Source organism: Channa argus, chromosome 16, assembly GCF_033026475.1.
Source record: "Channa argus isolate prfri chromosome 16, Channa argus male v1.0, whole genome shotgun sequence".
Taxonomy (NCBI): Eukaryota; Metazoa; Chordata; class Actinopteri; order Anabantiformes; family Channidae; genus Channa; species Channa argus.
Window position 1 is genome coordinate 20,009,807 of NC_090212.1, and position 281,632 is coordinate 20,291,438.

Consider the following 281,632-nt stretch of genomic DNA (forward strand, 5'->3'; position numbering starts at 1 on the left):
CTGTAATAACTATTTATCATCTGACTTCTCATTGAGAACCATCATCCAATCACAGCTCTGCATTGTGCTGTACTTGCCTTTCCTTCATTTCTCTCACTTCTTTCGTTCTTTCCATCCATTTGTTTGGTCTATTTTTAGTTGTATTGGAAGAATAATTGCAAATTAGCAATTGTATAATCTTTCCGTGGAACAGCTGTGATCTGTTGTGATGCGTTTGCCAGCATTATCATGGAAACATGTAGTAAATTGATGTCTAGTTTTCCCATTAAAATGACAGGATTAACTGATGCTGTTGGTGAAACTATTAATATAAGTTTTCCCCAACCTGTCATTTTTATTTTGGCTTTTTTGTCGCCCGCACCATTTTCAGTTTCTAGTCCCGGTTCAAAAATTGGATTCTTTTGTTCTGTAAGTTGAAGGCAACAGAGCAGAGGAGCTGCTGCTGCTGCTGCTGTTGGTGGTGGGTGGGGATGAGAGCTGGCTCAGGACTGCATCAGTCACTGTAGAGGCTTCTCTCTCTCTTTCCCTCTCATCAACAGCAGCAACGGCAACCTGGCAGCTTTCCTGTGTGTGTGTGTGTGTGTGTGTGTGTGTGTGTGTGCGTCCTTCAAACCCACTGCACTTGGTTGCCTAAATGAAAATGCAGTTGCACCGAGAAGAGGAGGCAGAGGGAGCTCCACCTGCCTTCCGCCTCCTGCCAGAATGTGTCTTGGTGAGGAATGCAACTGGGTGGCAGTCTCCTTCCAAACAAGGTGAGCCCCACCCCTCCACCTCCTCCAATCTCCTGCACCATCTTCTTTACTCTCCTCCCCCTCATTTTCCACTCTGCCTTCACATATCCTCAGACTGGGAGCTGAAAGGGGCGAGTAAAGGGCTGAGGAGAACACACGCTCACTCATTTTCACTTTCATGCCAAACACTGTATGTGTGTGTGTGTGTGTCATGGATTAAGAGGTAAGGAGAGGGGGCTTCCACCTCGGCCGACCCCCTCAAAGTCAGCACTCAGAATGTCCTGTTTGTTTCGATGCCAAGGTGGCGCCAGGTTGTCGAGCACACGCTCTGCCAGACCCTCAGCTGAAATTTGAAAGTCGGTGTCTGCCTGCGGGAGGAGGGTGAGGGGGGCGTCATTAAGCAGCTTCGGGACAAGGTGCTGCAGCCCTTGGGGTGGGTGGAGTTCCGTGCACGCTAACACACAAACACACAGGTGTGTCGGTGTGGTGTACTGACAGTGATTATAGTGTCTGTGGTGGTGGAGAGAGAATCTCACACACTGTGCCTCTCACAGTTGTCGTCTTCCTCCCTGTTTATTTCTGCGGTTCTGTCCTGTCACTCTCCATCCACCCACCCACCAGATTTTCTCTGATCCACCTGCACACCTGCTCCGTCGCCACACCTGCCCATCTACCTACACACCCGCTCCCGTTCTCCTCATCAGCACACTCCAGCGTTGGCTTGTTATGAATGTTCTCACCGTTCTGCCCGGAATCACTACATTCAGCTCATTCTACAATTTACCTAAAGTTGTCATGAAATAATTAATGGGAGCACGGTGGTGGAGTGGATCCCAAGTTCTAATCCGCCTCCCAGCTGTGGCCTCTCTGTGCAGAGTTTGCATGTTCTTCCTGTGACAAACACTCCAATGAAGTCCACATCAAACCGCACTGATCACACATTGTTTACAGCCCATTTACACTCCATACCCACATATGCACATGTACTTTGGACTGGATTGTAGTTATGCACATCCTTGTGATTTCCACATACCTTGTACCTCTGTTCCTTACATAATTTTATAAAAACCAGTGTATATATGGTTTTATTGTTCAAGGTAAATGTACGTTGAATACACTGTATACATGTTGTATTGTATTTTTCTGTATTGTATTTAACTGCACCCAGGGCTCTTTATTCATTTTCTACACTTTCTTTTAATTCTACTTGTAAACTTCTACAGACTTGTACTACATGTCATAGTGTGTGTGGTTGTGTTTTGTCCTTTGTCTGGATCATTGTCCACATGTTGTCCCTTCCTGACGCAACCCTCCCCACTTTCTACCGGGCTTGGGACCGGCACTGCTCAGCTGGGGCAACGGGCTGTTAGGGGTTCAGTGTCTTGCCCATAGACACTTCAAAATTAGATGAACTACTGTGTCCAAACAGTACTTAGTAATTTGAACTACTGGAATGCTTTTGTACTTGTCGCTTTGGGAAAGCAGGACATATACTTGTAACTGTGTATTTGTACGCTGTGGCATTTCGACCTTTACTGAAGCGAACTTCCACCTATGATCATATGCGAATGAGCTTTTACAACTATTGGAATAAGTGTTTTCCACAGAGGCTTTGGGAGATAAACAATGCTACTGCAGAGACTGTTGTTGGACCGGTTACTTGGACATTTCAATGCCCACATTTGGCTACAATAAAACACTTCATTGTGTTACACCGTTCACCTGTGCTTGATTCTAAAGCTGCTGCCAGTTTGCACACTGAGGAGGGGAAGAGCCTGCCCAAAACATCTGTGCATGAATAAATAATTTAACTGGAGTGCTGTCCTGCTGAGGATTTTACATTTTCCTTTTTTTTATTTTCAGTTTCCACCTACACATACAGGAGATGTAGGCATTGATTCATGATTAACACTGTTTTATAAAGGAAGCAATGTGCCACTATCTTAGAGCTGATCCAACAAGAAACTGGATGTGCTCTAAAATATAGTGATATGTAAATAAATTTACTGAGCCCAAAGTCGGTTAGTTAAAGTCTGTGGTTAACACAAGCTCCAGAGATTTTCACAGTTTATTCTACACAATAAAATGTGTTAGTAACATTTGGTCTTTAGTTTTTTTTTATAAGCTGCACCAGGTCAACCTATGAAGAAGTAAATGTACTGCAGTACATCTTTCACGTATCTGTACTTTACTTAAGTAGATTTAATTCTGGCTACTTTGACTTTTACTACATCTCAGAGCAAATAGCTCGACTTTTTACTCCACTACATTTCTGATCAAGTTGCAAATTTCATAATAGACCACTTTCTCCATTTTTTTAATGAAAGCAAAGCACTAGGGAGAAATGTAAAGTGTCAGTTTCTCCTTCTTATTTAAAAGGCTTATTTGACATGTGAGCAGTATTTAAAGTGAGCTGCTATGCAGTAACTTGGCATTCAACTCATCATTTGTCTATTACCATTAATTAGTCGATGTCCTCCCAAACTAGAAGAACCACTTGTCCACAGAACAGGACAGAGAATAAATAAGTGAGTGTTTATAGCTCTCAGCTGTTGCTTTTTTCCATTCTTCATAATTACAAGTTGAAGAATTTTAGGATAAAATTGCACTGAGCTAATTGTGCAGTGAAATTCTCTTTGAACATTCTTTGCATCCAATGACTCAGACCTTTTTTTATGTACATGGACATTATTGTTAAAAACATTTCATGCATCATGAGACAATTTAAAACCCATTAAACGAGAAGAAAACAGACCGAGTGGTGCACTACGTTGCGCAGGTCTAACACTTCCTGCAGTTCTTCCGTTTTGACAAGTTTGTTGGCGTTTTCGTGTAATGTATCGTGTTGGGAAAAGTGATACCTAATCCTCAGAAATGCACCATGAGTAATTTCACTTGGATTTGTTGACTGCTCTTTGAAAACACTGAAAGAAACCATTGTGCGAAGATAATCCTTTTATTCGTTTGCAAATGTGGCTGTGATTTATTGCCGCCTCTGCCAAAATGGTTTCATTTTCACCTTTTATTCGGGCGATTGTCTACCTGCCTGCAGAATGTCTCGCTACCTGGCCAGCAGATTGCTGTGACATTTTAAGAACAGCCCCTGGGCCAAAGAGAGCTTTCTGCTGGGGTCTTAAATTTCCCACAAATTGGGATTTACTGTTTGTCGGCCATAACTACAGCAGCAAATGACAATGAAGGCTTGAGTCCAAATCCTACAGGGAAGTTTCTCAGGGCCAAACACTTTTTTTTTTTGAGTAACAGTTGCTGTAGTGGAATTATTTGTGGAGGGGAAATGGATTCGGAATCCAGTGTCTTTATCTTCACTTGATTTGCACTGTTGTTTCTCTCTCTATTACAAACAATTCCATCAACATATTTAGTTTAGTCCTAAATGCTCCTTTATCAAGGTCGACTACAATATTGCAGGCTCCCTCTTGTTTTTCCACGGCCAATGAGTTTTTGATCACAAGCTTTGGAGAAAATCTCTGTGTGTCTCCAAAGCAAATTCCCTTTGCTCACTCCACATAACCTTTCACTGTTGCTTTCTGCTCGTCGGTTTCTAATTTCAAAGCCATCGTTTAGAGATGGCCTCTCCGCTCTGTCATCGGCAAAATTCAAACACATCAATCACACATTTGTTTTCTATTTAACAGAGACGCCCTTAAGAAAGATGGAAATATTCTCTTGGCCCCGTGTCTGTGCACTCTTCCTCTTATTTAGCTTACTTCAATTCTTTTCTGCTCCTCCCACAGCAGAGCTCCTACCGCGTCTGTAGTGTGGTTTGGTAAGAAGGGACGGAGGTGTGTGTCGTGAGGAAGGGAGAAATTGGAAAATGGTCTTCAAGGTTCATACCAGTGCGTCCTGTGAGATTCCGAGCAAGTTACTCCGAGATGATGAACTGCATCACGTCGTACTAACAAACTGCTGGAGTCAGCCCAGATTTTGCTCGTTAGGGCATCTGCTGAGCCAGAGTCACGCCACTTTAAAGCACCGTGTTTTTGTTTTGGGTTTTTTTGGCTCATTATCTTTTAATTTCATGTGGCCTGCAATTAATTTTTGTATTTATTTCACACCTGTAGCCAGCAACTGGTGGACATTGAGGCTTTAAAGGTCAATGTCATCAATTTTTAACAATGTAGAATGATTTCCCCATATTAAAGTATTTCTCCGCTTCTAGCTCCAGATGACACCTGGAGGAGTTTTTCATCATTAGGAGTGCAGATGATGTCTGGGGGACCTCTGACAAAGCAGGTTGACCATGATTACAAACTCCATAGTGTGAGCAACAGGACGACGTAATCTGAACTGAAGGTTTCTCCAAATGATGTCATCTGGAGGCGTGTATGTACATGTCCAAGCCAAACTGGGACCAAACGACGCAAGATCCGAATCTGTCAAGTTTCAATGAGATATAAATCAGCTAAAAGTCTTTGCAATCTAAAATATTAGCATTTCTTTACATTTGGCTGACTTGAGGCCCATCTAGATGCACTCAGGAATGAGCAAACACTCTTGAAAACACTCCTTCAGTTGCAACTTCAAAAAGAAGGACACTTCAAAAACTGCTTTGATGCTGGGTCACTTTAGTTCACTTCATTTCTGCACACTATTAAAATCAACTGGCTGTGACGTCCAAACCCTCCTGAGAAACCCTGCGACCATAAACATTTACTTTCCTTCATTTATTAAGTAGTGTAATTAGGAGCAGGCTGATGTAAATTTGAACAGGCACTGCGTTGATTTTCTTCCCTTAGTTGGAGATAAAGGAAGCTGCAAATCTGACTCTAAAGAGTTGCAACAGTTGCCGAAAAGCTTGGCATTCAGCCTGTGCCACAAATAATACTTGTGTCCACACAGCCACAAGGGTCCGTGTGATCGAACTTTCGTCAGCTGCCCATGTCTTCAGAGGGCTCCCGCACCAAGTGTACGAGCTGACAAATGTGCAGCCACGTGCGCCGCTACAGAACTGAGGGAACATCTGCTGTCAGCCCAGTTTCTTACACTGATATGCAACTAATATGCCAAAGCAAATGTGCTTTGAGGGAAACGTTGAGATTAGATTTTCTTTTTCACCAAAACAGCCTGTGCTGCAGTAACTTCAACTTTTTAATGGTGATATTTCTGCACCTCAGGTTAAGGTGAGGCAAAGACTGTGGTCTGCCTTAACAGAGCAAACATTCACTGCCTTTGCCATTTTTTTCATATGTTTTTACTAGAAATATGCTCCAAAATGTATCTTAATATGCGGAGGTTCCTTTGAAGCCTCCTGTGACTTAAATGGCACAAGCAGCAGTGCAAAGAGATTTGCCAACACAAAGTAAACTGAAATACGTTTCCACGTTACAGCCCGTGCGTGTGCACGGTTGGAAAACATCCGCACGGGTAAATCTCTGAGCTGGCTGCATGTCGGCCCGCATGTCACACGTGCTACACGTCACCCCACAGTTATACGTTAAGGCTGCTCACTTTATCCTGTTTGGACACGGTCTCCTCTTCATTGTGGCTTGGGGTGATGTCCTCACATATGTAGGATCAATGAGAAAGAGCAAATCAACAAAATCACTAGGTTTATTTTCCCTCTGGGACTCTTGAGCTGTTTTTGATTTGACTTTACTTCATTATGCCGCATAAAAAAATGTCTACCATTGACCCAGATTTGATCCCGCTGGCAGGACCGGGGACATATTCCTCTGTGCTACTGTCCATCCAATCAAGACAATATCACATCACTCAGTGGGTCACCAGCCCATGATTATGGTCCAGTTGGTCGTCATTATGCGCTTTGTTGTCAATGGTACACTAATAAGCCTGGGGGGGGGGGGGGGGGGGTTGGTAAACCATCTCGTTCTGAGCGACGGTGTGAATTAGTCACAATGGTGATAAAATGCTGATGATGGCCCTTCAAAAGCTCTTAGTGCGAGAGCTGCCAATTAGTGGGAGGATGTTGATTAGATGGGAACGACGGCTTTCGGCTTGTCCCTTCAGGGATCGAACACAGCACCACGTGTTCCACACGTTGATTTGCCATGAGGTTTTATGCCAGATGCCCTTCCTGCTGCAGTCCTCCCATTTTCTTTCCATTTGTTTCCATTTATATAATTGTGAGGAACTTCTCCCGGGCTTGGACCGGCACTGCACGGCTGGGGAGAAGAATGGGCTGCTGATGACCAGCCTTTGACCAGCTTTTATTTAGTTCAGGACAACATAGACCTGACTGTATTATATACGTGACGACCAGGACACAGGCCGGAGGGAGTCAGGCGGTGAACCACCATTGCTGTGGTTGATGGCCAACCACTAAACCCACTGATCCACCGCGGCCCAATCAGACACCTAATTAAAACATGATTATTTACACCTAATGGCCTTTTGGCAGGTGCAGCCACTCGTTCTGATGCATAATTACAGTCAAGATAATGGTTGTTTTTTTAGGGTGATAATGTTTGACGGTGAAAAAGGTTTTTCTGAAATTATTATGAGACAAGAGACATTAACTGTAATGGGACAGTTAGTTTAAATGTCACACACCAGCATTCTTGCCAGTGAAGCGGCAGCGATCGGGGGTTTGGTTTCTCCGTTGAACTCTGCGATGCCACAGGACACTGGGACCCGCTGGAGCTCTTAATGAGTCTCCGAGGAACAACCAACTGCACCGCAGTCAGGGAATCTCATTTAAAAACTATCATTTTTCATCCCTGCTGCTGCTCAGCCGCTTCCCTTCCAGACACGCCAACCCTGCAACCTGCATCAGGTCTCACCACCTGCCACACAGCACTGAAGTCTCCCTCCCTCCGTGTCCCCGCACAAACTGTGAACATGAACAGTTGGCCAAACGCTTGGCCTCCAGTCACCTGGAAACATCATCTGCATTTAAATGAGTGTTTCAACGGCTCAGTGGAAGATCTGCATCGGCATTTACTGACTCCGAACACATTTATATATGTTGCTGTCATTTTGCAGCTCTTTGCAAGTGATTAGTTTGAATGTTTTTTCCATATTAGGTTCTGTTAAATATCTGTCAAACTCACTGATCCATCTAATGTTCTTATCAAGTTATTTAAGTTTGACACATGTTGCCAAGATGACAAAGAACCAAGTTAGTAACAGTTGTGAATTTCGAAAATCTGCTTGCGGTAAACATAGCCTGAAGTCTCACAGAACGATTGTGAGTGAGGATGAATGAAATAAAATAAAACTTCAACGTATCAAACGACAATGTGAAACGATCAGTGGGCAGCCATCACATCAAGCAGCAGAGTCCTAAGTGTTAACATCAGCTTCCTTCAGAGAAAACGCTCTGAATATCCACTGAGTGCTACCTGCTCTGCAACAAACAGCAGCCAGCTCGATTTCAGGAAAAATCCATGAATATTTCATATATAAATATGAGTGTATTCATGTTAGAAGTTACCAAATTGAGTCAGCCACTCTACTGGGTCTATATTCTTGAGCTCACGCCAGACCGTTTGCCTTTAGATCTCCTTACAAAGTAACACGTACCCCTTAGATGTGAGGTCGTCAGATGTGAAAGTAACCACGTTGGCCTCCACGTTGGTCCCACTGATGGAGAAAGCACAACCTTCTATTTGACGGAGGCCGTTGTTGCCGCGGTTTGAACAAAATCTACCATGCAGTGGAAATAAAGCAAGCGCTCATGTAGCTCAAGCTGAGCAACGAAACACCACCACTGTGAGAAATAAGGGAAGTTTTATTGCCTCCTTCAAAAACTTCTGTGTGTGCACTCTTGGTGTCTGTGAGGCACATTGATGAAGCTCTCCAAGACATTTATCATCATCTCTGGCTAATACTGATTCCTGTGAGTGACCACAGAGGCTGGGTGGCCTCGGGTGACGAGCCAGGCTGTTTACAGACGCCAGAGTGAAGGTTAAGTCGACGCCAGATAGCAGAGGTCACCGGCAGCCTGGGAGACGGAGATGGATGGGTGTTTGGTCTGGAAGTGGGACAGGCCTGGAGACTCTCTCTCCTCTACAGAGAGGCCTCAGTGCAGCTTTCCCACTGACTGAGCCATGTCATGCAAGACCAGAGCTGTAAAAGTACCTTTACTTGGGAATCATTATGCAGCACTGCTACTTGCTGGTGCTGGTACTTATTAACCAATATTAACATTTTTCTGAACCCTTTACATCGAGGCAACAAAATCCTCTAGTAGCTCTTTTAGTAGCAAGCTACATGGCCAGAAAAATATTACTTTGCTTTTGCAACAACCTGCACTTATCTGGGCCTGTCTGCACACATTTGTCCCCAAACATCCACAAGAGCATGATTGAGATCCAACTCTGATGTTGGATAACGGGAGCTATGTTCCAGTTCATCTAAAATCAATTTCTCCACCAACCTGACCTTGTGCATGGAGGGGGGGGGGGGGGGGGGGGGGGGGGGGGGGGGGGGGGCATTTTGTCATATTGCTGTGGCGGCTGAAGTGGTTAAAGTGGGTCATCCACAAATAGGTCCCCGGCTCCTGATGCATCTTTGAGCAAGACACTGAAGCCCAACTCGCTCCTGGAGCGAACCACTTCCCCACCATCGTTAGATTTATAAATGTATGCATCAAAAAGCTGTAAAAGCACTAGTGTCTAAAAATAGTAATTACTGGAGCTCCGTCCACCATAAAAGCCCTAAAAGACCAAACAGTGCAGTACAAGCTACACTTGTCCTCGTGCAGTAACCTTTTTAATCAACATCCTGATCCAAATATAAATTCAGACGCAAGATTGAATGTGGGTAGAGGATTTTAATTTATTATTTATTTTCGGTCCAGCATAAGAAAATGGTGAACTGGAAAGTGGTTCCAGTTTTAGATTGAGCGTGACATCTTTTACATTGCTGACATTGTTTTTTTTTTTTGTCCACTGGTGTCAATTCAGTTTATTGTAACTTAACTTTTGATGGACACAATCATTCTTCTTGTCCAAAACAAATTATTATTTAAAGCGCATTCAATCTCAGCTGTAGTTATCACACAAATGTAGTCTGATTAACGCTGTCTGGGCTCAACCCTCTCTCCCTCCTCCAGCATACACAAAGAGCTCCTTTCATACTGAGAAGACCAACCTTGAAAGACACCCACTGGATTTGTCTAACACACACACACATACAGACGAAGCCTCACCTCAGCTTCAGGTAAAAAAAATGTACTCAGTGCTTTACACAGAAATAGCTTTAGGAATGATTAAAGGCAGCAACATGAAAACATGAATGAATGAGCAAAGGTACCTGTGTCTGTTTATCACTATAAAATCTTTAGAAAAGGAAAAACAATATGCATTAGGCCAAATTAGCCATAAATGACAAGTGAGCTACTCGTTAAGAAGATCTGCATCACATGACATTGAACTGAGTGGTTTGTTTGTTTGCCCATGCGAGGAAATGTAAGACAGTAATTCTTTGTCACACCTGATGCAGTAAAGCCCCTCCCCTAAAACTACAGCGACGCCCCACATGTGTGAGAACAAACTGCTTCCTTTGTTTTTCTTTTGATTTGCGGCTGAACTTTGTCTCCTCACACGAACATGAGGTCAACAGTTTGCTGCCAGTGGCAGGATTTCTCCACCCGGACCAGCAAAGCTCTGTCGCGTACTGACATCTAGTGGTCCTGCTGCTAACGACACTGATGTGAATGAGATGCGTTGGGCTCTTCGGCACCAGTAAGAGATGCCACAGAGCCCATGAGCAAGACGCTTTATGACTATGACAGAGCAGACAGCAGAAGGATCCATTATCTGTTGCTCCTCTGTGCCTTTTTTTTTTTTTTTGAGAACTTATTTGAGGGTTATCTTTCTGATTTGAGGGTCTAAAGATGGTTGTACAGACTGTAATGCCATTTTGAATTCATTTGATTTTACAATAATAATCCATTTTCTTTTTTATGCTAATGTAAATCACCTTCTGATGCAACAGTATATGAGAAAAGTGCTGGAAATACATTTGACTTGACTTGTTTAAACCTGTTGCTTCTTTTCCTAAATGATGTTGCTGTGATTCCTTTGAATATGTTTCTTCCCGTTTGAAATAAAGTGAATATGATGATTTATGTTATTTTTATTGTGTTTTTAATTTATTTCTGTATTTTCTTTTTGTAGCTACCATTTTCGTGACCGCAGGAATGTGTCCATTGAAAAATATAACATAACCAAGTTTACCAAGTTAATCACTTTGATGCAATTAAAGCATTTCATAGATTAACCTCCATAGATTCCTTAAACATCAGCCCAAAGCATCAGTGTGTGTTGATACCAGACACACTAGAGAGAAGACAGAGGTGCAGATAAGAGCCGTGTTCAGAGGTTTATTGCAGTTTGTTTCCAGAGATGTGTCTAACAGCACGATCACAGCAGCTTTTGTACAATCCCCACGTCTCTGTTCTCCTTCGATTACAAGCGAGAGCAGGTTTCAGAACATCAGACGGTTCTAAACAGAGCAGACATAATTGTGCGGCTTATACTACTGCACCACAAAAAAAAGTGGGCTTTTAGCATTTAGTATTAAACGGTCTCCACCCAAAACAGGGATGTGTTTGATAAAAGTCCACACTTTGACTTTAATATTCAGCGTTTTGAGTATGAGCATGCGAGCATGTAACATCACTGTTTGTTTCAGGTTTCTAACACATCCCAGCTCTTCTTTGTGCAGCATGAGGCACCATAAATACTTTATTAATCATTAGGCAACAATAGTGATGACGATAATGTAAATGTACATTCACACCTGTTGGTGTATATTGTTGCAGCAAAAAGCTCTTACGATAAAATTAAAAGCATCACGGCAGGTTTTATGTTTAATTATGTGACAGTTATTATATTGTCAGTTAGCAGCAGTGAGGCTCAGCCACATTTGTGTGCATGTGTGCAGATCCTTGCAGTCAACCTGTAGATGGTTCCATTATGTGGAAATGATTCGACTTTCCTGCTTCTTCTGCAACTGCAACTTCTAAAGCAACATTTTTACCCTCAGAACACACAAGGAACATCCTCCGCGCTCCAGAGGAATAAAGAAATGAACATAAAAGTTGAGTGAAACCACAGTCTCCTTTAGGGACCTAAACAAGATGTTAACAATTAATGTGTTTACAACAATAAAAGATCCAAAGAACAACTTGGTTTAAGCAGAGCAAATGTATAACTGGGAGCACAATTTGTGGCAGATGTGGAAACAGAGCTCACATAAACCAGAGGCATTAAAAAAAAAAAAAAACACAAATTACACACTGGACTTTCAGAGGAAATAAGATGTCACAGTACAATATACTGCTACAGTACATCAGCATGAAGCACCTGTGACTGAAATACATTCCAGGTGTGTTTCACATCTTCCTTTTCTTCTTGTGTACATGAAGAGTCAGTGCGTGCAACCCGACGGTTATTTTCAGGGTCCCTGTGTGAAGCAGGTTGGTCCGGTCAGTTTCTACATGTGACGAAACAGCGGGAGCTGGGAGTTCAGTCCCAGCTCTGTAATATACAAGACGATGGTGTTGATCCAACACAGCAGGGACGGGGGGAGGAAACTCCAATAATTTGAAATTTACATACATTACAGACTTGGTTATTGTAGTGAAGGTTACCGAGAAAACTTTTGGGCAACTCAACCAGCATGTGAAGCATGCAGTCAGAGCATGGATGGATTTCTGTACAAAGTGCAAGACTTCCTGTTTGGAAGTCAGAGAAGTCGGTTAAAGGAGGAGCAAAACAATCTGAAAGGCATAGTGATCAGAATACACACAAAATAACCACAAACCGTTGAAAAATGATCACAAAAAACAAAACAAAAAACATCTCAATGAAAAAACCTGCCTGAATTCAGATACAATAAGCATGACAACAAAATAGATGTAAAAGGCCCAAGAGACAAAAATGACCCAAAACAAAAATCATTCATATATATATATATAAAAAAAAAAAGCCCAGTGGAAATGACAATGGAAATACACAAATACACACAAACTGACCACACACAGACACCAAGTGAGCACAAAGCAAAGCTAATTGTCAAAAACGACAGACATTACCAAAAAGATCAAATGACCAGAAATAGACGAAAAACCACCAAAAATTGACACAAACTGGCCCAATGTGTCATAATCCGTGTGCAAAGACGTTAGGATGATACTGAGGGAACTGAGTCGCAGTCTTTACGTCCATGTGTTTAAAACTGATTTATCAGGGCATGAAAAGAAATGAATCATGGATTTTGATACAAACAAAACAAATTAAGGTGAAACAGGGAGAGAAATACTGCGTTTGAAACATTGGTATCAGAAAGCTAAAGTCACTGCAGAGTCAAGAGGGAAAGATTTGGCCTCACTCAGAGAAATATGATGAAGCGGTGCTCCGTCATCTGGACTTGTCGTGGCAACAACAAGAGGCGCAGCAATCGCTTCCCGTCGAAAGCTACACTAATAATGGATAAATGCCACATGTCCAGCTTTAAACGGCTGCGAACATTCTCACGCCCCTGACCTAATTATTTCAGCCTGGGGGAAGAATTACTACGGGAAATTATGCAATGAGTGAAAAGTGTGAAACAGTGTGTAAATGAAAAAGTTGCAATTTCTGGGACAAAAAGCCTCTCGGATGATGGACCTGAACCTCTTTTTAGAGGCCTGTCATTTAAATAAAACCTTTAAAGTGTCCGGTAAATTCCTGTATCCCATCTCTACACTACTAACAGGACGCGAGAACCTTCAACCAAACCTCCCTCAGACACACCAGCCTTTGGCCTCCTACGGCGTGTTTTATTCCTGCACACACCTTCACATAAATCCAGACTGCAGCTGATCTCTTGAATCAAAAAATGTTTAGATGTAAAAATCCGACTTCGTCACCGCTCAGATCCTTTTTTCGTTTTTTTAACACCTCCTCATCAGAATACTGCAGCTGAGTTACAGAAACTCCCTGAAGCTCACACACTACCTGACATCAGTTTAGATGCTGCGGGTTACACACACACACACACACACACACACACACACTTCACCATCCTGACAGGCAGCCCAGACTAACTCCTGACACCTACCTGCAGAGCTGACAGAGGCGCAAATATCTTTGATTCTCTGCAGGGACGTGATGAATGATGGAAACAGGGAGCGGGGCCACAGTGAGAAAACATTTCACTGACTATTACAGGGTGTCTGCAGCTTTCGGAGCCTGCATGTTTTCAGACGTCTGTTGGTGGGTGTTTAAATAGTGCCACATAAAAAAATGCCTTGACTTGCTTTAAGTTTCTGCAGAAACCTAACAGTCGGGGGACAAAAATAAACACACGGCCCTTCTGAAGGTTGTTCTTGTTTCTTTGAAGCCGCACGACGTCGTGCAAAACCACCGTGATTTTTTTAACTGTTCAGATCTAGTTTTGTGGCTCCAGGTTTTAGGTGACCGTATCTATATCTGAATTACCAAATTCTGACAAGCATATTCAGATGTTTTAACTCCTGTTGTCACATTTCATACAACACAGATCTTTACTAAAAAAAGGATGTTGTTTGTTGTCTGTTTAGTCACTGATTTTACTCAGATGAGCTGATGTTTTGTGTCTTTGCCAGTGTAAAACACTTCAAATTACATTAAGTATGACATGGGCCACATCCATAAAGCTGCCTATCGCAAACTGAAACACTTCCACCGGCAGCATATGTAGCATATACATCCAGTCAAAAAGATGAATCAAGTGGAGCCATGATGCAAACTATGACTTTTTTGAACTTCTGTGTTACCGGAACTACAGAATACATTTTGTCCCAGATGGTTATAGTGATGTGAGCGTTTAAATGATGAGATGTAGGAGCTCTGGAAACAGTCAATAAAACTAAATAATATGTTCCTGTGTGTGTTATTGTTGCATGTCCACCCCATCAGCCACTGCTGCATTCTTTTAATTAAATAATTTTAACTGTTAAGATCTTTGGTCAGTCTTTACTGCTTTAGAAATAAAGTTGTCTTGGCTTCACACAGCACATTAACTAAAGTACATTAACGTAAGTAGTGTACCCAAGTACACTTTCAAGGTATTTGTACTTTAGTGTACAGGAGTGTTTCTATTTTCTGCTACCTAATGATTATGATTCTATAGTTACTTTTCAAGATCAGATTAATAAAATACAGGATAACTGTCACACTTTATCTATTATTAATGTGATGGACATATTGTGTTTCTTCCCTCATTAAAACTTAGTGCAGATTTAAATGCAACAGTATATTTATATGATGTTGAGAGATTCCATGATGTTACAAGGAGCAAAAAAAAAAAAAAAGAAGAAGTAGTTAAATATGAAGAAGTACAACCTTGAAAAAGATCATTTTTAATCCAGCCACAATATGATTAGATTTGCTTCCTACAGGATTTAAGCTCTTTATATCTTGTCTTTGCCACTTTGCAACAAAGTTTCTTTCCCCCCTAATTTGAAACCCATGTACACGAGGGGTTAAGAACCGGATCTCTTTTCTGCGTTTGTGTATCCAGCTTCTGTCTGCTGAAATAACTGCCTACACGCAGACCCTAAAAATCGTCACTGGAAAAATGGGTCTGGTTGCATGGCAGCGGCAGAGGACCGAGGCTCTGTGGGGAGTGGCAGCAGATGTGTGGTGAGGCAAGTAACAACTGAGGAATGAGAGTTTGGGATGAGAAGGAACAGAAAATGGCTGTGTGGAAGGATTTAGAGATGGCGCGCACACACACACACACACACACACACACAGCCTAAAATGGCTGTGGGGGAAGTGATGGGTGACGTATGATGAATGATGGGAAATATGACCAGTAAAACACACACGATGAGAAGGAAAAAATCAAACAAAAGAGGGAAACAGGATCATCTGTAGTTTATTCAACACTTACGATTCATTTTGTCAACTTTGTTTACATTCGTTGGTTTGATCTGTGAAAACTGTTGCTTTCTGTACATTTGAGATTCAAATTAAAACAAAAATCTTATCCAGTGCCTGCAGATATACTGTTGTGCTCCACAAAACAAAAGAACCTTTGGAAATTTGCGACTGATAAATAAATAAATCTCAATTACTTCCAAACAAATTGCAGTGGGCTGTATCTTACATGGATTGGGTTTCAGTGTGTACGATGTTCCCCCACCGTACAGACTGAGTACATTTGGATTCTTTCTTTGGCTTCAAAATAATATCATGTAAACTGATATTGGATGCCAACTGAGGCTTTGAAGCATTTGGTTGTATACTGGTGCATTTGTACTGTGCTGTCCAGGGCACCAAAGCTTGTCCCTTAGTAGGTAATGTGATGTGTGGGGTTGCATGGTGGTAAATACTGTCCAGACTATAACTAAACATGCACCTGGTCCTGCACCAGGTCAGTCACCCACAGGTGACCCAGAGAAATCTGTTGATGATTGCTATTAACTTTTACCTTTACTTGTAGTTGAAAGTTATCAAATGCTGGTGGGTAGCGGGTGAAAACAGATGAGAATGACAATAAATGAAATGAAAATAAAAGCACAGTATCTCTCGCACTGGCGTAATTTTATCCTGTATAAATAAGAGTGCAGCTTGCTGACACAAGTGGACAGGAGATCAGAGCAAACTTGGTTATGTTTCTGTCACGTTGCATCACATAAGCAGCTGGAGTTGACTGTGAGAGTGTTTTGCTTGGTACAGCATCCTCATTCTTCACGTCCTCCTGATAGTAGAACAGTGCCACAGCCACAACTTTAACAACATTGGTGTTAATGTTGTGCTCTGGCTGTAGGTGTTAGCTTTGGATTTGATTTTGAGACGAGTGTGGGTAATGAGTTGGGTTTAGTCACGAGCTTTGTGGGTGCGGGTTTGCAAATTTGGACCCGGGCAGGACCCTGGTTTTTTTCCACTCTAATGTGAATACACTAAAAGCAATTCAGCAATTTACACGAGACGGATCTGTGTCTCATTCTGTAAATGTTTCAGCGTGGAGAGAGAAAGAAAACTCAAAGAACCAGAGTTTCTCATTTCACACGTGCACACAGAAACACTCCCTATACTGAGAATTGGGGCAATTAAACACAGTGCACATTTTTGCATGAATGACAGGTGCTTTCGTGATTGAACACACCTTTAGAACAACATGTTTTCAGTGGAACATCATGGTGGCTGCTCTCCGACTCCAAATGCAGTCAAGGTAATTTTCCAACACTTGTGTTTTTAGTTTAGAAAACTGCGTACGAGCCTCAGAGATGTCTGCACGTCTTCAGCTCCGTATCTGCAGTGTCAAGATTCTTCAAAAGATATATTCCATCTCTAGCTGCCTTTTAAAAAATAATATCTGTCTTATCCATCTTCTATCTATTGAAAATGAGCTGGTGCTAAATACTTAAATGTGGAAAAGTGTTTAAATCTGTCCTCAAAACGCTCAAGCAAGAATCAAGTACATCAACTCCGAAATGAGCAGATTATCAGTCTGATATGAAGCATCCACCTACTGACTAATAGCTTGAGGACTTGCAAATTAAACACTGTTCCACCATAAAAAGAAAAAAACAACACAAGTAAAAAAATTGTACAGTATATGATTTATAACTTACTTTTTTTTTTTTTTTTAGAAATTACTGCAGTAAATTTAAAAAAAACCCAACAGGAATCTTTCAGGACGGTTTGTTTTGTAGCTTCCCTGCTGAGACCACATCCATCAGTTAACACACATATCAGAAATTCAACAGAGCAGGGCAGTCAGCACTGAGCAGATAATGACAGACAGCTAAAATCAGCCGTTCTGTGATAGTGGAGCAAACACAAACGAGCAAGACGGAAAACAACTCTTGGTGGTGTCACTAAGTCAAAATGTCCTTTTCTGCTCTCGACTTCTTTTTAAAAGGCAGCAACAGCTTAAGCAATGCAAAGTGCAACACTGCTGCCAGTGGCGAGTCGGGAACTCTGCCCCTAAACAGACTCAAAACACACTGAAGAATCCCCTTGTTTTGGGGGGTGGGGTGGGGGTTGTAAATAATAAATGTCTGTTTGTTTGTTTACAGATCATCATTCTACATTGTCTACTAATTGTCAAATGGAATAAACTTTTGCATGAATGACTATGTAGTATATTATGGGCCTGCATTTGCACAAAATGGGTGAAAACCTTGATTGGTTATTAACAGTAATTTGCCCAAATGTCTATGTAAGTACGAGGAAGACTGTACCACTCTGGTAAAACAGGACAGAATGATCATTTTGTCTTTCACAGCCACAGTTGCCGGGTAAAAGGTGACTGCAAGTGTTTGACTGGTCAGTACGTCAGCACACAACCAATGTCATGTTAACAAAAGCTGAGCCACAATCAAGCTTCTTGCCTGACAGTGTTTTTTTCCCCCTGTAGTCCTGTACGCTGACAGTTTGGATTTCAAACTTTATTTAAAGCTCTTTTACACCCATACTCCCCATCATCCTCACATTTACTTCTACGTATCACTTTCCCCTGCCTGACCTTTTGACCCCTCCATGCCTAGAAACAGTGGCAGTGCTGCAGCAGTGCACAGCGCTTCCCTGGATGTGACCTGTTAAGACGCAGGGAAGCACCACTCTTTCCTGCCCAGTGTAATCGAGACGTTGCCACAACGGTCCCCCTGACGTGTTTACACTCGCTGCTGATTTACGAGGGAGAGAGTATGGCATGTGCCGGCGGAGCGTCTCTAACCTAAACACCAGCGTCCACTGGAGCTGGCTTTGGCCCATGTATGGGGCAAGTGTTTACCCTGCAGCCATCAATCTGACTGGACCCAGGAGAAGAGGAGCCCCCTGTGCCTGATGGCAGACACTCAGCAGATACCGGGAACGGATTAAACTGGAGCGGCATCACTGCAACATTTTCAACGACTACTCTGCCAGAGCATCGAGTACGAGCATGTGAATTTAGTTTGGGTTAACACTCCAATATCAACAAACCTTCCTTTAGAACAACCTAGTATTGTTAATAACCCAACAATTTTATTGTTTCAGAAACCAAAGCTTTAACTTGTAAAGAGAAATAGCGTCATTTGATAGACTACTAAAGTAGAATGTCTTAAAAGTTAGATGGGGGATTCGGAGGTGACTTAAGATCAATCTTTCTATCAAAAGTAATAATCAACCCTAATTATAATATTTGAACATCAAAATATACAATATCCAAACAATGCAGTTTAAAATCCGTACTGCAAATGTGAACATTAGCTGGGGAAAGATGTGAGTGTCTGCTCATTGTCTTTGTTTTCATCTCGATTTATATTAAATAAGGAGACAACAGATGTTGGGCAGATGAAACATTTTGTAAAATGTCACCTTAGGCTCTAGGGATTTAATAAACACAACGAATAAAACATGTTCAAAACAGTAATGGCCAAGCTGTTTGCAGTTTGAGCGGAGCCGGACCAAAGCCAACGGGATGTCAAGTTAATGCTGAGTATTTGGACACTGGGATTTTCTGAAATTGTCCTGAGAAAATTCTATTTACAACCCACACACCCCCACATGGCTACAGTGCAAAGAACATAAAAATCACGTCCGCTACGTTTCTAAAATCTTACCTATTTGATCCGCGACTGAATCATCCGAAGTTCTTCAGCCTCAATAATGAAAGTACATCAAGACAAAACACTATCAATGCTCTATTATCTTAGTAAAATCCTCCACAATAAATATACAACAGTATGTAGTCCCTACTGTCTGTGTCAAGAGAAGGCCACTAGGAAGATATATTATCACTCAGATCATGTGCTAAAATAATTACTCAACATTCACAAAAAGCAATTTCCACCCTCTGAACCAGACGACCTCCAGGCAACTGAAAACTATTTTCTGAAACAAAACCAGTCAAACGTAAAACTCTGCTCCTAGTTCACAGAAACAACCGACGGATATTTGGGTGATGGACTGTTTCAATGTCCCTACACTGATCATAACTGCGTTACATTGTTGATTTTAGGAGAAAATCATTTTATGTTAATAAATGTGCCCCAGTGAGACTTTGGCATTTTACACAGAGCTATGCTGAACACGGGAATGAGACACAAATGAGCTAAATGAGTTGAATTGAATTGAATTGGATTTTCAATTGTCGGAATAGTTACATCCAACCATTATCTGCTGATCCTGTTCAGGGTCAGTCGGTTCAGTTATGTAATAGTTTAATTCAACTTTTCCAACATAGTTTGGTGTTTCCTAGTAAAATGTGGAGAACCTACATGCTGCAGCCACCATTTCAACGTCTGCTAGTCAAAAATCTGCTCCCATTTCGGTCCATTACAGAAACAAATAACAGATATGAAATAAAGAGAAGATGAGATTTGTTCACTAAACGAAATCTAAGAGGAAAACAAAACTGAGTGGAATGATCTAGGATGAATTTTACTGTGCAAAGTCCAGAAATGATCTCTCATTTCTCTGAGATGATGACATGACTGAAATGAAATGCAAGCTGGTTCACTTCAAACAATATAACTCTTCATATATTTTCTAAACAAATCATTTTTAAAATCAATTTTCTTGTTTTACCCACTCTTGAGATGAGAGAACAACCATGTTTTCAAGTCACCATGATCCCTGTATTAATAAAGTACTGGAGGAAAATTACACAAAACTAAATAGCGACAAATAATAAATTATCAGTCCAGAAAACCAATAAAAAAATTCTTTTTGAACTGTGGATGCCCATGTTCAAAGAAGGCAATAAACCTTATTTTTCAAAATTCTTTCGTGAAGCTCAGTTCATGGTAAAATGACATTGAAAAGGTAGCTGTTACCTTGTGACTCTTGACTCATCCAGACTGATTTGTTGTCCAGAGTCTCCAGCGACTAGGTATCAGTCACAAATGTCTTTTATATGCCCGTGTCTTTCGTGGAAGTTAGCTGTTGAGTGTGGCTGCCTGCTCCTTTTCAGCCTTCTCTTTGGCCTTTTCCTTCTCCATCAGCTTCTCCTCCTTCTGCAGCATCACCATGATGTCGCCCACCTGAGAGGTGGAGATGTCGATGTCCTCTTTGTCGATCAGTTCCACCACCTGGGAAAACACAGGGCGCAAGCAGCTCATTAAATATGCAGAAATTCCCCTCATGGGTTATGGTTAGACGTCACATTGACGAGAATCTATAGCTCACAAGATAAAACAGAACACAGTATTCATCAAACTACTACCAAGCACCAAGTCTCCCGTATCTTCGAAACTTACTTTGATGACGTCGTCTATGTCGATCTTCCCATCCTTGTTGTCGTCAAGCGCCTCGGCGATGCTCTGCAGCTTGTGTTCTGGAATGTTCTGGATCTGCCGCATGACGCTGATCAGCTCGTCGATGCTGATGAGGTTCTCCCTGAAGGTGTAGAACAGACTGTATACAGGAAACGGTTACCAGGTTTGACGGGAGGTAAAATGTGGTGGAGAAGGCTGAGCTCGTCATGCAGCATTCAAGGTTCCCAGATTACACCAATCAAACTGCTTTTTTCACAAAACGGTTCCATCCATGCTGAAATGTTATGTAGCACACTTCAAATCAAATGATGGTTTTAACTGATTTGCTAATAAATATTTAATTTAAAGCCTTTGTGAGCAAAGGATCAACAAAGAAGTAGATTTCAACTTATATCCTTACAATCACATGGTTTAAGTCCGATCTTTAAACTGAAGGTGATTTGATTCATTCAGAAAACAAACTTTTTAGGAAAGACTGATCCTGCACAGCAAGAGGCTCAACAGCAACAACTAGGATGCAATGCTGTCATTTGTCAGGCAAAGAAATGGCAGATTACCAGTTTCTTACCTTCTTCCATCACTATATTTGTTCAAGAATAATCTGCAAAAATTTACAATAAATGAGGACCTGGATTGATTTTACACGGGTAAACTATTAGTTATATTTTTTACTGGGAAACCTTTTGATCCTTGTTTATCTCCACCATCATTTTACAATGAAAGTTATGATGATTATGACTATGATGGGGATGAGGGTAGTTATTAAAAAGAAAACAGTATAAAAACTAATAACTTCTACAAAACATGCCACAAAATCACATTTTAAAAACCTAAAGAAACACTGGTAACTTCCATGTAATGTTACATAGGCAACATTTGGAGAGAGTTGTAAAGTACACAGGTGGTACTTTAGTATGTTCAGACGTGAATTATTAAACAGCAGCATTGGTTTTTGCTAAAATGTCTGCGTTTTCCTGGCAAAACACCTCTTTTGGTCACATGAACAATGGTATTTCCATCAAAAAGTTGCCTTTGCATCATTTCTCTTTTAAAAGCTTCACGTCTTTGAACGACACAAACACCTCAGCCTGTGAAATGGTACAAAGCCATAAAGGAACAGTTCAACATCACGGGGGGAATATGCACCTTTGCTTTCATTCAACCAGAGTTAGTTGCCATAACTTCAGAGTCAAGTTTGACCTTTCTGACTCTGACACTCACCGATTTTACCGTACATATCAGGTTTTACAAAGCATTGTGTCCCGATGTGAAGTCCCATTAGATGGGTCTTCTAGTGTTATAGAAATGCACATCTCACTCTGAGGAAACAGAGCAAGGGAATATACATATTCCCACAATGTTGAACTCTCCTTTAAATGGAAAGTTTACTCATTTTCCCTTTAAATGGCTAAATTCAGCTCTCTTACTGGCATCAATAATATTGTTGTGGCATTTTTTAAAAAGCCACAAATCATAGCAGCCATGGTCCCTTCAGTGAAACATATATTAGTGGTAAATATTTGAATGAACTCATTTTTAAGTGACAGCACCTGCTGTTAGATTACTTTTCTTTGATTACCACTCTTCATTGTCAGTTACTTTATTAAGATATTTTCGATAGTTTCAACATTTAACAGTGAGTGAAAGTGAACGCATGGCAGCCGGTTAAAGTTAAATTCATCATATACTTTGTTGAGCCCTGACAGACCATATTTAAGCAGAGGAATAACTAATTGAGCTCTTACCCAACGGGGGGACTAGTCCCACTATCCATCTGTCCATCCAGGATGACCTTGTCCTTCTCCAGCTCGGTAATGATCTTACCGATGCGACCGATCATAAGGTTCACTCTCTTAGAAAGACGCTTGCTGGCCTTTGACTCCTCCACTGCCTTCTCCTGTCCAGTCTTCAAAAGCTCCTTCTTTATCTCCTCCAGGTCCTGGAAATCGCACATCAGAAACACGCCGAATTCTTACACAAGCTAGACTTTCTGGAAAGCTTTTAATTTCAATGATAATAAATGTCTTGTCTGAATACTGTATTTATCGATTGAATTAAAGGCACCTCATTGTATTCCTGGACATCATCTTTCAGTTCTTCCAGTTCTTCTTTCTCTAGAGTCAGCAGCTTCTTTTGCTCCTTTAGCTTTGTGCAGGCATCACTTAACAGGTCGATTTCTTCTTTGGTGATCTCCTCACCCTAAAAACAGACAATTATTTGCATTTTAGTTGCAATGCGCAGTTGAAACTTAAAGTGTCAATTTAAAAGCCTAATGACGAACATGGAAATTCAACATCATATTTGTGAAAAAAGCTCCCCGTGAAATAGGTCAAAAAAAGTTTCTACTTGTGGGTTCAGGGGTAGAAGACGGAAGGTCAAGAAGAACACTGGGGTACTCCATATAACCCAACAACACATTAGCACAAGACAAAAGGGAACCGTAGAGCTCCAAAGGTTGTTAGTTTGGGAAGGATCCACAATTAAGTTTTATTCTAAATAACAGATTTTCATATTCTAGACTGAAATGGCCAAAAGCAAATATCTGATCGCGTTCAAAAAAATACAACTAAAAATAACCTGATTTCAGTGGTTTGTCTACACTTCACCATGTCTGATTCTCATCTCACAGAACTCAAAAAGCTGAACATGAGCACTTGTGGTTTGCCCTCACTTCATTTTCTGATGCAGGCTGCTGGGAACAGAACACCATCAATTTAGGGATGCAACAACATGCAAGCACTGTTTAACCCACATCTGGGCTGGCTCAGGGAAAGAGCAGGTGTGGTGTGGGGATAAACTGAGGGCTCATTTGGGAGAAGACGTCATAAAGGCAAACCTGGAAGTGCAGGAATGTGTGCCACTGCTCAAAGTGTGAGGCATAGATGATGTAGAATTCATAAAAAAACAGAGAATGTATCAACACACAATGTCAAACATTCGTGTTGTATTAAAAACCTAATGACCAAACAACTAAATACATACAACTACAATATCTTTCTACCGATTTCACTAACTGTGTGTTCAGTGATGTTACCTTGATCCCTTCGATGACAGGTGCTGTATCCCTCAGGGTCTCTGAATGAGTAGCCACGTCCGCTTTGGACACTGCCGGCTCAGTCTTACTGTGCTTCGTCTGCTCTACTTCAAGCTCCAGCTCACCCTCCTGTGGGAGAAGAGAGTACTGAAAGTTGTAAAATGGAAACCTTTTAAATGACCAACTGTTGTTTTAAGAGAAGCATAAAATGGAAACATTGTTAAATTTCTAAATTATTTTGTAATGGACTGGTGGGAAACAGGTACCCTATCTAAGTATAGATTAAGATTTCTCAAAGTACCAGACGTTAGCTGCAAATGCTTGATCACACAGCAAAGAAAATGTATCAAACAATTTTGAATGAAATACTGGTCAGTTCCAGTCACTAAACTTTTCACAAATTATGACATGAGTCCAGGAGAGTCTTTACCCGAGCAGCTTTCTCTGCAGCATCGGCCAACCTCTCCATCTCCCTGTCCTTGTTGTCCTGGTGTATGGCCGCCTCTTCCTGTAGTGTCGTCTCCAGCTTCGTCTTGTTGTCTACTTTCGAAAGCTCCATCTCTGCTGCCTTCAACTGGGCCTCTTTTGTCTAGAGTTGAAAGAGTTTTTAAAAAAAAAAATCTGGCTGCCCATTATTACCGTAACTACAACGATAACCGTATAACAACTAAAGCCTAAAAGGATGCAACTAGATGCCTTTTTTCACTTCAATAAAAAAGTTTCACATTATAAACCTTTGAAATTTCACATTTCTCCACATCCCTGCTTTATTTCGCTAACATACCACCATCTCAGGAAGCGTCTGCAGCGTGGTCTTCAGCTGATCGGCAGGAGACAGGGTGTCAGGGAGGTACATGGCTCGAGACAACAGCAGCAGAGAGGTGGGGATCTGCTGGTTCAGGTGAAGTTCCAGCCACTACATGCAACAAAAACAGGACAGGTTATAAAAATGTGTGATCCGACACGGACAACCTGAAGAAAATTTCTAAATTCTTTAAACTACCACAGCATCGTCGTTTGAGTTTTGTTGGTACCTGGCTGAGCTGCTCTCTCAGTCGTTCTTCTGTGACTCCAAGAGCTCTCATCCCTCTAACGCGACAGGCTGCTTGCACTTCGTTTACATTCAGACTCTCCACCCCCTCGTCTGCTATCAGCTGGATAAACAGAGCAGAGTTCATATAGATCTTAGACACAATGCAAAGAGAAAGTTTAGTTTTGATGATTATGAGGAAAAATGTTACCACACCTTGTCATCAGCGCGAATGGCCCTGAGCTTCATGATTAGCTGGAATCGGAGGAAATTGTTGGTCCCGATGGACTGAAGCTCCAGGAGGCGACAGAGAGCTACAAGCTGAGGTCGGGTCAGGTTGTCCAGCGTCAGCTCATCCTCAAACAGTTTGGAGAATTTTATGATCTGCTCATTACTGGGACGCTCCCCAGAGTCCCGGATCTACAAAGATAAAGACGTCATCATTAGTACATCATCATATAAAATGGAACAAAAGAACACATTTTGAAAAACCAACACCGGGATGTGAGACTTCAACATTTTCTTCAGATTGTGACCCACATATCCCCACTTCTTAAATTTAATTTGGTGTCACTCTATTCACTCAACACTCACTGAAGTATCATTAAAATGCTAAATGTACTAAACATTAGTAAGAGGGTGAATAATCTGTCCTGTTATTATTTACTTTAGGAGACTTGAATCCAAACTTTCACCTATAAAAAGCATTGATTAAATGTATAAAATTAATCGTATCATATGGATCCTTTGGATTTTCATTAATGGCCTCAATTCTCAACCATTTTCTTTAGATGAAAAACACAGCACACCAGCCAGTCACAGAAACCATCATGGTTTTCACCACCGGAGGGTGGTACTGAGCCGGTTTTCCTCTTTTCGAGCTGCCATTTCTCAGTGAACATTGACACTAACCTTCTGGAAGAAGGTGGAGAATTCCTCCGTCACGTTGCCTTGGGCCGCTTTGTTTCTAAGAGCAATCTCCTCGATAGTGTCCTGCAAGAACTTGGCCATCTCCAGTTTGACCCTCAGCTCCTTTTTCAACCTCTCCTCCTAAAACAAGCAGTTTGCAAATGTGTTGGCATTAAAAACAAAATTCACACAACTACTGAAAATACCATAAAATAACACAGAATATTTACTATCTAGCATCCATACTTTGTCTAACAGCATTGTTTGACACTACAAACATTATTCTGCAATTTGGTGACCCTTGTGGTAAGAGGGAATTAGACAACATAAAGTAAATAAAGGAAATACTAATGGCAAAAAAGACATTGACATCGCATCGTATTAGGATTAACTCTTTTTAGCCCACAGTGTAACCACCTCATCAGGATTCTGACTTAAAATCTATATCATGGATGAGGATTCAAATTTTAGTCATAGTTCTTAAATATCAAGTATAAGACATAATATATGACAGAAACAATGTGCAGAATAAATACGTTTACACACAATTTACAATATTTAGCTCATCAGTCAGCTGATCTCTTTTTTCCCTTTATTCGATCACTAAAAGTTTGTTTTTCTTTTTTTTTTTTTGTTTTACCTTTCAGGACATATGCAGGACATGATACTTAACCAGCTTCATTGATTACCTTCTTCGACTGTGTCTCAAACGTGGACGGAAGCATGTTGGGGAAGAGTTTCACGGCTACAGGTAACAGGAACTCCATAAAGGGAACAATGATGAACACCAGGAAGGGAAGAAGTCTGAAGACGTCTGCACACGTTCTGAGGAACTGCAGGGAATATTTTGGAGAACTGCCATTAGGACAAGTTGCTAATAACAGTGTTGAGAATGTTAATCGATGGGTCCAAGCTTGAAATGCCTTTTCTTAAGGCTTTTTTTTTTGTACGTGTGACATGTTCTGCCAGGCTGTAGTTTGTGCATACATCCAGGAGAGAGCAGTAGTGTGAGAAAAAACCGGGAACAACAGGGAACCCTGTAAAAATGTTTACCTTGCCCTTTTTTGTTACTGCTTCAACAGTCAGCACTTTCTGTGTGTATACATCCCATTTACATGGAGCTGCAAACCAAAGTGAACATTTTGCTCCACAAGGCCCGAAACCTGTCCACTTGAGCCAACAGGAAGCACATTTGTTTAGAGCAGAGCTCAACAATCCTCAGAGTACATAAGTATCAGGCTGACACTAGTCTACTGCATTGTGCAGCTGTCCAACTGTGGTTTACTGACTGTCCTGGGACACAGTCCCCACCATCCATCTACAGAAAGGAGAAAGGCCAATACATGAGTTCTCCTTTCTATGGCGTTTCCACCTGCATGTCAGTGGACCAGTAGGCTGAAGGATTAAGGCCAGCATGAGTGAAAAGGCCTTTGTCCGCAGGCCCATTGACATGTATATCATCTCCCAGAGTTCCACATCAAAGAAGGGAGGAGGGGGTGACAGATTAAAATGGGAGCCTTAAACGGAGCCCTGAGTGTATGTGAATATGAAAGGAGGAGATTAAGGAGGCAAAGCCAGTCCATGTTAGATGAATGGGGCTCGGGACATGCGCTCCAAGGGAGTCAGCTGCATTTGAAAAGGTGCAGATGAGGTGGTGGTGTGGGTTTACCAGGAGGAAACTCTGGTCATCATCAGCACTGACCCACCCCCATTACCACTGTGGTGATGTTTTATTTCCTGGTTCCCACTGAGTATGGTACAATTTGGAATGCACATACTGCACGACTCCATGATACTGATTGTTTTTTTTGACATTCACTGGAATAATATGGGGATGTAATAATCTTATCTTATTACAACATTCAGTTGTCTAAGTGAATGATTGCAGACATTATCCAGTAAGGACATGTTACGGTCTTCTTGTAACAGACAGTTAACTCCAGGTGCCCATCCTCCAGCCCTCTCTAATAAGCAGATACAGTATGTATCTAATGGAAGGATGGACAAAGGGTTTGTATATTTTCGCCACATTTGATGCATTACAGCATCACTGCAATAAATATTTAAAATATTTTTATGTAAGTTGAATTAGCAACAGGGCAGAGGCATGGTCTCATCATTACCAGGAGCTGGCATGATAACAGTTTTTAGGAGACACACCTGCCACTGTAGCGCTCTCCCTTTGTTTGAGTAAATTGTTAGAGGAGCATCAGATTTTATACAATTTTGCAAACATTCTCCAATTTATAATCACGTTGAATGTTGTATTTATATTAAAATGTACTGACACCAACCATACTAGTGCCTATGCAGATACATTTTATTTACTGCAAATGGTTATTTTCACTAGAAGGAAAACAGACTAAGACTATATTTTCTCTTCCTAAAACTTTGAGATCAGTTAACGACATACATGATTTTATCATGGTTGACCTGTCACTGAGAAGTCAAGAACATTTCAGCTCTTGATTTTACTGGCTTTGCAAGACAGGTTGCACCAGCCCTGCACAAACCGTGAGGTCCCATCTTCAAAATTATGAAGAATATGAAATATAACTCTTCATTTTAAACATGCCCCTGCACTGTCAGGTGTCAATGTATTAATATTCATGCATATATTTAATTATCCTCATTTGTAATTTGCTGCAGCTGTAGACGATATAAAGACGGGTTTTTATTCCCAGAAGCAGGCAGGTGTTGGTTTAATCAACACATAAATGAGGAGCTAGCTCTTCCAAAATTCTCTCTCCAGTGCCAGATATACCACATCCAATAATTCATTTAAGTATCCATACTAATGCACAGAAAATGATGCCCAGACAAGGGCAGCAGAATTCCAGCGAAGCACAGCAGAAATGCAGTACTTCACACCTGTAAGGAGCATTCACATTAAGTACCCTTCTGTACAGCTGAGAGATGCTGCAGTGACTGTGAGCTGATGTGCTCACCTGCCCTGAAATGACATCCGTGTGCCAGCACCTGCATCAGATTATTGAAGTGAACACTGAATCTAGACAGTCTTTGTGAATGTCAGACAACGGCCTGCCGTGTATTTAGCACAAGGAACAGATGAAGTCTTATGACTAGAGATGAGTCTGCACATTATACGTTTTAATATCTTACATAAAACATGTAAATGAGGTTAAATAATGGCTTAGCTTCTTTTGATGTCATAGTTGATGACAAATGGCTTAAATTTCTGTGAATATCACACGTGTCTACGGTATTATAATCTAATCAGTTCATATTTGACTTTTTTCACTATTTCAACCTGTTTTAGTTATTTCAACACAGACCAGCTGTATCGTCATCACATCTTACAACCTTTACATTATTTTTTCTTTTTTATTCCAACTCAAAGTCTTAATGTTGTGGCAATGCACCACTGCTAATGCATGGAAACACTGGGTGAAAGCCCCGACATATAAAGCTTCAACCTAAAGAGCTTTGATCAAACAGTACAATCTGCTGAGCGCCTGATGAGTAAACACACAGCGTGCAGCCAGTTTCCATAATTGATCCCATTAGGTTTGAGAAGCTGTGGATTACACAATAGAACAAGATGTCTAAGCAGTCAGACCTGAATCCTTACTCCGTCATCCCTGATCTCTGAACTTGCTTTTACAGGTTATCTACTCTCCAAACTCGAGGTCAGGGCCATTTCTACCTCATAAAAAACTGCGTGAATGTTTAATAAACAGGAAAAACACATACTTGCCAGAAATTTGTCACTATCACAGCCCCTATGAAAACCAATAAAAACCTACTACTCCAGTAGAGCTGATCATGGGCCAAAAGCAGAGCATTGTGGTGGTATTTGGCAAGACATCCTCACAAAAATGTAGAGCCGGGTGATGTTTGCAAGATAATGCATCACAGGCAACACGAATAAAATACTACATCTCATTTTTCCATTCCTACACCCCTCACCTGTCTCCTCTCACGGCGGGACAAGGTGTGTCCATTCAGCACCGTCCACAACATTCGTCCTGCAATGGTAGTGTCGATCCACAGCAGCTTAAAGCCATGGTAGTAGTGCTTGATTTCATCTACAACTCGCTGTCCGATAGTCTTTCTCATAGGCTCTGCGTCCAGCGTTGGGCTGTACACTGGCCCCCCTTCCTCCAGCTTCTTCTTGTCCTTTAACGAACGTAGAGACTTCTCCACCTTTGAGTCATCCCAGCTCCTCCCCGAAGTATGTATCCATCTGACACCAGGGATTTCTTGTGGTACTGCCATCCTCCACTGCGCCCCTGTCATAATTGCAGGGTATGCTGAAGGAGAGGACCGCGACACCAAAGCGCAGTACAGCCGCTGAGAGTCTGGACTCTGGCAGGGGCCAACATAGTCATATGACAGGCTGATGGACGGAGCGAGTGAAGACACTTGGGCCAAACTGCCAAGTCGAAGGCCATCAAGTCTGAGGAAGCAACGAGATGAATAGCTTTGGATTACAAAGTTCAGACTGTACAGTAGATAAAATGAAAAGCCGTATAAAAATATGACTTAAAAAGGGATGTGAAAAAGTTATTGGTTTGCAATAACAAGATTCTGGCAACGACACGTATGCAAAGTGGATGAATAATCAAAAGTGGCCCTTAAATGTTGTAAGGCAAAACAACCTCATAATTTCCTAGTTGAGTATTTTATCAGGTAAATTGTTTTAAAATTCCACTGAAATTAAATACAAAGTGTTGTAAATTCAAGACAAAACATGAGCCACAGAGCTTAACAGAACTTTAACCACGCTTGATCTGAGGCTGGTGTAAACATCACAGAAAAAACAAGAATCTGAATCTGATTTTATACTTATATTACAATATATCCTGGACATTTGAAAGCTTTTATAGAACCCATTTTGAAATGCTTGCAGAAACGGCAGGCGCAGTACAATGCCCAGATTTAACTGGCTCACTTTTGACTGGAGAGTCTGAGTGCTGTGCAGTTGAAACAGTCACCATCTTGTAGTTTCCCTGAAAAGAAGAGAAAAAAAAACATGAGCAGCTGTGTTCTGCTAATAAGCCATTAGACAGACGGGGACACACAAAGAGCATACTCTGCTCCTGATCAGCAAATGAGAAGGACACACATCTGCAGCTATGTGCAGGTGTTGCCTGCTCCGATACACTAATGCAACTTGATGTAAGAATTTAGTGACCCGGCTAAAACACAGTCCTTTTGTAAAAATGTATGCAATAATGACCCAAGTCAAAGGCATTTCTACAAAAACCATTGCATAACAAAAGTCTTCTGAGATGGGCCTTTTCACTGTTGTTTTCCATCTTTGCTTATAATAATAGCAAATGGTAGCTTCCAAATTCCTATTAGGTTTTATCAAGAGAACCTGAATTCCTTTTATCCAAGTGCTCAAAATCTCCCCTTAGTAGTTTCTAATGATAAAATGATTCCCCCTTGAGGTTGGCCAAAGAATTATTTAGGCTTTTGTAAACAGAATTGCAGTATAAGTCTTTCAAATACATAAACAAACAAACAAAAAATGAACAGCAAGAACTAGCTAGATCTCTGGAAAAACAAATTAAGTGTATGATTCAAGTGTAAATATCTTCACACTGATCTCTCTTGGTGGCCAACATTTTCACACCCTCCTGTGGGGCCCACAGCGGGCCTTCCAAACTCCCTGGGGTCCACTGTCACTACAGTTCCGTCCATACAGAGAGGGTGCAGTGGTGAGACACTTCAAACCAATCCCCCTCAGAGCAGATGGCTTAGCCACACCCGTTCTGTGGCTCTCACATGGCTGACTGGAATGAATCCAGCAAGGCCTGGCTAAACATGAACAGGCTGTAGGCTGGAGGCCAGGAGTTTACTGGAACAGTGTCACCTTTGTGGCTGAGTGACCCGCTACTGTAGCGGAGACAGAAAACCCTGGAAATACAGTCCATTACTAAACCCTATACAGTACTATTGGCCTGGGCTGTAAACACCACTACACTCTACTACAGTGTTTCCTCTGTGGTTTTATTCCCCTCGTGCTTTAACAGTTTTGGTTTCACATTCACACCCTTTTCAGTCCAAGATCTGTTACATTAGAGAAACACTTCAAATTCTGGCTGCACAGCTAATAACTATTACCACACTCCGCCTATCATGCATGTAGCGTATTTACTCGTCAACGGTTTCTGAGAACAAATCAGGCTAATTAGATCAATCTACAGTTTGGAAAATCAATTACATATTAACCATGATGAGAAGGCAACACAGTTTTCCTTGAATCAATATGCAAATATATAATATGGAACTGAGAACATATTTAAATGATGCAACTAAGCTGTGGAGCTGTGGTCTGTGTGTAAGGTTTCTATTATGTGTTTGGTTTACACACAGACACACCCTGCAATATTTAGCTCTGTGTGTAACATGTTGGCAGTGCTTCATTTTACAGTTATAGGTACTTGTATTAAATTGTTAAATTAGCTTTTTTACACTGTTTTATAATACTTTGTAAAGATTCTTTGGAGGAGATGAGCCAAGTGTGTTACACTAAGAATAGAATGTTTATGCCACAAAGTTTCGTTGACCAGATACATAATTAAAAAAAGAACAGAAATCAGATTTGCTGTCCTACGAATTCAAGCTTTCTGTGGAGTTTGGGAGTTTTCTGAACTAGGGGAACGTTCCACAAACGCTTAGCATTAGCTACAACATTGTCACGGCACCTTAAGCATCTTTTTAAGCTTTCGGGTCTTGTTTTGAGTCACTCTAACCTCAGTCTTGTCTTGGAGGGTCAGGATTGGGTCAAGCCATGTCTGTTTAAGCGCAACAGCTTACTCATGTGTGACCCGCAGCCGACAGCTGTCTAACTGTAAACCACTAAAACAGTAGTCTAGTAACACTTCCTTGTGCACTGTGTGAGAAGAGAGAGCACTAACCTGAGACCTGAGACCAGTTCTTTGAAGGGCCTCTGTAAAAGGACATGTTAGTTCTTACATCTCTTGTCAGCTGTTACACAATGCAGAATTCCTGTACAAACTCAATCTGCATGGTATTTTTCCAACTCAAAACAAAACTTGTTTGCAGGACAATATATAGGAAAGTTGAAATCCGCGCTTTGTAATACTGTTGCACAGCGGTTGCAGCTCTTTCACATTTTTGGGTCACATACCGAGAATGACCCACAATGGTTCTCAGTCACAGTGGATGTTAGTGCAAAGACAACTACTCACATATTAAGACATCTTAGTGGTTCCGGGGTTTAAAGGAAAGGACACCGGTCTAATAAAGATTTCCTTTACCAAAACATGCACTTGTACGATCATGTTGGGAGCCCTGAAACAAGTTTATCTACACTGTGATAGATAATACTCTAATCTTTATAACTTGTGGCCGTACAGCCTTTGTTGCTAAGATCTAGAACACACCCATTCTGCAAAGACAGCAGAGTGGTCAATGTGCAGCAGCCACAGTGGGACTTAATGATGATTACATCTGTTTATTCATAATAACTTAATAGTTACACTTGAGAGGATAATGTATGTAATGTTAATTCTAATGCAATTTACCCTTTTTGTCTTGTATAAATAAACCATGCAAACATGTCAACAAGAATATGGGGTCACTCAGCCACACTACAAGTCTGTCACAACAGAAACAAATACAGAAAAGTAAAATTGATCAAGTGCTATAAGAGGCACTGAGTATTCCTTATAAAAGCACTGCAATTTGTTTATTAATCTGGGCCTGACTAGACTGACAATTACTCTTTCATCTATTTATAATCACAATTGTAAGCCACTAACTAAACAACGAACACCACTTATAGTGTGCTATGATAATGTCATAGAGGTGAGATAGGATTAAATGCTGTTTAATGTCATAATATCCCTCAATTTGTAGTATTTACAATCATTGGTTTTCTCATACACTGACAGACAATTAAAAGGTATAAAGATGATGCAAATTGTTTGGTGGTTATTTAATGATATGTGTCATATGGTCCATCCTTAGTCAGTCATTATATTCATGGACTTTCTGTAACATTTATAACAGTTGCTTATTTGTTGATTATTAGTTGGCTATTAATTGCGCTATTGAATAATCACCGCAGTTCTCATTTTAAAAGGTGAGATATGGACCAAAAATGAGAGTCATACAGTGATAGTTTGGAAAAAGCCCAAAATGACCACAGTGCCTTTGCATTTGAAACATTATCATTCTGTAGCTCGTTATTTCACAGCCTTGCCCAAACAGACAACCAAGATAGCTAAACCATGAAGATAAACCAGTGTATTTTGATTATCTTAACACAACTGGTTAACCAAAAAGTCAAGATGGAATCTACAGTTTCAAATCCACTGCTATCTATATTCACATATAATAATAACGTATTACACATGTTCCTGAGGCGACCATGTCTTGTGGATGATAAATAACCAGAGGACAACATGTGTGCCATGGCAACGAGCATTGTCTGACTGCAGGGGAAAAGGGTGACGTGCTGCCCAGTGAGAAAAATCCGTTTGACCTCATTTAAATCGAATCCTAAATCATGTATGACGCTTATATAATTCCCATTAGCAACGTGCGGTTCAATACAATCCCGAAAGGCTGCATACAGCGTGTTTACTGATGCGTAGCTTAGAATACTCAACGCCACACTGTTCTAAGTACCATGTACCCAGTTATCTGTTGTAACGTTACTGTCATCCCGACTCATCCACAACCTTCCTCGAAACTCAAACCGGGCCAACCGAGAAGCACCTGCCTCTGTGAAGCAATGACTCCTCTAGATGCTAATACGACTAAGCTAATTGTTAGCCCTTTTAAACATACCAAACAGCGGAGCCACACGATAACAAACCAACACACAATCCTTACCTTTACCCTTCCTGAATTCGTTCTTTAACGATCGGGACGTTTTCATTAAAGGTACCCGGGACCTGGTAAACAGAATTAACGCCATTGGCAGGCTTCTTCTGTCTTAAGTCGCTGCCTTTAACGGTTAACGTAGCAGTAAGTTACGAGCTAGCAGGCTAGTTAGCTAGCCGCTGTCTGTTCAAGATGTCGAAACTAAACGATCGCTGGCGTGGTACACAGAAATACCAAAATCCCGTTATCCCTTTAACAAGCTATGAAGCATATGTGACTGTGTGCAGGAAAATTGGACTCCATGTGATGCCCTTCACAGCTACAAGGATGACAGCAAGCCGGGTCAGTGTCCCAAGTGACGTCAGACCGGTGTTGCGCATGGGTTTCTGACGCTCGTGTGAGGAGATGTTTCCGGTTCGTCTATAAAATAATAGCCTGTATTTCTGAGTGCGTGTGCATATTTGCGGAATTTTATGATTTATGAACGTGCATCTTGATTATTTATTCTTATTTATGTGTGGCGTGTTACTTCATACCAATCAAACATTACATTCATCACATAAAACATACATTACATACCGAATATGCAAAGGTTCCAGTTAGAGAAGCACTGTCATTAGAACTCCAAAAGACTGTGCTTCAAAAATATCCTTTTCAGTCAAACTAACTAACTTTTTGTACTCCCTTCAATTTTGATTGCGTTTATTACTATTACTATTTACAATACTCAATACAATAATACAATAATTGAATTGGCTTTCTATCCAGATAGAGTGGACTGCTCCAGCAAAACTTATGTTGTGTGTAGAAGTAAAAGTGAAATACGCATGGAGTAGCCTTTAAAGAGATTTAAAACAATATGAATAAAGTAATATACAGCATGAATTTATAATACTGAAACGACTGTGATAACTCCAAGACGAGGTTATCGAGGTTATCAGCCTGGTGAAGGTTAGTAAAGCAGATTTATGGTAATCCCTGAACAAACAGTAGACCTATAGGTTATGGAAATGAGGAAAGTGAAAGAGCAGCATGTCCTTTACTCACCCCGACCTCAGCTCAAATCTTAAATTTTATCCGTTTCCATCGTGGATTGTGATCTTTATTTTGAAAAGCAGGTTTTAGCCGGAAGTGCGCAGAGTTGGCTCAGTAGGTATCACGCACCTTAACTTACTCTGTTGGCACTATGGGTTTATGCTTGTAATTACTGTGCAGTTTATATGAGGAGCTATCTATTGGGGCCTGTGCTGTGTTACCACGTAGTTGCTTCAAGGAAAGCTATCATCAAAGATTCAGTTTGAAATTGTAATGACCACATGTGTCCTGAAGGTTTGAAAAATTCAGTCTCCAGTGTCTTAGCTTTTCTGTTTGTAAGGGAAATAGATGAGGAATATTTCGCACATGTCGTAGTGTAATGTTGTGCATTGGCTTTACAAGTGATCAAAGCTGGTACCAAAGTAGTATTGCTACTTTGGTTGGTTAGTAGTTACAAATGCGTCAACTTATTTGCACCACTTAAGTCTAAGGTGAGTCCTGTATTATTAGGTAATTCTTTGGCCCTGTCTTCTAAAGGCGCCCTGTTAAGATATCCAAATTTAGGATTTTATTGTTTTCATATTCTCCTTATATCGATCCCGAGTGAAAACGTATTTGATCCTACATCCACGGGACATTTTCAGCGCAAAAGGTCTGACGGCCCAGAACTTAACAGGAAGTTGGAGGGGGCAGAGTAGAATAAATGGGCCTATAGGCCTGTACATTCGGCTATATTAAAATGTAAATATCGAGCTCTGTCTCACTTAATGGAGATTTAGAACAAAGGTCTAGGACAACCACAAGGCCCCAGGTCATCACTTATGCACAATTAATTATACTATCTTTCAGTAACTATAGTTATGTTAAAATTAGGTGGACATGTTTTATGTGGGTAAACAGGCTGTCAAGCGTTTGACTTCATATTTCTCTGTATGATTGTAGGGGAGCAAAATGTAACGGCGATAAAACTACTTTGTATTTAAGTTATGACATAATATCCCGTTTGTGATTTAAGAAATATACGTATAGCAATGCATCGTGGGTTTAAGCACTAAGGTTAAAACATAATATACAAACGCGGTGAGCCGCTGTGAAAACAAACGGGAGACACCGGGGTCAGCTACTTCCTACGGTTGGTTTTTTGAAAGGACCGGTTGGATCCTCTCTCCGCTCCCGACCAATCGGAAGTGAGTATTTTTCGCGCTGGTTGGCCGGAGAGTTTGAGTTTCCCGCAAGCTTTTGATTCGAGTTGAATGAAATCCTTCCCTTTACAGGATGATTACGGGCATATTTTCCCTTTAACCACCAAGAGGAGATTCAGCAGGTAACTATAAATAAGCGGTCTTTCATGTTATTGTCAACCCGGTGGATTTTTGCCGGTATGGGTTTTTACCAAATACACTTGTTCGGGGCCGGCCATCCATTTTAGCAAGAGAGGAGTTGCTAGCTAGCTAGCTGGCTACGTAGCTAGCTACTTGGCTAGCTAGCCCTGCTAACGTTAAATGTGCAATTTGACTTGGTTTCAATGGTACGCTGGTTAGCTTTCGCTAACACTGTTAGCTTGTTTGAAGCGAGCTGTCATGGCGCCTACAAAACGAGAACAGGATTGAAACAATAATACAACACTTTAACCAAGCTGTCGACATCATCCAGGTATGCTAACATGCATTCGCGGACTGGCTGTAATCCGGCATCGTAGCTGAGGTAGGTGGTCAGCCACATTAAGCTGTTCGTTGGCGGCTTTGTCTATTTGCTGGAATGCGGTGTAATGGCTGACTGTAGCAATGACAGAGATGCGGCTGTACACTATGGGAAAAAGATTGTCCACGGCTGTCTTCCATGAGATTCCCACATCGTGAGAATCGCTGCTTCGGTTTATAGCCGGAGCAAGTTTCGTGCATGACTTGATGGGGCGCTCGCTCGCTAAAGTTGGCGAAGTTACTTTGCGTTTGCCAGCGAAGGACTTTACTGAGCTAATGTTAGTTTTTTTGGGGATGACTGAGCAGCTCTTAAAACGTTTGAATTTGCGTTACTGTGACGTTGACTGTGCACTTTCGGACGGCTTTCAGCTGTATTACCGCTAACCTTAATAATGTTGCCTTGTAACAAAAACAGCGCAACGTTAACAACGTAACTTTCACCCGTAGGACGATGCATTTAATTCTATCAATTATTCATAGTCCAGTTGCATTTATCCGACTTGTCAGCTGCTTCTATTTCCGCGGGTTTTCTAGCCGGTGATGCAGTGGTTACGCGGCACCGCTAGCCACCAACTCATTGGGCATTCGCTGCATGCGGTGGAGCCTGCAGCCTGCCTTCTCCATCCCGCTTTGCCACGGATTGCAGCTAGCAGCTAGCTAGTCCTTTAACAGGAGAAAGCCAGCTTAAATTGTTGCGGGAATAGGTTTTCCCATCGGTGTTTGTTCATGTGCATGGATTTAATCGAAATTGTGTCAGACTTCTCGCTCAAATTTCTCGTGATCATCGCATGGGTCTTGACTTCATTGAGCCATTACTATTCGTTTACTCTGCAGAGGTATTGTTACAGACTTTTGGCGAATCGAGTCGCTCGACTTTCTCATAAAAACATCCAAACTACACAACTGAACGTCGCGTGACAGGTGCAGTTTTCTCTGTCGGCTCCAATCTCTCTGTTCATGCTCCGCTGGAGCAAGGGAGTGCCATTTTGTAAAATGTGTAACGTTATGCTCATAGGATTTATATCACAGAATGCCATTTTACAAATTGACAGAGTAAGGCGCACTCAAATGGAAGACATCGTATTGTTAATGTTTTCTCATTGAACCTGCGGATATAGAAGTTTCTGTTTGTTGCTTGTCCTGTAGCGCTGTGAGCCTGGAGGGGTTTGGATGGGATGGACAGCAAAGGTAGCTCACTGCCTTCAATGCCTGAACCAGCCAACCCAGTCAGCATGAAGCAGCCACCAGAATCCCTCAGTGTACGGAAAGGTCGAGGGGACATAAGCATTGACCCTGCTCTGATAATGGACAAAGCTGCTGCCCAGCTGGCTGCCACACTACAAGACGGTGTCCTTCAGAAGATGGCTGGCCACAGTCACAGCAACCACAGTCACGAGAGGCTCAAAGACCTTACCTCTCTTGTGCTGAATGGGGACCAAGACACGCTACCCAAGCTTTGTGCTCCAGAGCCACCTATGTTTAAGGGGGCTGAAGCCCCTACTACTAATGGCACCCATCAGCCCAACTGCAGTCCTCATACTGAACCTGAACTGAAGGTGACAATACCCCAGGTGATCAAGCAGCCGCTTTTTGAGCCATGCTTTACCAATGGGACCAGTTTAGCCCAAGCTACGGCCATGGAAGGTACTGTATCTGAACCTGAGAACGGAGAGGATGTGAAGAAAAGAAGGGGAAGACCTCATAAACCAAAACCTCAACCAAACCACAGTTCTGCTGCCAACTCCCTGGAGCCACTTGACCAAACAGATGCTGTAGATGTAACTGGAGCAGTTGATGAGGTTTTGCTTTTATTTCTGCTTTTAAGAAACGAAGGGTTAATATTTTCAAAACTAGAACCTCAGTTTGTTTGGGTAGGAATACTACAGTAGAACACATAGTGACAGGGCAGAAACAATACTTTGCAAAATGTGTAGATAATCCTGGATTTTAAAATGGACATTAGGACATTGTATTAAAGTTACACTGACAAACTGTACATGTAACTGTCATTAAACAGTACTGAACCTGTGAACAGCTGAGTACACAGTAAACGTTAAGAAAATGAGGTCCATTTGTTGACATGCACAATTTGCTCATATACCTTGAGGAAATTAATGTTTAAAATAAAGTAAATACAGTTTCCACGTAACCATAAAATTAAACACTTGCAATCCTTTTAACCCGAATGTGCAGCTGCATAGAATTAGTACCATGTATCCTGTTTTGGTGCATAGTTTCTAGCCAGTATTTATGTGTAAAACATTTGTAGTGATGTACTTGCTTGAATAGGTGGGGGGGAGTTATCCGGACTCTTTTGCTATTGATTAACTGCTTCTTTTACCTCTTCTCCAGCCTGATCTCATTCCTCAGTTGATGGAAGAACCTACTGAAGAGTGTCTGTTGCCAATCCATTTTTCAGCTGGGGATTTGGTTTGGGCAAAGGTGCCAGGATACCCCTGGTGGCCCTGCATGGTGACCATAGACCCAGAATTTAGCAGTCACTTCAAACAGAAACAGAAAGGTTAAACACACTCATGTTGCCTACATTACTCCTTCTTGCCTTCAATAGTCAAAATGTTTATGTAACACTTACAACTATTCCTATGCCTGAGCTAAAATTCAGGATTATAATTCATTTATACAGTTATTAATTTCTCTGTCACTTTGTTCACTTATCTTTAGCAACCAACAGCAGGTCGGGCCTCCTTTACCATGTGCAGTATTTTGGAGACGCCCCAGAGAGAGGCTACATCTTTGAGAAGAACATGGTGTCCTTCACTGGGGAGCATCAATACCAAACGCTTAGCCAGGGCAACAAACAGACAGCATCCCGCATTATCCACAAAAAGGTAAATCTGTCTGTTTTACCTTCAGATGCCTTAGCAAATTGGGCCAGAAGAGGATTTGTTTTTGTTTTTTTTTTTGTTTTTTTTTTTAGTTTGGTTTTTATTTATTTATTTTACAAAAACGTGGCTCAGAAATCCAGCAACATTTAAAACTATGGGCTGCCTTAAAATGTATAATAACATAATTTTAGATAAATCCTATCTATTGTATTTAAAATTGAGTGTCCTACTATTAGTTTTTAAAATCTTGTAAAAACAGTGTAAAATGTGTGTTTGTTAATGGCATTGTCTTGATTGCATGATGCATTTTCTTGTTGAATACAGTAAATAAACCTCACTGCTGTATTGTCTTTTTTTTGTCATTTAACCATGCTCCCTCCCCCACTCCCCACCCTTATTTTCTTATTTTATTTTTTTAATGTAGACCGCTCCCTCTGTACCCCGTAAATTGCAGGTGCAGTGGAATATGGGCATCATTCAGGCCAAGGAGGCCTTCAGCATGTCGCTTGAGCAGCGCCTTGCAAACTTTGCATTTCTGTATGATGATGACGGGCCTCATCTTAACCCCCACATTCTGGAGAAGCTGAAGCCAAAACAGAGTGACGAGATGAACCAGGAAACAGAGTCACGTCTCAGCCCGTATCTCCCCTCCCTCCTGGTAGGCCCTGCCAACAACCCCACAGCCTTTTCTCAGTCCCAAGACAGCACTTCAACAGGGAAAGAACCCAGAACAAAACTCAAAACAGAAGAATGGCAGAAGGGGGGCAAAGCTCAGGTAAATAAATTCCTGTGGAAAAACAAATTGAACCGCACGGTTTCTTCTAAAGAAATGCTTCAGTCGCACTTATCAGGGTTGAACTCATTTAAATTCATTTTCTGCAGACTCCCAACAACTGTGTAGTGAAATTCCTACTAGATGTGCAACTAACAATTATCTCCTCCATCAGTCACTCTAAAAACACGTTGATTAATAATTTTAGTCCATTTAATTTCAGCAAAGAGTAAAAGGCCCCTCAGTTTCTAAGAGCTCAACATGGCATTTTCAAAATGACATATTTTATCAGTTCAAAGCTCAAATGATCAGTTTGAAATCATGTATACTGGGAAAAGCAACACATCCTGATATAGGAGAAATTGACACCAGAGAATGCATGACTAAAGAATGTAAAAACTGATAAGTTCAAATCAGATAAAGCAAAAAATGGTTAAAAACATGAGTAATAGCTTTCCACCCTAGTATGCTATTACTAGTGGTAATTGGTTCATACTCATTTCATAGCAGCAGCTGCTGATAAGTAGAGAAAACAGTTGTATTGACTTATGACTTGCTCATTAACCTAAATTAGGTCTTAAAAAAAAAAACAATACAACCTTAAAATACACACAGTTATACTTTTATATTTGCATAACATCAGTAAATAGATTTGAATGTTACTTTTGCAGGATCCCACCACTTTAGCACCATATGTACAAGCTGAATCCGCTGTACCTTTGAAGAAAAAGAGAAGACCCAAACAGGCTCAGTCTCCCACCAAGACGGTGAGAAGAAGAAAGAAATTTGCAACAGACAACTCTTCTGACCCTGCAAAGAAAAGGAAATCGAAGCTGGTTTCTTCGACAGATGATGTTTCTGAACCAGTCTCACTTCCAGTTTCAATTCCAGGTTTGTTGAAAGTTGAAACATGGGCAGCAGAGCAGCATTAGCCATCTGTCAGGAGTTCATTAAATTGAATCCTGCTGGTGTTTACCAGTGCCATGAGTCTGCTGCTTTGAATTGAAAGGTTGAAAGTAATGTAGTCAGTTGGTTGTGTTATTGGGGAATTTGTTAATGAACGCAGCTACTATATTGAAGCATTTGCTCTCTTGGTTATAGAGAAAGGATATCGAAGTTCTTCCTGAGTCTGAGTGTGACCATTTATTAAGGGTCTTTAATTATTTTCCTGTAAACCAATTGGCTGTGGCAAATTTTTACTGTAAATCATTCAAAGCCAACTGACATTTGTGTCAGACTTTCTCATTCTAACCAATAACCTTATTAAAACTGTGGAGTCAAACCTGTTAAGATAACTTACATAACATGATTTATTTTTTTAGTCAAGAGAGAGCGGAAAAAGACTTTTAAAAGGCAGCTAACGGATTCTGCAGCAGACAAAGATCAGCAGCCTAAGAAGAGATGCAAAGTTAGCAAAGAAGATGAAAAACAGGTGAGTTTGATGTCATGTCGCATAAAAAACTGCACCTATTTTTACATGGTAATACTGTAGATTTAGGAAGATTATGCTGTGGAGTTTCCAAAGAATTTATTCAGTGCTCTGGGTTGGGAAACCTAATTGTTTTGTTAATCACATAAAATACTGAGTGAGAGTTTACCTTCCCAGGCCCCAGCTGATGGAATGGACAAAAAGAGAAGGAAGAAAACTGACAAAGATGTAAAAGAAACCAAGAGACGACAGAAGAAGTCAAAAGACGCTGGTAAACAAATGTTTTGTTCTCTGCAGGGTGAGCTACATTGCTGCAGTTCTCTTTTCTCTTCTCACTTGTTCTGTGGCTTCACTGTCACTGTAGCTGCTTTACTGTGGCCCAGTGGTAATTATAGTCCTACAATGTTTACTGTACGCAGATGACCAAGACCCAGCGAAACCAAAGCGTAGGAGAAAAAGGAAACAAGATGGAGAGAATCTGGTCACACCTGCCAAGGCAAAGAAAAGGAGGTCCTCCCCATGTCTTGATCCTGAGGTAAGAGGGAGTAACCTCAGTTGGTATTAACTTGAATTACACAGGCTCCATTGTCTTCAAGTATAGTCTTTCAGGAGGTTAATGCATTTCCAAATAAAGTATAGAGGGGTCAGAAGCTTTGACAACTGATTAGTTTTTTTTCTTCATCACCTACTTCTTAAGTAAATTCATGGGCTCCAGTCGATCATGTAATATTTTCCTGTGAATCGATGGGAGCAGGTGTTCACATTTTGGTAATTGCAGGGCTCTGGAAGCGAAGGCCGTCCTGATTCTCCAAGTGACAGTTTAGATGGAACAAAAAAGGGCGAACGGAAGAAGGAGTCTGTCTGCCAGGTAGGCCTGCCTTTTATTATCTGATCGTCCTTTTATTAGGTAAAACAAACTCTTGATGTAGGATGTAAAATGTAGGATGTTTCTTGGGAAAATTCTACTCCATTTGTTTAAAATACAAAGGTGGTGGAATCCTTTGTGGAATTTTCTGATCTGTTTATTCTGATTGCATGCATTAAAGGAAAAATGTGTGTGTGTGTGTGTGCAGATATGTGAGCATGCTGGTGAGGACTTGGTGCCCTGTGAAGGCCAATGCTGTGGGATGTTTCACCTCCACTGTCTGGGTCTCTCTTTAAAACCAGATGACAAGCTGCTTTGTCAGGAGTGCAGTACAGGTGGGAGGTTCACTTTTGTACAGCCAAGAATGGTTTTCCAGTTATTTCATACTTTTAGGTGACATTTTTACTAAATTGCAGAGTGGACTTTTTTTGTACCTCAGTGGCCATCAAAGTCAATCATTCATACAAACTTCATTTAAAAATCATTTACAGGTGACTGACAGGCCCGACAAAGACAATCTTAAATACATTTCACTAGTCACATTCATTCTAAAATACACACAAAAAGATTAAATATAACAAATCTGAATTAATAAACTAATGAAATGCATGTAACATAAAATTATTACTTGATAAAACAGATGAAAGGGTGATGGATACAACTGCAGGAATAACATGATTGCCTCTGATTTCACAGTAAATACCATGTGTGCATACGGTACGAGCATTGGTGGCCATTGTGTCCTGATGACAAACATGTCGATCGCTTGTTTGTAAGTGAACTCTTTCCCCCTTTGCGTTCTCTTCTCAGGAATTCACATGTGTTTCATCTGTAAGCAATCAGAGGGCGAGGTGCGTCGCTGCCACGTCCCACACTGTGGCAGGTTTTATCATGAGCCATGTGTCCGCCTCAACCCCCTCACCGTGTTCGACAACAAGGGCTTCCGCTGCCCGCTCCACACCTGCCTCAGCTGCCACTATGGCTGCAGCACCAAGCACAAATCGACCAAGGGTGAGAATCTGCAGCTTTACACACATCACTAAACGTTGTTCTACATTTTAAGGGCCCTTATTTTTATGAGGTCGTGTGGGGGGGGGGCTTGTTAAACAAAATGTTCACTTCTGGCATGTTGAACTTCAGACAAGGGGATGGAAATTCTTTTTTTGTTGTTTTGTTTTGCTTCTTTAAAAGCTGTGTGGGAAGGAATATTATGAGTCAGTTGTGCTTTTTAATAACTGTAAAGGAAATACATGACCAATTCTTATTAGTTATTCAGAACAAATGTATCTTGAGTAAAAAAAAAAGACAATTTTTCAAAAGTGTTTATATGGGATGCAAAAATAGTTTTTTTTTTTAAATACAGCAGTTTCTTTGCATGAAAAGTCAATTGAACTTCACAGTAAAAGCAGAGAGCAAGTTTTTGACACAACTTGAACTGCTTCCAAGGTTTCGTCCTGGGGAAAATATTTTGAGGTGAACACTTCAGCAATGTTTGAGTTAGTCTGATAATAAAGTTGCTTACTTTTTCTTTTCCCCATTTTGATTAATTTCCTTTGGATGCTTGTGGCCACGCTACTACATTTCATCTTAGCAGTTTCCCCAACAGCAATTTACTTATTTTTAGACTGAAGACAAATGTGCTCAAGGACACTTTGTGTGCCAGACATACGGGTTGTCTGAGTGTCTATCTGATGTTTTTCCTCACTCTGTGTGCTGCAGGGAGGTTGATGCGTTGCCTACGCTGCCCAGTAGCGTATCATGTCGGTGACCAGTGTGTGGCCGCAGGCAGCGAGATGATCACCAACACTGCCTTTATCTGTACCAACCACTTCAGTGCCAAGAAGGGCTACAGTCACCACAGTCATGTCAACGTCAGCTGGTGCTTCGTCTGCTCCAAAGGTTTGCTGCGTATTTATTTAAATAAACTGAGTTACACTAATGACATTGCATAGCAGTGGTGATAAGCTCTGACAGTAAACCACATAAATAGTAGCACTAGTTTTTTTTTTTTTTTTTTTTAATGTGGCCCAGATCTTCTCTAATCAGGCCGTAACATTAATACCTCTTGGTGATATACAGCATGGGCATCTGAACAGTCTGTGGTTATTCAGGAAGCTGCATTGTCGTGTGGGTTCTGACACCTATCTGTCATAACCATTAATGTTTTCCTCTGCTAACGTCTACCACCACTTGCTTCCTTTGATGTTGTGGTGGACAATGTTGAGGCTGCTTATTATACCAAAACCATTCTAATATGATATCATAGCTTTCCCGAAAGAAATATGTGAAGATAAAGGCTTTTCCAAATGTTCACCTAGAGCAACAAAATGTAGCCCTAAATTTAAGTAATATTTTAAGTCAATTAAATATCTGTGTGATGGGGCAGAACCAACCTCACTACACCATCGTTCAGTGTGAAACTATAAATCACATATGCTGCTTCTGAAAGTCAGGAAATGCTGAAATGCAGTAGTTGCAGAGAGTCAATTATTAAGTGAAATCACAGCTGTGATGTAATGTGAGTTAAAAAAAAAAACTTTTTTCAACTTGTGAGATAGAAATAAAGATGGGGGAGTCTTTGTTACACGTGTTTTATTTTTTTCCCTAAAAATGTCCCACAATGGCTGTTTGTCACAACTTTACTGCTGCACAGACTTTGTTTTTTGACAAAGACATACGTGTGTCAGTTTGACAGATGATTTGTCCGTCCGACGTCTTGTTAGCAAAGCTCTGTGTACGATAACGCTGTGAGTTTTGTTGTACAATTGCCATTTTCAGCCAGGAAGCAATGATTAGAAATTTGCTGCATGTATTACAGGACTCAACGATGAGGTGACCTGTGCCCTGTTTTAGACATGTAAAAACAGGTCACATAATTTAGCCACCCACTCTGTTACAAAATATACAAACACATTTGGCCTTTGTTTGGAAAAAGATGCCTAAAATAATATGAGTAAAATAATAAGCCAAAATGAAACTTGCTGTTTAGTGGGTATTTCCCCTACGTGTCTGTGGGGAAATACACAGGACTCTCTGTTTATGAAACAAAGTGTCAGACTGCCTTTCTGATTTCATATACATTTTAGAATGAGTTGAGTTCTATTCATATTGCGTGTGTGTGTTGCTCAGTATACATGGTTTAAAAAAAACATTTCTTTGAGGGTGATTTAAGTTCAGTCTGAGCTCATTTTCAGGTTGTAGCTGCAGGCTGTAGCGCAAAACTGTCTTATATTTTGAGTTATTCATTCATCATCCATGCACATTGTGGTGTGAGATTCAGAATCATGTCTTTCACGAGTGGCTGATTCTGTTACTTTCTCTACGTAATATTTAAAGTGCAGGCTTAATGATGCATTCATTCGATCCACACTACTATTTAAAGCTGTGATGCTCTGGGTTTTAAAAGACATTTTTTAAAAATTACTTTATTCATTTTTTTTTATATATATCTTTCATTACTTTGTCCTGTGCTATATAAATTAGGATTTTGAATTGCCCAGAAAGTGGTGTATAAAAATTTGAAGTCTAAAATTTAACTTTGCCTCACAACCAAAACATAAACTGACTATCAGTGATTGGATTGATTAACACATGTCAGCTTGTTTAGCTGCTACTTGGAGTAAACATTTCTGCTTTGTTTTGCCTGTTTTTTAGCATTCGTGCAACGATGGATCAACTGTCAGCTGTACTGCTGCTGACTCGTAACAAAACTTCTAAACTGCCTGTTGTAAAATGTCTGAATTGTCTTTGTGCTGCAGGAGGACAGCTGCTCTGCTGCGAGTCTTGTCCTGCAGCTTTTCATCCCGACTGTCTGAACATCGCTATGCCTGACGGGAGCTGGTTCTGCAATGACTGCCGGGCTGGAAAGAAACCCAAATACAGAGACATCATCTGGGTCAAACTGGGAACATACAGGTGTGGGGAAATGTATTTAGTTTCTTTTAGAAAAGTGTGTTCATTTTTTTTTTAACGTTCGCTTTCCTGCTCGTGCTTTACTATGAACTCATATAGTGTAACACATCTTTTCCTCTTTAGGTGGTGGCCTGCAGAGATCCACCACCCCCGAAACATTCCTACCAACATCCAGCACCTTCGCCATGAGATCGGAGAGTTTCCGGTTTTCTTCTTTGGCTCCAAGGACTACTTCTGGACTCATCAGGGTCGAGTGTTTCCCTACATGGAGGGCGACAGGGGCAGCAAATACCAGCGAACTGGCATCGGCAAAGTTTTTAAGAACGGTAAAGATTTAAATGACCTCACAGGTCTTCACGGTTTAAGCACTTACTTGAAACCGATTTGCAAAAAACCTGCAACCAAGCACAGCTGATGCATAAAAAGAATTTTCCCCCATTTACTTTTCAAAGGTAAAGATTTACCATTTATGCATCATAAGCAATACACTGAACTAGATACATTTACATAGAAAGTTTCTGTTTCTGAGTATTGTAATTGTTAATGCACTTGGTACATTATACCAACCATCATAACATTTACTTTACAGCATTGTTTTAAGTAAAATATTACCAGATGAATCTGTATGTTTCATTTATTTTTCCTCAGCTCTGTTGGAGGCTGAAGCTCGATTCAAAGAGATAAAAATTAAACGAGAGGCAAAGGAAGCACAAGAAAACAGCCGAAAACCGCCCCCATACAAATTTATCAAGGTGTGAAATCTCATTTCGTGAATCTTTGCTTTCCTCTGTATTTGTTCCCCAGTCTGTACATTCTAGCAGGTTACTTACAGTTCAAATGAATAAAAGATAAACTTAACTAAGCCATAGTTTTTCTAAATGTTTTGGGTTTCAGGTCAACAAACCATTTGGAAAAGTTCAGGTCTACACCGCAGACATTTTTGAGATCCCCAAGTGTAACTGCAAGCTCACGGACGAGAGGCCATGTGGGTTTGAGTCAGAGTGTCTGAACCGCATGTTGCAGTATGAGTGCCACCCTCAGGTGTGTCCCAGCGGGGAGCGCTGCTGTAACCAAGACTTCACCAAACGCCTGTACCCCGAGACAAAGATCATTAAGACCCCTGGAAAGGGCTGGGGCTTGATCTCCCTGCGGGACATCAAGAAGGTGAGTGGAGGTTTTTATTTTTTTTATAAAAAAAAAAAAAGTCTTCCAGTGGGAGCAGAGGACCGTTCTTATTAATGTGTTACACACCAGAAGTACAAAATAACAGACTCCTACCATTTAAGCTTAATATGTCTCCTGTTTTCAGAAATTATTTCCTAAAAGAGCGCTTTGGGCTTTGGCTGTCATCTGGCCTGAGACGGGAACAAAATCAAAACGACTTAGTTGCGTTCTGTCAAATATCTGGCTTTTTGTATTGCTTGGTTTTCTGAATCCTGTTTTTATTTTTATTGCATGGCCAATTAATTTGCCCCACCAATTCGAGATCACAAAGTGTTACTATCAGTAAGTGTATTAATAGACTTTAATAACAATACTGGGATCTTCTCCTCCCCAGCTGCACAGTACCGGTCCAAGCCCGGTAGAAATTGGTGCGGGTTGTGTCAGGAAGGGCATCCGGCGTAAAAACTGTGCCAAATCAACATGCGGACAATGATCCGCTTTGGCGACACTGAACTCACGGGATAAGCTGAAAGGACTAAATATATGAATAACAATACGGGGATCGGGCTCAAAAATCCTGCTCCTGTAGATTATAAAATAATTCTGTGGTTTTAACAAGTTTAAAAGAACCTTTCTACCTGCATTGTGCCTATGCTTTTATAGGCCTATTTTTACTTGGACATCTCTCTTGATCAGTGTCAAAGCCACATTATTCCCATTTTCATTTACCGTGGTAAAACCACTAAGGACATCGCTGGTCTCTAGTCTGATAATAGCGTTTTTCAAACAGGGTGAGTTTGTGAACGAGTACATTGGCGAGCTGATCGATGAGGAGGAGTGCAGGGCAAGGATCAAGTACGCCCAGGAGAACAACATCACCGACTTCTACATGCTCACCATCGACAAGGTTAGTGCCAATCCCACTGTGACCACACCAACCGTTAGAACTTGCGTTTTATTATACTGCGTGTGCTCCGTCGAAGGGTCGAGCTAGATGTCACTGTACTCAGAGGGAAAAGTTGTATCTGCTCCACAGTGTGTCAGGGCACTGTTTCATCAGCAGCAGTGCCATCTCTACTGAGAGCAAGAGCAACACAATGGTATTGCTTTGGGGATGTTGCATGACAAGTACCTGTAACATTACAGTGCTCAATACTACAAATGCCAATGGATTCCTGATCTCTTAGTTCTAAAAATACAAACGCTGCTTTTGTAGTAATACCAGGTCAATGAAGTAGTAATAGATGTAACTCAATCAGTCTCTATTCTATCACCAATAAACTGCAGCAAATCCCTGACTTGGAATGACTCCCTCTTTCTGATTTTTAAGGACCGGATCATTGATGCCGGTCCAAAGGGAAACTACTCTCGCTTCATGAATCATAGCTGTCAGCCCAACTGCGAGACGCAGAAGTGGACGGTGAACGGCGACACACGGGTCGGCCTGTTCGCCGTCTGTGACATCCCAGCAGGTGAGACGGGTTAGAAAACAAATCTGTTGATTCGCTGCAGCGTCATTGGCAGAATTGTTTTTACATGAATAAAACAACACCTTTGACTTCATATTTCTTCATAATTTCAATATTTTGTTTGTATCACAGGGACTGAATTGACCTTTAACTACAATCTGGACTGCCTCGGCAACGAGAAGACTATCTGTCGTTGCGGTGCGCCCAACTGCAGTGGTTTTCTTGGCGATCGCCCGAAGGTGAGCTCGGATTGATCATATCGACATGTTTCCTTAATCATAGATTGAAGTGGCTTTAATATAGATTTATATTATAGATTTAAGTGGGTACTGAAAAATGTTCATTGAAGAATAATTACAGAATAACTTGGTAACAACTCAGTTAAATATATGCAGCACGAGAAATCCCACCCATGTCGCTAAACTTGGCATCTCATCTGCAGAACTCAAATGGCCAAACGGCCGAACCAAAAGGGAAGAGGTTGAAGAGAAAGCATAAAAAGAGGAAAACGGAGGGGAAGAAGAAGTCTGAGGATGAGTGTTTCCGCTGTGGAGATGGGGGGCAGCTGGTGCTCTGTGACAAGAAAACCTGCACCAAAGCTTATCACCTGTCCTGCCTGAACCTCACCAAGAGACCGTTTGGTAAGAACCACCTGGGTCACCGCATGGATATCTGTACATATTTAAATTTATTCTGTAGAATTGGTTGTTGGTGTCTTTAGAGGACTATGGTTTCATTTAATCGTAAGAATTTGTTTGACTAATACCAACGTCTAATTTGGAAAATTGTAACGATTTACGAACAGCTTCACCACCAAGTTTTTACCTAGAATTTGTGTTTCTCTAAATATGACAAGTGAAACGTTTGTAATCATACACACAACTTCAGACCAACTGCATTTTAATGCAGCTGATAATTTGAGTTATCAGAAATATTTTTATTAGCAGTTATTTAGTAGAAATCCCAGATTTTTGCTGCTTTGCTGCTTTTCTTAGTGACGTATGACAGTAAAGCACATTGAGCAATGGGGATTTATACCAGGCTTTTATTATTATGTTGTAAGTCAATAACCATCAGATTAAGCAATAATAACCATTAGTTTGACCCTGTCTCCCGATCATTTGTCTCCCCAGGCCGCTGGGACTGCCCTTGGCATCACTGTGACATCTGTGGGAAAAACTCGGAGGCATTTTGTCAGCTCTGCCCAAATTCTTTCTGCAAAGCTCACCAGGAGGGGGCTCTGCGTCCCTGGCCCCCCACCGGGCAGCTGTGCTGCCTAGAACACGACGACCTGGAGGGAACCGTTAACCCGGACCAGGATGTCAACTCTGTGTCGACTGCCGCTACGGTCGCTGTCGTCAGCCGTCCATCTAAAGGCTCCAGGAAGGCGGAGACGGCCGAGGCTAAGACAAAGGGCTCCAAGAGGAAAGCAGCAGAGGCCTGAGGTGACCTTTGATCCCACATAGAGCCAAAAGACCAAACTAAACTCTTCAGATTCATCCAAATCTAGACCCCACATAATGTCTACAAGATCACAAGAACCACGGCACTGTACACGTTCATTATCAGGGAAAGCCGCTGATCTCTCACATCGCTTGGCAACGGCCTCCAGCTCGCCGCGCAAACAATTGTTTTTTTTTATTTTTTTACCATTTTCAGGTTTATTTTGTACTTGTCTGCACTGAGGCAGACCATCTGTGGTAAAGCACAAAGCAGCAGACTGAGCGCAGGTCAGGGAACCTGGGCAAGTGGATCCTAGCTCATTCTTCCACCAACCAAACTGCCTTTTTTTTTTTTTTTTTTTTAATCGTTTTGATTTTGTTTCATTTGATTGTTGTTTTTGTTATGAGGATTTTGAAAATGGGTGGAGAAAAAAACCGAACCCGTCAGTTTCTGCAGAAAAGAAGCTGAAGCAGCTGGAAGTTGAAGCAAGTGGTCTGCTAACTTGAATCTGTCACCCCTTCACTCAACACGAATGATCTTGAACGGCAGAGTTTTATTGCTGTATCTATATATGTGTGATATGAAAGACCAAAATTATGATTACTGGAATAGTGTAAGACATCAGAAAGGTTGCCAAATGGATTGTTTTATATATAATAATTAGACAGCTGGTTTTTATATATATATATATATATATATATATATATATATATATATATATATATATATATATATAAAATAAAAATAAAAAGTGCCACATGTTATATCAAACACCGAGACACTATGGAAAGGCCTCAGACGACCTCTACTTTACTTCGTAGTCATAGGTTACATTTAACTGTAGACATGTTTGCTATTTTACAGTCCATTTTGTTTTAGCTCAGACTTAGATTCATTTGTGTTACTTTTGTTTGTTAAAGAATCAGGATACTGAACTATGGCGCTACAAACCGTTCTATCTACCTGCCTGTCGAGAAAGCGAGGGATTCTAGAAAGTATTAACCCAAGACTGCTCTCAAGATGCTGACTAACGTAAAAACACTACTGAGAGGTTTATAGGTCTGTGACGCTCTCTGCTCACTGAGTGAACCAGATAAATGAAGGAACGACAGCAAATCTCTTGAACCTTTGTTTAAGTTTTTGACTCATAACCTTAAGGTGCTGTTTGTGTTTTCACTGAAGTATCAGAAATCATAGGTACAAAGATTTTTATGTCTACATACACACGTCGTGCTGTTTTTTGTTTTTGGGACATCTAAAGGCCTTGGGCCATAACTGGCCGTGGCTTTTTAATGGTTGCTAATTCATGTGGAGTTTATCTTGTAGCTGAGGTTTTAAACAAAAGACCTCAACGGTTAAACCTTTTTTGTTTTTTAGTTTTTTTTAATCCTCTGGAGTTTTAGGTCTCAAAACAGCATTTTGCTTCTTGTTGAACACTTTAATAGAAGCTCACGGCTCACTGGCTACATGTCTTTGCTATATTTCTCTTGTTCTCACTTGACAAGCCATCACAGGGAGCTTTCAGAAAACTCGAGTACGGTGGCCAATACTCTGCTCTTTGCTGTTTGGACCCTGACATTTCACCTCCCTGAGCTCCAGTCGCAGTTCCAGCTGTCTAACATCTGCACACGACCCTTGCGCTTCCAAACAGACTGTCTGCATGCAGCCTATAATTTCGGACTCTGTGCATAAATAGAACTGTGTCTGGAGCTCGAAATGCTAATTCAATGATCCTTTTTGTATTAAAGTTAGTGTAGTTGCCAGATTCTGACTTGAAAATCATCCATAACATCCCCTTTTTGTTTTTTTTGAGAGACCCAGAATAACTGAGTTTAATTTTGTGGAGTTGATATTTACAATTTGCATCATATTGAAACAGGCCTATAGATATATTTAAAGTATTTAGCCTAACATCTCATAGAGTTAGTTGCAAAAGTTACATAAACATAAATGGCTATTACAGCTAAAAAAGAATACAATTAACAGCCATTTTGGTAACAAATATACTGTTTTAGTAATTTTTTTTAAATCAAGATTTCAAATTGAAAGTTCACAGATTGAACCCAGCTTCTTTGTTCTGATGTCAGTCTTTTTGTGACAGAGTTAATATATTTTCGGTTTGTTCTGTCTTTCAGGTAAAATAGGAATTTGTTAACATCCCCTTCGGTTTCAGGAACCTGGTGAATATTTTCCAGCACCTCAATAGACTACAAACAGAAACATGGTAATTGGTGGCAGCCCTGACTGTTATAGTGCTTTATCGACAGTACGAGATGATTTTTTTTGTTTTTTTTAAATATATAGTTTTTTATATATATATATATATCTCCTCAATTCTCAAGCGTGAGTTTAGTCTCATGCTTTCTTCATTTTGTCACTGACAGTTAATAACTGTAAAGGTCCTGATGTTGCATAGGTTGTATTTGAAACAAGGTTTTTAGGAAAAAGCTCTTTGAAGGCTCCTTCAACACAGCCCCTAATTCCACATCTGCTCGTGTCCTCTGCCTACAGGCGTTTTAAAACTTTTATTTCACCCAGTAAGTTGCTGGCTAACCTCATTTAATTAAAGATTTCACAGGCGCTGGAATACAGATTCAAGTCTAGTTGATGATTTCAGATTTTTGTCATCACCTGGCAACTCCTCACGTTCGTGTCAGGATGTGAATCCAGATGTTAAATTTGGCACCATCATTTTACAGACTCGCTATACATACAGTCAGTGCATGATTTGAAACTGCTATTAACAGTAAGTGAAGTCTGAAATGTCCTAAAACGGCCACCATACTCTGAGCTTTGAGCTTTGACGCCATCTAAATCCCCGCTGGCCAAAGCGACAAGTTGCACATTCAGTAAGTGTGCATTTAAAATCTGGTCGTTTTATTTCGAAACACTAGGTTCTATCCCAAAATTTCAATGGCTCTGTCTTATCGAAGTATGTCCTGTTTTAAACATTTCAATGAGTTGTTTTTTTTTTTTTTCTTCAAGAACAAACTATAAGACTATTTGATCTCCATACTGTTTTGTGTTTTTTGCTCCCCTTTCTTCTTCTGTGATCTTGAACATCCTCAGAAAGCAGATTTGACTTGTACAGGCAACAGGAGGCCATTTCTACACCTGCACCTTTCTTTTAATTTTGGTTTTTGTTTTTCCCAGTGCGTGTAAATGAATGGGACATGTCCAGAGGTGCAGCAAATATGAGTATTTTGCAACTTTTCTATGTAACGACCTTCATCCTAACCTTGATTTGTGTTGAGTGAATGTAGTCCAGCCAGTTATTACTTTTTTTTTTTTTTTAAGCACTGTAATTCCCTGTAGAGCTTAAGTGTAATGTTTGTGTGTGTGTGTGTGTGTGTGTGTGTGTGTGTGTGTGTGTGTAGGGGTTTCATTCTGTAACTACTGTCATAGTAAACCAGAGACTAATATGTACATAATGTATAAGTGGTAATAGTGATGCATCTATTGTAAATATCATACAATTTCTCTGACATTGTATGTTTTTTTTGTTGTTTTTTTTGTTTTTTTCTTGATGCAGTGCTCAAACACCTTTGCAGGATCATGCATCTGTTGAATCATGCAATAAACAGTGGTGAAACATTCATCCTGCCTCTGCTCTGCTGGACTTCTGTCACTGTCAACACTGAGTTTTATATTTATCACAGGTAAATGTTTTAAACATCTTTAAGTTGAATTGACAATATTTGTTGTTGCTCTAACAATTTAGTAACGTGGACCCCTGAGGTCCTCTTCTTCTGAATCACTAAAGCAGATGAAGAGGTTCCTTTACTTTTTCTCTTCTAATATTACCTCACTAGAGGTAAGAAGCTCTAAAAGGAGGAATCCATCCACAAAATTAGTCACCTATTTGGATTATCTCTCCTTTAGTTAGGAGACTTAACTTGAGCTTTGTCGGCTGATGTAAATAAATTGACCCTTATTTTACAGGTCCCCTATCTTCTAAAACGTAGCTGGTATTTAGCAGAAAACTATCTGGAAAGTAAAGGAGCTGTAAAATAAGGCCTGTAAAGGAATCGGTTCCTTTTTATTCTGTGTTCCCTAGATTTTAGATGCTAGATCTGTTTCTGTAGGTATATTATTAAATGTCCAATTGTGCCTCTGTGGCAATCGGCGAGCAGCAACCAGAGACTGGAAAAAAATAAATAAATAAAAATGTAAAAACTGTCTGCATGTCTAAAACATATCCCACCCCCAAAAGACTGGAACAGTGAGGCCAATTCCTTTACTTTTGCTGCAGACTGAATATGCTTAGGTTTGACTTCTAAAGAGGAACATGAGCTTCCAGGTATTTACCTGTGTATGATCTGATACACAACGTAGACAGCACCTTGTTTGAACCCACACATTTTTTCTTATGAACAAAAGTATTAGGACAGATGGACTTAAAATAGATTAAAGTGAATAAGACCCAGTATTGACTCTCTTTCGTTTGCTGTTTGTTTTACTGTCTTCAGTCTCCTTTAGTTTGGTTGGATCTTTCTTTAAATTGTCAGAGCAGATGTGTCCGTAGACGTTGGAGTTCATTTGGCTGCTGCCATGTTGTGTTACGTTACTACTGAAGACTAATGAGCCCAGGAGAAGCCGTGCAGCCTAAGCCATGACTGTGTTTCTCAGATGAGCTTGTGTGTGTGTGTGGGATCATGTGCAGATCTTTTCCATCCCTTTTGGTAAAGGTTAATCTGGGTCTTATTAGCCCATAAAAACTTTTTCCTAGAATTGTTTTAGGCTCATCTCTGTAGTTTTTGGCAAATTCCAGCCTGAGTGGTTTGCACTTTCTGGTGTAGCCTCTGCACTTTTGTTCGTCTTCTGCGAACAGTAGATCATGATAACTTCACTCCTGCCCTCTGGAGGTTGTTGCTGATGTCACTAACAGTTCCTTCAGGGTCTTTCTTTACAGCTCGTACAGCTGTCGCCAACTGCCGTTGTTTGTCTACACGTCTGTTACTTGGTACACCAGTGGTTTGTTTCTTCTTCTGGACGTTCCAAATGGTTGTGCTGGCTATGGTCCATGTTGTAATGGCTCTGCTTGGTTTTCCATCTTCTCAGCTTCACAATTGCCTGGTTTTCACGTTGGTACACCTCTTAACTATAAATGGAGTCTGAACAGGCAAAACCCAAATCTGAAACTGCGCGTAGACACTCAGCGCTATTTATTTGAATAATCACTGTCATGGGACACACCTGCCAAACTTTAGCTCCCGTGTAAAATGTGTGGGTTCAAACAAAAGGTGCCATCTTCTAAGTTGTGTATAAGATCCAGATATGCCTTAAGGTCAAACGCAAAATGTCTGTCAACAGGTAAGATAAAGGAATTGGACTCACTGTTCCAATACTTTTGGAGGGGAGTATATTTGAGTCTTTACAGAGCAAGAATGTAACTATTTAGTTGTTTTATTACAACACGTTCTGCAGTCAATATAAAATATTTTAATCACAACCAACTTCAGTATTATTGAGCATTAATTATAAGTATGTAATTATTAACGCATTATGTTGGTTAAGGACGTGTAATGAAATATTTTCACCAAAGTACTAACACTGCACTGGATCCTAATTGTCCTACAGGCTTGAAATTGTATTTGACAGTTTGTTCCAGTGGTGGTAGTAACACTTATTTACTGGACCGTTTACTAACTGTAAGCAAAAGTAGTGATGCTACGTTAGAGAAACACTTAAAGTAAAAATTAGTAAAAGTAAAAATCCTACAAATGGAAAAGCATTAGCTCCAAAAAATATTTAAAGTAACCATTTAACATCCATGAATATGTTAGTCAGAAAGGTGATAATTCAGTTTTATTATTGAGATTGAAGTGATAAGTGGAATTGTACTGGAATCCACCGCTACTTGAAATGCACTCAACAACTCCACTAACTCAACCTCTAATTTCTGACAGTTTCAACTTAAAAACTGAGAAATTATAACCTTGTAAAAGTAGAATTCATGGCAGAGCTGCTGTATTGAATGGCAATAAATTGTACAGGTGTACCTAATAAAGTGGAGTATAGCTGGGATTAATTCTAATATACTTTTTTGTAGTAATCTAAACCTGAAAAGTAGTCAAAGTATGAAGTAGCAGAAAACAGAAACGAGAAAGAGAAGTAAAAAATACCACAAGATGTTACTTTAATTTAAGTTACTGTATTGTCTTAGTTACTTTCACACCTACAGTAAATTTAGGCTCAGACCAAACAGTCAATGGTCCCAATGCGACTGACTTTTTTTTTTTTTAGTATCGTAAATGGGGGGAAATGAGCAGCAGGTCTTCAGACTTGTAGAGCTGAGACTAAAATGTTTTTTGCTTGAAGTGTAACTTGAATTGTTGCAGAACAGGAAGCTCCCGATCAAAACAACGAGACGCAGCTGTAAGTCCTTCAGAGTTTTTATTCCTCCTTAAGACAAAGACAAAACAATATTCATTTTGCATAACAGTAGTACAGCAGCGGCCAAGGGTACAAAACACGTTTAGTAATTTCAGTGTAAAAATAACTCTACTCATACCTCACACCTGTGCCATCCTCTTGTAGTGCAAACGCTTGAAATAAAAGTTAGGCACATGATGGATACAATCGCAGTTCAATTACACTTAAGTGCTGATAACGAGGAGACAGTCGTTTTCGTGGATTCTCGGTTCCTAACGTCGAGCTGAAGGGAAAATACTCTTCACTCCATCAAGAAGCATGATTTGAAAAAAACAAAACAAAAACTGACGTATACTGTTGGAGCGTCTTCAACTAAGTGCAACTGACTCATGGCCGAGTTAAATACTATGTCAAAAACAAATTACATGGCAAACTTATGGTCCCAAGCAACAATCACAACTTCTCCCTAGTTGATGCTTTTGCTTATATATCTGAGCGAGCAAGTGGCAACTTGACATCTTTCTACCTTTAAGGAAGAAAAAAACCAAACAAAAACTAGCTCAAAATAAAGTAGAAAGTCAAATATTTCCCAGTTTTACATATGTTACAAATAAAAATAAATATCAGCTCTGTATTTAATCTAGGCATTTTAGAATTTATTGAGAAAAATAAAGGTACAAACAGCGACCGTCATTCTTTCCCAACTTACACAGTGCAGCTTATTTCCAAGTGTTTCTCTGCCATCAGGAGGCCAGGACGCCTCGGCGGATGATGTCAGACCCGTAGCGGCGGCCAAGGGATGAGTCGCCCCTCAGCTGGTGGGAGTGACACCGTTTTAGGCAGGGCTCCACGTCGCCGTCGCTCGGCTTGGGGTCTGCGGCGTAGCCGTCGTTCTCCGTGCCGGCGCGGAGCCGCGTTCTTGGGTACGACGGCTCCGGCGTGTTGGTCAGAGGTCTAAGCAGGGCCTCCTCCTTCTCGGCCCTGCGCGGGATCCTGAACTTCCCCCAGCCTTTGAGGTGTCCCGCCATTGGTCCGTTGACCACGTGGGAGCTGTTCGGCTGGGTTTTCCTTAGCCAGACATTGGCCCTGGTGGGGGCGGCGTCTGACGCCGAGCTGGCTTTGTTGAGCTTAGTGTTGGTCATCGTGTCCAGAGGGATGCTGCTTCTTTTGGTCATTGCTTCATCGATGAAGTAGTCGTCTGTGTCAGAGTTCCTGATGTCCACCAGCCGGATCGACACGGTTTTCTCCAGGTGTTTTGGCCCAAACCGGTTCTTCACCTGGCTGAGGAAGCTCTCAGCACCCTCGCTCCTCTTCTTCTTCCTCCTCTCCTCCTGCTCACCCTCCTTCTCCCGTTTCTGTCGGGTCAGTGCCTCGTGTTCAGGGCCCGGAGCCTCCTTCTTAGGACCTTTCCTGCTCTCGGGTTTGTGCAGCTTGGCGATAATTGTTTCCTGAATGACGTCTGTCGTTTGAAACTTTGGGAACAGAATCTGCGGACTGATCTCAGAGTTTCGGATTTTGGTGTCGTTTCCAGTCTCAGCAGGCAAGAGCTCCTTGATTCGAGAGTTTTTACAATCCCTCTCCTTCGGTTTGCTCAGATTGTCTTTCTTGTGAGTGTGCGGTGAGTCAGACGGGCCTTTTCCGTCACTGCTCTTCCTTTTTTCCTGTTTGAAAGACCCTCGTTTGGTTTTCAGCCCAGAATGACTCCAGGAGGAGTGAGACTGGGAGCCCTGAGACGATAACCAGCCCAGAGAGAAGAGTTTCTCCAGATCCTTGGTTGAAGGGTCACCTGCAAATACACAACGTAGTACTTTAGTCCAAACTTTAAGAGAATCAAATATTTAGCTGCGATAACTACGATTTTTTTATATATATAATTAGCTAAAGGCCAAGTTTTATTCAGGACAATCGACTCAGTTGTTCATCCTTCACTTCTTACTGCTGTTAATGATTTTGTGGTTTGTTGCGATGAATTTCTAAATCATTTTAGCTGCAGTGAGAAGGTGCATTGATTGTAATATGTCTCCTTTTCATCCGTGTTCTTCTTTTAATACTTTAACCGATGCTTCTAAACATGCTGTGGTTACCCCTGTGCTTAGGAAATCCCACCTTTAAGCTTCTGTTTTATCCCATTGTAGACCAGTTTCACATTTACCTTTTTTTTTTTTTTTTTTTAATTGAAAGTTTTACAGAAAATAGTTTTTAATCCCTTTTTTATTTTAATGGTATTGATGAGAAGTTTCAGTCTGGTTTTAGATCTCGTGCGAGTACTCAATTCAGTTGTCCTCATTCTGCTAGATCTTCCAGCTGCGTTTGACACTGTGGACCATGGGATCCTTATCTGGCGTCTCGATAAGCTGGTGGGGATCTGTGGCACAGCACTTAATTGGTTCGAATCTTACCCGTCAGGTCAAACATGTTCTATTAAAGGGGGTGAGGCTTTCTCTGCTACTGTTAGTTTGTCCTTGGGGGGGGTCTATCATTCGCAAACATTTTCATTGCTATACAGATGAAGTTGAGTTATATCTACCACTGAATGGCTCATCACAAAACTCTGGCCTGGTGGTTCTTGATTGTCTGGCTGTGCAGTTTGGATCTAGTGACAAAAGGAAACCCTGTAAATACCTTCCAGTATTAACACTTTGGTCAGAAACCAGATGTTCTTTTTGACAGTGAGCTGCAATTCGATGAACAAATAAGCGCTGTGATTAAAAACATTATTTTTTAACTGCACTCACTCACCAAAGTGAAGCCTTTTCTGTTATACAAGGACTTGGAAAATGCTGTTCATGATTTTATTTCCTTAAGGCTTGACTAGTGTGATGTGCTGCATTTTGGTGTTAACCATTCAATTCCTCAGCATCTACAGTTGCTACTGTCTCTTCATTGGCTTTCTATTCTCTTCCACATCCAATATAGGATTTTATTACTCACTCTTAAAGCCCTTAATGCTCTGGCACCTTCTTATTCGGCTGATCTGGTTACTGATCACGTGGCAAAATGCAAACTCTGGTGTAAACAACAAATTTGTTATTGTGAACACATCTGTACTATTACTGACTCTAAAACAAACCAACACTTACTGTTGGTCCTGCCGTCACATATTATTGACCTGTGTGTGTGATCTTTACAGATTTAGAACCAATTTTAAACGACCAGATTGTGTGCAAACACTTGTTGACTCACCTGTGAGCAGCTCGTGATCAATCAGTCGGACTTGGTGTTGGAAGATCTGCTCCTGGACTTTCCACAGCGAACGCTTCATCTTCTCCCTCCGCGTCACCATGTAGGTTAGGTTGCGAACCTGAGGAGCAGCAGGGGGTCGGGATACACAAAGTGAATACGGGTAAACGCAGCTAAGTTACCTGTTTTGTTAATTGTGGTACATGTTTTCCAGCTGAAGGCCCCTTTCACTTTGTTAAGGACCCAACCTGCAAGTTGTGACGTTCAACTTTTCATCCTGTTTTAGAAAATCATTTCAACATTTGACTCTTGTTGACATTACAGCTACTGTTTGGCAGGATTTGGGATTTTCAGCACAAAGGGTGAAGAAAATGGGGACACAGATTTAGATCCGAGTTTCTGAAGCTGTTGATGCCTTATGGTTTAGATTATGTCCAATGCCCCTAACGTGATGTTATGTCATACATAACAGCATCATAAGGAAACGTTAACGTCAATCTCTTAAGCTACAAATACAAATAGATAGCTGAGACAACGTTCGAACGCGGTTTTGTAATTCATACTTTTACCCCTGAGGACGTTGTTTATAAATCCGGGATATTCTAATGTGGACTTTAAAAAAAATATTTTTAAGAAATCCGAGATCTAATGGAGATCTAAACAGTATTTACAGAAGTTTCACCGAGATCTAAATTTCTTTAAATTCTAAATAAAAGGAAAAGTAATATTTGTTTTGCTAATTTTACAGACCTGAGAATAATTTTTTTTTAAATTATTCTTTTTTGACCATATCATGAAAGTAGAATGTGTAAACTAACTCCCGTGTGACACTGTGCAGCAGTAACTAATTATTTGTTTTTTTGGGTCTTGTGCTTTTGTGCTGTCAGATGGAAGCCAGCTCCCATCTGACAGCCATTTTATTGCTGTTGATACTAAACAGCATACTTGGACTATGTTTCAACTACAATCCACTGAGTGAACGATGTGATGACAGACAGGGATTATCCCATCATCATAAAAGGGGGGAGGGTACTGATCTGGTTTTTCTTAAGGACAGTTGCATTTATGCACAAGAACCACTGATGGTAAATTAGCATGTCGCTACAAATTCTACGTCCAAAATTTTTACAAAAGTAACTATGGAAGTTGGGCAGCATTTGCATGATTCGCACTGTTGTAGCAGGACCTCTGAAGGCTCTTTCTGCTGCTTGCTGTGCTCCTGTGAGCTTTGATGCAGGTGAAATGGAAACCTACCCTCTCCAGGTCCTGGCGCAGGTGTGTGAAGAGCTGCAGGCGCCGCAGCAGCACCTCCTGCTCTCGCCGAGCCAGGCTCTCCTCCTCGTCCTTCCTGGGCGTGAGGAGCGGCTGGTTGAATTTGGCTTTGCGTTTCAATTTCCAGTATTGGTAGATGAAGTCCACCAGCTCCGGTGCCAGTTTCAGTTGAGCGGCCACCTCCTCCACATTGACAAACTGATAGAACTCCTCCTCCATTTCCTGCAGCTTCAGCTTGCGGAGGCTGACTCTCTTCTCCTGCTGGCGGCTGCTGAGTACATCTGGATTATTGGGTGAGTCACTGAGCTGAGGAGCCACATAAGAAGAGGAAGAGGCACCTTCATCTCCTCTTACTCTACCTCTTCTCCTGCCCTTTATGTCTCTGGCACCCTCCTTCTCCTCCTCACCTCCCGAGTCTCGGTCCCTGGACTCGGCACCCTCGAGCCCGGAGTGTTTGGGGCAGTAGGACTTGAACTTGACTTCGTCATCCTCAGTGAGGATGGTGTTCATTTCCAGGCTGGCCGTGAGGCCACACGTCACATGGAAGGCAGTCCGGCAGTTTTTCGCTGAGCACTGCAACAGCAAACAAGTTAGACCTGCAACATTAAATCCCATTCCTCTCTTTGCCATTCTTGTTAAAAATGGGTCCTTAATACATACTACACACTGTATTTAAGCAGGTTTGGAACATGATTTTTAATAGTACATGATTGGTGTGCACTATTTTACCACAGTGGAATGCACAAAGAAAATAAAGTGGCGACTGACTGTCCTCTTTATCCAATTTTGTCATTGTACAGGACTAAACTCAGTCTCTCCTCAGCTTCCAGTGATTTTGCACTAAATATTCCAGCAGGTAAACAAGGAAGCATTTGTCCAGTTAAATCACAGTCTGCACGGCTGCTGGAAGAGCTAAAATTATTAATCATGCATTGGTACATAAATAGAAATCTTGACTTTATACTTGGATTTTTCCCGCCGACTAATTCCACTGATAACAATTTTGGTGTCAGTTTTAAGCCGCCACTGTCAAAAATATGAATTATAAACGCAGTATTTTATACAACAACCAATTTGCCAGTGACAAAGTCATCGAAAAATAATAATTCTGACTGATCTGCTGCCATATCACATATCCTGCTGTGAACAAAAAAGGTTGTTCTCCACAAAACTGAGTGCAGCCTCGAATTGCGGTTTCTAATTTCTTTTAATACTTGCTAACAGCTTTTTAAGTATCATTAAATGTTTGTGGGAATGAAATGTGAGCAGTGACTCTACCTGTATACATGCTCCAGTTTTTTCTTTGCACAGGCAGCAGATCAGGGCCCATCTGTTGCTGGGAATGTGGGACACGTTTGTGATTGGCTCCATCTTCTCTGGATTCCCGATACTCACCTGCACAGCACATATGACACATAATGGGACGTGTGTCGGTCATTCAGGCAAGAAAGTACATTATCACATTGTACATTGTTACATCACTGTGCATATGTGTTTAATGACTGATGCTCTGAGGGGAGCAAAACCCCTCCAGTGGTGTTTGTGCCATTTTCTCAACAGCTGTCAGCTTTTGATGTTTCCAACTGACTGTGACTCTGGGACCACCATTCCACTCCTGTGGGGTAAACTAATATTTTCTAGCCTTCTGCTACATTTTGAGTGCTTTATAATATTTACATGTAACAAAATGTACAGTACTAAAATGCTCCACCAGCGACAGGAAGAGTCACTTATAAAAAGGTACATTAAAACTGGCAAATACCTCTGGAATCCACAAGGCACAGCTAACGTGGACCCACTTGGTTCCACTTCGGGTCGGCTTCATGGCTCCACCCTTCTTGGGACACAACTGGCACTTTGGCAGGATGCCGAGGGCGCAGATCCGGCACAGCCAGCTGCCTTTTGGAACTTTCTGGATGCCGTAACACGCCTGGTGTGAAAGCACAAACAGGAGGGGTAGCTCAGCTTCCGGAGCGCGAACAGAAACTGATACAGCAGCACTGTTTGTGGGGAGGGGGAGGTGGTGGTGATAACTCCACAGAAACCACTGATCACAAATGTAAAGTTTCACATGGCCAAATTCAGTTTGAGTGCTACTGAGTTATCATATTTCAGAAACCATTTCACATCACAGCAAAATCCCCACAACTGTCACCAGAGTAGAACTATCAAAAGTGAATGTTGTAGGTTTGTTGCTGGAAACAAGTTGAACATCTTGCACTACAAACAATGTAAAGTCCATCATAATATAAATCACATTGTGGCATCGTAGTATTTCATGCAAATGGACAGGAAAAAGACCATAGCGTTGTCATTTTTTTAAACCCGTAATGAAATGTATGAAATGTTGATGAATGTGAATAAATGTAATGTTTTGACTTTGTGCTTCTGTCTTCTTCAAATGATGTGAAGGTTGGTTAAGGTGGTGGTTGAATATGGTTGACCGTGGACTCAGGCTGTATGTCTGTTACGTTTACAATGTTTTCAGGGTGTCTTCTGATCTCGTGTGTTGACCTCTGACCTGGTGGACGCAGATGTTGCACTTGTCGCAAAACACCATCTCGTTGTTGTCCTCCCCGTCGGGCGACTGACACACGTCACACACCACGTCCTCATCATACTCGATGCCCAGACCCTCCTCCGTCTCCATGGCGTGCGTCATGTTCTCATGGCAGCGGTTCTCAAACTCCTCCATCACCTGCTCCATGGTGATCTCATCCAGCAGTGGCATGGCTGGACAAAGAGAGAGTGTTTTATTGATGTGCCCATTTTTATAATACACTATGTTTGTTTTAAATCAAACAAAAAAAAGAAAAAGAAAAAAGAATTCTATTATTTTTTTAGCAGCTGGCAGTTTGGAGATAACATGCTTTACCCTAAAAGCCACGAAATGCTTAATTATAGGGTGAAGTCATCTTGATTGAAATGACGATCTCTAAAAGATGCGTTCAAAGCACAAAAATAAGCCTGAATCAATTTAAAGGAACAAAACAAGCCAACAATAGTCTCAGATATAAACGGAAATTCCAGGAGTGGAGCTGAGAAAGTGGTAAAAGGTAAATTCAAGCTGGGATTCTCTCTTGTTAAGCACTTTTCAGTAAGCTGTTGTGTTCAAAAAAGTAATGAGTCAGCTCTTATGAGACTGTTGTTAATTAGCAGCTACAAGTGAGATGCACAAATGGAGGCCACGGCTGTTAGTGGAGCAATAGAAATAGGTCCTCATCTTAATCTTAATCTTAAAATAACGTGGGGAGACGAGGGGACTTGAAGTGCAGGTAAAAAAACATTACAAACGTGTATTAAAACACTGAAACAGATTCTTTATGCTGTAACCATTCATACTGTTGCCAGGAGGTATTAAGAACAAAGATGCACATGTGGTTACATTGGAGAAGACTGTGGATTCCGGCCCACATCACCTACATGAGAAGGATCTGCATGAACTTTCATATGAGCACCCATCTGTGGTTTAACTGACGCTCCCGGCGGTTCATTTAAAGTGTGTTGCAGACGCTTCCGAAATAATTGAATACAGATCTGTGCTATTGCAAAGCAACCAGCTGAGCGGCCTTTGTGCACAGCAACACTGTCTTTCTATGACAGACTCTTTTGTTTCCCACAAAAGCTTAAGGAGTGATAACAACTCTGCACTTGACCTCTGACCTCGCTGAATGAGAATTTCCAGACAAGGATAAATTCAATACATTACCAAAAGTAACTAGTATAACTGTATAAATTGTAGGAGGCAGAGTTGGACGTAGCAGAGCTTAAGATGTTGAGGTTCTCAGAGGGAGAGACGAGGATGGACAGGATCAGGAATGAGGACATCAGAGGGACAGCTCATGTTAGATGTTTCAGAGATAAAGTCAGAGACGCCAGATTGAGGTGGTTTGGACATGTTCAGAGGAGAAACTGTGAATATATCGGTACGAGGTTAGAGGTTAGAGCTGCCAGGCAGGAGGTGTAGAGGAAGAGCAAAGAGGAGATTTATGGATGTAGTGAGGGAGGACATGAAGTTAGTTGGTGTTAGAGAAGAGGATGCAGAGGACAGGGTTAGATGGAGGCAACTGATTCGACCCCTGGAAGTGAACAGCCCAAAGGAAAAGAAGAAGACCAAAAGCAAACTGTGTGCACAGGGCTTATAAACTGCTTTTTACACACTAACATGTAACAACAATTCTAAAATGTGAAACACAATCACATTTGGGCACGACAGCTGCAGTGACTCACTAAACCTTCACGCTCAGTGCTAACTTCCGTTCTGCGACTCACCCATATCAGCAAACTCCTTGTTGGTGATCTGCAGCCAGGCCACGTCTTCCTCGTTCAGGTCGTAGCGACACATTCCTTCCGCCAGCGTCCGGATGTCCACATAGCCCAGCACCTCTGTTCCCGACGTTCGGATCAACTTCTTTGGCCTGACAAACATGACTTCATTCCCTTTCTCTGCCAGCTCCCTGCATGACACAGCCAGGAGTCAAAAGCCTTAACATGGTGGTACAGTGCTACAATTTAAGATTCTACTTCACCTTCTTACAGCACTGCACCCTACATATTGGAGAATTACCTTTGGATATCAGATTTTTACAAACTGCCATCTTAAACCAGGGAGCAAAGTTGTTGTGTAAAACACCCAAATCACGTCATCACAGTTGGCCGCACTGCCATCTGCTCTACTAATGCAATAATGACATTTGCTGATGACACAGCTGTTGTGGGACTAATATCAAACAGCAATGAAACAAAGAAATGGAGGCGAAACAGGAGGCGAACAGATTTACACCTTGGTGCAATGACAATAACCTCACACTGAACATAAAGAAAGACTAAAGGAACTTCATAACTGATTTTACATCCACAGGGTCATTAACACAGCACAGGAAATTATTGGAACCCCACTGCCCACCCTGGAGGACAGTTTTAGGACTCTTTGTCTTCGCAGAGCCAACATAATCCCACAGGCTAAAACAGAACCCTGCCACCATGTGTTTGCCCTCTGGAAGGCGCTATAGAGCAATGAAGGCTTGCAGACAGTTTTTATCCCAGAGCCATGACTGAACTGATGAAAAACTTCCTCCCTGCCATTGTAAGATTGTTTTTTTATGTTAGTATTGGTTTTAATTTTTATTTGATTTTTATTCTGAGGATGATTGATGATGTATGTGTTTTGTTGTACTTTTGTACAATGACCAATACTCAATATTTGATGTTCATATCTATATCTATCTAATAACAATACATTACCACCTGGCAAAATGCCGTGACCCCATAAAAAATGCAGTTTAAATCGATGCCTGCGATGCAGCTAAATAAAGTAGAGATTTTTTAACGATCTTTAGGGGGGAAATTCTCACGTGTGACTTTCAGACCCTAAAGCAAAGTCATCATTGTCCTACCTGGCAACAGGTTGTGGGATTGACTGGGGGCTGACGGGCACCTGGACACCCTTCTCCCACTCCTGCCTCCAAGGGTCGGCAAGGACATAGTAATCCTCTGGGTTTAGCTGGTACGAGTCATGTAGCTTCATGGCGGTGATCAGGTCCGTCCTGAAAACCTGCAGCAGTATGTGACAACACATGTCAAACTATATTTCCCAGCAGGTGGCAGTGACTGATTACTGGTGTTACACCGACTGTAGAGAGGAACAGCTGGTGTTTTTTTTTTTTTTACTTTAGTTTTTCTTAAATATTCAGTAAAGCTATTAGCAAGTGCAACATGAACACACAGAAAACACCACATGACAAAGAAAAGCATTTGAATGCAGTAACACCTTATTTCAGTAACAAACCTTATGTGTTGGCCTGTGCAACGGCCCCAAAGTTGCAAAAAATGCAGATTTAACTACGATTAGTTTAATGTTCAATTAAATTAAACAATATTACAAAAATATCTCAATATTTTGATAAGCAAGTACATTTAATGTTTTGAGCAAAAGTGACGCAAGTTTGAGGTTTCATGGTTCTTAAAAGAAAAGTTTTCCATCGATTGACTAAAAGATAAACTGTTAATTGGTAGTTGCAGCAATTCTAATTTACTTATTCAATGTTTAAACATACACTTTTCCATAGAGATACTGTATATCAGTGTTGACATAAGCTAAAAAAACAAACAAAAAACCCCCCCAAACAAACAAGGAACTAGCCAATCAGAGTCCAGCGTAGAGCAGAGTCATTGTTTTGCTTTAATTTGATTGGCTCTTGCTCAAAGGGCATGTACAGTGGCCTGCAAGGACCAAGTCCACAGACTGAACACTAGATCACAGTAGAAACAGACACTATCTAGTGGGAAAATACATAAATAAATATGTCAAAATAGGAAAAAGTACAAATAACTGGACATATCCTATGACTTGTACATGTTTACTGCATTTATATTATCCTTCAGCATCCTGATTATTAGTTGCATGCATACCTCAGAGGGTTTCTGCCCAGTCCCCCTCCTGGGCTGTGATGAGTACTGGGACCAGCAGATAGAATTACCTGGAGGAGAAACACCACAGGGTGTTAAAGTCCTCAGCATTTTCATTCATTGTCTATAGCTGATTGTCGCTCTAATGAACAATTTCACACCTTCAAAAGGCAAATGGATTTTCCCCACAGGGGAAAACTTGTACACGTGTGGGTTATTTTGAGAGTCCAAAGGGTGTAACCTGCATTTTCTGTTTCAAATTCATTTCACTGCAAGACAGTAGCTTGAATCTAGAGTTACCATAAAATCACTAACAACGTACAGTTGGATGCAAAGTTTTTTAACCTCTTATTTTGAAACTGCGAGAAGAGTAAAATGTCAACAAAATATTCAAAGGTATTATGCTGATACAAATGTTCCCTCCTCATACATTTAGAGTTATTGTCAAGGGGGAAACTTTGGCACTTGGACTGAAATGACATGAAGGGGATGCCAGCTTAACCCAAACCTAACAATAGTAGTGCACAATCTGCAAGTAATGTTCTTTCATCATCAGAAGAAACCAAAATGGTCAAGGAATGTATGGGGGGGAAAAAAAGGTTATACTAAAATAATAAATAAATAATAATAAACTAATTTAAAATGAGGTGAAGTTCCTTTTCTAGCCCATTTTTAAAAAGCTATCAGCCACTATTTTTAGAAGAAGCAGTCTTAGTCTTCATCAGTAGCAACAACATAACTACCTTGGTTTTCAGCTCATTTGACATGAAAAACAGTAATTACTTTACTAAACTCCAAATGAGACGAGGCTAAAAGACATTTCCAGTAAGAGCCTGGGATTTGGTTTTATGCCATGCGACGCATCCGATAAACGAGAAGATGAGAAAATCCAAACAGCAATAGGAAGCATCTACACATGCAACTGGCTTTATGTAATTTACAACTTGCCCCAGCGTTTTGTTAAATGAGGCAAAGCCCACCCATTAAAGGATTTGTGGAGGAGGAAACAAACACTGCAATCTGTTCTCTGATGTAAGCCTGTCCACCTGACCTGTCAGGATGTCCATAAAGGTCTAAATGTCCCCTTTGCTCCTACTCTGCCCTGCTTCACAGACCTCCCTCCTTTTTTCCTTAATCGTAACCCACCTGCGGCAAACATGTTCTGACAAAACAAACTGTATGTCACAAACCACCTCTTTTACAAGTGACAGTAACTAAGCAACATTGAATTAGATTCTACATCATTAACTCACTGTTATAATTTACTTTAAGCCAAATTTTCATTTTGATGTATTCAATGACAAAAGTTTACATAAACCTTTGAAACTCCAGATGGTGTTATGGATGTGGTGACCTTATCCAAGGATGTATTTGAGCCTGATATGAATGTGTCAGCAGAGACCATATTTTACTTACTTCCATTGTCAGAGTCATCACTGCTGCTGAGGTGCCTGCCTCTCTTCATCATCGTCTGTTTGCAGGGCTCCAACGTAGGAACACTTCAAGAACCAGACAGGCAGTTAACTTACAGGAGGAAGTAGCAACACGACACAACATAAAGATCTTGGCAGCAAAATTTTCTGAATCAAACACTGACATATTTGGAGAACTGCACTGACTAAGAAAAAACTAATTAATTATTTGTAGATCTTAAACTGTTGCCACGAAACAACACATCTGAAGACACCACAGGACCCAGGCCAGAGATAGATTCCCAAATATATATTTCAAGTTTCCTGATGTTTCAAAACACAATCAAAAATAACAATTATAGCAAATGCGGTAAGCTGAATCTTATATCATTTGACTGGAAGTTAAATCATCAGCAAACAGCAACAGCACCAACTTCGGAGGACACAAAAACGATGCCTAATTAAGCCACTAAATAAAAACTATTTTCTTGCTCAAGTCACAAACATTACCAACGTAATACAGTTAATCAGAAACACATGCAATACCATTGCTGGGAAGGGTTGATATGCAGTTTTAAAATGCCAAACATTGATATGGATAAATTAACTCGATCTTGAAATTCTATATGGTCCTACTATCCTAATGTGATTATTTACTTGTGATATACTGAAATGTCAAAAGCAGAGGTTACCAAAGCCCTGATACTGAAATATAAAACTTGTCACATTTCCACCTGTATTCTTTGCTGATCTGACAGCACACCAGCCCTGCAGCTGCAGAGATGTGCACACACACACACACACACACACACCACAATCACTGATCCAGCGATGACAACAAGACGTTACCACATGCAACAGACAGGAAACAGCGCCTTGTAGCGCAATGAGCTCAGCTTGCAGCGAGCTAAAAACATCAAGGATTCTCAGCTCCCGACAGGTGGAAATCACTCAGGGTCTGCTGCTGCCAGCGTGCACAGGGGGAAAGGTGCTAACCCTAAATTGGCTGGCTAGGCTAACAGCAGGCTGGCCATGGTTTGTGTGACGCCCCTACTTCCAGCACAGCGACAGCCGAAAGTATAAGCTAACTGCTAGCTAACTAGCAGCTAACTGAAGCTAACGGCAGACAAAGAGCGAGTGTCGTTTAATGTGAGCACAGCAGCACGCACAAAACAAGAGCGCGATTCTGCGAAATGATCTCGATTTGCCTCGAAGCAGAACGCACAGCGCTGCAATTCAGCGAGAAGGCAGATTGTAGCTGGCTAACGTTAGCTCGAATTGCTAATCTCCACCACCGTTATGCAACATGTGGGCCCACCCACACCCGGCGCCCGAAGTGGAGTTGTTTATGTCATTTTATTCAACACAGCTCCAGCGGTGCTCTTAGAACAAACGCTTTCGCAAACCAGCACACAAGACGTAGCGTTGACCATTTGTGCTAGACGTGCACAATTAGCTGAAGGCGTCTAAGCAGCGTGCACGTTAACGTTACGTTTAGCTGACGTTTGTGGTTAACAACAGCTAGCGTGTTAGCTGGAGGCTAAGCTACACGTATGTCACCGTTGTTGTGCTTAGCATTAGCCACGCTGCTAACGTACCGCGGACTTGTACGGTGCCCCCCATAATTCCCATATCACAGTTATCCGTCAAAGGTTAAGGGTCAGTTATTGATTCCAACACACTACCTGAAAACACAGTCAACACACGCATGGAAGTGTTACTTAATACGAGAACGCTGTTTGCGATCTGTGCTGCTAACCAACGGGGAGCGCAGCGGCAGGTTTACCAGTGATCCACTGGCTGAGGTTAATCTTTGGCGCCATTTTAAATGACGATGTCGCGTTTTCCTAGCGGACTGCTAGGTGCGACCGTGGTAGAACAGAAACTCGCCCAAATATCCCGATAAGAACATTCTGGTAGAAATGCATTTGGATTAAAACAACGTAGAGTTGAAAATAAACTGGACAGTACATACAGAGCACGTCGGGCCGATGCGAGCTGGTGTTTTAGTTTGATGCGAAGCGCAGTTTTTGCTGTGAGTTCCGCTTGACCCGCATTCCACATACACAAACAGTGAGCGGCGGCGGCGGCGGCGGCCGAGGAGGAGGTTACACAGCCCGGACTGCAACTGCGCGTGTGCCGCCGCTGGAGGGCGCCAGAAAGCCCGTGGACCGGCGCCGGTAATCCAGCAGCTCCGAGATCTGAGGCGAGAAAGGCCGTTTAACCATCGCGATGTCCGTGTCGTGTTCCCAGTGACCAACTTCAGTAATCATAATCATAATAATTTCAGATTAACAGTCATGCAAGTCTGTTCGATTTGCCAGGGAGTTAATTTTAGGTTATGAGGGTTTTTTAACTACGTTTGGTTGCAGAGCGTAAACGCAGAATGGTTGAACAAATAAAGTTTGCATGCGTTGCTTCTATATCCATCAATAAAATAATATTGGCCAAATCTTCTGTACAGTTATACACAAATCATTTATACGACACTTGAAAGCGATTTTTTTAAATCCCAAAAATACATTTTGATTAAAAAAATTACTTATGCTAAAACAGTACATGATTTATTAACTTTTTCATTTTATTTGTATTGTATTGAATTATTGTGTTATGATGAAGGTAATGCTTTCCATGCGTTTTATATTTTCAAATGAAATCAAAAGAAGGAAACTGCAAAAAAAACCTGAAATTGCTCATGTGTGTCCAAGAGCAGAGGGAAGCACAGATACAGTCATCAGCAGGAGAAACAAGACTTTTTTTTCCCATCCCATGGAAAACTGCTACAACACAAGTCAAGGAGGAATATATGTGCATAGCTTTTAATAGTGATGAAACAACATGCGTCTGTGTGAGTTAATATGAAGGATGCAAGCTGTCTGCGTGTTCAGAGAAATGAGCACAAGACAGAAAACAAGCTTATGGTTCAGTTTTCATACAGTAAGTTTCTGTTGCACAACTCAAAAAAAAAAAAGAAATAAAATAAATATATCCTCAACTAAAGCTACATCATCAATGCTTCACTAACACTGTGATCTACTACTGCAGCAGTAAACTGACTTCTGGTGTAAGACAACATTATTTAAACGAATAAAACAATAAAATGCACCAAACTGTTTTGAACGGCAGTAAATTTCGTATTCAACCATTTTAATACACTGTGACTGAGGGAGAAAAAAGAAATGACAACTTTGTAGCAGCAGTAGGTGAATGATGGAGGCGAAGTGAGATTATGGTGAAGTCCTGCTGAGTCCTGCAACCTGAACTTATCACAGACAACAGCAAAGGAAACACACACACACATCACATAACATCACAACACAGTCTTCTTTTTTCTTCAGCTCAAAAATCACTTTTTCTTTGCAGTGCTTTGGTTTGATTTCTTACTATTTTGCTCGTGTAACAGACAGCAATGAAAATAAATCCATGCACACAAACTGAATCTGCTTCTTCCCAAAACAGATAAATAAAACCTTTAACAGCCAACTACACCTACATGAAGCCATCAAAGAGATCAGAGTGATGCAAAACTGAACATATATTCCTTGGGACACTCATCATGGCAGTTAAATTGCCTCACTGACCTTTAAATTAAATTTGACCCTTTCTTTCTTGCAGGCTTTATTAATTCTAATTATGTACAGAATTATGTACAGAAGTGCTGTAGGATGTGGTTGTGCCTGAAGCAAATAACCCAAAAACAGTAATAAACTATACTGTAATATTGAATATTGAAACAGTTTTTTACTGGATAGTTATGAAAAGTTCAAATCTGTCAAACTGGTTTGAAAGTTTTGAAATACACCTACACGATACTCCAGAAATATTAGATATCATAGGGACTATGAAAGGGACTAGAGAACCATCATTGCATTTATTACAAAAAAAAGAAATAACTGGCGTGAGCAGTTATGAGCAGTTTTGAGAAGATGGATCAGCTCACATCTGTCAGTTCAATATGAGTGGAGTATGGAGGAAAAATAATCCCCATGAATCCACAGTTTTTCATGTTTATATCATTGTGCTGATTAATAAAACAATATATGAAAATAGGAGATTCAGAAGTGCTGTTAAGAAGATGTTGTTACCTTTGGACAGAGCCAGACTGGCACCTTCCCACCAGTTGGTTAAGCTAACTGGGTGCTCACTGTGCCTTCAGATCTACTGTTTACATTATTCACATTAAACTCTGGACAAGTGTGTTATTTAATTTCTTTTGGATATTCTTAAATAAGGGGAAGCAAATATTTCTAACCGTTACTTATACAGGCGATTAGTGATTAAACGTGTAATGCAGCAGCAACGTCAATGTGATTTTTGAAAAACAAGCCGAACTGTACAAACACCACGTCTGAAAAGGTCACAGGGGGACGGCCGCAGCATTAAAGGGGAGACTGAACTATCATTCCAGCGTAGCCTAGTGTTTTGTGTTCCTGTCTTAACTTTTTAAAAAGCTTAAAAATGTTCTACTCTCATTTCTTTCCCAGACTTCTGGTGAACGCCTCCCTCATTTGATGGCCAAGATGGCGTCGTAGGACTTGCCGGTTCGGCAAACCTGGACGTTTTGAAAGCCGGCCTCGTTGAGCATGTGGACGTACTCAGATGGGGGCCGCTCCCGGCCCTCGGTCTGCACCAGCATGTTCAGGGAGAATATCTGAGCCATGACGGGGCCTCGCCTGTTCTCAAACAGCATGGCTTCCACCACCAGTGTGCCGCCACCTATAGGAAGCACGAACAAAGGTAGTGAATTCAACAGAGGATGTGTGTAATGAACACAGGAGCGGGGGTTTGGTATGTGTCACTATAAAGGTAGGTACAGGAGAAGATGGTGAGTGATTAAATGCATCGTAGATTTGAGATCAGGCGGACGTTTAGCTATAATTTTGAGAACCCATGCAAACGTGTATGATGTGTATATACTGTTCACATTCTTCAATGTACCTGGTTTACAGGTATCGTAGATCTTTTTCAGCAGTGGCAGGCACTTCTCTTCAGGCCAGTCGTGGATGACTCTTGCCAGCACGTAGAGGTCGGCATCAGGGAGTTCACCACTGAAGAAGTCACCTGAAGACAGGATGAGAGAAAACACGAGAGCTTTTAAATGTATAGTCAGCTCTGGTTTAGTTGAGCTGAATTTAATACAGACCTGCAAAGAATGTCTAGTCAGGAAGGTTACAAGGTTGTCAACTTAGTGTTCGTTTCGACGGCTACAGTTCTCCCACTGTGACTACACAGACGAATCAACAGTGCTCTAAAGCTGAGATTCAGAGTAGCTTTGGTAGCTGTTCTGGAGCTTTCAAGTCATCTGCAGATGACGTTTTTCAAACATGAGAGTAGAAGGGCTGAGAAAAAAATGTCCTGGAAAATGAAAACGTCATCACAGCCTGGTTAAATGCATCTGCTGATACAGTCATAAGCTGCATAACAGCTACTAAATGGACTAAATAGCACGACAGAAAACGTGCTATTAGCTTCCCTGACGCCTGTTTTTTTTACCACATATGCGTATGAAATATTCCCCAAAGTCCGGTCTACAGTAGGTCGGTGGTACTACTAATGAGGGGCCAGAGGAAAAGGCTGATAGAAGCTGTGTGTAGTCTTGTGTACAGTTAAAATACTGTATATATAATTTAGGGTGCAGTGCCTCTTAAATAAAGAATGAGCTAGTTCTAGCAGGTGTTCCTAATAAACTGGCAGTTCCCAGGGCCACACCCTGTTGCAAATAACCACTGACACACTATTCGAGTATACTAATTACAAGTGCATACAATATATACAGTTAGAGTATGAGCAGATACTATCTAACTTACATCCAGTACTTACAGTACTTACTCTTGCTTTGATAATCTACCTGTGACTTTTGTGCAGAGTTGCGGTTAATTCGTAAAGTGATCACCCAGTAAATCTTCATGCAAAGCGGCAGAAGTCTCACCGGTTTGGAAGGCAACCGCATCGTTCTCCTGAGAGAAATGTTTCCGGGCCGTTTCTACCACCTGCGGGAGGTCAAACACTGTGACGGAGGAGGATGGATACACCTTTGCCATCTCACGGGCTAAAGCACCAGTGCAGCCTGGGAGTTACTCAGACAGAGAGATGTCAGAACAGCCAATAAAGGGGGTGTTAAGGTCTGACACACTGCATATTAATTAACATGATGGAGACACAGATGTGTACGAACATAAAGCACATTTGACATGAACAATACTGATGCCGGTGAGTGTCAACAGTAAGTTCACAGCCTCTGACCTCCGAGATCTACTATCGTCTGGAAGCAGGAGAGGCTGAACGCTGTTGCGATGTCATGTCCGTCGAGAATCCACGAGTTGTTCATCAGACCCATGAATTTCAGCATCTCCTCCTCCGACCTGGGAGGCGCAAAAACCACGTACATTTTAATGCTGCACGTTCATAAAATGACATAAACAAGCACCCGAAGAAGCAAAATCAACACCAACCTGTAAATAACTTGGAAAAAATCCTCTGGCAAATGGCCGAAGGTCTTTTCATTTTGATTCTTTCCCTCCCTGTGTGGGAAAAAAAAAAAAAAAACACTGTTTGAACTTGTGGAGAAGATGTTAATTGATTTTAAACTTAAGCCATGTTGCAGATGCATGGTGTCTCCGTTTGAACTCACTAACCTGACGGCATCCAGCAGGTTGTTCCACAGTGGGTAGATGGTTTGGGATTGGTAGATGATCATGTCGTGGAGAGACTTGCTGCTGCCTTTGGCCAGGTAAAGGTTGGCCACATCAGTGCTGCTGTACAAAGCTGTTTTTCCAAAAGAAAATCACACCAGAACAACTACCAAGAGGGTTCTGAGGTGAGATTTACAAGCCCAATTCAAAAAGAGTTGGGAGGATGTGGCAGGGGCAACAAAAGGCTGGAAAAGTAACTGCCATAAATCCAAAACGAATGGAGGAGAATTTGAAAAGTAATTATATAAATATAAATAAGTGGAGAATTTGAATAAGTTCTTTATGTTCTATAATATACGTTTTTCACATCATACCAACTTTTTTGAATTGGGGTTGTAGTTTATTAAAAACAAAAAGTCTTCCAAGGTCAAGAACAAACAGACAAAATACACGTTTGAGCCCATATGGACAGAACTTCATTCAACTTGAGTAACAAATTTCAAGTTCTATTTGTCAGAGCACTTTTTTAGGTAAGTACTTTCACTTCTATGGAGGATATTTACTGAGTTATGAAAGCAGATGGTAAACAGTCGCACACAGTTCTAATATTTGTGTCCACATACCTTTGGCCATATATATATTGATAAACCAAAGCTAATGCAGTGGCTCCTTCTTTCAGGCGCCGTCACTTCCTCGTCCTCACCTTTTCCATCCGTGGTCTCCACCTCCAGGATTTCGAGGCCCACCAGGGCGTCCAGCAGCCTCTCCGTCCCGTCCACGTTGGCGCTCAGCTCCCGGGCCACGCGCTCGGCACTCAGAGGCTCCTGGGACTTCAGCAGGAGGTCAAACACTCCCAGCTCACAGGCCGAAAATATCGCCTGAAGGCGTGAAACACGCAGTGCGGTCAAATCAGCAGCCTGGCTCACAGCAGGAGCAAAGTTGTCCAGACTGGAAAACCTTAACTGTTGGACAGATCATGAGGTGTTTCCACAGATACCTGTGGCTCGTTCAGGAGAGTCTGCAACACCTGAAATGACCCTCTGACTTTTCCTCTGTAGTAAGTAACTAAGTACATTTCCTCAAGTACTACACTTGGGTACAATTTTGCAGTACTTGTTCTTTACTGGATTATTTCCATTTAAGGCTACTTTTACTTTTACTTCACTACAATTCAGGGAAAGATATTGTACTTTTACTCCCATACGTGTAATACAGAGTGTCAGTTACTGCTAACTTTTTGCAGATGTATATTCTTCATACAAAATGTATTAATACATTATGATGTATTATTAGGACCTGGTTATGTGTCAGTACATAAATTGGTTAAAATCTGCTCTAACGTTACTAACTGTGCTGCTCTCGTTCCACACTAAGTCGCTTGGTACCATTAACTTTTATTTTTAGATATTTGTATTTGGTTTTCATGTTCATGCCAAAAACTTTCGATATACACTAAAAACATCTGGAATACTACATTTATTTTATGAACTGCATCAAATTCAGTACTATTTCAAATACACAGCTTTCTTTATGGAGTAACTGCAACTTGTTTATTTTCTGTAAAAACACGTACTTTTCTGCATACTTCTGTGTACTTCCTCCACATCTGATTATCCCTACTACTATTAATAATAATAACAATAACAACAATAAAGGGACAAAGCAGGTTTACAAGGGGCTTCGCGGGGAATAAAACAGTGTGGACAGTTTAAAGTCCAATAGCACAATTTACAGGACAAAAACACATTTAGCAAAAGAAAGGATGCAGATAATGAAGACACTGGCTGCTGAGCCAAAACACACATTTTCCAAAACCCGACCAACAATGATGGAGCCACATGTTGGCTCAGACCGGACGGACGGACACTAACACCGTTACCTTTGACACTCGGAAGCCGTTGACATACTCCAGGAGTCGGAACGGATAGTCCAGCTCGCTCTGGGACATGTGCTCGGCCATCACAGCCCTGCGGACGGGGACACGAACCAAAACACAGCCGGTCCAACGTCACTGTCTGTGTTTCAATGTGGATGCGCCTCTTTGGATCGACGCTCACCCGGTTTTGTCGCCTGGAAAGCAGCGGCTGAGTTGAGCCGATGCTCGGCTGTGAGGCAGATAGAATCCGGGGGTGAATTGCGAGTTTTGGTTTCAGCCAAGATGTCGGCGCAACATCGGCGGGTGACAAGCAGCGCTGCTCCGGGTCGTAAAGCGCTGTGGAGACGCTCTAACACAGCGGGGATAGTCTGAAGGAAACACACACACACACACGGATCCTGAAGTGTGTCGGTGCACTTCCGGGATCAACCGGGGCACCAAAGGAGGCGCTGTTGAGCTGCGGTTGGCCGCAATAATAAAGGACATCATAAACAAAAAGACGGAAAACATTAGTAAAAGATACCAACAAAGCGGATTTCTGCACTTTTTTCCCCACTTGTAATAATTTATCCATTTACCAATTTTTTTTATTCATTTCTGCAGTATTGTATTTCTGTCTATGTATTATTTTACTATTTACAACTAATACCACATACTCGCACAGAACAATATTCAATTTCAATATTCCCCTCAAAATATGACTACCTGTTATCTAAAGCACATCCCGTGGTCTCACGTGCTAAGGCAGAAAAAAATCTTTAGATTTTATTTTAATGCTACCTTGGTATTTTAGTGATACACATTCATATGTGCATATAGTTTTCCCAATATATTAGATTCAATGCTCCCATTAATGAAGAATAGGAAATATTTAGCTTTTTAAAATTATTTATAAAAATAACATACATTATGTGGTAAATAAAATTGCCCTTTTTGTTTCCTCCCTTTACGACCCTACACTTCCCATTTGGGGACATATAAGCTCATCAATAATATCTTACTACTACAATGGAAATTTTAAGAAAGTTACTATTAATAGCCTCAAACACAAAAAGTGTTTGCTTCAACATTTCATTTTTCAGTTTGTTGTGTTATCCGCATTCATCCACCATCATTTGTTTCGCCATGATGCGACTGGCATTTCAGCTCATTCCCATTATCAAATGCTCTGCATCATTTTTTGTGCTTGTTTGAGACTGTTAATTACCAAATGTTTTAAGATACCAGAAAACACTGCAGGCCTACAGAAAAAGTAATAATCACTATGACGATGACTTCCATTTATTTGCTTCTCCTCCAACTTTACACTTCCCACAGCATCAATGCCGGCAGTGCTTCTCTAAAGCCTCATTGTGGAAAAGCAGGAATGATACATACCTGTAAACTTTTTAATGAGCTATGAAATTTTCTTTGTAGGGTTTCAATCGCTGGTCTCTTAAAGCAAATAAATTACAGAAATCTTCAATTATTAACCAAATTGATTTATTATGCATGAACAAATCCCTTCCTGCCTCTGTCACACACGCACACACACACACACACCCAACATTTAAATACACGACGTGGTGGGAATTCGGCATAGCTCACTTTGTTGTTGCACATGCTTTGATAAAATGATAGATATATTTACAGGATAAGCAACGTCTCCGAAAAGGATTTGCAAGAATAGCTCCCGGTCCCGCCCTGCAGCACTTTGTAATGCTATTTTTTGTTGAGGGGGAAATTCACCCACATTTAAAAATAAGTTCAGAACTGAAAGAAAAGGGGGGGAAAAAAACCAACAAACAAAAAGGAAAAAAAAAAAAAACAAAAAAAAAAAACACAAACAATGGGGGTTTTGGCCAATACGACACAGCATTATACATATATGGAGTTCATCGACTACATAAATATGGCAGTAACACTGAGTAATTTGTATGGTCTATTTACAATGTGGGGAAATATTATAGTCTGTGCGTGAACGACTGACAGAACGTATGCCTTCTTTGAAGTCTGGGGAACTGAGTCTAGGAAAAACGGACACCTACGTCCCTCCACTCACCTCCTCCATTACACCGATCAGGACTGACTTAACAAACAAAATAAGGCACAATTAATACTTGGACCATTTTCAGGGGGAATCTACAGACGTACAGCTGGCTTGTGAGGCATGTAAACAATTGCGTCGTTTGATTAGGACTGTCTTTTTATCACCTTCCCTTTGTTTTCCCAATCAGTGATTCAGTCCGTCTGGTGTGATTCAAAACAGGTGTCATTTGGCGAGGACCTTTGACTCCCACCCCCCCACCACCCACACACTTCAAACCCGTCCCTCCCTCCCATCCTCAATGCTACTCAACAACTACAATCACATGGTGACAAACAAAGAAAACTAGTAGTGCATTCACTACAAATGCAACAAGAAAGTGTGATGCCTGCCAACAGCATTGCCCTGCTGCCCAACGAGTGGGTGGGTGGGGGGGTATCGAACAAAAAACACAAACAAAAGTTTCCCAGAACTGATTGATAATCTGTTCAAAGCTGAAGCATCTTCAGTTGCAATGTGACAAAACAAAAGGTAAAAAGAGACAAATATCTGCTCCCCCATCCCGATCCACTTGACCATCTTTGACCAGTGCGTTTCTCTGACCACGTCTGACCAACCTCTACCCAGCACTCAGCGGCGACCACAGTGACCACACGTCCACCCCCTGGAAATGACTAAAACATTTTGTGTTTTGGTTCAAATACATCTAATGGGACAACCCCGTGGCCCCCTCCCCCAGACGCTGTCTTTAAAAAAAAAAAAAAAAAAAAAAAAGAAGAAGAAGAAAAGCCCCTCATTTCCATTTGTTTTTTTGTTGGTGGTAATCTTCTCAGAATGAAGAGAGAGGGGGGGGACTTGAGTCCTGCCCTCACGGAACAGCCATGGCACTGCACAGATTCAAGAGATGAAGAGTTTGGGAAGTGGGGGGTGTGGGGGTGGGGGGTGGGGTGGTCTGTTGCAGCTGTTTGGGGCTCCTGGCTTTGGTCGATGAGATGGAACTGCTCAGTCATGTTTCAGGTGGTCTTTGATGTCCTCCTCATCCGTGTACTCCGACGGCTCGTCTCCGGGCTTCAGCAACCTCCCAACATAATCATATTTTTCTGCAAGACATTTCAGTAAAAAGAGACCAAATGGAAGTGAATCATGAAATGTAGTGAGTGGAGCAACACAGAGATTTTTGGCAACGGTAGCTTTCAAAAGTTAATCAAGGCTGGAGCCTGTCCCAGCTGTCCCTGGGCGGGAGGCAGGGTGCACCCAGCTCCCATGAAATTAAACTTCAAGTGCAGGAGAGTGGCCACTTCATCAAATATGGTTTGGTGCTTGTCCATAAATCTCACCAATGCACTCCGTGCACGTCACTGTTTCAATGTTCTAGCTGGACCCCATCCGAGTCTTTTAACATTTCGTTTAGACACTTATCGACCTACATTAAATAAATTAAATATGTGTCTGACACGGTCAAATAACAGCTGTAATATAATCTATAATATTTTCTGACACACCTTATTTTTCCAGGAGCTTCATAATCCAAACACTGAAATTAGGTTATTTTCTCACTGAATTAAAACACAGCTTGAATTCTAAAGAAAATGTAATTAAAACTCTGACGTGAGAAGCTAAAACCAGCAGATAATTGACCTTCGCAGAATATAATCAGAGTTGCACAATTCTGTTCAATTCACCAATTTATTAATTACCAACCGGTTTCATTTAGCTCATCTTTCTTCACCCAGTAGGTTTGCCCCCAACATCAGAGACGAACTCTCAGAGCTGCCGGCGTGATAAACAACAATGCTGCGAGTAATTTACTGACATCGACCATCATGATTTAATCTGTCACCAACTTCGAAAGCCTCCCAGCTGTAATTGTGTTCTGTGCACCAACTGTACTTACAGCACGTCTCCAGAGACGTGTCATTGAAGTAATCCGAGGCCCGACATTACTTGAAGGGTTTCAATCCAAAATTAGATGCCAGAGATAGAAATCAACTCTAGCCCCATGCTCAAATCAAACACTGGATTTGAGCTAAGCCGGAACCGAGTAAACGTTTAGAATTTCAGAAGAGTTTCGTTCACACGTTGAGAACAAAATATTCATGTGGCCAAACAAAATGTAGGAGTCTCTGCAATCAAGGCTTTGGCTTCCTTTCAGTTTCATTGTTTCCTGTTTTAACTGCTTTTCAACAGATGTGGCGGAAGGAGATATTTTTAGTTTGGGTTTATGGAACATCCCAAATGCACTCCGAACTTTAGGAACACAATTCCCTGATTTTACTGCTGAAACGGACGTTTTAGTGTCCACTTCTTTTTTTAAGTGACGATGTCAAAAAGTCACTGGTTTCGTGGTTTGAAATGTGAATATTTTTGGTTTTTCTTAACCGAACATGACAGTAAACGTAAGTAGGGCTGGAACTAACAAGTGTTTTCACAACTGATTCATCTCACAGAAATGTCCCCCAATTTATTTACTGATCTATAAAATACTGCGAGATGCTGTACTATTTATTGTAATATTTTCTAAGCTTACAGCTGTAAAGTACACGTATACTGGTCTTCCAATGGTGGGATTCCCTGACAATGGATTTGTTTCTAAATGATCTATATGAGGTTTGTCAAGAAACTCCATAAACCCTGTAGTGGCTGAAAAAGTCAGGTATAGCTGCTTTTAAGAAGATTTAAGTAGATTTTGATGTTTTTATCGACAAAAATGACACTACAACAACAACTGGGCAATAAGAAATTGTGGTGGGAATTTTTTAACAGTTCTACGATATATTGGTGGCTAAAAACCAATTTAATTATTCAAAAAATAATTGGCAGATTAACCATTTGCTGGGGTACAAAGAAAAACGGAACTTCTCTACTAATACTACTGTATTCTGTACTTTCAACAGAAATTGTCCTAACTTAAAAAAACACACACACAAAAAAAAAAAAAAAAAAAAAAAAAAAAAAAAGTGAATTTACAAGAACTAACAACTACAGAAAACCCTAGTCAGTTTTACTTCACACTTTTTGCACTGCACTGTTTGGCATTTTTGTATCATCCGACCTGACTATATACCGCAGAGGCAGACAGAAGACACTGAAGGACGGCTGATGAACATGATCCATCTGTAAAATCTGAGGCAAATCAATACCACAGGAGGGTTTTGTCTGCTGGAAACACTTCTCTGTGGGAGCTGGAAAACAAGCCTACCCATGAACTGCATCTCCCACTCCCTCACGCTCTCCATCTGTACAGCGGTGAGGTCTGACAAGTCGTCGTATTCGTCCCTCAGGGCGTCTTTTTCCAAGCAGAAAGTGGCCAGCCCTCTTGAAGCATCACGGCCTGCGAAAATGCCGTAAGGCCCATCTGAGGGATAATAACAGAGTAATAAGTGTTTAGTAGGGTTTCCTGTGTTATCATCCACATCACAGCTTAACAGTTGTTCTGAATGGAACTCAGTGCAGTTTTTTTAGATGCTGTCTGAGTTTTGGGAACACGACACACAGATGAGTTTCTATGCCTAAATTCAACTGACACCCTGTACTTTCAACATTTCACACTGTTTCAAACGGATTTACCAAGAAAAAAAAAAGTCAACAGTCATCGCCAAGCAACAAGTAAACCCACTGCGTTTCCCTTGTGTCATGTGACTGAATTCTAGATCGGATATGCTCCTCTTTTTTTAAAAAAAAAGGATCGTTGACTGTGACTAAGCACATCACTATGCTTATATTAGAGAGGGAATATTTATAAATATATTAGTCATATTGTGACATGAAATGTGATACGGCATGGATGCGTTTGATGGTCTCGAAACCTGCAGTCGAGTTAAATTACAGCAGCAAACGTTCGTCAATTAGTCAAGTGCTGAAGTGTTAGAAAATGCCAATGGATTTTCTGTCAGTTATTAATTTGTTATTTTCATGCAAACATGGTGAAACATTAATCGGCTCCAGACAGAAAATAATATGCATACTTCCATTATTTCTGACAGTTTTGTAAACACATATACTTGACTGCAGAAATAATTGGCTAATTAAACCACGAGAACAACAGCCCATTGTGGAATATTAAGATTTCTTTGACCATTACCTGGTGTTTTACAGCCCAAACACTCAGAAGACGTTTTGAGAAAAATAATCAGCAGATTATATGAATTTGTGTTTTTGTCGTAGCTTGTTCTCAGCTGACATACACAAAGACACAAAGAGTCCCTTCAAAACTGGTGATAGTCAGTCTATAATAAACCTTCCAAACATTGTTCCACGCCCCCCCTAAAAGTTTTAAATCTTTCATCATCCTCCTACATCATCTGACCCGCATGTGAAAACTCTGCAGGCCCTCAGGTTTTATGCTTTTAATTGTGCAACAGAAAACACCAAAAACCTCAGTCCAGTGTTCACATCACTGCGATGCCTTATCGCTTCAAAGATTAGATGTGCTGTTACTCTGCATAACTAACCGATCAGGTATTTTACAGATAAAAAGCACTAATCCCATTTGACAACAAGCTTAGTGTATCACAAGGCAACACGATATTGTCATGATATTTTTTTGGAATTACTATACATAATTAGGATTACGAAATGTTACAACAAAGGAGGAAACTGCTGAGCCCTATCTATACCTGAATGTGTGACACCTTGTGACAGCTCCTACTGGACTCTCCTCCAACCAGCGTCACAGAGCTGCAGCTAACGGTTGGTGTTATTACAGGCTAATACTTAGGTCAGAAATGTCAAACGCATGCATTTAGCTGCTTGTTCTCAAAACCCCCAAACATTTTCTCTTTTAAAAAAAGCAGCAAATTCTTACTTTTCAGACGCTGAGCATAAAAAGAAAAACTTTACTCACACCAGACTTAAAACCGATCACTGAGGCAAACTCTGAATTATTTGTTGTCAACACACGTACCCCATCAATCCACTTACCTACCTGGGGACTAAGTCCAATGCCATGAACATCAGCGACACAATGTAAGATATGGCCCTTCCAACGGCCTCTAAATCCATGTGTCATAGTTTTGCGGGCTGGACAGACCCTGGGGCCCACTTGGCTCAGTGCTGGCGGTGTGGAATAGCAGATGTGACACATGAGGCTGGTGGAAATGTGTCTGAATAATTATAGTTTGCTGCAGAGTTGATGGGCGAGTCTGCCAGGTCAGTGAAAATGTGGAGGAGGCTAGGCTTGCATTTCTATATAAATATGTATTTAAAAATGGAATTAAAGACGCGTTGGGAAGTTAAAAACAAAATGAACCTTTAAATAAATACGCATACGATGCTTCTCTCTTCCATCAGCTGCAATTTATGGTTTTAAGTCTGCACGTTGATTGCAAATACACACTGCTTGCTTCTACATTGGCAGTTACCAATAAAGATCAATGTGCAACATTAGTGCACACTTTCCCCTGTGCGTGTAGAGTGAATCCCAACACTGTACACATGTGGCGGCTCCAGATCAGACAGCCACGGCGGAGTTTGTTTGTGTGCACGTCAACGAGCTAACGGCTAACATTAGCAGGCTGCAAAACTACTCCCCGGGTTGAAGTGCTTAACAACAGGTTTTCAGAGGTTTAGTGTGCATAAAAATAAAGTTTAGTGGTGTCTAAATGTCATCACACCAGTCGCGCCACCCAAGGCAGCCGTGCTACTTAGCTAACAGCTAGCATCCCATTCAAAAACATAGACAAAGCCAAACAGCTAACGTTAGCTAGCTAAGCTAACCCCAACGGTTTGCGCCCAAATGCTTGATCAGGACAACTCACTACAAGCGGGGACATGTCACAGCTCTAGCAGTCGTCAACTGCCGTTCTACCCACTGCCCGCTCACCTTTCCCGTAAAACTTTTTGCCGCTTGTCACGTCGAAGATCTTCATGTTGACGGCCATCAGGATGCGGGGGTTTTGGAGTCCGTCGTACTCCCGCAACTGCTCCAGAGTGAAGTCCCGTCTCCTCATCTTGGGAAGCGCCGAGGCCTCGTCGCCCTGGGCCGCGTCGGAGCCAAGTCGTCTTCCCCACCGCCGGTACACCAACAGACACACCGCAACCACCAGAACCAAAATACTGATATTCAGCAACATCCCGCCGAGGCCGAGCCCGTCCGACTCATCAGCTGCCCCCTGCCCGCCGCTAGTGTCAACTGGTCCGCTCGAACTGTCTCCATCGTCCGCCATACTGCACTGTTAGCGCCTACCCGCCCCTGGCCAATGCTGCGTTCACGTCCGCTCGGGAACAGCGCAACCACTAGTTGAGCGAGCGTACAGCCTCAGTACACGGGGTTCGTGGGGGGACAATACGGGGCTGCAATTAACGAGTATCTGCAAAATCGACCACTTTACTGGTTGATTTCTTCATTAACCAATTAGTCGACTTTTCTAGATACACAGATGTGTATGCAACGTGCATTCTTTTGAAATATCTTGTGACGGAAGAAACGTTGAATTAAAACCCACTGATGTTTACTTTAAAACATAACTACAACTTTCACAGTAGTTAACCTAGAAGCAAAACTTTGCTAAATGCATATGCAACACATTTTGATATCACACTTTTTAAAATACTTTAGCGTCAAATGTATTTTGACATTAAAAGGAGTAAACAAAAGAGCAGCTTACAGATTTTTTTTTCATTTTCCATTTCTGTAAATTTGTAAGTTAGCAACATTTTTCTTTATATTACTGACAACAAATGTATGCCCTAGTTTATCTTGTTGCAATATAAAATATCCCAAACTGATTAACGAAGTAAAGCAAACAAGTATATTTTAGAGGGAATATGATTTTGTTTTACAATACAAAAGTGAAAAGGAGGGTATAATATCATTAGCCATGCAACATAAATGCAAGTGTCTTGTTTTGCATTCTTGTGTGTTTTGTCATCTTATAATTATTATTCTAGATGATTGCCAAATTAAACTCTTTAAGAACCACTACAAAAACTAGTCACTGGTTTGCTTGTGAAACACCACCCATATGCAGCCAACATGCCATCTGCAGCTATTCCAGTTATCGCTTGACAGGTACCAAGGCCTAGATTCTATTACTAAGTGGAGGTTTTCGAGCGACACGTGAACGCAGCAAAACACCAGCCCACCAGGTTTGAGACTGGAGTCCTGATGATTTTTGTCCCCTTAGCAAGACCCGTGGTGCATTTGGCTGCCAGCAACCTTTAATAAGTTGTTCAGTTACCTTCCACTGTAAATTCATTAAACTTTAAAATAATCACTCAGAATGCATCACCTTCTATAACGTTGGAGTTTTTATTTATTAGCTAAACTAAACAAACTTTGTTTTGAGAAGATAAAACTTTTCATTTCCTTTTGGTTTTCTGCACACGCTTTGTTTCCTCTCCGTTGGCCCTTTTATCTCCATGTCATTTGCACACTTTTCACGGTTTGTTTACTTTGTTAAAGATCAGTAGTGAAATGCACTTAGCAGTAGAAAGAAAAACTTGCTTCAGACCTTTAATGCGTGGTGACAGATGACTTTCACTCAGAACTGATGTATGATAAAAATAAAAACCTGCTGAACAGGCTCAATGACTCATCCTTAACACCAGAAAACTAGTGGAGAATAAAATATGCAATAGTAGCAAGAACAAATTACGCATACACAATTTTATACAATGAATTATTTTATATTTTTTTGCATTTTACAATTGACATGCACTGCTTCATCCTAATACACTCAATAACCACACTCATTAAAACAAATCAATTCTTTAAAATCAAAAGAATAATTGAATAGTAAATGATTTTTATAGTATTTACATTTTTTTTCTTAAAATTTTTCTTTAAACACTAAAACCTTTTTTTTTAAAGTCCATTGAAGGAGTAAAGGAAAGTTAAAGATTAAAGTGCTCTAAAGCACCAAGCCTCAAACATGATATGAAATAAAACTTCAAGCTAAAATATACTGTAGTTTTATGATGCTAGCTCACACCCATATTGCCAGCAGATTTTTTTTATTTTTTATATTCAATAGCAAAAGCCATTAAAACTGCAATGATTGCCTAAGACTATTCCATCAAATCAAGTAAATGGAAGAAGAAGAAAAGAAAAAGAAAAAAAAAACAACAACAAAAAAAAAAAAACGAACAATAAATTATTTTACCTCAGGGTGTAAAACTGGATTTAGAGCAATTCTTTCCATTAAGTTTTAAGTCCTTTCTGTAGTTTTTTACTCAAAACCAATACAATAGTTTAGCTGTGATGCCTGTCAGTCAGACTTAAGTCATCAGGGTACGATGAAGTAGCCTTGGGAGTCTGTGTCTTTTTTTTCCTTTTTTAAACACATTTTTGATTGCGCCTGTCAACTTTGATTGTCACATTAAAAAAAAAACGAACATATTTATGTCAGAAGATATTTATGTCTCAGTGAAGAAAAGCTTACAAGTGGTGTCAGTTGTAAGTGTCCGAACCGAAAATAGTCAGTTGGGAAGACTTTTAACAGGCTAACAGATATTTGGACTATTTCGACACTGATCGCCCTCCAGTCCTGGTGAATTAGATTAAGGCACACAAGACTTCTCTGCAGTATCGCTTATGTTGGCAAACTAGAATCAAAGTTCAACAGCTCTTTACAGGCCAGAGCAGCTTCCAGATTTTAGAGACCAACAAACACGTTGAGGAGTTTGGCATCTGAGAGAATATAAGGCAAAATGCAGGGAATGCATTTTTTTTTTTTTTTTTAAATTAGTAAACGTTATGAGCTGTCAGCTGCATAGATTCAAGCTCACTGCCTATTGCTTGCTTTAAAATGAAATGCACTGATAAAACCAATGAAATTACATAACCCACGCTCATTCTCTCTTCATACCCAAACAGTTTGCTACTGAAAAGAGGGAAAGCTGAGCTCAGAGCTGCCACCAACACCTCGCTCTGCATCTCTTCTATCAAACCCAAGCCTATAAAGAGGGGGCTTCATTTATTTGGAGCGACACTTTCCTTCTTCCCAGCTCTGGCCTCCGTTTTCTTCAGCTGGGCGGCTGCTCCTGGTGCCGTTTTCTGGGTGTTGTCTTTGGGCTTTTTCTGCGTGGCGGCAGCGGGCTGAGCGGTGGTGCTGGAGGACTTGGAGCCCTGCGTGGGCTTTGAGGTAGTGTTGGAAGGATGTCTCCGACGTCTCCCTTCCTCCCCAGCCGAGGATGAGTGATGCCTCCTCCTGCCTCCTTCCTCTCCCATTGGGGGCTGAGAGCATTGCAGTCAGAGGTCAGAATGATCATACAACAAGGACACAATGAACAGTGGGTGTTTCAACACTCAGTTTTTTGCAAATAGTGCCTACTTGTGTGCAGCTACGCACTGCAGTAGTAGATGCGTCAACCATGTTCAGACATCTACTTCAATGATCAGTTTGAACACAGACAGGACAGAAACTGAAAGTCAGCTCACTAATTTAACTGCTGACAAGGCCAAAACAGCCTAATATTCGCAGACAGCTGTTAGTTAACGTTAGCTCCCTGGCAGGGAAATTAAGTGCACACACTGCTCACTCAACTTGTATTGCTTCATATCCTATTTTCAGTGATAGTATATCTTCAACAAGCAAAATCAAAAGCTTAAATCAGTGTGAGGAGTCTTCTTCTGCTTCCAGTCTCTGTCTCATAGACGTTACCTCTAGACATGTTTTAAGGTTCAGCTAACCATCCTAAGCCCTGACATTCATGTAGTGTGAGGCTGGTCCACCAACTGTAATTATTCATGAACGTTTCTTGGACTTACATGTATAGCAGCCATCATATGACAAATATATCAAACATATTCCCAATTAATAGGTCGTCCAATTTATTAAAAGTTTCATTCCTGTTTTAACAGTCTCCACTTACACAGAATTATAAAGACACGGACACTCACCACCACCCTGAAATCCTCCAGGTTCTTGAACTGGGAGAGGTGTTCCTGCAGCTTTGGGTCGATGTGCTGATTCTTCACTTTTGCATATTTCAAAAAGGCCCAGAACTTTTCCAGCCCGTACAGCTGACCTGGTGTAGAAGAGGGAACAGCAAAACTTAGACCTGACTTAATAAAAATTCACATTTCACAGTCATTTGAAACAATTTAACAAACATTTAAAAACACAAACACACCAAAGGTACATAATCATTTAGTTTAGAATTTCTGAGCTATCCTAGACCTCGTTTACTGTAAACAGTCTAAATCAGCATCCTACTGCAGTACAAATACAACCTGTGTGTACAAGATAACATAATCTGGGTTTGAAAATAATTTTAGGCAGATATAAAATATTTGACAAAAAACACGTATTGAATGTTACTTGGAAATAAGTCCCTTCAGTCATCACTACAACTAATAATCACAACAGTTTCGCCTTAGTGACCCGTAAATTCAAAATTTTGATCCTCAATATAACGTTTCATCATGATGGTAAACAATAAAAACAAAATATGGGAATGTTAGTAAAGCCAGCTTTAATGTAATAGACAATACTTTATTGGTTTAATGTTTAAATATTAGAGGAAGGTATTAGAGGAAGTATAATTTGTAACTTAACATGTTGACATTTAGTTGAACCAGCATTGTATAACAATTTCAAAAACGTTTTGCCATAATTTTAACGTGAATACAATCATGAACTATTTTAATTAGTCTAGTCATTATAACTGGCGGTTAAGAATCACAAGTATAGTATGTGGTTGTGACAGTTGTTTAGTCTTGTTCAGTCGCATATCAGCCTCCTGGCGGTTTAATGGGAAACATGTTGCAAACTACTAATGGGACTACTTTGTTTTACTGTGATTACCTTTCTCAAAGTCCTTGAGGGTTTCTTCTTGAAAGTCCTTAAACAGATCTGACCTAAATCTCTTCTCCAAACCGTAGCTGTAGAATCTGAAGAGGCACTCCAGTCCATACCTGTAGGGGAAAATAAATATTTATCTGCACTGTGGCCCCAGAACATTTAATCACATGATGCTTCAAATCTGGCTTCTAAACACAATAATATTTACAGGGAGAAGATGTGACTTAACCGCTGCAATGCAAGCTGATCGTTAGCAAATTAGCCATTTTCCCCATACGCCACTAACATTTCAGCACAGTGGGATCTTTGGCTCACGGATTATTAATGTCTTTCAGTCAACTTGCAGGAACCAGACAGAAGTGTCATTGACTTAGTTTAATCAAAAATTAAACTAAGTCAATGCGAGCTGCTGCACAAACAGCTGATGGGGTTGATCCAGTTTCTGCTCACACTCCCTGAAGCTACATCCACACCCACTTCAATATGCAGGCCTGAGCCACCCACTTATTTGGGCAAGAATGTAGGTTTGGCAAGAGTGTCAACGCACTTCTGGCAGACACAATGCTGCACCAAGGCAGCCTTGGTTGTTAAAAAAAATGACAGTCAAACAGCACTGCAGTCTGCGGAAACACTGAATCACTGAGAAAATAACTCAAGACGCACTCAAGAAACTAACTAGCATTTCAACTGCATTTTTGCAGTTGAAAAGCCGAAGTATTGGGTTTACAGCGTATATTTTACTTAACTGGAGCAAAGCTTTACTGTATTGTTCTTAAATACTTTGCTTACACATGGCATTTCAGAACAATATTGATACTTTCCGAATGTAATTTATTACCTGATGGTTTAAATGATTATATGCTGTCAAACCATGAAGTAGGCGTTGGAAAAGATGCAACTGTGGGCCGACGTTTGAACGTTGGCATGAGGGAATCAGGGGTTGTCTAGCTAAACACTGACCAGTAGAGTCACATGCAGTGTGCAAGAGATGGCAGAGACGTCAGAGATGTCCACTTGTTGAATAAGAAGGACAAAGAAATTGTCTGCATTCGATGTGGGACTGTGGACTTTTAAAAGATTCTCGAATCTTCCTCCAGTGCAAAACTTTCTGCTTTGAGGTGCATGTTTCTGCTCACTTAAATGAACAAATGCACTAGACCTAAGTTTCAATTGCACAGTGTGAAAGGAAATCAGTCTTTAAGGTTCTTGATTCAGAAGTGCATTAAAAGTATAACAACAATAGAAATAATTTCAGTAATTTCTTAAAAATAGGCATAGTAAATATTTTACTATGAAATTACTCTACAGTTATGTAATGGTATAAGCACCGCACACTCGCAATGAACAAGTATAGAATGTTGGAAAATAGAAATAGAAAAAGATGTGCTATTGAATAGAGAAGTTACCATATGTAAAATAACTTTACATAAAGAAGGGCTTTGTGGCTTTAATGTAAAGTTTTATTCTAAGGCCTCACCTGTAGTTTTCTTTGGCATCCTCTAGCGCGTACTGTTTGAACTCTTCATACATTTTCCTGTTGAAGTTGTCTCTCAGGAAGAAGGACCAGAACCTGAACAGTGTGTTCATCTCCTGAGACTGGCCGATTCCCAACCGTTTCCTCTCTGAAAAACATCAATTTCCCATGAATTCTTCATGTCACGAGAGAGCACAAAGAGGTTTACAGCCAACACGTTGTCGGTGACAGAAGATCACGATGAAGGCCGACGAATATACTGGAAAAATACATGCAAAAAGAAAACACGTTTCGTCCGAGGTCAGGTTGGAAACGTCACGTTTGTTACCCACCATTAAGGCACCGTCGTCGGTACTTGTGGTATCCCTGCTGCGTGAAGCCGTTGTCTCTCAGCATCTCGTGGGATGGATGCCAGAATTTGGGCAGAGACTGAGGGGTGCAGCCGTAACTCCCTGACAGCGGGGCTCCTTCTGATGGAGAAGCATTGGAGCTGCTGGAGATGAACAGAGGAAAAGAAGTGTAAAAGATGCCAAACAATGCCGTGTTGAGTTGGATTTTTTATTTCTAAAATGTACTGATGACTAGGGATGTCCCATTGAAAAACAAAGCGTCCATTTGTTAGGAGTTGTAACTTAACATTAAAGTAGGGAACAATGAGTACTGGCTGAAAATGCATTTATCGCCAACTATTTTCATGAAAAAAAAAAAAAAGTTTATGTCATGGTTCAAGCCTCTCAAATGTAAAGATTTGCTGCTGCTCTCTTTGTAAATTACTGGAAACTCAATGATGTTGCATTTTAGTCTGTTACCAATCAGTCAGTTTACATGCACTTAAGTTTTCTGCAAATCCATTAATACATGCAGTAGATTGGTAATGGGATTCCCCATCTACCAACCACTTGAACTGTCTAGGCTCTTGTTTTTTTTTTTAATTAATTATGTAGGTGTTCTTTATCTAGGTGGATTCACAGTTAATATTTTTCTGGGATCTCAGTGAAGGAAACAAGCAGAAAAACAGTTTTGGAGCAGTTGTGTTGCTATAACTTTCCAGTCAAAGCTGTCCACTTTTTTTACTAAGTGAGCTTTCAGCCATGTCGTGTAGGTAAACCAGCCGGACAGACTGTACTTGCAGAAATTCATCAACTCGGGGTTTGATCAGAGTTAAAGAGAAGTGAAAAGGGTCAACTGTGTCAGGCAGAACAACAAAAGGTCAATAGATGGTAAATGAGTAAAGTGAAAAGGAGGAAGTGGAACACTGTGTTCTTCTTTGGCTTGTGTTGTTCATAGCAGGAACAAGTGAAAGGCAGGGTTGTTATAGTCAATGAAGGTTTACTGTAAACGAGTGGTCGGACCTGATGGATGCAGAGCGTGGTCGGTGCTCACGGGAGTCCATCACCCAGCCAATATGAGCCTCCTGAGGAGGGTTTGAACTGTGGCTGGTCTTCTTCTTCCTTGGTGTCTGAAACAAGACATCACAAAAACTGATCCATGACATTCACACATTATACACATGCCCCTAGTAGCTATAGCGTGGAGCTTATACATTATAAAGATAAGCATTTTTTATTAAATCCTATTTAGAGATGAACTTCAGTAGCAAGGTCAAAAATAGGTCTTCAAATTCACTTTCACCCCGAACGGATTAAAACAACAGTGAGAAGTTTTTGAAACTCTTCAGATGAAACATTTAAACCAGGTTAAATCATGTAACAACAAGCCTCATCGGCCTGTACGTTAAATTCTAAAACATGAGCAAAACAGTTCTCATTAGTTCCCCATGCGCAACGGGAGATGTAGTTACATTCCAGAAAGAATGAAATGCAAAGAGACAAATAAAACCGTAAGATTTAAAATACACAATCACCAGCAGGCCTTAAGAAGGCAATGATTAACTCCTTTTAGACAGAGCCCAGCTGTTACCTTGACCCTTATTTGAGCCGTATTTTGAGTTACTTACACTAAACTGCAAAAGGTTGCGAAAATACTGCCACCGTGATCTTTTTACACAGCTGCAAGGATCCCAGGCTTATAGATGTGACCCTTAGTGTGCTGTCTGCTGTGACGTATAATATGCAAATGGCAGAAATATAATGCCAAACCTTTCAAATTAATATTGGTGAAGGTGCTTTTGCTAGTTTTGCAGATTTACAACATGATTTGAACAAATTTTTTTTTTACATCATATATGATCAGTAAAATAAGTTATTATTCTATATTTGAAGAGGCTGACAAACTCTTCTGAATATCCCACATGTAGCAACTATAGTCTCAACATTAATCATTTGTCACAATCCTAATTTTTATTATTTTTTTAAACCTAAGAGAATTTATTAACAGGAAAAGCATTATGGCCAAAGGAACTTTATAATAGCTCAGAGGACTGAATCCTTCTGAATAAGCAAGAAAGAGGAAGAGAAAATTTAAAAAGGAAACCATGAACCATCAGACAGACCCTAAGCTGAGTCATAGTAGTTGTTTTCTGCAGTCGACCACTTACAAAGAAGAAGTAAGAGCACCACTCATCACTAGCTGCAAACAGTTCATTTTTATGGACAGTTAGTTTTCATGGTTCCTTATCCATATATTCAGGCCACTGGCTATTTCTACAAATTCAGTCTGTCACACATGTGGAGCAACCAACACAACCACAGCATCCTCTTTAAATGAAAACATGAATTAAGAAGAATCTTGAGGGTTAATCATTTCTTCTGGTCTGGATAATGCAGGGAGAAATTCAATTCTTCGAGTTACTAGTAAACAAACACAGGGAGAATTCACCTGTCCATCAATGGTGCCACTCTCCTTCATGACGGGGTAGAAGCGTGGCGTCTTGTTGGGGTCCTGGCGTCCGGGGGTGCGAGGCGTTCTTGGGGTTCGAGGTTGATGAGAAGTGGGAGACTCTGGGACTGCTGTAGGCAGAGAGCGGGCCAGTTCTAGTCCACTGTCCACTGAGAACACAGGTTGTTTTTCTACTCATTACTTTTCTTAAGTGTGGTTATACAAAAAAACAAAAGAAACTGTTAAAGAACAGGTGTAAAAATAAATAAATAAAAAATACAGAACACACTGTTCGGTATAAAACTGTCCATCTTTTGTAAAAACTCACCTGGCATTGGAGGAGGTGGGACTTCCTGGTTCAGGTCAACGGGCACTTTGGGGGTGAGAGTTTCAAACTCATCTTTACTGATGACGTTCAGCTTCTTGAAGTTCTCCACTTCCTGCTGGGGAACATGGAAGCACATGGACAGTGAGTCAGTAGAACATTTGTGAAGAAAAGTCAAATGAAAAATAAACCCTCAAAGATTTTAGGGGAATGGAAAATTTGCAAACAAATACATTTAACCCTGGATACATGATTAAGCTGCTCTACATACATGTTGCTTGTGTTGAGCTGTAGTGTTCTTGAAAACAATTAATCAGAGATTCAGTGACAAAATAGATTAGCTAGTTTAATAATCCAACAAACCATTTTTCTTAGTAAAAGAAATATTGTCTGGTTTTAACTAAGTGTGAGGATCTGGTGCATTTTGTTCTTAAATATTATTGTAAAATTAATATTTTTGGATTTTGGGCTGATTGTCAGACCAAACTAGACATTTGAGACATTGTAAAATGGATTATTATTAATGACATTTTGGGGATAAAATGATCAATCAAGGAAATTAAACAAATCCTTAGTCGCGTCCCTAGTTAAAAAGTTGGCTGTATTGTAAAGGGAGTAACATGATGTTTTTGGTTTTTGTTTTAAGTTTTTTGAAAGACATAAAACCAGTATTAGTTTCCTTTTTTTTTTAACTGCATTACCTTATCAGTATGTAATAAAAAGTAAAAACGTAAGACAATCAATTATCCAGATATTGCCACACTACCACCCACATATAAATATATAATTATCTGAACTCTGCTCTGTTCTGTAAAACGTGATAATGCGACATGGTGATAAACAAACTAGATTTGCCAGCGGCTGCAACTTTGCAGGCCTGTGACACACAGCATATGTGCAGCGTACTTTGAACTTTACACATTAGGGACAGAAGGAGAGAAAAAAAAAATACAAATAAATAACTTGTGATTTGTGTGTGTGTGCACCCAGGCGTGCAAATTCCCACATGTGACGACATTAATCACAACCTTTGAACCCAGTATGAGCTGACTGTGCTGTAAACAAAGACCGAGTTTACACAGACTTGGTTAACCAGGTTACAGTAGCTGATTTCTTGAGCGTCATGTATACGGGAAAGCTGGTTAGTAGAGATTGTTAATGAGGTAACAGGGCGATGCCACCTCATTTAAAAAGTCCACATAGTTTAGTCCATCCTTTGAGTCCATCCTTTGACCTCAGTTATTTTTTTGGTAACATATTTACCGATTTATTTAAAAAATTAATAATTATGAATGTACCATAGTTTATCATGTTAGGCATTTCACCGTTTTAATAGCATCTACATGTAATGACTGATTTAGTTTTAAGGATTTGTTTTGGTAATGATACATATTTACTGTTTGTTCTAGTGTGTGCTAAACTTGGATGTTACTTATTTTGGTTGCTACAATAAATGCTCCACATTTATATGCAGTCAACTGTGTGATCTTGAATTTACTGTTTTTATTTTATTGTGCTCAGTTCTGAACAACTGTGAGGCTCACAGGGTTGAAGTAGCAGCGCTCGTGAGTCTCAAATGCCACTACTGTCTATCAAAGGTCAACAAATCTAGTCTTCTCTGTTCTCGTTTCCCTCATGTAGACCTCTGCCCTCACACTCCAATCGAATAACATCGCACCTTGTCAGTTCATGTAGCAATGCAAGAGATTTGTGGTGCAATGGGAGCGTTGTGCTGTGGTGGTTCTGCACTGCTCTCTGTCTGATGTGACTCAAGTTTCATGGATACACTAAAAATCAAGACATAAACCAACACCGACGAGCACTGGGAAGTCAGTGCACATCTAAACAGCTGATAACATAATCAACTGACTCAAGAATACATCTTCGGTGCAGTCACAGAACATTTCTCAATTACAGTTAAAACTACATAATGCTGGGGTCTATGAAAGGCCTATAGGACAACATTCCAGAGAGACCGTAAAAATGAATATAATGAGAATGAGGAGCGTTATGCATTAAAGTAGCTTTGGCTGCATAGTGTACTTGTATCTAGCAGCTTTGTGAATGCAGTGTGTTTCTGTCTTGAAATGTGTCATTTCACTGACTCACTGACTTTAGTAGGACGAAGTTACAAAATGCAGTGGTTATTATACTGTTATATATTAGAAACAAGTTCATTCTTAACCTGTGAAACCGTAGCTAATATGACAATAATGCTGCAATGCGCCTTTAGAGCTTTAATCGCCACATTTTTTAGTCAAACAATGTCACTCTCCGTTCATAAAGAGAGACATTTGATCATTGGAGTTTAATCTATTAAAACCATAATAAACTCCAATAGCCGAGGAGGATCACGAGAAAAACGGGTAGGCTGTAACCTCCAAAATGAAAAATTAAACTTGTGCCAAGACAGTGCAAAGACTCATTTGTGTTGATGGTTTATGCATCTGATGCTCAACTGTGTTTTCTGTCTGAACTGGATGAAGGTGAAGATTCAATTTATGAAATATTAATGTGAATATTGTCTTTGAAAAAAGATAAACTGAAAGGAGTGAGCTTAGGTTAGTATTTCAACTTTGTCATAGAAATTGGGTTTTTTTTTTTTAAAAAAAAAAAAAAAAAAAAAAAGCTTATTATAGAAAATGTTTAAAATTCTCTCTTTAGAAGAAAAAAATTGGAAAATCGTCAGTAGGTCACGTTGTTGTAAACATTTATATTGGGCTCCAGCTTAACATTTCAAAGCTTGCAAATCTGTCATCAGACTCGACCTGAGACTCTACTGTCCCTGTCTGTCTTACCTTACTATACTCAATCTGTTCCTCTCCCTTCCACAGGTCCTGTTCATAGTAGTACAGCCCGTCATTGATGGCTTTTGCCAGGTCCGTGGTGATCTTGGCTCGTGACTCGTGGTTGCCGGTTCGGTCACCGCCTGGGTGCTTACGAATGTAAGGAGGAGTCTGGGTGACGATGAGGATCTTGTTGACATCTTGGTCGTCCAGCTCGTAGTCAGAGTCATCCTCGTCTGACCAGTCGGTGAACTTGTTCTTCCTGGGGGCCATCTGTTCCATTTCTTCGTCAAACAGGAAGTCCAGCTCCTCCTGGTCTGGCTCAGCCTGTGGAGGAGTCTGGTGGCTGGGTGGTGGCGTCTTTCTGTCCCCCTGGACAACACAGTGAGCACAGCCATTAACACAAAAACAGGCAAAAAGAGAAGTAAAAAAAAGACAAAGCGCTATATTTTTGTTTCTCTGTGCTTTTTAAAATCAGGTGTGAACTACTCTTTGTGAGTCCACCCATAGTGGATAACACTGATCCATAAAATGAAATTATTCGCAGGCAAGTAATGAAAAATGTTCTTTTCTAAGTGGATTAATGGAAGTTTACTTGAGCTTACCATCTGGACATAATTACATCAGGAGCCTGAGTTATGACTCTGTTCAGTCTCAGGTTTCTCTCATTGTGACCCCCCCCCCCCACCACTTAGCCCAAAGCCTGTCTATTACAGAACTAATCCTGCAATTTCCTGATGGTTAAAATGATGCTAAGAGCAATGAGTTCTATTACCACGGAGCATTCTGAATATTTAATTCCCCACCTTTTTCTACAATGTATTTCCATCTGATGGAGCTCATGATTATGAAAGACTGCTGTCAGGTGAACCTGTTACTGAGTGGCTTTGGTTGAGTCTAACGTAGTTTAGGGAAATGAACACTGGTGTTTGCCGAGCATCACAACCAGAGGAATCATACTGATAGAATTTACCTGAAGTGCTTTTTTTTGCAGTTAAGTACAATGTCATATTACATTACAACAAAACTAGAGACTGCACAACTACAATTTGCAAAAATACATTGCAAAAAAGTAAATCTCACCTTTGAATTACATTGAAGTGACATGTTACAGTATTACATCAAGAGTCATACTTTGAATTCACTGTATTAGCACTAAAGAATAAATATTACTAAATGAACATCTGAGGCTGAGTAAATCTAGAAAGCTTGTGAAAATTTTTTTATCAAATATGGCTGTTAGTTGATGTAGTTGATATGTGACACATAAAATCGGTCAGACGCTTAGGGGACATGGGGGGAGAGGAAAAGCTAAGATTGGCAAGTGAGAGGAAGGAGTACTCAACTGCAGAAGGGGGGCAGTCAGGTTGAAGCACTGAGGGAGGAGAAGAGCTGACAACACTCAAGTCATCACTGACTTGCTGTCGAGGGAAAAATGAAGGACAAAAACAAAATGGAGATAGAAAGACAGAGCTGAGGAAATGACAGGTAAACGCAAAGGAAGGAGGACAGAAAACAGGTAGTGAGAAGCAGATGAAGGACGAAAGCAAAGAAATTAAAGCACAAGAATTTCTGTGCCTCTGGTCACTTACTAAATCAATACCCATATTTCTTAGATTATATTTAGTCCTTTCTAATGGCTCTTTATCAAACAGTTTACATTTAGTCATTTAAGAGACGCTTTGTCGACTTGGCTTTTGGCTGCACAGAACTTCACAAAGTAGTCTCACCATTTTTGCAATTTACGTTTGACTAACCTTTATCAGGAACACAGCAACATTTAAATTAACCAGTTTATGTTCATAGTCATAGCAAATATTTGGTTATAAAATTATTGTCGAGACAATTTAAAATGGGGATCTAGGAAAAGTGGCTCTCTGCTATGCAGTGAGACAAAAGATTAATTCAGACACCAACGTTAATGGAACCTCTAAGAATACCTTTGCCCTCCCGGTGGTCTGCCTGTGGCGTTTCTCCACCTGGATCCAGGCATCGGGGTCTGGTTTAGGTGCGGGGGAGTCTTTGGGGATGTCCTGGCTGGACAAGCCAGGTTCAGCCGAGTCGTGTAGGTCAGCTGATTCGGCAGGAGTATCTTTTACAGGTGGTGAAGCTGAAAGAGTCGACACAGCATCACACAAACGCCCAGACAAGCTTCGACATTGCTTTAAAGTCACATATCACACCTGCCAGCTCCAATTTCTGTAACGATATGCTAAAGTCTGCAGCAAACTCTGCATCTTTAAGCTTTGTCAACAGTGAATGTGAAGTATGAACATGTTTAGTTTTGACGAACAGCAGATTTGCAATCATCAAGTTCCTTTATCAGAGGCAAAATCTTTGGGATTCGGTTCACACAACAGACCTAAGGTGACTAGTGGATTAGCAGAATATTAATTGGAACTTATTTTGCTAATCAACCATTCATATTACAATAGTGACAACAAATCACTGGATCCACCTTCTTAAAATGAAGCTCTGTAGCTTTTTTTATGAAAATAAATATTTTATTTAAAAAAAAAAAACATTTTAAAATTTCCAACTTCATTCTGGTAAACTGATGTTTTCTTTTGAACAACCAACCAGAGACCATCAAAGACGTAATCTGCCTTTTACCAGTAATGAACTAAAATGAAACAGCAGACCTGGTTATACTAAGAATTATTTATTTATTTGTTTGGCTTATCCCTCGAGTTCAGGGTCGCCACACTGGAGCATTGTCCACATGTTGATTTGGCACAGTTTTTACGCCGGATGTCCTTCCTGACGCAACCCTCCCCAATTTCTACCGGGCTTGGACCAGCACTGCACCGCTGGGGAGGGGAATGGGCTGTTGGGGGTTTAGTCTCTTGCTCAGAGACATTTCGACATATAGTGGGATATATAGTCCTATTTTCAGCATTAGGTAACTGAGTCACCATTAATTATATAGAATAGTGCCAGAAGCAAATCCTCAAATTTGAAACTTGAGAAAAGTCCAATGACAAGACACAATAAACACTTAATTTACCCTGAAAGGTTTAGTATTTTCCTAAAGCGACTGAGCACAGTGACACAGGAGCAAGATAGTGATTGTGGAAATGATTCAAAATAAACTGTGAGGTGGGTGGTCATCCCCCCCGATGGCATCCAGTGCCAGAGTGTGACATTTAATGTTAATAGTTTTTGGATAATAGAAGTCTATGGCACAGAGTAGAAACATATCAGGTTCTGAATACACACATCTCCTGATAAAATTAAAGACAATTATTTTTAGTATTTATAAGAAAATTTGTTTCGAATAAAACCTCTGCATCCCTACATCTTTAATCACTTCACTTTGCCATCTAAACAGATGAGGGGTGAACTTAGCTGAAGACTGACCAGAGTTTGTGGAGCTGAGGGCGTGTCGGGGAACAAACTCGGGACAGTTGATGAGCTGGGTGAAGTCGGTCCGAGGGGAACCCACAATCTGAGGGGCGGGGATGGGCCAATGCTCGGGGTTGATTTTACATCGCACCCTGTCGTCCACCATCTCTACCTCTGTGCTGCTTTTAAGAGCCTGGAGAGCAGAATTTATTAACACAAGAACACAAACAGATTCCCATGGCCATGAACAGCAGCACGTTAAATCCCTTCAGCTGTTTTTATTGTGCTTGTTACAAATTTACATTTTTTTTTTTTACGCTGCCTCGCTGCAAAAAATACTTCATCATCGCAAATGTCCCATGTTTGCCCGTTTATCAACACAGACATAACAGCAAACTACAAACATACTTAACATGAAAATTTGAAACTGAAATCTCTAATTTACAAGAGTGTTGGGACTCTTTGCTGTGGCACTGAAAATAATGTATGTAAAGTTTTTTGCAAAGTATTTATATTTACATTTTGCCATGATTCAACAATCATGGGTTATTGATTGTAGATTTGTGGCAAAAACTGCAATTTTATCTATTTAAAATTAAATCTCCATTACAAGAAAGTGAACATACAAAATGTACATGAATTTACCTCCATGATGAGGTTGATGTCAGTGGAGAGGGCCTGGACTCTGTGGAAGCTGGCAATGAGAGAGATTGGGAGGAAGCCCTGTGCGTCCATTTTTCTCCTCAGGAAGAAGTCACGCTCCAGGTTGTGGTTGCTGAAGTAGTACTCACTGGAAAAGAAATTAAAATCTTTTACTCCGACTTCAGAATCAGAACAAATATTTATCTTCTCTTTGTGTTCAGCCAGGAGCCAGTAGCTCAAAGACACATAAAACTTCAATAATTAACTGAAGGTTACATGTTTTGAAAGCAACAAAATATGTTCTTAGAAAAATAAATAAACTTGATTCCATTAAATAAAAGCATGTTAAAAGTTCTCTAAACAAGGATTTATCTGTCCACAACTGTCAGAAATGTAGGCAGCAAAGAGTAACATACAATACACATTTCATTTTTTAAAACAGGCCACAATTTATTTGTTAGTAGCAGCTGAAGTTAAAAACGGAGTTATGTCAAGAGGTCATAATTTCTTCTGAATGTTTTTGTAACCTACAAAAAAAATGCTGAATCTTTTTCAAGCATCAAATCTGTAGACTGGAAGAATCTCTCCATTACATGTCACACCAATGAAAAGTCATTTCTGCATGTGCGCACACACACACACACACGCGTCTCTACGTCCACTCAGCCTTCAGGCAGTGGGTAGGGGTTGTTTCATGTGGCGTAATGCTGGCTGAGTGAGCAGCCTGAAAAACGCTGAGGGAGATGAGAGAGGAGAAGACAAGAATGTATCCACTTTTTCTTCCCTCCCTCTCACTCGCTCACCCCTCAGCCTGCATATAATTCATCCCGTCCCTTCTGAGGCACACAGACTATATTTAGGAGTCCCCATCACCCTCCACCATTCAGAGTGTGCTGCTGTAATGAGGCCAAAGCTGTCATGCAGACAGTGAATGCACGCTGCCCCCTGCAGGACACAGTGAACAACGAGGAAATTTAGTGCTCATCAGCCAGACTCACAGCTCTGAACTGCCACGTACAGACACAATCTTTCTGCAGGAGTAGGTTCTTAAAACGTAACTTTGACCTATTTATCCATAATTTTCCATAATAGTGATATGATTAGGACCAAACGTTTGCCACCTGTTTCACTGGAGAGCTAAATAAATTTAGAGATCCTAAAATACAGGTCTCCATGCTCCAAGCTACTTTAAAGTGTCGAATTTTAGAAGGATTCACTTGAAAAAGGCACGAATAACATTGTTTTATCGAAGGGTGGCTCCTGATCAAGTAAAAACAGAAAATGTGTTTTTTATCGGTCAAGACATCAGAGGCTTTCGGCTCGTTCCTTCGGGGAGCGCCACCGCAGAACGTGTTGCGCACGTTGGTTTGGCATTTGTTTTTAAGGGCAGATGCTCTTCCTGTCACAACCCTCCCATTTTATCCAGATAAAGGAAAAAAGTTGTGACTGATAAAAGGAAAGTTGTCAAATACTCACATCTGGCGTTTGATGTATTCCTTAAGAAGCTTCTCATCCACGGTGTACATTTGGACCTTGCTGCCATCGTCGTAATAGTAAACCATATTGGTACCGAACTCTGTTGGGGCCTGAACAGATCCGTCCGACGACTGAGAGTATTCATAACGGCCTAAGAACACAAGATGAATACAAGACAATATGAGAAACGATTACGAAATGCTGTACAACCTGTGGACGATGTTCATCTAAACTAAAAACCATACCTCGTCCGCGACCTCTTCCGCGTCCACGACCTTTACCTCTGCCTCGTATTCCTCCGCGAATGCTCCCACCGTCACTTCGGACGCTGCTGGTATCGTCCCCAAATTCCCGTGGCTCTCTCCTCCAACCTGGCAAAAAGAAAACATGCATGGTCTGTGTCAAATCTGACAGGTGCTGTAAGATAGGGGGTTCTGAAGTCTGAGGATTTGATAAATTCTAAAGAGGATTTATATTTACCACCACTGAGAGCATGTATAAAAGTCTTCCCTTATTTTAATCTGGTAAAAACACCTCAATTGATTTAAATATGTAAAACTATTTTAAACAGTAAACCTGTTTAGATCTGGGAAAGCAGAAACATCTGCACCACTAATTTTTCTTACCTCTGACTGGATTCTACTGCTCTCCCTACATTACAAAAATATAATGACATAAAATGACTGCAAAGCCTATAATAATAATAAAACCCAGGTTGTAGTAAAAACGTGTGTTTACACTGTCTTAATAGACACTCGATTCCACAACTTTACTAAAATAAATGCAACTGGGTTTAGGTAAAAAGGAACGTGTAGATTTGAAGACAGGTTCAGATTTATGCCATGCTCTTACGCTGCATTTACATTAGTAGGGAAGAGGAAAATCTCACAGAGATGACAAACACAGATGGTAGTTAGGAAAAGCAGTGAGTAAACATAAAGTTATATCAGACAGAGGGAAAGCAAACAATGAAGCCAAGTCATCAAGTGAAGAAACGACAGAGACTGAGGTCATGAACAAAAAACAGGGAGCTGCTGACCACTTACTCCTGCTATCATGTGCCCTGTTATTATGGAGAGTGTGATTGGGCGACGTGGGGTCAGACAAGTCACTGGTGGGCTCTGTGTCCGAGCGTGTCGGGCCCCCACTGGGCATCTTGTCGACATCGTCCCGGGAAGCTTCCTCCAGCGGCAGAGAAACCCACTTACGTTTGTTACCTAGCGATGATTGCACACCGAAAACAGATCTTGAAGAGTTTTGTTCCATAACGCTGAAAATCCATGTAGGAACAAATTAAATCATCAACTAAACGTCATGAGGCCCCTGTATTTAAAACGAAGGAGGGGGCCAATACATTAGAACCACCCCCAATGACCTTAATAATAATCCATAGTGTTATTACAAATTCATGGCAGAGCTGCTGTATTGGATTGCATTAGGTTGTACAGGTGTACCTAATGAAGTGGCCAGTGAATGCATAGTAAAAGAATTTAGACCAAGGAGGTTACAAACCTGACAACCAAATAGTCCTGCCAGTGATTGAAAACACATCTACAATTTGATGTTTGTTGAAGAACAAACTTTACCAGTATTAGGTAGGATTTCTCTAGAAGGATTTTTCTTCTTGATTTGGTGCAGAGCTACTTACTTTTACTTAGTTCTTCATTTTGCTCCAACTCCTGCGAATATACTAAGTAATATATACTTTAAGATGTCTTTACATCTACGAACTTCAAAGTCTGTTGGAATGAGTAGTGAATGACTTAATTTAATGTTAATGTCATTTTGGAACAAAACTCTTCACCTTCTCTCTGGTTTATTCATTTGGGAGCAGATAAAGTATCAGGTTTCTTTTAGCACTAGTCATTTTTCTTTTTCAAAATGTGAGATGGGAGTGAATCAGTAGAAGGGAAACAAACAGGTAATCACAGCAGAACATGCACCAATTTGCACCAACCAGAAATTACCAACCACAATCAAGTTATTGACATGCTCCCTCTATGCAGAAACCAGTAACAAACCATTACTGTGTAGTTAAAAAAAAAAAAGATTGATTTTAAAATAGTTGAGATTCTGCAGATTAATCATTTCACAAAAGAGTGATTAAAAAGTCAAAAACAAAACAAATAAAAATAAATTAAAAATTCAAACTTCATTTGGACTATAGTCATTTTCAAACAATGTAAAGGATGCTGTTAAACATGCTTTATGCAGTGAGAAAAATCTCCATAGCCTCACCGCCTCTCTTTCGCAGGCTGGCACTGTTGGCTTCCTGTCCTGTCTTCAACTCTCCATCTTTGGGCAGCTCTCCCAGAGGGTTCAGCTGAGCCTCCTGGTTCTCTTTGCTCTCACCTCCATCATGGCTGCTCTCCGACTTTCTCTCTGGTCGTTCCCTCCTCTTCTCCTTCTCTCTGCGTGAAGGAGGAGGCTTCTTTCCATTGCTTTTGAGGACATTTTGTTGTTGCTAGAAAAGAAACAAAAAAGCCAAAAGTTTCACAGACACCATTTTTAGAATGTTTTATTAATATAAAATACTTAAGCCATCAAAGCATTGTTTTAGCTCTAATAAAATTCTCAAATCTCAGTCGGAGATTTTGCATGCTGGCCTTAACAGAATATTGAGGTACCCGTTTGTGTAGTACACCACATGTTGGTAAGTACAGCTTTGTGCCTTTCTGTGCCTAAAGAAAATATGTCTATAATACATTAAAGTTCCCTGGATGTACTTCATGTCAGGCTGGCTGTGCATGTGGAGGCAGTGCTCTTATTTTCGAGGAAATCCGCTTAGAATTGTGCCTGTACAGCATTGTTTTGTTTTTTTTAAACAACACATCACTACTGAGAACACTGCTAAAAATTTGTAGTGCTCCATCTAGTGTGCAGAAATCACAAAAGCATTATTTGGGTTTAAACAGCCTGTTGAGTAAAAGCTGCAAAAAACAAGCACAGGTGGAAAAGAAATTTCTAACACACACATCCACACATACCTCTTTGGCCAGTTCACCAGGTGTGGGCCAGTTTGTGATATCACTGAAGTCACTTGACTGCAAGAGATTGACAGAGAGAAAGAGACACATTAATCCCCTGTAACTTCAATTCGGTTAATTTCCTATTATGTGGCCAGGTGAGGTTAAAGCTTTAGTGTCCTGAAAGAAAACCAGTGGTGAGGAAAAAGAGGTCAGTTCTCCATCTGTGGAAAAACCGCAAACAACTGCGATAAACAGGCCGAGTCACTTTCAAACACCGCGAACAACCTGATAGGAGATCAAGGTGACACCGACAACCGTTTTAGTTAAACTCAGCATTGTAGAGCAATGTGGGCTGGAAAAAAATAAAACAACACTATTTCAATCACACAGTCATCTTACTACAGCTGTAATATTCAAAAGAGTGGGCCCCTTGCTGTGGCTTCCAAAGACAACAACATTTATGCTCAAGGGTATTTTGGCTTTCAAACCACTCTTACATAAGCAAATTTACTGATAAAAAAAAAAAGTATTTCCCTTATAGTACAGCTGCTCAAAAGACAGGAGAAACAAATAACTAAATACACACATATTCTACCTTATCATTGGCGAAAAAGGATTCACAGCGACAGCCAAAACAATTGCAGATAAAAACCCTCTTATTTCTGACCATAAAACACATCCACAGCCATAATTGGAAGAGCTGGTATTATTGTCATAAAATCTGCTTTTTCTTTTATGAGTGTCAACTGATAAAAACAGAACACATTGGCCTGATCTACTACTCTGTTTACAAGAATAATCGTTTTGTTATTTTCTGCTCCTGTCTTTGTTAAAAGCCCTGTAAGTCAAAGAGGGAGTAAGAGCAGGATGGATTTTGAGGTTTTTGACTGTAGAGTGTTAAGTTTATATTCAGGGTGACTCACTCAGCATGTACTGGTTTGTGCACTGTGTATCCTTATTAAGTTGTAAAATATGTGATTGAAGCATTCCTTAGAATCAAGTTTTGGAATTTCTTGACTCAATTTTTACTAGCTAAATTAGTTTTCTTATTCACTGGCTTTGCTAGTGTTTCGCTGCATATTTTGGGACCAAGTCATTTGTCTCATAAGCATTATTTGAGAATCACTGAAGCAATTTTTTCTTTTTTGTTTTTTTTTGCTTGCACAAATGATTTGGGTAATTTATATTTTCATGCAGTGTGCTTAAATATGATTCATTCAACAAAACTATGAAACATTTTTTACCCGCTCAAACACGGAAAATGTATTAATATTGTCATCACATGGGCCAACTTTAAACACATACAAACCTAAAGTAAACTGTGCTAAACTTTGAATGCATTACATGAGGACACGTCAGGACCACCACAGCCCAGTGCTGTTGGTTTGGTGTCTCAGTCCTTAGATTTGACTTTTTGGGAGTGGCCAACACTGGCTGATAAAAAAAAGAAAAAGAAAAAGAAAAAAACATGATGTCTCCACTTTAGAAACTGAGAATCTAATGAGTATTTCTCAGTGTTTCATTTTTTTGGATTAAATGATTCATTGCCGAAATAACCACGAGATAATTTTTTAAGCAATCAGCCCTCATTCTTGGCAGAGCTGCGACAAAAAAAGAGAAATGAAATTTAAGTTTTGCTATACAAATACAACCAATTCTCTCTTAAATAGGCCCAATGCATAGAACAGGAAAACACAACTGAACGTTGTGAACACCAGTGCGAAACATTTGCCGACATTTACTAAAGTTGCCAACAAGCTTCATTCTGGGTTATCTGAGTAGAATGCAAATAAAACAAAATGGTATGTGGGGAAGATTAAGAACAGCCAGGTTAGTGAGTGTGGCTGTAACTACATACTTTAAAGATTTTTAAAAGAAACTTATCATACTGTAAAATCAACACCCATCTAAATTGGTCTGCAGCGTCATGAAGGAGCCTTTACTGCACGGCTGTTGTATCATTAAATTGGTTTGGTGTACCTAACAAACTGCCAACAAAGTGTATTCAACATGTGTCTAAATTAAATATATTTTAAGAAGTATAGAAAAAAATTTCACAGATTTTATACTACTTTATATTTATATGAACTGCAGTGGAAAAACTGGTTGGAGAAAGCAAACAAAGCAGACAGAGAGCAAAGAGACCAGCTGACATTCAGCAGATGGTAAATTTCCCATCTTGCATTTCTCAGAGAAATAAGTTAACACAGGTAAGCACACACATGACTAACCAGGTTACTGTTAATCTGTATTTTTCAGCACCTGAGTAAACCGATTTCTCTTCAACCCCAGGTCCCCGAACGTTGCTGTAAAGGGAAAATTCCAGCAACATTCTTTGTCAATGAAAACCTGGCATAAAAACTCGCTCAGCACAACCCCCTGTGTGAGAGGGGAACAAAAGGGCCCAAGCGATGTGACAGGAAAAGTTGAAGAAAGCTCAATTTTATGCAAATGTGGGGCCAAAGCTCAGCGTCCACTGGACGAAAGCTAGTCGGGTCTGTATTGACACCAGCAGAAACTGAAGGACAGAGTGAAGTTACTACCCAACATTAATGAACGGTAAAGAAAACCGAGGGAATTGCAGACATTGTGTGTCTGCCAGTGGCAGACGCGTCAAAAAACAACCTTACATGTAAATAAATGCGCTCAGCACAACATACTTCCATTTTTTTTCTTTTTTGTTGTATCTAGAATGTACACATTTCTTACTACTTACTTACTATTTCTTATTAAAATCAGTGTGATGATGATGTGAAGTGTGATGATGACTAAATAAATGACTACTACTACTTTTTTACCAAAGCCTATCGATATCTCATTGGTAGGGGGCCTGGTGGCTCAATGGGTAGAGCATCGGGTTGGGATGCAGAAGGCAGCGGGCTACCTTGGTGTCAGTCCCGAAATCAGATAAACGGGAAGGTAGCGGCAGGGAGGGCATCCAGCGTAAAACAAAAAAAAAAAAAACCTCATGCCAAATCAATGTGGAGAACACGTTTCACTGTGGCGACCCCTGAAAGGGACAAGCCAAAACCCGTTGATCTAGTGTGAAAAAAAAAAAAAGAATAGAAATTTCTGATCAGGGTTCACAGTTTGTCATTTTTTTTTCCTGAAAAATAGAAGACTTGCCTTTTATTTATTTATTTTGTGGCATTTACATAAGTCAGAGCACACAGCGCAGCAAGAGAAAGCCAGCCAGACACAACAGTGCCTCTTTTCTCGGTCATCTCCAGCCTTTTGACCTGCATGTGTGCCATCTAGAAATACTCTGCAGAGAAACCCCCCTCCTCCAGGAGAAATTAGACTTCTCTTATCCCTGGTCCCGATTAGAAAAACTAGGTTTTTCATTTTACATGGCAGATTAAGAAAGCAGCTTACCGAAGAACGCAGACCATAACCAGCTTACTTAAGTGCATGTAAATGCAATGGCTACCTGGCAGAAACACTGATGAAATTTTAGACATGAGGTTACTTCAAACAGAAATTTCAAATTTTGTTTATTAATAAGTGAGACACAGGCAGAGCTGCAACACAATTAAAGCATGTGGCTTCTATTTGACTAAAAGCTCAAACTAAAACATCATATTTATACATTAGCTGAAACCCTAAACAGCAAAACAGAAATGCAACATGTGCTGATTATTCAGTGTTGCTTTGGGATTGACAGCTTTACTTACACTAAAGCTGTCATGTGCAGCATCTGAGCCCTTAGGTTTGGTGTTTTTAGGCTTTGAAAAAAAGGAAAATTCAATGCAAAACAAAAAGAGAAAAGTCAAGACCCTTACCTTGCTGGACTTTCTCGTTCTGGGCTTGCTGGCACGAACCACTTTCAGAGCATTTTGTTGATCTGCAGATAAAGAATCGATGAATGACAGTGACATTATTATTATACTTGATAGCACAGGTCTAAATCCAAAGGGTTTCAGCCCTGTTTTACGGTCTTAATTGAGCAGGCTGCCGGCATAGGAGGTTGCTCAACATTGGAGGTAAAAAGTCATGTACTCTTTGCATGTTCTGCCGTGTTTGTGCAGCATTGGGAATTTCTGTCAGAAGAGAATGAACAAATATCCTCCCTCCCCAGAGACTGAGTGACTTAACTAGTTGAGGGTGTTTTGTGTGCAGCCAGCGGTGGTATGTGGCTGCTTCTCCGCAGGCAGCTCCAGGCTGGGAGTGGCCCTCTGCAGCCTGACAGTCCCTATCGCTCAGGAGAGGATGGTCAGATTGATAAGAGACACAGGGCCCAGGCTTCCACATGAATGGGTGTATGCCTGTAGACATCCACCCACCGAGCTGTCGTACAGTAACGCTGTAAATTGATGCCTGTGCTCTACCAGAGTCAAGAGGTTCAAATATAGCTCCCCTTGGTCACTCTGTGACACATATTCACAGCAGGACTACAGTTTTCTTTCAGAGCCAGTCAAGTAAATGTGACACCGAATCAGCTGTCTAATGAAATCATTTTTTTAACTGTGAAGAAAACTGTCCTATATGAACTGGCACTGAAAGAAAAAGCCAATTAATACCTTAACTTTTTGTCTACCTGATCAGCTAAGTCCAATTCAGCTATCGGGTAGTAAATTATTAAAGAGACACTCAAGCAATTTACTATTAAAGGTCAACAAAGTTGGGACTGTAAGCAAGAACAAGAAATGGTAAAACTACAGCACAAGAGGCAGCGTTTATTCTATAAGTCCTGAGTATGAGTCACACATAAACTGAGGGTCCCTACATTCCCCATAATGCAACCGTCTCTTTCTATGAGAATCCATGTGCGATAAACGTCCACATACTTGAATCTCTACTACAGTCGTTATAAATTTAATAATCCATAACAAAATTATACAATGTTCTCTTTTTTTTTTTTAAAGTAACATGTAGGTTAATTTCAGTGGTAAACCAAATTATAATAGTCTACTGACAGAGAGGTATAATGAATAATTTTAATAATTAATTGTAACTGTATTAGGTCTAGCCTCATATAGGAAAAATTGCTGTCTTTTGCCTGAATATCTTTGGGTTTGGGTAAAATGACGCACCTGAAGGCATCAAACAGGACTAAATGTTGAAACTGGAAAAATAACTGGTAGATTAATTACACATTACTGTGTAATTAGTGTTTCATTAACAAATTTAGAACTGGAAAACAGTTAGTGGCGTCTTAATGGTTACAGCTTTTCAAAACACGAGGACTTTGTACATTTATTACCTTCAGTATTAAAAGTTAAATGGGTTTGTTGGTCAGACATCTAACATCTCAAGCCAGCAGGCTTTATTTTCAACAGTTTCACAAATGTCACACTGATCAATTTTTTTGTTCTTTTTTATTATCAGCAACGTTAAGCTTGACTTCATGTGTAATGTATAAAACTGTTTGTTGATACTGCACCAACTGTGCTCGAACACATCTGACACATTATGAGAAGTAAATATTTTCCTGCTTGACAAATGATTGTTAGCAGTTAGGGAACCATGGCCCATTCGGGGAGGCAGGGGTTAAATTATAACTTTCTATGACGCAAGATTAGCGGTTGAACGCCAACAAAACGGTCTAAAGTAGTCAAGACTTTCTAGTTGTATGGTTTCTTCAATCGCCACCTGTCTGGCCACCTTCTCCTTTCACTTGTCAAAGAGCAGACTGGTGGGAGGAACTGTACGTAGCCAGGCCATTGGACATGCAAAGCGTGTCTTTACAACGGCAGGAGCAGTTAGCCTGGCAGCCTTAGCTTAGACACGCCAAGTCCACCCTGCCGCATTCATCTAGAGGCCGATTTTGGCTCGGATTGAGCCTCCCCCTCCGCTGCATTTAACCGGCACGGTGTCCCCGTCATTTCCAAGAAGGGAAAAGCAGTGGGACAGCGCGCTGGTTGTAGCTAAGTTACAGGCTAAAGTAGTAGCAGTTGTCAGCAGTCAACACGTGGTGCTCCGCAGCAATCCGAGCAAAGAGGGGGATGGGGGCAAATATGCTCCGCTGGCTTTTACATTCACGTTTGGGCACTTTATTTAGCTCTTTTTAAAAAAGGGCCAAAAGAGGTATGACAAACCCGTGCGTTGGCAATTAAAGCCAATTTCCCCACATGGAAGCTGTCAAAACGCATCAGCAACGTGCTCAGCTGGGGGGGGGGGGGTTGGGGACTGGGACCATATTGTAACGTCGAGTCACCATAAAGACATGCCATCATGTGAACAACATGGGAAACCTTCTCACCTTTCTCTTGGGAGCTGATGCTGTTGATCGGCACCCTGCCCGTGGTTCTCTTAGTCCACGGGTTGACTTTCGGCGGAGGAGCCTCCACTACTTTCCTCTTCACCGCCTCAACAGCAGAGTCACCGTTGCTGCTTTGGTCGTTTTCTTTATCATTTTCTTTGCATTTCTTGTGCGTGTCCGCCGGACTCTTGGCTGACTCGGAGCTGTGGCCATCTTGTAACTGTTTTTCCGAGCCTGTCTGTCCGTCGGACTTGTTTTGGTTTTTCTCCTCCGCTTCTCCACCGGAGCTGGCCGCTGTCAAACCTGAGTCAACCTGACTACATTCAACCTCTGCGGACATCCTGCTAGTTTCCTAACAGCGCACGGTGTTAAAGCCAGTGTGGAGTTTTGGTCCTTGCACTTTTATCCCAGAGAAAAACTCGCAAGCAAGGCTCGAAGGGTTGACTACATCCACAACTTCCAGTAAACAACTTTGGGGCTGGACCTCGCTAGCCAGCTAGCCAAGTAGCTCCTGTAGCTAACCGTTAGCTAGCTAGCGACCATGCAGGAGTCAACGAGTTAATTTATACCGTCTACCGCCCCGGCCGACACTTTCAGATCAACAAACGGTTACCTCTGAGTCTGTAGTCGGCCACCATGTAAACGCCACACTCTGAAATGGTTCAGTAGCGACTTTCTGTAACTTTTCAGGAAAAACTACAACAGCGACCTCCTCTCCCTCGGTCTCTGGTTTCAACTCCACGCTAACTGCTCGTGTCCCCTGCTTTTCTGGCTGTAAACAGTGACACCGCCGCCCCCGGCGGCCACTCCGCGGTACTGCAACGCCATTTATTTCGCTCAATGTAGTGAAGAATACAAATATCGAGTACATTTCGTGTATTTGTACCATTTGGAAGAAGAAACACACACACTGGGGTCCTCCAGGGGTCCAAGGTTACATCTAAAATCTGATAATTTACACGTGAAAGTGGAAATAATCCTGCAATCTGAGAGATTTAAAAAACAAGAACGTATGACATGTAAAATGAAGAAAAACTATTCCATGTTTTGCATAATCTCTGGGTCAAATTTAAGCAAACCTGTGCCAATGGCCACGTTTTCTCCTCTGTACAAAAGACAGAAATGGTACTGGAGTACTGAACTTCAGTACAACTTTGAGGTACTGCTTCTTTACCAATTCACTACTACTGCTACTATTGGTACTTTTTTGCAGCTTTTAATTCTTAGTACAAAAAATAATCAAAACTCATTATATAATATAAATAATTCAGAAATAAGGAATAGGCAAATTTTGCATAGCCTGAATTTTAAAGCGTTGAGATTTTATTTGAGGCCTGACCTTTTTAGATCTGCACAATAACAAGTGCAGACTTATTATTGAGGTGCATGTTGAACAAATCTGGACAGAAAGGCTGTGCATTAACAAGATTAAAAGATCACAACTAATACAGTATCTAAAGAGTAAAAATAAAAGATACAGTAGAAAAACAAAGTTGAGCTGGTACATTAACAGTTGACTTCCGTTTGGAGAAATAAGCTGTGGAGGTAGTTGCTGGGTTCTGTGAGTCCGACATGGTCTCATGCTAACTTTCTTCCTTTTCTGGTGTAGGTCGGTGAGGAAGGGGTGTGTGAGTCTCTGCACACTACACAACACGCTGCAACCTGCATTTTGACTGTGATGGTGCAAGAGCCAAACATCGCTGAGATGGAGGAGGAGATCAAACATTTTTGATATATTATGACCTGATTAAGTTGGATCGAGATATGTCATATGTCAAATATCATTCTTGAAAATCTTAGAACAAGAGTTCTGTAAATATAGCTAATAACAGAGTAGACAACATCACTAACACACTACATTATATTGTTAAAATTGTGATAAGGATGATGAGTTACTAATTTTGAATAATTGCATTATATTTGTTTTCTGCAAAAAATATTTCTGAACTCATGACACATATCAGTGGGAATTATCTTAATTATAGCAAATTAAACAGGACAAATACAGAAACGTGAAAGATCAGCGTCATGGAGAAATGTTTCGGTGCAGAGGACACATGTCGGGGTTTGGTGTAGATGTAAGGATGCTCCTACAGAAAAGTAAGAAACACGTGTTCAAAACAACGTTTTTCATGCACAGAGAACTCGTCAAAGTGTCGTGTGACTCACGTTGTACCTTTGGCGGACAGATGAGTTCTACTGGCTCTGAAAACGTTTTTATCATCTCTTTCTCTTGCTCTGGCTGAAACTGAAAAAAAAAAACATTTCAGTCCGTTTAAAAATCAGGATCACAAGAAATTTATGCTGAGGGAAGTCTAACAATTAACAGGATTAATAAACAGCTAATACATCACTTCCTGTTAACCGCGTTGCTCTAAATAAGTTACACAGAACACGGGATATTTAAACCCTGATTCATTCACTATACGTCCACATATTGATGTTGGCAGCCTGCTTTAATTGATCGCTCATGGAAGTCAATAGCTGTTACCAAAAAACCAATCTAAACCTAAAACTTTATTTAAAACGTAAAATCTTCACCATGTTGTTCCACAGGCCCTTTGCCATCTCCTCGTGTCCCTTCACCCGGAAGTGGAAACAATCTGCTGTGAAGAAGCTCAAGTCAAACGTCCCATCCTGAAGTTTAAAGAGTGACTGTTAGTTTAGAATTCGGGAAATTAAGACATGAGGCCCATTTTAATACAAATTCTTTCAAATGAAATTTTGTGTGTGTGAGAGAGAGACAGAGACTTACAGGGAGCCTCGGTGGTCCTGCGGTCTCTAAAAAAGGCTGCAGAACAACAGCAAAGTCCTTTTTGAAGAACCGATCGCTGTGCAGAAGCTCCTTCAATCTTCTCTGTAGACAAGAGAAGATAATCACTCAATCCATCACCCTTTGCTTGGTGCTTGGTTCGAACACCGGAGCATCACATGCTACACAAATAACTGAGGAAATATTATGATTTGTCCTAAAACATTTCAGCACAAATAATACACTTAAAAAAAGACCCCAATGCTAAAAGGATGTACCTGGAATTCGTAGTTTATATCAACCAGCTCCTTCAGTTCAGGGGAGTTTTCTTCAGGTTGAATCAGACAAGAGCAGAAACTCCTGTGAGCAGATCATCATCACACCATTAGATCATCATCCAATTGGATCTAATCAGCTCATCAAGCAAATGATCCTTGTTGAAAACGTGAAGCCTGTTGCTGCTCGACTGATTAAACAAAGACCAACAATCTAAGGAACATCTGCACTGCATCATTTAATAATTGGACACAGCAAGAAGGAGAGAGTTTCGGTAACTTTTGAAGCAGACAGCCCAGAGTTGGTTTCTGAACTTCTCTGAGAGGCTTCATGGAAAGAATCTGCACCACGTTGACGATGGTCCTGGGGAGCTGAAACCAGAAGACAACACAAATCATGTCCACAGACTGAATAATGCATCTTTTTCAGTCTGTACATCTGCTCTTGCTTTTGAAAGTATGAGTGTTGTTCTGCATTTCTTTTGTCTTCTTGGTCACATGTCTCTTTTTAGTCAATTTCCATGTGATTATGGTCATTTGTGACTGTTTTCTGTCATTTTATTATGGTATGTTGTTTTTAATGTGTTTTTGTTTTGGGTGGTAGTAACATTTATGGTCCGCTCTATATCTTTTGGGTCTATTTCTCCTCTCCTCCTTTTTGTGAGACAATTTATTTTCTGTCTCTGTGGTGATGTTTTGTCTTTTTTTAGTGGTTGGTTCCTAAGAATTATTTCATATGAATTTTGTTTGTGACATTCTGTGTATGCTCATTTTTGTCTACTTTTTGGTTGGTTTTGCTGTTTTTTTTTCTTCTGTTTTTGGTCCCTTTTTGCTGATTTGTCATATTTAGTTTCATTTGCTTCATTTTGCTCTTTGAGTTTCAAAGAAGAAACTGCTGTGTTCATTTGTCGGAGCCCCCTGAATTCTGCCTGTAAGTCTTTTTGGTAAGTAAACCATGACAGCTATTTACTTAAACGAACACTTAAAACGTCCTTGTGGTTCCAGCTACATTAGTGTGTTGTAATCGGTAATCAGTCAGGAGTGGACGAGACAAATGGCCTCCCACGAATTACCTGTGCTAGCAGTTAAAATACATTTGACATTTGATCATCGCGCCTTATTTTGATTTACCAAATCTCACCTCGTTCATCATCATGTCAAGAGCTTCTGTCATGTGGTGGATGAAGCTGTCAGGTGAGAACAAAGTCTGTGGAAAGTTTGAGCAAAAGGTGAGACAAGTCTTTTATTCCTGTCATGTACTTGTTCGACCAAAACACTAAATACTTGTCACTGATATATAAATAGTATTATTTCAGTGCTGTGTGGCAGTGTTTGTCCGCACTCTCTGGGTACACCTGTGCGGTTGGGTGTGGACAGGAATGTGCTTTTGTTGCACGTGTAACCCCACCCAGCAGTAACGTACCGTGGAAAGACCTACATTCCTGAAGGGAAAAGATAAAAACACTTCACAGAGAAAAGCTCTCAGCTGCACTTAAGTTGCTTTCTGAAGACATGAAAATAGACATAAAAAAAAAATGCAGCACATCAAAAAGGCATTTTAGCACAAAGCACTTCCATTTGACTTGACTAGAACATCTACAGACTTTGAGAAAAATCACACAGACCAAAGTCTCCTAGTACCTTGTTTTTGCAGTAGTCACAGATGTCGTTCATGCCGATCAGCATCGTCACCACCTTCCAGTCCTCGTGGAAGTTCAGACCCTAAAAGATTCATTTTGTTGGTAAACAGCACACAAAGACTACAAATTAGGATTTTTATTCTCTCTGATATTAAAGTTTAAACGCAGACCAAGCTTCTCATATGTTACCATGTATCTGAGTCACAGTGAACATAGACAATTTTATAAGTTGCAGTACTGAGAAAGTGATTCAAACTAGTGCTTTTGTGTCCATAACTCCAAAGGAATTTTGCAAATATGTTCGTAATTTGGACGCGCTGTCGAACAACGGCCCATATTTAGTAAAGATCATTATATACTGATGTTCAGAGTTATTGGTGAGTTATTTCTGTGAAGCTGATACTTCAGGTAAAGCGTTGACTTACTGGATAAGTCTTGAATGTATTGATCATGTGTCCGATCTGATCTGAGACGTTCCTGCAGGAGAACGAACACACAGAGCTGAGTCAGACACATTAAAGTCTACCTGGAAAAAGCATTTCCAAAAAAGAAAACGATGGTGACGATGGAGAGAAAAGGCGGTGACGAATGCTTTGGCGCTGAAAGGATTTTCCAAGCAAAGCTGAAAAAAGCTGAACTTGTGTGTGTGTGAGTGTGTGTGTGTGTGTGTGTGTGTGTGTGTGGACGCTCAAACAATAGTTTGAAAACATTTTCATTGTTTACTCCCTGATTTGAGTTATAGCACCACAAAAGACACTTATGCTTTGACAGCTGACGCGGTAATTGTGGGCAGGAACAGTATTTAGAGTCTTACAGCGTGTTGTGACCGGTGACAGCAAAGTTGAAGCCGGTCTCATTGACTGTGGTAGGTTGACCGTGCATTGTCATCCTTGGAGATGGACCCAGCAGTCTGGGGTTGAAGAGTTTAAAAATATCTAAAAACAAAGATGAAACTCAGGTTGATTTCCTACACTCATCAGAAATCCCGAAATATACCCTTAGAAAAGAGTAAGGGTCCCAGGACGGATTACTGTGTGAAGCCGTCACTGGATATACGGCATTAAGATCATCTAGGTTTAGTTTACAGTTTCTTATGAAGTATGAAATAATCTCAATCCCGAGCAAAAAGTTAATGGTTTTTGCAATTAGATTCTGCCAAAAAGGGATTCTAATCTAATAATTGACCCTTTGGTGCTAAATCAGCTGTGGTGTTTACATATTGAAATTTAATGCAGCCAACTCAAATGTTTTTAGGATTGTAATCTGGAATCTTAAAGGAATGAACTTACTTGCCAGGGTAATGACATTTTGATAAGTCCCATAACCACCGATGCTACAGTGAAAGAGTCAGAGCAATAAAAACATCATTTATAACATTATTAATATTTATAATGAGACTGGGAAGATAAGATAATGTACTTTATTAGAGCTTTGCACGGATGCAGAGCAAAGCAGCTTTTTAAACAAGCGACCATCTGCTACGAACCACCTGATAATGATAAAGCATGTGGATATTAGCTGTACAGCTGGAGACCATGATGCATATGAATCTCAACCATGAAATAGCTCATTTACCTCCAAGACACTTGACGAAATTCAAAAGGTATTGATAGAATTGTGGAGCCATTGGCACCAATAGCTGTCTGCAATGAAAGCACAAAGCAAGATTTAGAAAGACAAACATGTTGTGACATTCGTAATCATTGAAATGAGCTTGATGGAGGCAGAGTTACATTTGTGGTCTGAGTTACTGGGTGAATGGGTATAAAATATGAATTAGTGGTTAATCAACCGATGAAAAACACAAAACTATTTGGGTGGGACACATTTTTTAATTCAATACTGGACAGTTCTGGACTACGTATTCAGCTGCTACATTATTAGGATTTCAATATTGTTCCTGATGAAATCAGTTTTGTAAACACCATAAATTGACTTCACTCACGGTTAAAGAGTCTCCCAGTGCAGCAATGACTTTGACATCTGCAGCTTTGACATATTCAACTAGAGCGGAAGAAAAAAAAACTCAAGAAGCCCATAAAACCCCCAGTTTTCTCCTGATAACCTTCTCTCAGGTGTTCAAATGATTCAGTGCAATAGTAAAATCAGTCATATGTTGGAATAAAATCTCCTTCAATTGAATAAAAAACACTTTGCACATGTGTGCAGACAAATCCACATACAGCATTTACAGCCCAAACTCTTTTATAGTAATTAACTATAGAACGTATTATATGTTTCATAACTCACCCGATGTGGGGACGGTGGGAGACGGACTCATGTCAGGACAGTGGAAGGGAGGATGGAGGCTACGCTGCAGTAAATCTGTTCCTAAAACGTCCTGCAGGAAAATCCCACAGACACATTCCCACTGTTACGGAACACGATGGACCTGGGTTCCCAACCAAACTGCTGATTGGTGTAAGTCTGTAATTTGGGTTTTCTCGTCTTTTAGCTTAAATCTCATGGTGACGAAATTTAGAAACACAATTCATGATTTCAAGTGTTTTGAGTTTGGGGCATCTGTGCGTGTAGCTCACTGTAAACCCCGTCTTTCTGGTTTTTTAAGAGAAATCTCCAAATTTCCTGGTGACAAATCTCCACTGTAATTTCATTCATTCCTCGTGAAACACAGAACTGACTTATCCGTGAAAAATCCATTTCAGACACTGTTGGCTTGAGTGTTTACGGCGTTTGTTGACGACAACGAAAACTAGGGGAAAAAATCTCTTTCACTCCATGAATTCGCAGTAATCACATCCACTCCTGCTTACTGCAGTTTAAGTATGAAGTTTTACTAAATTGACCTTGAGAAATAAATTTCTCCTCGTGATCGGTTGGTTAATTAGCAAATACCAGCCTACTTGTTGTTGCATGCTACATGCCTGATACTCCATCATGAAAATGTAAATGAATGCAGAAAGGAGCTCCAAAGTCTGGGTAAACCACCTTCTCCATGTGGCCCGACAGCACATGCTAAAGTCATGAGGATTAAATGCACCTGGTCCTGGTCTCGGACCAGGTGCCAAGCTCTGATTTGCATCTGAGAAAATCGCAGCTATACTGTAAATTTGTACTGGTCATTTCCAGGCCGTTCCTCTTTCATAGCTGCTTTCATCCTGTATTTTTCTGTTTTCATTTCCACTAACTCAGAGAAGGTGGATTTCTGGATCTGGGGTTCATCCTAAGGATGAGAGGTACCTGAAAATCAACTCCCCCTCTTGTTCCCCATGAAACGGGAAAAGCTGTAGGACGATTTGTAGGCTGAGGTGCAGGTGTGGAAGTGATTGAAGTGAATCTTTTTAGGAGTTAACAGCCACTAAAAGAAGAGCAGTTGTGATGCAAATATGCAAATAACACAGAAATGGTAACACGTGCGGAACCTCTCAGCATTATCTCACACTACATTATCTTTAGGCCGTGTGCAAGTATTCATGCGTTTATCAGACAATTTAGTGAATAAGTACTAATTAGCTTCATGCTAAACCAACTTGCTGAAGCTGCAGCTGTAGCCTGCTCCGGTTTTCAATGAAAAACTCAAAAGTTGATCTATTTTGACAACAGATTTGCAGTGTCCATCGGCTTTGTAACCACCGATCTCTGCATCGTGCATGGAAATGTGATAATGCATAAAACTTTTGAAAAAGTTTTAAATAGCTCATGCACACTGTTGACTGTCTCAGACGGAGACAATACCTGGTTGGATTCTTCCTCTTCTCCACGTAACGTGAAGCCTGGAAGGAGAGAAGAAAGAGTCTCCATGATTTGTTCCAGATTCACTGGTTTGAAGCTGTGGAAGAGTCCATATGAAGTAAATGAGGCACAGAGAGAAATGTGAGTTTTACAGTATTTTATCACCTACCGTGTACTTGACATGTGGAAAGTGCACAGACAGCAAACAGAACACAGGGGAGCATGTTGTCCTCCTTCCTCCAAGAAGTAAATAAGGATCCTCCTGCTGGTTGGTAGATTTATTAGTGTTGAACAACCTTTGTAATTACTACTGAGAAACCTTATCTTTGACCTTCAGTCGCCAGGCTCCAGTCAGAGTAGTTTACTGTAGTTAAGCCAATTGTACCTTATATTTATATATAAGACATCAGTGTTTTCGATATGGTTCATTAGATAGTTTGGCAACACATTACGTAAAGTTTCCATATTTATAATGCGTAAACACGACATTTATATGTAGTAAATGGTTTATAATGAACAATAATGACTGTTTTAGCAGGACATAAGTGTCATTTATGTCTTTCCCACATTACAAATGGAACCTGTTCCCAGAGAGACCAGCAGGTGGAGACAAACAGGTCAGCCCACCTAAATTTCTTTTAGGTGAACACTTGCACTTTGACTTGATTACTGAGAGTGTGTACTTGTACCCCCTCTGCACACAGTGTATCACGTGTTGGTGTGTATGAGGCTGTGCAGCTGCATGCTGACAGCAACAAGACCACTGGTATTAATGTTGTGGCTGATCGATGTTCGTCGGACTCCGTAGGACCCCTGTCAAATCTGACCAGTGCATGTCGTCACAGCAGACATGACAATGCAGACTTGAGCCCAGGATGCAGAGATCCAGAGATGTCCACAGCGTCCTTACAGTCGTCATCCAGTCGTCAGTCTAAATGGGTCCAGACCTCATGGTTGCATATCATCACAGTAAACCCCTTTGATCTCAGAATGCAGGTCTACAACTCATCCCAAACTGAAGGGATGTCAGGTCTGGTAAGTTGTGCTGTAGACCACCCCATTTGGTTAGTGACGGTCGCCCCAGTTTGACGTAGACGTACAGTGATCCACCACATAGCAGTTCGGGGATTCTCTCGTCTGATGACTTACTGAGAAGCCCTGATTAAGTTTCATCTGTCCAAAGTTTGTCTCAAGCCACAAGGCCACTCAGTATTTGTTGCGATTTGAAAAGTTGGACTGTCCTGGATCTTCCTCCTTGTCCACGAAGGCTGGCTAGACTCCCATGGTCCTCAGAAGGCTTAATAATAATGTTGTTTTCTTTAGTGAGGCTGTGAAAACATCAGATCTGATGGACATCAACATTTTACATGTTTGGTTACTTTCACAATCTGCATCATACAGAAGCGTGTTTTCTCAGAAAATACTTTAATTTAATATCAGAATTCTGGAGAATAAAGTCAGAATTCTGGCTTTTTTTTTTTTACACGATTTGAATAAAAAAACCAATCAGATTGAAATGTAGATATGTTTTTTTTTTCCTTTTGCACATCAACATTCAAAACTGCATTTTAAGAAGCTGACACATTTCACCAAAACAGAATTCTAAGAATGAACCAGTGTTTGGCTTAGTGCCAGTTCAGTAGAGTTCAGATGGTGTCATCTGGGGGAGCTCTGGAAAAGCAGGTTGATCACAATCACAAACTCCATTCTGGTTCCTCCAAGTGATGTCATCTGGAGAGGAAGAGGGATGTTTAATGGAACTAAAAAAAGCAAGTTCAAAATCAGTGAATGGTCCTTTAAATCTAACTTACAATACTTAGGATTGTAGAAGAGTTGTATTAGTTGTGTACTGAGCAAACATCCCAGTTTTCAGATGCTCAATAATTTGTCCCAGAATAAGAAACTGGCGATTCTTTTATTTAGGCCATAAAAAATCTCCAAAGGGGGGCAAATTGGACGGGCACGTGTCGTGACGTCATTATTGGGGTCACGGGGGTTGACCTCCGGTGTGTGTGTGTGTGTGTGTGTGTGTGTGTGTGTGTGTGTGTGTGTGTGTGTGTGTTTTTCTCCGTCACTTGTGCAGCCTTGTTCCTGCTGAACGTAAACAAATGGACGCAGCAGCGGTTTGCGCCAAAACCATGAACGATGTGATCGATCCGCGCGGACTGAAGCTGGGAAGATGCCGGGACACAAGAGAAGATATAATGTCCGCTTCCCTCCTGTGAGTATGAACCTTACTGTGGCTCAGTTCAGCGGCTCCACGCTCCGGTAAAAACACGACAACTGCGTCCGTGCAGCGTGGAGCAGCTGCTGCATTCAGGGACTCTCGGAAATCGGACCCATCGCTACTTTGGTTCTTGACAGGCTGCAAAACTCTCAGCAACACGGGTCGAAGTGGCCGTGGAAGGGCTGGGATGCTACGTAGTTTGCCTTTGATGACACAAATCGACAGTTTAACCAATGAAAGGGACCGAAGAAATCAGATAACGGTATTTCAAAGTCGGGTGCTTCCCCGCTGCTGCTGCTGCTCAGACATGGCTGAGATTAGGTGCGTTTACACTGGTTAGTAGTTATTACGCTGAGCTTGAGATGCATGTCAGAGGGAAGAATGAAGGCAAATTCAGCACACAACTGTATTTATTGGTTACGATTTGACCTCAAGTCACACACAGGACTTGTGTTGTTATCAACTTTTTTTTTTAACGCACTCTTTTTGTCATTTGACTTCCCATTGTATCAAAGCTTTCGAGTTGATGTTTCAAAAATCAATTAGTCTTTAACACAAATATTTGTATTTTGTTTGAATGCTTTGCCTTCTTTCCAATCTATAAATCAAAATTAGGAAATAAACAAAGCAAGAAAAAGAAGGAAAACTGTCTAAATGAAAAAATCAGGCTCATCCAAATATTTATTTTGGAATGATTCACGTGTGTTGCTGCTTTCTGCTGCTACTTTCTGCAACTTTGATTCCTTTGCACATGTTTTGTTGTGTAAACCGTGACAGAGTTAATGACAGATGGACGATCTATCATTCAGCACTAAAAGTACGAGGAGCACTACATCCCTGTTGCGCACACGATGAGGAGCACCTGAATGCAGCAGCCTAACCTGCCTGTAATGTCTGAAATGTTTGTGTTTGCTCTCAGAGTCGCATCAAAAAGATCATGCAGAAGGACACGGAGGTGGGGAGGATTGCGATGGCGGTTCCTGTGATCATCTGTATCCTTTTTGGCCCTGCAGATGTGCGCCTGCTTATTCAAAAGTAACTCGCGTGTTCTGCAGCGTTCCCATTGCTGGGGGACGGATTCTAACCCGTGTACCTGAACCAAACTGACCAAATCAAACTTTGTTCTCAAAGTTTGATTTTTCACATGCGCATGTGTTTCTAATGGGGATGTTAAGGTGCGTTTTCCACTCCAGTCACACATTAGGACCTTTGTGTGTGTCTCGTGGGTCTTTTTACCACAAAACAAGCCACGTTACTCGTCAAAGTTCTGCTATTAAAAGTTTCTGGATCTTTACATTTGTAAAAATCTTTCATTTTCACAGTTTCGTTTCACTCTCGAGGCCTGTTTGCTCCTATTACACTGTACGAAGCTGATCTGCAGACTGAAATATCTGTGAGGTCCAATTTTAAAAGTTTTTCTCCTTTAATTGAGTATTTCTGTTTTCTGCTACTTCAACTTCACTAAAATTGTACTTTTACTTCACTACAGTTATTTGATAATTATAGTTACTTTCAGCTTGAGATCATATTAATTAAGTCAGAAAAAGTAATAATCATCAGATTTTGTTGATCTCCAGTAATAAACTATGAAAATGTCCAGGAGTATTTAATTGAAATTCAAATTATTACATTGAGTGTAAAAGGGTCAGGGGTTACCGTTAAAATCAGCTCCAACGTTAAAGTGATGAACACATGAATGTACTGACATAATGTCATATTATCGATGTAAAATGAGCTGTACTCCTTGCAATATGGAGCGAGTTCTTTTACTTTTGGCACTTAACTAGTTTTGGAGCTGATTTTTTTCTTAGGTAACAATTTGTAATGCAGTACTTTTAATGAGAATGAAGTATTTCTACACTCTAGTATTGCTGCTTGTTCAGTATTTAACGAGTACGTCGTTCTCCACTGGGTTTTACAAAACATCTTTAGGTTTTGAGTTGAGCTCAGAGAAACGTCTGACCTGCAAACAACAAGGTGAAGTAAAATATTTAAGCACAACCTATTTGTGAGTGAAGATCAGTGTTTTCTATGTAAATTGCAAGTGAAAGATTGCAATTTCATTTGGTTAGTGGCAAAGGAAATGTTTAAAAAAACCCGATATTTTAAATCTCTTCCAAAACCTAATTCTCTCCCTCTTGTTGCATTTTGTCGTCACAAGTAAAAAACCTGAACTAATTTAGTTTTGTAGCTCTGACTGGGTGTATTTTAATATATTAGCAGTGCTGATAGAGGACTTGTAGAAAGTGCAACGATGTCGAGCTTTGAAATCCTGAACCTCAGACGCCAGCTCGGGCATTGGAGATGTTCCTGAAGTCATTGTTGACCAAAACATGTCTGATAACTCAGTCAAAGCCCAGCACCGTCATGTCCATCGCTCACATGTGAGTCTGTTGTTCCACCTTCATACAAGTGTTATAGGAAGCTGCACTCACATCTTACCTTGCAGTACAGTACATACATTATATTAGTACTCTGTCTGACTGTTGTACTGTGTATTACTGCTTACACCTTGTCTTCATGTACCTCTCCTAAAGCACCGACTGCATATTTGTATCCAAATTTGTTTCCTCATTTAAACTAATCCAGGTTTGATATAATGTTTCTATATTTATCCTTAGGAACTTTAACCAAAGGGGAGACTTTGTTGGACTGTTGGCGTTTGTAACGTGAATAACGTTAATTCTTCATGTTGTTATTTAGGAAGCAGTGCATAGAGTCGGAGAAGCTCTTCCACTTCCTGAAAGAAGCGGTAGAGCGAACCACATCTGCAGCAGCCCAGAAGGACAACAGAGGGATGAGTATGTGGCCGTTATACAGGTAGAGACTGGAGCACTCGTGGTGAAAACTGCTCTTTATTATTTCAAAGGCTCTAAAATGAATATTTAGTGTCGGGTTTGTTACAGCCGACAGTCCAAAACCCCAGAATGTTGTGTTATCAATAGCAAAAACAATGAGCAGAAGCTGGAAAAGTGAATGTTTGGCATTAATTTGACTAAAAACACACAAAATTCCTCAAAATTGTTGCTAAACTGTTGCAGCTCTGCTCGGATCCTTTCAGAGTTGCTTGGCTACGTTACAGAGCTTAATGCTCAAATCCAAGCTTTTTTTTTGGCTCAGATCCACTTTTCTGGGATGATGTTTCTGCCTGGAAGTCTGGAACCAAACCCACCATCTCTACACACAGAAGTCAGCACATGGATTCAGATCAGAAACTAGTTTAAAACAACAGTCAGCAGTCGGCAGCCACACAGAAAAATGTGACCCACTGTGCGCGGAGGTGGTAGAAGTACACAAGTGAAAGTATTGGCCTAAGGAATTGTCCACGTCAAGTGTTTTACTCAAGTAAAAGTACTGAGCAGATTTTCTACATTTATCCGAAAGTTCCAAAAGCAAAAGTACTCCACTAAAAAAACAATGTATTTAAAAAAAATACTGCTAATAATAATTATGGCAAAACATGTAGAGTAATGTACATTATTTTATTACTTGGCAACACCTGAATTCCCCCATCGTGTCCCCCCATGGTGTGTACAGCTTATGAGAGCTACATTGTGTATTTATTGATAAAACTGTTAATTGTTAGGCCCATAAACTGACGAAAGATCTACATTTATATCTGAAGGTGTGTGTATCCCAACTGTTGATAAATGCTCATAAAATGCTTTAAGCAGATGTTATTACTGGAATTTTGAGTTTTGTTGAGTTGAAATGTCACTTTTTTGAGCATTTATGATTATTATAAAAAAAACAACTACATTCTAAGAGCTCACATTGAAAACTGATTCTAAAAAGCTGAAATCAGTGAATGTTTTTGCGTTTGTGCTTGAGAAGCGACTTACAGCGAATGTCCCGATCAACTTGCTCGATTTTTATTCATTCGTCACATTCTTGTCAGACCCAAACAGCTGGACATCTCTGTAAGGAAAACGACCGACGTGGGAGAAATGGCGCCGCGAAGGAGCCTCGACTCGCCCGACGTCGACTCCAGCTCCGACGTGAGTATCGTGCGAATGTCTCCCATTCATTCCCTTGTCTCAGTCTTCTTGAATGTATAATTAGAATTAACAGTGAGGCTCATCACACTGCAGAGAACAAACCGCTTTGCTGTGTTTCAGTTTGTGGCCCAGATGGTTCTTATGTAGGTTTTCTCCTTTTACTGAAAGTTTGATTTGCGTTTCTATTAAGATTTCTATTAAGGTTCGTAATGAACTGTGGGAGAAACGAAGTCCTCCCCCAGAAGAGCCCCGTTAGGTTGTCTGGGGTCTCCCCTCAGGTGTTATCTGGCCTGTGCCCACAAACAGCCACGACACGATAATTCAGGGCACTACAACATTCCTGCTCTTTTTTTTTTTTTCTCAATTCTTTTCAGTCAGTGACTCACTTCCTCTCCCTCTTCCAGGAATCAGAGCTCTACATCTGCTTATGACTGAGTTTACAACCAGAGGAAACTGCTGTGAAATTCATTTGTTGCTGCATTTATGCGTTGGCGGCTCAGAAAATGAGGTATATTTACGAAGGAAAGCTTATAACTGAACGTAGAGGCATTTAAGTTGTGTGTTTGACCTCTGCCTGCTAAATTTGTTTTTTTTCTTTGTAGATAAGAAGATAAAGCTTTTTGTTATTAGGCTCCGTTTCACTTCATTTGTGACAGAGGTTTTAGAAAGAAATTAGGAACTTGACTGTACAATCTGTACGATTTTCTTTTCTCGGTCAGGTACATTTTGTTGAACTTCATCTAAACACGTTTAACAGTTTTTAATTTGTAGCTGAACTAAGAATCTGATATTTGCACATAATTCATTTTAGCTACTCCGCATCGTTTTTTTTTTTCTTTTACTGAAATGTGATTACATTCTTCATCCCATTGAAGTTATTTCGACTGTGCCGAGTAAATTTGGTTTTCCAAGAAAGATCGGAAAGTGTGACCCGCTGCAATCTTTAAAACTCAAGTAAGTGCTTGTTTTTGGTGAATAGTGGCCTCTGTGCTTTTCTATTTGGAACATGAAATTTTAAAGCACTTGTAAATTAATGTTTTAAAGGCTGAAATCATGAAAATGTGAAAATAAAGTCACCTGTAAATAAATAAGTCGATTTCCACTTTTCTCATTGTCAAATGTAATGTAAAAAAAAAAAAAACTTTATGGTGTTGTCACAGAAATAAAAACATCAAGAACATACAGGAATTTGTTTATTCCAAGAAACTAATCTTTTTACACTGCGGAGGGATGAAATTCAGAATAAATAGATGTTCTGAAAGCTTTACTTTAAATGTACATTTTGAAGCCAAATATTGGAAATTCTCTTTAGATGCTATACTAGCTACCTACATGAAGAATTGAACGGTTTCTTTATGTTCCTGCTGAAGGTCTGAGCTGCTGTGATCACCCAGATGCCGGAATCATGATGTGTATGAAATCAAGTGTGAATGAAATAGAAATTACAGTACTGCTCAACTATAGGTGACAGACTCCATGAGTAAAGCTCCGATCCAGTGGTCATTCCTCTGACAACTTGAAAACATGCACGATGGCTGAAAGCTTCTTCACTAAACACTTCAAAAAACAAAAAGTAAACTAAGTAATAAACATTCATTTTTCAAATGAAAAGAAATGCAACACTTACTTTACCTCTTGCAATAATTTCATATTTATATAAGTTGAGGCCAATTGAGTTGAGGCATTAGTGATTTTTCTTACTCAACCCATTTTCCTTCCTGAGTGCCAGGCTACTGACACAATCCACTGATGCTTCTGCATACACTCCAATACTGAATAGGAAAATGTGGATTTAAATATGTTCAGAAATTCGAACATTAACACACACACACACACACACACTAACAGGTGATGGATTGGAGTCACTTATTTCACCTCTTGCGATAGGATATCCTGTGCCAGAGAGATCGAAGGACAAAAAGTAAAAAAACCAAAAAAAAAAAAAAAAAAGAGGGAAAAATTACAGTACTACAGTACTCGTGTACTACAGCACAGTACTTTTCAGAAGAGCCGCGCTCCGTAGCCAAAAGTCTGTCTGATAGCTTCAAAGTAGTATCTCTTCCAGCCCTCTTTTGTCTGCTCCTCCTCGCTGTCAGGGACGCCTCGACATTCCACCTTAAGTTCTGTCTCGCTGCTTCGGTCCAAAAGGGTCAATGTGATCGTCGCATAATGCTCTGTGAAGAAAAATAGCGGTATCACCCCCGAGTGAACAGGAAGTCACTACTTGTCCGTAACGACCACGGCACAAACATTCGGACAATTTGAAATTAATAGAGTGTTTGTTTTCTGCACTACCGACTTAAAACAATAAGCAATGACTTCATGCATAAGACTTCGCTGTCACTAATGCTTTTTTTTGAAATATAAAAACAAGTAATGTACTTACCACATGGCCAGTTGTTATACCTCCACCTCATAACTATTTTCTCATCAGGTACCTGGGGACAAAAATAAAAAATAAAAAATTGCTTTCATTCAACTGTCAATAAGCAGAATAAATAATGAATACAACTCTACACATTTAAGCACAGTATATTTACTTTAAGATTTCGCGATTGGAAAGTTCCTCTTACCAGCTCTGTGAATTCGCCGAAAACGTTTCCTCCTAACAGACGAAACTTTCCGCCCCTCTGTCCATCCACTGTGGCGGGAGCATGTGTGAATGCTTGCACCATCTGCACACAGACAAGACAAACATCCCACACTGAGTTAGGCTGTTAATTACAGTGCATCCAGAAAGTATCCCAGCGCTCAACTTTTTCCACATTGTGTTATGTTACAGCCTTATTTTAAGTCATTATTTTCCTCAAAATACTACAAACAATACTACAAAATACCCTATAATGACAAACAAGTTTGTGAAAACCTTGGGAATACATCCGGATGCACTATGTCAAATTTTATTTGTGTGCTTGTAAACCTAAAATGTTTTATCTGCTAACCTATTGGATCGTTTTAGCTGTATCACCTATGAGATCACAGGGAACAGTAGTCGAAAACTTAACCACAGCAAGGTCAGAAATGGAGGATTAATAGGTAAAGCTAACCTCTTGGTTGAGGAAAACCCTGTAGAGATCAGCTGGTGAAGTGAGGAACGTTTCTCTCATGCTGAATTTGCAGGTTGGGATCTTGACGCCGGTGTTGATGCTGTTCGGAGCTGCTGTGGTGCTGGAGGAGGAAATCTGCTCGACATAAAAAGAGCACAGTCTTGAGTGAAGGAAGGCTGCCTATGCTGCCATAGGACAAATGCTGCTGACGCACGGCTGCGGTTTCTGCTACAGCAAATAACGAGTCTTGCATAGAAGTGGAAAATGTAGCTGATGGCTAGACATTATTTATGTCAGCACAAACCTGAGTTTTATCCTTAGTGGCTGTAGACTGTGAGGTGGTCTGTAGCTTGGCGACACCGTTAGCTGTGGGCAGGATCATTCCCTGTGTGAACTCTGCCATAAAAGAAAAATAACCGAAGCTTATGACCAACTTTATTTTATAGAAAAACAAATCGGGCATGATTCATCTCCCATTTCCTGCTGCTTTAGGTTTTATATCTGTTACATGACAAATGGCACTTAATGCATTCGAATGCACCTTCACGTACCGGTGACTGCTCTTTATTTGTGTGTCTTTATGGAGGGCATTTCGTACGGCAACACACTTCCAATATAGGCTATGACATGCTGCAGAATTTACAGTTTTCTGTAGGCCAACCTATAAGTTAGCATCTTCCCGGTTTCCTGCCCAACAAGCGCATTTGGACTAAGCTATTAAGAAGCTACAGCACAGTCGCATGACTCGAGCATCACAATGACTAAACTTTGATTTTGTAATTTGATTTAGCACACTTACCTCCTGTACAAATGCCTTTTCTCTCACAGTGACATGTTATAGCGAGTGATCACGAGAAATAAACTGGCCAACAGCATTTCCAAAAACAAAAATGCACTGTGAAGGCTTCGGCGCTGAAAGGATTTTCCAAGCTTGCTGAAAGAGCTGAAATGTTTGCTTTCACTGAACGCAGAGTTAAAGCTGAACTATTTATACAAAGCTGAAAGTTTTGCTAAAGTAGCTGAAACATTTTACAATAAAAATTGTAAAAGACAGGATATAAAATGCTCAGACTGAGTTACATTTCCTGAAATAGCACAGAAATACCTACATTTTAATGTAGAATTTGTTGAGGAAATATGAAAGTTGACTGAAGAAAAAGACCAAAGTTGATAATAGCTGAAATAGGGCAAAGCTGAAGAGGAGCCGAAGAGTTTCTCCAGTCATTTGAATGAGGAAAAAAAAAAAAAATGCTGAAAATGTTTAAAGTATAAAAGAAAACCCTTCACACGTGTCCTTACTAAGCTGAACATGTTGAAGTTTGAACGGTGTTTCTAGCTGAAAGTATGCTGAAGTAGTTAGGCCAAAAAAAATGTACAGAAGACAGAAGTCAGAAGAATAATTCTAAAGATTGGAATAACATGACTGAGTAGATGAGTCTCCGTGTTCAGGCATGTTGACATTTAGGGTTTCAGACATCGAATGTAGTCTAATTGATCCACTTGTTAGCAAAAGTGTTTAAGACACATAAAAGGCTGAAAAATAGTGCCAGGAGTTATTAACTGATGACTTTTTAACTACAGACCTTGTTTCAGACTTAATCAAAAACCCATTTAGCATGAGGGAACGAGAGGTACAGGACTCATTCCTGCGGCATTCAGTTGTAAAAGTTAATAAAAAGAACTAATAGCTAGGATTTAACTGAGTTAAATCAGCTATTTTTTGACCATATTAAGTTCATGTATGTGCTGTACAGCAATACAAGCCAGAAGCTGGTTTTGACTGTGATTTTCTTTGTCTGACTTGCCTTAAAAAAATACGACAAAAACACCCTAGATCAAGTTTCACTCACCTGTTTTCAGGAATCCAACGTAGCTTCCCAGTGCTTCACGGATTTTGTCAGCTCCTTTTGTTTTCATCAGGTTGACCAGTGGCGTCTCGGGTTCATCTTTGTTCAGCATCACACAAATCTGGACAAAGATTACAGGGCAAACATCACCACAAAGCCCCTGCACCACCAAGTCAGATGAAACCAATAGACCAAGTTATTTAATGAAACATACATCCAGATCCTCCATGTCGTTTTCATCCGACAGGTTTGGAACTTCAATGGATCCTTTGTATTGAATTCCTGATTTAGACTTTCCTAGTGAAACAAAGAGAGTAAGATGGTCAGCAAGGCTTTTTTTTTGGATTATCCAGTCTCTGTGTGGCCCACTGATGCCACTGCAGTAACACCACAGTTTCTGGCTGCTTCTGCCTGTTAACAGACAATGTACAAATACTACGAAACCTTATTTTCACTTAGCCTAAACAAACATTAGCCGTAGCCTTTTCCTTACCAGTCCAAGTAGCTTTTAGGTTCCATTCATAAAAGAAAATAAGTTTCCCTTTGCGGTTATTGATCGAGGCCTCTCCTTCCAACTTGCTGACTTCTGTGACCTCACACGTCCCCTCTTCACTCTCTACGCTCACCCCGAGGAGCAGGGATTTTAATTTGTCTGATGACCAGTTTGTTGCATCCCGTTCAGTCCTGAGAAGTTTAGAGGAGACCAGAGTGGTGAGAGCATATCCAAGGGAGTAAACGGCACAAATGTTGTCACAATTTCAAAGCCTTTAACATCCGTAGATATCGGATTTACTAAAAATCATATGTACATTCAGCCAGATAAACTGTATAATCAGTAACTGACAAAAAATAAAAATGTCAAAAGCATGTCAGTATTACCCCAATGATCACTTTCTGCTTACACTTACTCTAAACATTTTTCATCCTGAATAAAAATCCTTAACGTCAAACGTGCGTGAGACACCATGTTGTATTAATTACATAATTACCGTGTTTCACAGCTTAACTCGTAGTTTGATACAGAAAGGCGTTTCTGCATCGATGGCACCATAGCTGACTAAAATACACATTCAGAAATGATGCCAACTAGTGCCATCAAAACAAGCCCCAAGTCAATTATTACACTGTGCTCAAACCCAAAAATAACAGCTTTTTCTCTGAAAAGGTGGTACAGCCTGACCTCAGCTGCCGACTAGGTGGGTTTCATTTTTTAGTCACTAGTCACAGGAACAGTAAAGCCCTACAAAGCAAATTAATTTTGCGTCAGAGATGCAACCAGCTAGCATTTGTTGAAATAACATTGATTTTATTTGCATAGCTTAATATCACACTTTTTACTCAAGGGGAATTTACAATACGGACAAACAAACAACACCTTCTACTTAGCATCTCAATTCAGATATAGAAAGAATGAATTTATTAAGAAATGAATCCAGATAATATTGGTAAAATCAGAGGGAACTTCAGTAAGATAAAGAGCATGGAAAGATATATAGTTGTTGTGATGATAGAACAGAACTACAGACACGGTCAAGCAGCATCTCTGAGACAACTAAAACTGGATTTTAGTCCAGTTTATGGGCTTGTTTCTGGAAATGTACACAGTAGCACCTACAGGGTGAAAGTGGTGACCGCTGAACAAATCTTTCTCTAAGTAATGTATTTTTCATTAAATACCAACTAGTGACTTTGTGTTTTTCTTACGTGGAGAAAAACGTTTGTACATGACATGAATGAAATTAAATAAATGTTAGCATTTTGCATTGAGAAAACATGAAAACTGGGTTTCTGGATCAAACTAGAAGTGATGATTAGGCCTAGAAGTAGTGAATTTGTGAACTTATTTATTACATTTTTGCCCCTTTTCTCACCGTACATCAAAACATCAACGGTTTCCAGCTCGTCCCTTCGAAGTCGCTGGGGAACATGTTCTGCACACTGATTTGGCACAAGGTTTTTAATGCCGGATGCCCTTCCTGCCGCAACCATCCCATTTTATAATCCGGCAGCAAGGTGGCCCTTGGTGGCCGGGTGGGGCCATACCTGGTGAGGTGGGGTTTGAACCCTTGGCCTTCTGCATCCCAACCCAATGCTCTACCACTGACTCTCCTAATAACAGCATTAACTATCCAATAAATACAACAGGGAAACTGACAAACCGCTAAAACATCAACATGTCATTTATATAAAATATCTGAGGTTCACTACGATTCACAAATCTCTTTTTTTTTTAATAACAGTTGGTAGATGAAAGACACCAGTGAAAGCTTTGTAGGACTGTTGCAGACCTGGGGACACTCTTAATAACTTATATATTCAAATACCCAAATACTTTGGGCCACCTTACAATAGAATAGAACAGTAGAATAAAACGATGATAACGTCAATATCTGGGTCCTTATTCAACAGCACGAACCGTGTTTTAGCCCCGAAGTCACGTTGCAAACGGGCCTACTTCACGTGTTGTGAGTGTACCGACAAGAGACCGAGAATTTCCAATGCAGCAGACCCGAACATTGCAACGAAGGAAACCTGGAAGTGTTTGACCCACCTCTACCTGCGAACAACCCCAAGCCACGCGTTTGCAGCTACGATAGCTAACTTAGCTGCAAGCAAACGAATTTGGAAAACGACTAAAATGATTTTTTTTTTTTTAAATGTCACACTTGTAACACACATGTAACGCTCGCAGCTCGGCGTGAACAACCTCAAAACACAGACTAACACAGGGTTTCTCATTTGGATTTAATTAATACGGGGTGGATGTCTGACGTTAGCTTTAGCGTGCTAGCTAACCATCAGTATAATTCTATTTCTCACCAGTGCCAGTTGTTGACATTTGTCGCATCGGCTCTCTCCTCCACAATCCACCGAGGGTCACCTTCTCCCCACTTCGCCATTTAGCCAGAAAAAACAATTAATAGACGGTTTTTAATGTACAATGTTATTGGTTTGTGCAAAGAGCAGGTCTGTTTCCCGGTGGCTGTCGGGGTGCACGTTGTTTCTAGAAGCCTCTAGCTGCTACTGGCTCTCTGTGGAAGTGCTCCTGCGTTTATTCGCCGATCACAGAAATTGCTGGAAACGGAACTTTGTGGAACGACATTTCCCGTCCCGGAAATGTTTCTGTAAAGACTAGTTCCGCGTCACGAAAATCGAATTCTAGAAAGAAAAGAAAATGTAACACTATCGTTACTGGATATGTCTTCAGAGCCACAAGTTCCGGAATGATGTCCATTTATTTGCAACTCCTCAAGCTTACTTTGATTTTTTTTTATTAATACTTTATTATTCATTTGATGCCACGATATGAAATGCCAGGTCTATAAATGTAGGTTGTCCATTAAGAAAACATCCTTCTTAGCGATTTTTTTGCAAACAGTACATTCAAGCATTTTGCTACACTAAAAACAATAAACCTAGCAAACATGCATGTGCTTCACTTTGATTTTTATGAAATATTACTCCCTCTTATAATTTTTTAAAAATTTGTTTCTATGTCACCTCTTGCTTCTTGTTTATTATGTTAGTTAATTTATTTTTAAAAAAGGCATGTAGCCATAAACTCTAAAAACAGGCTGTTATTAAAATGTATAATTTTTTATTAACATTCATTCACTGGGGGTTTAACAGCCTTGTGCTGAAGGAGCTGCTCAGACTCTCCAAAGTGTGGTGCTGGGGGTGCGAGGTGTTATCCATGACAGGTGTGAGTATGGCCAACATCCTTCTGTCCGCCACCTCTTCGATGAAATCAAGTGGGCAGCCCAGGAAAGCTCTCTTCCCGTCTCTGTCCCTGCTGCCAGTCACGCAGTCTCACGTACTGTGGCCTGTCAGTGAGGTAATTGATGGTCCATGCAGGCAGATGTTGGTCCAAGCCTGCCTGTGTTAAAAGCACTGTCAAAGAACATGGCCCTCACAGTACTCCCAGGGGACTCCAGGTGGGTTAGGGCCTGATGTAGCAGATAGATGACAGCGTCGTCCACCCTGATGCCAGGTCTATAAGCAAACTGCAGAGGGTCTGGGCCTGTGGCCTTCTGGGCCTTGGTCTTTCTTAACCCTCTCTTGAGGCAGAGCGGGTGGGTGGTGATTGGTTGTGGTTGTCTGGAGCTGTGGGGTGTTGGGACCTCTCTGTGACAATAGGAGGAAGGGTGGAGTGCTCCACATAGAGTTGAGGTGTGAGAGGCTGCAGCTGGGAGGACACGACTGGCCTGGAGAGGCGTGAAGAGGTGGTTGGGGGCTGGTTGAGGTGTGAAAGGCTGCAGGGAGGGGACAACTAGCCTGGAGAAGCATGAGTTGTTAAACGTCCCAATCCCATGTAGGATGCCAACAGAAGTTTGGGACGACTAAAGCCGCTTTATGAATGTATCGGTTCAGATTTATGTTTTTTGTTCATTTCCAGTGAAAGGAATATTAGACAAAAAACCCCTGAGTGACTCTTTGATGACAGGTTCTCGTCATGTGGCGACATCTGCTGGCCAACTGTCATCAAAGCAGCTTCAATAATATATTCAAGTAACTTTTCTATCGTTGAGATCCAGAGTCCTTTATCATTACACAGAAACATTTTAGTACTGCTTCTAGGTGTCCCTGTATGAGAATCAGTTTGGAAAGCTAGTCTTTAAGGATTGGTTAAATAATATTTGAGATTATAAATACATAACTAACTATGTTGGGTCTCTGCACACTTTACAAGGACGGGCCTTTTGCACATGTATTGGATCAAGTCCATTCAAACGAAATATTTCAATTTCACATTTTGTGTGACTACATAATATCAGTCATAATTTACTGACCTAAAACCCCTAATAATTGTCACAAAAGTTTTATGTTCCAGAGTATGTATAAGGTTAAATGTCTGGCAAATATAACAACCAATAATGTTAAGGGGAAATTATATTACTTTGAAATAGTTTAGCAGTTAAGAAGTTAGTTAAGAAGCAATAGTACCTAAAATAAGTTCTACTTATCCCAGCTTAAAAATGTGGCACAGCTAATGTTAAACAAACCTGTGACCTGACATTGTAAGTACTTTATTTACTGTGTACGGGAATCTTTTTATAGTAGGGCCTTATAATAAAAATAAATACAATGAAAATAGCCATAGGTTGCACCACCATAATGACATGCCCCACATATTTACATGGCTCCCAGTAAACACACACCTGGTAAGTAGAATTTCCATATTAGACAGTAAGCAGGGAAATGAGGGGACCGTGCTGTTTTTCAGCTGTTAGTGAGCACTTAAAGAAGCAGCTTATGATGGAGAAAACACTGGCCTGACATCGTGTCTAACTCTTTTGTATGTAAAGAATATTCTTTTATTATGTTTTTTTATCTTTTACCTTATCTTCTATCATGCATAACAGTCATTTGTTTGCGTTAAGTTATTAAGCTTATGGTTTGTTCGTCTGTACCTTCCTGACATCATTATTGTTACTCTGTGTGTAAGAAAACTAGCCACTAGAAAGAGGATTTAAAGAGGATCCCCAATGGCAGAGGTAAAAAGCACTACCAGTAGTGACAACTACTGGGTACTTATCTGGTCAGATCATGTGGTAGTCAGTGCAGTGGAGGGAATCAAGTATTACTGAAAAGACTGACAGTAGCTACAGAAGGAAGAGGCAAGTTTAGAAAATGTAAGGGAAAATGTGGGAAGAGATGTATTTTGAAGTAGTGTGTGTCAAATGCAGGATCTGCAGTTTCTTCTTTATGACATGGGGCAGTCAGGACGCACAGGCAGCAGCAGGCTGCCTCCCAGTCTACAGCACCATCTCTACACACCTTTTGCCAGAAATCTGATGCGTGTGTCTCATTAATTAATGCCCCCCTTGCAACAACATGCAGCTCTGAATTTGAGTACACAAATAAGTTACATTTATATCAAATTAAATTTGACAGCACAAACAATAATTAAAATGACACTGTTAAGTTTGGAGAATACTCACCAATGTATAAATAAATGATTCAGCTACCTTAATTTAAACTCCAATTTACAGGCTTTGGAATCAAGTTAGAACAGGCCCCGCTAACATCTGGCATTATACAATGAGATGGTCCATAAATCATTGCACGATTCTCCATCCTACACATTCATCTGTTATTTAAAAAAAAATCTAACCAAAAAGAATAAAATCGTATACTTCCCGGTGTGGGGAGATTACTGACCTTGTTTCAATTTCTTACAAAAAAAAAAAAAAGAAAAAAGAAATAGTAATACTCAGCTATAGGCCCAAAGCTGCAACATTCATATAACATGCTTGTTAATCTATTAATTATTATAATACAATGATGCATTTTATTATAGAGTACTTTTGTATTTGGATACTTTTGAACTTTTTGTGCGGCGAGGAACATATACTCAAGTAAAATGTGTCTTTCACTGAAAGTGAAATGTATGATCCATCAACAATTATAATACTGTAACATATGTTATTACATGACGCTCAGCATTTACTCAAGTGCTATTTTAAAAGCAGGACTTTTAACTCTTCAGTCTCTCAGTTCCCATTTTTGTTTGATGAAACCTTAACAGTTGTTCAGTTCAGATGACTCATCTGGAGGAGCAAGTCAACTCTTTAAGCAAAAGCAACAAGAGGACATTGTTTCAACTGCAAGGATCCTCCAGATGATGCCAACTGGAGACTTTGGTTTCAGATAGAAGCAGATATAGTGTAATATTTAGGAGGCACATGGAAGTTTATTGCATACGAAGTCGCCGTTGAGGTGCAGGACCTAAGAACTTCTACTACCGTCTTCTCACTAATGAGAGCAGTAACGCTCCATTTTGTTTCAGGTAAGTGTAAATGTGGTCGAAACGCTGTTGTTGTCACGCTAGCTGCGGGCTTCGTGCCCGCTTGTTTGTCACGTTAAAGCATTCGAAGCAGAGCGAAGCTGGTGAAACGCGGGGAGAAATCGTCGAGAGAGGAATCCCAGGCATATGGCTGGCTTTTGTCGGCTCCCCTCCCCCTCCCCCTCCCTCCCTTCCTTCCCTCTCACAGACCGCTCCGCCGCAGCAGGACAGAGGTAGTTCAGTTTTTGAAGCCGTGGCATGAATGATCTCATCTGAACCTGATCTCCGCTTTCCCTGCCGTCGATCTTATGACCGAGACGGGAATAAAATAACACAAACACGAGGTGAGTACGGCTGCCCAAGCGCCCGGCGAGAGCCATTTAAACCGAGCACCGGGTGGCCGTTAGCTGTTTTTAGGAACTTAACCGCCCGGCCGCGGCGAAAACTCTTGTTTTTTGGCTAGAAAGGAGGAAGGACCGCGGAGGATGGGTGGTGGTGGGTGGGCGCTTTTGGCTAATTAGGCTAGCATTCCTTTTCGCGACTAGGGAGAAACTGCGAAAAAAGGGCCAACCTGATACGACTTCTAACCGCTTTGTAGCGTCGTTTTTGTCCGTTTCACTAAAGCGCTTTAGCCAAGCTAACGTTAGTTAGCGGCAGCTCATAGGTGAGACCCGTAGCACAGCTAGCAAGCTAAATGTTAGCTACTAGCGCAAAATGGCCTCATTGTCGCTCGGTAGCTCTCACGCCGAAAAGACAAAGCATGCGGCAGCAACTGCTAGAGGCGCCGAGCCGCTCTACACGCCGGCTCCAACGGGTCAGATTTGGCGGCTCACAGTGCTTAAGTCGTGTTGCCGAGGGAGAAACCGTGAGACTTCGAGCCGCCGTGTGTTGGGCTTTATTTATTCATTTACCGAGGCGAGCGGTGAAAATGCCTGGGTTTCGGTGTGCAGTGGGGGATGGGTCATGCTAGGAGCCATTGACGTAAAGCGGGGCTGCATTTTGTTTGGCTTGCGGCTCCTAGCATAGCGCTCCGCTCGCGACTGTTTTCTATCATTGTGTCTGAAATGTATGCTCCTCTCTGCTTGTCTTTAATAGCAGTATCACGGCCGAATACTGTGTGCGTAATTTCAACGTGGTGCATTTTCTCCCATGATCACTCATTTCCTGATGTCTCCTAGTCAAGCGCCTTGAAACACCATATATGTCAGCGTTTTCTCGTTAAATCCTGTCAAAACAGCGGGGCTCAATTTACCGACAGTGACCTTTTAAACCAGGGTCACGACCGGAACGCGTAGTTTTGGTGTTTTTTCTTTTTTTTTTCCTGTTTTGGGAATAAAATCTCAATCACTACAGTTGAGCATCTGTAGAAGACAAAATGTGTTATAATGGGGAAAAAAATCCAAAAATATAAATAAAAAAAAACATGGCTGCAGCAAAGTCAGTTATGGGAGCAAAAAAAAAAAAAAAAAGCCCAATAAAGTTTCTAATGTTCACTTTGAGGTTATTTTGACTTGAATTTTTTTTTTATTTTACATGTTTATGTAGTTGTGTGGAAAATTGTGACCTGTAACTACTAGATGCTTTCATTTTTAATTAATTAGCTTTTTATTTTTGTTATTTCTGTATTTTTTCTTTTTCAATATAAAAAATTGAGAGTTCCCCCTTGCAGCTTTTCACGTGCTAACTTCCTCAAAATGTCTAAATGTCAGAAAAACGGACCCAAACTCATACATGCAGTTTACATTGATATAAAACAGACCTTTATTTATTTGAGAGTCTACACATTGTTTGCTTAAATAAATCATGAAACGATAAATTATTACTATTTTTTCAGTTAACTGACTGAAAACCTTGGCCATAGAAACATTTAGAAATACAGGATTATTTAGTAATTATTATGTCCCCTTCACACATCGGTCACCTAGTGTACAGACCTTCATTTATTCTAAACCACAATACAAAAGCATGTGTAGCATTAGATTTGTCTTTTATTGGTGCTTGATTAGAGTGATTAAAAATATAAATCTTTTACGGTTCTATTTGGGTCTTTTTTTTTTCCCCCTCTTTTTACAGTAAAGAAAATAAAACTTGATCATAACAATTAGTGATTTTACATTTGAATTCCGTGCGATTTAACCCCTAAATGCTAAACTATATATGGTGTTCAAAATCCAAATCAGTATAACTGGGGGAAAAACTGTCATGTCCAGAACTGTTTTTCATGTGCAGTGTGCTTTCTCTCAGATGTTACGTCTTCCTGCTTGTATTTGATTTTCTATTTTTTACATTTTTTACACACTGTTATTTTTCCTTAAGGGAGATAGTGCTTTCTAGCATCTCTTGTTTAACAGGGGCCAGCACAAATGCACTACACAAGAAGACAACCTATGTCCTTAATTGTTTTCTCACTCTTTGTATTTTGATCTCCAGGCACCTACATACTGTAAATGACATTTTTTTTCTATTCTGTCCACTGTCAGGAAATGTTACTTGTATGCAAGCGAGGATTCAAAGACCTCCAAGCTCCCAAGCATTTCAGTGTTCATTAGATCCACTTTTTGTTGGTAACAACTGTAACTTCTTAATATTTGGTGCAGGTTTAGTTCATTCATCTGATCAATCTGGTGATGATTTTAGCTATAATTGTTTTTTTGTTTGTTTGTTTGTTTTTATATGGGGTTTAATGAAGCACAGTATTCAAGGGTGAAATTAGGCTTTACAATTAATTCTTAATGAACTAGAAATCCCCCATTTTGTTTTTTATATTTGATTATGTGTTGATTGAATGTTATGTGGTGTTTTATCATCCCAGTTTTGGGCTGCCAGAACCTGCATCGCATTGCTGTGTGCACAATGTGTTACTTTTGAAATGGTGTATAATTTGCACAGATTATAGGACCTTAGTTTTGCCTGGCATCATAACATGAAATTTAAACCAAAAAACCATTCTGTTTAGTTGGTACACAGATGAAACAACATTGGCAAATTCTGGCGCATTTTGTTTCCTTTTTGTTTTCCACAGAAATCGGGCAGTTTTGTAAAATCAAAAATCTCTTTTTATTTCTATTTTGGGAATCCTACTGCTTTGTTAGACGTCGAACATGTATAAATATTTTCATTGTACCACTGGTTTTACTTTTTGTGGTTATGTATTTAACATATAAAAATGTAACACAAACACAAACTTGAGGCAAGTGCAATCATTCACCCAAATGCCCTGCCCACAGGTCTTACACAGTGGAGACACAGCCGGACACTGCACATTATATCTCTGACTGATGGAAAATTAAATGCCACAAGCTGCTGTTCAGAGCTCAGTCTATTTACTTGCATCCCATTTATTTTGGGAGTCAGGGGGCCTTTAATGTTGGCAAGAGTGTTGTTTTCTACCTGTAAGACATCTGTGTGTTCAGAGTGGTGTGTAATAAGGAAGTTGACTCTACTTTTCTTCCCCTCCTCAGTGAAGAGAAGGTGAAAATCTTGTTCTACTAGTTTTTGCAGTGTGGCATGTGTAGACCTTGGAAACCTGATACTGTAAATACTAGTGGGTCATGGTCGTACATTGTACTGTGAATATTGAAAATGCTGTTATTTTTCATACTTTTCTCACTTTTCCTTACTACTCCTTAAAAGCATCTTATTGATTAGGATATCTTTTTGATTTTCTTGATCACAGGTGCCTGTGGGAAAGACTATAAGTGCACTGACCATGTAACTTGAGTGCTGTTTTTGTTTTCTGACAAAGGTCTCTCTAGTCTGTGCTTACTTTGATGCAGCGTCCGTACTTAGTTGGTAACCATGCTATTTTCGGTGGCTCAGTGGTCTGTTAAAAGTGTGGTTGTTCCGCCCAGCAGGAGTCTTGCCTCAGACTGGCCTAAAATGGGCAGAAATGGTGCTGAACAAAAGCTGCTTGTCGCTCGTACAAAAGTACTTGAAGCGTTGCAGCCCGGACCAAGCTGCATTGCTATTGCCTGTGCCTCTCAACAGGAAAGGTATAGCAAACTTTAAGAAAAAACAACTACAACAACCAATTTACTGTTTACTATAGTTCACAAACAGTGTAAAACTGTAGTTTATGTATAAAGCCACAGCTGCTGTTCAGCAGATTGTAGCCCTAGTTCCTTCATGTCCATACACAAATATTACACCACATAGCCTCATTACATCACACATAATTAATTACACGACATTTACATTTTTACACTATGTTAGCTAGTGAAATTCAGAAACGTAGGCATTTTTGTGTCTTTGTCAGTGTAATAAATTTGTTGATGTGTTGCCTTTCGTACCTGACTGTGTTTCTGTCTCCTCACAATCACCACAGAGAGACAACATGTTTCCGAAGGGCACCAAGCGCAAGTTCTCAGACTCTGGGGAGGAGACTGTCTCGAGTGGTGAGCAGGGCCAAGCGGCTTCATCTGCAGCAGCTCGGACGCTGTCGTCCTCGTACAGTCTGCAGCGGCAGTCGCTGCTTGACATGTCGCTGATCAAGCTGCAGCTCTGCCACATGCTGGTGGAGCCCAACCTGTGCCGCTCGGTGCTCATCGCTAACACGGTGAGACAGATCCAGGAGGAGATGACCCAGGATGGCACCTGGCAGATAATGACCCAGGCCCTGGCAGCCGCTCAGTGCCCCAGCGACCGGCTGGTGGCCACCGAGGTGCTTTGCCGGCAGACGGACGTGGGAGCTCAGGCTGGGCAGAGCCCAAAGCCCTTCTCAGTGGTTGGCCTGGAGGAAGGCTACCACTCTGAGGAGGTGGTGATGGAGGGGGACGTTGAGACAGAGGTCACCATGTCCACTTTGTCGCCTGTCTCCCCTCAGCTGTCTTCTACTCCTTACCTGTCAGGCCCCTTTGGCATGGGGCCCTGCTGGGAGGAGGAAGAGGAAGATGGTGAGTGTGAAGAGGATGAAGAAGAAGACAGTGAGGAGTGTGTGTCAGAGGGAGAGGAGGGAGACCGGGACCACCTGAGCACAGACTCCAGGACAGGGGAGCAGGTTTTTGGGACTTTTGAGATCAAGCACCCAGCGCCGCCCCCTGACCCTGCGCTTGAAGAACTGTTTTCAGATGTGGACCCATCCTACTATGACCTTGATACGGTGCTGACAGGAATGCAGAGTGGCCCCAAGATGGGGCCATACGATCTGCTGGAGAGCCTTTCCTCTCACGGCCCAACAGCTCTGAGCTCCAGCTCGAGTTGCAGGTCAGACCTAAATGAACTGGACCACATCATGGAGATCATAGTGGGATCCTGAAACACAGGACCTTCTTCTGGCCTGTACTGATCCCACAGACTCTTTCCAGGCTATGCACAATACACGTGCACGTTCTGCATGTGGTATTGTTACACATGGAGATTGTTGGAGGTTTCAGGACAAGGTGGGGAATTAACGGTAACCCAAGTAGATTTTGAGTTAGGCTGTAGACGATCTCAGCGGCCAGTTGGGCAAGTTGGGAGCTGCTTGGGACCTTCCAGCTTTTGTTCAAAAATGTAATTGGCAGTTTAAGTAGTAATACATTCTGAGATTCACAAGCCATCCTGGCCTGAGGGTTAGTTAGTTGGTTTCCTACTTTGTCGATGAAATCCCGAACTTGACAATATCTGTGAGAAGGCAAAGATAATTACTTATACCGTGATGCATTCTTATTTACGTATTTTCCATGTTTACGTCTGTCATACATTCTGTCATACTAGCTCCTTCTGATCGTAATCTTCGCTATTTTTGTCCATTTCTATTTATTACATGGACTGAGGAAGAATTCATCACACTACATGCATCAAAAACCAGAACAAAATGTAAATCCAATGCATATTTTCCTAAAGATTTGAGCAATTATGAATGGAATATATGTATATGTACGTATGTGTAAATAGAAATATATTTTTTGCATTATACAGCTGGGGGATTTTGCAAGTATCATTTGATATTATTATTTTTGTCCCCTCCCAGGCGGTTTTTAAGATTTTAATGTAGCCAGACTTGAGACAGTGTCTTCCCATGGTTTGGTATATCAAGTCAACTGTAACTGGTGTCATGAGTGGCATCGTCACATTTTTATAGGCGCTGTTCTTTCATTTTCTCTAAAGCTTTACACAGGACGGGGAAATTACTGACGTCCACGTGTGCTAACTTTCCAGTAGACGGTGGACACATTTTCAGTAGGTTCCCTGCCCTGCTTTACAAGTTTAATAACAATAATAGCATCTGTTATTTTGAGCCTTTGGAGAAACCCCGGGGTGATAACTGCATCAAGAAGCCATATTTCTTTATCTCATTTGTTAGAACTACAAATGAAGAATTCTGTGTCAACCCATCTAATTTATTTTTTTATTTATTGTATTTATTATATCTAGGTACAGACATGCTATACTGGCTTAATGAAACCAACCACGAGGCCTGATGAAATTATATTTATCCAAATTTTGCCCTCTGTTTAGAATGCAGTACCTATTTATTTCTCACGTTTTTATTCTTGTTAGTGCTAATAGCAACAACCGGGTTATACTATTCAAATCACTATGCAGCTCTGTCAAAATTATTGTATACAACTCAAATGTCCTTTAATTCCTTTATGCAAACAGTTGCCTTTCTCCTAAAGATGTGGGAAATCAAATGCATTTTTCAAAATTGTTCTTATCATGATGAAGAGGTAAACTCAGGCAAACAAAATGTATTGACTAAAAATACAGTATTACGACACACTTAATACCTTACCACAACACTCCTGAAGGATGTCACTCTGGTCTGAATGGGAGCTAGAACTTCAAAGACTAATTACCATTGTAAAATGTATGCATTTTTTTATATTAAGGAAAAACATTGTAGCATCTTTGTAAATATTTTTTATAATAAAAGGTGCAACTATTAACGTCGTGGTCTTGTATGTATTTTCTTTTTTTTTCTTCTACCAAACTTTTTTTTAAACTGCATTTTGTTGCAGATTAGTATTAAGAGGTAAGACATCTGTTATATAGGATTTACTTTTGTCAACAATGGCTATGAAAACTTACTTTGTGTGTTACTACCTACAGTCACTTTTCTTAAGAGAAATCTTTTTAAATACATAAACAGGTACACAAACGACTGCGCTTGGTAGGAAAGGGAGCAAAGGTTTAGCAACTGTGGTTCACTGATACATTAATGGATAACATGAAGCACACAGGGCCAAGATGCATCAGGCTTTGGTGTTGTTTTAATTTTTATAAGACACAGTACTCGTATTTGACTTTTGGGGAAAATTAAAACATTTCGTGCTACATTGATGTATCATGAAAGTAGAGCATTTAAGTAGAAGCATGCAATGTTAAATTCTTCATCTCAAACAATTTATTGAAACAAAAGCTAAGAACAGTGGATCCAGAAATGTTTTCCACATTTTGTTCTGTTACAGCCTTATTCCAAAATGGAGCAAATTCATTATTTTCACCAAAATCCTACAAATAATGACGTGAAAGAAGTTTGTTTGAAATCTTTGCAAATTTGCTTAATAAAATAAAATAAATCATACGTACCACAACAAAAAATGTTCAATTGACAGGTTGGTGTCTTGTTAGGTCGTCTTGGTCTCATGATGTCAAAATGTGAAGAGCCTGGTGAAGAGGACTGTTTAAATACATATTGTCCTTTTACCAGAACATTTAGTGGTCGATTAATCACCTGCTCTTTGGGGTTAAAACAGCATGTTATGCAATAAGTACTGAAACACTGAACAGTTGGACATGTACATTCAGAAGTTTAGAGACGGTCAAATTAAGTTCACCCCTAAAGGTTATAGTTGTGTTTTTTTTTTTACATGTATTCTGAAATTTCATAGCAGAACTTAATGAGCATGACCACTTAACACAATAACACCTTCTTATTACTGTTGGGTGTGGATGGAAAAGTTCTATATTTCCAGTGACACCTGTCGCCTCCACAATCGTGCTGCTGTGGTTGTAGCCCAAGTGAGCTGCTACTAAGTTGTAGTGTGACTAAGACCATGAATACAGATTTAATTTCAATACTAAATGATTGATAATTCTAACTTTTATATAATGATAATATATTTCAGCGTAAAATGTAGTCAGCCCTTCTTGTACTAGGGTTCGATTTACCCCCTGAAAACCCCCCTGGCTCTGTCTCTGTGCCACTATAAAGTATGTGGATACTTTAAGTTTTTAAATTCTAATATACTGAAATCTAGTGTTTGCACTTAATGGGTTACTGAGAGGAGATTATTGGGCAAAGGAGATTTCTTTCTAGTTAAAATTACACCTGCAACAGAGGACAACATACTAGTATGATGTTTCCTGGCTGCAGCAGGACCTTTGTGCTCACATCCTCTCACATGATGATGTCAGACCGTGAGATTCTGCATTAGATATGCAGAGAAGCTACTACAATGGATTCAGAGAAGCAGGACTATTGTCTGTTTTGATCTCAAGACATGCAAACAGTCAAACTACTCAATGCAGAACATTAAACACATTTCATCTTCCATTAACACTAAATGCTACTTTTGTAGCTAACAGAACAAAGAGCTGTTATATTCCTAAACATGCAGATAAGCATTTAAGCAAATCTTGTCTGAAATGTGTTGGTAGAATTCTAGCTTACTCTGCACGTTGGCCTCCCTCCTAGTCTTAGTTAGTCTATAGTTAAAGATTAATGGCCTCTCTGTGACTCAGCAGAAAGGCAGCCTGAGGAAAAACCAAGTCATCTGAGAAAGACACTTTAGTGTCTCAAAAGGCAGCAGCAGAGAAATCACAGCAAATGGGATCCAGCAAATCCAAGCTGTGTTTCAGAGATGGACTAAAACATGTCTTGTTAAAAATGCCACGTTTCTTCACTTATGAAATACCTGCTATCAGTCTAATGTGTAACACACACAGATATAAAACATATGTAGTCTGCTGTCAGGACACTACACTGCTTTAGACAGAGTGTGATGAGGGTTAAAATATGATATCGGGCCACAAGCCACTTGTGCTGCCTTCAGGTGCTTGTCAAAAATGTAACCTCAAATTCAAGTAGAAATTTTAGATTAAAAAAACAACAAAATGATGAATAGCTTTAAAGAATCTGCAATAAAAACAATTAAAATATGTTTTCTCTCAACAAACCACTTTTGTAGAGAGAAACCACGGTTATGCTTCACTATTTTGTCACTTCTGTATTTAAAGTATTTAATGTTTTGAGGTGGATTCTAATGGCCGTGCAGCTGTGTCACACAACATAAAAGTTCTATATCAGCAGACAGTTTTAAGCAACAGCGCAATAATGTGAACTTATACTTTCTGTTCAGAGTACACAAAACTAAGTACAAGTGTGGCTGTGACAACTTCAGGAGGAAGAAGCGGAAAAAAACGTGAATGAAGATTTACCTTATTTGGTGTTTGCCTTCCTTGTCTTTCCGGTCACGTCCTCCATCTTCCCTTATGAGTCATCTGTCCCTTTAAAATGCTGCATTCAGGTGTTCACTGCCACTTTACGGGCCTTCTAGATATTTCTAGTACCGACATATTGATATTTGCTCCATGGTGTAAATTATAACACAAGAGCCTTTTTAAGTTTAATTCGTGTACAGATTCAAGAAAAGAAACACTTTGAAAAACTTTGGATTTGGACTTACTTTTAAAAATAATCACATTCCTAACTTGGAAATGAACCTTAATAGCAATAATAATAATTTTTTTTTTTTTCCTTTTGGCTTATGCCGTGAGTTCAGCGTCGCCACAGAGGATCATTGTCCGCATGTTGATTTGGCACAGTTTTTACACAGGAAGCCCTTCCTGACACAACCCTCCCCAATTTCTACCGGGCTTGGACAGACACTGCTGGGTGTTTCTGCCAGAACAAATATCTGGTGGTGTTAAAAAACTGTTAGATTTATTATGTAGATCTACTTTTATTTTATAGTCCTACTACACTGCATTTCATAGGAAAATGTTACCCTTTTTTGTAAAAGCTGTGATGAGTTTACAAAAATGTAAGTTTCCAGTAAGGTAATAACAATTAGCTTTACCTCAACTATCTACATTAAAATGCTTCTTACAATGATTATTAACAAAAAACGGAAATATAATAATAGAATGTTGTATACTGAAGTACACTTACTTGACATAAATGATAAGTATATTTGGTTAATAATAGTAATGTACTTTTCCTTGAGTGAAAATTTGAAACACAACAGGGGTTTACGTCAGCAATGAAAGTGTTCAGGCCTTTACTCAGGGTTAATTGAAAGTACTAATAAAACAAAGTACAAAAGTATGAGAAGAAATCTCCTGCTTTATTTAAAACTCTACTTATATTTAGTTCACTGTTATTTTTTTATAAAATGAGCATCTAACAGTTGTAAATCTAAATGTATCATAGTATAAAAGTATAATATTTTAATCTGAACTGTAGTAAAGTACAAGTATCTCAAAATTATACTAACAGTAAGTAGAATACACTACTTTGATAAATGTACTTTGCTACATTATACTGCTAGTTTTATTGTTGTAGTACTACTACACAAATGATTGACAGCTTCATTTTTATCTGAGTATCTACAGTATTTTGCACTTCATGCATACTATATTCCTCATATTACAAAGTGATCTTTTGTACAATAATTACAAGACTTTGTCCCCCCCCCCACCCACACACACACTATCCAAGATAGTTTCATTGTTTTCCTGGGTATCCAGAAAAGAATAAGAGCTGAAAGGATTAGTTGATTAAGTGATTAATCATGTGGCAGAAAGCTAATTGCCAGGGAACTCTGATATGTGAATGTTGTTTTTAACCAAAATTAAAAACTATACTGATGTACTTTTACTTAAGTACCGTTACTTAAGTAAAAGTACATTACTATTATTAACCAAATCTGGCAAAAAAGGTATTTGATACCTTTTTCTTAATTCTGATTATTTGCTTGTTTTTTTTTGGTCGGACAAAATAAACTATTGTTTTTGCTCTATTTTACGGAACAGTACACTTCAAGCATCAATGGATTAATAGGAAATAACTATCAGATGTAGTGCTAACGCAGATTGATCCTACCCTGGCTGTGGCGTTTAATAAATGAGCACAATGTAAATGAAAACAATAAATGTCTCAAAACCAGATTTTGAAAAATGTACAAGAATAAAATAGCAATATGAATAAAATTGCATTATGGATGAATGACGGACAACCCGCATGCTAAACTTGGGGCCTTTTGGCCCCATGTTGAAGATCTGGGGGCTGCCGTCCAGCTGCTAAGCCCGCCTCCACTTAAAATGGTCGCTGCCTGTGGAGTAAATCCCAGGGGAAGTGAAGCCTGCATACATTATCTTTACCCTAACCAGTCGTGTTTTATATTGCCTCCCCTGATCCCCCTATTACCCCAACCAGTTATCTGGCCTACTTGTGAGCTCTGGGATCTAACATTTGAAACCCAGATTTATCCAGCTGTTTTGGCTGCTTAGTTGAGTAGGCGATGGTTAAGGTGAGGTTTGTTTAAACACCATTTCAAGACTAGTTAGAGTTAGTGTGAAGGTTATGTTCAGATCAGGGGAAAGGAAGCGACCCTTACTCGCCCCCGAATGGACTTCTGTAACCTTGGGATCTAAACTGACCTCGATCACGTGTGTTACTAAGAGGTTTCCGATTCGTCCGAGCGGCACGTGAACGCAGCGGCACCTCGCAGCCGGAACAACCGGCAGCACATTCGCTGCCCCGTGAGTGGCGGAGGTGGAGGCTTGATGAGCGGGCCAGCGGCCTATCGCAGCCGCCCCTGAGCACCGGTCCACCCTCTCCCTTGCCCGGCCGCTCCGCCTCCTCCTCCCTCCCGCTGCTGTGGACTGACTGTACCCGTACATTCCTCTTATTTCGAGGCTCGGTGCGGAGGAACGCGGCGACGCAACGAAAGGAGCCGAAGACACGACGCATTCACACCGCATGATACTTTCCAAAGGCACGTAAGGTTAGTTTGGACTTGTTTTATTTTATTCACGTAGAATTTCTGAAAGTTTTCCTTTTAAACTTGGTTTGAATTGAGCCCGTGTTTCCCCACTGAAGTCCGGGGACTGTGGAGCGGGTTTAAGGGGCGTTGATGGGGATCCTGGGAAAATGAGTGGGATGCAGCGGAATGATGTGATGTTTCAACACAGCAAATGTTGGAATACGTTGTTAAGAAATGATTTTACTTTACAGTCGCACGTAGAGTTTATCAGATCGGGGTCTAACTCATCAAATGGGGTTTATCCAGTGTGTTGATGAAACCATTTGGGACACCAGCCCCCCCCCCCCACACACACACACACACGTGTGTATGGATGAGTAAAGCTCACACACTGTCTGACAGTGAGTCATAACCGTTCACTTTTCAAATGTCTCTAATGGAAAAATACACGTCCACCCTGTTAACATGCACACTGTATTATATAATAATAATATTTTATTACTATCATTATTGACAGCGATTCTCTTCTGGAGCTTTGGATGGGAACTATAGGCTGCTGCTCCTACATTACATGACCAGTGCTCGCTCTTAAAAAATCAGCTGCTCTGATTTACTGTCTCATAGTTAGTTTCTGTTTAGGTTGTCCAGTATTCTTAGTTTTTGATATTTGATAATTTCAGGGTCTTTTGGGTCAAAGATAGTCTCCCAAGGGCAAATAATGAGTCCTTTTCCGAAATATTATTACAAAATTTAAACATTATACATTTATTTACCAGCACACACTATCACAGTAATATATTAAGTATATTATGGCTGAAAGTAACTTTTTTTAGTAGATGTATTTGTAATTGCAGTTTTTGTACCACATTTAAGTAGCTTGTGTAATTTACTTTTTTGTTTAAAATATATAATAAAATGCAACTTAAATCAGTTGCATATTCATTAATAACTGCAGTTTTACAGCATTTACATCCACATCATAAAAAAAAACTTTGTCTAATTGTTAAATTTAAGTGAGTTGATGTTTCCCTGCCAGTTTGTCCAATTTGCCTCAAAGACTTGATAACACGTTGAGGAATATCAGTTTTATTCATTACTGTATCTGTCTTCAAACACCACACTGTTGCATGCACGCATTGTAACCAGACATTGATTTATCCACTGATCCAGGTCAATGTTGGGCCGTGGCGTGAAGCGGAAGTGGAGCTGCCTGGAGGACCTGGAGGCAGAGGTGGTCCCTGCTGCTGCGGCAGAAGAGAAGCAGCAATGTGACGAGGTGGACGACGATGCAGAGGATGAGGGCGGGCTCCTCGTGGGGTCGCCCAAATCTGAAGTGAGCCACCTGCAGCAGCGCCAGCGGGTGCTCGGCCTCTGCCTGGAGAAGCTCCAGCACTACCAGGCTGGAATGGAGCTCAGCCTTCGCCGCTCCGTGCTGCTCATCAACACGCTCAGGCAGATCCAGGAGGACATGCGGAGCGACGGGGCGGGAACCTGCACGACAGACTTACTCCTCAACGGCGTGCACCCGGACTCTTGTCTCCTCAGGGATGACTTCAGGGAGGACGTCTCAGTTACGTGCCCTGGGTGTGCAGAGGGTGAAGGGGACGGCCTTTGTCTGTCTCCGCCACTGTCCCCTGAATTCCCATTTCAGGAGGCAAGTGTTTCACCAGAGCAGCAGAAATCACTGCCTGCTTCAACGATCAGTGCGTTTAGCGATGCAGTAAACGCCATGGGCTACCTCAGTGACCTCGCCCTGGACGACATCTTTGAGGACATTGACACTTCAATGTACGAGACTGCAGATCTGCCCTCTGGCTGGGGGTCTGGCTCTTTGTGGCCTATTAGTGTGTCACTCTGTGCAAATGAGGATGTGAAAATGCGCCCTCCCAGCCATGGCTCACCTGGAAGTCTCCAGTCTTGTCTAATGGATCTGAATGAACTGGACCACATTATGGAGATTCTGGTAAAGTCCTGATCATCAAAACAAACTCCTGAACATTCACTACTTGGTTAAGCACGGACTTAGAGCCGCTGACAGTGCAGACAGGGAACAAAGACGGAACCTGTGGATCTAAAATCTAATTTATCCTTAAGCTAGTTTAAAGTAGAATAAACAATAAATCTTATGCACTGAACTTATTTATAAGGAACCATCCAGTGTCTTGAGGTGGTGGTTGCTACTCGTGAAAAACACACCAAACATTCTGCAGGCAGCGCATAGGCACCTCAAGACAAATAGTAGAAAACTCCAGCAACCAAATTGCATCTAAATTGTTTAGGCGATTGTTAAAAATTATTTCAAACAGAGTTTGGCTCTGTATATGGCGATAGACACGTTATATGCTTTCTGGCATGTTTAATAGGCCAAAGAAATATCTATATTGTGAAAATAACTAAATCTGCTAAATCAATAGAAATGTTAGTGAGCACTTGCTTAACAAGCAGAAATGCATTTAGAAGTAACCAATCAGGTATTGTTCCATCTTAAAAGCAGGTTGCTTTTTGAATCATCAGTGAAGACTCAGCAAAAAGGTCGAGGAGACATGTCTAGACACAGATTATTACAACACATGTTAGAGAAGTGTTGTAACAGGCAAGATTGGACATCACAAGCTGGTGTCATGTAGCAGCGCACGAGTGTCCAAGGTAGATGTTCCTGAATTCACTTAAATTGTAAATGCAGATGGAACCTTAAACATCCAATCTCAGGCATGTGTGCCACTCGTTCCTGTTTTACGAAGTTTTACTCGAAGCGGCAGCATCCACTGCTCGGGTGGAAGAAACCCGAGCTGCCATGCTTTGTGCGTCAGTCCGGTCTTCAGATCAGACCTGGGTTGATTATTAATTGAAATCCTCTCAATTACTTAAGAGCAAGTGGCTTCAAGCAAGCCAGGAGGGCAAAGGCCTGGGTTTCCTTTCAGTATTAGGACTGAATGGTTGTTATCACGCCACGTATCATCCGGCTGGTGAAACAGACAATGTGGCCACCAGCTAACCAAAGAAGAAAGCCTCCAGTCCCTGGAGATGAACGTGCCACGTTCAAGCAGCAAAACATGAGGGAAACAACTCATCCCGATAAAGAGTTCAAAGTTGAACTTGTCAGAAAGCCTTTATCTATTATTATTCTTATTTATGAATGAAAAGGCGACTATAAACTGCAGCAAATAGAGCTTGTTTTGTATTATTTGGGTGTGAGTGTAACTTATAATTGAGATTCTTTATGGACCGGCTGCTTTTGTTGGTCCTCTTGTACCATTTGGGACACCGATCAGGACAAATGTTTAGGAGCCTGTACAAGAAATATAGCATCCTTTCACTGTGAGGATGATGTGAACCATTTTTCCTCTTCGGCAGCTTGTATTTAGGGTAAATCAGATATGTCACAAATGCAGCGTAAAACATGTATTTTTCATAACAATGTAACCCTCGTCTTGTTCTGACTCTGGAGCCAACTGCCTCAAGTTAACAATCAGGACAACTTTGCCATGTCTCAGAATTGTAATTGACAATAGAAATCTATGTATTTTTATGGCCTTGATGGTGTGAGTTTTCATTGCAATGTAGGGAGTTGTTTTTTAATAATTTTATATGTATTTCTTCCTGAGCTCCAATCTCCTGTCCAGTAGAAGAGAGACAGTGAGTGAAGGGTTGCAATGAGTCAGACACTCGCCCTTCACCATCTGTGGTTAACTCCTGTTCTACCTCCTGATGTGTGTTTGTTGTCAGTTTACCTGGACTGTCTGTCACCAGTGGAAATCTTTTCATTTTTTTTTTCATTTCATTGTTTGATCTCAGCTGCAAATCCAGCACTTGGCTGTCAAACCAAAAGGATCCATCCTCATCATCCATCACGCGTCTCAAACCGTGCCTTACTACAAGACCTTGATTTTCCGTTTGTGGTTTTTGTGGCTCTCTGAGCATCATTGAGAAAAACCTAAGGACTGGCAGGGTGTTATGTAAAGTACTCAAAGCCTGAACCAGTTTCTTCCCTCTTCTTGGCCTTTTTCTACTCTCTGCAAACACTACTAGCATATGAGCTTGATATATCCTGACAGGCTGACAGTAAACTAGCTGAGGGAGGAGGTGGCAGCAAAGGCCAGCAGGGAAAAATAGGAGGAGGAGGAGGACGTAGAAGAGGGGGTGGAGGGGTGGGAGGAAGCAGCTTGCGTCACTTGTTCAGTAGGAGGCGTTTAAAGCCTGTTTTGCCCAGACTCAGACCACCAACCAATCACATGAAACGTACAAGGAGCACACTGCTGCTTCAACAACAACTTGTTTTTGCTCGTAATGGCCCTGCACAGACAAACAGTACAAACCAGTTGGATTTCAGCCTTTTTAGTTTTAGGTTTTCATGTACATAATGTATCTGACAGGACTCAATATAATACACAGAAAGGTGCAGTATTATTTATGGTTCTATGAAAGTACAGAGGGTCTGTGAAGCACAAACTGTACCTTGCAGATGTTGATTATAATGTATTGTTAGGTGGTTTTCCTGGGTGACAAGATGATAATAATGTATTGTATTTTTTTGTGAAATATTTTATAGATTTGATTCAAATACACAGTAAAATACCTTGACTGCGTTGGGTGAGTCTTTATTTCTGTGACAAACTGTACTGCAGGCCTTATTAGGCCAAACAGGTCTGTGTTTTCTTTTCTGGGTCAAAGACACAGATGTTACAACTAAACCACAGAAATTAATCATTTCTGCAAAACTCTTCAAAAACGTGTCTTACCACACATCAGCAGTTCATACACAATTAAGTATTAGTCAATACACGACTGACTGCATTATGCTCATGATCAGGCTCTGGGTTTTTGCTCGTCATTGACTTTAGAGTTCTGAGTATTGACTCCCAGGCATATGTTCCTCACAGGATTTGCCAAAATCTTTGTCTTTCTGTCTGTTTAAAACATATATGACACAAAACATTTGTATGTTGGGGATCGTCAAAGCCAACACACTGCCTGGGAGTCTCAGCTCAGGGCACACACACACACACGCAAACACACCGAGAAGTCAAATGGAAGCTGATGCTGCCCCCTCGTGGCTGTTTGACAGAAAAGCACGTGCGCTGATGACGATGCAGTTTCAATCAATATGTAACGTATTGTTTCTGCAGCATTATCACTAACAGACAGTCGCACACCCAGGGACCGTGATCCTGGTCAAAGACCAGCTTCTGTGCTTTTCTGTAAAATAAGCAGCAGTGGTTCTTACAGTGGGAAAAGAGGAATGTCATTTGGTTTGCTGGAAACTATTCCAGTTATGGAAAGTATTCAGTGGGTATGTTTCACCCTGATCTCTGCTTCAAACACGTGTGCAGAACTACAGGTCAACAGATTCCTGTACACCCTGTAAAAGCACCACAGTGAAAAATACTGGTATAAGAAAGGTGGCATCACCAATGACATATACTTAAGTGTTACAAACATAAGGTACTTGGATTATATACTATTCGTTAGGATAAACTCCAGCAATTTACTCCAACAGCTGAAATTAAAAAACTGTAGTTCTAATAGCTACCACTAACTTAAATAGAGTAGAGTGAAGTAAAAAAAAAAAAAAAGGGGGAAAAGGAAAAAATAGATCAGCATCTTTTGGCTTGTCCCTTCGGACGTCGCACAGCGGAACGTATTCCTCACATTCCTCCCTTCCAACTGCAACCTTCCCATTTTATCCGGGCTTAGGACCAGCACCAAGGTGGCCTTTGGTGGCTGGACAGGGCCACAGCTAGTGGGATGGGATTTGATCCCCCTGCGTTCAGCATGGGTTACCAATGCTGTACCCATTGCTCCACCAGGCCACCAAAATTTTATGAGAGAAAAACCATCTCAAAATAGAAATTAATAAATGGACACACATAGAAAAAGCTCCAATTTGTCTTGGGTTAAAAGTACAGTAATTAAACGAGGCTCTGTTGAGCCTTGATTGTGCCTTATTGGTGGTTTGCTGATTTATTATTTATTTATGTATTTGTTTACTTCACAGGAACTACTCCGCTAAAAACTGCATATGAAAAAGTGCAACAGATGTAATGTAAAATTGATGTAAGCTAGTGTGCTAAAGGGAATTAAGGCTTTGAATTAAGGGTTTAAACAGCTAAATTTTTAACTATTTAGCAGGCTGACTCAACACACACACACGCACACACACACACACACACACCAAATAACCTCTGCTGCTGCAAAACAATGGAACAAGTAGCCTGGTGGGTTTATCAGCACTTAGTGAGTGAAAACTACGCAGGTTTTTATGTGAAGACAAACATTTTTATCAGTGTAAATTGCATGTAAGGTTTTAGGTGAGGCTGCATTTGAGAGTCACAATCTGCTCTGAAGTTGGACATGTTCGTGTGAAAACTTCGTCCTAAAACAATCAATCAAGAAAGAAATGTCTGGTCTTAGTACAGAGTTGTAGCGCCCCACACTGGTCCAACAATGCCACTTCAGGCTTAAAGAGGAAAAGGAACATCCATCCATTATCTGTAACTGCTTATCCTGTTCATGGTCACAGGGGAGCTAGAGCCTATCCCATCTGTCACTGGGCGAGAGTTGGGGTCCACCCTGGACCAGTCTCCAGTCTATCTCAGTACCAACACAAAGAGACAGAGACAGAGAACCTTTCACACTAACATTCACACCTACGGGCAATTTTAAGTCGCCAATTAACCTAACATGCCTTTGGACGGTGGGTGGAAACCCGAGAACCTGGAGTAAACCCACGGAAGCTCGGGGAAAACATGTAGGCCGCGGCCGGCAGCTGGAGTCAGACTGGGGACCTTCTAGCTGTGAGGTGGCAGGGCGAACCACTCTGCCATCGTGCTGCCGGAACAGTAACAAATTGGAACGAATGAATATATAGGCTGTACATAAAACCCACCAGCACAGCCTGGCATTTTTAAATAACTTTAATGATGAATGTTCAGGCTCCAGCTAAGTACATTTCTGTATCAATGACTCTTTTTATTGTATAGTATTGTATAGTATCAGAAAATGGTGAATACCCCTTAGGAATTCTCTGCCTGGAAAACTGGGAAGCTGGAACAGTAGTTCTTTGGTCGAAAATGTATCAAAACATTATCAAAATATTTGCCCCAAAATGTTCTATTGATTTTTTATTGTATGTCATGCTACTTTATTTGCACTGCAATTGTAAAGTACTTTATTTTTTACTTATTCACACAGTTAATACTAGTTTAACCTTCAATCCCTACATACTTACAGAAAAAGGTGGCTCTAAAGGCAAAAAAATTAATCAAAATTAAAAAGACATGCAGTAGTGGAAGCTGAGCTGGGGCTAAATAAGAAATCGCACCATCATGTGACAGTAAAAATGATTGAAATCTTGTGACTCAGTAACGTCTCAGCTGACGAAGACAGAAGCTGGAATGTGGCCGACGAACTACAAGACCCCAACAAACAAATTTCTGTCAGATAATCTGTACATTCAAGCTCCTCCATGCACGAGGGAGTTTCAAGGGCAGGCCGGAGATGTGAGCCGATCACCCACGTTGTTGCAAGAATGGGTCTGAACTGGGTCTGAGCCACAGGCTCGCGTTCATGTTTTATCGGTATAGAATTAGCTGCTGGTATGTTGTTTTGGTTTTTACTGACTGATTACTTGACTGTCACGCAGCACAGGTCACGGTAATGTGTAACAAGCTGCTCCTGGAAAGTTGCGTGCAGTTGCTTTGCTAAATTGAAATATGAATTAAGGGGAAATTAATTGTAAATGTACAGTTAAATAGGTTGTATATGTCAAATAGTGTAAATAATTATGTGTTGGTGAACAATTATGTGTTTTTGAGAACCTGATGGTTAAATTAATACTTGTTTTTAACATTATCCTGAAAAAGTTTCTTTATTAATTCATTGATTTCAGACTAAAGTACTAATAGCACCAGTATATGAAAGTATTTAAATATCTTGACCTAAGTAAATATTCACTCTACTACATTTATTTAAGAGCAATGGTTATTGGTTATTTTACACTAAATTTTTAGGATTCAAATAAATAAAAATACTCCATAGTAAAGTACATTTCCTGTATTGTATTGTACATAAGTACAGTTTTGGGGTATTTCTGCTTTATGAATATTTCCATTTTACTAGCACATTTCAGAGGCAGGTTTTGTACTTTTTTTACTTTGCTACATTGATTTGATAATTGTAGTTACTTTTCCGAATCTGCTTAAAAATCAAAAATGCTATTTTTGGTCACCCGTGTGAAATTCACGAGCTGCTCAGTAGTACATAAACTAATTCAATATATAATTATTAGATTCAAAACATATGGTCATTAAAACAGTATAAGGTTGTTAAAATGAGCTCCATCATTACCAGCTGCAACATTAAAGCAACTGTCACTAATTATGGTCTAATAATGTCATATTCTTTGTCATAAATGAGACATTCTACATATAGAGTACTTTGCTTTTGATACTTTAACTATTGTTTGAACTAATACTTTTCCACTAGGTGCTGTTCATACTTTTTTACGTTAGTTAAATTTTAAATGTTGGTCTTCTTGTCTGTAATGGCGTAGCCATACTTTAGATGTGGTCTTAACTGTCTATTGAGATAAGTGACTAGAAAGTAGATAAACTATAAAGTAATAAACTATAAAGTACGATAAACTGGTTTAATGTTTAGAATAATGTTATTGTATAGTTGTCAGTTATTAACATTTTTCAGGAACTGAACTGAATTAAACAGCTGTAAACGATTCAGAGCTGCAACTAATGTTGATTAATATGTAAACGTTTTGCTTAACTAACTAATTATTTAGTTTATAATATGTGCGAAAATAGTAAAAATCGTGTTCAAATCGTTGTTTTTCTAGCCCTAAAGTAAATTAATAATATCTCGGCTATAAAACTATTCTAAAAACAAGAGTGACACTACTCCACACGGCTGCACTGCCCTGCCAGCACGGTTCAATCTAATTTTCTCCAAACTAAATTAATTATAAATGAATGCAAATTAGAGGCAGAGTAGAAGCTATTAGTCATGTCTTCGACCGGTCGCATGTAAATGTGGCAGATGTGCTTTCAACAACATGAATGGGGGGGTAATCACAAGAGAGAGGTCAAGCATATTCAAGTAGGCCATAACATTTTGGATTTCGCTTTTAATTACTACTCACGTCTTTATCTCTGGTGACTTGTTTCTAGTTTTTACAAATTTTAACAAACAATCTATAATATGCCTCAGTGCTTTGCAAAGCATGTCAAACTACCATAACCGTCTCACAGCTGTATGCAGTGAATGAACAACCTAAAAACACTGTGCCCCAGGCCTTAGCTGTACATGACTTCTCTATGATGAGTTTCTTTTTAGCTGTGCTTTAAATGATTAGCAGGTAGAAAAATGTCACTGTCAGGTTGTTTTTCTACAGATGATGTATGATGTATGCATCACCTCCTTATCTGATTCTCTACATACTTACTCGGCCCATATTAATGTATCATAATTATCCAATTGATTTCAAACTGGGTTTTCTAATCAGCATGTGCAAGGCAAGTCAGTCTAAAACACAAGCCTGCGGAAGTTGAAATAGGCAGTGTCAACAAGTCAAACACAGACTGCAGTTTTTGAGAAGCCTCTGCAAGCAAGAGTGGACAGCTATGTAAAACTGTATCAGCACCATAACGAATAATCTTCTTCTTTACACCTACATCGTTTATATAAAGAGAGAATAAAGGTGGTCTGAGCGCAGAACCCCTGGCCATCCATTAACAAAAGTGAATCTGCTTAAACTGCATGGTCAGAATATCTTATATTTAGCTTAATTAGATGACATTGTCAGGCATGATCCACATTATCAAAGGCTTTAGACAATTCAGTAAACAAAATCGCACTGTCCTGCATCTTTTACAAAGCTGCAATAAAAACATTCATGGCCTTTGTTGCAGCATCAGCAGTACTTTGCTGATTCCTCAATGCAGACTGATACGCAGAAACAATTACATTTGCATGTTAAAGCTTTTTTGAGTGGTTACTCATAAATGTTTCAACTTTAACCAGCACAAATAGATTAGAGGTATAAAAATAGGTCTGCAATGTACTGATGGGTAGGGTTTCCAAACCTTTGTACATTAATGGGCTAAAAGGTAACATCCATTACATTTAAAGGAGGACACTACCTGACAAGTAACCCAAGAAGGCCCAGCATTTTCTGTTGTCCTCATGTAACAATCTGCCTTCAAAAAGTCCCTCAAAAATCTACATTTATACATTTGTGAACAGAAAATGAACATTAAAAAAACCCACGTGTTGTTTTGAACAGATGACAAAGAGGTTTGCAGCTGCTTAGCTTGTGGTGAAGGTTTTTTTTTTGCTCCCTCCCTTTGTCCAGAAATTGATTTAGATTTGAAAATGTTTTTTGAACTTGAGCCAAAACTAAATGCTGTGTCACTTTGCCTGCTCAGCGCCAAGGAAAAAGGGAGATTATCTCATCTGTCTGTATTTGCCCTGACTTGAATACAGATTCATAGCAAGAACATTTATAAAATCCAGAAATTCTGAATGCAGAAAAGAGAAATAAATTAAATTAGTTTGACTAAAGTAATATTTAATGTATAATAGGCTCGTTTTGTTTTATCAGACTGAGTCACTGCATAACCAGAAAGGAACTGCGGGCCAGCTGAGCCAAGTTTGAGCCTGAAAATCTGTCAAAATATCTGATCATTTTATTTTTGCAATGCAACAGAAGACACGGCCATCTTAGATTCTAAATACTAGAAGTAAGATAACTACTGCATGCACGTCCGTTTTTATATAGGTGTTGTTGTTGTTACCTGTTGTTGCACACTGCAGAAGAAAACACAAAGCTACCTTATACCTGTGCTTCCTGTCACCATAGTGCAGCCTTGCAGTTCTGCAGTATTGATCTGACTCTGTGATCCAACATGGCTAATGCACCACTAGCTTCCCTCTAGGGTCCAAACATCACTTAGCACTGACAACCTCCATCATCACTAAGAAGACCTTGTAATGATTGGGTCAGATTTGTAAGATATTGCACAGCTGACAGGTGAAACATCCAAATAGATTTTCATATCCAACATAATGCTGACAAAGGAGGGTGTGTGCAAAAAATATGAAGGATTCGGTCAATTTATGGTCAACATTCATAACCTTAACTCGTGATCCCTGCTTTCACTTCAGTCATGTTCAGTCGAATTCTAGGAGAGGCCTGGGCCTCCCTGTGAGTCTAATGACTCTGTTGGTTCAGGATTTTGGGAAATGTAAGGAACATGGTCTGTTAAAGGAATAATTCTCCCTAGTTGGATACAACTATAAAAGACACAACCTATATTATTATCTGAATTGCTCACATCCTTTTGTGTTTAGTATATTTCTTGTGCCAGGCTTCAATTTACACTTATTTCCATTCTTAATTAATAGATGCAGAACTGACCTGACCAATCAGTTTTCGAAGATAAATCAATTTCTTCTTTCTTCTTCTTCTGATAAACAAATGGACTAAAAACTAAATCTACGAGAAACAAATTTCAATATTTAATCTACAAACTGAAATGTCTTTCCTATTCACTCAAAAGGTAAATTCAGCAGCTTTATCGCTGCCAGGTTTAATAAGTCTTTGTTGCCACATCTATATACTTCATAACAAGCTGTTTTTCCTGCCTCAGTTCTTTACCATATCAATTATCAAAACACATTCAGACTTTCAACTGGATACCTCATACTGTGAGTTACTAAGCCACTGTATCTGGGACCCTGGGACACTTAGCTGTATAATGACAAAATCCGGTTTTTAACTCAATTTTCTGCTTGGAGATCACGATGAAACTTTATCAGCCTGCAGACTCCCCGCAGCATGAGTGGTTTGATTTATGCAAGTTTTCACTACCAACTGAAATCTTTCTTAATTATCTTGCCTCCCTGTCCAGAGTGAGGCATTTTAAACTAAGTGTACGCACCATCGAATTGAGTTATGGCTGCTTGCCAATAAAATGTCTCACTTGCCTCTCGTCACAGCTGGAGACAGAAGCTGACACTGTGACTGTCCTTGTCTGATTAGGTCAAGCGATGAAACTCAACAGAAAGGAGAGGAAGAAGAGGAGAAGTAGAAGGATGTGTGTGTGTGTGTGTGTGTGTGTGTGTGTGTGTGTGTGTGTGTGTGTGTGTGTGCGCGCGCACAGCTCCTCCCATTATTAAGTTAGTATGCTGCGCTGGAGGTCCGTGTTTACAGGGCATGCGAGGGAGTTTTCTTCACTCACTGGACAGCGAGCAGTGAGCTCTCACTCTCTTCTCTCTGCCCATATTTCTGCAACTCATCCCTCGATGCATTGAGACTGGCTGACCTGCATACACAGCACGAGACGGGGGAAGCAGCAGCACCTGCCTAGCCTTCCAGCGGCATCTCGCCCACTGTCCACCGGGGCCTGGACCTTCAATCTGCTAGTGCCGCCTCTACCACTACGGCTGCCGTCATGTGCGACTGTTTCCACCTGGCCTTCCCCAACTGGCAAGCTGCCTCCTCAGGGACGGGTGGGCACCGCTCTGTTTATCCTTTCTTCTCTACAACTTTGTCTGTGCTGTTTCCCCTGAGCAATTCACTGATTCAGCAGCAGGGTTCAGTAGTGCAGTGGAAGAGATTACATTTGTGTGCATGTTTCTGATGAAGGAAGTGAGGTTAAGGCAGCTGGTGCTGATGCTGAGGCATGTTACTGACCTGCAGTGAGCGATGGGTGTGTCTGCAGTGTTCAGGGGAGTGTTTGATGATGTCGTCATGCAGGATGTCAGGCAGCGCTGCATTTCTCCTGTTTCTCCTGCGTGTTTGAAGCAGGGGCGCAAAGGCAAACAGACTCAGTTACTGTGGCAGTAATCAGTATTGCAAAAATAAAAGTAGAGGATGATTTCCTGGGGGGTAAAGATGAAACAGGCAACATAAATATGGGTAAAGAAATCTATTCGCAGAATTGGCAATATGTCTCTGGCAAGCACCCCACAGGTCTAAGCTTTAAAGGTAGGGGATTGATGTGACAGAGGGAAGGGCTACTGCCTGTAAACTTGCATCAGATTTACTGCATTAACATACAAATTCTGAAAAAAAATACAAGATTCTGACAGCTCTAACACTGAAACAATGCACAGCTTACTGGTTTGATAACACTTTGAAAGTATATTTGCAAGTTTAAAGACAGTCAGATGGATGTTAGTTGGCTACGTCAAATGGATGTCGAGCTAAGTGCTTAATTTGAACTAATCAAACTGCACATGACATGTAAATAAACCGTATCTGTCTGTATATGTGGGTAAGAAACGCAGTAAGTTTCTGTGAAACTTTAATTCCAGCATTACATCTTTAAATATTGTTGGGAAAAATATGTGTCGCTATTTGTTTTAACGTTTGAATCACATCATTTAGATCGCTTTTGCCGGTAATATTAGGCTGAAATCCTTTTGCTGGCTCCCCCAGATGTTACATGCATATTTTTGTGCACTTTATTTGTGGGTTTGTTTCAGTGGATGTTTTTCTGGTGCAAGGAATAACCATTTAATACCATTATTATAGTTTTTGTTTCTTGCCTTTACTGGGTTAGTTAAATTTGAAAGCAGGAAAGAAAAATGCTGCATCACCAACATAAAGTGTGGATCCTGCTCTTTTGTTGTTATTTTGAGCTCTAGCAAACAACTAGCACAACTTGGATGAACCTCCACATACATGAGCTAGACAATATATTAAGAATCAGCCAATTTCTAAGCATTCCAAGCAATAAAAAGGGTTAGTTAAATTTTATTCCATATGCCCCTTTTATGTTGTTGGCTTGTACTGATGTTTGGGTAGGACAAGGAGGTCAATATGCGCTGTGTAATAAATTCTACATTTACTGATGTGGTTGTGTTTTGCCACTCTCCATTCTCTGAGACTCCTCATTCATTTCTCCAGCTAATGTTCGTAAGACGTTTGTGTTGCTCTGAGAGGTTTTGGGCAATGCTCAAGGTCAGAGGAAGAGACAAAGAGGAGGAGACACAGAGAGCTTAGTTTACTGCTGGGAAGTGAGGGTGGCAGTCTGCTTGGCAATGGAGCTTAAAGCAGATGATCCTGATCAATTACAGCCTGACAAATCTTGCTTTTAGATCAATATTAGATTTAATAGTTTGTGTGTGCATTAGCCTTTGTGAAAATACTTAAAATGAACATTTGTTTAATCGTTGCTGTGCATCAGTCTGGTGGACACTACTTTATAATACAAACCATACGTGACTATTTGGCATCATAGGAAATAATAACACTAAATAATTCAGCTGAAGTTCCTCATATTTTTGTCTTCTTGGGTTCCTTTCTTATTTAGTAGATTTCCATGAGACCTCTGACACCTTTGTAAGACCACTTAGGAACATCTAAACCTATGCAAACTAGAGGAACAAAAACAAAAGAATGATAGAAACGGCAGCCTCACTTTGTTCACACATGCACAGTAACCATTTTCCGTCACACCCTCCAATCAGGAAAGCCAACTGAATTATCCCCTTTAAAGCTGAGTCACTTGGTGCACCAGGCAAGTGAGGCAGAGCAAACACTAAGACCTATTTGCAGACACATTACAACCTAGGTGTAGGTGCAAAGCCTGATGTAATTATACGTCTTAATGTTTGTGGGGTAACTAAGATACAAATTCCCGAGCTGTGATGAAACTCACAGTAGATTTGCAGCAGACTAATTGATTGAAATCATGTGGTTTTGCAGTCTTACGTTTATAGAATCTATGTAGAAAACCTAATTGTTTTTTCCCCCTTCAGTCAAATCTTATTATAATTATGATCCAAACAAACTACCTTCCAGTGAAAGGAGCTTGTGTCTGTCTGTCCAAAAAAAGTGAACAGGGTTCAACTCCTAAAGCACGAGTACTGAGTTGTACTGCTTTAAATTAGTTTGGTAGAGAGGGGAGCTTCAGGGAGCCTGTCAGGTGCTTTTCAGCAGGAAACACGAACTGGAGCAGACGGTGGTTATGTAAGAGTTGAAGTGAGGCAACAAACATAATAAAGTTTGAATTTTTACTCGAGTAAATGTACAAACTTTCTTATTTCTAGGATTGCAGTTTTCATTTTTTTGAACCATATTATGATCACGTTATGACACACGCAACTAGATCATTTAAAAGGTTCACTGTCATGGCATTGTGTAAGTACAGAAGTGTCCACATTGGTGTTGTTTCAAGCAGATAGTCCCTGCAATTCACACTTTGTTACACCAGCACAAGCACTGAGAGATTAACCACACCCAATTCCAGAGCTGCAGTTGCACCCGAATATGAATCATGTAGTATCTGCACCACAGGAGACTTTAGCATCTAGTGCTTATGTTTATACATATCTGCAGAATATTTCCATCCAAGTCAAATTAGAACATTTACGGTATCTAATCTTTGAAGTCTAACAGCTAGTGATTTTAACAATTTTAGTCATAAGTGAGAGTTGTTATCAAGGTCTCTGCAGCGCCCACATAACAAATATTTGAGAAAGGAGGTTCTGTATGTATGGTGCCACTATTTAGGGCAGGAATTCTGGACATGTGTGTGAATGGAGTGATGAATAACATAAAGAATACAACATCCAGTCATGTCAAGCAGAGTCCAATTCCTCCATAAACTCGCTGCACACAGACGCCATGATTCAGTACTACAGCTGCTGTGAGCTCTAGGCATGGTGCACGGCAGTGTTCAGCCTTTAGGGACCCAGGGGCCGTGATTAATTTAATGAATCTAATTTTGTTCAGCTTAACTTCCTACATATGGGACTGTCGGCAGGTCCACTTGACAGTTTGTCGGTTGAATTTTAACATCTACATTTATACTTAATCACTCTACAGTTCATGACATGGCCAAAAGCAGGAGGGGACAGGAAACAGAATGTGTAGGATGGTCAACATAACCTGTAGTAAGAAGAGTGGGAACAAAGCTGTAAATCAAATCACATTTATACCACACTACTTAAGCTCGGCCACTGTCCTAACACTTACTACAGCCAAACAGCATCTCCCAATCTTTGCATGACGTTAAAAACTAAAAGGATAAACAGACATTATTCCCTGAAAAGGCCCATCAGTCCCATCCCCTCTGTGAAAATGGCTGGACATTGGAGAACTTTGCCGGTCAGAGGGCGGTTAGGTTGAACTTTGGACTGAAGCGAAGGAAGCTGGACAATTCACAACTAGAACAGAATGCAACTTCCACTATTTCCCAAACACACATGACTTGGGACTAAATACTGGTGGGACTGTGGCTTTTGAAGTCATGTACTACACAAGCAAATTGGGATTTAGTGTCTTTAGTGACACTTGGACATGTGGAGTAAAAGAACGGTTGCTACATATGAATGCAAACATTCTTGCAATGGCAGCCATAATAAGATGACATATAGCAAGTTTACTGCTATATGTCACCTTAAAGGACGCCTTCACTGATGGTTCTAGTTTGGGTAGTTCATGTACATAAATGCCATTAAACGTCCCTATATCAAAACATCTCTCTCCTTCTGGCTGAAAAATGCCTCCACTTGGAGGAACCTTCAGTACAGATTTTGTCATCTTGTTGCTCACTCTATGGAGTTTATAATCATGGTCAACCTGCTTTCCCAGAGCTCCTCCAGATGCTCACCTCCAGGTGATCATCTGAACGCCTAACAATAAAAAAAATTCCTCCGAGTGATGTCATCGGGAAGAGTTTTTCAGCTAGAAGCAGAAAAATATTTTAATATAGTAAAGTCAGTGGGTGTACATTTACGCACTAAATTTATAGAAAGCTGAAAATTGAGTTGAAAATTGACCAGATTTGCCTAATAAGTTTTCATTTTTAAAAACTTTTTAGATAGACATTATAATTATGATTCAAGTGGCCCTTTTTCTGAAAATTGTGTTTCTTTACGAGGTGACGGCAGCATGATTTCAATTTTAAATGTTTGAAATCAACGAACAAATGTAAAATTAATTGAATTTGGTTCTGTGGTTAGTCTCAAGTCACCTGTCAATCAAAGCATTCAGTTATACTAAGAAACATTTTTTTTAAATTTCATAACAAAAAAAAATTTAAAAAGCAAAAACTAACATCAGGGCAGCTATAACCTGTTATTACTTAGTAATTACCATGATGTTTTACATAGATATTACCCCTATATTACCTTGCTTTTTCCAGACTATTACACCATTAATACCCTGCTACTGCTCAGCTTATTGTGGAGAAGTACTGTTGACAAACCTTGTATCAGACTCACAGATCACCAGTGGCAGCAGTTCTAAAGATTTTACTTTTTAAGGTCAGAGATATTCAACAATACACGCTTCATCAGTATGTTTTGCAGCTACTTATATATTGCAATTTGATTATGATTAATTTGATTATGATTAATAACTGAAGGGCTGTGCAAAGTGTGGCAAATGGTAGAAGTGCACAGAAGAGGAGAGAGATGAAGAACATTGTGTACTGATTACAGATTACAGAGGTAATCTGGGTAATTACTAAGCAAACTGAATGGCCTTTAGTAATAATCAGTGTGAGGTTAATGCAAATGTGGGGTTATTTTAAGCAGTACGTGCGGCAAAGAGTTAAGGCTCAAAGTCACCACAAGCACTTAGGTCAGTTTAGGAGTGACTCAAGTTTGAGCAAGGTATGAATGCAACTTAAAAGCGTCCCGCCTCCTTTGTCTATCTGCGACTCAACAAATCACTTTAGCAACTTTGGCAGTTTAAACACACACACATCCATACGAGGAACGTGAGTGGGCAGTTTGGACAACGTGTTAGTAACACTTCGTTTTTTTCCCCAGGAGTTAAACAAACAGCAGCAGCAGGTAGGTGGCTTGTTTGATTCCACAGAACGGCTTGTAAAATTAATTTGGAGATGTTTTGTTAGTCGAACCTGATATATATGAGAAGGATGCTGGTGACTAAATGATAAGGACTCGTACACGACAAACATCAATGGTGTGGGCAGCTTTAAAGACTTGTTATATTTCACAACATGGATGGTCTGTGGCACATTTACTCAATCATAGTTCACATTGTGACTACTCTCCACTTATTTGTTTTCTGAAATAATTTTTTAATCATGGTGCTAGAAGAATGTGAACTCAAGCTCATAAGTTTAGGTTGTGCTTTAGTTTTTTTTTTAACGTTGTTAGATCTCGATTTACTGACACACCCGGAGGTTTATTACCATCAGTCTCCTGGCTTAACTGTGCTCTAATGCACTTAAACAGGCTGTAAGAGCTCTTCACATGCTACACGGCAATGTAAAGGCAAAGGGTGGGGTCTCAGTAGTTGGGAAACTATATGATTCTATATGTATAAACTTTAACTCTGTATACAAAATCAATACACTTTATTAAAACACACCTATATAACATGAACTTATGAGCCAAAAAAATCTGCTGATCAAAAAAAAAACAATTTTTATGGCTGAAGGTAGCGGTTTCTCCCCAACTGTGAAACCATATTTTATCTAATAAAATTAAAAGTTTGTTTTTATAAAGCAAACTTTTGACTACTAACAAGATGTAGTGACAAATGGAATCAAACCAAATAGAGTTTAAGGAACAAGAGCTGATTATAATAAAATATAATCTGACTAATCAAATTCATTTGGAGTCAGACTTTCCAGTCTCAACAGCCTTGAAGAGCTGTACTGGGAGGGGGCAGAGTCTAATCTCTGGGTCAATACAGTGAATCACTTAATAGAAGAAGGAGGCAGCAGGTCTCTGGGGGAATTATTGCCAGGAAGTACTCTAAATAGTCTCATCGTCGGCTCCAGTGTCTCTCTGAGCCTCATAACAACTGCTAGAAGTCTAGCAGGGTGGAAGTCTCTGTATGCTGCTCAGAAAACATAACCTCAGGCAGATACAGCTGCATCTGTTTTTCTGAGTTTACATTTGTGCAGTTTCTGTTGCAATTAATCAATCATACAAAAAGATTTTATTTAATGTCTTTGTAATCATATGTGAAAATGAGGTAACAAAATGTTACACTTATGCATTTGCATAATGAAATTGAACTTAACTGAAAACTGAGAATGAATAAAAAGCAGGTCATATCAGATGCTAATGTTTTGGTCTTGATGTTTTTCATTATGACTAGGAGCTGGGCGAAGGCTGAGAGCACCAGATCCTGCTACAGAGGAAGAATCAGTAAGTGAATTTATAGCTAAAACCTTTAAGTCAGATCACCAAAGTTATTAGGATTCATTGTCTGGGTACTATTAATGTCTGCACCAAATCCTTTGACAACACGTTTAATCATTTCTGTGTTCACTGTTGGACTGACAGGACAGCACACGTTTCCATCCCTGTGGACACACCACTAATGTGATGATTAATAAATGCCCAACAGCCAAACAGCCTTCCAGTGCTGCCTTTGGCATAGCTAGGTGTCATCACACTATCTGTGATCCAGCTTTCTGCAAACGTTTGGTGTTTATGCGTGAGTTTACATATAAAAACAGTTTTTCAGGTGGCTGAAGAAGATGAGATGTTGTCAAGGCAAATAATAAAAGAAAAACAAAAAACCAATAAAACTCAAATCTTTTTGAAATGTCAACTGCTTTGGAAAAAGGCGGTGACTTTTTGTCATGACTGACCTAATATCCATGCAGATATGTGACGAACCATCTCAGTTCACAGAGGGAGAGAGACCACGCCCTCAAGGGTCGTCCCCCATCGAGGAATATCCTGAAACTGAAAAATACATCGACAGTGACGAAGAGGTACAGAGCACCAACATACAAGCATGTTAACACAACAAACCAGGTTACTGGGAGAAACCAGGTCAACACAGTAAACACAATCAAGACACTTTACACGCACATCTGTGACCTCGATGTGCAGTTAATTTCTCACCTCATCTGGGGAAACTGGATTTGACATTTTAGAAATCCTATTACTGCAAAAAGAAGTCTGTAACCTGCTTACTCAAATGCTTTAAACAAGTTGAGTCATTTAACTGTCTATTTGTGCTTCTGCTCCGTTCGTTCTTTTTTTATACTAAGTCAGCCACAACCTCCAGAAAAACACAAAGCCTGTGAAATGGCAGGATCTTTTTTGGGATAAGCTATGATAAACTATTCATTACATTTTGTAACACTTACTTTCTTCAAGCTAAGACTTATCAAATCATCAGCCTTCACTCTCTACAGCTTGGTTGTAATTCTAATTCATGTTGATCTTGGACAGAGATTGGTTCCTATACAGTAATGTTATGATAGAGAAGGGATATTTATTCTATTAATTAATTATATTAAAAGCATGACTTTGGATGGGAAAATGGGACTTCAACGTTAAAGTGCACAAATTTATATTCTGACTGCAATTTATCAACAGTTTATCCATTTAAATGTTTTAGGCTTTCTGTCACTGTGTTCAGTCAACAGCGTGTGGTGTAAGACGAGATCTCCGTTTTGTTTACCGATACTGCATTAATTACCCAGACTTGGCTACTCCCATGTATGAATTTATGCACAGTAGTTACAGTGTGCCACCCTTCTCTTGCAGTGCAAATATTCCCAAAGCCTGTTGCAACTGATGAAATATAATTGTTGCCGTTTGAGATAAAGCTGAAACGTTTTTTCTTTTTAGAGTGTTATGTTTTGTCAGATTCTTTTTGTCTTCTTTTAGTTTGAAGCAGAGCATGACCCGCACCATAAAAGTGGAAGTGGAAAGAAAAATAAAAAGTCTGGGCTTGGATCCATGTTTGAAAAGCGCTCGACTCCAAAGATGAGTAAAGTGAAGGTGAGACATTACCTTCTCCCCCCTTTGATGTATTTGCAAATGCTCAGCTAAAAGAAAAAATACAATTCTTTCTGTTTTGATGTGTTGGCAGGAAATGCATAGCCTCGAGTCTGGGGTGATAGTGAAAACAGCCAAAGATGGATGTGCAGAGGGTCTTGTTTATGGTGGAGGGGGGAAAGAGGGGATCTTCATTAAAGAAGTGGTACCCGAGTCACCTGCCTCTAAAAACCTGAAACTGCAAGAAGGTAAGCTTTGCCTTTCGTTGCAATAAAAACTAAATTGTTTTCTTGTTAAAGGTCGTTTTGGGGGGAGGAGGGAGTTTTTCCTTATTTGAACTCAGGTTCTGAACCGTTTTACACAGAGAAACTCTTCTCATCTCCTCATACAGGTGATCAGATTCTGAGTGCCACTGTGTATTTTGACAACATGTCCTACGAGGATGCTATTAAGATTCTGGAGCACGCTCGGGCATACAAAGTGAAACTCTGCTTGAAACGCAAATCACACATCACAGAGACTGAACCTGCCATCGAATGTGAAGCTATTCCTGTAACTATATTTATATTGTTGGCTCAGCCTCATTAATGATAAAGCAGATGTTTGCTCAAACCAGATGTTTAATATTTCTACTGATCAACAGGAGGAAGAGCTCTATGCTCCAGAGATGAGGGAGCAAGGAACAACCAAAAGGCGTGGGGATGCTCGGATTTCATGGCCCAAGTTCCCCTCCTTAGGACGAAAGGCCCGTTTTACAAGGTCTCACAGCTCCTCAGAGGCCGACGAGCAGAGGAAGCTAGAACTCAGCCCAACCACAAGCGACACTGAGTCGCCTGTAAAAGCTCAGGATGCACTCAAAGGCAAAAAGAGGCACAAAATGAAACTTTCCATTCTGACTAACAGAGGCCGCATAAGTTCTTCTGAAGACCAGGACACAGAGGCACCAACAAGTGGCCAGATCAGTAGTGACATTCATCAGACAGTATCAGAAATGCTTTCCCCTGAGGGTCTTGAAAGCCCCTCAGGAGAAACACTTCAAGTATATATGACAGAGGAACAAAAAGTAGTGGACAAGAAGCAAAAGGAACCTGAAACTGTTCAGCACAAGGTAGAACTCATCAGTATAGATAGCACTTTGAAAACAGCAGATTTAACTGCGGCATTAATGGGCGAAGAAAGCCTTTCTGGTACAAAGTCCCCAGGTGAGAAGAAAGTGAAGAAAGAAAGGTCTGAACTAAAAGTGAAAATTCTGGGAAAGGACAAATCTCACAAGAAAGATGCAAAAGCAAAATCTTCACCAAAAAGGCTAAAAACGCTGGGGGCAAGTTTTGAAATAGCAGATCAACCTGAAAACAAAGAAGCAGATGTGTTCTCAAGTTTGGAGTCAGACATTGGACTCAAGGAAGATCATTTCGGTGAGAATTCAGGGGCTTTCTCAAAAAAATCTGTGACAAGACAGATGGAAATGAGTGTACCAAAGGTGGAGTTTGATATTTCGGATGTCACATTTATATGTAAATCGCCAAAGAATGGGGAAGAAAAGGCAAGAAAAGATAAGGGCATTAAACAAAAGCAAGATACAAAGATATTTTCAACTTTCAAACTGCCTAAGGTAGGCTTGAGTGACACTGCCACTGAGGAACCAATACAAAACATAAATGAAAATGCTGAGGAATGTTCAACTAAAATTGAGCATCCTGGAACTGAGGGCACAGTGGTGAAAGAAGATCCTTTTGACAGACTATCAAAAAGTTCTCATTCCAGGACACAACTACCTAAACGTGAAGACATTGTTATTCCAGGTATGGAGGACATGTCTAGGAGGACTAAAGCCAAAAAAGTGAAAGAACCTAAAACAGTGTTTACAGGAAATTATGACAAAATTCAAGCAGAAACTGTGCAAATGTCAATTGATGTTGACAGCGTGAAAGAGGCTGTTTCCAAATTGCCTGGATTTAAACTACCCAAAGTTGACACATCTGGAGTGCCCATCCCTGAAGAAATCACTGTGATAGATGCAAATGCACAAAGAATATCAGTAAAAACACCTACTAAAGTTGCGGATACTAAAACAAAACATGAGACACAACTCACAAAGTTGGACATGACTGCCTCTCCTCAAATCTCCAAGACTACAGTCAAACTACCAAAGATCACACTTGCTGATTTAAACGCAGAGGGACTTTTGAGTGAAACCAGGGTAGATTTGGAAAAACATGAAAAGGAATATAAAACTAAGCAGAAACAAAGTGACAAAGAGATTAAAACTGAAGTTGACAAACGAGAAGATATCATAATACCTGGCAAAGAAAGTGCACGAGATGCAGCTATTCTTAAGGCTCAAGAAATTGAGAGAACACAAGACTCAAAGGGCATCAGATATGAAAATGAAGTCGCAGCTACAAGCAGCCACAGCGAATCAGATAAAAAGTCCATGAAAGCAAAGGTAAAAATGCCCACTCTTGGGATTGTAAAACCAGACATAAAAATCCCTGACATTGGAATTTATTTGCCACACCAAACTATCTCTGAGCAAAAAGATGATACAGTAAAAGGTGAAAGGACTATATTCCTCCAAGAAGTAAAAATAACAAAAACAGAATCAATGAAGAACAAGGGGCAGATTAGAGAAGTCCTATCTGATGTCAAAATTCCTGAGATTGACAACATCGAATACATTGATTCAGTGGGTGGTTCAACAACCAAAACGGATGGTGGGATTAGGATTACAAGCACTGACATGGCAAAGCCAATGGCAGATACCTCATTTGAAGGTTTTGAAGCTAAAGAACCCACAATAAAACTGCCAAAATGCAGAGCAGTTACTCCAGATATGGCTGTAAATGTGCCTGATGCAAATATAAACACTGATACAGCAGAGATGAAGCCACTTGAAAGACAGAGAAATCTCGGCATTACTATGTCAAAGGAGAGTGAATCTGAGGAACTTGATGGACAAGAAAGCAAACTCAAGATGCCAAATATTGGCATCAAAATGTCAAAACTGAAGGGACCTAAATTTGATCTAAGCTTTTCCAAAACTGACGCAGATGTCACAGTACCAGAGGCTGAAGATAAGGTTGAATTCCCGGAAGGCCCTGAAGCTGGAAACATAGATGTTTCCGTGCAAGTGCAAAAGATGGCAGCTGAAAAACCTGAACTAGAAATCAAGCCTTTGCAGACTGAGGTTGAACTTGATGGGCAAAGAAGCAAAATTAAAATACCAAAGTTGGGAATTACAATGTCAAAAGTAAAAGTGCCTGAAATTGATGTAAGCTTATCAAAGAAAGATGTAGACGTAAAATTACCTGATGCAGTCTCAGCTTCAAATGTCAGTGTTGATTTACAGGATTTACAAAGTACTGGTACTTCAAAAGCCACTGTCATAGTACCTGAAGCAGGCAAAGATCTCAAAGGGGATGGAGCTGACATTACTTTGCCAAGAGAGTGGCCTATGATTGACTCTGAAGCACCCATCATGGATGTTGAGGGTACTTCAATAGATGTGAAAATGCCAGAAAGTCAAGGTGAACATGACAGGTTAGGAAAGAAGTTCAAAATGCCATCATTAGGAAAGAAAATGCCAACATTAAAAGGCCCTGAAATTCACTTTGATATATCAAAAAAAGAGAGAGATGTCACACTACCAGAGGCCGAAGCCAAAGTCAACGTCCCTGATGTTGAATTCAAAGAACACTCAGCTAATGTGGAGGTCAATGCACCTGAGATAAAAGTTACAGCAAAAGCTAAAGATGGCTCACCGTCAAAATTTAAATTGCCAACACTGAAACTGCCCAAATTTGGAACTGACACCAAAGTAGAAGCACCTCATATGGACAAAAGTATCAAAATTGATGGATCTGACATTCACATCCCTGAGGAGGAGTCTGCTGTCAACATGGCATCACCCAGCCTAGACATTGAAGGCCCTACCATAGATTTGAAAACTTCAGGTACTGAACAAGATGGAAAAGGAAGAAAGTTTAAAATGCCACATTTTGGTCTCTCTATGCCACAAATGAAAGGACCTAAAATGGGTTTAAAACTCTCAAATAAGGATGTAGAAATCCAATTACCAGAGTATGAAATTGGTGTCAACCTTCCAGAAGCTCCTAAAATAGCTGTGGCGATGGAACCACTAGAGTGTGATGCAGAAATGGATGGAAATATTGGGATGTTTGAAATCCCTAAGTCTCAAGTCAAACTGCCAAAAGTAAAAGGGCCTGAAATTGATTTAGACTTATCAAAGAAAGATATTGATGTCAAATTATCAAAGGTAGAAGCTGATGTTAAACTTCCAGATGTTGATGTTTCAATTCCAGAGGCTAAAATACATGTACAAGTGCCAGAAGAAAAAGCGCCAGAAATGGACTTGAATTTACTAAAGAAAGACATAGATGTGACACTACCACAGACAAAAGTAAAAACCAAACTCCCAGATGTCAGTCTCGGAAAAGCACGCAGTTTGAAACCAGAGGCAAATGTGGAAATTAAAAAACCTGAAGTGCAAATTAAACCTTTCCAGACCGATGCTGAACTTAAAGCAAAAGAAGACAAGATTAAAATGTCAAAGTTTGAAATCACAATGCCAAAACTAAAAGGGCCTGATATTGATTTAAGCTTGTCAAAGAAAGATGTGGATGTAAAATTACCAGAGGCTAAAGATGGGTTTAAACTTCCAGAGGCCCATCAGGTTAATCTGGGAAAAGTAGATGTTTCAATGCCACAAGCAGAGGTGGAGGTTACAAAACCTGAACTGGAATATAAACCAGTGCAGGTTGAAAGTGATTTGGATGGACAAAGAAGAAAGTTCAAAATGCGCAAGTTTGGAATTTCAATGCCAAAAGGTCCTGAAATTGATTTCAGCTTATCGAAGAAGGATGTAGACGTCTCTCTACCAAAAGCTAAAGCAGAAGTTAGTGTACCTGAAGAACCTTCTGCTGAAGTGGAAATTGTAGCTCCTAAGATTGAATCTCAAAACACAACTACAAAAGGATCACGATCCAAATACAAATTGCCATCGTTAAAATTTCCCACATTTGGAGCTGCCACTCCAGCTGTCAGCGCTAAAGTAGCTGGTGTAGACAAAGACATAAAAATTGATGGGGCTGAAATAACTATTCCTGAAGAGGTTCTTTCAGTCAGAATGGCAGAACCAAGCATTGAAGGTCCATCAGTAGAAATGAAAACTACAAGGACTGAACATGATGGAAAGGGAGGCAAGTTTAAATTGCCAAGTCTTGGTTTTTCTGCTTCTAAAGTCAAAGGACATGACATAGATGTGACACTACCAGAAGCCACAGTTGACGTTAAGCTCCCTGATGTTGAAGTGAAACAACCTTCTGCTCTAGTAGAAGTCAAAGAACCTGAGGTCACAGTTGTGAGAAAGGATAAAGAAGGATCACCATCAAAATTTAAGATGCCGACATTCAAATTACCTAAATTTGGAGTTGCGACTCCAAGTGCCACAGCGGAAATATCTGATATGGACAAAGACATCAAAATTGATGGGGCTGAAATTACAATTCCTGAAGAGGTTCTTTCAGTCAGAATGGCAGAACCAAGCATTGAAGGTCCATCAGTAGAAATTAAAACTACAGGGACTGATCATGATGGAAAGGGAGGCAAGTTTAAACTGCCAAGTCTTGGTTTTTCTGCTTCAAAAGTCAAAGGACATGACATAGATGTGACACTACCAGAAGCCTCAGCTGACGTTAAGCTCCCTGATGTTGAAGTGAAACAACCTTCTGCTCTAGTAGAAGTCAAAGAACCTGAAGTCACAGTTGTGAGAAAGGATAAAGAAGGATCACCATCAAAATTTAAGATGCCGACATTCAAATTACCTAAATTTGGATTTGCGACTCCAAGTGCCACAGCGGAAATATCTGATATGGACAAAGACATCAAAATTGATGGGGCTGAAATTACAATTCCTGAAGAGGTTCTTTCAGTCAGAATGGCAGAACCAAGCATTGAAGGTCCATCAGTAGAAATGAAAACTACAAGGACTGAACATGATGGAAAGGGAGGCAAGTTTAAACTGCCAAGTCTTGGTTTTTCTGCTTCAAAAGTCAAAGGACATGACATAGATGTGACATTACCAGAAGCCTCAGCTGATGTTAAGCTCCCTGATGTTGAAGTGAAACAACCTTCTGCTCTAGTAGAAGTCAAAGAACCTGAGGTCACAGTTGTGAGAAAGGATAAAGAAGGATCACCATCAAAATTTAAGATGCCGACATTCAAATTACCTAAATTTGGAGTTGCGACTCCAAGTGCCACAGCGGAAATATCTGATATGGACAAAGACATCAAAATTGATGGGGCTGAAATTACAATTCCTGAAGAGGTTCTTTCAGTCAGAATGGCAGAACCAAGCATTGAAGGTCCATCAGTAGAAATGAAAACTACGGGGACTGATCATGATGGAAAGGGAGGCAAGTTTAAACTGCCAAGTCTTGGTTTTTCTGCTTCAAAAGTCAAAGGACATGACATAGATGTGACGCTACCAGAAGCCACAGTTGACGTTAAGCTCCCTGATGTTGAAGTGAAACAACCTTCTGCTCTAGTAGAAGTCAAAGAACCTGAGGTCACAGTTGTGAGAAAGGATAAAGAAGGATCACCATCAAAATTTAAGATGCCAACATTCAAATTACCTAAATTTGGAGTTGCGACTCCAAGTGCCACAGCGGAAATATCTGATATGGACAAAGACATCAAAATTGATGGGGCTGAAATTACAATTCCTGAAGAGGTTCTTTCAGTCAGAATGGCAGAACCAAGCATTGAAGGTCCATCAGTAGAAATGAAAACTACAAGGACTGATCATGATGGAAAGGGAGGCAGGTTTGAAATGTCAAAGTTTGAAATCACAATGCCAAAACTAAAAGGGCCTGATATTGATTTAAGCTTGTCAAAGAAAGATGTGGATGTAAAATTACCAGAGGCTAAAGATGGGTTTAAACTTCCAGAGGCCCATCAGGTTAATCTGGGAAAAGTAGATGTTTCAATGCCACAAGCAGAGGTGGAGGTTACAAAACCTGAACTGGAATATAAACCAGTGCAGGTTGAAAGTGATTTGGATGGACAAAGAAGCAAGTTCAAAATGCGCAAGTTTGGAATTTCAATGCCAAAAGGTCCTGAAATTGATTTCAGCTTATCGAAGAAGGATGTAGACGTCTCTCTACCAAAAGCTAAAGCAGAAGTTAGTGTACCTGAAGAACCTTCTGCTGAAGTGGAGATTGTAGCTCCCAAGATTGAATCTCAAAACACAACTACAAAAGGATCACCATCCAAATATAAACTGCCATCGTTAAAATTTCCCACATTTGGAGCTGCCACTCCAGCTGTCAGCGCTAAAGTAGCTGGTGTAGACAAAGACATCAAAATTGATGACGCTGACATGCACATATCTACATCACATCATGTAGATGCTCCAGAAGTTAAAATGGAGATGACAGCTGAAGTCAAACCCTTTGATGTTGAAGTGAAACAACCTTCTCCTTTGGCAGAGATCAAAGGCCCTGAGGTCACAGTTGTGAGAAAGGATAAAGAAGGATCACCATCAAAATTTAAGATGCCGACATTCAAATTACCTAAATTTGGAGTTGCGACTCCAAGTGCCACAGCGGAAATATCTGATATGGACAAAGACATCAAAATTGATGGGGCTGAAATTACAATTCCTGAAGAGGTTCTTTCAGTCAGAATGGCAGAACCAAGCATTGAAGGTCCATCAGTAGAAATTAAAACTACAGGGACTGATCATGATGGAAAGGGAGGCAAGTTTAAACTGCCAAGTCTTGGTTTTTCTGCTTCTAAAGTCAAAGGACATGACATAGATGTGACATTACCAGAAGCCTCAGCTGACGTTAAGCTCCCTGATGTTGAAGTGAAACAACCTTCTGCTCTAGTAGAAGTCAAAGAACCTGAGGTCACAGTTGTGAGAAAGGATAAAGAAGGATCACCATCAAAATTTAAGATGCCGACATTCAAATTACCTAAATTTGGAGTTGCGACTCCAAGTGCCACAGCGGAAATATCTGATATGGACAAAGACATCAAAATTGATGGGGCTGAAATTACAATTCCTGAAGAGGTTCTTTCAGTCAGAATGGCAGAACCAAGCATTGAAGGTCCATCAGTAGAAATGAAAACTACGGGGACTGATCATGATGGAAAGGGAGGCAAGTTTAAACTGCCAAGTCTTGGTTTTTCTGCTTCTAAAGTCAAAGGACATGACATAGATGTGACACTACCAGAAGCCACAGTTGACGTTAAGCTCCCTGATGTTGAAGTGAAACAACCTTCTGCTCTAGTAGAAGTCAAAGAACCTGAGGTCACAGTTGTGAGAAAGGATAAAGAAGGATCACCATCAAAATTTAAGATGCCGACATTCAAATTACCTAAATTTGGAGTTGCGACTCCAAGTGCCACAGCGGAAATATCTGATATGGACAAAGACATCAAAATTGATGGGGCTGAAATTACAATTCCTGAAGAGGTTCTTTCAGTCAGAATGGCAGAACCAAGCATTGAAGGTCCATCAGTAGAAATGAAAACTACGGGGACTGATCATGATGGAAAGGGAGGCAAGTTTAAACTGCCAAGTCTTGGTTTTTCTGCTTCAAAAGTCAAAGGACATGACATAGATGGGACATTACCAGAAGCCACATATCAAGTCGAACTCCCTGATGCTGAACTCAAAAAACCTTCTGCCGAAGCAGAATTTGAAACTCATGCAATGGATTTTCAGAGAAGTAATGTTGAAGGATCACCATCAAAATTTCAATTGCCAACGTTTAAATTTCCTAAATTTGGGACTGCTACTGCACAAGTCAGTGTTGGAGAACCTGATATGGACAAAGACATTAAACATTATGAAGCAAAGCTGAAAATACCTAAAGAAGAAGCTTTAGTGGACATAACTCCCAGCATTGACACAAAAGAACTCTCTGTTGATCTGAAAGCTAAAGGAAGTGAATTTGAGGGATCAGGAGACAAGCTCAAAATGCCAAAAATTGACATCTCATTGTCCAAAAATAAAGGACCTGAAACTGATTTAAGCTTATCAAAAATAGATCCATCTGTTAAAATACCAGAAGCTAAAGCTGATATCGCATTACTCAGTGCTGAAGTAAAAGAACCTGAAGTTGCTGTTGCAGAACATAAAGCACCTATGGTTGAAGATGAAGACAAGTCAAAACGCCTCAACTGGACATTTCCAAAATTTTCTTTTTCAAGGTCAGGTGGGAAAACCCCTGATACAGATGTCAACCTTGAAACACCGAAAGTCGATGTTGCATTACCAGAAACAAACGCAGAAGTCTATCTACCAGACGCCGAAGTCAAAGGTTCTTCAGGAGGCATTTCATTGGAGAAGCAGCCTGCTGCAAAACCGGATGTAAACTTAAAAAAAAATAAGTTTTCACTGCCTACATTTTCTTTTTCAAAGTCAAGTGTCAAAGAACCTGAAGGCAGTACTGAATGTCCACATGTTGATGTTTCTATTCAAGATGGAGACATATTAGTCCAACAACCTGAAATGGAAATTGAAGCTCCTGAGCTTAAAGTTCAACATGATGGACAAAAAAGCAAGTTTAAATTGCCAAAGCTCAGCGTTGCACTAACAAAATCAAAAGGACCTGAAGTTGACTTAAATGTACCACAGAAAGATGTGGAAGTGAAACTGCCCGAAGGTGAAGTCAAAGAGTCTTCAGCTATCTCAGAAATGAACGTTTCTGAAACTGAAGCCAAGTCAAAAGATAGTGGGGGATCACCATTAAAATTTAAAATGCCAACATTGAAAATGCCATTATTTGGAAGTGCTAGCTATGATGTTACTATAACAGCACCAGACGCAGACAAAGCTGAAGCTGAAACGGATGGAGCTAAACTTAAGGAGAATGTTACTGTCAACATAAAGGATCAAAGTACTGATATTAAACCAGATGTGTCCAAAGCGGCAGTACTTGATTCTGAAACGCCAAAATCTGAGAGCGATGGGGCTAGTCATGGATCTCCAAGTAAATTCAAACTACCGTTATTTAAAATGCCAAAGCTAAGTTTCTCAAAAACCAAACCTGAAGACGAAAATTCCCCCGTTACCGCTGAAAGCAAAGAAGCTCAGCTGGAAATGGAAGTGGAGTCTAAATCGCCTAAGTTTACTTTGGGTGAGATCCTCAACTATATTGATGTTGAATTTGATGTTCCAAAAGCAGACAAAGATGAAGAAACTCTTGAAACCTCAAAGGACATTCATAAGACAGATGAGCCCAATGGAAAACCGTTAGAGGCAGAGAAAAAGGAAAGTGATACAAAGCAAGATAGCACCAAAGGTTCTGAGAAGAAAAGTTGGTTTCAGTTCCCCAAATTTGGACTGTCCTCCCCTTCAGAACCTATCAAGGTTCCTGATGAAGACAAGCACAAAGATGGGAAGAGCACAGTAGGAGAAATATGCGTAGAGGAAAGCCCCACGTGTTCTATACAGTCATCAGACGCCTTTGCTGATATTAGCTCTACAATGACAAGTGAGCATATTGTCCTGTCCTCATCTTCTCCCACCAAGGTAACTGTCAAATACTGTGATCCTAATGCTGCTGCTGGGCTCGGAGAGCTGCACAGCAACATCATTACGTCCACCACGAGGACGGAGACGATCTCAGTTGAGCCCAACTTGCCGGAGAAAATCACCATTCCGTCATCTGGAGCTTCATCTTCATCAGAAGACAACACCCTCAGATTGCAATCTGGAAAAATACACGTCATTACGTCAAATATACAAGCAACCCCAGAGGCACATCATGTCAAGCTACTGACCGCTGTCCAAGTCCAATCAGCTGAAAGCCTCCCCCATGAATCAGAAGCTGGGGCGTGGACTGTTGACGAACAAAGCGGCAGAAGAACGGTCATTGAGAAGCACTTAATAAGAGAAACGTCAAGTGAAAGAGGCGACACAATTGTTATAACAAAACAAGTTACACGTACATTCGACTCTTCCGAGCCCATCTCAGGGGAGACAGCCACATCCATACGACGACTGAGGGATTCTGTGCACTCCGAAAAAATGAAGTTCTTTGATGGCACCGAGAAGTGAAATAATCACATGTAAATGATCACTAAAGACAAAATCCAATCCATGGTGGGTTTTCTGTTTCACTGGTCATACTCACGTGGCGTTAACATGAGATAGAAAAACTGTCAACTGCTAATTTACTGATCACAGGAAAGAAGTTGCCAGTTGTCGGTTGCCTACTTCAATCTCGTCCTGCATGTTTTCAACCTATAAAGAAATAAATTCATGTAATTCACACTGGCAATGTGATCCAAGTTGTTAATAAGCTATGAGCGGCCTTATTGCAAGTTATAACAGCTCCTCACCAAATATTCCTGCTAATCATAGTACAAAACTACAGCAAAACATAGTCTATTGCTTAGTAGAAATGGTCCAATACTTGTCGTTTCATACTTTTTAAATGTAGAATATTGGTCCACAATGATAATCACCAGTGCATTTGATTTAAGATTCTATCAAATCTAAATCTAAACGAGACTGTTGCAAAAATGAATCAATGTTAGACATTCAAAAATACGATTTCAATTATTTTACTGTAACGTGGGCAGTAAAACACCTTTAATACAATAATGCAGTATATGATAAACAAGATAAATATGAACATGTATCGCCAAGATATTCTTGTTGCCGTAGCTACAATGTAAAGAAACAAAGCTGAAATGAAATGCTTATGATCACATACAGCAAGTGCACTGCTGCAAATATATTTTTATTCATACTTTGCTACTTAAAAACCTAATTTGCTATAGTAAATTATATTTTAAAAGTATGTTTATTTCAATATGACAAAACAGAGTGATAATATTGACATGGCTGTGTAAATAGCTTTTAATAACCTCTGGAGTTTTATTAAATTCCTGCTCCTGTTTGTATTCTGAAAAGGCTTTAACTCAACGTGTTTGCACACAATAAATAATATTATATGCAAAACATTGTCTGAAGCTCATTACAATATGTATTTCTAGTCAGTCATAAACATTTTGTCTTGTGGAAACAGTTCAATAGTGTTCAAGAGTGTTTTTACTGTTTACAATTTGATTTACTGAATTTGAGGTTTTTTAGTGCCTAAAGGTGAAAAGAGTGACTCCAACAGATTCCAGGAGCTTCCGAACTTCAGGACTCTCTGTCTTAGGCCCAGCGAAGACCCTGCTGCAAGTCATTCCAACCCCCAGGCTTCTGGTAGAGAACCCAAGGCTGAGGAAGACACAGGCCACAACTATAGGAAGCATCCTTACACATACGTCTGTACACTAGAGGGAGACAGAGCTCACATGTACTATATGTTCTTCTCTTGGGATAAAATAAACGGACAAAAGTGAATTTTCTTCAGAACATCAACTTAAAATATACTGTACTAGCTTAATGGGAAAGAATATTTGAATACGGGCAAGTGTAGAAAGCAACTAAACAATTTATTTCTAACACTGCAAGTACATTTTTGAGGTGTTTTAAAGTACTATTTCCACTGAACGCCTCTTCACACTCAGCATTTTAGCCAGTAACACGGCACTTTGTAGTCCATTGCATTCAGATGGCAACTACAGTACAAATCATAAGCGTTTATTAAGTTAATTAAATGAGCAGAAATCATGTCAATCACTGTTTCAATATTGTTTATGTGAGTTTGGGGATAAAATTATTGTTAACAACAACACCACTAATAATATAATAGCAACACATCAACGTGTCATCCAATTACATAATCTCAGGCTTTAGCACGACAGGACACATTTTTATTAACTTTTACACTTTAAGTGCATTCACCTGTCTTTACTTTTGTACTTTTACATAAAGGAAGAAGGATTTTGAACAGAATGTTACCTGTGTAATTGGACCTTGTATTTCTTATTTAACGTTGGGCTAACGCGCTATACATGTACATGTATATGTAGCTAAATTATATTGTTTCTTCCAGCACTTTGTTGCTGTTATTGTTGTATTGTAGAACTTGCAGAACCCTTTACTAACGGTATGTAAACACTATTTTGTAAAATACTAAAAGATACAACGGCTTTGTGTACTTATTAGTGTTTTACAGTGTAAAATATGACACGTTACCTGTCGACTTGCTGCTAACCGCCGCTGACGTTAGCAAACCAAAACCACCAGCAGCTGCCCGTTTCTCTACTGATGAAGTGCTTCCTTCAAGGGCTCCTTGTAAATTCCTAAATTAACGAATAACAGATCTGGAAAACAATTGATGCAACACGTTTTGATTTTTTTTTTTTTTTACTTTTTCTTTTTTTGTTAATTAATGGTGGAGATGCATGAGACACATGAAGTTAAAAAATGAATGCAAAAAAGATGCAGAACAACCAAAAACGAACAAACACAAATACACAAAACACTAATGAGAGACCAAAGTACTTGAGCAAAGTTATAAAACATAGTATTTATACATCAATTAAGTATTCTACTTTTATACATCATTATACTTCAACAAAACTACACTTAAGAGACAAATATTGCAGCATATATTTTACTCCAATATTAGTTTTCACCTATTTTTTTACAACACTGAATCTTAATTGATATCGTTTGTCTCATTTTTTCTTTCTTGAGAAACACTAACAAAAAGTGTCTTTCCATGTCAAAAATATAAAACTAAAAATTGCCTGCATAAAGATTCACCTCCTTTAAAATAGCTTACAATTTGCAATTTACCATTTTTTGCAGAGGTTTTAGTTGGTTTCCAAAGTCACATAACTGGCTAAATCACATGAGTGCAGTGAATGTGTTTAAAGTATAAATATAGTAAATATTATATAATATACTTATAATATATAGTAAATATAGTATAAATACACCTGTATATGGAAGGGTGAATCTACACCTTCAAGAGAAAAGAACACTCCAATCAACTCTGTGAAAAATTATTAAAATATAGAATCAGGTGATGGGCACAAGAACATTTTCTGGGCATTAAATATCAGATTACAGGTAAATCCATCATTAAGAAACTGAAGAAATATGGCACAAAAATGCCACGGAATGAGATTTTAACAGCCAGTGGGAGATGGGGAAGATGCTCAGCAAGCTTAAAGTGACAGAGGGAACGGAGAGTCCACACACTCGTCCTCTCAGACAGAAATAATCTCTTTATGAACCTTCAAAAACAACCTTTGTTGAGAATCATACTCAGCAGTTCTGGTAGGTGTCTCAGTTCATGTGGATTTTTCAGGGGTATGGTGAATATGTTATTTTCAACAATGTGGGATAATGGAAAATGTTTCCCTTCTCCTTTTTGTATGCATTACCGGAAGATGAATATTAATTAAAATAAAATACAATAAAAGCGTCTTGTAATCCTCACTTGAATTATATATCTTTTTCATGCATAGTAATGGCCAACCAACCAGACAAGACCATAGTGATGGATGTAGCAATCGTAAGTGACAGGAACATAATAAAGAAAGAACACAAGGAGCTTGAGAAAGGCCAAGGGCTGAAAGAGGAGTAGAAAAGATGGTGGCAGGTGAAGTCACGAGTGGGGTCACAGAATTGGGCCCCAGTGGGGTCCAGGAACAATATCTGAGTGTGCAGCCATAATAACAGCTAAGATACTGTGCAGGACCCTCAAGGAAGGAATAAGACCACCCTGACGTGTGTGGGGAATTATAGAGTAAATGTATTCATATGGTTATATAATTAGCAAATAGTCAACCAAGATGGGCTCATTGAGGAGGTCACAAAGAGGACAAGAAGTCACGGGGTGTGTCATGTTTCCAGGACTGCTTACAATCTCACAGGAGGCACTTTGTTGTTACAAGAAGGTGCAATAAAAGGGTTTTATTGCTTCACAACTGACATCTTCAGAAAACCTAAAAAGGGACAAGAAAGATGACTGTCAACTGCGTGCACCTGGTTTCTTCATTCATGTTTTGTGAGGGTGGTTCCTTTCTTGGGTTTGAGTATAAATAGAACGTAGAATGTATTAAACTGAGATGGTTCCTTAATTCTTCCAAGATCTAGTAACATTTGACTTAAGAAGAGGGACAATGTCTATCAGAATTGTCAGAGAGGTGATAATGCCGCCTTATTCATTTTAAATGTAGTGGCCAAAACATTAGAACCATCTCTTCTTATAATGTGCTCCAGTACGACTCCACTACACATTTTGACCTCAGCAATAAATAAGAAAAACTGAGAAATTTTAACCTTGTAAAATAGAATTCATGGCCCAGCTGCTGTATTGGATTGCATTAAATTGCACAGGTGGTCATAATGTTATATGCCTGATCGGTGTGTATATAATATAGGATGTAGTATTAACATTATTGTACAACAAAAAACAAAAAAGAAAACACTGTCTACTTTTATATATTCCGAGCGTTATTGAAAGCAGCACCGGTCCCGCTCCACTGCGCAGTCTCTGAACACTTTGACGCGAGCTTCAACTTCACCGGGAGCCCAGCGCGCCCCGCCGCCTGTCGCCCACAACAGCCCGCATCATCATCATCATCATCATCATCATCACTACCATCATCATCCTCAGCAGCAGCATCAGCAGCGGCAGTGTGATGAAGCAGCGGAGGACGGAGACCATCCTGCTCTGAGACACCGGATCAGCCCGCAGACAGGTACGGATTCAACCTCTCTCCAAACGCGCAGACAAACGCTTCTTTAACCCCAAAACTCAACCACAACCTTCTTTCGTTTATTTGCTGCAGAAGTAACCGAATAACTGTCCAGCTTATTATTTAAAAACTGCACCAAAAACCCGCTTCGGCTTGTGATTTTGTGCGCTGGTGGTTGTCTCTCAGTGGGCGTGAGGACTGTGGGCAGAAAGCTGCGTTTCACGTATCGGTTTTTAAATGGAATAATAGTATGTGCTGGCTACCTGTTGTGTGCCAGGCAGGTAGAATCGGTGCTCCACACCTACACAGTGTAGGCATTTAGTATTTCTGCGAATATTTCCAGTGTAGGACAATGAGTTTCTGCGGCGTTTGAACATTAACTAAGAGCGTTTGAGTGAAAAAAAAAAAAACAGAACAGGAAATGTGAAATGGGGCAATGAAGACAGGACACATCAAATGTAACAGCTGCAGAAACAGGGCAGTGGAACATTTCTACGAGGCTGTGTGGTAAGTACAGAGAAATATTACTATATTTGGCTCTAGACTGAATTTTGTTTCTATGTCCTTGGGCTGTAAAAACTTATTGGATGCATCCAAGGAACCTGCATTTGAGGAGGTGGTGCTGCTCTGACTTAGAAGCTGGAAATGGGGCTGAAAAGTGTTTGAAGCGAAGCTGTGGCAATAAAAAGAGAGACAGCAGAGGGGCCATCCCTACGCTCGGTATAATATTTCTGCAAAAATGAAATTCAGTTTGGAATTACACTTTGTCTGGAGGTGTTCAGGAATGTTCAGTTTTGGCATCCACTGTCCCTTTAACTGGACCGTCTCCACCATGGTGAATCTCATGATGGACAGAAGAGAGAGGAGGAATTTTAATCTGTGAGGTCACACCAGATGTACATCTTTCATCTGAGCAGCAAACACTGAGGACGGGAGAAGACACTGTGGCTGTGAGCTGAATAATTTTCCGGAGATTTGGGTGTTCTTCATGTGGAAATCTGATTTGTTTTTTTGTTTTTTTTCTTTTTCAAAAACCCCTAATAGCTGCAAGCATCTGGCTCTAAACTCAAGTCTGTAATTCAGCATGAAGAGAGTGAAGCTCCATTAAATCAGGAAGCTTCTGTGGGTTTTTGGCTCCTGCTGTTGGTTTTATGGGCTGCGACTAATGATTATTCTCCTTATCATTTAATCTGATGAATAATTGTTAGTTGCTAAAATCTCAAAATAGTTCAAGCTTCATGAAATTATTGGTCAGGCTTTTTAAAAATGTCTGAAATTGTAAATAACATCTGTTGGTTGCAGCTTGTATAAGGTGACAGTTGACCATGTTTCTGTTTTGCAGGACATTTACTGAAGCACTGTAGCTAAAAATACAGTTATTAACTTGCTTTTTAAAATTAGAAGTATATCGCAAACGTATTTTATTGTGCAGAGGTGCTTTGGAAGCCATGCGCCTCGGCAGCAGTGCAGAGATTTTCACTTTTAAGTGATGTTTGCTCCAGTGACCATTCACAGTTATTTCCAATAGATTTTTTAAGTTTTGCAGCTTCTTATTTAGTGTATTTCAATAACCTGACACCTGAAGCACTGGGCTGGGTGTAGCACAGTCCCAAGCTAGCACTTGCAAAAGTGATGCCCATTGCCTTCCTTTATGTTCAATCCATACAGCAAATCAGCAAATGGATTGTTTGTTGGGTAGCTTGCATCGAACAAACAAACTAGAAATGACATATATTAGTTTGGACGTTATCTTTGGGCAGAGCCAGGTAAGCGTTTCCCCCATGTGTCCAGCCTTTGTGCTAAGCTAAGCTAATGAACTGTTGGCTCCATGCCGAACGCACCAACAAGGGCCCCAACGTCCAGACCTCACAACGCCAAGATAACTGTCTCATATGAGGATTCACCGTGGGTAAAGTGAAGGGTCTCAACAAACCAGACACACAGCTGAGTCCACTGAAGTAGATCCAGGTTCTCAGTTAGAGCCTGTAGTTCAGGGCCGATTATATCCGCGGATGTATTGTCTTTATCCTCAGACATTATCTGACAAATAGCTTGTGTGTGGTCGCAGACAACCTCTCTTTGGTTCTACACCGCCTGGTTAGTTTCGCTTGAATGAATCCAACATCCCGTCTATACAAGGTCAGACTGTTAAATGCACAACACAAGTTGAAAAGCTGCTTTAATCCTTTCGGTTCGTGTAAAGGGTTGAAAGACCTGTCGAAATGAGATTCGAATATTTCATTTTCATTGCAAGATTTTCCCAGTGGAGGCCGGTAACATTTTCATATATTGAGCGTTCCGGTGTTCACGGCGCCTACAGAGGAAATGAAACGACTGCATCATCAAAGCCGAGCTTTGGCATGGGAAGAGATAGGGTTCAGGATGAGGAGGAGACGGAGAGAAGGTGAGAGAGGACGAGCAGGTTCTGTCCACTGTGTTCAGGAGAGGATTAACATTATGTCTCTGTCCTGTTCACCACAACATTCAATCAGAGGAGCCCCAGTTACCACGGGGATGAAGAGTTTTTACAGTTACTAACTGTTCAATTCAACAATACAAACCTCGCATAATCATAGCGTCACGGCGCATTGTATTAAGCCATAATTATCATGTAAATCACATTGTGCTTACATTTATGTGCCATTTAAAGCACATTTCTATCGTTCAAACGGAAAATTTTGCCATTTTAAGAAGTAAACATTACTAAATATCGTTTAATACTTTTTGGCAGGTGGGAAAAGTGGGGAGTCACACAGAAAGAGAGGATTGGTGAAAAACAGAGGGAGAGAAATGAACAGAGACAATGTAATGCTGAAGACACAGACAAGAGGCAGCAGATTATATATATATATATATATATATATATATTTCTAATGAACAATTTATTTATTCTACAGCCCACTGACATGGTTTTAAAGCTATTGGTAATAAATTTATGCCACCAAACATCCTAAAAAGTACACGTGTGGATTAAACGTGTAGATTAAACTCAGTATTTCTACAACCCATGACACAGGTATTGATAATCCTATTTAGGCTTCAGTAAGCACGCAAACAAGCATATTTTCAAAAATGTGGAAATATTTTTTCAAGCAATGCATCATAAACCTCCACACTTCCCTTAGAGTTTGGCCACCTACAGACCCCTAGAAGGAGATTTCTGATAACAGTGTGTCCGATTGTGTAACAGACAACCTTTAAGAAGCTTTACGGTGACTTTAAGGCCATTGTTTCTGTGTTTGGTCCACAACTTTACTGGTTTATGTCACTGTCACTGTTCTCCTAGTGTCATTTTTCAGCTGCAACAGGAAGCAGCTGAAATTAGAAGAAGAAAACGTCTCTAAAAAGCCACTGTAAGCTCAGCAGCACGCGAATAACAAGGACAGTCTGACAGAAGCTGCCGAGCAAAATGGAGCCAATATTGAAATTACACAATTCAAATGCATGTAGTTGTAAATACCTTAAGGCTGCAGGTTTGTCACACCAGCTTTAAAGGTAGTCAGGTATAGGGTTGTCGTTACTGTAGGTACAGTTAGACATTTTGAGCCGCAACATGAAACACTTGCTGCTTTATCTTTCATCAGCTACAGTAAAATACAAAACTGAAGCGCTGGACATTTTACTGCTGGACAGGAAAAATATTCCTGGTTACAAAAAGGTGAGCTATTTCAAAATAAAATGGGGCTGTGGCCAAACGAAAATCAAGAATGAAATACCCGCTAAGGTTTAGGATTTGACCTTGATTGTCCTACTGTACACCTCTATTAGCTGCATTATATTTCAAACATTTTTAACTTCCACTTGCATCATTTCTCTTGAGGCAGAAGTGAAGCAGCTTCCTGTAAACACACAGGCCTTAACACATGGGTGACCTTGTTCCGATCTAATGAGTCATATAAAGTATTATTAATAATCGGCTGAAGAAAAAAAAAAAAAAGACTAAAGTTTCATGCCTGGCATCAACATTTAAATTCTTCTGTCTGTTACGCTTCACGTCCCTGCAGAGCGAGTGCACTTCTCAGAAACAAGGTTAGACCGGGATCATGTGCAGAGCTCCACAGGCCTCCTCTCCAGTTGCTACCTAAAAAGCTTGTGCATGACACCATCCAGAGTGACCGCACAGACTCCAGAGGAACAATGCGAGCCTCTGATGAGGAATAAAGGCTGTATTGTGTCTTAGCTGATGAGGGAAGGGGGAGGAGCAATTCCAGGTTTCAAAGACAAGTCTCGACACAACGCGGCCCCGTCCTGACGGCGGTAATTGCTGCGTAACAGCACGCATGAATACCCCCAAATCAGCTCCCGGCCTCACGCATTCAAGCAAAGTGCACTTTTCAGACAATGAGAGGCATAAAATCTCCATTGTTCGTCCCCATGGCAACAGCAACTGTTGGTCGGATTGTATGGAAAGTGGTGTTTCTGATAACTTGTCACATGTAACACCTGCCTTTCACTAGCGAGAGGAGGACTGATACTGTCGGCTCTTTCTGTGGACGAATAGAGAAGGATTGTAATGAAAATTCGGCATCAATTCTGCACTCGGGATTATTTTTAGGAAGTGGCAATGAACACCCAGGTGTTCCTACGTAAGAAAATAAAGGAAAAGGACGATGTGGCTACTCTGCTGAGCCACTGGTCACAATATGGTTAAGATGGCGATTTCTGTCTCGGCATAACATGTCAGTGACTGTGGAGACTTGAGGAGGTGGAGGGGTATGACATGTAAGAATGATCCCCGGCACCATCTGCACGGTGGACACTGCAGATACTGTCTGTCTGTTACAGTACATCTTCTCCACAAGGCCTCCAGATGCAGAAAACCTCCAAAAAAACTAGTGCCTCACTATACTGTGTGCACGAGAAGCTAACAATATTCTTCTAATACTCATTCACTGATCCCCCCCCCGATCTGTGAGCCGCGATTAGATACTAACTTCTTCAGCTAGTTTGGGGTGCGGCTCTGGACCAAATAGGATGACGCACTAGTGGCAGTGGTGGCCTGATGCTCGACAAGCGAGCAGCCGGACCGCATCTGGCTGGAACAGGCAACATGAGGAGTGTTGTTATAGATGTGGTTATTTATGGAAGAAAGCTCCGTTCTTTACCCTGTTCACATTGTTACCAACTATTATTCACAATCTACACTCGTGAACATATTCAGCCATAAGCAGCCACTCAGCTGGTAGAAACACCTGTACAGTAAAACCCTTTGTAAAACATGGTACGCGATTATTAGACTGAAATTAGATCCATGTTACGTGGATGGAAAATGCAAGGCACTGTGTTGCCTTCTCTACCACTGAGACAATCGAAATATTCAGGAAGTCCATGCAATGAGCGTTTAAAACCTATGAGATGGAAAAAGCCACAGCACAGTGCTTTGTAATACGCAGCACTGTGAGTGTTTTACCTTTGGTCATGGTGACATTTTCAAGTTGAACAGCACAAACAGGAGGATTGGTCCTTTGCATGGGCACGATGGGCCAACAGCAGCTTAATGTCATGTTGTGTTGCATCTTTTTTGTGGATGCTGCTCCCCACTGATTGTTAAATCGATCCAAACAAGACATTTTGACGGATAAAACTCACTTGGATAGTAATAAACACATTCTATTCCACAATCTCTGTTGCAGTAGATAGTTTGAATGCTGTCTTTGGTAAATTGCCACAGAAAAATGCATTTGAAACATCAGCACGTGTTTGCCCCCAGGATGACTGAGGTGATGAACTCTCTGGAGCCTGGGACGGAGGACTTCAGCGGGGGAGGAGCAGGAGAAGATCAGGACGCAGTATCCTTCCAGGTGTGAGTGAGTGTGTGCGTTTGTGTTTAGATGATTCCCTCATTTGAGAAGAAAGCTTACAGCAGTGAGTCACAGAAGTGATGAGCAAAGGGGAAAATGTGAGTAGACGCTGCTAACAGTGTTAGCTGGACTCGGCCCTGATGTGAGTAAATGGTATTTGTCTTCTCCAGTTTAGCCAAAAGGACAAGTGAGCTGCAGTGTAAGCTTTATCCCTGTTAAGTCAAGTGTAGGTGAAGGTCTCCTTTGTGAAACAGGCTACAGAAAACTACAGCTTCTAGAGAAAATAATGTTTGTGCAGCACTGATCTGGGGATTTTTAGGACAGGGACATTTTTAGCACTTTGATCAGAAAAGAGGCAATGCAACAAACTCATTCACAAACTGACCAGACCACTGGCTGGAGCTTTATAGGAAACATTCGCCCGTGTCTTTCCAGTTTTTGCTGCCCCTGTCCCAACGTCTTTGAAATGTGCTGCTGACATCAAATTCTAATTTGATGGGAATTTAAATGAAAATATTTTCAGATACAGATTTTAAGTGATTTGCAATTTGATCATTTTAACACAGAGCTCTTCAGGTGTAGTTTTCTTGATTCGTTTTTTTTTTTTGTGTGTGTGTGTGTAACCTTTTCCCAGAAGGAGGAGGGGTGGTCATTTTAATTGAGCTCTTTCAAACACGAAACGTAGTAACGTCTCAGCCCCCTGAGTCCTGTGCCCTCACGTCACTTCCACCCCGAATATGATATTCAGTTAACCTTACATAGGTTTTCACCAGATCTTCCCAGAGACCCATGAAAGGTATCCAAAGTTGTCCAAGAGGCTTCCCTCCATTGTGGTGGAGCCGACGGACGCTGCAGAGGTGGAGAGCGGCGAGCTCCGCTGGCCGCCAGACGAGCCAAGCTCCCCGGACGCCCCAGCTGAAAGACAGATTGCAGAAGGACAAGCTGCAGGTGAGGAGGATTTGTACTTTGTCCTCAAATGTAGAGCTGCTCCTTTTCTCAGAAGGTATTTGGAATCTTTGAGGGTTATTTCCTGCTCAAAGGTAATAAAGCACCTTGTGTTCACACACAGTGATGCACTGCAACCAAGCTCGTCTCAGAGACACTGTGCGTTTTTTTAGGGTGAGGGTTTGGCTTCTCATTTCACCAACTTGCAACGTGAGGTTACGTCCTTTTCTATGGTTGTTGACTTAATCAAACCATAATCAAGTTAATCAAAACACGCAGTTGAAAGTCAGAGGTTTAAATACATCTTTGTTTAATGCATTTAAAGAGAGATTAATCATTTTCTCACCGTGTCAGGTTAAGGTGATATAATATAAACAGGGGGTGAGATTATGTTTGTGTTCTTTTGAGTGGGATGTTTCACATGGCATCGCGAAAACGGTATTTTATGAATGTTGCAATATAAACATCTCGGCTGTTGGTAACGTCGAGGATACAGCCATCTTGTGTGAAAAGACATTTCTTCTTTATTAGACCCATCGCTGCACAAACATGACCAGGAGCTCAGGACTTACTTTTGTTCTGTTCACCGGTTATTTCTAAATGTATTTATGATTTTGTTGACAGTTTTAATGCTGTATGTGTATGTACATTTCTGACTTTGACTGGGTGACGTGCAAGACCCTGCAAACGGATCATTTAGGACCGTATTGCTTGTTAAACCGATTTTCAAGAAAAAGGCCGTAACAAAATCAGGACTGTTGAACAATGACTGCTTGTTTTTGCACCCAACAAAAAAAAAGAATCAACGAGGAACGTTATTGTGAGCCGGGATCTGAAGCCAAAACTGGGGATGTTTCGAGAGTTACCCTAAAAGTTGAACCAATATTAACACAAATGCATCATCTTTTTATAACATTATTATTTTTTTTTTTACATTTGAAAGAATTGTGACCAACATACAGTATATGCATGGTTAAGGAATAATTGGACGCTTTGGAAAAATTGACTTTCTTGCTCAAAGTTTCATAAGTCCAGTGTCATGTTCAGTAAATATGGATCTTGAGCCAGCGGTTATCTGTGGATAAAGGCTGGAAAGCTACTGACGAAAGCCTTTTACTTTCACCTCTACCTTTAGTAGATGTGTTTGCACAATTTGTGGTTTCAAACGGGCCACAAGCTTTTAACAGGATGACAGTATTAGTTTCATGTTCATCCTCCATAAGACTGATGCTAAACATCTGCTGTAACTCACACCCTGTAAGCCAATACGTGTACCATTGTACATACATGGCGTCCGATCCCCAAAAAAGCAAAGTGACCTTTTACTTGCCAGACTAATTGAACTTCTGCACGTTCTTCCAGATGAGGAGGCATCGGACGTCGGTGTGGATGAAGAGGCTTCAGGGGCAGAAATGCAGGACTCCGACTGAAAAACTCTCCTCCTGCAAAGTCCATTGCTACTGTGAGTGTGTCCACCCCTGGATGAATACAAATAGAAAGCAATAGAAGAGCTAATTTCTGGGATAGAAAAGGTAGAGAAACAAGTTCCCGAATCCCAGCTCATGGGCTTGCAGCCAGAGTCACCTTCACAATAAGTGTACAGGTGTTTTTCCCTTTCCACTGCCACATCTATGCTGCTGAAAACGTGTCCTGACACATTTAAACATAATTGAAGGGACCAAGTTTCTATCCTGAAAACATTTTCTTTCCGGCCTTTGATAAACTTTTTTTTTTTTTTGGTTGTCTGCCTGGAAATTTTCAGCAGTCGACATGTTTTTAATGTCAGAATCTTCCCCATTCGATATGACTGTTGTGACATTTGCAGCTTTATGGTTTTATATTTACTATTTGGTAAGTTAGATACATTTTTCTCTCTCTCTGGCTCCAAGCCCTTACTGTCCAGATGCCCACTATATCATCTGCATATCTAATCTGGACTGATGTTTCTAAATGCTGTCTTAGCTCATGCGTGCCATACTTCTACTACTACTACTACTACTACTACTACTACTGATAGTAGCTAGTTTATTTTGTGCAGAGTTTTTACATTAACTTTAGATGTAAATTACATCACTGTTTGTTGAGTGGTGACTGCTGTAGTTGGTGATCTTGCTCTCACTAATAACTTTCTAATAATATGTCAAATGTTCGAAGGAGCAGTATTTGATTGAACAAATTTATTTGGTGTTGTTTAATATAATAATGTAAACAATGTCTTCACACAGTTGGTGTTAAAGGGAATAGTGGCGTGTTCTGTTTTACTTGATTTGTTCACAGGAGTTTCAATGCTTTCCATTTTGCTACAGACTACAGAAGTAAAACAAACCAGTATATTTTAGATGTGTGCTGCTTGGTCACAGACATATTTTTTAAACTATTGGAAACCTAAATTATTGCAGAATAAATAATAAATCTTTTCAAAATTCGTAAATATTCTTCTACTTATTTGCCCCCTGTTCTTTGTGCTGGATTTGTCTTGTGTGAAATGGGGGGCGGACGCTGTTCCGCACGTTGATTCGATTAATGAATTTTTACGCTGGATGTTCCTACCGGCGTAAAAACTGATGCCAAATCAACGTGCGGAACACGTTCTGCTGTGGTACCGTGGATGTTGATCTTGTGTGGACGACCTAAATCGTCCATTAAACAAATGGACCTTGCTGCATTATGAGCAGTATGTTGATGTTCTAATCGATTTAACTGATCCTTCACGAATTCTGCACCTTTAAAACATCCTAAAAAACAGGGCAGTATGCATCACATCATTTTCTTAAAAAGCTGTTTGAAATTAGAGTCGGGCAATATTTCCAATATACTGGATGTGTTGTGAAGAGGAAAAAAAAACCTGGCAGCATATTATTCATCAATATTCACGAGGAAAGGTAATGTAACAGAAACCATGACTAACTTTCTGCACCACGAGTCAGTTTGCACCTCGCTGTTTGAACGGTTTTCACGCCGCTGTTGTTTTACAGTTTCACTTGGCTTCATAGTGACTCCACAGCACCTCGCCTGGATTCACACTGTATGTTTAAGTGCGGCTTGATGCACTTTTAGATTTTTCAAAGGGAGGCATTGTCATATCTGCTGATCTCTGAAGCCACTGCAGGTTGGTCCTGTATTCAATGATGCAGTTTCACTGCAGGAAACTGTATATTTGTAATTAACTTCTAAAACACATTTCCCTCTAATAATTATTACTTCTGAATAATCAAAAGTATGCACGTATAAATAAGTAGTCCCCATCCAGTTTATCCTTAACATGTAGAACATGTGCATCTCACCCTACAGGGGCCTCAGGTTGCCTCATAGTCGATGGTTCCTCTGCTACATAAACATGAAGAATGTAGCTCAAAGAAGATAAAAAAGCATTTGAAATTATTCATTTTTTAAAAATCATAATCTAATTTATTTTATTCCACAGCTGCCAACATTTGCCTAGTTTGAATAAATAGAGCTTTGTCAAATTTAACTCAGTTGTGATTCCCTGCTTTTTACATTCATGACTAAAAAAGTTCCAGTAGAAACTATTACTTAATAGAAATGAGGAGGGTTTAATGCAGACTTATGTTGCACAGGTCACCTGGATAATAAGAGTGAAGTCCACCAGTTCTGAGGTCTTTTAAAGGTGATTATCGTGTATCGTGATATACAGCACAAACATGTTGTGATTATTATTTAAAAGCTAAGTCGCTTCAGAACAGCTTCAGCACCAACTTATTTGCGTTCAGCTTTTCGGCTGATGAAAATTGAAACTCTCTCTTTCTCTGTTTTAAGTTATTTTGTGTGAATAATTTATGTTTTTATAATTGGTCGGACGAAACAAGCAATTTGAAGACATCACATCGATTTGGGCTTTAGGAAAACCGTGCTGGGCATTTTCACTTCATTTTGCCATTTTATAAATAAAACATTGATAATTAATCATTAGTTTCCTTCGGTATAAACCATAAGTTTAAGAAAAACGCGCACTTTTTTTACCACCTGAAACAGACTCTTAAATGTAACCAGTGGTGCACATGAGGAAAATGAAATTCTTTGCTGAAAATAAAAAGACTTAGTTGCAGGTAAATGTTAGAAGTGTAAGAGTTGATTTTCTAAAGTCCTTTTCTGTGTTTCTCTTTCTTCCTCGCTGACTTGTATACACACACTCAGACGTTCAGCGCTCCCACGTACACTTTGATAGCTTGTTGAGGCTGATACTCTGGTAAAGGTCAGGCCGGTGTCTTGATCCAGGCAGCGAGATGGATGGAGGGCTCCTCCATCTTGTTTCTTTCATGCCTCGTCCCCTCTCTGGATCTGACCTTTCAGATGACAACCTCACGAAGAGCACTTCGTCGGAGCAAGCGGGGTCACTCGTCTGAAAACGAAGGACTGCGGGGAGCAAGGCTGCGAGGGCGTGGGGAGGGGGAGGGGGGGGGGGGGGGGTGAAACGGGGAGGTTGTGGAGGGGGGTTCTGCAGTGTCAATTATCTCTTAAATGTCACAATGAAAAGGAGCTGTTTTTCACAGGATGGCAGACTCGCACTCTTTTCTAATCTTGAGGACGTCTTGCAAACACACACACACACACACACACACACACACACACACACACAGTCTAACAAAGGTGGAAGCTTTTAACATTTACTGCTGCAGCACTGCAGTCAGGAAAACACTGTCACGCATTTGCACAAGACTCACTGATGTGCCTCTGACGTACCAACAGATTCTGATGTTTGTGATGTTTTTCTGAAGGTGTGAAGTGTTGATTTTCCTCTCTCTCTCACTAAACAGTAGAAAATACTGGGACCACGCTCACAGAACTTTTGTCTTCATTTCTTCATTTTTCTTTCCATCTTTCCTTTTCTTCTCCTGCAATTAATGGAAAGTAGCTAAGTACATTTACTCAAGAACAATTTTGGCGATTTGACCTTTTTATTTAATTACATTTTAGGCTTTATTTCACAACATTTCAGAGGGAAAATACACATTGTACTGCAGTACATTCAGCTGACGTTTTGCAGATACAGCTGAATCAACGTAAAATAAAATCAACTGTTTGATTTTAAACAGCTCAGATAATCTCCATCTTTACAAACCGCACGTAATGGATTTCTAATTATAATTCAATATTAATTATAATTAGACTTCATTAAGATAATGTGCTCTTACTTTTGTACTTTAAGTATAATTGGATACTAGGTAACACTTTACAACTTACAGGGTAAGAACAGTGAACACTAATATATTTGTACATACGTAACGTTTTACTGCAGGGCCTCTACGTATCTGCTTGTACGTTTTTCTACACTGTGGTATTGATACTTTTAACCCCAGTAGGTAGAAGATTTTAGTACTTTTTCCAGCTCCGTTGCTTCCTGCCTACCCCTGTTCTTCCTTTTCTTTCTCCTGTTTTCTCTCTTTTTTCCTAAACCTTTATTCACTTTATTCACGATTTTTACTCGTTTCACTCTTCTTGATTTCTGGTTTTTTTTTTGGGCCACTTTTCGCGCCGTCCCCGGGCTTTCAATCTATTTCACCTTCTTCTTTTTCTTTAAGTCATTCTCCCTATTCTACTTAACGTCCTCTGTTACTGTCCTTTCAAATCCACTACTTTGTGCTTTTCCACCTTTTTCCTTTTCTTCTCTTGATTTTCATCCATACATTGATCGGTTTCTCCTTCTGTCTTTTCTTTCTTCTTTATGTCTTCTCCCCTACTAATTTCATACTTATTGCTCATACAAAGTTTTCACTTGTCAGCAAAACTTAACTCAACTCTTGTTTTTACTTTGGATAAATGTTCACTTTAACCGGCTTTAATTGAGATGAGTGAAAGCAGAATTTGTTTCTGTATTTTTCACCAACAGATTCATCATTTTGCCTGAACATTAATCCCAGTCTCAGCCACAGTAAATATGTATCCACTCGTTCTCCTCGCTGTATCCCCTCTGGCTGCTCTCCTGTTGCATTATGCACAATTCATTCATGTTCATTTTGGAGCGAAGACCACACAGACCAGGCCAGCGGCCACTTGTAATCCTGTGTTTTTTAAAAGTACCTTTTAACGGCCATTAGAGCCGCTGAGTGTTGTGAGGGAGTCGTGTATTGATGATGTCAAAGTGTGCTGTGCCAGGACTTTCATCTCCCACTCCTGCTGGCTTCAAACGGGTCTTTCAAATGTGTCCGTGATGGGCCGAGCTGACGTGCACCCGCCCTCCATCTGCGGCCCGAACACTGTCTTTTCAAAGTTTGTCACGACTGGATAACGAGGTTTTTACCATCACTGTAACATCAGACCAATCAGAGACAGTACAAGATGCAGTTTGCACATGGAAGATGAACATACACCCTTACTGACCACTTAATTAGGCACACCTGAACAAATCAATGCAATAAATGCAGCAGCTCTACTTTTACAAAGTTATTATTTCTTAGTTTTTAGCATTAACTGTCAGAAAGGTGCTAATTCTGCTGCGTGGTCATTCTGCTTTAAATTACACTTTTTCTCATTTGCTTAGACACGTGTGTCCAATCTGAAGTCACATTTTCAAAGCAGTGAACACACAGGCTGAAACACAAGCTCACTGCCAAAAATGACACACAAAACGCTCGAACACTAACATTGGAAACATGCAGTAAACGCAAATCTGTCCCTCCAACAACACAACTTGTGCTCAAACTTTTACACCAATGTAATCAGTCACTACACAGTAGACAACAAAATACAAAATAAATCAATTTTTTGAGATAATCTGTTGAAATACTGTAAAAAAGAGATTTTCCTGATTCCATTCTGTGTGCATGTCTTTCTGCATCCAATTGTCTTCGACATGTAGGATCTATGGTGGACATCTCCATTTTGTTCAAACACAGAAATGCTAAACACTGTAAATACTAAAAGTGAAAATACAGACAAATAAAAAGAAACCAAGCAAAAGTCATGAGGGGAAATATCCCAAAAAATCAATATGAAAACATGAAATTCCATGTGCTCCTGTCCATTAGTCCTCAGGTTCTCATCAACATCCGTGATCCAGACTAACAACAGCACAGAGGAGCATGATTGGAGAAGTTTGTGCAGGGATTCATCATTTTGCAAGTAACTTCTATCAACTTGTTCACACGGTTAAGTCAATAAAGTTTTAGGTCACCGAAGGACATCTGTGTTAGAAACTGTGAAAACCATTGTAAAAAGGTAATGTACATGCGAGAGAAGACTTCTGCTGTGCTAAGAAGGCGATGATGAAGATCCCAGTTTCATTAAACTGTAAAACAGGTCGGCACAAGCAATGCTAGTATTTTTTATTTCCTGTACACAGAGTGACAGTACTGTGTATCCATAAGTGCTCCTGTCAGAAAGGCATGAAATAAAATGTCATTGCATCATGCTACAGAATTTTGGACCACACATTTTACCACGTGAGTACACATTATTATACCCTGGTTGCATAGCTGGAAGTGTCCATGTTTAATGTCCATGTTTATGTAAGACTTCTGTGTAGTTAACGCGTGTGATAACCGGAGCTTTCTCTGCTGTGGGTTTAGAGACCTCAAGTGTTGCCTTGAATCAAGGGAACTGTTTCAGAACAGGTCAAAGGTTTGTGCTTCATTATATCGAAGTGATGCGGATAATGTGCCATGAAACAAAAGCAGAGAGAGTTCTTGAAAGGCCAAGCTGATGAAACCCAGCGTGGCTTTGATGAAACACTCCAATGTGCACAGGCGAAATTTAAAAGCAGCGAGATGCACTGTGTCTGATTGTATGAAGAGCGCTGAGGAGGAGCTGCGTCTCCTCTGAGGCCTCTCAGCCCTGCTGGTTGGTCGCCCACGCACTGAAAAAAAAAACAAAACACCTCCGTGTTCGACTTGTCGTGGCCGCCGTGCACGGGGCCGTGACTGGAAATGTTCAGCAGAAAACCAGCGTAAACACTTCAACTTGTAGCTGCTGGGGGACGAGTGGAACACATGCAGATGTTGTTTGGGCTCTGTGTGCAGAAGCTGACGGCCGAATCAGGAGATGAAGTGTGTTCAAACGCACTTCAGGTAAACGAGGAAAACACGTTTTTCTAATCACAATTCTGAGAAAATATCTTTGTTTTGCATTATGTTTAAGAGGGGCCTTCTGACGTAAGGCATATTTGACTTATTTCAAGTTAAAACACGCTTCCTGCAGATGCTGCTTTCTTTTACTGTATGTGGCAAAAAGTGCAGAGTGAATAAATCCGAGGGATTTTTTATTTATTATATTAACTCAACTTAAACTTAAACCGCATTTTTGACTCTGCATTTCTGATTCTCATGGTTGTTTTCTCTTTTGAGAAAACAAAAGTGCCCAGACATTCACCACTAATGGCTACAGAGAGCCAATAATGAATTGTGCCAGCATGTAATGAATACGTGCTGATGAATTGGCTCTGCTCTCAGGTAATGTCCTGCACATTGCGCATGTTGTTGCCCATAAAACAATTAAAAACCCACCAGCCAGACTGAGAAACCAGAAGTTGTAGACAGAAGATGAAGCTCAGCTCCATTAGTGAAAACCATGACCTACCTGCAAATGTCGACATGGGTTTGTTCACTTGCTAAAGACACTGTAGCCTCCCAACTTCCATCCCCAGTCACTCAGATTTCTACTGGTCGTTGCCACCCGGGGGGTTACAGGTGCCGCCTCACAGCTACAAGGTCCCCGGTTTGAATCCCAGCCTTTCTGTATGGAGTTGGAGGCAGACTTTCTAAAATTAATACTTATTTTCGAATCCTGATCTGAGGAAATGACCCTTTAACCCGCCAAAGCTTCCAGCACATCAGCTATGTCTGTGCAGCTCAACATTTGGTCCACGACTTAGTTCATACAGACACATTTACAGCTAAATGGGAATTTTCTGACCTTTTCTATAATTTTCTGTCACCTGTGGAGACAGGCTTGTTTGCTCACTGCATGCTGGGTTTCACTGTAACCAATAAACTAGATGCATCCAATCATGTCAGGCACCTCCTCCAGCATGTTACCAGAGAGTAAATTCAAATGTCAACCTTCACAGACAGTTGTTTGCATGCCCTTATTCTGAAATATCAAAACAATGCTTTGATGCAGGCAGAACGGTGGTCGAGTGGTTAGTGCTGCCACCTCACAGCTAGCGGGTCCGCGGTTTGAATCCCTGCAGGCTGTGGCCTTTTTTCATGTTCTCCCCGAGCTTGTGCGGTTCTGCTGACCACCACGAGGCAACAGGCAGTGTAATGAACACACTGAGCACTAAAGCGTATTTGTGATGAGGAGAAACCACAAACAAGAGAAAACAAGGTCGAGAGGGTTTGAAAAAGGTCTCGCTGGCGGCGGATGTTGAGCTAAGCCAAAAGCCTGCAGGGTTGGTTCTGCACTAATAATTTAAACGCTCATCCCGTCTATTTTTCAGTGTGAGAGTGTGAACACAGTGGGGAGAAAACCATGACGCAGACCAAATACATTCATTACATAACGGTTTTGTCATTGAGGCTGTGCTACACGGCTGTTCAGTGAAGAGCGCCTCTTCATTTGTTTGGGAATAATGTTCCACTCAAACATGCAGCCCAGCACCGGGTTACTCTAGTAACCTTTTCTATGAATAGTAAATGTCACCGTAATCAATTTTAGATGGGGCGGCTCTGCAGGTGGAGCCTGGAGCGGGGGTGGGGATGGAGGAGAAGGGAGCGTGCCTCCACCTACTGCACCAGATGGTTTTCTAAAGGCTTCGTAAGGGGCCGGCAGGAAGGAGGGGTCCACTTTGGTGCAGTTTGTTCATATGTCTGCAATACTGTGCCACACATCAGTGATCATAACGGCAACATGTTGTTTTTTTTTTTTTTTAAAGATTGCTCCTTGAAGCTCCCAGTAGCAGGCACAGCTTTCGGCTACTGTGAAAGGTCAAGTGAAATTAAGAATTAATAACATGAGTGAATCGAGAACTGTGCAGGTAACAAAAACCAGCATCTCATTCGGGCCCAAGTTCACAGATGTTTTCAGTGACTTTCACATTCATTAAAGTAAAAAAATGTTCCCTCTCTTTTTCCGCTTATCCCATGGAGCTTGGAGTTGCTGTTGATTTGGCTCAGGTCTTTATGCCGGATGCTCTTCCGAATGCAGCCCCCTCCCCAGTCCCCTGGGCTTGGGACCCGAGCTCAGATGTCCACTGGCTCACACAACCTCAGCAGCTGGGGTTGTCAGTCTGGGGGGTACAATGGCTTGTTCGGAGACACTTTGACACGTGGCCATGGGGGAGTTGGGCCCACTGTATATTCCATGTGTATAATATATTCCTCCTCCGTGTATCCAAGTATCCGACTACTCCGTCCAATACTGATAAATACCTTCTTCTCAACAATTCCATGTGTTTAAAGCACCTACAGTAGCTGGCTCCTGTATTTTTACAGAGCAAAGAGCAAACAGGTGAACAAACTAAAAAGCTCCACAAAAAGAAAATAATAATTAGCAGCGAGTTACAATCAGTTAGAATCCAATAATAAGCTTCATTGATTTTCAAAGTAGTTTCCACTCGTTTTTGCAATTATTATGACTCATTTGCCACTTGTACAAGTGACTATTACATAACTTGAGGTTTAACGTAGCCAGGATTAACTGTGCGGTTGGTGGACACCCGCTCTACCCCCCTTCATCTTTGAGGGGATTGCAGCTGCACAGCAATGAGCCAACACAAGTAACACAGATGCAAACAACGCAAGTTTTAAATTGTCCAAGATAAATGCGTGAAATGTGGCGACTCTGAGGTCCAGACGAGGTCCTCGAGTGCAGCTTCGCAGCTTTTCTCGACCCCCAGATGGTTTGTCATTGGCTGCAGATCCCCACATGCAGTACAGCAGAGGAGAGGATGAACACATTTCACCAGTGAAACTCCAGCTCCTCCACGAACTGGGTTTCATTTGGATGGACACCAGTGGTAGTTGTGGTGTTTTGCTTTAATAATCAGTCACTGTGAATAAATTAATCAGGCTGAAATCTGCCTTTGGCACAGTGGTGGATGTTGGCACAAGCCTGTGATGCTCCGTTCAGCTCATGCAGTGTTCTTTTCGCCTCTGGTTTCATTCTCGTCTCATAAAGCAGCTATTTCACCTGAGCGGCAAACGACGGGGGGGGGGGGGGGGGGGCTGGCAGCAAGACCACAGAAATAAAACGCACGCCTGCAGATGGAGCTTCTCTTGCTGCTCTGCATCGTAGTGACCCAGATCTGAAAGGGAAGATCTCTGTGTTCCAGTCTAAGTCAGATCAGATCAGGTAGTTGAAGCCAAAGTACACAATAAACCACGCTCAGTATTTAAAGAGCAGGATTGCTGTGTATAAAACATTGTTACTGCAAAAAGATTCAAACGTATGTAACCGGTGACACTGTGCCTTTGTAGATTTCACCTGCACAGCGGCCTAAGACCGAGAGCAGAGATGCAGAAGATGCTCACCGACCTGCTCAAAGCCTCGGGGGCCACTCACACCGAACGGCCTGCGCATCTTCGGCACACACGAGCCGATGACACCTCATGCATTATTTAAAAGTCTATCCAGCTCCCTGTGTCATAGCATTTTAATTTGTAACCTCTCATACCCCCCCTGCATGGCTGATGTTACGAATGTACTGAGGAATAGAGGCCACGGTTCTTTTTAAAGTTGATTCAAAGATACGATGCAAACACAGCTTCATATACTGTTGCATCGCTATTGTCGGAAAACCTTTGTTATCGGAAGCTTTGATCCATTTTGAATATGCTGAATTGTGTCAACTGTCACATTTCACACAATTAACTGCACTAAATAAATTGACCTGTTCCTCATGACACAAATCTTTCCTGTCAAATCTATCAATATATGTCGCATTATCAGTACTTTTCTACATGTACATGCTCACAGATTTCAATAATAAGTGGATCGCTGGGTGATGGGAAAGCATTCAATCCAGAGACATTGAGTTCCTGAGTGACGGAGGGAAATGATTCTTCTCTTTCTACCTTACTTGTGTTTTTTTTTTTTTTTGGAGAACAACATAACTGCTGCCGGATTCTTCCCCAGGCAGCCTGGCAACAGGGCAAACGGGTTGCTGCTGGAGGAGGATGGTTGGGAAGAGCCGAAGGTCCCAGGGGACGTGGATGATGAAGAGTGCAGCTGTGTGACCTGCTGCTTCCCTTTCTTCACCATTTATCTCCTGAGCTCCAGAGAGAGGTTGGTTTTTTTTTTCTTGCTCTGTAGAGGATTTATCTGTGCATGGATCGTGAACATTGGGTCCAAATTGTGAGCTACTTGTCTTCGTTTGCACGGCACTGCCACCAACGGTTAAAGACCTTTACAGTTGTTTCCCTGCGAACTTTGGGATATTTTGCTTCTTTTTAATCAAAATATCTGAATGTGATTTGAATTTTACAGAATCCGTTTTACCACATTGATACGAAACATGAACCTGAACACTAACGCGATTCTGGGACTGCAGAGGACATGGAGCTGATACCAGTGAACTTGTCCTCATCCCGCAGCATCAGATAATGACGCTTCCTAAGGCGTCAAATTGTGTCGCTTTTTACGTCCTATGACACATCAGAGTGACGCCACAGGTCTACCACCATCATACACACACAAAAACTGCGTTACGGTTATGGAACACAACTTCAGGGTGAGGTTACGTTAGGAGACAGCACGGGTTACTGTTGGGCACAGAAACTTCCGCTCCGGTTACAAGATAAATTACAGAAAAACTAAAGACTTAAAAACATAGACTACGACACACGTGTGCCGTGTTGTGTTACGATCATCATTAAAGCCCCTGTGAAAGACTCCTGTGTCTTTTGTCTTCTTGTCTTCTCCCCAATCACCTCCCTATGAGACTTTTTCGCTTTATATACTACATCATTGCTTTAGGTGTCAAAAATTCAAGCGTCTAGGTTTCCATTGTGCTGCACTGAAAGTACCCCGAGCATCAGCATGTAACACAAAGGGACTGGACAAACCTCAGGAATGAGAAGGTGCTGGATGTGAAATACAACCAGATTAGCAGAAATGTTACTTCATCACATTCTGTAAATGCTCTACACTTGTTGCTCCAGACTTAAATATTAATGGATTTCGTACATATGCATGTGAATATTAACAACAATGAAAATGTTGTTTCGGACAAAATATAAATTTGTTTTATGGATTGTTCATGTCTTCATTCAGGTATTTCAGAAAATGTTGCAGATTCCTATCTCGTCTTTGAGCCTCACATCAACTGCCTTTTTAAAATCCTGTTTTTATAGCATCCAATTTACTACAAACCAATTCTTGAAAAAAAAACTTGGTACGATGTGAAAAATAAAAACAGAATGCAATAAACAACATATCAGATGTTGAAACTGAGACATTTTACCATTTCATGGAAAATATTAGCTCATTGTGAATTTGATGGCAGCCACGGTTACACATCCTTCCAACATTTTGGGAATTGGGGTTGTAAAACTCGCTTTGATCTGGCTCATCATGGCAGAAACAAAAGGCCTAAAAAGTTCTTTAATCATGTAGCATCAGTCCAGATGTCTCTGGCTGATTTTCCTCTGACTTGGCTGCAGTGAAGGCTGCAGGAAGTTAAACCAAAAGAAGAATCATAATAAGACTGCGCAGCTTTGTTTTCATCAGCCCTTAGTGCATCTGCTCTCGTTATGTTCTCAGCTTTTGGATAAAAACGTGTTTGCAACATTTATGATAATTATTTTTTTTTAAAAATTATATTAAGTTAAGATGATGATAAACTGCTCATGTAATGGATGAGGCATCATTTGTGAGCAATTATGCTCCACTCCACAAACACAAACCCCTTCTTCAAACTGCTTTATTTGACCATGTTTGTGATTTAATCGAGGGTCATTAGCCTCATATAAACACAGAAAAGATGAATCACGTGTAACCTGCAATAAGCCTCTGACCAGGTGTGTTGCTGAAGCAGATCACAGAGCCAGTGGAGCAGCCATTCATATACAGTAGCTCTTAGCCCTGAGATATGACTGCTATAAAAATAAAATGTAGAGAGGTTTCTTTCACATTGCTTTTCGCTGATTTAATTCCACTGTCACACCTGGAAGCGGCTCAGCTGCAGACGGATGGCTTCACAGAGGACGTGTCTTGGCTCGAGGGCTCGCTGACCCCGGCTAGAGGATGGATGGTCGTTTTTTTCATTCTAACCTGTGGTGGACTCGCAGGTTGAACTCTCTCCATGTGGATTTCATTTAATATTCCAGGTCTGCAGAAACCAATTCACCCAAATATCCATGATGGACGGCAACTCCGCGGCTCTCACCCGCCCACATCAAAGGCAGGTTTTTAAAAATCGGTGCATTTCCACATGAGCACCACAAGGGATGGTTACATCACATTCTGTGTAGCAAAAAAAAAAATCATTGTTTCTGCTTCACCTGGATTTGACACCAGTGGCAGCAGACACACATCCCACAGACAATCGCAGCCTTTTTCCTCACGGAGGAACTAAGATGATTTAAATTTTTCATTTTCTGCCTGCTATTTCGTTTCCCTGTCACAGACAGCGTTTGTTGTGACTGAACAAAGAGGCTTTTAAAACGCTTCCAAATCTTCAGCTGCTCCTTGTGCAGGCTGCATGCAGTCGTAGTGCCAATTTCATCTCACAACAACACAAGGCAGAAGGAGTCTGGTGGTGTTTCAGATGGATAGGTAATTATTCTGAGATGTGTGTGATTAGGAGAAACACTGTTTGCCTCTGTTCTTTTCCTGGCTTTAAGGTTGTTAAAATCATTTTCCACTTTGACTCATAATATCTTACGTTGTCACGTGTAATCACTTGTTCTTCTTTAAAGTTTAATGCTGTGTTTTATGGTTGCAGAGGTGTATACAAAGGAATGATCTTACATCATGTGCATCATGTCATTCTAAACGCACGCATATTGAACGCAGATAAACAGAGATAAAGACCTGTGGGTTTGAACAGCATGGCCCAGACTATTATTGTAAATATGTAAAATGGAGACTGAGCTTATGTTTGAGCTCATTCAACCTTTGAACAGGAAACAGGTCTTAAAAAGAGGAACCGTGGAACCGTATTTCACCACCGGAGGAGGTGAAATGTGGGGAAGTTTGATAAACAGACTGATAGAGCTTCTCATGGTTCAATTAAATACAGAACATGTCCAAAAAGCCCTGTTGTGTACAGATGTGTATTACAGTAAAAGGTGTCCAGGACTAAAGCTACACGATAAGTTATGGACGGCTCATGAGAAAATAGACCCCGGAGCCCTATAAGCTGTAAGCAAGTGTGTTCTGACACATGTCAGTTACAGCACGTGTTCCACCACAACATTAAAAACACAGGGAGGTGTTAATTTTTTATGTCGTGTCAGCAGAGCAACAGGACAAAGAGGACTGGGCGCAGGTGGATTCGCTTTTTCAGCTGTGCCATAGACCTCTGTTGTTCAAAGAGGATTAAAAACATGGGCCCGACACACTCCTCCTCCTCTGGATACCAAGCCCTTTTTATTCTAAGATGGATAGTTTAGAATAAAAAAGAAACCGTCCCGAATACTCTGAGTGAGCATGACTTCTTTTCAGCCTTATGAAGTCAGCAAGGGTCAAGTTAAAGACCAAATTATCGAAACATTTACAAAAGTACTGAAGCTACGCTTTAAGTTGCATATTGTAGCTTTAGGTATAAACAGTATTTGTTGGAGGCTGACTGTGTCTGCAAGCTACCAGCAACACAAGACAACACCAAAGTTAAAAATGTAATGAACATAAAAATGGATGCAATAAATAAGAAGAGTGTGTGTGTGTGTGTGTGTGTGTGTTTCAGAGAGACACTCTGATAACCGGTCTCACAGTTTAGACACCCGGTCCTCTGGAGTTGGGCGATCAAGCTATGGGGGCGAGAGTTATTTTGGGCATCACTGGGGATGAAGCGCTTATTTTCGCCGCCATCCATTCCACCCCCCCTCCCAATTGCAACATCCCACCCCCCTCCCTCAGCCTGCTGCTGCCTGACAGCTCCCTCTCCGTTAATTGGCACAACCTCAATTAGCCTCCAGTGGGGAGAATAAAGGAAGTGGTCAGACAAAATCCTTTAAAAAGGTCTATTCAGCACAGACAAGGGGTGTGTGTGTGTGTGTGTGTGTGTGTGTGTGTGTGTGTGTGTGTGCGTGTGTGAGTGTTAGAGGGCTGAGAGGATAAAAATACATCTGAGGCTGAATATGTTTTTGATATTTGCACCACGCAGCAGCAGCAGCGAGTCGCTTCAGTGTCTAAACAGGAAGCAGGTCTTTGAAAAGTGGACCTGTAATGGACTTTTTGACATAAAGCATCTGTGCATGTGACAGAATATTTCACTGAAATACATTTGACAGGTGTGTTTAGGTGGATACTCCCTTGCTGATTTCACCTATTAGGAAAAGAAAAAACAGGTTCAAGTTGGATTTTCATTATCACAGCTGTGACATACGACCTGTGCAAATTGAGGTGCTGGCAAAGTCGGTGGTGTGAATGAAGATTTCCTACCTGAGATGACCTGGATCGTGTCTTAGACTGAGCCCAGCAGGTGGCAGGAGCTACGTCTCTGATTACTGCTGCACAGACGTTCAGAGTTTTCACCTCATTCCTCAGGCGAACTGTGATAAATCAGTACAATCATCACTTCTGAAGAATGAATTCATCACTGCTTAAAAGAAGTTTAGTCTTCGTGCAGTATTGAGGCTCTTACTGTATGTGTACTTGACAGCAGGGCATACATTGCTAATCGGCCACAGGGGCCCAACAGGTCGGGGTTTTAAGGCCTAAAAGACCAGAAGATTTTCAAAAAAATGGAACAAATTGTCCAAACAAATTTGAAAGGCTTTGAAAACAGCTCCGATTTAAAGAGAAGAAAAACAAATATTTCTCTTTTAGTCTCAGCTTGTCCCACAAGCTGTATTTGAACAACAAAGGAAGCATGATGAAAACTCAAATGTGTGGACATAATAAATCTCGGACGGAGATCTTTCGCTGTCCCTGTGTCCCTGTGTCCCTGTTTGAGCCTGCTTTCTCATTATTCACCGCACTATGAGAACCAGGGAACAACCACAGCCCCTGTTCTGAGAACAAGTCTGTGGACTGAATTCACACTTTGGTTGTTTCTTTCAAAAAGGAACCACAGCCTGATTCAGGAGGCTGAAAGACTGGAGCCCCAGACATAATCCAAACACACAGAGACAAAGCTCCAGAGGGACATTTTTAAAACTATTTGTGTGCCAAAACCACAAACTGCAAAAAGTACTGCTAAAGCTTCTGAATCTCCAAAAGCACAAATTCTCCTCCAAAGCCAAATCTGTTCACCGCTTGTGAAGTAAAGAGCCGGAGTTATAGTACAACAAATACTCTTTGGAGTTCCAGATTTTTCTTCTACTAATTGGACAAACAAATTGGAGCAGCTTAATATTTTGTGGACAACTTCTAAACATTTGTTTAAAATGTCAGTAATGAAGTGGATGGTAAAGAAAAATGCATTTATTTCTAGCAGAAATGCTAATTCCCTCCATGAAATTTCGTTTGTTGCTCCCACATAATTTCAGCAGACATAAGTCCGTCATGAGTCAAAAAGCTTGATGAAACTGTCAATGAATGTAATTAATGGTACATTTCTTTTGTTGTCATTATTTTTTAAAGTTTCCAAAACTTGACTTCTCTGGGTTTCTGTGTTTATCTTTGTCTTCTCCAACTTTCCCCAAGACACATATTTTTATAAAATAATCTCTGACAGAAGAAGAATCAGACCTCACCTGTTTTATTATCATATATATATATATATATATTTCTTTTTTCTTTTATCTTTTCCTTTCTTTCTTTCCAGGCTCTCCCCTGAGCAGAGACGACTGGAAACAGAACGCGTTAGAGCAGGGATCCAGCCTCACTGTTAAAAGAAATAAGACAAAGAGAAATCACTCAGCTTTCACTTTGCTTGTGCAGCTGACACTTTCCTGCCATCTGCCTTTTTCCTTTTATTCTTCTTCGGCGTTTTATCTTGCACAGTGTTTGACACTTTGGTTTCCAAATGCTTTTTAATGTCAGGCTCCTCAGCAGCCAACACGAAGTTTTGGGAAAGTGAATCAGAAATTACCCTTTTCTATATTGGATTTGAGGTGTCTACAATTAAAAAATCAACCACAGTTTCTCACAAAGTCTTAGAAAACTAAGTACTCACTGCATTTCAAGCTTCACAGACAGTCGGGTGCAAAAGTTTAAAACATGGCTTTATTTTGAAATATCAAAAAAGTTAAATGACAAAAGTTTTGCATTTGCAAAAAAATTGCTATAGGCAGCACAGTGGTATTGTTCTGCTGGGTAAAATAGCAAGACAGGATATTTTTCTCCAATTAAATATGTTGGGGGATAGAAATCTTTGTCTGGTAAAATTTCATTGATATCTTCAGTATCAGCACATTTGCAACAAGTGGTGGACGAAGTACACAAAAACTGTACATAAGTACAAACAAACACTTTTGCTAGAGTACATTATTATACAAGTATAAAATTTCTATTTACGTAAAAGTACAAATAAACATACAATAATGTACTCTAGTAAAAGTATAAGTACTCACTGAAAGAAGAAAGTAAGTGCATGATTTATAATCTGCTGGGTAATTTTTTTCTTTGATGTGTGACAATGCTTTTTTCAGTTTTATATATATATATATATATATATATATATATATAGTAAAATATAAATCATGTACTTGCTTTCTTAAGTAGAAGTACTTATACTCAAGTTCAAGGAAGCCAAAGAGTAAAATTACTGCATACCAGCTCACACTGAGTACTGCTAATATGTCAATTAAGTCTTTGAAATAAGACCATGGAAGGAGAAACAGCAAAAGGTGGTTTATTAAAAAGTGTGTGATTGTTTCATAACTTTGAGTACTAATGTAGTGGAGTATAAATATTTGCTCTTAGATGTAGTGGAGTACAAATAAAGTAGTTTTTTCTTGGCTCTTGGTCTCCAGCTCAATCCGGTAAGTTTTCTCCCTTTGCTGTTGCTTTTGCTTTTGCTCGGTCGCCACGTTTAGAATCGCTGTGCTGGCCTGAAAACAAAAGAAGGCCTAATGTTTCCATCACTCCAAGGCCAATCAGTGAATCACAGCCACTCATCTCAGCTTTACTTTCCTGAGGGTGAGCAGCCGGCCAATCCCATACTGCCTGTGGGATGACTGACGCATGTTTTGGCCAATAAAATTACAAGTTGAACAATTTAAGGCATGTGAGGCTTCTACACATGGAGTTACATCAGGACTTGGTTTGAAAGACTTTCAGGCTTATTTCACAATATATTGCAGTTCACTGTCATTTGGTTATTAAAGGGCCATCGTGGTGACTGCATGGACATAATCTCAGATACAAATACACCATTTTCTGAAGGTTTGAAAATAAACCAAAAGTAACTTCCAAGTGTTAAATCTGCCTCTGTGAATAAAAATTAGTGATCAACTTGTGGAGTTTTTGGAGGACATTTAAAGGTTGTCCTGCCTGCATGTCGACCCCACGTTCATCAAATTGAGTTAGTTGTGTGGCTGTTATTCTTTGTGACAATGACACCTCGACCTCAGACGCTGTTAAAAGCGCGGCTGAGATGCGCGGTGACAGATAATAAAAGGATGAAAAGAAACACTGACAGACCGACTGGCAGCTTGAAGGGAAATCACCCAGGGCAAGTTGATGGGTAGTGTTGGCAGGGTATGTTTTGTCACAGCCTTCTGGGGAGAACAGAATAAACCCGCTAAAATGACACATGCACAGTGGGATGACTGCTCCCAGATAAACTGAAAGGTTTTACTGATACTGAATTCACTGGCGTCGTGAAAGCATCAGTGGGATAAGAAGGATGAAGCAATGATACGCCGCGTGTGTAAAGTCGCTGCAATAAACGGAAATATGACGTTGGGCACAGCAGGCGCCTTTGTCCACCCGATTATCCTGATGCATGATCAAAGCTGCAGAAGCCCCAGCTCCCTCTGCAGAGAAGCAGCCACGAGTCCTGTCCAACAATGGACGTGCAGCTCCGCCGGGTGGTTTCCTGCCTGGCGGTAACGTTTGACTGACAGGAAGTAAAACCTCACTGCTGTCTGGGTCACTGTGAGGACCAGACGACTCACAGATATGAATGGATCTCATTTCCATATGCGGACCGTGTAATTTTCCACACAAATGAATGTAACAAATAACACGAGTCTGTGTTACATCAGAGTGCAGAGAGAGGAACGAGCTGTGCCTGTCAGAAAACCCTCATCAGATCCTGCTTCACTCCAGGGCCGCCCATGGCTGCAAGACACAACAGAGTCGGGTAGATATTTATACGTTTGTGTGTCTCTGTGTGAGGGTGTGTGTACGAGGGGACTTGAATCTGACTGCACAGTCAATTGTGGGGACATGATGCTGGTGATGACACAAGATTTATTCTCTAGGAAATTAATGTAAGTCTATGCAATGTCCCCCGCAGATTGTGTGTGTGTGTGTGTGTTTACACAAAGCAAACGTCATATGAATGTTAAATATAAGGTGTTGGAAAAGGGGACTGATTCATATATTTCATGTTCAGCCCCAGAGGCCAAACCTCTGCCAAACCCCAAACTACTGATGTAAAAAAAAATGAACGGCTGAAAAATGAAACGAAAATAGTATCTTCCAATAAAACCCATAAGCTTTGCTGCAAATAATGATCGCAGTGCAGTCGCAGTGAATGTACAGGTAAAATGATGCTTATCATATGTGATGCTAGTTATCTGATGCCAAATGACTTTTGTCATATATTAAAAAAAAAAACCAACAATTAAATAAAATTCTCATAGATGATGTTAATTTAAACATTAGAAATATCTAAATAAATATATCTAGAATAAAAAAACTCAACTTGATGATGAGAATAAACTGAGAAGTTTAATTAAATTTCGGACATTGTTGAGCAGCTCCTGTGGTTTTTGTAGGTGAAATCTGCCCAATTTTGGGCCACTCAGATAAAAAGTAGCCCATCACGGCAGCAACATGTCAACGTGCTTATGTGATAGACAGCTCTGGGTCTGAAGTTCCTCTGTTCACTCCTGACCCTCTGTCCTGCAGCCTGATGGAACCTGTGGACGAAATGTCCAGAACTGAGCTAATGAATGCGCTGAAGGAGTTGAAAGTAGTGAAGTGGAATTGTAAAGGAGTAAAAGCAAAAGTAATCCAAGTACAAGTACTGCAAAATGTGCACTGAAGTATAGAACTTGAGTAAATGTACTTAGTTACTTACAACCTTTACTTATGAACTGAGGAGGACACGTCACGATCACCTTCTCTGCTCCACACGACACAACGAACACTATGAAATCATCTCTGGAATTACATTTCCTCAGCTGGACAAAGAGCTATTACAGGACTGAACCCTGAGCGTGGTCTGACTGTATTCACACCACGGCTCTGACCTGAGCGCTGTGCGGTGGAGCCGCTGCTGAGTGGAAAATCCCTGCAGGGAATCAACGTCAAAGCTGACACGAAGAGCAACAAAGAGATGAATGCGTTTCAACACCTGCGATGGAAAACTCCCGCTCGGTTGTGTTGCACTGGGATGACGTCACAACTGAAAAAGAAAAAGAATTCAGGACGTCGACATACATAGTGATATCACCATGTTTTAGCTGCGATTGTATGGAAGTCAATATGTCAGACTGGAAACAGTTCTTCTGGGTCCATTTTAAAAATGGTTCCTCTGCAGCGTTTGAGCCACTGGAGAATCAAAACCCTTGGGAAAAACAGAAAAAAATGGGAGTTTCTTGCTGTTTCTTTCCCAACACAACAACACTGATCTAGTGTTTGAACATGTAATTAGCGCTGTGGCCTCACAGCGAGGAGGTTGTGGGGCCGTGACCGACCGTGGCCTTTCTGTGTGGAGTTTGAACGATTGTGCCAGTTTCCTCCTACAGTCCAAAGACGCTGGAACCCTGGCCAGGATGCACCCCACCTCTTTCCCCCATTGTCAATATGGGGAGGCCTCATCATATTCTGATACATCACATCAGGTCTTGTTAAGCCCAGTGAAGGAGTAAAAAGTGAAACAGTGATACAGGATCCTCAGTTTGTGATCGATGTAAGTGTAAACGTGTGTTTTATGACATATACACGTCCCTCTCTGCAGGTGTCCCCGGCTTTGGAGCTGTGTGTTTTCCAGCCTACCGACCTGCCCGATGTCTAGTTGCTTTATGCTTTTTGTTGCTCTCTCTCTTTTCTCTGTCCACTTTCCACTCACACCAACTGGTCAAAGCAGACGCCGAGCCTGGTTCTGCTGGAGGCCTCTTCCGCTAAAGTTTTTCCCCTTTCCACTGTTGCCTCGTGCTGCTCAAGGGGCATTTGTTGGCTTCTCTCTGCATAGCTGTACAGTCTTGACTTTCCAAAATAAAGTGCCCTGTGAATGGGTGCTGTATAAATACAGCTCAAATGAACAGAACATTATGGAGCAAATTTAGATCAGTTCATCAGTGACAGTGTACTCAGGTATTGTGCTCCACTTTAGGTTCTTTGCTTGGTCATTTCCATTTCATTCCTACATCAGTACTGCATTTCTGAGAGAAGTGTGTCCACATATCTTTGTACGCCGCAGATACTGACTTTGCTGAACTATTCAACATTAAACTGCTTCCACGCTGATGTTTAGTGTTAACCACCGACTTCTGCTGGTTAGTCACTTTTATAGGCTGAAGCAGCTGTGTCACTGCATCAGCTGGTTTCAAATGTCACGTTTAAGATGTCACACAGCAAAATAGTTAGTCTTAAATTGCCGTTTTGTGTGGGAGAACATTTTCACGTGATATGTAAAAAAAAAAAATTCTGTATTTAGTTCTGCAAATTCAAGCCGTCATAAATAAATAACATTGGTTTGAATAAAGAAGAAATGGATGAGGGGAACAGGATGTGGTGACTCCTGCTAAGTCACTGGTGACCCTCTCAGTTTTATTTCAATACAGCTATAATCCTCTAAATGTATGACACACACACACACACACACACACACACACACACACACACACACACACACACACACACACACACACACACACACACACACACACACACACACACACGCTGCATTACATTGTCATACACTTGGACAGGAAATGCTGATCTTCCCTTTGTTTCCTCGAGGGTGGAGGCACAGCAGATGTCAGATGTGGGTGAAGCGGCAGCTGAGAACAACTCCCAACCTTTCTGATCCCATACACTTCATTTAGCTTCTACCTCACAGGTCAGGACAGAGGCTGCAGTGCCGAGCTCAACTGTACATCTATCAAATGTCAGCCTCTAGTGGATGTAGGTGGAATTACAGGTCCTGGGATCATTTTTACATGACCGCGTTTGACCTGGACATGGAGTTTGATGCAGCCAAAGCCAATACTTTGATTTTAGTGGTAAAGAGCAGTACATGTGTATAAGTACTACTGATGGTCTGATTTGATGCCAAAGGATGAAACCTATGTTGCTGGAAACCATGCAGCACTTTAAAAGCCAAAGGATCTAAAAGAAACCCTTGACTTGTAAAAGCAGTGAGTAGGAGCCTGTACAGGAGGAGACGTCATGTGGCGTCTGTACACGGTGATGACATCACAGCAGGAGCAGCGATCAGGGCCTGAACCAAACGCACATTCAACACCAAGATCTGCTGTGTTCTGATTTAACTGTGTGAAGCTTTTGGTCGCTCTATTTCTGAAGTAAACTGTTACTCAATAACTACACCTGCCAACTGAATGTTGTGAAGTTTAATGTGCCTCCGTCCTTAACTGGTTGTGTAGAAATATAAAATAACATGAACTAAAGTAGAAGTACTGCAGTTAATGTGGCAGCAAATACATTTGACCCATTAATGAATCTGTACTTCAGTAAAATCAGATTTTTTTTTAATATTGTTTATCTGGTACTTTTATTTGAGTAAATGATACTAGAGTACTTCACCGGCGATACTTTAACGAAACATTCCAGATTTTTAAAATAAAAGCGCAAGCTACCTGAAAACCGACGAGGATTTTTTTTTTTTTTTATGGAAAGAAAACTGCAAAAATGCTACAATAACAAAGTCAATCAGACCGTGTAAATGCTAACGTGAATCCTCCAACTGCTCCTGTCTAATCATTAACTCACCTTCAATCCCAGCAAAGGCAGACCGATGGCACTTCCGCGTCACCTGACTCACCTGCCTTTTCTCTTTCGACCAATAGATTTCAGCAGAGCTTCTCCCTCCTGACCGACTGCCCACCGCGCCACGGCGGCCTGCAGCCTTCAAGCTGCGCAAAGTGAAAGTGTTTTGGTAAAAAGCGGAAGAGCCGGCGGCAAACTTTTGTCTACCTGCGCAGGTAAATCCCCCAACTTTTTTTCTTATTGAGCCGAGGTTTAGACGCGTCCCTCAAACATTTGTCTTCAGTGTCCAGCACCGGTTAGACAGTTCCGATCCGAGCTGTGTCTGGTCCCGTATCTCTGCAGTCGGTCTTTGCTGGTAAATCATAATTTACCAACTGTCTCACAGTCCATTACAATAATACTCTGTTATAAAGTAATAATATACATTAGGTACATAATATTATCATCCCCCAAATCAGTGATATGGTTATTTATTATTATTAAATACAATTCTTGTATGTTCTAACAAAATACTGCTCCTACAAGTTGGAGTATCAAAGTACTTGCTCTAAACTTATTTCCACTGAGACAATGTATAATGAACTGTATTGAAAGTGATGCTGATAAGATGCAGTAAATGTTAAAAAAACAAAGGTCAAAGTTACCAAGCAATACGCAAACAATGTCCTGCTGCTACTAAACACTTTCAGAACTCACAGGTGGTTGATCCATGACAATGCATCATTATTTATGTTATTACAAAATCAAGATTGCTTATCTGCAAAATGTATTTGTTACCAGTGACTAAAGCCGTAAAATGAATGTGGTGGAGTAAAAGTACAAGTCTCCTCTGTTTTGTAGTGGAGTAAAAGTAAACTAAAACGAGAACACTCCAGTAAAGTTCAAGTAACACCAAATTATACTTAAGTATACTTGTGTAAATGTACTTTGTTACTTAGCACCTCTGCTTATTAACTTATGAATTTACATATAAACTAAAAAAACAAACAAACGAAAAACTCACATTTTATCTTGTCTTTTCAAACGTCTTACACGTCTTAAACGCTGTAGACGTCAACATTATATAACTTTTCATGTGTTATAGTTCAAAATGCTTTCTGTACATGTTACTCTGGCTTTTATAGAGCCTTTATTTATTTTTTGTATGTGACGTCAAAACCAAATGTGCAGAATGTTTGCACAGAAGCTGATTTGCGCCCAACTTAATAGCGTATAGGATATTAATAATAATTTGAGTTTCAACTTATTTGTGCATTGTAGCTTTTATGGGACCACACACAGGGACTTTTTCTGTGTGATAATAACTCATGTATAACCGAGAAGTGAGAAACTGCTCCATTATATATCAGAAAATGATTACTCATGCTCACGTATAATCTTGGATGAACTATCAGCAGAAGAGAACTGTTTGCCTGCTTTCAGTGAAGTCGCTGCCCACACACACGAGGATGCACACTGATTGTCTCAGGGTTTTTTTGTTAAGGCCTTTAGGTGATGGCTTACAGTGCCACAAGCTGGAGGAGGATGTTATTTCAAAGCCTGTTTATCATGTCCAGTGCGGCCCCTTACATTGTTAATCAAACTGACGGGGGTCTATAGATATGGATTTACCATGTCCATGCAATCGTTCAACTATGATGCGACCGCGGTAGATAAAGCTGCACATGCACAGGTGTTTCATGCAGTGTATGAGCAGGTAGGAGTAACAAACGAAAGCATAACGTTAGAGCAGCACGTGTCAGAATCACTGCACTGTGGCCTGTATAACTTTCACCTACAACAGCAGTTTGTTTGGCCTGGTTGGGTCAAAGTGAGGGTCCAATCCAAGAGCCATGCAAGTCTGCAGCAGTGCTGCCTGCTTATGTTTCCAGCTCTGAGAGAGAGGTTCAACTTTACCTTTAGCTTTATTATCACAATAAAAAAAAAAATCCATATATATTTGGATTTAGTCCTTTGGCAAACACTTGTGTTCAAAGCGACTTACGGGTGAGACATGTAGTGGGCAAAGAAACTAAGGGAAGAACACTGAAAGCAAATTTGCATACAATGTTTCAGCTTTGTGAGACTTGAGCTCCACATCAGGAACAAAACAGTTTCTTCCCGTGAGCCGTTCGGATTGCAAACAGTCTCTGAACACACAATATGTACAATCCATCCACCATGAATGATAACTACTGTCATCACTGTTTGCAAAACCCTAAGGTGCAATTTTTGCTCTCTCTTTCTAAAAATGTTTACTTATTATAGTATTTTTGATGTGCAATGACAATGAAGCCTGTTTTATTCTATTCTAAAAGTTTATGTTTAAAGTGCACAGAGGCTGCTGAGCGTGCAGAGTTTGTTCCACCATCATGGGACCACAGCTCCTGCAGGTCATGACAAAACGCGTGGCCCACATCTAAAGATGGTGATAACACCTGAGGAACGTGGTTATCGCTTGCTTTCTTACCATTCAGCGGCAGTCTGTAAAAAAAATTCATATAAAAAGCTGTGCAATGCTTCATCAGTATTATATTGAACCTCCTCTTACCTACAGTCTGATTAGATACCTTATGGATGAACCTCAATCTAAAACTATTTATGTGAGGGGGGATCCAACCTGTGCGCCGCAGCTCTCCGCTAAGTTTTCCAGTTTCATTTCGCCTGCACTTTCTCTCGCATCTTAACAGAAGGATTCTTTGTGCAGGTAGTTTTGTTTTGAGTAAACAGACTGATCCGGCTGTTCCTGCTGACTGGAGTTGTTCACTAAAAACACACCTTAACTATTTCTTCCCACACACACACACACACTACTCGTAGGGCAGAGTGAAGCCACATACTGCTTGGTTGTAAAGAGTTTTTTGAATGTTTTCCTTGCTGACAGTTGCATGGTGTTAACAAGACAACGTGTCAGAGATGATGGACGAGTCCGTTGAAAACCCGGACGTGGACAGGGTGTCTCTCAAGAGCAAAACGCCGACCAAGGACGCGATAAAGGAAACCCTGGGCACGCTTAGACAGAGGTTCAGAGGCGTTACAAACGGCCCATTCTCCTCTTTACGCAAGAAGCGGCCGAAGACCAGCTCTGAAGAAGCCCCAGCCAGTGATGATTCAGGATCTCCCAATTCACCCCTGTCGCCATCACTCGGTGAGTACCACTATGGCAACCTGCTGTGAAAAGGAAGTGAGAATGGGACGTTAATCCAAGCTAAAATCCACCAGCATGACTCCAGTGGAAACTTAAAGAACTCTAAAGAGTCGTGCTTAAGGGAAACATTACCCCATCAGAAAGCCGTCGTCGAATTTCCTGCTTTGAAATCCCTCCATCTTCTGTCAACATCCCCCAATTTGAGCTTTTAGTGCATTAGTGATTAGCAGTGGGCATTAGGGACTGCCCACCAGAAGAGGTGCGTGAACTTGTTTTACTGAATTGTGGGAGGTTTTGTATGTGTAGGTGGGAGAAGCGAGTGTGGGAATAGAGAGCAGAAAGAGCAAGAAAGCCTGTTTTTCTAGGTGGGAAAAGAAGCAGCATTAAAGCTCCTGTGCTGCTGCTTGGTCTCCTGCTGTTTGCAGTTTTAATTGGGTTGTTGTTACACGTCGATGTGAAAGGCCACCGAACATCGTTAGAACAAACTTTGGCTATTTTGCTAATGGAGCCAAACGTTATTAATTCTTATTTGACAAAATGACCTAATAATAGTAAAGGTTTGTTGCTTTTCTGCATTTTGTTGCCTCGTACATGTGTTGAGTCTAATCTATTCTCTGAAACTCCTGAAAATGACATTCACATTCATAAGCTGCAAATGTAAATAAGTATCTGTAGGCGCTGCAATTTAAAGCAAGTTGCTTTTTTCTGTTGACGGAATGAGAATATGTTTATAAATTAACGTCACTGGCAAGTTACACATATATTGATATTGAACATATGAATAAAATGTTCACAATTCTTCCTCCAAACTATCTAATCTAATCTCACTGTGAAACACTCAGTTTTTCATAGCTGTGTTTAGACTTTTGCAATTGTGATTGTGGCTAACAACAAATTAAAGGACACACACACACACACACACACACACACACACACACACAGACACACACACACACACACACACACACTAACTGGATTTTCCTCTGGATTTAACTAAATGTAACACTACACTCCTTCAAAATAATTATGTTGCATCAGAACACAATCATCTAGGTTCCCAACAACATCAAAACTAGTATGATGACTTGAGACTGGAATCCACCTGTTCCGGTTTTTCAAGTGATGGACAGATAGATGCTTTAAGGCGGCTTTTGTAATGTTGAGAGACATTTTGGATCTCGATGGGGTTGGGGTTTGGATTGTCTATGGAAATTGCTGGAAGCATCTGGAGAAGGTCATTTATTTGTGGTAACGTTTTCATTTTGACTGCAGCTGGTCCAGTGTCTGATGTCATTCATTGTTTTTAACAGGAAGGTATAGTTGAGGTTGAAGTGCTCCACAGCCTGGAGGAAATATTAATATTACTTTCAAGTAAGAAGATTGCAGATGCATAATATTTATGCACAACATTTTGAACATTTCCGCAGAATTTAACAAGGTTGTAGCTGTTCACTTTGTGGTAGAAACGAGGTCATTTCAATTATTGTAAATCCTGTGGAGGTTTTAAAATCCTTTTCGATCAACAGAAATGAGGACACGCTGCTGGTGCACTTGCACTTTCGCATTTTGAAGCCCTGCCCAAACAAACCGGTGTGTTTTCATTGTGAGTTAATCTTTACATTCCCCAGTGGGTTTGTTTTAGGTCACAGTTTGAACAAAACGCTGCCAAGTCAGTCACACATAAGGATAAAAAAGGGCTGCAGTTGTCTAAGATTGATTGAAGATTGATTTCATTCCCCGCTGACTCGACAAATAAAGATGTGATTGTGAAACAAGGACTTCGGCTGCCAGCTGACTGTGAAAGATCCCTGCTGTTATCAGCTGCCTCTCTCTGTCTCCGTTAGGTCCGAGCCCTGGCTGCGGCTCTCAAGTCAACAGTGGGAGCTCCTTCCAGGAACAAGACGAAGATGGGCCTGACGCTGGACCACAGAGCAGCAAGGCTCTGGGGCTTTCAAAGAAATGTAAGGAAAATCATTTACACCAAATGTCTCACATCAGCAACAGCGCAACTTGTTTGTTAAGCTGGACAGGAAACCAAGGCAGGATAGTGCTGCTCATCCCCAGCAGGCGTCTACAGAAAAAAAAATAAAAAAATAAATATGTGGCTGCATAATGTTAAGAACTGCAGCTACGCTTTTCCTGCTATGAAAAGTCAGAATGTTTGTTTGCTTAAACAAGCTTTAAATTAAGTCAGTTTCATAGAGGAAGTGCTATCGCGTCATGTTATGTTAACTGTTGTCCTGCCTGCTACAGGGGTTAGAATAAGTTACCTGTATATTTTTATTGGGCTAAAAAGTCTAAATCGTGTAAATGTGATGAAGATGGCAAGAGATGGGGGTGAAGCGTAGTACTTCTCTACTGACCTACTATGACAGTAGCCCTGACCTACTGTGGTGATGCCTTTCAGAATCATGATTAAAAAATCACTGTGTGACATCATTTTTCTGTATTCATGCAGCTATAAATATTACAAATTCACCTCAAAGGGCTTCACAACACACAGTCAGCAGTCTCTGTTCTACGAAGCTCCAATGGGATAATGACGAACTCTTCCCTGGGGGAAAAAAAGTGGGGGGGGAGCTTGTTCAGTTCTAAAATGCTTACCATGAAACTTGCAGATTTAATAAATAAAACTGTACTTCCCCAGATTCTGCCATGTCTAGACTGAGAAGCACTATTCGGAGAGGATCAAACAAACCTAAGATAAAGCATAAGAGCAGCACTAACGATGAAAGCTCCTCCGAGGAGAAGAATAGTGAGGATGATGAGCAGGAGGCGAATCAAGAAATGCCAGAGACGTACACGCTACCAGAAATACCCCACACACCACTGTCAGGTACAAAGCCGTTTTTATAATTCTTCTGCTTGACTGCTTTGTGTAAGCCCGTTACCCTCTGGTTGCCCTAGTGAACCATATTGGGTTCTAAATAAAATGAATTATTATATATCATTATTATTATACTAACTCTACCCCCTGATACTCACTGCGTTGCCCTTAGGCTGCTTTTGTGTGGGACTGTTTTCATTTCTTGTTGGAAAAGGTTTGCAAAATGAGGACAAAGACTCAGAGCCAACCACAGGCCGACACAAGGTGACACGTCTGACGGTCACCGGATAGAGCAAACGACCACAAACGTACACAGAGCGGTGCTACGTACGACGCACAACAAGTAGACGACTGCAAGCTGCAAAGCAGCAATACTGTACAACCAGAAAGGGACAAAAGTGATCCGAACAACCGTAGTGACCATTTTTAATGAAGCTACACATGCAGCTTCTGCTCATAATGTTCCCACTTTATCTGTCTGTGTTGTGGCAGCAGAAGGAGACAATGATAGGAATCTTCTTTCTTGTTGAATACACAGGAGCTCAGTTTGTCTGAATATTAAACCCTCCATCTATATTTATGCTGCCTGAAAAATCAGATTTCAACAATTACAAAAATTACTCTTTTCTTTAGGAAGTGTAGAATTGTTATTGGTAAAGTCAAAAGAAAGGGGGGTCTTATTTTTGTCTTTACCCATCTCTCTATTTTATTCGAAAATAAAACTCAAGAACCTAAAAGTTGTACAATAGAAAGTATTTCCTGGCTTCCTGCGTCACCTATTGTCATGACTTTTATTCTTCATCTTTTCCTTTTGTTTATTCCCAGTGATGCAGATCAACAAGCTGATAGAGACGGCATTGCTGGAGGAGGCTCACGTGAACCTTCTCGCCCTGCGGCAGGAGTTCCAGCGGGAACAGGAACAGTGCGGCGAGGACTCCACCATGGAGCTGGCCAAGAAGGAGAAAGACATCAATCTCCTCTACGAAGAGCTGAGGAATAAAGTCATGGCCATTGTGTGCGACTCCGACAAGGAGGTGCCGGTCCCTGTGGCCCGAATCATTCAGGAGGAGGAGAAGAGAGCGGAGGAACCTGGGGGGCTAGCAGGCAGCTGGATGGAGGCCTGGAGGGAGGCAGTGGTTAAAAGGGTGCAGGTTAAGGTGGACAGTGTACCCCTGGACTCCAAGGAGCAGAGCTCCTCCTGGCTGGCTGTTTATCTTGGCCACCTTGGTAAGGCCATCGTGGAGGACTTAGGGAGCGTAAAGAGTGTGGTACGGTGGTGCTACCCACCCAGTTTCAGGGTCTTTAGCACTTACGTGAAAGGTTACCACACAGTTGTCGGGCAACACTTAAAGCAGCTGGAGGAGCAGGTGACGGAGCTGAGGGATCTCTACGCACTGCTCGACTGGATCATCAACAAATACAAAAGGTCAGTGGCTGCATTCAGTTCGTGTTGCTATTTTTCAGGATCATCCCCCTCGAACACTTAGCAGTTGTTGGCTACGTACTTTGCTAAAGGGCACGTCAGTCGCTATATTGAAGGATGAAAAAGCAAACAAATGGAAATCTCTTGTTTAGTTTATGCATCGCTGTAGATGGACACTTACCAAAGCAAACAGAATGGAGGACGTTCGCTAAGTCCTCAGCCAGACTTCAATCAGAAACATTACGCAACAGGACAGGATTCAGAGTACGCATCCACCAAAAATCCCTGCATGAGTTTCCTTTTTTTCTTCCTCTTTTTTGGTGGGATATACCTCAAACACACCTGAAAACAAAAGCCAGCCCTCCACATAAAGGTGTGTTGACAGATTGTCTAGACAGAGATGTTCAAACAACACCAAACACTAACACTGCACCAGAATGAGCTCGAGTGGGAGAAGCGGTTAAGAAAAAGAAAAGAAAAAAAGAAAAGCCAAAGTTTTTTTTTTTTTAATCAGCCCACAACAAACCCCAAAAATAAATAAAAACCCCGCGAAACAACATTTGGGACCCCAGAAATAAAAAAGCTGCTAAAAAAAAAGCCAAAATGGAAAATTATAATCAGGTCACAATCAAATTTGTCACAGATTAAGGAAAATAACATAATGGAAAATACTTTTTATACAGTATATTACACATATACTGTGTCAAACATTTCAGCCAAATAAGAAATCTCATATGAAAACTTGGAGGCATTAGTACATGGATTTTTAATTTGAGATTATTGGAGATGACAGAAAAGCCCAAGACGCTCTTAAGCGTCTCTGGGGAAGAGTATATTATAAAGACAAAAAAAAAAAAAATCCCAAAGGCCTGATAATGTCAGATTTTTTCCCCGTGACATGAGGAAACATGCCTCCAGCATTCTTCAGTGCCAACGGGTGGCAGTTCCAAGAAATGTTGTGAAATGTATTTTGTTTCGCCCTGACAGCGACAGGATCATGGGAAGTGAGTCTCTGCAGCCGGACATGAAGGATGAGAGCACCGATCTCCAGCTGGAGGAAAGTTTCCTGAAGCAGCTACAGGAGAAATACTGCTGCAGAGTGAAGGTGAGGAGCAACAGGACCACAAAACGGAGCAGGCTCAACACAGGCCCAGTGTCCCAGGACCCAGAATGCTAACAGCATCCGCCTCCTCATGTTAGCAGCCACAGCTAACAAACATCAAGCCCACCAGCTTTTCCCGTCTAACCTAACAAAAGCAGACCTCCAACCAACCAACACCAGCTTCTCAACTTCCCTCTACCTGTTCAGCACTTACCTGTCTGTTAGTCCACAAGCATTCACTGAAAGCAGCCGCACTGTCCACCATGTTTTTAATCACCTGCTTCAGACTCCGCCTTTTTATACCTAAGTCTCAGAACAGAGGGAAGAAGGAGCACTATTAGCTGTCCAACCACACCATCTGCCTCTGGATATAGATTTCTATATTTCACAGTTTTAGATAATATGCTTATTTTTGTTAGAGGCCATATTCACAGCAACTTCCCACAGATCTACATCAGTAACAGTGTCTCTCCAATGGAAGTTGTATGATCAACAACTATGATTTGAGAAATTAGTGTTTATGCTTAAAAGTTTATCCGCTAAAAAAAGTATTGTAGAGGCCCAATAGTTTCTGAATCTAAATGCTTCTCCATGTGTTGTGTCCCTGTCCTGCAGGAGGACATTAGCGCTTCCCTGGACAGAGTCATTGAACTTGAAAACGAAGAAACCTGGAGGAACAGCAAGCCTCCACAAAAGGAAGACACCTTCCTTGACTCTCAGTTTCACATGGACATCTGGACGGTACGACACTTCAGCACCTGCCACATGATCCCACCGGTGTTTTTATTTTATTGTGTTAGTAACATCAGACGTGCTTCAAACTGAAACATCTCCAAAGAAGCTTTTCTTTAAATGCCACACTGTAGGTGTAGCTTTAGTGTAAGTGGACATTTTGATGTAGACACACCGGTGGTCTCACATCACAAGGAATCAGCCATGTGGTGGCAGCAGAGAGCTTCAGGTTTAGTTGAGTGTTTTACTTTCTATAGTGTTGTGTTTTCTCTCTACAGAAGGTGAAAGGTCTTGCTGTGAACTCTGGAAAAATTAATGCTCCGCTGGAACAGATGGTTCTGTCCGTCAGCCTGCAGGAACTGACAAACTTCCCAAAGAGGTACTGTCTGCCAACACAAAAGGCACCAATACTATACTGTATGCGTACATTTACTTAAAGTAAAGTAGGAATGAGACAAATAGTTATGGTTTTTAGAAGCCTGTTGGCTAATTAACTCTCTGTAGGATAATCAGGGCGAGTCTGGGCCCTACAGATGGGGGCAGGGTTCAGAACTGATTATCAGCTCAAATGATTCTGTGGTGTGAGAGGGTTTGCTTAATGCCACTGACTGGCTGAGACGTTCCCCAATGTCGAATCATAAATATTAACATCACCATCCAATGAGAGCGAGCATCACCCACAGATGTTGTGTACTGTAAGCAGAAGTGTCCAACCGCATTATTTAGGAAGACAAATACGCCATGTTGGTCCCGTTTTCTCAGCCTTGTTTTTTTTCTTTGCGTTGGTTTCTCACAAGTGGTACGAAGTTTTTCTTGCTCTGACGACACGTTTTATCACGCGAGATCCCAGATTGCTGGATTTGCCGCTCTGAATGTGAGTGGTGCAGGTTCTTGACCGAATCTTCTTCAGATCTGAAAAATCCTCTCATAGAAAAAGTGACCTCAGTGTCTATAAGAACGTACATGGACTCATTCAGACTGTCTTCACTTTGATTTTTTGACAGTGTGTTCAGCAGTGAGCACAGTGATCAAAGATCAAATGTCAGGCCAGAAGAATAAATTCCGTAAAAGCCTTTATAGTTGGAGTGAAATACTGGTTAAACCTATTTAATTTGATCAATCAAGAGGCCAAAGAGGATGTAGAGGAAGTTCCCTTCAGTTCACTGCGACACAGAGCAACAAACAAAAACAGACTAAAAACGGGATCCTGACCTTTCAGCAATAACCAGACAGTTGTGTAAAATTCCTGTTGAGAAATATCAGAACGGAGTCACTGATGCAGAAAAATCTCTGAAGTTGATGTCTCGCACTTTCCCTTCTTCAGTCAAAAATGTCTGGAGAAGATTTGTATTTATCACAGGAAGAGAGGAACTAAACACAGTCAAACACACATGTGCTGGTAGATTTAAAAGGCAAATAGAAACATGATAAATAAAAGTGTATAAGTTACTCACAAAGTCTGAGACTAGGATTTTAAATAAAGCTGTGTGAGTTTGAACAATGTTTACCTGCACACCATGAAGGTAAACGTGCAGTTCTGCGTCTTGTGATTTCCACGCCAGTCAATAAGTTTAAAGGGCCATTTTCGCAGACGTTTTCTGCTGGTGGACACAACAACAGAAGCACTGTCATCTAGTCAACGCTGTCGCTTTCACACTCACTCTCACTCTCGCATTAGATTAGATTATTCTGGTTTTATGTTCATTATATGGGGTTTACTGTCCACTGTGCTGTCAAAAGCATAACCACTTTAAATTTCATATTTTCTAGATTTCATTCTGCATATGCAGTTTGCCTGTGTCTACATTTATTTACTAGGGTTGTTTTAAATAATACTCTTACTATAGCAATCATGACCCCTGACCCCTGACCTGACCCCCCGGGTATTTAATATGTTGTTTATTTTTGCTAAATTTGGGATTAATACCTTATCTCCACCATGTGCATACTCATTGTGAGACGTTTCTATTATTTTGTCCACCATCATGTAGCTGTGTCCCACATTGTAACTAATATGTTTAGAAATAAATATGTTAACTCTACAAGTTTATGGACAGCAGACAGGAAAGTACATTTATTAAGACTTTATTTAAGTGCAATTATGAGGTATTTGTACTGCATTTGAAAAATGGACGTTTTATGATCTACTTAAATGCAGTTGCTGAATAAATCCCCAGAATTATGACGTAATATGTAGTTTTTAAATTACTACAGCGCCTTTAATAATTGCAATCCAATAATATAAATTACTCATGAAAATTTGTTAGTGTGCATGTTGAATACTTTTAGTTTTTAAACTTTAAGTATACGTTTTTTTGTTTGTTTGTGTACTTGAGAACCAGTTTAAAGCTGAGCATTTATAGCAGTTTGGCTTTACAACTTTTACTTAAGGAAAAGATCTGAGTACATCTCCCCTCACAAACTCGGCCTTTTTTTGTCGCCTGACTCGCCCTGTCACCCTTATCTCCTTCTCTTCCTGTCTCTGTAGGTTTGAGTCGGAGTTCAAGCGTCACTGCGGTGCTGTTGAGCCGCAGTCTCTTTGGATTCAGTATCACATAACCTACATCAACAGCTTCGCTGCTTTACAGTAAGTCATGTGACATCCTGAAGTTACCCTTGAGCCTCTGCGATGAACTAACGTGCCCTGCAAAACCACAGGTATGGCAGCCCGCCGACTCCCTGATGAAAAAGCCCTCTGTCACCAGACTCAGTGAGGCCGTGTGTTTGGGCCGTTAAGTGCTCGCTTCCTGTTTTAGGAAGCAGAACTAATGCATAAGCAGAACTAATGTAGAAGCACGATTTTAAAACACGCCTTATATCATTCATAATCACATTTGTCACAGGAGGAAGCACAGCAAACTAATGCGACATATAAAACATGCAAACATGTTATCAAAGTATAAAACACACAAAACACACCATATAAGAAAAGTTGCCAGACGGAGGAATTACAACTAATTATTTTTAGTTCTAAATAATAAAATAAAAACATTTTTCCCAGTTATATAGACAGTAATAACTGTATGAATTAGAGTTAGACAAGAAATCACCAATCCACTATTTACTAAAATAGAGCAAATCTTTTTTGGCAATAACTACACGTTTTTTTTGTTGTTCTTTAGTAATTAAGTTACAGTCATTAAAAATGAAGGCACTGTGAAATAACCCCATGAAGCTCATCTTAGGAGTTGATGGCTTTATTCTAAACAACACGCAAGAACCTCAAGTTCACCTACTAGTCTTTTATTCAGTTCGGTTTATTGGTTGGGAAAAAAATGAAGTTCATATGCTTCTGTACATTTACATCTGCACTCACACACACCTGCACACTATATCTCACCACTGCTCTAAGTAAAAGCCGCAGCTTATTTTAACCTTCTCACTTATCTGTAAACACTTATCGTGGGTTCACAGGGGGGCTGGATTAGTCGCCCCCAGCTGTCATTGGGCACATCGTGAGGTTTCCCAGTCTATCTCAGGGCCAGACAACCATTCACACCTGCAGGGTTTGCAGGTGTGAACCCAGTGCTGCAACACTGAGCCACCAGGCACCGTTAGTCTTAATTAGGTTTTGTCTAACGGCTAATTCACACGGTCTTCATGTCTTTTTTTTTTTTCAAACTTTCAGTTTCAGTGCCATCAGTCTGCAGGACAGGGACAGTGGTTGAGATGTGGTGGATGAGCCCCCACAAAAACAAGCTCTAAAGATTTTTTTTGTCAGACAACTTAAACAATTTGGGACGTTTGTTTGCTTTTAGATCAGCTCAGTTGTTTTTCTATCGGTCCACAGAATTTTGGGAACTTTCCCAGTTGAAAACACTCCTCAGCCAGTTACTTTCAGTTTAATTAGATTTTAATGACTTGTCTGTGTTTTGTTAAACAAGGTCTGTGTTGACTCACACAACACAATAATTATCTAAAGCTTCCGTTTAGATCGTTACTTTCTGAGCTATTTGTGACTTTGCTGGGAGACTCCCTGGATTTGTGCCAACATAACTTACATCACGTTTACTTTCGCTTACAAGCACGGCTGGGTTTTAAACTCTGCTCGAGCCACATTCCAAACACACTGAAAAGCAGGTCAAGCCTTTTCATGTCACTGCGAGGCTGAATGGTGCCAGCTGGAGACAAAACTAACCCACGTGGTTTCGGGGAATCGGAGCTGCCAGTGAGAAACCCTGCTGTGTAAAGTGAACAGCAGGAAAAAGCACTGAGAGCAGACTTGCTGGTGAACCTCCAAAACCACCGCAGTCGCTTTGGTCCGTGTCGACTAGATGTGCAGGCCCCCGAGGGTGGGGATGATCAGCTACATTCACATATGTAGTGAGCAGTGTGTTGCAGATTGAATATTTCCTTGCTATATTTATAGCTCAGCACTGTACCTCTAACCCTACACCCTGATCGAGAGCCATGTAACATCACCCTATACGTTATATGCATGTAAGTGTGTTCAAGAGGTTAGCAGTGATTTTTTGTCTCTGAAAGAACAAAACAGTTTGTTTGCGCACTTATAATCTCACTATCGAGGTTTTTAATTTGATTGAAGTGAAAGTTGGCACTTCTCAGCCCATTGATGGTGTAAAGCTATTGAACTTCTGCTGCTGAATCACTTCCCCTTTTTCTATCCGCTTTCCTCTCAGTTTGTACCTAATGAGAGTTGAATTGGCTTTTGGCAGCTATTGGCAGGATATGCTGGACCAACACCAAGTCACAGTTCCAGCAATATTCTTTTCATTCTTGTATTCTGCTTTCAGAATCTTGGTTCATCAAAACATTTTGTCACTTAGTCCCATTCATGTCAGGCTTTGCAAACTTGAAGTGTCTTTGAACCATTTTGTAAGAGGACGCATTTAGCCATAAAACTTGGACACGGCTTATGAAAAACTACATCCTTGCTCGGTCTCCAGGGATGGCAACAGCTGTGGGACAGATTAAGAGCACACATGCATGTGCTGTCAGGATGAGAGGAGGTATGAACCCCACTTTCTAGAGAAGTCAGGATGTTGTCAAAAATGCAAACAAAAGGAGAATGGTTTGATGTAGAGCAGATAAAAAGAGGACATATCAAATGTTGACACTGAGAGTTGTCTTCTCTCATTTAGAATGTAATGGTGGCATGGTGGGATGTTCGTCTCTGTATTCTAACAAATAGGAGACCAACTGCTTTAGTCTTGGAGGCAACTTCAGAGGGCAGGAGCTGCTCAACAGTTCTGCTCCTTTGTCTTTTTGTTTTTCAATCCACGGTGCACTAAATGTGTTCAGTGGGGGACAGATCTGGACTGCAGGCAGGTCAGTTTGCCACCTGGACTCTTTCGCTGCTCTTACTGTTCAGTTAGTCTGGGTTCAATCAGGAAGCAGAACCAGCTTTATTATTGCCACTGAGTACAATAAAACACATCCTCCACATTTACCTTAGATTTGAACTGGGGGACTTCTGTGTCCCAGCCTGATGATCATGTAATAACAACTGTTCCTGATGCGTCCATGTCCTCTTGTCCTGTGTTTATCCTACAGAGAGCACATGGAGGGGTACAAGGACACCTGCCCAGGTGAGGTGGAAGGCTTCAGGAGAGAGGTGAAGTGCCTGATCGTCAGGCTCGTGCAGGTGTTAGAGGACCAGTTCAAAGAGGATGTCAAGGTATGATAGACCTGTGGGGGACAGGTGGAGAGCCTGATTCAGTTTTTCATTGATCAATTTCTTCACACACATTTTTCTGCTCTGGTTTTAAAAAAGGGGGAACTGAAGTTCTATTCAGAAACACAGCAGAGATGCCTTTACACATGCTTCTGTCTAACATCACCAGAAAGCAAGTGATGAAACATGAAAACAGGAAGTGAAACACTGTTGTGAATTTTCTAATCGGACGCAACTAGTTGTCCAATGTAAAAGACAAAACGAAGCAGGACATTGTGGTTGTTCAAAGCCTTTCATGTTTCTTGATCTGCTGATCTGGTTAACGTTTCTTAAAGTCTAGGCACAAAAAGAACACGGTCGGGTAAGAGAAACATGGTGGAAACATGGTGAAGTAGAATCACCTTGGACAGGATAAACGCAGCAACCTGTGCAGCAGACGTTTTGGCGGCCAACCATCCACTCTTCCCTCGTGCCAAAAAGAATGTGTGCAGGGCTTTACTCACAATGATAGGCTTTAACATTAGGACGAACTCAGGTTGGTCCGATTGGAAAAGAGTAAAAACTTACCAGCTATTGTTGTAAAACCCAATGTTATGTCTCCAAAGACAGAAAAAAACAGATGTTAGGTTTGTTATCACATGACAAAATCACATAACCTCACAAGAAAAAAAAAAAAAGTCATGGGACATTTGTCAAAACATTAATATTGTGTGAGCGTTTGGGGGCAATTGCGGTCAAGGTTAAATGAAAACAAAATGGAATGTTGGTTGGAAATAAGAAGTGAAGAGGCGTCTTGTGTCATGTTGCCCTGATTTCTTCACTCTGTGGACTCTGCTATAACCTCACGTAACTTCCTCCTTTGCTCCTGCAGTTCTGTGACGGCTGGGAAAACTATACTGACCGTTTGCTAAAGAGTCCTTACGATTCCGTCATCTGCATCGAATTCAACGTCTCTAACGCGTTTGCATGTGCGTCTTCAAGCTAATTAAAAGTTCAAATTATGCTTTAGGAGGTCACGTATTTACCGACATGATGTTACCATACACGTTTGTAGCACATGAGCTAATGGGAGAGTTGCGCATGTCCAAACACTTGGTTGAACCCTGTTTCTGTGCTCCGTTCCAGCCGTATCTGAGGGGGATGATGGTGAGGAAGTGGCTAAGGAGCGATGCTGACTTCAATCAGCTTTACTCACACACAGCCCAGCTTTCCCAGCACTGCTCTGTCATGAGGCCTCCACATGCCCAGGTGAGGAAGAGGAGGGGGCGGGGGGGAGATTCCAGCTCTTAACAAGCAGTTTATCGAAACACTCCCACCTTTTCAAGGTGTCTGGTGACCTCTGGCGAAGTTAACTGCCAACTATTGCATCTCCATCACACGAATCCTTGTGAAAAATTAGGTTTTAATGAGACACTTTGGGGTTGGTATCAGCATATATCCTGGAAGAGCCATTCAATTAATGGAGGGGTCTAATAAGGAAATCCTGATTTAGTTTTGCCTTTGGGAAGTTCCAATGAATCACTTTCGGCGCTATTGTTTTTGGCCGGATGCTGAGATTGCAGAAAACACAGAATCGAGAGAAATAGGTCCTGGAAGCAAAGGACAAATGAATAGGTGGAAGTAGAAGTGTGGGCTTAGATGATCTGCTGGCGGCTGGTTGTGTGATGGACACAGTTGCACTTTTACTTCCTATTTATATGTATCCATCCTGTTATTCTGTGTCTCTGTCTCCCTGTGTGTGATTCCTGGCAATAGGACGTTGCAAATCGTTTGCACTATCACGTGGTGAAGGAATACGTCGGCCAGCTGATGAAGAATAACTACTCCTGCAAGAACAGGAAACACGAAAAGGCGGCCACCAAGATCCGTCAGCAGTTGGGTAAACTGGCTAACCTGTTCGAGGACATGGTAATTAGCTCTGTACTCTCACGTTACTCCAAACAGAATTAAATATTAAAAATTTGTTAATCATGATGCAGTAAAAGCCATTTGGAGATCTAGACATTTTGGAGGGTTTAATGCACGACATACTCTTAAGTACAATTTTTAGCTTTTATGCCTTATGGCGCCCTTCTTCTCACTTAGAGCCCAGACTTTCCTGATTCGGAGATGTGAGTGTTGCCTCATTACATCAAACTAAACTCTAGCAGATGAATCCCTCCCAACTCCGTCTCCTCAACGTTACATATCCACACATCTACACTGCAAACCCAGTGGTTTTTGTGAAACCTACATGCAGCCACATTATGTTTTGTTTTTGTTTTTAGTTGTTGACATTATGACAATTCGGCAAGTTGAAATCTAACACATCAATAAAAATGTAACCAAACGACAAAACGATTTTCTGCCATAACATCAGATCTTGCAACACAGGGTCCAGTTTGTCTGAGTACGGGGTTTTTAAAGTTGTCCTGTGGTTGAGTTCAGGCAGTAACAGCTTTTTCCTAAAGTTAGAAGAAAATTTTGGTTTGATTTAATAGAGAATGTTTTTCCTTGTCACTCCACGAAAAATGTTTTTATTAACCCTTAAACAAAATAGTCTTTCTCTGACCTTAACCTAACAATTCGGACCATGATCCATCCAGTCATATAGTCCCTGCTAAACATCATTGAGTCATTTTTAGGACACAGAGTTGTCCTGACATCGACTGCACCTACCAGTACTTTTGTAAATATTAAGGCATAAAATGTGATCTATTGTACTTGTGCAGCAGAGCTGGAATCAGTTTTCCTATTAGTCAGCTGCTTTTGGGTTTATCTCTTACAGTACACACACAACAAAACCAGGACCAGCACATTGAGTATGGAAATTAATAAGCAACAACAAAAAAGAAATCCAGATATCCAATAATTCAGAGTGTATAAAAGTAAAAAGCTTAAATGAGCCCTCTAGAACTTTCAAAGAACAAGCTGTGACAGTTTTAATCAGCAGCCACATAACAGTCATTAAAGACTCCTGTAAGACGAAAACTCTATTGCAGGCCACAACAAGTTCTAAAATCCTCTGAGCAACCAAGTGAGAACATTAAAAAAAAATACCAGAGAGAAGTTGAGGTTTGTTCAGTGGGAGCAGGTGGAGCAAGTTTTCACATTTGTTTTTATGCAGTAGACACACTGCACTTTTTCCATTAGCCTCAACCTTTAGCTGGACACGTTGCTGCTGCAACATGTCAGAGGAAAATCTCCGTCCTTTTTTGTAATTGCTGTGGCCTAAAACATTTTAGCATCAGTCTTTCTAAAAGAAAATGTGAGACACGTCTCAAATAATTTGGTGCCATCAATCTGAGTGGTTCCTGGAGGAGCTGATGTATCTGTTGGTACATGTCCCAAACTTTTTAGGCTTGTGTCTGTTCTTCTATTAACAGGTTCAGATATGAAACATTACACAGCACTTTGCTATATTTCTTCCTTCTTTCTTTCTTCTTCCTTCAGATTTACCTCGTGACCCTTTGGAGGGTCTTGACCTCTAGCTTTGGAAGCACTAACTGTGGTTACAAATGAAATATAACACACGGTGATGCTTTAGTATTTTCAATGTGGTGCATCAGTCACCGAGGAGGCAAATAAATGTTAAAGTTGCTTCTGTAAACTGTTTCTCTCTTTAGGCCTTATACCTGTGAAAGAGTATTTTTACCTGTTATTGTGTGTCTGCATCCAGCTTTGTTTCAAGGGAAGTGTATAATTACTGCACTTCCATCAAACGGGAAATACCAAGATACAGATCAGATAAAGAAACCTGCAGCTGTGGCTTAAGGAGGCTTCACTCCCGACGGCTCAGCCGCGTCATCCATCTTCAGCACTACTGTTAACACTAGTGATGGGCGGATGAAGCCTTTTAGACTGAGGCTAAAAATAAAATTTGTTATCATTTTCTTTTTATGGTTGATGTGCAACTGTCTATACTATACAAATTGTAATCTATCTAGAACAATGTTGAATGAGAAATTCTTGAACTTTTATAACATTATCACTGGAAACAAGGTTCGAATTGCTATTACCTGGGTAATTATTATGAAATGACCTCATGCCATCTTTATAATTTAATAAGATGTAGGAATATTACCTTGTAATTACTAACATGTGCCCTTCCCACTACAGTATCTTGTTATCACCCAATTTTTTGCCCCCATTGCCTTGTTATTGCAGGGATATTGACAATTACCGTGCACCTTTTTTCTGTCGTAGAAGTCGACTCAGGACTGGCTCTACCCAGTAGGAGACGATCTGAGCGACATCATCGGGCAGAAAAACAAGACGAACATAAAAGAGCATCTTGAACCTTTAGTCAAGCATTACCCAGACTTCAGGTAAGGATATCTGCGGGGGAAAGTTGGTCCTTGCGACCACGACTGCATTTTTGTCCTATTTTTGTTTCCCAGTTGACTATTTGTAGTGATTGTTATTCTTCAAATTACATGATGTTGCATATTTGTTGGAAACGGGTACAAACCACATGAAGACAGAAAAACACAATGTGCATCAACAAAAATTTCTCAAATGCATAGCAGTAGTTTGTACTGCATATTTTGTTTGAAAATACAAAACTATTCCTAATTAATAATCATTGCAAACCAGTTTAACAGAGAATGAAGAGGACACTTAGATTAATATCACCTTTTACAAAGAAATGATCCAGGAAGCACTGATGAGCCAGGCAGCTCGGTACCACCCAAGGTCAGATGAGGTAAAGAAAGTGGGGCTTCCCCGAACACCACTGGTCACTTTCTAGGGACGCAGGCAGGTTTGTGAAAGGAAAACATGCATGACTTTATTTTGAAAGGAGAAAAACTCCAAAGTAAAGACTGTTGACCAACATCCTTGTTTTAATTTCTATTTAAATGTTAAAAGATATCAGAGCTTCCCCTTTGTAATTGTGGAAGTAGGAAACAAAGGTGCTTCTGTGTTGATGGATATAAAAGACGGGGTCAGCAGATCAATTTCCTCGGAAATAATGATGAGAATTTATTTAATTACCTCCAGTATTTACATTAATCCATGGACAAGTTGTCTAAAAAAGGACAGACACAGCCTCTCAAATCAGACATCAAAAAGGGACAGTTCAGGCAGACAAACTGCAGATGTGAGAAGACGAGTCAGTCAAACCAGCCAACAGAGTCATGGTGAGCTGCATCTCTGAAATCAGACCCAAAGATTTGATCGTCCAATTTTTATTTTTTAAAGACAACAAATAACTTAAGCATGTAGTTAGTCAGCATGTCATTTAAATAAAATCTTTATTTTAGTTACTAAATAAAACGTCCACTCAGACCATGTTTCCTCCTTCATTCATTAAGGCTGAAATATTAACTTTTGAATAATAAATACCGTACTTATTCTGGATGCTGCCACTTGTTACTCTTCTATAGAATTGTTAACACAACTTATATTATATAATTATAATCATCATATGGTGTTGATGTTAAAGCTGATTATGTTCTGTTACCTTTTACAAAGTACATGAACTGTCCACTCAGACCATGTTTCCTCCATCAGCATCTGACTCACAGACACTGACCAGTCTTCAACAGTGGAGGACAAACAGAATCTTCCACCAGTTTCCTGCTCTGAAGGAAACATCTTAACTCTTCATCGTGGGCAGCGAGACCAAACTCTCTAGAAACACATTTCTCAAGTCAACCACTAAAGAAATGATCCCTGAAAGTACAGTCTTAGTCTGGTCTGGACGTCTCCCAGCATCTTATGTGTGGACACGAGCACTTTGACTCCTGGTGAACTCATGTTGTCCACCAAGACACCTACTGCAATCACAGCTTAATCAACAAGGGTGGAGCCAGACGGGTGTCTTGGTGTAGCTGGCCACCCCAGAAATGGGATTAACCACCTCAGGCATCACCCATAGGTGATCGGCAGCTGCCGTAAAACTTTCACCACAAAGAGAACTGAGCAAATCTGAAGCTGAAATAAATCACTATCATTATAAAGACATATTATTTTCTGTATATTTAAGGCAGTTTCATATTTTCTGGTAGAAAATCCTTTTTCTTGCAGTTGCAAAAAGGCAGAATATTCCTGCAAAGGATGGAATTGTATCTTTCCACAACTGTTTATTATTTCTATGTGACTATTTGGAGATAGAAATAATAGATAAGTTACATATTTGACATTTCTGACAGTGAACAAACGTTTGTAAACACACTATTAGCCTATTAATATACAGTTTATTATTTCAAAAAGTTTAAAAACTTCCAGGCTGATCAGAACCAAGGAAACAATGAGTCCGGGGCAGAACTACTACAGGAACTATACTCCTAAAGTAAACTAAAAGCAGCTTTTTGTAAGGACACATTTACCACACTTTAAAAGCCGTTTCAGTTTCCTACAGAAGTACTATCTCAAAGAAACATTTTCCTTTGATACAAAAACACCACTCAGACCATGTTTCCTGCATCAGTGTCTGACTCACAGACACTGACCAGTCTTCAACAGTGGAGGACAAACAGAGTCTTCCACCAGTTTTCTGCTCTGAAGAAAACATCTTAACTCTTCATCGTCGGCAGCGAAACCAAACTCTCTGGAAACACATTTCTCAAGTCAACAACTAAAGAAATGATCCCTGAAAGTACAGTCTTAACTGTCCCTGGCACTTTCACTTGGTCTTGTGTCTAGTAACAAGCACTTTCACTCCCGGTGACCTTCTGTGTATTAGACACAACTTCTCCAGCTATGTCTAGAAATGCAACCTAAACTCTCATTAATGTACCATAAATGCTTTGAATAAACATAAAATGTATCTCTGTTTTGTTCTTCTCCACCTGCAGCAGGAGGCACCTGGTTGCTGTTATGAACTTCAGAGGCCTGCTGAGAGGCCAAGAACACCAGCTGATCCTCCAGAGACTCACAGAGCTGAAGAAGAAACTGGACGGAGGAAGCATTGACAAAAGCAGAGTTTTATTTGACGACATGCAAGTCACCACCAACACAGACTGCCTGTCCGTTGTCCCTCTCCCCTGCCTCAGAAACCTGCTGCCGGACCACTAGGTCCACAGAGTCCAGTGAATCATTATCATAACTAACAACAATGTACAGGAAGGGCATTAAAGTTATAGTAAAAACATGGAAATCCGTGCAAAAGTGTGTTCGCATTCGTAAATGAAACGAAACTTTAATTCATTTCTGTTGAATGTGCCTTCAACAAGAAGCTTGTGGCTGTATCTGTGTTTTTACCACTGGATTTGACCTGTTTTGCAGAAAATAAGCTCAGTGATAAGCAGAAGTCCATCTTCAAAAGTCACAGCACACGGGCATTTGGGGAATCGACACTTATATTTTTGAGTTGTTATGGCTGTTTGTTAGTTGTAATACTGTGACCTGACCGAATTTAACAATGTCCTCAGAAAAACGGCTCCTCTAACCCTGTAGAAATGCCACGGCATTATTTTTACATCTTCCAAATTTCAATTAAATGTGACTCATGTACTTAGGCATTAGGGTTGCTGCTCACTCTTAGACAATCTGGATACAATTCTGTGTGTGTGTGTGTGTGTGTGGGTGGGGGTTGGTTGTGAAATCTGATGATTTCATGCCAATTTGCAAAGGTTTTTCCTAATTTGTTTTGCAGCTACATTAAGATGCTTCTTTGTTGATGGCTGTGGTGGAGCTGTGGTTGAACCTGCCTGTAAAACTCCCAGTAAATGTGATATGTGGTCTTGAGCGAGACGCTGGTACAGGGCTGCACATATTGCACGTGGGCTATTTATCCTCTAAACTGCTGCTACACTGAGATGTGAGATTGGTGTGTGTGCGTTTGTTCTTTAGTTGTCTTTGTGTCACATCCCCTGTTTCAAATGTTTCATTGGGATCACTGCTGTAGGAAACATTGCAGCCTTGAATTGTTCACAGTTATGTAGCCATATCATTTTTTTTTGTGTGTGTGTGTGATTTAAATTAATATTAGATGAATCGCGTGGCTATGAAAATATCTCTGGATGATTTAAATCAACATGCTTAAGTTTCAAATTTCATTACAGTATATAGTAACAATGTTTTCAACCTAAACCAATATTTAAATAAAGTATTTGAAACAAATATGAACATGTCAGTTTAATTCATTCCTTCATCTGCATATGAAGCAGCAACTCAACATTTCAATCCTGTTGAGCCCCGATCAGAAACTTTTAAAAGCAGCGTTTAATTTTGATGCAATTGTTCAAATCTAAAAAGTTTTTTTGTATCAAACGTTTCGTATGGAAATAAAACATTTTAGACTTCATTAAAAAATGTGATCACTATCCATCATATAGAAATTAGAATTTGATTTCCTGTTTCGGTCCGTTACCGTTGTGCTCTGTGAGCTGCTCCACACACGGCACCTGTACAATGTACTGAAACAAACCTTTTAAAGTGCATTGGAGGTGGAGTTCTCCTTACAGACTGACCTTTTAAAAGTGTAGCACATCATCTGTAGTGCATCAAAAAGCAAAGAAGGAAAAATTAAAGGACCGTCAAAGATCTTTGTTCGATGGTGTGAGAGAGAAGATACAGGCAGCAAACGTGCAGCATGTGTCCGCACCACCAAGGTTAAGGATTAATAACGTGGACCCACAGAGCACGGACACCTTTGTGTCATCGAGTCACGAGAGTTGAAAAGTTGGAAAAATAGTTGGAAATCGATGGAGAAAAACAAGCCGTGATAAGAGCAGGCTTTTATCAACCCGGCTGAGATTATCTCTGCTCAGAGGTTGTGTAACAATGGACAGGAGCAAGGTGTGTGTTGTACAAAGAGGAATAATGCTCCGGTTTGTGACTGAATGAGTTCACAATCAGGAGATGAATGGACTGGTAGGAATCTGAGTCCTGTTCCCGCAAAGTTGCCTGGACCTGAAAGCCTGTGAGGTCACTGCAAGGTTGGGAAATTTCTCAACTGTATAAATATCATGGGGGGGGGGAGAAAGTCAGGACTGGAAATATGTAAATGGACCAACGATCATAGCAATTCATCTGGGTCTTTTCATTGTACGTGTCAAAAACCTACAAATTCACTCCTACATGACTGAGGGGGAACTTTAAAAGATTAAATTGGCATGTGATTTATTCTTCGCTCAGAAGATGTTTTCTCACTTACGATGTCTCAACTACTCAACTAACACTGGACAGTCCCCAGGACTGAAGTCAAAGTAATATGAAACAAATTTGAAAACATATTTTCCAAGTGATTAACTGAAGAACTGATCCCTAAAAGTCACAATCTCACGCCTGAGACATGAGAACTGCCGTGAAGCCAAACCGCACGAAAACTAAAGCTCTCTGCAGAGATACTGAAGAAATCTGAAGGCTTTCTGGGGTCACTGTGACGGTGTGTGAGTCAAATTTCCATCCAAACTGAACCACTGGCAAAACACCATGTGAGTCTAGTCCAACTTGTGAGACTAAAGGTCTGAGAGCTGATCGATAACTCAAGGAGTCAGGAGGAGTATTTACAAGTTTAGAGGTCCAGAAGTTCCACCGATGGTGAGGGAAGATCTAAGAAGCTTAGGCTGAACCTGCCGTCACGGCAACCGGATCACAATTTATCTCACTTCCCTGCAGAAATGGTTTGTTGCCATCAATCTTCACACTATTCGCATCAAAATGGAAGGATCGACCTGTGGCCAAGTGTTTGTGACAGGCGTTAAAACATCAACGCCAATAGACGGAGCTTTAAATCCACTAATGTGAACAGGTTCAAGTCTTAGATTTTTCTCAATATGCAAATTATTATTTTGGGTTGTTTGTAAAAACCAAGTGTTCAAACCCTCAAAAACCATCCCACCGGTTTTCGCCATCATCATCCAAGGTTGTGCTCCTGTTTTGTCTGTTCAAAGTGACACAAAAGACGTGTCCATCTTTATTGACTTTTATTTTGAAAGTAATTGTCTTATATTAACAGAGAAAAAGCAAAACATTAGCTGCAGTTCTAGGGGCTTTTTGAAGCTTGGCAGGGTTTCCACTGGGAAATCGTTCCGTCCATCGGCTGTAATATTCACACAGTGATTCTTTTCACAGGCATGTTGCACTGGAGGAAGACAAGGAATCTTTGTCTTTCCTCGCTGCCCTTTCTATCTCGGTTTGAGATGCTTTCATTTGGTGAAGAAAGACTGGAGGCTTTCAGAAATGTGAACCATATGAGGAAATTGAGAAAAACAACTAAGCTGTGACAGAAAATGTTGCTCAAATTTGCACAAGAGCTCAAACTGGAATAGAAACCATGTTGGCCAGTGGAGACATTTGCACACTGTCAGAATCTAAACCTTTACAGGAAATAGGCACTAATGTTGATGGGACACTTTTTATGAAATGCACTTAACTGTCACATGTAAATAATGAATAAGTTTTAAACAGCAGGTTTAATCTACATTAAAATGTTACTGACTTTTCAATCTATATTCTGTCACTGTAAAATCTAAGTTATAGTGTTATCTAACAGACTATGGTTCTCATTTGTGACGTGGTGTTGACATTTTATCTGCATTTACGTACAGAAAAGACCTTCTGTTATCCTTTAAATGATGTGATGGTGAATTATTGACTAGATAGTTTCTGAAATTAGCATTTCTGGACAAAGAAGCATATTTGTGTAGCTGCTATTCATTGTGCTGCAATTTCCAACAGTTATTTGATTTCACTTTCAAGAAAAGCTTCACAACTGTCCACTCAGACCATGTTTCCTCCATCAGCATCTGACTCACAGACACTGACCAGTCTTCAACAGTGGAGGACAAACAGAGTCTTCCACCAGTTTCCTGCTCTGAAGGAAACATCTTAACTCTTCATCGTGGGCAGCGAGACCAAACTCTCTAGAAACACATTTCTCAAGCCAACAACTAAAGAAATGATCCCTGAAAGTACAGTCTTAGTCTGGTCTGGACGTCTCCCAGGATCTTATGTCTGGAGACGAGCACTTTGACTCAGGATGAGCTTCATTGTTTTTTTTCAGTACTTCAGTAGTACTCTGAGATTTCCAGCAGGTGTGTAGGTGTGAACTGAACATTAACTTCAGACTTCAGGTAACGATATCTGCAGGAGAAAGTTGGTCCTTGCAACCACGACTGCATTTTTGTCCTATTTTTGTTTCCCAGTTGACTATTTGTAGTGATTGTTATTCGTCAAATTACATGATGTTGCATATTTGTTGGAAACAGGTACAAACCACATGAAGACAGAAAAACACAATGTGCATCAACAAAACAATTTGATACACGTCACATTTCTCAAATGCATAGCAGTAGTTTGTACTGCATATTTTGGTTGAAAATATAAAACATTTCATTAATTAATAATCATTGCAAACCAGTTTAACAGAGAATGAAGAGGACACTTAGATTAATATCACCTTTTACAAAGAAATGATCCAGGAAGCACTGATGAGCCAGGCAGCTCGGTACCACCCAAGGTCAGATGAGGTAAAGAAAGTGGGGCTTCCCCGAACACCACTGGTCACTTTCTAGGGACGCAGGCAGGTTTGTGAAAGGAAAACATGCATGACTTTATTTTGAAAGGAGAAAAACTCCAAAGTAAAGACTGTTGACCAACATCCTTGTTTTAATTTCTATTTAAATGTTAAAAGATATCAGAGCTTCCCCTTTGTAATTGTGGAAGTAGGAAACAAAGGTGCTTCTGTGTTGATGGATATAAAAGACGGGGTCAGCAGATCAATTTCCTCGGAAATAATGATGAGAATTTATTTAATTACCTCCAGTATTTACATTAATCCATGGACAAGTTGTCTAAAAAAGGACAGACACAGCCTCTCAAATCAGACATCAAAAAGGGACAGTTCAGGCAGACAAACTGCAGATGTGAGAAGACGAGTCAGTCAAACCAGCCAACAGAGTCATGGTGAGCTGCATCTCTGAAATCAGACCCAAAGATTTGATCGTCCAATTTTTATTTTTTAAAGACAACAAATAACTTAAGCATGTAGTTAGTCAGCATGTCATTTAAATAAAATCTTTATTTTAGTTACTAAATAAAACGTCCACTCAGACCATGTTTCCTCCTTCATTCATTAAGGCTGAAATATTAACTTTTGAATAATAAATACCGTACTTATTCTGGATGCTGCCACTTGTTACTCTTCTATAGAATTGTTAACACAACTTATATTATATAATTATAATCATCATATGGTGTTGATGTTAAAGCTGATTATGTTCTGTTACCTTTTACAAAGTACATGAACTGTCCACTCAGACCATGTTTCCTCCATCAGCATCTGACTCACAGACACTGACCAGTCTTCAACAGTGGAGGACAAACAGAATCTTCCACCAGTTTCCTGCTCTGAAGGAAACATCTTAACTCTTCATCGTGGGCAGCGAGACCAAACTCTCTAGAAACACATTTCTCAAGTCAACAACTAAAGAAATGATCCCTGAAAGTACAGTCTTAGTCTGGTCTGGACGTCTCCCAGGATCTTATGTCTGGAGACGAGCACTTTGACTCCTGGTGAACTCATGTTGTCCACAAATACTGCAATCACAGCTTAACCTGCATGGGCAGAGCCAGAGTTGTGTCCTGGGGACCCAAACTCTGATTGGCAACTTTTAAGCACTGACCAAAGCTGATATACATCAATATCATCATAAATGAATATGATTGTATTATTATATACAATACAATTTAATGTGCTGGCAGAAAAACCTAAACTGTAGGTTTACGGCTCTTTACACAACTTTAGCTTTGTAAAAGCCTCGTTGGAGAGCAAGAAACTATACATCTGTGTCAGTACTACTATGGGTCTGAAACTAGAAGTAAACTGAAACCACCTAAAAAACGAAAACACCACACAGACCATGTTTTCTGCTGTGTCTGACACCGAGACACTGACCAGTCTTCATCAGTGGAGAACAGTCATCTTAACTCTTCACTGTGGGCAATGGGTCCAAACTCTCCATAAAACACTTTGTTTTTTCTTTTTACGCAGCCCCTAACAGCCCATTCCCCTCCCCAGCTGTGCAGTGCCGGTCCAAGCCTGGTAGGAATTGGGGAGGGTTGCGTGAGGAAGGGATCCGGCATAAAAACTGTACCAAACCAACAGGCGGACAATGACCTGCTGTGGTGACCCTGAACTCATGGGATCAGCTGAAAAGACAACAAAAAAAATTCCGCAACTAAAGAAATAATCCCTGAAAGTACCGTTCTGCTTCTAAGGACCTGTTTCACTTATCTTGTCTTATTTGACAGACAAGTGCTTTTACTCATGTGACCTCCTTGCTATTCAGCAGCCTGATCAATACCTGTAACCCTGAAAACACCTGGATGTGGCAGCAGCAGATATTATGTACTGTAACTTATTTCCTATAAATTCAGGTTTTACAAAATGGATTATGTAAATTTCCACTTCTTGTAACAGTGGTTATTGTGGTGTTTGCCAGTTCTTGTTTCTTCTGTCTTTTCGTGTAGGCGCTGATACAAGTTTGTGCAGCTACTGTTGCACACGATACTTTCACTATTCATTTCTCTTGCTACGATTTCAAAGGCTGTTTTATGTGGCAACAAAATGGTTCTTTGTCAAATTGGCCAAGGCAGTTTTTGTGACATTGTGGAGTGAAATGGTTTTACAAAACCCCCTGTAATCCAAAAGCAAATGCAAACTTCCCCCTTGCTTTTAGTGCTTTTTCAGAAGGAGATGCTTTTGCATAGAAATTAGAGACAAAGACATTTGCACGTTTGTCAGCCTGGTGAACTTGAGCCAAGGCCGTGATATCCAAAAACCCAGGTTATGACCCACAAGAGCTGGGTAACCTGCTGATCTCACGCTGGGGGCTGTGAGTAGTCGCAGTGGTTTCTTTCCGAGTGCTTTCTGCTACACACTCTCACACATTAAACACCATCATCCTCAGAAAGCTGAGTGAGGTTTTTTGTAAGTCGCACAGTCACCGCAGTGACTTTGCTCCCAAACAAAAAGAGCCCATTCAAACCTCATGAAACAGGGCATCATTTCTTTTGGATTTTGTCAGTGACGAAACAGTTTAAGTATCTAATCCCCCCCCTCACGAAACCAAAGTCCCTCCTAGTCTCATTTCAACTGCTGCCTAGTTGCTTTTACAGGGCTTTTCAATGCCTCAGCCACGGAAATGTCTAAAAAGCCGGTAAGCAACTGACTGAGAGGAGCTGAAGGGGAGGTGATGTCGTCCCACATGCAGCTAAAGAAATCAAATAAAGCCTGTCAATATGTGAGCTGCTGACATACTGATAGGTTCACTTTTGAACTTTGCACACGGCTGCCGTGATTCTGAATGCAACATTGCTAATCCCATTCTGAGTGTAGCTACAGACGACAGAAATAAAAGGGGTTTGATCTTATCACCAAACGCTTAGAAACACAACAAAGTTTTAGAGCAACAAGAATGTTTAGGTCTGGGGGGGGATAAGTGCATCTGCTCGCCCACCGGCACCAGTGTGGCCCTTAACCCTCACTCCCACGGTGAAGCCAGTCATTGGTCACTAGCAGCTCCTGACTGTTTCAATCAAATCCAAACCTCCAAACAAATGACTTAATCAGCTCTGCTCTATAGGTGAAGATTCCAGCCTTACAGCAGGGTCTGATCTGTGCTCAGGGGGCAGTAAACAATGTCGAGGGCACGAGATTACAGTCCAACACTTGTGTTTCTGTTGTTATATTTATATATATTTTCTGTGTACCTGTATATGTTAGTGCAGAAATGGAGAACCTGCAGTAACAAACCTCTGCCATTCATCTTTTTAGCAACATGGATTTTGGAACAAGAATAGAATTCCACGGACTTTCAGTTCGTTTTATGTGAAAGCAGCTGCCAACGGTGACAGATGTACTGGGGCTTTAGACTGAGAGGCAGCAACATTTAAAGCCCTCTGATCACCCACTTTTTCACTTTCAGCAATGATGCGTTCAAAGTCTTTAGCCGACCAAAAACTAAAAAAGCCCACAACAGGCTACTGTCCAGTTTCCTAAGACTTTTGGCCTTCACCTGCCTGAACACGTCAGTAAACAGAAACCGTGCTGCTATTTTATCTTTTTCTTACTTATTCAAATGTATTTTCCTAACAGCTTTTTTTACAAACAACTGAATGTGCATAATGTTACAAATTAACACTAAACGCAAACTCCAACACCAAAATAAATGGCTGTCTGAACACACTTGGTCCACAATTAACCACATATTTCTGCAAAGTTTATGCAAACATACTCGTAGCCTGAATGTCTGTCCTCTCCTCCTGTCCTGTCCCAGACATTAAATAGCAACTTGTGAATGTCCTGTCAGCATTGTCCACAGCAGCTGGTCCACTGGATCCTACAGGTGGACCAGCCAGAACTAGTCCCAGAAACTCTGCCCGTGTCCTTTTCACTTCCTTCCTGCTGGCATTACCTATCAACCCCCTGACATTTTTTCCTATATATTTTCTCTTTATTCCTTTTTATTTATGTGTTTCTTTTGGTGAGTTTATGTCTGTTGTTGAAAATCCTAGACTCACATTTTAATAACGTGAAGCTGTATCCTGGAGTAAGTTTAATGTGACACATTTTCTGACACCTTAATGCTTTGGAAGCCTCATTTTGAGACGAGAACAAATGTGCAGATCAGCTATGTATGACAGGTTGGTGTTTAATTGCACCTGTTAAAGGAAGTAACAGCTCTAATTTCAGGCCAGCCGCATGTTCAGTTAGTGACGTTCCAGAAACCACACTGATTATTTATAAATCTGTGAGTTGTGTGACACTTTGATTACTGTATATAAATGAAATCTTTTGGCCAGAGCAGAGGACACCGATTTAAACCTGAACTCAACGCGGACTTCTTTGTTTTCGAAGGAAGTGAAAACCGGCTCTGCCAGGATTTATTTTGGGGGGCAGTTGGTGATAATAATTATTTTCAGGTTCGTAAAAATCTTTGAAATCGTGTCTAAACATTTTATTGATTAGCTGTTCAGACTTTTTTTTATGAAATGAAAATGATGATGTCTTCTGGTTTAAATTAAACTCTTACACACTGTAGCTAAATTGTAAATGATTGTGTGTGTTAACAACGTGGACTTACTGAAAAGACCCCCCCCCCCCCCCCCGACTCCCCGTGTGACAAACTGGGTGACATTTGTGAACTGTGCATATGCTCCTAAAAAAAAAAACATGCTTGCATTTGCTCTCACATTCTAGGTGAAAAACTCTCAGAGGAAATGCGAATAGGTGTGTAAATGGAAAGCAGGGCAACGTTTCTCACAGTGTGACTTAACCAACATCCTGACTTCAAATGTCATTTAAATCTTAACCTCTTAACCGTGGTTCAGTATTTAATGTACGTGCTGCAGACACAAATTGGCTTTACACACCAGTGAGTGTTGCTGCCATCCGGAGCGATGTCCTCGGCACTTCATGGCTGCTTCCCCTGCAGGTGCAGGTCAAAAGGTAAAAGAACTTTATATGTTATACTGAGCACAAAAAGATGTTTTACACATTTCAACTGCTAAACGATACCCAGAGCAACAAAAAACATGCATGTAAAGTGTGTAGCCTCAGTGCTTTGTATGTTACTGTGCTTCAATGTGTAGAACAAATATAAACATTAATTCTAATTAAGTTTAGATGAAATATAATCTTCTGCCTCATACAAGCATGAAAGTGTAAAATATATAAAGAGGTTTAATTTGGAGAAGCACCAGTTCAAATTATGTAAGAAATACTGAGAAAAAGCATTAGTTTGTAATGTGCCCGTCATGCAACATATTATGTGCATGTAAAAATGAATTGAATGTCTCATATTGAGATTTTACAAACCACACACAGTTTATCTCCTTTCAGAAACGTGCAAAGTTTCCACATTTCAATCATCAATGGCCTCTCAAGCCACTAATACAACAGACGGTAAAACATAGATGGACAAATCCCATTGTTTTACAATCAAAATGGCCAATTAAAGGGTTTTATAAGCTCTCTGCAGCAAAACGTTTCTAAGTCTGAAGACTGACGACTTCGTCTTGGATAAGAAGTGAAGTGTATTCAACCCAAAAGAAAGAGGTTCACGATTTCATGTTCGGAGAACCAAACCTGGATGACTGAGAATCTTCACTGATATTTTAGAAGCTGTTGACAACATTACTAAAGTAAAGGTGGAAAGTTTTAATGGTGTAGGAACTGCAACCATCTACATTCAGTGTTTTGTGCGATGACAGACGTGATGGATTATGTCAGAGTTAAAGGGAAGGTTGCAGAAAGGGGCCTAACATCAATACACGTGTGGTATTTATCCAAGTTGGACATCTGATGTGTTTGTACAGGCTACTTTACCTGCAAAAACACCTCCTTAAATATGGACAACTACAGCCCGATGAAAGCTAATGAGAAAGTTAAGGTGCTAAAATACAGCGTAATCACCATCAGAGCAGACACAGACAAGTTATCAACTTGCACACGACTCCCATTGTTGCACGGCTGGACAAAGACACACATAACTCAATTAGCACTTCCTCAGTATGTTGATCTAATGTAATCTAGCTTCTGTTACATTTCCTACAAAGAATATTTGTTGTTATTTCGGGCAGAGAGGGTTCAGCAAACGCATATCAACAACAAAAGCAGGAAACAGGCTCTTTTATTATTTCCCCTGTAAGCGAACAACAACACGGTTTACTTGTCCCTGTCTCCCGAAACACGTGGTCCTTTTCAGACCTGCCACAGCTACGGTTACGGTTATGGTTCTTGGTTGAGGTGAGAAAGTGACTGTGATTAAGATCAATGGAGATAAGACAGAAGACGTGTACGACAGCGTCCCTATGTCAGCGGGTTTTACATTGCCGCAGTGTCACACCAGTTCCATTTTTTGTTATCCAGACATGGTCCACAGTTTGCCAAATGCTGCTTTTGTCCTGTTGAGGACTGAAGGTCGATGGTCACTGAGGAGGGAGTTCAAAAAAGCCGAGAATGACCAAACTCCTTCCTGAATGTTGTGCATGTCCGACTTTTATGAGGTTCTTGGTGCCGCAGGAGGGTATTAAACCCAAAGGTTCACTTATTCGGATCATCTTTTCAGGATTACAACAATTATAACTCCATTAATATAAATGAGAATTTAAAGACTTAGGATATGGATGAGATATTTGGGTTTTGGACTGTTGGTGGCACAAAAAGGGCACTTTCACATTTCATTTTAGGAAGAGGAAATGGGTATTTGTCTGATGCTGAATAAGTGAAAGAAGTGAAAACCAAGTAAATGATCTATAACGAACATATTCTTAAACTGTAGCTCTGCACATATGAAAACATAACTGTATGAATATCTTATCTGAAATGAGATAGGATGTATCTTACAACACAAAGTTGGCCATTGGCTCAATGCAGAAGTAGGACTGTTGATATATTAATAGTTGAGGTCTGTACAAAATTTCATAACACAGCCTGACATCCTGGTTGAGATATTGCACTTAAACCACTTAAAGCAAAGAGGAGGGAGGGATGTTTCCTAAGCGTGTATGTGTCCAAAAAAAGTCCAGCATGGGTGTGTGTGTGTATGTCTGTGTGGGTTTGGACTTTCCATTGCCTCGGGGGATTATATTCCTACCATTTAAAAGGAGGAGGGGCCTGTGGCTGATGTATAAAGCCCATCACAGAAACAGCAGCAGTACTGTTTGTGGCAGAGCACTTAAGGTGAGTAACAGCTGTGAAACACAATTTTTGTGAGCTGTATCAGCTCTGAGAAAGGTTTTACACATTGTAGCAAATGTGTACATTCATAAAATGTTCGTAAAATTGTTTTTCTTTCGGCTCATATGGTTAATCACGACTATTGACGAATATTTTCATACGTTTGCTCCATGTTCTGCCACTTATACATATGGTCTGCTGCAATGAAAATAGTGATTAAAGTAGAGACTAAGCCGCTGGTGGATCTCTTGTACAATTGTGCAGTTTCATTTTTATTTTACTTTCATTGGTTGATTAAAAACAGTTGTAATCACTGAAATGTCTTATTCTGGGGTTTATTTTGATAAGGAGACAGAAGGTTGTGTTGGGAGCCGTTCTGCTTTGTTGGCTAATGTTTAAGCAGGTTATCTGTAAAGATTCTCAGTCATTTAGCTCATTGTTATTCCAAAGGTGCTGTTCAGTGGTAAGTGGACTTGATTCAATCAGACAGGCTTCACCCGTTGTGACCAACTGGCTCAAAGACTCAGTACCTTGCTTCCCTGCAATGACTTAGTTTTTTGGATGCAGCGTGTACTTCCAGTGCATTCGTGTGTGTGTGTGTGTGTGTGTGTGTGTGTGTAAGAATCTGTGTGCATACAGCCAGGAGCAGTCGTACAGGGTGGCCAGGGGGTGAAATATAAATTCTTTCTCTCTCTATTATTTTTATATTGTTGGAATCCTGTGGGTGGCTGTGGGTTTGGCATGTTTGGCCCGTGCTCGTGTGGGTTTCCTCCCGGTCCTGCCACAGTCCAAAGCCATGCATGTTTTCTCTGGGATAAGCTCTAGACCCTCTATCTGTAACCAAATAAGTAGTTACAAATAATGAATGGATGGTTTACTTTTATGCAACAGTTACACTTTAGAGCATTTTTCAAAATAATTTCTACTTGAAGTAAACAAAGTTGAATCTGTACTTCGACTTTTACAACAGCCCTCTTTTACAAAGATGTATTTCTACTTGAAATACTTGCTTTTTTTTTTGCAGGTATAACTATTTCTAGTTGAGTGAAAACCTCCTTTATGCGGTTACGTCTGCTTTAGCAAAGAATGTGTTGGTCACCAGTTAGTCTGAACTAAAGGAGCCTTTCTGATGAGAAACAACGCAACAGCACCTTTAGCTGAATTTTCAACTTTCTGTTCAAATTTACCAGACATTAATTATGAATGCAGAAATCAAAGTGGATAAAAAGCTAATCCAAACATACAAATTGGGAGCAAGTGATACATATTAGCCAAAATTCAAAAAACACAAGTTTTGATTTTCAGCCATTTGATGTTATTCTGCCTCCACAGATTTAACAGAACCCTTGTCAGATTGTTGGGCTGGTTTCTACACCTGGTTAGGGATGCGGATCCGCTCGGACTCGTCAGTACCAGAGCGCTTAAGGCTCAACTTCCTGTCGGAACAACGTGGAAGGTGGCTCCAGAGGTTACTGAAAAGAGGCTCCGGGCGTCAGGCCTCAGCCAGCGTCAACAGCGCCTCCCCCACGTCTGATGAAGCCCAGTCGCTCAGTGACGAGGAGCCCGAAAATGGTGAGACATGAAAAAAAACATCGCTTGTTAGTTTCACCATCATTTTCACAAAGTAGGCACACACAGCTTGGATCTGCTGTTCTTTATTGGCTGGTGTGCATTAAAGTTGTTTTGGGACCTGTGTAACAGAAACAGTGCAGTTATCACAGTCTGAAGAAGGACTAGCACAGTACAAAGGCACAATGAGTGGATTTTGTGAAAACATAGAAAACAAACTGCAGCAAATAGGCTTTAAGATAAGCTTTTTTTTAAATGACAGATTTCAAATTAAAAAATTGCAAAATACTGATATTAGTTGTAGTAGTAGTAGTAGTATTTTTTCCCAGGACACGGTGCACTGTCGGAGAGAAAAAAGACTGGATGTCATGCAGCCTGCCGAGAAAAGGAAACTTAAGGAGTTTAGCTTCTACTGCAGGACAATGGTTCGAAGCACAATGAAAGTCTTCTAGAAACACAAGCTGAAACGTTGGTCCCCTGACGTGACTGTTATTACAACTACGTGGGGGGCTTGAAACGATCTGCAGGAAGAGATTCTTAGATTCTTAAATTAATAATAGAGAGTCGTGAGAGCTGTGGTAGCAAAAGAAGTGTTTTTCCAATATTTTATGTCAATAACAGATTGAAAAAATATAAAAATATGAAAAAATGCTACACTATGGGAACAGTTTCCTGCTTAAATAACAAAGATATAATGTATTAATCTGACCTGATCAAAAAGCATTAGACTTGAATGTAATGTCCTCAGAATAAAACCCAAACATATTCAGAAACATAATATCTACAAGTACAATATCTCAGTCAAAGGTTTTTAGACGCTGCCTACAATTGGTCTACAAAGAAATGGTGTTTACGAAGAGTTTTTTTAAGCCCTTATAATAAATTATCATTAAATGTTACGTCTGTGGAAGCTTTTTTATAGTAAACAAGGTCTGCAGCAGTTTGAAAAGAGGCCTGATCTTCCCTTTTCTCCAGCAGTGACCCCCACATTTGAGAAACACCTTGAGGAACTCCGTCTATTTGAGGCCAGCCAGCTGCTTATAGAGAGAGAAGAGCTCCTGTTCCAGAAGATAATGGAAGTGGAGGCACTCGAAGCTCACAAGGAGGAAGTAGACCAACTTTCTGCAGACTACAACGAGTTCAAAGAGGTCGTAGTGCAGATTCTACAGCAGAGTCTGTCTGTGAGCCTGGGGGTCAGCAGTGACACTCTGAAATCGGCTGTGGATGCCTTGTACCAGGAGGAGGAGCGGGACCAGGTGTGGAAACAGAGAGGCCAGACACCGCCAGCCTGGAGGCCCGGCAACTGGAAGGAGCTCCACGATGCAACACTCAGCGACTTAGTGAAAGACCGTATGGACAACCCCCCGACACCCCCTGCCGACCAGGCGTCACAGTCGTCCCTCCAGGTAGATGTCAACAGCATGGGCAGGCAGCTGAAGGAGGACCTGCTGTGGGTGGTGGACGTGGTGAAGCTGTCCTACCCAGCACATATCGACATCTGCAATGTTTACGCCAGGATGTATCATCAAATCTTCAGTGCCAGGCTCACAAAGATCGCAGACTTTGGTCTGGAGGACAGGGACTGCACTTTCCTCCTACGCTGGGTGCACGAGTATTATCCAGAGTAAGTCAGGAGGATTTCTGCCCTGTGCTGATGTGTCTTTGCACTGTAGTAGCCGACCCTGTGACAGGGTTTAGGTCCGTTGTGACTTTGAATCAGTTCTTATTTTATTATTGTGAAATCGATTGACCAAACGTGGAACAACCACTCGCTCAGAGTGACATGTCCTATAAGTTGCATAACTTTAAAGTGTAGAAATCCGTTAGAGGCAGGGCGACCAACATCCCATGGAACAATGACAGTGTGACACGATTTTCCTTAAGTTGTTTTTATCCAGTCACACCCTGTTGATCTCAAACCAGCAGCACATGCCTTTAACCGAAATCAAGTTGCTACATGTCCTTGGGTGGGAATTTTCCAAACTTAAGTAAACAAGTATGAAACAAGCGTTGGGGGGAAGGAGAGGACAAGGCCTCATAAAGACGATGTGTACAACTACATCTCAAAGTGTTAATGAAAGCTGTGATTTCTGCTGTCTGTTTCAGAATCCTTCAAAAGCAGGAGCTGGCAAGTGAGGTCCATGCTGAGTCGCTGGGAAAGCTGCTGTCTGAAGAGTTACTTGAACCTCTGGAAGAACAGTACTTAAACAACAGACAGGTAACATCCAGTGGCTTCTGAACATACTACGTACATTTTCTAGTACAACGAGTTGGGTCTGGTAACCAGTGTGCATGTGGATTTGTGTCCAGGCCGAGGTGATGACTTACATTGGCCGCGTCCTGGAATTAGCAGAGCAAAGGTGGAACGGTGGAGAGAGCCCAAAAATGGAGGACGGCTGCTACATCAGTCCTGTGGCCTACGACATCATTCAGGTACTGTAGCAGTGCAACACTGTGCTTCACTTCTAAGTGAAGCTCCTTTGCTGACTGAATATGACAATGTGAAGAACTGTGGGTTACGTGTCACTTGAGAGGCAAAGAGCATGAGCCATATCAGAAATAGAAAATCATTCACTGTCTTTTACATGTCAACAAACTTAAAAATACACTGTTCAAGCATTGAGGAGAAGACTAGTCAATGAGGACGGGATTTTAAAAACGGATTACAGAAAGTGATTCACTGTCGGATCAAGGGTTTGGGTTGTGCAGGAACATGCAGGATCTGTTTTTTAGAGAAATGCTTTCTCCCAGTACTTCCATTTATTTTGAAATGCTGTTTTAGGTTATCAATGGGATGGTGACTTCTTCTGGAAAAGTGGTTGGAGGCCTGCACAAGGCCCAGATCATAACAAGCCACCTGACTGATTTAATGGAGAGGTAACAGGATTACTCCACAATAGTAACATGTAAAAACAAGTATTTTAGCTTCAGAGACTAACTGGTTTCTTTCCAACACAAACTCCTCCAGGTACAGGAGCTTCCAGGACAACATCATGAAGCAAAGCAGGCCAAACAGCAGGGCCTACATCAAGGCTAACATGGCTTCCGTCCGACAGTTCAGGTTGGTGCCTGACACTTGGTCTGATTCTCAAACATAACAGCTTCAGTATTTCACCGTGAGCTAACGCAGCCTCTGTGGTGTATCTGCAGCGACTTCCTGCTTGAAAAGAGCGATCTGTTCCCGGCCGACGTGCAGGGAGAGTGTTTGAATATTCTGAGCGAAATGAAAAAGTCCGCTCACACGTATTTGTTGAGCCCCGTGCACGAAAACCTCAGGGTGAGTTTCTGAAGGCTTTTCTCTCAGTTTTGTAAATATGTTATGTTACATGATGATGAACCAAACATTTATCTTACAATTTCTCATCTACACTGACAACATGAAAGATTTACGTGAAGGACTTTATCTGACAGCAGCTGACAGGGGGGCTGGCCTCTGCTCAGGCTCTAGCAGCTGGTTGCTGTGTTGATTAGTTTTTTTAAATTAGGACAATTGGAAAAATATCTTCAATGTAATATGCATCGTGTTTTTACTCCCTGCGCAGCCGCACTACCGCAAGCTGGGAACCTACGAATGGCTGAAAAGGAGCGTGTTTGAGAATCTGCTGGTCAGCATCGAAGCAGAGCTCGAGGATCTTCAGGGTTTGACTGAGCCCTGTCAACAGGTAGAGTCAAGAAAGCAGGGAACACACTGCATTATTCAGCATTAATTTATCCCCCTTCCTACATTGTTATATTTTCCATTCCACTCCATTTCTTTTACATTACATTACACTTTGACTTGTAGTGTGAATCGCATTACTGAACCTCGCGAAAATGAAATGATTTAGTTGCGGATTTGATTTTTTTTTTTTCCACTCAAGATAATTATCTAAACGGACCAAAGTGTTCGTATTGTCCTTTACATTCATTTGGTTAAATCAAGTGGAATTTTATTTTTAGAGGTTCAGAATGAGTTTCTTTTTCAAAATCCCTTGTGTATTTGTAATTGTAACTGACTTGCTGATTGGATTCAGGAGCTGATTGGCCAGTTTCATCAAGAGGTGACGACAGAATATGTGAAGAGGCTCATGAAAGGCCAAATCAAGCTGAAGGACCGAGAACAGCAGGTCCAGGCCCACATCACGGTGAAAGACAATGCAAAGCATTTGGACCATTTATTCAGCAGAATGGTGAGAAATGATTTCAGTTTGACTAATATTTGTTTAATATGATACGCACAACATATGAACTATGTATTTGTGCTTATTATGCATTTATATACAGAATATACATATAGTAAATAACACACAGTGAGGAGTATAAAAACTAAGTGTGAGCAAGCAACTGACAAGCTCCATTCAAGGAAAATCCGTTGGAAAAAACTCCACCACAGTGACCACTAAAGATAAAATTACCCATAAAACACGTGTCGAGAAGTATGTCAGGAATCTGACTCAGCGATTCTGTCTTCCCAGGGATCAAAGGAGGAATGGCTGAAGGACATCCTGATTAAGATTGCAGAATTGTTGAAACTCCAAGACCTGCCAGCCATTCAGGTGCAAATAATCACGATGGGAAGTGCTTTTCCTGACCTCAGGTAACCTTTGCACTCTAACTGCAGAAAAATGTAACAACAGGACATGAATTGATCAAGGCACCGAATGTGTTGCATGTTTCCCGGGCACTGGGATGACATTGATATGTTACTATGAATACATTCCTGCAAAGACTGGGAACAACTGGGAAACAGCAAGTCTGGCTCTGACTAATTGTGGTTTTACAGGGTACATGCTGGAACTAGTAGACTTAAGATGTATTTTTGTATGACGCAGGACAGGACAAGACAGTTTGCAGGGAGGATGGGGAACTGAACATGCCTGTGCTGCTATAGTCATCCTGTAACCATTTCTTACCTTCTGTCGCCCACAGTGAAAAGCATGTTTCGGCCCTGCTCAAGCTCAAGACCAACTTCACCAGGGCGGACAGGAAAATAGTCAAGGAGACTCTGTCAGACATGCTGGTGGCCCATAGCAATGTGGAGAACACTCAGCTGTTTTTCTCCAACGTTCAGGTCAAATGACACGTATCATAGTTGAACACTGCAGTATCCCTGTGTGAAGATTGTTCAGACTGACTGTAAGATAAAGACATGATTGTACTGCATGTATGAGAAACCCTTCGCCCTCGGGACTGTTAAATATTGTCGCAGGTTTGTTTGTGTTTTGAGGAAATAAGGATCCGGTCAGTATTTGGACAAAGTATTTTTTCTTTCAAATAATTATTACTGTGAATAGCTTGTTGTTCGTCCGTATGTCTTCTCACCCATGTGCAATAGAAGGAGACCTCAAGCTTCCTTTTCTACGTCTTCTCTCACATCCTATGTACAGACAATGTAAATGTATGTTTAACTTATGAATAAAATCCATGAAACCTGCGCGATTTGACTGTTATTTTATAGAAATATGAAACTATATTTACCACGTTTCTGCATTTACTGCACATTTCAATCAGTGGCTTATTATTATGTAGAAGAAAACCCTTCATCCATGACTCATCAACCTAATGTTTGATGCTCACGGCATGAAACATTCACGCTAATCACCAAAGGGTAAAATTCAATAAAAACGTAACTATTTGGAGAATTTCCACTATTTCCGCTCGATTCGTCAGTTTTGGAGCCTCGTATTGTAGCGTAGCAGACGGCAGAAAAGCATAGCAGAGCAGTGAAGTATTAAAACCACTGATGAAAAACACAGACATCTCTTGAGTCATTCAGCCAAAAACAAAATCGTGGCTCGTAAAGAATCTGAGGGACATCAATGGTCGGGGCTTCGCTGACACTTCCTCGGTAACAGTATTCACTGTCTACTAATCCACTAATCCTGTGAGACTCTCAATTAAACCTTATCAAACAAGAGGACAAGAGGCCAGCACAGCCTTGCACAATTCTGGGAAATTGTTGACCCAGTTGTTGGTATAGATTAGTTTGCAGTTTATTATTTTAATGTTGTAACAGCAGCCAATGGCCCTGCCTGAAGCCAAGGGAAGGATATAAATCTGCACTGGACATATACATATACTTCCTTTTCCCTGAAAGTCTGTCTGGGTCAGTTAATTACTTTATGAGGAAGGATGTGCTCAGGAACATGGGGGGGGGGGGCATGGCTACAGTTCACACAGTCATTCCCCTGGACAGTAAGAATTACTGGGAATATCCAGGCTGTGACGGGAAGCTGCGTAGTGGAATCCACAATACTTTCCTGCTGGTTGCCCTGGACGCAGACTTGCTGCAACATGTGTGTATTCAGCAGCAAATATCACAGCCCAAGTGTCTCTGAGTCACTGTTTAGTAATTTCCAGGATGGCGTTGGCTGTGAAAGGCGACATCATAAACACACGTTATTTTCAGTATCATCATGTGTCACAGAACCACTGGGACTGTGGTGATAGTGATGTCATTCCACCACTTTGGAGCAAATTAAAACGTCTCATCAGCTGAAACTGTCTGTAGGCTTTTGTGAGAGTGACAGCGAGAGTGAATCCTGCAGACTTGCTGACTTTTGCAGCACTAATTATTAATTGTGCACATCCAAACACACTAACACACAAAAAGGGCTGCAGGATTTATCTCAGCTCAGATATTCACATGCCAAGCAGAACTTCACAGAACTACATAGTGTAATCAAAACTCTTTCTTTTTACTGCGTTTACTTGTGTTTCGAAATACTGTGAGTCATCTGTAAATCACAAAGATTAATTTATTGTAATCACTGCAGGGTTAAAATTCGGATTGGGGTGGAGGATGAAGGATTAAATGCCAGAATTGTTTGTGTTGCGTAATCACAGGCCAAAAGAAAATAGCAAAGTGGTGTTTCGAGGTTGTAAAAAGGTTCCTCTGTAATTTTAGTTCAGAATCAGGGACCAAATACGCATCTTAAACCGTATATTACATCATCACATTTACCCTTCACTCTGATCACTCTGATCAAAAGTCAATTTCTGAAGTTTTATGTGGATAAAGTGGATCTCAGTGTTAGCAATGTTATCTCAGGGCCAACTCAGAGACACAGACAGAAAACCATTCACATTCACACCTAAGGGCAATTTAGAGTCACTAATTTGCACTGTCACTGTTTTGCATGTACATAAAGTCGAATAGAAGTTCTGATTTAAAATGTAGTCACTCATCTTGAAAACTCTCAGATTCTTTTGGCTGCTCTGTTCCACGATGTGTTTCGTGAAAGCAGCTCAAAATCGATCTTGGGCTGTTTGTGGGGTTTGGAGAGAGTCTCGTTTTGTTCAGATGGTGGTGGTCTCCACCTAGTGGCACAATGAACACACACATTTTCATTATGTCACCACACTGCAATTACAGAATACAGAATATATATCATTAAAAATATGTTAGTGAAGAAATGAACAGGAGAATTTTGAAACCAGTACAGTGCACCTGACTAAAATATTACCCTGTGGATTGAGTGTCGTCATTTATTGTGTTCTAGTTACAGTAATCACAGGTTTGTACCCTGATTATATACTTTAAAAAACACATAAAGTTCTCAGTAAATTTTAAATGAGTGTGCAGCAATTATTTCATGCTAATTTTTTAATTTTAGTACCTGCAGCTTTTTTTTCACACATTCACAGAATAAATTCCTCCTGGATTAATACTTCAATCGTCAAACTGCTGTATAGGTACATGTACTAAAACCCTGACAATATCAGAATATTAGACTTTATGACTTTATGAAGATACATTCCAACATTGCAGCAATAAATCCTTCATTCATTAAGGCTGAAATATTAACTTTTGAATAATAAATACCGTAATGTACTTATTCTGGATGCTGCCACTTGTTACTCTTCTATAGAATTGTTAACACAACTTATATTATATAATTATAATCATCATATGGTGTTGATGTTAAAGCTGATTATGTTCTGTTACCTTTTACAAAGTACATGAACTGTCCACTCAGACCATGTTTCCTCCATCAGCATCTGACTCACAGACACTGACCAGTCTTCAACAGTGGAGGACAAACTGAGTCTTCTACCAGTTTCCTGATCTGAAGGAAACATCTTAACTCTTCATCGTGGGCAGCGAGACCAAACTCTCTAGAAACACATTTCTCAAGTCAACAACTAAAGAAATGATCCCTGAAAGTACAGTCTTAGTCTGGTCTGGACGTCTCCCAGGATCTTATGTCTGGACACGAGCACTTTGACTCAGGATGAGCTTCATTGTTTATTTCACTACTTCCGAGTACTTCAGTAGTACTCTGAGATTTCCAGCAGGTGTGTAAGTGAGAACTGAACATTAACTTTAGTGAATCACTGCTGCAATTTACTTCACACAGTAAATGGTCAAATATTCCAAAGTATTACAACATGTTGTAAAATAGGTTGGAAAGTGCTGTTTAACTTATTCTTTAAAATCCTGGTTTGGTAAAGTAATGTGAATACGACCAACAGTCAAATCTGACACTTTAAAACATGTAAATAACATAAAAACAAGCTAAAAACAGCAGTTCAGAGCTAATTTAAGAAAAAAAACTGACTATTGAAATGTTTTTAATAAAATTTTACTATTATATTTTAATCACAGTTAAAGGAACAACAGTTGATCATAAGCTAAGTATTTTTTTTAACTTTACACCTGAACTGTCCACTCAGACCATGTTTCATCCATCAGTGTCGGACTCACAGACACTGACCAGTCTTCAACAGTGGAGGACAAACAAAGTCTTCCACCAGTTTCCTGCTCTGAAGGAAACATCTTAACTCTTCATCGTGGGCAGCGAGACCAAACTCACTGGAAACACATTTCTCCAGTCAACAACTAAAGAAATGATCCCTGAAAGTACAGTCTTAGTCTGGTCTGGACGTCTCCCAGGATCTTATGTCTGGACAGAAGCACTTTGACTCAGGATGAGCTTTATGTTTTTTTCAGTACTTCTGAGTACTTCAGTAGTACTCTGAGATTTCCAGCAGGTGTGTTGGTGAGAACTGAACATTAACTTTAGTGAATCACTGCTGCAATTTACTTCACACAGTAAATGGTCAAATATTCCAAAGTATTACAACATGTTGTAAAATAGGTTGGAAAGTGCTGTTTAACTTATTCTTTAAAATCCTGGTTTGGTAAAGTAATGTGAATACGACCAACAGTCAAATCTGAGACAGCTTCTAAATATGTAAAGTGCATAAAAACAAGATAAAATTAGTTAACAAATAAATACATATGACATATAACTCAGTTTACAAAGTGAAGCAGCAGTTTAGATCTAATTTAAGAAAAAAAGGTGACTATTGAAAACATTTCTTAATAAAGTTTAACTGTTGTATTTTAATCACAGTTAAAGGAACAACAGTTGATCATAAGCTAAGTATTTTTTTTAACTTTACACCTGAACTGTCCACTCAGACCATGTTTTCTCCATCAGTGTCTGACTCACAGACACTGGCCAGTCTTCAACAGTGGAGGACAAACTGAGTCTTCCACCAGTTTCCTGCTCTGAAGGAAACATCTTAACTCTTCATCGTGGGCAGCGAGACCAAACTCTCTAGAAACACATTTCTCAAGTCAACAACTAAAGAAATGATCCCTGAAAGTACAGTCTTAGTCTGGTCTGGACGTCTCCCAGGATCTTATGTCTGGACACGAGCACTTTGACTCAGGATGAACTGCAGGGATTCAGAGAGAAACAGCTGCTACAGTCACAGCTTCATGCTGAGATGCACCATTGGTCCTGACAGAGAGAAATGAATGAAAGGTTGAACTTTCTGGAACTTCTTGAATTGCAAACTAAACCTTCTGTGTGTTGGATTTCTCCATCACTGCATTTTTAGAATCTACTGTATCTGTAAAAACATTCACTCATTCTGGGAAATAGTGTTAAACAAGTTGGCAGGTGCTCTTAGATGCAGTCTCTACAAGCTGGTGTGGTATGTTTTAGGCCAGTGCAGGATAAAAGATTTTTAGATCTCAACTGATTTTAGAAACACAGGAGACCAAAAACAAGTACTGAGTACTTCAGTAGTACTCTGAGATTTCCAGCAGGTGTGTAAGTGAGAACTGAACATTAACTTTAGTGAATCACTGCTGCAATTTACTTCACACAGTAAATGGTCAAATATTCCAAAGTATTACTACATGTTGTAAAATAGGTTGGAAAGTGCTGTTTAACTTATTCTTTAAAATCCTGGTTTGGTAAAGTAATGTGAATACGACCAACAGTCAAATCTGAGACAGCTTCTAAATATGTAAAGTGCATAAAAACAAGATAAAATTAGTTAACAAATAAATACATATGACATATAACTCAGTTTACAAAGTGAAGCAGCAGTTTAGATCTAATTTAAGAAAAAAAGGTGACTATTGAAAACATTTCTTAATAAAGTTTAACTGTTGTATTTTAATCACAGTTAAAGGAACAACAGTTGATCATAAGCAAGTATTTTTTTTAACTTTACACCTGAACTGTCCACTCAGACCATGTTTTCTCCATCAGTGTCTGACTCACAGACACTGACCAGTCTTCAACAGTGGAGGACAAACTGAGTCTTCCACCAGTTTCCTGCTCTGAAGGAAACATCTTAACTCTTCATCGTGGGCAGCGAGACCAAACTCTCTAGAAACACATTTCTCAAGTCAACAACTAAAGAAATGATCCCTAAAAGTACAGTCTTAGTCTGGTCTGGACGTCTCCCAGCATCTTATGTCTGGACACCAGCACTTTGACTCCTGGTGAACTCATGTTGTCCACCAAGACACCTACTGCAATCACAGCTTAATCAACAAGGGTGGAGCCAGACGGGTGTCTTGGTGTAGCTGGCCACCCCAGAAATGGGATTAACCACCTCAGGCATCACCCATAGGTGATCGGCAGCTGCCGTAAAACTTTCACCACAAAGAGAACTGAGCAAATCTGAAGCTGAAATAAATCACTATCATTATAAAGACATATTATTTTCTGTATATTTAAGGCAGTTTCATATTTTCTGGTAGAAAATCCTTTTTCTTGCAGTTGCAAAAAGGCAGAATATTCCTGCAAAGGATGGAATTGTATCTCTCCACAACTGTTTATTATTTCTATGTGACTATTTGGAGATAGAAATAAGAGATAAGTTACATATTTGACATTTCTGACAGTAAACAAATGCTTGTAAACACACTATTAGCCTATTAATATACAGTTTAGTATTTCAAAAACGTTTTCACATTTGAGTTTAAAACCTTTTAAATCCTTTTTCTAATGTAACAGCCTATTTTGAGCATGTGCCCCCATTGGGCCCCCACAATAAAATATTTCTAGATCTGCCCCTGTTCATCAGTGGTAGTTTAATTTAACATGTGCTGTGCAGAAAAAGCTGAGCTGTAGATTTAACGTCAGGCTTGTAGACACTGATGGGAACCAAAGAAACAATGAGTCCGTGGCAAAACTACTACGGGAACTATAAGTGACCCTGAGTATCCTGAGCACCGTTACAATATGTGTGAGGGGATTATCAGACCTTTTATATTTTTATACAAACTCAAACACCATAACTTACACCAGGTGATAAGACTGCTCAACTTACTAACCTATAAAAGTTATGGCAGATCCAGTTAAAATATTATACAACAATAGCTCAGTGCATTTAAGCACCTGCTTCTACTACATACATTAAAATACAAAACTCAAAAGTATAAAATGTAACTTACTAAAAGCACAAGCAGAGGCATCTCAACGGTAACAGCAGAATGAGCAGCAGCCAGCTCCTTTTCTCTCATTGGCTGCTGCTCCTCTATTGCTGCCAACCCCTGTCCAAGTCCTAGTGTCCACCTGCCACATGTCCCCTCAAAGTAAACTGAAAACAGAGACAATTACCACACCTTAAAAACCTTTTCAGTTTTCTATAGAAGTACTGTCTCAAAGAAACACTTTCTTTTGATAAGAAAACACCACTCAGACCATGTCTCCTGCATCAGCGCCTGACTCACAGACACTGACCAGTCTTCAACAGTGGAGGACAAACTGAGTCTTCCACCAGTTTCCTGCTCTGAAGGAAACATCTTAACTCTTCATCGTGGGCAGCGAGACCAAACTCTCTAGAAACACATTTCTCAAGTCAACAACTAAAGAAATGATCCCTGAAAGTACAGTCTTAGTCTGGTCTGGACGTCTCCCAGGATCTTATGTCTGGAGACGAGCACTTTGACTCAGGATGAGCTTCATTGTTTTTTTCAGTACTTCTGAGTACTTCAGTAGTACTCTGAGATGGACAACACTCTCAATCAAACCTCTTCTCCAGCAGGTGTGTTGGTGAGAACTGAACATTAACTTTAGTGAATCACTGCTGCAATTTACTTCACACAGTAAATGGTCAAATATTCCAAAGTATTACTACATGTTGTAAAATAGGTTGGAAAGTGCTGTTTAACTTATTCTTTAAAATCCTGGTTTGGTAAAGTAATGTGAATACGACCAACAGTCAAATCTGACACTTTAAAAAATGTAAATTACAAAAACAAGCTAAAAACAGCAGTTTAGAGCTAATTTAAGAGAAAAAGGTGAATATTGAAAACATTTTTAATGAAGCTTAACTATTACATTTCCATCACATTTGAAGGAAAACAATTGAGAATAATGTCATGTATTTTAAATGACTTTTGACGTGAACTGTCCACTCAGACCATGTTTCCTCCATCAGTGTCTGACTCACAGACACTGACCAGTCTTCAACAGTGGAGGACAAACTGAGTCTTCCACCAGTTTCCTGCTCTGAAGGAAACATCTTAACTCTTCATCGTGGGCAGCGAGACCAAACTCTCTAGAAACACATTTCTCAAGTCAACAACTAAAGAAATGATCCCTGAAAGTACAGTCTTAGTCTGGTCTGGACGTCTCCCAGGATCTTATGTCTGGAGACGAGCACTTTGACTCAGGATGAGCTTCATTGTTTTTTTCAGTACTTCTGAGTACTTCAGTAGTACTCTGAGATTTCCAGCTGTTGTGTAGGTGAGAACTGAACATTAACTTTAATGAATCACTGCTTCAATTTACTTCACACAGTAAATGGTCAAATATTCCAAAGTATTACAACATGTTGTAAAATAGGTTGGAAATTGCTGTTTAACTTATTCTTTAAAATCCTGGTTTGGTAAAGTAATGTGAATACGACCGAAAGTCAAATCTGAGACAGCTTCTAAATATGTAAACTGCATAAAAACAAGATAAAATTAGTTAACAAATAAATACATATGACATATAACTCACTTTACAAAGTGAAGCAGCAGTTTAGATCTAATTTAAGAAAAACATTTACTATTGAAAACTATTTTTAATAAAGGTTAATTACTTTATTTTAATCACAGTTAAAGAAACAACAATTAATCATAAAATCAAGTATTTTATTTGACTTTCTGGAACTTCTTGAATTGCAAACTAAACCTTCTGTGTGTTGGATTTCTCCATCACTGCATTTTTAGAATCTACTGTATCTGTAAAAACATTCACTCATTCTGGGAAATAGTGTTAAACAAGTTGGCAGGTGCTCTTAGATGCAGTCTCTACAAGCTGGTGTGGTATGTTTTAGGCCAGTGCAGGATAAAAGATTTTTAGATCTCAACTGATTTTAGAAACACAGGGGACCAAAAACAAGTACTGAGTACTTCAGTAGTACTCTGAGATTTCCAGCAGGTGTGTAAGTGAGAACTGAACATTAACTTTAGTGAATCACTGCTGCAATTTACTTCACACAGTAAATGGTCAAATATTCCAAAGTATTACTACATGTTGTAAAATAGGTTGGAAAGTGCTGTTTAACTTATTCTTTAAAATCCTGGTTTGGTAAAGTAATGTGAATACGACCAACAGTCAAATCTGAGACAGCTTCTAAATATGTAAACTGCATAAAAACAAGATAAAATTAGTTAACAAATAAATAAATCTGACATATCACTCACTTTACAAAGTGAAGCAGCAGTTTAGAGCTAATTTAAGAAAAGAGGTGACTATTGAAAAGTACTTATAATAAAGTTTAACTTTTATATTTTAATTACTGTTAAAGGAACAACAATTGAGAATCATGTCATGTATTTTAAATGACTTTTGACGTGAACTGTCCACTCAGACCATGTTTCCTCCATCAGTGTCTGACTCACAGACACTGACCAGTCTTCAACAGTGGAGGACAAACTGAGTCTTCCACCAGTTTCCTGCTCTGAAGAAAACATCTTAACTCTTCATCGTGGGCAGCGAGACCAAACTCTCTAGAAACACATTTCTCAAGTCAACAACTAAAGAAACGATCCCTGAAAGTACAGTCTTAGTCTGGTCTGGACGTCTCCCAGGATCTTATGTCTGGAGACGAGCACTTTGACTCAGGATGAGCTGCAGGGATTCAGAGAGAAACAGCTGCTACAGTCACAGCTTCATGCTGAGCTGCACCATTGGTCCTGACAGACAGAAAATAATGAAAGGTTGAACTTTCTGGACCTTCCACATGTTCAGTTTGTCTGAGCTTCATTGCTTTTTCAGTACTTCTGAGTACTTCAGTAGTACTCTGAGATTTCCAGCAGGTGTGTAAGTGAGAACTGAACATTAACTTTAGTGAATCACTGCTGCAATTTACTTCACACAGTAAATGGTCAAATATTCCAAAGTATTACTACATGTTGTAAAATAGGTTGGAAAGTGCTGTTTAACTTATTCTTTAAAATCCTGGTTTGGTAAAGTAATGTGAATACGACCAACAGTCAAATCTGAGACAGCTTCTAAATATGTAAACTGCATAAAAACAAGATAAAATTAGTTAACAAATAAATAAATCTGACATATCACTCACTTTACAAAGTGAAGCAGCAGTTTAGAGCTAATTTAAGAAAAGAGGTGACTATTGAAAAGTACTTATAATAAAGTTTAACTTTTATATTTTAATTACTGTTAAAGGAACAACAATTGAGAATCATGTCATGTATTTTAAATGACTTTTGACGTGAACTGTCCACTCAGACCATGTTTCCTCCATCAGTGTCTGACTCACAGACACTGACCAGTCTTCAACAGTGGAGGACAAACTGAGTCTTCCACCAGTTTCCTGCTCTGAAGAAAACATCTTAACTCTTCATCGTGGGCAGCGAGACCAAACTCTCTAGAAACACATTTCTCAAGTCAACAACTAAAGAAACGATCCCTGAAAGTACAGTCTTAGTCTGGTCTGGACGTCTCCCAGGATCTTATGTCTGGAGACGAGCACTTTGACTCAGGATGAGCTGCAGGGATTCAGAGAGAAACAGCTGCTACAGTCACAGCTTCATGCTGAGCTGCACCATTGGTCCTGACAGACAGAAAATAATGAAAGGTTGAACTTTCTGGACCTTCCACATGTTCAGTTTGTCTGAGCTTCATTGCTTTTTCAGTACTTCTGAGTACTTCAGTAGTACTCTGAGATTTCCAGCAGGTGTGTAAGTGAGAACTGAACATTAACTTTAGTGAATCACTGCTGCAATTTACTTCACACAGTAAATGGTCAAATATTCCAAAGTATTACAACATGTTGTAAAATAGGTTGGAAAGTGCTGTTTAACTTATTCTTTAAAATCCTGGTTTGGTAAAGTAATGTGAATACGACCAACAGTCAAATCTGACACTTTGAAACATGTAAATAACATAAAAACAAGCTAAAAACAGCAGTTCAGAGCTAATTTAAGAAAAAAAAGTGACTATTGAAATGTTTTTATTAAAATTTTACTATTATATTTTAATAACAGTTAAAGAAACAACAATTGACCATAAAGTCAAGTATTTTATTGACTTTAGACCTGAACTGTCCACTCAGACCATGTTTCCTCCATCAGCATCTGACTCACAGACACGGACCAGTCTTCAACAGTGGAGGACAAACTGAGTCTTCCACCAGTTTCCTGCTCTGAAGGAAACATCTTAACTCTTCATCGTGGGCAGCGAGACCAAACTCTCTAGAAACACATTTCTCAAGCCAACAACTAAAGAAATGATCCCTGAAAGTACAGTCTTAGTCTGGTCTGGACGTCTCCCAGGATCTTATGTCTGGAGACGAGCACTTTGACTCAGTATGAGCTGCAGGGATTCAGAGAGAAACAGCTGCTACAGTCACAGCTTCATGCCAAGCTGCACAATTGGTCCTGACAGACAGAAAATAATGAAAGGTTGAACTTTCTGGACCTTCCACATGTTCAGTTTGTCTGAGCTTCATTGCTTTTTCAGTACTTCTGAGTACTTCAGTAGTACTCTGAGATTTCCAGCAGGTGTGTAAGTGAGAACTGAACATTAACTTTAGTGAATCACTGCTGCAATTTACTTCACACAGTAAATGGTCAAATATTCCAAAGTATTACAACATGTTGTAAAATAGGTTGGAAAGTGCTGTTTAACTTATTCTTTAAAATCCTGGTTTGGTAAAGTAATGTGAATACGACCAACAGTCAAATCTGACACTTTGAAACATGTAAATAACATAAAAACAAGCTAAAAACAGCAGTTCAGAGCTAATTTAAGAAAAAAAAGTGACTATTGAAATGTTTTTAATAAAATTTTACTATTATATTTTAATAACAGTTAAAGAAACAACAATTGACCATAAAGTCAAGTATTTTATTGACTTTAGACCTGAACTGTCCACTCAGACCATGTTTCCTCCATCAGCATCTGACTCACAGACACGGACCAGTCTTCAACAGTGGAGGACAAACTGAGTCTTCCACCAGTTTCCTGCTCTGAAGGAAACATCTTAACTCTTCATCGTGGGCAGCGAGACCAAACTCTCTAGAAACACATTTCTCAAGCCAACAACTAAAGAAATGATCCCTGAAAGTACAGTCTTAGTCTGGTCTGGACGTCTCCCAGGATCTTATGTCTGGACACGAGCACTTTGACTCAGGATGAGCTGCAGGGATTCAGAGAGAAACAGCTGCTACAGTCACAGCTTCATGCCAAGCTGCACAATTGGTCCTGACAGACAGAAAATAATGAAAGGTTGAACTTTCTGGACCTTCCACATGTTCAGTTTGTCTGAGCTTCATTGCTTTTTCAGTACTTCTGAGTACTTCAGTAGTACTCTGAGATTTCCAGCAGGTGTGTAAGTGAGAACTGAACATTAACTTTAGTGAATCACTGCTGCAATTTACTTCACACAGTAAATGGTCAAATATTCCAAAGTATTACAACATGTTGTAAAATAGGTTGGAAAGTGCTGTTTAACTTATTCTTTAAAATCCTGGTTTGGTAAAGTAATGTGAATACGACCAACAGTCAAATCTGACACTTTGAAACATGTAAATAACATAAAAACAAGCTAAAAACAGCAGTTCAGAGCTAATTTAAGAAAAAAAAGTGACTATTGAAATGTTTTTAATAAAATTTTACTATTATATTTTAATAACAGTTAAAGAAACAACAATTGACCATAAAGTCAAGTATTTTATTGACTTTAGACCTGAACTGTCCACTCAGACCATGTTTCCTCCATCAGCATCTGACTCACAGACACTGACCAGTCTTCAACAGTGGAGGACAAACTGAGTCTTCCACCAGTTTCCTGCTCTGAAGGAAACATCTTAACTCTTCATCGTGGGCAGCGAGACCAAACTCTCTAGAAACACATTTCTCAAGTCAACAACTGAAGAAATGATCCCTGAAAGTACAGTCTTAGTCTGGTCTGGACGTCTCCCAGGATCTTATGTCTGGACACGAGCACTTTGACTCAGGATGAGCTGCAGGGATTCAGAGAGAAACAGCTGCTACAGTCACAGCTTCATGCTGAGCTGCACCATTGGTCCTGGAATTTCCACATATTCAGTTTGTGTGAGCTTCACTGTTTAAAGCCTATAGAGACGACAACACTCTCCCTCTGTCTCCTGACTAGTACAGCACCACAAATGCTATAATTAAGTTTGCCATCAAGGCTGTTCCTCAGAAACGAACATAACAGCAGCGTTAAAAAAAATGCGCTTTCATTTCACTTTTTCATGCAATATTCCACTATGATGAAATAATGAAAGAGGGATGTAGAAATTCAGTGGGACGTTGATTTGGACGTGATGAGTGTGTAGCCACTCAAGCAACTGAATCTGAAATTGTAATGTTCACCCTTCGTACTCACCTGAGTCACCTGTTATTACCAATTAAGTAGCTGCCCCCTAATGACAAATGAGGGTTCATACTTTTTACTGCAATTTTAAGTAAGTCTTGCCTTGGCATTCAAACATTTATTCTGTTGCGAGGGTTTAATAAAGTCAGCGAGTTAATAAGAGTGACACCGACCAAGTGATCATCAGATAATAATTAACCCTTCAACAACCTAAACATCCATGCAGGACATGGTTCTTCTATCAGAGACACTGAACAGTAGACAGGAAACAGAGAGGTTATGCTCTCTAGATATCTCGAGCCAAACACTTGAAAATTTAAAGATCGCTTTTTCTGTGTCCTCCATCTGCAGACAAGTACTTCCATTCACAGTGAGCTGCTGTGACTCGACCTCCTTTTTTTTTCGTCACAGAAAACAAAACAAACTTTCCCACACTAACACTGAAAACATCTGCAACAAGCAGCAGCAGATAATAAATGGTTTATTTCTTATGAATGTACATGTTGCCGTTCTGTGGTTATTGTGCCGTTCATGTTTCAGGGGACCTCTAATATTGGGCTCTGACGCAAGTTTGAGGTCTGATTCTTTCGCTTTTGATTTTACTCACATTTTGCAAACGTTACTATGTGACCACAAAGTTATTATATGTCAAATGAAGTAAAGCTGTACTTTATTATTGTGAATAACATGCTGACTTTTTTTGTGCAAATCTTATCACTGAAAGAAAAGCACAAACCACAAAGGTAGGATAGTTGGTGCCACGGTTTAATGTTGGCTTCACCTTCCTGTGATTCAGAGCTGGTGTGGCGGCTCGTACACTGTGTTTTATGGAGGGTCTGCAATGACCAAAGGTTTTCTGGTTTGACATTGAACTGACAAAATGCTATTGATGCTTCATTCATTCATTTTGAAACCGTTAATGGATTTATTCTCACGTCATATGGGTAAACTCCCTGAGGAAACGTGAATAGGCGCATAAGTAGAGAGCGGCTCTGACACCATATGGTAATTGCCCGTCATTCTCAGTTCCCTTCTTTATTGACCTGTTGCAGGGACAGATGAGCTTCACACACACCTCTGACTTCCTGCTTTCAGGAAGTTCTGTTTTCTGTTTCCCTGGCAGATCCTGCACAGAAAAGTACGTTTAACATTGCAATAATACGCGTCCTGAAAGAGATACATCCAGATAGCAGCAGCCCATGTACCGTTTTAATATAGTACATGGTAATAAATATTTAGTATTTACAGTGAAAAACACGATGCAGAAATTGTATTTAAATAGTAGGAATTTGTTGGCGGATCTTGGATCAGAAATGAAAAAAAAATGCATGTAACAATGGTTAATTGTAAACGTTTACCACACATATACGTTGTAAAATGTTTATTTTATGATCATTTGATATTGATCTACAGAATTATTTATTGAATTATTTTTTTGTACATGTTTTATGTTGTTGTGTAATTTGTTTGTATTTGCTCCACGTTAGAATAAAATCAATTCCCTTCGGCACATAGTCATCAGTCATCACCGTGATGCAAGATACACATTTTTCTAGTCTATTTTACAAATGCAAACTGTGTATTTTTATTAAGAAAAGCACTTTTCCACGTCGTGTTATATTATTTGAATAGAAAATGGGCCGTGAATGAACTCTGACATAAATCTACTGTGTGTTTAAGAATTGATTGAAGAAAAAGATGTGAAAGTTTCTTTGGAGCTAAAACTCAGATTCAAGGCACTTGTAAAGATTAGCATTAGCCAACGTGTTATCCTTTGCAAAAACGGCTGTACTTAACTTGGCAAACTTTTACAACGTTAAGTCAAGTTGTGATCTAAATTTGATGATGGAATTGGAAGTGGAATTCAAGTACTTTAATGAAGTGAAACACGGTGCGGTACAGGAACAGCAATCAGGGATTGTACAAAACGCTTTCAGAGAATCCCCCTGTAAAACATCAGCTGACTGATAAACACAACTGAGCTGAAACGAGCTAATGCCATCGCCCAAAAATCTGAGGGCCACAGTCGGAGAAAGTTCTTTTCTGATGTAATCTAGAGAATCTGTGTTTAAAAGAAATCACAGTGCGGCAACAGTGCACACAGTGCTGTGATAGTGATATTGAAAAATCACAAGTGTTCCCCAACCACAGCCAAGTGCTGCCATAAATCACTTTAATACATACAGTACATCTGGCCAACATTCCAGGTTTACACTTAGTACTGCAGGATTTTCTCACATTTAAGAAAGAGCGAATGAGCAAATTCAAATCAATTCAACTTAAATCATATTAAGGCACTTTAACGTCAGGGACCTTAGAGAATTATACAACACCCAACAAATTCCCCCTGAGAAAACCCCCCGGAAGACGACCTTAAATGGAAGAAACCTCCAGCGGAACCATGCTCACGGTGGGCGGCCGTCTGCCTCGAGTGGAAAGAGAAAAGAAAGAATAGCAAAGAAAGGAGCAAACCGAACCAACTTTGGCTCCTCTCTTTCATACGTGGAGAAGGAACAGCAAGGGAAAGAGGGCAGGGTTACACAATCTGGATGCTCGTGTGCTTGGAATAACAAACACGTGCTTTGCAGATGCAGCGGTTTTCAGAAACCAGCTCTAATTGATGGTAAACACTCTGTAAGACAGGGTGGAGGAAATTACATCGATGCAGAGCAGCACAAAAAACATTTATGCTCTTTCCTGTGGCTGTAAAACGGCCCCTTCCCGTCTGTGTCCTACTTCCTAAGCTAAGAGTGTATCGATCCAAACCATGATATGGTTAATAGTAACTTCTCCTGGAATGGAGATGATGTCTGGTATGTAAATGTGACTGGCCATCAGAGCAGCATCCTGTCAGAAAGGGTTTCTGCACAAGCAAAAAAATCTTCACCCACATTTTCGACCAATCCCTGACGTGGATATTCCTCTTTACAGCAAGAGAAGAGAAATGCTCAGCAACCTCTAGTGTGAAACTTGGATTCCGGCTCTAGGAATCATTTTCATTGGCATCTAAGCAGGAGGAGCCTGTTGATGCTTTAAAAAGCTTTGCAGTGACTCAGAGTTTTTAGCAGCGAGGGGAATCAGGGTGAGTAACAGCTGCTGAGTTTTTCAGCAGATTTCATTTCTTCTTTACTCAGTTTGTTCTTCGCCGTATCATATATACACATACATATATATGTAGGCTTTTTTATTTAGTCATAAACAACAATGATGACATTCGGATGGTAGCAGCAAGTCTGTTGGTGCCAGATGGGCTGGTCCTAAAACTGACCTACTTAGACTTTCACAGACAAACATCTCCAGGCTTTCCAGAGAAGAGTCTGATGATAGCTGAATGTGCATCATTATTTTGTTAGATTTAGTGTAAACTTGGCATCTAATTGCACTTAATTGGTACTGAAGTGAACACAAATAGTACCTTTATAATTTTGCACATTTATCCGAGGTTAAAAAAAAAAACGGTAAAATGATGACGATTTCTTTTTTTAATGTTTCGAAAAGCTTCAGGTTGCATCCCCTTGATGCATGAATTAAAATGTACTTCAATTAATTTCTGATGTAGAAACATTTGTACTAGGTGAATGTGCATTAAATATTGTGTAAATGATTTGCTCTTGTTTACTGACCTTTCAAAATAAGAGGATGCCTCCAGCTGTATATTATGTAGATACACACACAGAACTTTTGTATTATGGTTTAATTTTCTAATGCTATCATTTCACTTTCACCTTTAATTCCTGAAAGATTCTGTTCATTAGACTTTATTCATAAATGTGACACTGTGACACAACAATTTAGAGCAACCTAACCCAGCCTGAGTATGCTAGTAGCATTAAGCTTATCAGGTTTATTTTTGTTTAAAATATAGTTATTTTATAACACCAGTGGTCCAAAAAACTGTACGAGTGTCATGGCAAAGCTTCAACATCAGGACGTCTTTTTGGGTTTTATTATCTTGCAAGAGAGAAGTTCATCAACAGTTTCAAGCCTCCATCCTATGCAGTTCTAAACTTCATACATCAAACATTAGTTTTAGAACCTTCTGTTGCTGGGGAGAACATTCTCCACCCTCAGGCCAAGGCCCCCGCCCGTTTTCTCCTTTCTATGGAAACCTTTTCCCTTTCCAGCACTTTGATGGATGAGCATGGACTCTGGGTCAGAGTCAGTGGGGGATGGTCTGCTGTTAGACAGTAACTGACCTTGGAGCAGTTCTGCAAACTTCCTTCAAACGTACACTGTGTACAAGTTGCCATTATAACTGGGTAAAATGCCATCATTTAATCAAACGGGATTTTCCATCACAATGACTAAGAATGAACATTAAGAAACACAGTCAGAAACCGTGAACCTCCGCAGCTACACACTCAACTTTCCACTACGAACTTGTCGTGCTCCACCGAAACATTGTGGTCCACATCCATCCGTTAGCTCCCATTGGCGAAAACCAACATCGTTTCCTTAACGACTGGTTAGGCAAACTTCAAAGGCAGAACTTCAAAGGCAGTTACGCAGTTATGTGATGTCACGGAAGATGTCATTGGCGCAAAACAGAACAAACGCGGAGAAAACCCCGGTTGGCTCATACAACACCACTGCAGACTACTTTTAAAATGAAGTCAGTAAAAAAAGAAATAAAAATGAGCAACCATTAAAAACTAAATTAGTAAAGCTCAGACAATAACACTGCACATCTGATGTGTCACTTGTTAATTCAGTTAATGCTAACAAGCTAATGAATTTAACTCATTGAAATGGTAGGTACAGTTATCTTAACAAAATGAAATGCAAACCCTTCAGTGTTAGATTTTCACAGTCAACCTTCTTCGTCTCTGTAGGTGCATCAGCGCCTTTTTCAGTCTGTTGGAAAATGAGTCTCATGGACGGCATGGAAACAGACGGCTTCACTGGAAAATTCTTTCACAAGTTAATCATAAGCAAGAAAGATGAAAAACCTTCAAACGGTTAGTTGTGGTTCCTACAAGTCCTTTAACCGTCGGCTAATGTTAGGATAATCGTGTGCTATGATGGTTGCGATGTGCTTTCAAGAAACACTTCTAGAAATGTTCCTTATTATTTCATAAGCATTTTGCTTCTCTGCCTTGTTTTGTTGTTAATTAATCTAATTATAAGTGAAATGATAAATGATCATAATTGTTTTAGGTACAACAGACCAGTAGAAGGACAATTTTAAATTCCTGAGTAGGTCACAGAAAAAAATGTGCCATACTACTTGTATCTTATGACGTTATGGCATGAAATATTATTTTATGTTATTTTGTCAGTTGGAAATGCGAAAGTAATTTATTACCAATGCAAATTAAAGCTACTGCATATCTTGCAATTCGCTGCTTAATAACCTCATAATAAATAATACTAATTTCCCAATTTTTCTGCTATGAACACACAGTTGGAATACACTCATGCTCGTCTTTTTTTTCCCTCAGTGATCCCAACGTTTGAGCAAAATCTTGAGCAACTCCACTTATGTGAGGCCAGCCAGCTACTAATAGAGAAAGAGGACCATCTGTTCCGGGACAAAACAGATGCGAAGGCACTTAAGCAACATGAGGAAACCATAGAAAAGCTTGCGGCAGATCGCAGCAAGCTGAAAGATCTTGTACTGCATACTTTGCTGCAGAGTCTGTCTCTCAGACCGGAAGAGGTCAACACAGATACCCTGATGTCCGCTATTAAGGCTGTTTACCAGGAAGAGGAACAGGACCAGCTGTGGTCACATAGAGGTCGGACACCACCAGCCTGGAGGCCCTGCGGCTGGAAGAAACTCCATGACTCGATGCTTCGCAGCCTGGTGGAGGGACGAATGGACAATATCTTGACACCCTCTGCTGACCAGGTGGATCAGTCGTTCATCCAGGAAGACGTCCACAATATGGCCAAGCAGCTGATAGCAGATCTGATGTGGGTTGTACAGGGGATAAAGAGCTGCTACCCACCACAGATGGACATCTGTAATTTCTATGCAAGGATGTACCACCAAACCTTCAGCACAAGACTCACAAGAAAGATCACAGACGCCAGTTTAGAGGATAAGGACTGCACGTTTGTCCTGCGCTGGGTGAATGAGTACTATCCAGAGTAAGTCGTGAGATCTGCTGATGTTTAGGCCACTCAGCCGCATGTGGTGGCACTTGAACTTACACCTTTTTATTGAAGTAACAAGCAGGACTTTAACTTGAAACAGAGTATTTCTAAAATGTGTCTAGTTCTTCCACCATCTCGATTCGTAATCCTCCGAGGATAACTCCCAGTCATTTCTTAGACCATGTGGCCTTCGCATTAGCTCCCCCCATCAGCTCAGAAGGTCCATCTGATCAACACTTTGGTCCTTAATAACAAAGTGTTGGTTAGCGTGCTTGTTCACTGACTATGGTCCACTCTTATTTTTCACATACAAATCATTAATGAGATTTGATTTGGCTATTCAGGGTATCCATCGAATGAAAACGAATGTTTTTAGTGCTGCTTTCTCAGCCTTTTGCCACGGTTGGGCAAGAACTTGAGCTGAGTCAGACATGCTTTTCCATTCCATTGCTTTGAGACAAAGACCGTGACAGTGTTACATAATTACTCATGATCCGCCTTTTTATTATTGTGAAATCTGTCAAATAAATGAGGAAGCACCACTTTGATGTCAAATGGGGTCGTAGGAGTAGAATCAGTGGACAGTTCACTTTGCCTAAATGTTTTTGCCCTAAAGTTTTGTAACTAAAACATAAACTATAAAAATCTATTGAACACCAGAAGCACTTGATCTAACAGTTTGTAATAGTTGGTTGCAACCGCCTTGAAATTCAAGGACATAGGAAACCAACTAAAATGAAATTGTTAAACATCACTTCCAGACCACACTAAGTATCTACAGATTGAAGATGCATATTTACTACCATGATCTTTACTTTAATTGCAAAAGTCACATGGAATAATTTTCTGGAGTTTAAGTGTTAATGAAAGTCTGATTTCTGCTCGGTTTGCCAGAATCTTTAAAAAGCCACAGCTGGCCGGCCATATTGATACTGAAGGTTTGGAGAAGCTGCTGCCTAAAGAGTTACTGGAACCTCTGGAGGAACAGTATCTGAGCAAAAGACAGGTAACCAGAGTATCTAGGTTTTGGTTTTTTCATGTGTTGTTTAGACTTTGATGTATTGTGTGGTTGGGTTTGATGGCTTTTATATTCATAGACACATCATTTAATTTATTCTGAAATTGGAACGAGCCCTCTTGACCTACTCTGCACCAACATCAAGGCACCGTTCATTTTAAATAACAAAACCTGTGTATTTTCAAGGCTCTAAACAAAATCAGTGATGCCATTTTCGGTTTTGTGAGGTGTAGGGTCACTGGTGCACTTTTAGAATATAGTATAAGTATCATTATATTATAAGACATGTAATTGAATGTGTTGCACAGAAAATGCTGCATAATGTGTGTGAGTGTACATTTTAATCAGCAGAGGCATCTTGTTTCATGCACAGAGTGAGTTGATGACTTACATATATCAGATCCTGGAAGAAGCAGAGAACAGGTGGAATAATGGAGATGAAGCAAAAAAGGAGGATGGCTGCTACATTAGTCCTGTGGCCTACGACTGCATTCAGGTACACTATCAAACGTTTGTTAATGAGTTGATGCACAAGAAAAACAGTCCAGCTTTGAGGTAGAGGTTAACCACGAAGGAACACAGTGATTTCTTGTTTACTGTTATTCATGAAAACTCATCCACTGTCGGATCAGATCGTAGTTTTCAAAGCGGACGTAGTTGGGCACATTTTTTAGTGCTGTCGTTCATCTGTTTTTAGGTTATCAACGGCATGGTGACTGGAGCTGAGAAAGTGGTGGGAGACCGGCACAAGGCCCAGAGCCTAACACGCGAACTCAATGTTTTTATGCAGAGGTAACGGGGCTCATGATCTTCTGAAAAAGGGGGTTTTTGTTTTGTAGTAAGAGATGAAGTGGAAGTGGAAATTCATGCAAACACAAACTCCTGCAGGTTCAGGGACTTTCAAGACAACATAATTAGGCAAAACAGCGCAAACAGCAAGGCGTACGTCAAGGCGAACCTCGGTTGTGTTGAACAGTTCAGGTAGGTGTCGGATCTTGCTTGAAATTCTGATTAATATTCAATCATGCTGTTTCGCTAAGAGCTAATAAGATTTGTTGTTTATCTGCAGCGATGTCCTGACTAAGAACCGCTATTTGTTCCCAGACGATGTGCAGGAAGACTGTTTGAGTGTCCTAACTGACATGAAACAATCTGCCCACACATATTTAATAAAGCCTGTGCATGAGGTCCTCAAGGTAAAGTTATTAATAACAAACAGATGACACATTTGTTTCTAAGAATTTTGTGATAAATTGTCATAAAATGGATAAAGCGTAGCTAAAAACAAACCAGAAATGCATTTGTTTTACAAGTATTGCCTGATATATTCAATTCCTCTGAATCATCATTAAAATCTTCATTAAAACGATCAACAACACATCAACATCATTGTTGCACCGGGTGACATGTTCTTTCACCGAACATATTTACTGAGGTTTATTGCTGTAGCTATAAACACTGTGAAGAGCAAATTGTTCCATAAAGACAACAGGACACAACAGCAACACAACAGGAGCCATTTTTCACATTTGCAGAAATATTCAGGGGTTTATTTTTGTTGCCTTGTGTCACAGTGTTAAATATCGTGTTTGTTACTGCTTCTTCAGCCACAGTATCACAAACTGGGAACTGATGACTGGCTGAAAAAGCCCGTGTTTGAGAATCTGCTGTTCAGCATCAAAGCAGAGATTCAGGATCTTAAGGGTTCGACTGAATCCTGTCACCAGGTACATGGCCCAAAAGCACGAAACACACTCTACACACTGTGAGAAATTGTCACAGCAGCACACTGATAAGTCTTATTTGACACATGCGTATAACAAGTCTCAAGAACTTGTAGGTTATATTCTGCCTGAAGAACTGATGAGGTGATTGGATTAATTTCAGGAGCTGATTGGTCAGTTCCATCAGGACGTGACAGTGGAATATGTAAGGAGGCTCCTGAAGGGGAAGGTCAAGTTGAAGAAGACGCATCAACAGCACCAGGCCTGCATGGTGGTGAAGGACAATGCAAATAGTTTGCACAATATATTCAGCACAATGGTAAGAATGTGAATCAGGGTAAATGACTAAATGTAAATGTAAATTAACTTATGTTGACTAAAGTTGCCATGGAGATTGTAAACATTTCTTTAAGATAATGAAGGCAAATGCAGCCTACAAAGAATCAGTGAAGTACCATCAGTAAAATGCATGAACAAATGGATTTTTATCTTAGGACAGTGATGTGAGGGATATCGAAGCTACAGGAAAAAATTTGCCCCCTATTTTTGCTAGAACGGATTCATTAGAAATGGGCTGTGGAAATCCGGCGTAAAAACTCAACACGGCAATCACCCCTAAAGATAAAATCAGCATGTTAGACGACTGTTTCGGGAAAGTCAAGTGACGTAAAGGCTCTGACTTCACAGGGATCCAAGGAAGTGTGGCTGAAGGACATCCTGATACAAATTGCTGAGGTGTTAACACTCCAGGAACTGCCAGCGATACAGATGGAGGTGGCATCACTAGGGAGCACATTTCCTGATCTCAGGTATCCTCTACATGCAGTTGTTTTAAGCTTATCAGGCCTAATGAGGAAGGAAGACAGTGGTGATGTTTACATTGCATGAGGGGAAGGAAAAGCACACCCCGATTTCAGGGACAACCGAAGGACAACATCTCACATGTTTTCAGATGTTTCCGTGCAG

The 281,632-nt window shown here is 40.5% G+C and overlaps 16 protein-coding genes, 2 long non-coding RNA genes and 15 other non-coding genes across 64 annotated transcripts in view; 9 read left to right on the plus strand and 24 right to left on the minus strand.

Annotated features, from left to right (window-relative positions):
• Positions 1–15,550: 15,550 nt before the first annotated feature.
• letm1 (leucine zipper-EF-hand containing transmembrane protein 1) lies at positions 15,551–35,072 on the minus strand. Of its 4 annotated transcripts, none has more exons than XM_067479178.1 (15): positions 34,707–35,072; positions 30,787–30,844; positions 29,802–30,291; positions 26,561–26,704; positions 25,875–26,012; positions 25,179–25,382; positions 24,967–25,086; positions 24,717–24,848; positions 24,363–24,521; positions 23,933–24,061; positions 22,963–23,097; positions 22,644–22,837; positions 21,467–21,499; positions 20,881–21,019; positions 15,551–20,712 (listed from the first exon to the last, which is right to left on the minus strand). In XM_067479178.1, the coding sequence occupies exons 1-15, from the start codon at positions 34,789–34,791 to the stop codon at positions 20,560–20,562; spliced, it is 2,313 nt and encodes a 770-aa protein (XP_067335279.1). In that variant the 5' UTR covers positions 34,792–35,072; the 3' UTR covers positions 15,551–20,559. The 4 variants fall into 4 exon arrangements, with proteins under 4 accessions (XP_067335279.1, XP_067335278.1, XP_067335282.1 ...); XM_067479177.1 differs by having other exon boundaries at positions 20,881–21,037; XM_067479181.1 differs by lacking the exon at positions 21,467–21,499.
• A 1,305-nt stretch (positions 35,073–36,377) lies between these two features.
• nsd2 (nuclear receptor binding SET domain protein 2) lies at positions 36,378–54,311 on the plus strand. Of its 3 annotated transcripts, none has more exons than XM_067479611.1 (22): positions 36,378–37,056; positions 38,579–39,231; positions 39,785–39,953; positions 40,115–40,281; positions 40,703–41,053; positions 41,722–41,941; positions 42,373–42,482; positions 42,657–42,777; positions 42,899–43,014; positions 43,258–43,347; positions 43,553–43,679; positions 44,155–44,355; positions 45,064–45,243; positions 47,103–47,259; positions 47,380–47,582; positions 47,905–48,008; positions 48,151–48,420; positions 49,211–49,327; positions 49,751–49,892; positions 50,022–50,128; positions 50,332–50,530; positions 51,023–54,311. In XM_067479611.1, the coding sequence occupies exons 2-22, from the start codon at positions 38,608–38,610 to the stop codon at positions 51,331–51,333; spliced, it is 4,086 nt and encodes a 1,361-aa protein (XP_067335712.1). In that variant the 5' UTR covers positions 36,378–37,056; positions 38,579–38,607; the 3' UTR covers positions 51,334–54,311. The 3 variants fall into 3 exon arrangements, with proteins under 3 accessions (XP_067335712.1, XP_067335714.1, XP_067335713.1); XM_067479613.1 differs by having other exon boundaries at positions 40,733–41,053; XM_067479612.1 differs by having other exon boundaries at positions 36,379–37,056; positions 42,657–42,750.
• Positions 54,312–54,660: 349 nt separating this feature from the next.
• Positions 54,661–72,183, minus strand: jade1 (jade family PHD finger 1). Of its 3 annotated transcripts, XM_067479623.1 has the most exons (13): positions 71,955–72,183; positions 69,984–70,066; positions 68,571–68,638; positions 67,556–67,713; positions 66,432–66,616; positions 64,681–64,892; positions 63,922–64,089; positions 63,438–63,554; positions 62,142–62,732; positions 60,891–61,008; positions 60,235–60,300; positions 58,417–59,493; positions 54,661–57,737 (listed from the first exon to the last, which is right to left on the minus strand). In XM_067479623.1, exons 1-12 carry the CDS (start codon positions 72,041–72,043, stop codon positions 58,451–58,453), a joined length of 2,898 nt encoding a protein of 965 aa, XP_067335724.1. In that variant the 5' UTR covers positions 72,044–72,183; the 3' UTR covers positions 54,661–57,737; positions 58,417–58,450. The 3 variants fall into 3 exon arrangements, with proteins under 3 accessions (XP_067335724.1, XP_067335726.1, XP_067335725.1); XM_067479625.1 differs by lacking the exons at positions 54,661–57,737; positions 71,955–72,183 and adding an exon at positions 71,665–71,937 and having other exon boundaries at positions 57,744–59,493; XM_067479624.1 differs by lacking the exons at positions 54,661–57,737; positions 60,235–60,300 and having other exon boundaries at positions 57,744–59,493; positions 71,955–72,180.
• Positions 72,184–72,784: 601 nt separating this feature from the next.
• Positions 72,785–80,005, minus strand: asmt2 (acetylserotonin O-methyltransferase 2). 2 transcript variants are annotated; one of them, XM_067479627.1, is made up of 9 exons: positions 79,865–80,005; positions 78,491–78,944; positions 77,315–77,489; positions 76,615–76,744; positions 76,432–76,500; positions 76,223–76,341; positions 75,909–76,046; positions 74,918–75,040; positions 72,785–74,695 (listed from the first exon to the last, which is right to left on the minus strand). In XM_067479627.1, exons 2-9 carry the CDS (start codon positions 78,569–78,571, stop codon positions 74,484–74,486), a joined length of 1,047 nt encoding a protein of 348 aa, XP_067335728.1. In that variant the 5' UTR covers positions 78,572–78,944; positions 79,865–80,005; the 3' UTR covers positions 72,785–74,483. The 2 variants fall into 2 exon arrangements, with proteins under 2 accessions (XP_067335728.1, XP_067335729.1); XM_067479628.1 differs by lacking the exons at positions 75,909–76,046; positions 79,865–80,005 and having other exon boundaries at positions 78,491–79,799.
• On the minus strand, positions 79,953–86,718 carry pgrmc2 (progesterone receptor membrane component 2). Its single transcript, XM_067479629.1, has 3 exons — positions 86,335–86,718; positions 83,713–83,868; positions 79,953–81,613 (listed from the first exon to the last, which is right to left on the minus strand). The coding sequence occupies exons 1-3, from the start codon at positions 86,675–86,677 to the stop codon at positions 81,516–81,518; spliced, it is 597 nt and encodes a 198-aa protein (XP_067335730.1). The 5' UTR covers positions 86,678–86,718; the 3' UTR covers positions 79,953–81,515.
• A 1,400-nt stretch (positions 86,719–88,118) lies between these two features.
• larp1b (La ribonucleoprotein 1B) lies at positions 88,119–113,968 on the minus strand. 8 transcript variants are annotated; one of them, XM_067479618.1, is made up of 20 exons: positions 113,256–113,968; positions 110,836–110,897; positions 107,072–107,128; positions 106,323–106,548; positions 105,131–105,301; positions 104,330–104,455; positions 104,085–104,235; positions 102,612–102,756; positions 101,982–102,159; positions 100,562–100,731; positions 99,968–100,042; positions 98,634–98,993; positions 95,839–95,950; positions 95,511–95,641; positions 94,085–94,191; positions 93,065–93,225; positions 92,736–92,880; positions 91,262–91,371; positions 90,355–90,482; positions 88,119–89,688 (listed from the first exon to the last, which is right to left on the minus strand). In XM_067479618.1, the coding sequence occupies exons 1-20, from the start codon at positions 113,593–113,595 to the stop codon at positions 89,425–89,427; spliced, it is 3,219 nt and encodes a 1,072-aa protein (XP_067335719.1). In that variant the 5' UTR covers positions 113,596–113,968; the 3' UTR covers positions 88,119–89,424. The 8 variants fall into 8 exon arrangements, with proteins under 8 accessions (XP_067335719.1, XP_067335716.1, XP_067335718.1 ...); XM_067479615.1 differs by having other exon boundaries at positions 95,511–95,680; XM_067479617.1 differs by having other exon boundaries at positions 95,839–95,953.
• Positions 113,969–114,441: 473 nt separating this feature from the next.
• On the minus strand, positions 114,442–121,903 carry si:dkey-177p2.18 (phospholipase B1, membrane-associated). The gene is made up of 16 exons (XM_067479626.1): positions 121,785–121,903; positions 121,619–121,656; positions 120,173–120,263; positions 119,868–119,926; positions 119,498–119,565; positions 119,212–119,255; positions 118,737–118,857; positions 118,348–118,399; positions 117,924–118,004; positions 117,424–117,489; positions 116,563–116,654; positions 116,286–116,367; positions 116,011–116,112; positions 115,797–115,892; positions 115,432–115,503; positions 114,442–115,345 (listed from the first exon to the last, which is right to left on the minus strand). Exons 1-16 carry the CDS (start codon positions 121,837–121,839, stop codon positions 115,235–115,237), a joined length of 1,230 nt encoding a protein of 409 aa, XP_067335727.1. The 5' UTR covers positions 121,840–121,903; the 3' UTR covers positions 114,442–115,234.
• Positions 121,904–123,677: 1,774 nt separating this feature from the next.
• LOC137101701 (dr1-associated corepressor) lies at positions 123,678–129,790 on the plus strand. 2 transcript variants are annotated; one of them, XM_067480425.1, is made up of 6 exons: positions 123,678–123,836; positions 124,762–124,834; positions 126,133–126,226; positions 126,546–126,662; positions 127,741–127,840; positions 128,245–129,790. In XM_067480425.1, the coding sequence occupies exons 1-6, from the start codon at positions 123,795–123,797 to the stop codon at positions 128,269–128,271; spliced, it is 453 nt and encodes a 150-aa protein (XP_067336526.1). In that variant the 5' UTR covers positions 123,678–123,794; the 3' UTR covers positions 128,272–129,790. The 2 variants fall into 2 exon arrangements, with proteins under 2 accessions (XP_067336526.1, XP_067336527.1); XM_067480426.1 differs by having other exon boundaries at positions 123,682–124,163.
• Positions 129,021–135,795, minus strand: ahsa1b (AHA1, activator of heat shock protein ATPase homolog 1b). 2 transcript variants are annotated; one of them, XM_067480424.1, is made up of 9 exons: positions 135,555–135,795; positions 133,228–133,418; positions 132,949–133,031; positions 132,738–132,855; positions 131,192–131,283; positions 130,888–131,022; positions 130,414–130,515; positions 130,227–130,278; positions 129,021–130,014 (listed from the first exon to the last, which is right to left on the minus strand). In XM_067480424.1, exons 1-9 carry the CDS (start codon positions 135,632–135,634, stop codon positions 129,842–129,844), a joined length of 1,026 nt encoding a protein of 341 aa, XP_067336525.1. In that variant the 5' UTR covers positions 135,635–135,795; the 3' UTR covers positions 129,021–129,841. The 2 variants fall into 2 exon arrangements, with proteins under 2 accessions (XP_067336525.1, XP_067336524.1); XM_067480423.1 differs by lacking the exon at positions 135,555–135,795 and adding an exon at positions 134,611–135,402.
• A 3,480-nt stretch (positions 135,796–139,275) lies between these two features.
• On the plus strand, positions 139,276–146,390 carry cdca4 (cell division cycle associated 4). Of its 4 annotated transcripts, none has more exons than XM_067480997.1 (2): positions 139,276–139,524; positions 143,846–146,390. In XM_067480997.1, exon 2 carries the CDS (start codon positions 143,855–143,857, stop codon positions 144,773–144,775), a length of 921 nt encoding a protein of 306 aa, XP_067337098.1. In that variant the 5' UTR covers positions 139,276–139,524; positions 143,846–143,854; the 3' UTR covers positions 144,776–146,390. The 4 variants fall into 4 exon arrangements, with proteins under 4 accessions (XP_067337098.1, XP_067337096.1, XP_067337095.1 ...); XM_067480995.1 differs by lacking the exon at positions 139,276–139,524 and adding an exon at positions 139,569–139,865 and having other exon boundaries at positions 143,376–146,390; XM_067480994.1 differs by lacking the exon at positions 139,276–139,524 and adding an exon at positions 139,571–139,865.
• LOC137101973 (uncharacterized) lies at positions 145,971–150,127 on the minus strand. The gene is made up of 2 exons (XR_010911132.1): positions 148,885–150,127; positions 145,971–147,111 (listed from the first exon to the last, which is right to left on the minus strand). It is a non-coding gene; the product is annotated as an uncharacterized lncRNA (long non-coding RNA).
• A 1,075-nt stretch (positions 150,128–151,202) lies between these two features.
• Positions 151,203–156,019, plus strand: LOC137101971 (cell division cycle-associated protein 4-like). Of its 2 annotated transcripts, none has more exons than XM_067480999.1 (2): positions 151,203–151,445; positions 152,604–156,019. In XM_067480999.1, exon 2 carries the CDS (start codon positions 152,608–152,610, stop codon positions 153,406–153,408), a length of 801 nt encoding a protein of 266 aa, XP_067337100.1. In that variant the 5' UTR covers positions 151,203–151,445; positions 152,604–152,607; the 3' UTR covers positions 153,409–156,019. The 2 variants fall into 2 exon arrangements, with proteins under 2 accessions (XP_067337100.1, XP_067337099.1); XM_067480998.1 differs by having other exon boundaries at positions 151,207–151,454.
• Positions 156,020–162,249: 6,230 nt separating this feature from the next.
• Positions 162,250–185,311, plus strand: LOC137101969 (neuroblast differentiation-associated protein AHNAK-like). 2 transcript variants are annotated; one of them, XM_067480992.1, is made up of 7 exons: positions 162,250–163,955; positions 170,539–170,588; positions 171,053–171,163; positions 172,071–172,184; positions 172,276–172,429; positions 172,573–172,733; positions 172,825–185,311. In XM_067480992.1, the coding sequence occupies exons 1-7, from the start codon at positions 163,898–163,900 to the stop codon at positions 183,271–183,273; spliced, it is 11,097 nt and encodes a 3,698-aa protein (XP_067337093.1). In that variant the 5' UTR covers positions 162,250–163,897; the 3' UTR covers positions 183,274–185,311. The 2 variants fall into 2 exon arrangements, with proteins under 2 accessions (XP_067337093.1, XP_067337094.1); XM_067480993.1 differs by having other exon boundaries at positions 171,074–171,163.
• Positions 163,877–185,375, minus strand: LOC137101972 (uncharacterized). Its single transcript, XR_010911131.1, has 3 exons — positions 185,311–185,375; positions 171,038–171,134; positions 163,877–164,236 (listed from the first exon to the last, which is right to left on the minus strand). It is a non-coding gene; the product is annotated as an uncharacterized lncRNA (long non-coding RNA).
• Positions 185,376–187,622: 2,247 nt separating this feature from the next.
• Positions 187,623–197,000, plus strand: LOC137101750 (LBH domain-containing protein 2-like). Of its 3 annotated transcripts, none has more exons than XM_067480530.1 (4): positions 187,623–187,832; positions 193,540–193,618; positions 194,404–194,578; positions 195,938–197,000. In XM_067480530.1, the coding sequence occupies exons 2-4, from the start codon at positions 193,541–193,543 to the stop codon at positions 196,003–196,005; spliced, it is 321 nt and encodes a 106-aa protein (XP_067336631.1). In that variant the 5' UTR covers positions 187,623–187,832; position 193,540; the 3' UTR covers positions 196,006–197,000. The 3 variants fall into 3 exon arrangements, with proteins under 3 accessions (XP_067336631.1, XP_067336630.1, XP_067336632.1); XM_067480529.1 differs by lacking the exon at positions 187,623–187,832 and adding an exon at positions 187,897–188,336; XM_067480531.1 differs by lacking the exon at positions 187,623–187,832 and adding an exon at positions 188,756–188,779.
• A 21,742-nt stretch (positions 197,001–218,742) lies between these two features.
• Positions 218,743–241,602, plus strand: exoc3l4 (exocyst complex component 3-like 4). 6 transcript variants are annotated; one of them, XM_067480104.1, is made up of 14 exons: positions 218,743–218,919; positions 221,568–221,831; positions 223,676–223,792; positions 224,479–224,667; positions 225,484–226,084; positions 227,069–227,186; positions 227,799–227,924; positions 228,194–228,294; positions 230,404–230,502; positions 233,430–233,553; positions 234,676–234,798; positions 235,306–235,458; positions 237,736–237,857; positions 238,126–238,818. In XM_067480104.1, exons 2-14 carry the CDS (start codon positions 221,600–221,602, stop codon positions 238,151–238,153), a joined length of 2,133 nt encoding a protein of 710 aa, XP_067336205.1. In that variant the 5' UTR covers positions 218,743–218,919; positions 221,568–221,599; the 3' UTR covers positions 238,154–238,818. The 6 variants fall into 6 exon arrangements, with proteins under 6 accessions (XP_067336205.1, XP_067336206.1, XP_067336202.1 ...); XM_067480105.1 differs by lacking the exon at positions 238,126–238,818 and adding an exon at positions 239,044–240,322 and having other exon boundaries at positions 218,744–218,919; XM_067480100.1 differs by lacking the exon at positions 238,126–238,818 and adding an exon at positions 240,330–241,602 and having other exon boundaries at positions 218,758–218,919.
• On the minus strand, positions 239,016–239,221 carry LOC137101997 (small nucleolar RNA U3). The gene has a single exon (XR_010911155.1). It is a non-coding gene; the product is annotated as a small nucleolar RNA U3 (small nucleolar RNA).
• LOC137101985 (small nucleolar RNA U3) lies at positions 239,935–240,140 on the minus strand. Its single transcript, XR_010911143.1, has one exon. It is a non-coding gene; the product is annotated as a small nucleolar RNA U3 (small nucleolar RNA).
• Positions 241,603–244,195: 2,593 nt separating the features above from the next.
• LOC137102010 (small nucleolar RNA U3) lies at positions 244,196–244,401 on the minus strand. The gene has a single exon (XR_010911167.1). It is a non-coding gene; the product is annotated as a small nucleolar RNA U3 (small nucleolar RNA).
• Positions 244,402–245,730: 1,329 nt separating this feature from the next.
• LOC137101986 (small nucleolar RNA U3) lies at positions 245,731–245,936 on the minus strand. The gene has a single exon (XR_010911144.1). It is a non-coding gene; the product is annotated as a small nucleolar RNA U3 (small nucleolar RNA).
• Positions 245,937–249,785: 3,849 nt separating this feature from the next.
• On the plus strand, positions 249,786–259,145 carry LOC137101736 (tumor necrosis factor alpha-induced protein 2-like). Of its 3 annotated transcripts, none has more exons than XM_067480505.1 (12): positions 249,786–249,931; positions 253,496–253,735; positions 254,708–255,356; positions 255,839–255,950; positions 256,043–256,165; positions 256,515–256,609; positions 256,701–256,793; positions 256,883–257,009; positions 257,275–257,394; positions 257,746–257,901; positions 258,187–258,308; positions 258,641–259,145. In XM_067480505.1, the coding sequence occupies exons 1-12, from the start codon at positions 249,883–249,885 to the stop codon at positions 258,789–258,791; spliced, it is 2,037 nt and encodes a 678-aa protein (XP_067336606.1). In that variant the 5' UTR covers positions 249,786–249,882; the 3' UTR covers positions 258,792–259,145. The 3 variants fall into 3 exon arrangements, with proteins under 3 accessions (XP_067336606.1, XP_067336607.1, XP_067336608.1); XM_067480506.1 differs by having other exon boundaries at positions 254,711–255,356; XM_067480507.1 differs by lacking the exon at positions 249,786–249,931 and adding an exon at positions 252,022–252,166.
• Positions 259,146–261,681: 2,536 nt separating this feature from the next.
• Positions 261,682–261,887, minus strand: LOC137101976 (small nucleolar RNA U3). Its single transcript, XR_010911135.1, has one exon. It is a non-coding gene; the product is annotated as a small nucleolar RNA U3 (small nucleolar RNA).
• Positions 261,888–262,378: 491 nt separating this feature from the next.
• Positions 262,379–262,584, minus strand: LOC137101984 (small nucleolar RNA U3). The gene has a single exon (XR_010911142.1). It is a non-coding gene; the product is annotated as a small nucleolar RNA U3 (small nucleolar RNA).
• Positions 262,585–263,129: 545 nt separating this feature from the next.
• LOC137101975 (small nucleolar RNA U3) lies at positions 263,130–263,335 on the minus strand. Its single transcript, XR_010911134.1, has one exon. It is a non-coding gene; the product is annotated as a small nucleolar RNA U3 (small nucleolar RNA).
• An 862-nt stretch (positions 263,336–264,197) lies between these two features.
• Positions 264,198–264,403, minus strand: LOC137102009 (small nucleolar RNA U3). Its single transcript, XR_010911166.1, has one exon. It is a non-coding gene; the product is annotated as a small nucleolar RNA U3 (small nucleolar RNA).
• Positions 264,404–265,657: 1,254 nt separating this feature from the next.
• LOC137101983 (small nucleolar RNA U3) lies at positions 265,658–265,863 on the minus strand. Its single transcript, XR_010911141.1, has one exon. It is a non-coding gene; the product is annotated as a small nucleolar RNA U3 (small nucleolar RNA).
• Positions 265,864–266,379: 516 nt separating this feature from the next.
• Positions 266,380–266,585, minus strand: LOC137101974 (small nucleolar RNA U3). Its single transcript, XR_010911133.1, has one exon. It is a non-coding gene; the product is annotated as a small nucleolar RNA U3 (small nucleolar RNA).
• A 1,235-nt stretch (positions 266,586–267,820) lies between these two features.
• On the minus strand, positions 267,821–268,026 carry LOC137101978 (small nucleolar RNA U3). Its single transcript, XR_010911137.1, has one exon. It is a non-coding gene; the product is annotated as a small nucleolar RNA U3 (small nucleolar RNA).
• A 675-nt stretch (positions 268,027–268,701) lies between these two features.
• On the minus strand, positions 268,702–268,907 carry LOC137101979 (small nucleolar RNA U3). Its single transcript, XR_010911138.1, has one exon. It is a non-coding gene; the product is annotated as a small nucleolar RNA U3 (small nucleolar RNA).
• A 620-nt stretch (positions 268,908–269,527) lies between these two features.
• On the minus strand, positions 269,528–269,733 carry LOC137101980 (small nucleolar RNA U3). Its single transcript, XR_010911139.1, has one exon. It is a non-coding gene; the product is annotated as a small nucleolar RNA U3 (small nucleolar RNA).
• A 620-nt stretch (positions 269,734–270,353) lies between these two features.
• On the minus strand, positions 270,354–270,559 carry LOC137101981 (small nucleolar RNA U3). Its single transcript, XR_010911140.1, has one exon. It is a non-coding gene; the product is annotated as a small nucleolar RNA U3 (small nucleolar RNA).
• Positions 270,560–271,179: 620 nt separating this feature from the next.
• Positions 271,180–271,385, minus strand: LOC137101977 (small nucleolar RNA U3). Its single transcript, XR_010911136.1, has one exon. It is a non-coding gene; the product is annotated as a small nucleolar RNA U3 (small nucleolar RNA).
• A 3,369-nt stretch (positions 271,386–274,754) lies between these two features.
• Positions 274,755–281,632, plus strand: part of LOC137101737 (tumor necrosis factor alpha-induced protein 2-like) — a 14,258-nt gene continuing 7,380 nt past the window's right edge. Inside the window, exons 1-11 of the mRNA XM_067480508.1 lie at positions 274,755–274,907; positions 276,658–276,783; positions 277,267–277,918; positions 278,819–278,930; positions 279,316–279,438; positions 279,640–279,734; positions 279,831–279,923; positions 280,012–280,138; positions 280,550–280,669; positions 280,830–280,985; positions 281,354–281,475. Coding sequence (XP_067336609.1) covers positions 276,690–276,783; positions 277,267–277,918; positions 278,819–278,930; positions 279,316–279,438; positions 279,640–279,734; positions 279,831–279,923; positions 280,012–280,138; positions 280,550–280,669; positions 280,830–280,985; positions 281,354–281,475 — 1,694 coding nt within the window. The 5' untranslated portion in view covers positions 274,755–274,907; positions 276,658–276,689. The remainder of the gene's footprint in view (positions 274,908–276,657; positions 276,784–277,266; positions 277,919–278,818; positions 278,931–279,315; positions 279,439–279,639; positions 279,735–279,830; positions 279,924–280,011; positions 280,139–280,549; positions 280,670–280,829; positions 280,986–281,353; positions 281,476–281,632) is intronic.

Excerpts from the sequence above, each read along its gene's own strand:
- pgrmc2 (XM_067479629.1), bottom strand. The coding sequence starts at position 86,677 with ATGGCGGACGATGGAGACAGTTCGAGCGGACCAGTTGACACTAGCGGC. Across the intron at positions 83,869-86,334 it reads CAAAAAGTTTTACGGGAAAG|ATGGGCCTTACGGCATTTTC; the intron begins GTGAGCGGGCAG and ends ATTATCCCTCAG. Across the intron at positions 81,614-83,712 it reads GTGGGAGATGCAGTTCATGG|AAAAATATGATTATGTTGGG; the intron begins GTAGGCTTGTTT and ends AATGTCTTGCAG.
- LOC137101969 (XM_067480992.1), top strand. The coding sequence starts at position 163,898 with ATGTGCGACTGTTTCCACCTGGCCTTCCCCAACTGGCAAGCTGCCTCC. Across the intron at positions 172,185-172,275 it reads CAAAGATGAGTAAAGTGAAG|GAAATGCATAGCCTCGAGTC; the intron begins GTGAGACATTAC and ends ATGTGTTGGCAG. Across the intron at positions 172,734-172,824 it reads TCGAATGTGAAGCTATTCCT|GAGGAAGAGCTCTATGCTCC; the intron begins GTAACTATATTT and ends ACTGATCAACAG.
- LOC137101701 (XM_067480425.1), top strand. The coding sequence starts at position 123,795 with ATGCCGGGACACAAGAGAAGATATAATGTCCGCTTCCCTCCT. Across the intron at positions 126,663-127,740 it reads AGTATGTGGCCGTTATACAG|ACCCAAACAGCTGGACATCT; the intron begins GTAGAGACTGGA and ends CATTCTTGTCAG. Across the intron at positions 127,841-128,244 it reads ACGTCGACTCCAGCTCCGAC|GAATCAGAGCTCTACATCTG; the intron begins GTGAGTATCGTG and ends TCCCTCTTCCAG.
- nsd2 (XM_067479611.1), top strand. The coding sequence starts at position 38,608 with ATGGACAGCAAAGGTAGCTCACTGCCTTCAATGCCTGAACCAGCCAAC. Across the intron at positions 39,232-39,784 it reads TAACTGGAGCAGTTGATGAG|CCTGATCTCATTCCTCAGTT; the intron begins GTTTTGCTTTTA and ends CCTCTTCTCCAG. Across the intron at positions 42,483-42,656 it reads GCAAAGAAGATGAAAAACAG|GCCCCAGCTGATGGAATGGA; the intron begins GTGAGTTTGATG and ends TTACCTTCCCAG.
- letm1 (XM_067479177.1), bottom strand. The coding sequence starts at position 34,791 with ATGGCGTTAATTCTGTTTACCAGGTCCCGGGTACCTTTAATGAAAACG. Across the intron at positions 30,292-30,786 it reads CTCAGACTCTCCAGTCAAAA|ACTTGATGGCCTTCGACTTG; the intron begins GTGAGCCAGTTA and ends TTGCTTCCTCAG. Across the intron at positions 26,705-29,801 it reads CCCGCCGTGAGAGGAGACAG|TTCCTCAGAACGTGTGCAGA; the intron begins GTGAGGGGTGTA and ends TATTCCCTGCAG.
- asmt2 (XM_067479627.1), bottom strand. The coding sequence starts at position 78,571 with ATGGCCGAGCACATGTCCCAGAGCGAGCTGGACTATCCGTTCCGACTC. Across the intron at positions 76,501-76,614 it reads AACCTGCTGGATGCCGTCAG|GGAGGGAAAGAATCAAAATG; the intron begins GTTAGTGAGTTC and ends TTTCCCACACAG. Across the intron at positions 76,342-76,431 it reads TTTTTCCAAGTTATTTACAG|GTCGGAGGAGGAGATGCTGA; the intron begins GTTGGTGTTGAT and ends TGCGCCTCCCAG.
- cdca4 (XM_067480997.1), top strand. The coding sequence starts at position 143,855 with ATGTTTCCGAAGGGCACCAAGCGCAAGTTCTCAGACTCTGGGGAGGAG.
- exoc3l4 (XM_067480100.1), top strand. The coding sequence starts at position 221,600 with ATGATGGACGAGTCCGTTGAAAACCCGGACGTGGACAGGGTGTCTCTC. Across the intron at positions 230,503-233,429 it reads AACAGCTTCGCTGCTTTACA|AGAGCACATGGAGGGGTACA; the intron begins GTAAGTCATGTG and ends TTTATCCTACAG. Across the intron at positions 237,858-240,329 it reads AAGCATTACCCAGACTTCAG|CAGGAGGCACCTGGTTGCTG; the intron begins GTAAGGATATCT and ends CTCCACCTGCAG.
- LOC137101750 (XM_067480529.1), top strand. The coding sequence starts at position 188,266 with ATGAAGACAGGACACATCAAATGTAACAGCTGCAGAAACAGGGCAGTG. Across the intron at positions 188,337-193,539 it reads CATTTCTACGAGGCTGTGTG|GATGACTGAGGTGATGAACT; the intron begins GTAAGTACAGAG and ends GTTTGCCCCCAG. Across the intron at positions 194,579-195,937 it reads TGCAGAAGGACAAGCTGCAG|ATGAGGAGGCATCGGACGTC; the intron begins GTGAGGAGGATT and ends ACGTTCTTCCAG.
- si:dkey-177p2.18 (XM_067479626.1), bottom strand. The coding sequence starts at position 121,839 with ATGCTCCCCTGTGTTCTGTTTGCTGTCTGTGCACTTTCCACATGTCAA. Across the intron at positions 118,858-119,211 it reads AAATGTCATTACCCTGGCAA|ATATTTTTAAACTCTTCAAC; the intron begins GTAAGTTCATTC and ends CTTTGTTTTTAG. Across the intron at positions 118,400-118,736 it reads GTCACCGGTCACAACACGCT|GAACGTCTCAGATCAGATCG; the intron begins GTAAGACTCTAA and ends GTTCTCCTGCAG.
- LOC137101971 (XM_067480999.1), top strand. The coding sequence starts at position 152,608 with ATGTTGGGCCGTGGCGTGAAGCGGAAGTGGAGCTGCCTGGAGGACCTG.
- larp1b (XM_067479614.1), bottom strand. The coding sequence starts at position 113,595 with ATGTCCGCAGAGGTTGAATGTAGTCAGGTTGACTCAGGTTTGACAGCG. Across the intron at positions 110,898-113,255 it reads CATCAGCTCCCAAGAGAAAG|ATCAACAAAATGCTCTGAAA; the intron begins GTGAGAAGGTTT and ends CTTTATCTGCAG. Across the intron at positions 105,302-106,322 it reads CAGCCTGCGAAAGAGAGGCG|GTAACAAACGTAAGTGGGTT; the intron begins GTGAGGCTATGG and ends AATCATCGCTAG.
- jade1 (XM_067479623.1), bottom strand. The coding sequence starts at position 72,043 with ATGTGGAATGCGGGTCAAGCGGAACTCACAGCAAAAACTGCGCTTCGC. Across the intron at positions 70,067-71,954 it reads GCATCGGCCCGACGTGCTCT|TGTTCCTACGTTGGAGCCCT; the intron begins GTATGTACTGTC and ends TGGTTCTTGAAG. Across the intron at positions 59,494-60,234 it reads TTGTGATGAGCCATTCAGTG|GTGACCCTTCAACCAAGGAT; the intron begins GTAGATATAACT and ends GTGTATTTGCAG.
- ahsa1b (XM_067480423.1), bottom strand. The coding sequence starts at position 134,723 with ATGGTTGCGGCAGGAAGGGCATCCGGCATTAAAAACCTTGTGCCAAAT. Across the intron at positions 131,284-132,737 it reads CGTTGGATTCCTGAAAACAG|AGTTCACACAGGGAATGATC; the intron begins GTGAGTGAAACT and ends CTTTTATGGCAG. Across the intron at positions 130,279-130,413 it reads TCGGCGAATTCACAGAGCTG|GTACCTGATGAGAAAATAGT; the intron begins GTAAGAGGAACT and ends TTTTGTCCCCAG.
- LOC137101736 (XM_067480505.1), top strand. The coding sequence starts at position 249,883 with ATGTCCTCGGCACTTCATGGCTGCTTCCCCTGCAGGTGCAGGTCAAAA. Across the intron at positions 255,357-255,838 it reads GTGCACGAGTATTATCCAGA|AATCCTTCAAAAGCAGGAGC; the intron begins GTAAGTCAGGAG and ends TGTCTGTTTCAG. Across the intron at positions 256,166-256,514 it reads TGGCCTACGACATCATTCAG|GTTATCAATGGGATGGTGAC; the intron begins GTACTGTAGCAG and ends ATGCTGTTTTAG.